General features: G+C 45.6%; 6 protein-coding genes and 1 long non-coding RNA gene across 23 annotated transcripts; 2 read left to right on the forward strand and 5 right to left on the reverse strand.

The window, feature by feature from the left end:
* Positions 1–265: 265 nt before the first annotated feature.
* LOC144141024 (TNF receptor-associated factor 4-like) lies at positions 266–33,135 on the reverse strand. Of its 3 annotated transcripts, none has more exons than XM_077672503.1 (11): positions 32,418–32,746; positions 25,310–25,456; positions 16,824–16,901; positions 15,951–16,074; positions 13,754–13,915; positions 13,183–13,257; positions 12,483–12,560; positions 10,132–10,224; positions 8,542–8,580; positions 3,320–3,601; positions 266–980 (listed from the first exon to the last, which is right to left on the reverse strand). In XM_077672503.1, exons 2-11 carry the CDS (start codon positions 25,333–25,335, stop codon positions 750–752), a joined length of 1,188 nt encoding a protein of 395 aa, XP_077528629.1. In that variant the 5' UTR covers positions 25,336–25,456; positions 32,418–32,746; the 3' UTR covers positions 266–749. The 3 variants fall into 3 exon arrangements, with proteins under 3 accessions (XP_077528629.1, XP_077528631.1, XP_077528632.1); XM_077672505.1 differs by lacking the exon at positions 32,418–32,746 and adding an exon at positions 29,297–29,480; XM_077672506.1 differs by lacking the exon at positions 3,320–3,601 and having other exon boundaries at positions 32,418–33,135.
* Positions 19,831–21,192, forward strand: LOC144141672 (uncharacterized). Its single transcript, XM_077673202.1, has one exon. The coding sequence runs from the start codon at positions 19,831–19,833 to the stop codon at positions 21,190–21,192; it is 1,362 nt and encodes a 453-aa protein (XP_077529328.1).
* A 6,851-nt stretch (positions 33,136–39,986) lies between the features above and the next one.
* LOC144141025 (TNF receptor-associated factor 5-like) lies at positions 39,987–188,613 on the reverse strand. Of its 6 annotated transcripts, none has more exons than XM_077672510.1 (13): positions 188,458–188,613; positions 153,013–153,306; positions 139,640–139,741; positions 124,742–124,903; positions 122,369–122,443; positions 115,565–115,642; positions 107,469–107,561; positions 43,114–43,185; positions 42,938–43,024; positions 42,205–42,258; positions 42,063–42,113; positions 40,760–41,011; positions 39,987–40,527 (listed from the first exon to the last, which is right to left on the reverse strand). In XM_077672510.1, exons 2-13 carry the CDS (start codon positions 153,250–153,252, stop codon positions 40,294–40,296), a joined length of 1,500 nt encoding a protein of 499 aa, XP_077528636.1. In that variant the 5' UTR covers positions 153,253–153,306; positions 188,458–188,613; the 3' UTR covers positions 39,987–40,293. The 6 variants fall into 6 exon arrangements, with proteins under 6 accessions (XP_077528636.1, XP_077528637.1, XP_077528633.1 ...); XM_077672511.1 differs by lacking the exon at positions 188,458–188,613 and adding an exon at positions 187,923–188,122; XM_077672507.1 differs by lacking the exons at positions 107,469–107,561; positions 115,565–115,642; positions 122,369–122,443; ... (2 more) ...; positions 153,013–153,306; positions 188,458–188,613 and adding exons at positions 47,768–47,860; positions 51,024–51,101; positions 57,628–57,702; ... (2 more) ...; positions 69,275–69,571; positions 78,285–78,532.
* On the reverse strand, positions 85,192–92,795 carry LOC144141026 (uncharacterized). Its single transcript, XR_013316416.1, has 2 exons — positions 91,713–92,795; positions 85,192–85,852 (listed from the first exon to the last, which is right to left on the reverse strand). It is a non-coding gene; the product is annotated as an uncharacterized LOC144141026 (long non-coding RNA).
* On the reverse strand, positions 95,760–96,887 carry LOC144141673 (uncharacterized). Its single transcript, XM_077673203.1, has one exon. It carries the CDS (start codon positions 96,885–96,887, stop codon positions 95,760–95,762), a length of 1,128 nt encoding a protein of 375 aa, XP_077529329.1.
* Positions 188,614–199,569: 10,956 nt separating the features above from the next.
* LOC144141027 (TNF receptor-associated factor 3-like) lies at positions 199,570–246,335 on the reverse strand. Of its 10 annotated transcripts, none has more exons than XM_077672516.1 (11): positions 246,196–246,330; positions 239,820–239,870; positions 229,775–230,074; positions 227,142–227,243; positions 224,591–224,752; positions 220,742–220,816; positions 213,939–214,016; positions 211,228–211,320; positions 205,915–206,037; positions 202,494–202,559; positions 199,570–199,804 (listed from the first exon to the last, which is right to left on the reverse strand). In XM_077672516.1, exons 3-11 carry the CDS (start codon positions 230,012–230,014, stop codon positions 199,670–199,672), a joined length of 1,074 nt encoding a protein of 357 aa, XP_077528642.1. In that variant the 5' UTR covers positions 230,015–230,074; positions 239,820–239,870; positions 246,196–246,330; the 3' UTR covers positions 199,570–199,669. The 10 variants fall into 10 exon arrangements, with proteins under 10 accessions (XP_077528642.1, XP_077528646.1, XP_077528645.1 ...); XM_077672520.1 differs by lacking the exon at positions 239,820–239,870 and adding an exon at positions 231,419–231,460 and having other exon boundaries at positions 246,196–246,326; XM_077672519.1 differs by having other exon boundaries at positions 239,820–239,864; positions 246,196–246,320.
* Positions 246,336–246,397: 62 nt separating this feature from the next.
* LOC144141028 (TNF receptor-associated factor 6-like) lies at positions 246,398–280,871 on the forward strand. Its single transcript, XM_077672525.1, has 11 exons — positions 246,398–246,537; positions 254,579–254,723; positions 257,834–258,098; positions 260,074–260,172; positions 263,639–263,806; positions 265,181–265,255; positions 267,175–267,252; positions 267,843–267,935; positions 274,466–274,525; positions 276,599–276,664; positions 280,449–280,871. The coding sequence occupies exons 3-11, from the start codon at positions 257,859–257,861 to the stop codon at positions 280,581–280,583; spliced, it is 1,014 nt and encodes a 337-aa protein (XP_077528651.1). The 5' UTR covers positions 246,398–246,537; positions 254,579–254,723; positions 257,834–257,858; the 3' UTR covers positions 280,584–280,871.
* The last annotated feature ends 7,487 nt before the right edge of the window (positions 280,872–288,358 follow it).

A 288,358-nucleotide genomic window follows, 5' to 3' on the forward strand; every position in this document is an offset into this window, starting at 1 on the left:
CTATGTGGGAATAGGCAAATAAAGGCATATATATCGCACACAATCTGAGCGCGCGCAGTTGAAGTACAAGATCACAATCAAATTAAAATTGCGGGAAAAAATAGGAATTGTGCATGGGCACCATTTCACAAAGTGATGGGCATCTTGGCGTTCGATTGGATTGCACTTACATCACATACAGATTTATGGGAATTTACAAAGAGAAGGGTTGCTAAAGCAACAATTCTGATTCCAGAAGTCGCTTTAAAATATAGTGGGCTTGGCATCCGTTTACATCACATGATTTATTACAACAAACCTAAATTCATCTCATAAAAATACATTTATATAAAAGTTGCCTCTTGAAACATTGATTGATTGTCGCGTGTAACTCTCCGAAGCTGCGTCTGGGCTACAAGGAACGGCCTGGTTGATGGCTGCGGAATTATTTTTAACACCCGGAGAATTTTTGAGGGCGGCGAAATCTCGGCAGACAAGGGTTTTTCCGGGTATCAGAAAAGCATACTGTGGCCGGGATCGAAACCGCGTCCTTGGGCTCAGCAGCACAACGCCACAGCCATTGAGCTACAATGATTGTCTGCTCGAGAAACAACTCTTTCACCGAATAAAGCTAACGCCAGTGAGAACAGGGCGTGATTGACAGTGTCTCGTTCGACCATAGGCGCAAGTACCACACAACCATGAGAGTCAAGATTTCAGTGGACTCTGTTCTACCTATTGTGGACTTGTTCTACGTACTCCGAGAGCATTTATACGGGCAGAACAACAAACTGAAACACGACTGAGTTGTGTGAGACAAATTCGCTGCTTTCGGCTTCAAGTACGCTTATGGGAATTAGGTGGGAGAAGCCAAACATTGCGTTGGGTCGTCCAACCGACGGCTTTCTTAAGCACTCTTCAGCTGCGTCCCCTGTGGCCGGGTCAAACTCGAACTCCTGCTTGCGGTCTTCATTCACGTGATTCACAAGCACGATGCGGATCTGTAGGGAGAGTAAACAGACGATACAGAGGGCTTTCAGTGTGTCTAAAACCTTTGAGAACTTTCTAGAACCTATACATGTTCACTCCCCGCGCTGGTGTAGAAAGGCCCTTTCGGCTTTCTTAAATACCCTAACTTCCAATAGCCTTAAGTGCTTCAATTTTTAATGCAACGTTTCAGAGATTCAGAGAGCAGAAAACCGTTAGGAAAGTGCAGGTTTTCGTCAGTGTTGAAAATTGGTTGGACTCCAACTTGTGCCGCACCCGCGTACAGCTGGAAACGAATAACAAGGCTAGAGTGCAGAAATACTAGAGAGTGCGGCTACCAGTCCGTTATTGGATTCCAAAGGGAATACACACAAAATTTCTTCTCGAGTGTTTGTTGTTTCCTCTCGTGCTCAACGCTATGATGTATCTTAATTCCACAGCCACCACGATACTGAAAAATAATTTATGGCAAACATCAGGAACACAATGTACAACAGCTACCACAAAGCTATTGAAACAACACAAGGGTAAAGAGTAAATAGAAAAAAAAACACTTTTCAGAGGGACAGGGTATCCATGGCTGCTGTAAGAGGAATGCCTAAGACTTCCAGTGCCTAGCGGCGGCTTTTGATCCATTGCAGGTAAAAGGAAAGGGCAAGTTTCAGTCGAATATGTGTGCTTATCAATAACATACAGGTATACAAACACGAAGAAATAAAAAAATTGTAGATTTGCAACGACGGAAATCCCAAGTTGTAGTATATAACAAAACAATGTTTTTTTCTGAAGCACGCAAGTCTAGCAGGATCTTGATACAGAACATGGAACCTTTGTTTTCTGATTGTCGTTTGCGGCTGGAAAAACACTTCTACACGCAATACAGATTATATTTTCTTTATGAGCTACACCAAACGCTTGTAATATCTTGTTTATTTTCGTAAACATCACCTTGGTTTGGGTTTTAAACACCCTTGTACAAGTGTGAAATTTTAAAATATCTTCTTGGTTGTTCAATGCATGTGGTTCTTGGTAAGTTGCTGATTGTTTACTGGAATTATTCCTTGGTTTTTATGTACGTCTGGTTGGTCGCCATGCAGTGTTCTAATGGTTTCATGCGTCGCCACCTCCATACAACTTATTTTTGTGTATCACCTGGACAAGACTATAGCGAAACCGCTGGTCAGCTCTAAATGCTGGTTGTTCTTAAAACAAAAGTGAAGTTTGAAGATCTCCGATTTTCTCTTGGAAATCCTCAATACAGCGTAATGTCCTTTTGCGGGTCAAGGCTATATGAATTATTTTGCGAGGTTGTTCGCTACCCCGAGATTCGATACGCTAGTTTTGAAAAAAAAAAATACAAAATTGTACATGTTTCTTTTAAAACGTAGCTGACCTAAGTGATGAATTTTACAAAAGCATCCAACTGTTCATTCCATAACCGTAACTTAATGATTTACGTGTACTGGCCACTTTATTACTTCCTTGAAAGAAACACCAATAAACTTTTTTTCATTTCCCCAAGCAATATTAGGCCCATAAAGTATGAAATTTACAGCTTCTGTTGAGGGCTGATCACGAAGCGGAATATTATATAGGTTGTTTCTGTGGCCTTTAATCTCAACTTGTTTTGTTTAAAGCTATTTGAAACATGCACCAGCTGTTCCTTTACGTCAGTTGTCAGAAATGTTAACGTGCTTGATAGGAAAAAAGTATTTGGGTTCTCTGCATACATAACAATATAAGAAAAATCTTGTTTATTAACGGTATTAGTCAAGTACAGAAGGAAGAGTAATAAACAAAGTAGGGATCATCGTGGCCCACCACCTTTCAATTTAACTGGGCAGGCGTTGTGTCATCGATTTCAACCATTTGGTATCGATCATGCCAGTAAATTTTAAGAATTTTTAACGAAATCGCATGAATAGCGCTGCTATATTATATTTTGACCGCAAATCAAAGTGTATAGAGAGAAATTTTTTTCGGATATCTGAGAAAACGTGGTTGTGTATTTTTGGTTTTGCATATTTACAGTTGTCTTTTCCACTATATATGCCAGATCTTTCTCAGTTCACTTGTGCGTTTGGAAGCCGTATCGGTTAGTTATTATATTCAGTTTCTCGGAAATAAAACTGAGTCTCGCACGAATTACGCCATCGCATATTTTAGATAAAGTTCAATGCGCCGATATAGGGCGAGTGTTCCACGGGTTACTATTTTTACCCCCTTTTAATATCGCAGTTACTTTGGCCAGTAATAACTGTTTGGTGAAAAGGCATACATTCAGATATTTCTACTTTCCTACCATGTCGCAAGGCACAGTATGAGTCCAAGTTGTGTTGTTTACAGCACGTACTTTGTTAGCGAATGGCCAAGGTAGAATATCGTCATGCTCTCCGGGGTGGAGCCTGAAGTTCAGTGACAAGAACGCAGGTGAGTCCCGGCTGGGCTTGGAAGAAGAGGAACCCAGCATGCGCCATTGCTCGCTATTTCCGTTCAAGTCTATGAGAAGTTCGATCCGGTAGCCTGGTGTGTTTACGGTCAACACCCCAGAAGATATGGTACGCCGGGTGCCCGCAGATGTTGCGGGTTTGAGGTACGTGAATGGGTGAAGTGTCCACGTATGCTGGTAGGTCGACTGTAACAAACATTAAAAATAAATTTAGGAAATCAAAAAGCGGCGCTAAATAAAAGTTGTTTGCTCAAGAGTGCGCCAACCAGCCCAGATGGAGTACGATATATTTAAAAAATAAGAAAACTTTTAAACTCTGAGAACAATAATTAGCGCGGCAGCCAGGAGTGCAAATTCAAATCAAAGTACATATGGCGCGTTCAGATTTTAAATCTTGACGAGCACCGATTTCCAATTGCAACAATATTACGCTTGCAGTCGGTCCAGTAACATTATCCATAACGCTGTGTGAAAGTATTCATCTTTCGCTACAACCTACTTTTTCAATCGGCAAGACGAAACGCAAACCTGAATTTATTGTTGTCGAATATTAACCCGCACAGTTTGGCGGATTAGGAAGGGTACTGTTCAATTTTCTAACATTTGTGTAGTTCAGTCAGCTGCCCCTACCAGGAATTCAATTCAACGCCCGTTTTTTATCACTATTTTTTTGTATTTTTGAAAGTTGCATGAGTGATCGAAATCAACAACATTCAACAATCAACAAATCAACAATCAAGGTTACTGAAACTAAATATTGAGTAACTACGCATTTACGAGACCCACATAAGCAAATGGTTTGAAATTCACAAACCATGCTCCCTTTGCAACTGCAACTTACAATTTAGAGTATTGAAACCTCTCGATCATTTCACAGTATGTGCGGTGGCTAGACTCTTGGTTTATTCTCTGCTAACATGCAAAAAAGCTCTCTTCATGGTGCAGAAATCATTCAGATTTCTTCACAAGAAGAATGAACAATAGAATTTTTATGTATTTAAATGTGCGTGAAACAAATTTTAATTTTTATTCAGAAGTAACAACTTCTGTAGAAAATACGAATATTCGAAACAATCCCAAATTAAATGCAATAATTTACGCCTACCTTGTTACATGCGCTGAACATTGGCAAGGAAAACTGAGTTTCTAAAAATAAAACAGTAATAAGACATCCGCATCGCAAACGCTACCGCAACGACATAAAAATTACTGCACAAACACAACACTTTCCTAAACACTAACTTGCCGTACTCAATCAAGAAATCACGCTTTCGCTATTTAGCGGCATGTTGTTAATGATCTAGAGAAAAAAAACTGCAAATTTTCAATTCCTAAATTCATTCATAATGCTCCTGCGTTGGAGGTAGAAAAGTAGCAATGTCTGCTTTGAAAATCCAGATATAGGCATCCTGCGCTGCCCAGGTGGCGCTACGCAAGCGGCTTCCGGGGGGTCCCATAGGATCCTGAGTTGACAGAAGCAAAATGAGCTCGATGCTCACGATTTTTTTTTTGCGACATGGTCACCAGCCCATCCTCGGCGCATCGGCTCTATTCCGACGAATAAATTGGCATTAGGAAGAAAAGCTTTGCAGCGCTAAATACGTTTACAGCGCCGACGAAAGTGCCTTGACGGTGACCGCCGCTCTGCCACGCGCAGGTTCAGCGATCGATGGTCGTATGAAGTGAAGTTTGAAGTGAAACTTCTAGTTTGAACTAATGCGATAGGGACGAGGACTTTTCAAAAACAGCAGATCAAAAAAGAAGAGTGACGCAATCCGCGACGATCGCGCTTTAAAAAGCCAGTCAGTGCGGCTGACCGCAGTCTCGTCTGCCTTCGGTGCGCCGGTCTTTTCCGTACCTGCGCACAATGTGTGCCGTTTCATTAAACAGTGCTCCTTTGTGTCGCCGTTACAAGTACATGGTGCAGCGTTAGCTTGCCGTTTTTTTTGCGTGTCTGTGACAAAATGCAGCGAGTGTCAGAAGCGCAATTTCTGTTTTGCGATTCCGAAATTACTGGCCGTAAAACAAAGTGGTCGGGCGAACTGAGAGACCGCTCGCTTTCCTTGTTTGCTGTCACTTTGCTTAATATAAGCTCTTGCATCATATATTGCCAGTTCGCACTTAACATGCTTGAATGAGGGTCAGCAACGGGCCGAGTAAGACCGAGTCATGCAGCCAACACAGGGGAGGGCTGGACAACAAACCGGGTGGTTGGTGGAAGGGGCTTTAAATGCAAAAAAAAAAAACATTTAGTGAATTGTCAATAATATTCGATGATAATCTGGCGAAGTGTGAAGATCGGGGAGAATTCAACTGGAAGCGACCAATTCTCGGTTCTTGTATCGCTGTCTAAGTGCATTTGAGGACAAAACTGGCGTGTCGGCGTTCAGATTGTTAGCGATGACCCCTGCACTAGAAGATAACCAACTGAGTCAGTGATGATCGTACATAAATATTCGGTGCCGCGCGCAGTGTATGCGGCTGAGTTATGTTATGCAAATATAGAAGTACGCTTCTCTGCAGACAGCAGGCGCGTGATTTGGTGCTTGTTTTGCGTCCTTTAATAGCGCTTGATTTGTTTATTTGACGCTAATGCCCCACCTACACGTTACTATACATATACCCTTGCCGTTCGTAAATAGAGCGCGTAAAACGTTACGCAAGAATTATTTAGTTTGGGAAAATACAAAACAAAATTCCTACGCGTTTTCAAGGCGGTGCCAGGCAAGCAGTGTCAGCTGAGTCGGCTGCGCAATTCTTGTGTTCGCTTGTATGCTCCCGCTGAAGCAACGTTTTGCAGTTACCTGAGGCTATAGGATGAGCAGTGTTCCGTGTTTATGCTACTCTTGAACTTTCTTTTGTCGACCGCACGCAAGAAGAAAGAACGGTAATGGTCAGGAAGATAGACCTCCCGACCTGGCGATACTATCCCACGCCGCGACGACCACGACAGCTCGCTCAAAAGAAAGCGGATAAATCGGCTTGTTTTAGCGGATATTATATTGTTTAGCCTCTGCAACTACTGTAAGGGCTATTTCATACAGTATACAGTCATTTTAACACGCCACAAAGCGATTAAACTAAGTACAACCAACTTTCACTCTGGCTTGTAATTGAAAACACATTGGGGCGGCTAGGGTCGTCTGCTTTTGTACTACCCAGACGTGTCGGGCACAAGGGGGGCTGCATGCCGCCAAACTCTAGCGCAGGAGCTCTATAATGACGAAATCACCCACGAAATGAAAACTTCAAAGAGGAACGAAATTACGCTTTTAGCTTTTGTATAAGAAATTCGGTTTACTTTGGAGAATTGCTCCCTCAATCACAAGTTGTCACCTAAACTTCGTTGGCATTATTTCAAACTCCACGGAGAAGCATGTACCTTTAACGATTCTTCAAAAAAGTTGCGATGATTTTGCGCGACCATTTGAGGGCATAACTTATGATTGATGAGAATATCTGGGGAAATCTTTAACGCGAGCAGTGGACTGTGTATGCGTTCTTACGTGCGTACATCTGTGTCTCTGCGTGGGCGTGGCGTATGCGTGTGTGTGTGTGTACGTGCGTGCGTGCTTGTGTGTGTGGGCGTGTGCGCGCGTCTGTGTTCTTGCGTTCTATTCGGTATGACCTTTAAAATAAGTGGCCATTTCTTCATTAATGCTTACGCTATATGCTGCTCTCAATTCCAACAATTAGTTTATTTCATACATGAAAGCCCTATTTAAGGCTTCATCTGAGTTTTACCCAAACGCAGGTAACACGGCGGTATTCAATGAACAGTGCGCGATGATGTAAGAACCTGGCGGACAAAATCTTTGAAGTGAACGTCTTTTTTATTTTTAATGTAAATTGTCTAATGTATATGACAGGGGAAATTTCCTCGACAGAAATTTAAAATTGGTTTTAGATTGAGGACAATATAACAATACTATTTGTCAAGGCTAGACGCCACCAGGCAGAAATCTCCTAAAAATGCTGTTGAACCACTTCTTTTTTCATCAATTTAAACTAATAAAATTTGAAATGTAAGCCACTTATAGCCTTTTAGTATACTGCTGTGGAAAACGTCCATAGTTTTATAATTGTTTCATTCTGGCAATATTATCAAACCCCAGGCATCAAAAGCAATTTTTGTTGAATTGAGAAATATATATTTAACTCTTTAACTACAGCAACAACATACAGTATTGCTTTGTCGGGCCCTGCGCGGGTTTTTCTTCCGTAAACGTTTTATTTTTCAAAACGCGGAAAGTTCTAGAAGCATAACCACAATTATACGTTTCGACAAAACTACAGAAAATTATTCTGTGGTTCCGCTGAATTTCTTAGAACGTGAAGGGTGGACCATAAAACATGCAGACAGAGTTCACAATTCCATAGCATTCTTTTCCATGCGAATACCTACGATGCTTACATGTGCTCACAACAGCGACTTCGCTGGTCATTGTGAAACTGCCGAAACCTGCTACGTGTATTTCATTGCGGCTTCGCCTTGTATTGGAGTGTTCTATTCTAATAATACAGAGCTCATGTTAACTCGTCTGCGGTCACTGAGCCGCGAAAACAGCACTTATACGTTTGTAATACCTCTTGGGGTATTACGGCGGGCTACATGAGACTCGCAAGTATTACTCCAGTATAGTCCACGTACTGGGTGGACAGTGTGGGTAACCACCACGTCCGAAACAGAGAAAAGCGACCTTCTCTTCTCCAAAAGTCATTCGTCTATGGTGAGGCTTTAAAACCTTCCGTTTTATAATTCTCCAAATCGTTCAGTGATTGCTATTCTACTTCGAACATGAAGCTTTTTTTATAAGAATGATAATTTGCAGTTTACATTATTTACTTTGATAGTGTTCGATGAAGCTGAAACGAGAGTGTGAGGCGACTGAAGTACCGATTAATAACCTATATATTTAGCCGCATATTTGTAGTATCAAATATTGCCGCATTTAAAAGTGGTATGTATATATCTTCTGGAAAACTTCTTGCATTAGACGGGGCGAAAAACTGCTGTTTTGCGCTTTCGTTTCTTTTGAGCCTATTGAATATTCCTTGTAAAAAGTTGTTGTCAATGAAATTGCAAGGTAAATACCGTTATAGTGAACGAAATGCGAAGCGCTTACCATGAACCTTGGAGTGCCTTTATTACCCTTCTTAAGTGCCTGAAAAAGCAGAAACGTCATATATATAGGGTACGATAAAAAACACACAAAGAAGATTTACAGCTTTTCTTGTGCGACGATCGACAACTGCCCTGACTGACTGTTGGAAATCGAGGAAGGAAATAATTGTTGGAAATGAACAAGCGGAAGTTGATGTAATGATTATCTATTTATGTTTTTGTTGAAGGTTGTTACCCTTATAAAGTTATTTACGGCTTTCGTGTAGTTTATTCATTGAACTGGGTAGAAGACAATTAAAACGATGAGTTCAACCTAGTAACGATGCCATTATTCCAACTTTTGCGACAGAATGGTGCGACTTACTGTAACAAAAGTTAACACGTTAAGTTCCGACTTATGCTACGGGAATGACTTCTTCAAAAAAGCAGCGGTGTTTTATTCTAGAGGTTGTAAGGGTGGCCGGTTCTAAAGCATGCCAGGATTTCAAAACGCCGAGCGGACTCAACCTGAAGAAATGTTTTCCATTTAAGTATCTTCTGGAGTCCTCGTTTTGGTCATTTATTTTTGGTTTAAATACAAGAAAAGGATTCCAGCTTTGTCAAAACAGACAAAAAGTATTTCAAACGCACATGAAAATGGATACAACAGTGTCGACTGTGAAATTGTAGTAAGTCGGCAGTTCTGTTTCTGCATAAGACTCTATTGCTAACGTGCATTTAAAAACAATACCTGCGGTTTTACTGCTCTCCTCCCAGTTCGAGTAGTCTCGCGTGAAACTTAAGTTTTCATTACGTCCTGCGTTTTTATGCTAAAAGCGTTTTTGGCTGTTATAAAGCCGAGTGGCGCACCAAAGGCTAGGTTTTTTCTTCAAAATTACAAAGGAAGTAAGGTGATTTTTTGTGACCTTTAAGACATTGAACAGTCAGTAAATAATAAAGAGGTGGCAAAAACCTTATATCATGTTTTCTAGGGCACGCACAATCAAAACTGTTTAATCGCAAATTTTTCTCCATCTGCCTGTCACAAAATTTGGCCGAATAACGATCTTTTTTGTTTCCATTGAATATCGAACAAAGCGTTAGGCCATATGAAACCTACATCTGTCATCCAAGTTTAAAAGTACCAAGACGGCATTTCGTTAACTTAGTTCTAGCTCGCAGTATGCAGCAAGACGTTGCTAGGGCCCTTACTGCAAAATCGTTGATGAGAATTGGTATGAAGTGGAACTCATTTGAAAGCAAAAACACTGGATATGTGTTCACTTCAGTGTCAGGGGTCGCTTTAATTCGCTGCTACTGTAGGAATGTGGAGAAAATGGAGTCGCCGTCGTCGCAATCACGAAAGATTGTAGCTCAAAGGTTCTCTTAGTTTGAGAGATTCCTTTAATTCTGACCTTGCGAAGAAGGGCAATGCAAACTACTGAAAGCTGATCCGGGAGTTTTCATAAAAACAAACGCTTAATTGAGCACCCAAAAATCACAGCCCATAGGTTATTCTATTTATACACAGCAGTAAACAAGATGTGGAGGCGAATGCTGTAAAAGTGTTCGATATTCGCGGATTTTGCAAGAACAGCCAGTTGAAACTTGCCTTGATCTCGCGTTTCAGACAGGCGATTTCCTTAACAAGAATGTCAGCGTGATTGCCATTCTTTTCATGCTCAACCATTTCCAGACGACTTGACTGCAAAAGATGCATTTTACATGTTAAGCTTTCGATGGTTGCAGCACAAACCCCGTGAATCACTGATTAACAAAACGCCAAATTATTCTTTTAATAGTGCCGCATTGGTCATCGGCATCAACATCATAGCGCCGCAGCTTCGACCGGGTCGGTCGCCCTCGACCGGGGGGGTAATATCACGGGACATATAGGTGGGATAAACCCCACAGCGCCATCACAAAAGAACAGCGACGATGACGACGAAGAAAGTGCTGGCGGACCCGGTGCTGGCTGTCAGATCGCCGCCATGTAATACTGTAAATGGATTGTTCAGCTTCCTAATGCTTCGTCTCATCTGCTCTGCCACCACGTTACAATACTGAATCTCAATAAAACAAGCTTTGTATGAGAAGCAGTACTCTTATGTATTTTTTTCGTAGGCAAGATAAGCAGTCTGGTATAAAAGCATACAGCCCCTGCGCCTTCAGAAAAAAAAACTTCGCATGCGGCAGCATTGTAACGCATCAAGTGTAACGAAAAGCATGCAGTTCTTCTCGTTGAATGCAAAAATAAAATTCCTAAACATATGTAAACACACAAGCGCCTTGTAAACGGAAGAAATGCTGCCTTTTGATTGGAGTTTTTGCCAACAAAAGTAACACACCTTGCGGGGCGCCATAAACAAACCATTAAGTTGTGTGACATTGACCTAGCAGCACTCGCCTTGCAAGACAAGACAAATTATTGTATATTAATAATCATACAACTGTACTTCTTGATTTCAGTGCACTTAAGGTTATGTTTGCTCTGACAAGCTACCTGCGCCTTTAGACTGCCGGTCGTGCTTTGTCAGCTGGCTCGGCAATTTTGCCGGTGCGGAATACTGAAAACCACTAGTATCCTATATACACAAAGGCACAGCTAATACAGGCGACTTGCCTTTACCGTGGGGGCTAGTTAACGGATTTGGCAGGAACCAAGCTAGATAAAAAGATAGCAGCTTTGATAAGCGACTTTATAACACATCTCTCTGTATACAGCCACCGGCAATATCCTTCAACCGATTGACCGTTTATAACAAGCAGTGCCTTGAAGTACTTACCAGCGAGTAATTAATTTTAGTTACATAATCCAAAGTTTTCATATTTCTGTGTATGTAATATTCGGCATTAGCTAAACCTGACCAGGAGCCTTTTTGGCGTTTGTGTTGCGTACTCATGAACTTGAGCCTTATCAATTTGGAAAGCCAACACTAGATACCGACGTAGCGCTCAGCCATATATTATGTTGCAGTTATATTCACTAGAGGGCTTATGACGGGGCATGACCCGGTGGCAGAGGAGATGGTGCATGCTCTGCAGGATGATTCATGATGGTAATCATGTCGCCTGGTAAGAAAGAAGCCCGAGTCACGCTCGGTGGCGGTGAAACAATAGCGAATTTCCGTACACCAGATAGCGTACGCTACGCTAGCACGGCTGGTACTGAGACGCGACAGGGCATGAGCCGATTCGTTCCGGTGTGTGGCGGCCCGCTACACCTTTACCGCGCAGTTATTCGGGTTTCTGGCTGTCGGCCTCGCCGTGCTCGCGTCTTCGCTCTGGTGACTGGTAGCCACCCTCGCCGTGGCCTGCGTTCGTAATCAGGGGTCGGGTCTCGGGTCGGGTCTCGGTACCCGCCACCGCTAGCGAGGCATACGCTACCATTATGCTAAACCTGTAATATCCCGGCATCATGGAGAATGAAGAGTGCGTCGGCCAGTGCGAAACACCCATTAAGTGAGTCGCTCGTTTAAAAGGGGCTCACAATGGGGACATTTTTTTTTTAATGCACTGTACAAAAACGCTAGACTCTCAAGACTACGTACGCTGAAAGGAAGACCTATACCATTATATACAATATGCAGGAAATGTTGGAACGCTTAAGCTAGGTGCAGTGAGGGTTGTAGAATGTTTCGTGCCTCTAGAAGCACAGTAGCAGGGTGGCGAATTGGGCGAGTTGGTGTACTTGCATCTTGGTGTACTTGCATCTAGAAGCACAGACAAAGACTATAAAATGTGTGTTAATAGCATATGCTGCTAAGACACCTAGTATGCTCCTATGAAAGAATATTGCGAGAAAGCAAATTATAAGCATGGCGTGGTACAGGATCCAGTGCACAACAATGAATCTCCTAGCTGCATACATAAAGCGTACATTTATATTGTAACATTACTTTACCACTTTTTTGCAATAACAAATAAACTAAAACTAAAGTAGAATTCTCTGGCACAACTTACCGTAAATTCGCATCCCATTTCCCGAAATGTACAAGTCACTGGCATCTGCAGACATTCTGGGTAATGTTTTTCCTCGAGCTAAAACAAAAAGGAAAAGAAATTTTGTCGCCAAAAAGTTGTCTTTCACAATTTTCTAGGTAAGCGACAACATAACACACTTCTAAGTTCCTGAAGCAACGGTCACATGGACTTTTTGGTCAAAAGGAATGAACTGCTCGACTCGGATAATCTTTTTCAGTATACCGACTTGGTTCATTTGCTACAAAGCCTCACCACTTGTCACTGTACTGCAGTGCACGTCCGTCCGTAAAATTAACGGACGCGCCCCAAACTTTCCACTGCTTCAAGGCGTCAAAACACGTCCTACCGGCGTTGATTACCTCATGTTTTAAAAATCTAAAATATTTGAATGCACATATAGAACTTACGTGCGACGTTAAATTTAACCAATATTCTAAAAATCGTACACAAAATAATGCGGCTAAGTGTTCCGAGTACTCTTGTTTCCCGAGATGCAAAGTTTACCTTAGATATATTAACTTCGGTGGGAGCAGCAGTTAAACAATGCTCCGTCCCATGTGTCAAAAACAATAGTTCGCATGTTTGACATAATGAACAGACGTACGTAGTACTCCCTTAAACGTGCTTCCACAGAAGGCAAACGATTTTAGCAAAAAAAAGCTGCGAAAATATATTTCACCTCTAACATAGTTCTAAAGCCGGCCTTGCAGTGCGGGCACGTTCCTGGACGTTTGTTGCAGTTGGCCTCATGCATCTGCAAAAAATCACAAACGCAGGTACAACTTTGATAACGAATTTATGTGTTCGAAATACACGCACAATATGTTCTTGAGCACCCCTTCCCGGAGTAGCGTGATAAGTAAAGTGAGTAGGTATTTCGTCCAACTTTTACAAGGCGGGCTCAGTAAATTTGGTGGTTTTAGATGTGTCTTTAATTTATTTACACGTCAAGACCTTCGACGCACGGCGTACTAAAGCAGGAAGGGGGTAGTAAAGCAGAAATGATCACCCTAAGTTTTTTGTTACCCAAACGTGAGCTTGAACCAAACAAGTATACATTCGTATTCAATTTTATCTAATCTGAAATTAAACCTAAGGTTACAAGAATACTCTACATATAAAAAACATACAGGTTCAGACATCGAGTAAATCAGGTTTAATTGTGTACGCGTAGCTTTGGGGTCTACAAGCACGAACTGTCATAAAATGGGACAGCAGTTAGCAAAAAAATGTTCAACATCGATGCTTACTGGCTTTCTGTAAGCCGCGATGTACCCTTTACAGAAGACGCACGAAATGGGTCTCTTTGGACATAGACTTTCCATGTGCTTCATCACGTTGTCGAACCTCTGCCGCTCCTGGCAATAGGAGCACTCAACTTCGACTTGAAGGCTGGAAGTTTCATGAAGCTCCTGCATTGAAGAAAAGTAAAGGACATTTACGCTTCATTGGGAAGCCTGGAACACGATTGCGCTACCGTACAAGGCAATGAGGGAGACTCTCTACTGTGCCCGGCACAGATATACGCGCACCCGGAAGGCGCGTGTAAAGAGCTAGTCCGCACAACCCCGCATGGCACCGTACAACTGATATATCTTAATAAAGCCGTGTGCCTCCCGCAGCAGTCGCAGTAATACCTCGCTAGCTTGGAGTAGTAAGAACTGGGAAATACTTCGAGATAAACGGATTTTCGAGATAAGTAAAGTTGCGCAACTTGCCATGAAATATCGAGTTCTTTGCAGAAAAATGCTTCAGAAGTTTTGTTTGTGAAATAAATCGCAATTTGTTACCTCAAATAGTATCATTTCTTTATTTTATGGCATCAGGATTTCTAAAACCCTTCAATTAGATGCTGAGTTTGGTTTAAAATCTTAGAGGTGGCGCAGGCTGCAACAAGAGTTCTTCGGGGAACGCCTGCGCTCCACAAATTTTTTTAATCGTAAAGGAACCCGCGCTCTATACTGAGTTTTTCTCCTCACGACACACCTCTATCACGGCCGCTTGACTGCACGCACGAGGCGCACACGAGGAGCGCACGAGGGGGGCGCAGTCCAGTGGCCGTGCTTCTGCGCATGAATCTACCATTGCGGCGAAATTTTCGTTCCACTCTCAGTCAATATTTCGAGATTTCCGCTGTTTAGCCAAATAATACTTCAAAATACAAGGCAGCAAATACGTGGGACGTACAGGAAATGGTTCGGTGCCTTGGAAAATTTTGACTTAGCCGATTTTTTGAGACATGCGAGTTCGAGTTAAGCAGGTATTACTGTACACTCATATCCCGTTATTGCGAACCTCAGATTTACAACTTTTTCAGATTAACGAACAATTTGAAAATCTCCTACCCTATCCCCTATAATTTCTATGTAAAAATATTTCACTACACCGAATTTCAGAACAGCGATTATTTCTAAATAACGTACCGAAGTTCATCATCCTCTTATAAAACAACGCTTCAAAATAACGAATTCCGAGTGTACTAAATGACTCGTGTTGGTGCGAACGACGGCTAATGGTGGACATGCACCAGAATCATCATCAGCATGCTAAGTGCGTGTTAGCTATATCGCAATCGCCGACCCTTGGGGGTCTCGCCGCTATGCTGCTAGCCTCTGTCATCGGCTTTTTCACCGTGGATGAAGCTCTCCTTGGACGCTGCAGTAACCTCTGAAGATTACGTGCTGTGCGACGATGAAGCATGCCGGTCTGCTGAACTGACGACTGAAGACATCGTCAACACCGTTCGTCGCGATGACGGAACCAGTAACGAGGACGCCGAGAGCGACGACAACGACGCTGATACGAGGCCCGCAAGCCCAGGCAAAGAAGCCGTGTTTAACGCCGATGTTTTGCAGTGCGTAGCAAAAATGCGCACTTTTCTTAGCAGGTGCACCAATGCCACCGAGGCAGTGCACAAGAACGTGGACAGCTTCGAATCATTCGTCTTTCAGTAGTTGAGTGGAATACGTCAGGAAAAGGTAACCGATTTCGTCTAATAAACGTGCATCGAGACCCGCGTTACAGGCTAAAGCGATTTTGCGGGTGTTCCCAGTAAAGACGGATGGATGCTTTCGTTACGGCCGGAATTTTTACCGCGCATTTTTTATTTTTCTGCTAAAACAATTATTCAAAATAACGAACTATTTTTAGCGGTTCCTTGAAATTCGATGTATCGATATTTGACTGTATATCTCCCCAAGCACGCGCGATCAGTTGGGGGAGCGGATTACGATTTTGGTCTTGTCGGTGGACCTCTTCCCACGGGTTCAAAAACCCATAAATCATTCAGTAAAACGGGGCAGTTTCCAACAAAATCAGTACGAATGTGCCTAAATTAGGTTCTCACAAATACATTGTTCACAACAATATAAGAATGCACTCGCAGTAATAGAAGAAGGACACATGTCAGCGTTGTATAACTTTTTGTACAAAAAACTGTATCCTTACCGCCACTTCATCGAAATACGGCGTTTTCAACTGGAACATATGAACTCCATGCACTCTGTGGTGAGTGTGGCCGAAGCCTCCAATTGTCAGCTTTCCTTGAAGCAGGTAGTTCTTCCCATGCTGTCTAAAATTAGAAAATTTTGGCATTATGGTATGTTCAACTAAACTAACAGCTATTTGGGAAAGCTGGTATTGTTTGGCATATCTAAGCGTTTTGACATCCTTCTTACGGACGGCGGTTACGAAAGGTTAAGAACCTCCGGAATTCCTAACTGTGATGGTTTTTTTTTCTCTTTTAAATAGAAAATACAGCGAGAGAAAAAAAATGTATGACGAAATGTTCGTAGCCCATTTTAAAAATTCCAAGCATAATGAGCATATAATCGAAACTCTGACGAACAGGTTCCCGCAAAAGTAGTTCGTTTCAGTAACTTTAAAAGAAAATCATGTACGAAATACTGTCCTTGAAGATGCCCTTCGTACAATACATTTCTGTTTCAAAAATAGAAAAATTACCGTGCACCGTTTAGAATAAAAACGTACGATACGGGAGGGTATTTTTTCTGATAACATACGGAAATATAGATTTACGTACTTGGTCTCCGTCAGAAGCTAATGCTACAGTAGTTCAGAGTAGTGAAACCCTTAAGACGTTGAGCACTGAGACGTTAAGCAGTTGGTTAAGAAATGGAAACTAATGCTTACACTGCAATATAATATCCTAATATTATAACTACCCTTCCCTTCCTTTCCCTCTATTGGCCCAAACCTTCCGAGTACTTGTATCCAAGAATAGTGACTATCAGTTCTTGCTCTTATGTGAGCCATATTAGATGACTATGCGCCGTGAAGAACAGGAGCACAGGTTTTTACAGGCGTTGTTGATTTCGGGTACATGCCCCATTCTTGGTTGCCGGCAGCATCGCCATCACCGCCAGCAGATGTGCAGGCCTGCAAAGAATAGAATATATAAAAAGATGCTTCGGCACGCAATACCTGTCGGCACAAGAGAAAGAAATAAAAAAAATTCCATGACACAATGACGTAACACCTGAATATAAACGGTCATTAAATCGGTTCATGGAATAGCATCTTTGCAATCAGAATGGTGTAATATCAAGACACGGAAGTTGGTTCTAAACATCGTCTAAATAATGCAAATAAAACAGAGGATACATCAGCGTTTCCTTTTTTCATCTCATGCACGTCTCTTTTATCCCAACCGTGCCATAGAAAGCGCCACTGCTCTGGAAAATATATGACCTTAGTCCGCCTCAGAGCTCAAAGTACCTTTTTTCTGGTACTTTAACCAGCAAAACATCGTCCTTAAAAACTAAAAAGTTATTCCATGACACAATGACGTAACACCTGAATATAAACGGTCATTAAATCGGTTCATGGAATAGCATCTTTGCAATCAGAATGGTGTAATATCAAGACACGGAAGTTGGTTCTAAACATCGTCTAAATAATGCAAATAAAACAGAGGATACATCAGCGTTTCCTTTTTTCATCTCATGCACGTCTCTTTTATCCCAACCGTGCCATAGAAAGCGCCACTGCTCTGGAAAATATATGACCTTAGTCCGCCTCAGAGCTCAAAGTACCTTTTTTCTGGTACTTTAACCAGCAAAACATCGTCCTTAAAAACTAAAAAGTTATTAAAAGCATTACTTTGGCTAAACCAAAATTTGAACTTGATGTGGCTTTCAAAATTACTGAAAATAGGTGCTACGTCCCTGCAGTATTTGAGGGGACATCCAAACCAGGTGCGTCGGGTTTTCGGTTCAACCGTTCTATAGAGACAAACTGAGGCTCGCGTTTCGACTAAATTTTCGGGTAGATTGTTTTCACAATAAGTAGAGCTGCGAATAAATTGTTTACATCGCAAGATTAAGCCGCACATTAGGCTACCCTGAATTCGCTGCCGTGTCTCTTTCTGCATGGGTAATTCTTAAATTTTTCAAGCACGGTTACAGACGTTGAAAGTGTAACTTAAAATTTCGGAGAAAAAGGGTGGAAAAAAATATTATCCCAAAATACTAAAGCGAGCATGTATGGTTTTGGGTAAAGTTAAAAGTAAACAGGTAAGGAAATACGGAGAGAGGTATGGCAGGAGTGGAGCTGGACACTGGTAAATTAAGTTGGCCATAGACAGTTCAATCGAGAGAGGGAAAATGGCACAAGGGAGGGGGAAAGGCGGACAGACGAAAATGAAGCATTTATAGGGAGTAGGAGAGAAAATAAGCAAACCTCAGGGGAAGAGGGGCAAATAGGAGTGTGATCGAGAGGAACGGAGGACCATACTATGGCAACAGAAGGAGGTATACAGAGTAGGAAAGTCCTTAGGTAGAAGGAGGTGTACTAATGATATCGATTTTTTCAGTCGTTAAGAGGGAATGAGACATGTTGACATCTTTTACTTGTGGTTAAGGTAGCAGTGGTGAAACACCCCATCGGCACTAGAACAAAATGAGTGACGTCGACGAGCTCAAGATAAAGGCATCGACTCTTCATTGGGTTTCAAACAAACGAAAGTTTATTCCAGGTTGGTGTCATAGTTTAGAACATTCTAAAAAATGAATACCGGGCTGAATGAATATCGTAGAATTGACCAAATATATTCCTAGTGTTCTTTACCCCTGTCACTGAAGCCTAAGAAGTTCTAATCAACAATTCTTACATCAGTGCAGAAGATGCAAGCTCGTTCAACTTAGGTTGTCGGTTTCTTAAATTTTGTACCCTTAAATAAAGTAATCTGCTTGCGATTGACCCTCAGAGCAATTTTCATTTTTCGCGAGGCCTGCAAAAGCAAACTCAGGGTGTCCTTCTCTGACTACGTCCAAACCTTGCCTTCACTCGTAGTTTCTTTTTCAAGATAGGATGGGCGGCCTCGCCATTGTGCGCTGTGTGCTCTGTGAGAGAAGACATACGGCCCCTATCGCATTACTTTCCGCAGCACTGTTGTGCGACTGCTACGCGTAAACTCTTTAAAAATGCATGATTTTTTTGGTCCCTGGCACAATCACGCTGATGTGACGCTAAGAACAAATGCTCTACTAAATATTCAGTCTGACTTAAGATTAATCGAGCTTCGTTAACCTTTTCATCCTCAGATTGCTTCTCCTAGTGCTCTGATTTCTTTCCACGTTGCAAACTGGTTTCAGTTCCTTGTCCCGCTTATTCATTGTTGCTGCGCACTTCTTCCCCCTATTCTTTTTTTCACCTCTCTATGTTCATTCCCTCCAAAATAGCAAGCCCCGCCATTTGTGGTACTTGTTCAGCATTCACTAAAGAGTTCTCTCTCTCTCTCTCTCTCTCTCTCTCTCTCTCTCTCTCTCTCTCTCTCTCTCTCTCTCTCTCTCTCGCTCTCTCTCTCTCTCTCTTGTTTGGTACACGATACCGGCACAAAAAAATTCCCCCGCATTTCCCCGAAGGGGAGTATGAGGAAGTGCGAAGCACGGGGTGATGCTATGAGGGGGAGTTTGTTGAAGTTTGGTGGCATTTTGCCCGTTAGTTACATTACAGCCCCTCGTGATCACGTTCGGCTTAACACGCCTCGTTTGTCCCTCTGCCGAAATCTTGGTGAATTAACGTGTATGTTCGAGAGGAGGAGCGCACCGCACCGCAGCACACCGCAGCTGCGAAGCGCCGACCGGAGTGAAGGGAGATGAGGCGCAGTCACGTGAGAGAATGCAGAACTAGCGGGTTTGTAGTATCACGTGTACACCACGCAGTTATCAAGCCGCTATAACGCCGCTGAGTCGCCAACGCACGCCGCTGACGACGTAGTCTGAATGCGTTAAAGATATCAGGCGCGTTACTAACACTGATATCAACGTCGCGTCCGTGACGCCGTTCGGAACGGCTGTGTCTTTTCATGCTCTCAGCTGGAAACAGCGCATCGGTCACTGACCGAGGTACTACTTCGTCTGAAAATAATATGGATAACTACAAGATCATTCTTCCTCGTCTCCCAACCGGTAACGTTGTCTTGAATACCGTTTTCCTGCATGCGGACTTGAAAGGCCGTCCTTACCGGGCTCCTGACTTTAGGGATGCGTTGGCTCGCGTTATCAACCTCCGTGATGTGTTGTGCATCGGACAATATCAAATGAGTCACGTTTGGATGCTTACCTGCGTCTCCAACAGTGTCAAGCAAAAGCTAGTCCAGCTCGAGCACATCACCGTCAAGGGACTAAAGTGTATGGTGTTTGACCCGGAAACGAGAAACATCAAAATGAAGCTACTTTGGGTGCCGCGCCATTTGGACAACCGGAGGATTTCTGAAGCGCTGGAACCATTCGGAACTACCCAGTCTGTTGCTAGAGAGATGTGGAGGTGTCCAGGAATGAACCACATGGAGACCGGAGCTCGGGAGGTGTCCCTCACATTGAAGGATGGCGTCTCGGTCGCTGACATACCGCACATGATGGACATTTATGGGAGCCAGTGCCTTGTACTGGTCCCTGGCAGACCACCTCTTTGTCTGCGTTGCAACAGGATTGGGCACGTACGGCGGCAGTGTCGTACCCCACGGTGCACCGAGTGTCGTCGGTATGGCCACACCGCAGAAAGGTGTGTCATGACATATGCGGACAAGCTCCGACAAGGTCACGAATTACCAACTGATGAAGATGTGTCCGCTCATGTCATGGATGTCACGGAGGTAGTGGACGCATCGGGGGAAGTTAACCAGCCAGTGTTGGCTGGACCTCCCGAGGCTGTGCCAACAAATCCTGCAGCGGGGAAGAGTGAGCAAGTGGAGCCCCATACGGTGCCACCTGGTCAAGTGATAAGCGGATCGACAAGTGATGAGCAGGGGGAGCCGATTGGCATGGATTCCGCGACTCCCATTGACGCCTTGGAGGAAGACCATGCTTCAGTACCACTGCCTGCCAGCGATGATGAGAGGAGCGACTTGTCTCCCGGTGACGTTGGGGGCGATGCTTCCGTTACTTGCCCCATGGAGATTGCTTCATCATCTTGGGCGGATGCTGTGGCTTTGCCTGACGACGTTCCGGGTGGTAGCAGCGGGCCGATGAAAAGGCCTGCTCCTGTGGATGGCGAGAAGGCATCCATCGCGGGCAAAAAGCAGGCGTCCACCGTACTGGACTCCTCCGACGCTGCTGTTCTGGCTAGTGGTCTTGTGCCGCTGGCTGGTTCCAAGAAGCCAGGAAAGGTACTGTCATCCAAGGCCATCCGCAAGGGTGGTTTATCTGGAGGTGACAAGGACACGTGAGATGCTCCCACAGTATGGCAAGTGTCACAGCACTGCACGCTGCCACACTTAATGTGAGAGGCTTGAGGAACAGGAGACGACAGTACCAGCTTTTGCGCCTCCTTAAACGGATGGACGTGAGCATTGCGGCCATTCAGGAAACAAAGCTCTGTGGAGATGAGGACATATCGGCAGCATAAGAGCCCTTCTTAGAGCAGTACAGTGTTTGTGTTAGCCACTCCGCAGGCTTGTCTGGGGGATGCTTTGTCTTCATCAGCAAGGGCATAGGGTTTTCTTGTCTCTCGTGTAGCACCGATACTTCGGGGCGGTTTATTTGCTGTGACCTTGTCATTGCAGGTGTTGAGTGGCGTGTCATTTGCCTCTACGCCCCCGTGAACTGTCGTGAGCGTACGTCGTTTTTTCTGTCGGTTCGGGATTTTCTACGTACGCAAAGAAAAGTCCTCCTCATGGGGGACTTCAATTGTGTATGTAATGTGCAGGATCGTTCTAGGCTTAGCGTGCAATATGACCGCAGCGCAGCCATCCTGGCTGATCTAGTGCACGAGCATGGTCTTCTTGATGTTGGAGAGAGGAAAGGGAGTTCCGTGCACTTCACTCACTTTCAGTGTACCTCGAATGCACGCCTGGATCGAATTTACATTTCTGCAGAAGAAGTTTCTGGGATTTCCGACTATACTGTGCGCCCTATTTTTTTCACCGATCACTGTATGGTATCTGTTTACTTCGGTAGCTCAAAGCCGCGTGGTGTGCTGCCTCAGTGGGATCTATGGAAGCTCAACGTCTCCTTATTGGCAGATGAAATCTTTTGCAGAAGTATTTCGGAGTGTTTACACAACACTTTTGCAATAGCTGAGCTTTCATTATATACACATTGGGATCTTTTTAAGCAAGAGGTGCGAAACTTGGCTATAGAAGAGTCAGCTCGTCTTGCGTTTCTAAAACGCTTTCATGTTCGTGAACTTTCCCGTACACTGGTGGACCTTCACGAACTGGAGGCAGCAATGCCTGGATCAAGTATAGATGAAATTGGCGTAACTAAAGGACAATTGCAGCAATATGTTACTGAAAAATACCACGGTGCATTAATTCGGTCCAGAACACGAAGGTTTTATGACAGTTATCCCACTCGCCGTTCGCTGTGTGATGAGCGCCAATCGGCTCTTGCAAAAGAGATAATTGAGATTAATTATAATGGTACTAGGTATACTGACTCAGCTGATATTGCCGGTGCATTCCATGCTCATTACAGCAGGTTATTTGGTGGCTCCAATGTCGTGGGTCAAGAGCGTGGCTTTCATTCTCTCATTGGGGCACTTCCAAGCCTTGCGGATGATGAGTGTGCCGGGGTTTCCGGCCCTATTACACTGGAAGAGGTTAAGATTGCCATCTCTTCGCTTAAGACAAACAAGACCCCTGGACCGGATGGACTGAGCGGGGAATTTTATCAGAAGTTTTCTGATATCCTCGCTCCAGTCCTCTTGGACATATTCATAGCCGCATACGATCACGGTGTTTTGCCCCCTACCTTTTACTTAGGGCACACAGTGTTAATACCAAAAACTGCGGATGAACACAAGCTGAGATCTGTAGAGGGCTATCGGCCAATCTCTCTCTGCAATGTTGACTATAAAATATTCGCCAAAGTTTTATCTAACCGTCTTCAACACGTAATTTCTAGTTTAGTTGGTTCTCACCAAACGTGCGGTATTCGGAACAGAAGTATTCAAACGAATATACATATTGCTCGTTCTATATTGGAATGCGTGTCTGATTCGGTTGAACAGGTGGCCCTTATCCAAATTGACCTTGCGAAAGCATTTGATCGGGTGTCTCACGACTTTTTATTTGCACTTTTGGAAGCGGCTAATGTAGGTGATGTGCTATATAGAGGCATTCAGCTTTGCTACAAGAATTGCACTACACAACTTGTCGTCAATCGCATCCTCTCGAAGCCAGTTCAGATCAGATCGTCTGTTAGACAGGGCTGTCCTCTATCGCCGCTACTGTTTTCACTGTACATAGAGCCTCTTTGTGTTAGCATACAAAAGAGTCAAAGAGTACGTGGTTTTTCGTTAGCGTCATGTGAAGTTAAAGTTCTTGCGTATGCTGATGACATTGCCTATTTTTGTGTTGACAAGCGTAGTGTTCACGAAGCCCTTGCATTGACTAAGGAGTTTTGTGACGTGTCTGGAGCGGTCATGAATATGGAGAAAACTAAGGTGTTTTGGCTTGGCCTGTGGGGAACCAAACCTTCCAAATTTGCAGGTATTAATTGGGACAGCACACCGCTTGAGTACCTTGGCGTGCCTTTGCACCAAATAAGGAACTCAGGACCACACTGGTCTTCAGCACTCACGCATGTCAAGCGTGCCTCGCAGGCATGGATGGGGCGAGAACTTTCTGTATTTGCCCGTGCGCAAGTCTGCAATGTCTTCTTGGTAGCAAAGCTTGTTTATGTGCTTCAGGTACTGCACTGTGCGCGGGCGAAAGTCCAGGCTCTACACAGAGTGTTTGCTACCTTCGTGTGGGGATCTGAATGGGAGCCAATGCGCAGAGATAATTTGTTTCTTCCTTTACGGTCTGGTGGTGTTGGGTTAATGCATTTGTTTGTGCACCAACTTGTGTCTCGGTTTTTCTTCTACAAGTCGGCGGAGCATCCATTTTTACGTACTGTAATTCAAGAGCGTATAAGTTACCATTTGCCGTTTCTCCTTGTTTCTACGGGTGAGGTCAACCAAAAGCCGCCATGGGGTTTTCTAAAAGAAGTTGTAGATACTTTTCATTTCCTTACTGCGCGGTTTTCTCTGGAGTACCTGTTTAGTCTTTCAAGGACAGCTATGACGAACACTTTATTCATAATCTATTCCCCGTGCCTCTTTATCGCCAGCCATACTTGCGGGACCATACGAATAATGTTTTAGACCGTGTCAAGCGTATGTGCGTGCCGCCAAATGCTAAAACGTTTTTCTTTAAGCTTCATTCGCAAACGCTTCCAGTTAAAACATGGCTGTGAGACTAAGGAATGTCGATCCCTTGGTCAAACAATTGCCGCTTGTGCAACCAACCAGAAACTATTGACCACTGTTTTGTGCTGTGCCGTGACGCGGTGTTTTTCTGGGACGTTTTGCAACGGACACTAAAAAAGGACTGTGACATCACCCCATACACCATTCGCTTCTTGCCATTTGAGGACGTTAATCGGGTGCCGTATGACGTTTTTGTGCTCCTAGGTTTGTTTAGCTTGTGGAAGTGCCGCATGACTGATCGGCATGCTGAACCCCCTAGGCCGACCAAGGTCATTTTTCGGGAACAGGCGGCGTTGGTACGGAGCGTTTACGTCACGCAGAGTGATCCACCAGAGTGGCTGCATCTTTTGGATGCGTGCGTTTGCTTGCCTGAGTTTTGAATTGGTGCCGACCTTTGTTAGACTGACGGGCTTACCCTTTTCTGTCTGTTAGTGTTTATATTGTGTGTCAATTGTCTTGGCTGACTTCTCTCTAAAATTTCCATGTATTAAAGAAAAAAAAAAAGTCGCGTCCGTGGCTTAGTCGGTAGAGCGTCGCGCTGCTGCCGCAAAGTCCGCAGATCGAAACCTGGCGCCGGATGCTGTTTTTTTTTTTATATAGTGTAGTGGCCTGGCTGGCGCGCCGAGAGAGGGTGTTGCGAGCTGGAGAGTAGTAAAGGGGCTTTAGGAGAGCAGGCGAGGGGGGAGAGGAGGCGCTATGCGAGCGCGACGATTCAGGCTCGCTTAAGAAGTGCATTCGCACTTATTCCTGGCCAATCTCCCACGTGGGTATGTGCCATGTCAGCGGCCAGGCTGCGCGCGCCCATCTCCACCCGTTGCTAAGGAAGACGAAAAGCGCGCGCACCCGCAGCTGTTGCTATGCGGACGGCGGAAGGTTCGCGGTCGCTTATAAAGTGATTCGCACTTAATAATATTAGAAAGTCGCCTTCAGTGGCGGCGAAGTTCGCCATTCAGGTCACCTTAGAATCTGCACAGATTGCTTTCTGTGGGCGCTTTGTTCGTTTATAACACAGCTATGCGTGCCCCAATCAATCGTTCAGAAGCACTTTACTGGCTTCTTCGATATGCAGGTACAAAAAATGTGCCACTTACGCTTGAGGAGAGATCGGGCCAGTCATCTTCAGTTGTGAGTGACCTGATGGTAGCAAGACAGTTTGATAAGTGCTCTTTCATGAGCTTTCGCAGCACAGGTTTCTTGCAAACTGAACAGGGAATCATTCCGGAGAGCGCCAGTGGCAGCTGCAATGAGACCACGTCATCAAATAAAAGCAATGAAAGTCGCATCCTTTACAGTCGGCACAGAAGAAGCGGTAATAAAACTCCATTTACGTACTTTCAATAGAACCCTTCAATAGCCATGTGGCCTTCCGCTTAAGGAACACATGGGGATATATTTTCTACCCTTGTCGCTGCGATCTTTCATATTCAAATTTATTTTATATAATCTGACGAGATATCACAATTACAGCGTCGGTTTCGTGCCGATACTTGCTGTTTTCAATTGTGGCACGACAAACACTTACGGGCCCATCTTTTCTGCCTTTTTCCACACGAATGTGAATCAAGATTTTATTTATTTATTTATTTATTTATTTATTTATTTATTTATAACATATACCTACAGCGCCGATATGGCATTATTGTAGGGGGGGTTACAATTTTGATGCATAAAGCAATCACAGAAAAAGGGCAATACAAAAAAGGGCAACATCACTTAGAAACACATTGGGGGAGCATAATACACTACTGTTACATGTTACATCACAAAAGCAACGATGGCAACCTGAACATCAGATGCGGCAACTATTTCACTGGGTAGAGCATTCCAATCTTCTATCGTTTTAGGAAAAAATGAGTATTTAAAGACATCAATGCGGCACTGATACGGTCTACTTTTTCTTGGGTTATCTCGTATAGTAGTGATGTAATGAGGTTCTTGTATATAAATGCTTTTGTGGATTCCTGCCTTATCGCTTAGAATGTTAAATAAAAATTTCAACCTCAATACTTTCCGACGTTTTGCCAAAGTTTTCCATCCAAGTTCGTCAACAATACTCGAGCTTCTGACAGTGCAATCATAATTGGCTGTGACGAAGCCTGCTGCTCGGTTTTGGACACGCTCTAACTTATCAATATTTTTATTAGTAAATGCATCTCATGGTTGGCAAGCGTATTCTAGCACAGGCCTAATGTTAGTGGTGTACAAGGTTTCCTTCAAACCTGTAGGGGCGTGTTTAAAGTTCCTCTGAAAAAAAAAATCCGGGACGCTTTCGCCGTAACTGTGTCCACGTATTGATTATCAAGGCGGCACTGATTGATTATCATTGATTGATTATCAAGAGATGTATTGATTGTCAAGCCCGCGCCCCATAAAACGTGAAGTTCGTATCATTTTGTCCATACGTTCTCAGGAAATCGCATGCAGGCAATAAAAAAATAGTGCAACGTTTATTGCACCCAGCAGTAGGCGCTTTAGTGGTTAATGCAAAGGGGAAAAAACTTATCCTTGGCGCTAGCATTTTCCGGGCGTTTAAGAAACCACAAAAAAAAAAGTTTAGAGAAGCCTTCACTCACGCGCGAGACTTAAATCGCGAAAATTTCCGCACACATAGTTAGGTTTCAGTATGATTGTTTATTTTCATAAATGTGGTGCTAGTAATCGCTTTCATTCGCATCGAAGATGTCGTCGTATGGTTTGCTGCGAGAGGTGGATGCAAATTCATTCTCAGCGTTGTAGACTTCCACGAGCTCTTCGTCAACGACTCGAGAAAGCGGTGGCGCGATCGGGAAGTCCTCTCGGGAAGTAGTAGCAAACGCGTAGATTTGTCTGCAATTATCCATAATGGCTTCGAGAGAATGCCGCTGCCGCGGTGACCTCTCCTATGAAGGTTGTCGTTTTATCGTTAGCATCAGCGCTGGAGTTATTTTTCACGCGAGGAAGCGCTTGACCACAGCGCTGTAGTTTCATTTTTCTTTTTGCTAAAAACATTCCGCGAGCCGGGGACTCGGCGGTCACCGCGAGGCACGCGTTCACAATCGCTGGGCATTTTCTCGCTAGTGGAGGTTTTTGAACGATTTTGTTTTAAACCCATTGCGCGTACCGTGGACGCTGGCCGCTCGCCGCGACGCAAGTGCACGATATTTTCTTCGTATTTCATTCGTGCAACACCTGACCATACGCCTGTACAGCGGCTCCGCTGTAAAAAAATACACCCGTTCCACTTTGCGAGGAATATGACCTGCGAGCTGGACGCACGCAGCAAACCAAGTGCACGAAAGAAAACACGTTTGTTGACAATCTGGGATTGAGCATGCTTTCTAGCCAATTAGATGAAAGAAAATTGAAGCAAGCGAGCTTTGTTTTAGCGGAAAAATATGGAGCTCTCTGGCTCGCTGTTGTGTCGTAGGCTTCTTACTGTTTCTGTAACACACCAATCCGCTCGACCATGGAAGACGCCAGGCATGTCTCATAGGGCCATTTGACATCCAGGTTTAAACCTCTCACCAGCAGAACGAATTTCGACGGGAATGGCATGAAACCTCTAAAGGGCGTGCAAGATTTCCCCCGCCACTCTTCTCCCATCCGATGCACGCATAAACCGGCCGCAGTTTATGTGCTCATGCTTAGACGTGAAATACACCGTCGAGAATGTCGCTCTGAAAACGCTCTAGGCTTAATGAGTATACAGGCTCACGTCGTCGTTATATAGCAATCAAGGATCAGTTAATCCGTTAGGAAATCACAGCTACTCGACGAGCTGGAATTAGATTTGGCAACGGTGGTGGCAACGGCTTTCCGTTGTTTTGGCGCTCCTTCGGCCTTTTGTTCATGCCGACGCTTCTTAAATTCTCAATTTTCTTCTACTAATCGCACGAAATGGGCATCTCCCACCGCGAGTTATAACCTTGAATGCTTCGAGCTTTATGCTAGAGGACAAACATGTGGCTGTCCGTTTCCCTCCCCGTCGCATGCATCTTAATGTTTCCGTACCACGCAAACCCAGAGCCAAGCCGCTCGGTTTAAGTGGGATTCCCGCGACCGGCGAGGAGGCGCGCGGATGCGGACGGAGATATGACGCCAACACCTATTCACCGGACCGTCCGGCGTGGCGGTGCGAACAGCAGGTAACAGCGCGGAGGAAGCGAGACGGCTTTCTGGAGGCACACCCGAGATATCCTAGGTTTCGAGCGCCCACTGTGGTCGCAAACGCCCAGCTTCGCGTATCTGGCGCCCGCACTTGTCCCTTCCACACGTGTTGACCACGCCCAGTCTAAAATCAAAACAGGAATACCGCAAAAACCTAACAACAATACCGGTTATACGACAAAAGACTGTTGTGACAATGAGAAGTGTTGTTGTTACGACAAAGGCATCTGTTGGTGCGGCACACATTTCTGTCATAAAAACAAATTCAATTTTCTGAACGGCAAACATTCTTCTAGTAACAACAGAACTACCATTCCCGCTACTCTTCACAAAGGGCAATAAAATTCAAACCATGTGCAACTACTGATGAAACATCCGGATTACGACAAAGCAGGTATTCGGCACGACGTAAGATCAAAATCAGGACAGGAATACGACACACGACCGAACATCAGTTTCACGACGCGACAAGAATACGAAAAGACGACAGTACGACACGCGAAAATACCACAAACTACAGAAATTTTTCTTGCAATTTTTCACTGGGCGCCCTCTCGAAAAAGCCGCCCTCGTACATAGTGCGACCTAAACCCGCGTTACCGGAGTGTCAAAAACGGGTTCCATTCCTCGCGGAGCTTCAATGCTGTCTAGAGAAATCATGCAGCGGCTTTTTTTCTCGTAGCATCCGCGGGTGTTTCCAGCCAGGGGGTGCAACCTAAAACTGGTCAGGTGAGCGGGCTCTGCGAGCCTCAGAGACGGGATTTTAACATCATGTGAATCCCGCTTCACGGAGGAAAGCTGGCAGAGCACATTGAGCAATGGGATCTCAATATTTAAATCTGCCACCAGCCGAACGGACTCGTCAATGGTAATGGCATGAAGCCCAGCTGCACGTGCACGACCTCCTCCATCAACCCCCGACCCGTACTCACTTAAATCGTAAACGGGTGGTTGGCGCAATCACACCCGTAAAATACACCGGTGAAAATGTGTCCCGGATAAGCGAAAGGCAAGCGAAAGAAGAATTGTGGGCTCACGCCAGCATTCCAACTGGACAAATTGCTCTTCAACCGGGAAGGATTCGCGCCAAGTGGAATTTGAGGCGATAACGGCAGCAACTACATGTTCGACAGCGGCGGCTTTCGCGTCGTGTTCCCGCCCAATCGCGCTTCTGTTCATTCTCCGCCACAACCTGATAACGGCGTTACCACCGTTGTCGGTTGACTGCGCAACTCGTGAAAGAGCCCTTGGTGGTAGCGAGGCGAAAACAGTTTTGAACGAGGCGTTGGCGGTTGGGGCTGTGCCTAGTAAACTGGTTTCACCGGGATAAAAACTAGAGAGGGTGGAGGGGGGGAGGGGCGGGGGGGGGGGGGCTCTTGACATGTACCGCTTCGCAGTAACAATACAACCAGTTTCGTCGAGTGATTTCCATGTTGTAATAAAGATCATGTCACTTTACAGGTCAGCTGAAACACTCGCCGAGGATAGCATACACATCAGAAGAAATAAGTACCGTCTCAAACTACCGACGAGTTGCTCGCACTGTCCTGAGATTTCGTACACAGACACAACATTGCCGGTGCTACCAGTTTTTTCAATAATGGCGTGACTTCCATAGCAGTCCTTTTCTGGACCTCAAACATTAACGGCAGCTTCCATCAGGTTTTCTGCGCAATGACAATTTATTTTTTTTAAGCGGTAGTTAGGAAGCCGGCTCACTTTTCATTTGGAAGGCTATGTTAAGCGTACGCGATATACTTCATAAACCAACGACGCAACTATTCTGTGCGTTTGGGATTTCAATACAGGGGACAAAATTAGGCGGAACACCTGGGCTACCTGCCTACACTCGAGATGACATGCTCAGTGGGCCTACTCTTACTTATATCGTAATATAATAGAATTGAAAACGGTTCTCCAACAAGAGCAATAAGAAGTTTGGCATGGGAGAAATTAAAAATGTAAATCATGTAAACTCTTCAGCAGGTGATTGTTTTGGTTTTCCTTGACCTCGCTAAATTCACCAATTTGAAGAAGAAGTGGGTGTGGGAAGGAGTGCACAGATTGCATGGATAAGTTGCCAACCATGAAGTCTTACTATACAATTTTCCCACGTTGGAAGGAACAAGGCGTTTGTGAGTTTGCCGCCGCAGTAATTCATTTTACCCTTGTCGGCATAGGAGCTACTGAGAACAGGAACACTGATAAGCACTCGAACGGCTTGGAAAATCAGGGAGATGCTTAGAACATTGCAAATTCTCTTCATCTGCGGGTCAACTTTCTCTAAAAGTCTTCGGCACCACCCGTCACCCCTTGCCCAGACCGCTATACACAAGCACCCTCCGAATACAGTTTTGCTCACTCACTATTGTTATAAGCAACCTGTTCCCCCCACCGTTATCGTGAAGTTCTAGGCGGCTCGTGATTCAGGTGCGGCAGTGGCCTTCTCTCCGCCGGCGAGGTGGTTTCTAGTTCGCCAGCGCGCGCAGATTCGCTGATTCTCTGAGACTTATCCAACCTCCCCAGCACTGCTGTTTCCCTTTCCTGGCACGTGACACCCGGCTTGCGCTTTACGATTCGATTTTCTGTGCACTTTTGTAGACCTGGGAAGAATTTTTCGTACCTCATGCATTTTATGAAACTTGGATCAACAGCTTTCGATTTAAAAATGGCATCCGTGAAGTGCTGTTGCAAGCATTTTTTTTAGTGGAGCTGCCGTAATCAGTGTTGCGAAGATAGCTGAAATACGTGCAAACATCTATTTACACCGTAAGTGTTTACCAGTGCAATGGTTTTTCGCACGTTGTCTTATAGTTTTTCTTTTGGTTAAGACTCTGCCCTCTGCTTATCGAGCTGCCCTCTCGTCCCATCTTGCGTGACTTCTGTCAATACGACGCGTTTATCATCACATAGATGGTGTTGCATCCTGCCGTGAAACCTAGATGATGAAGAGGGTGGCTTTTAAATGTAAAACTGGCAGAAAAGTGAAAAAGTGGTATCGGAAATTGACAGACCTCCAAAGAAACCATTCTAATAGACTGGCCAGAATTCAAGGAATACAATTGACCCCGACTGGTTTAGTTTCGAGGAAGATAAACGTGGTTTTAGGCCTGAATGAGACCAGTTTAAAATACCTCAGTCATGAACGAAAATAACAATTCTACAACGTCGGCTAGTTTCTGGGACAGCGATAGCTGCACCTGCACTAATACTAAATAATGGCAAAACGGTATTTCGGGCAGTCAAGTACTACTGGAAGACTGCAAAGCACACCTCAAATCTCAATAAAGAGCGCACTCTTTGATGAAATCAATAACTTTATGGCAACCCATGGCTAGGTGTTTTATTATTCTTTAGAAACACTCTCAGCAACTGTCATGAACTTCGAGAACCAACAATCACCTCGGAAATTCACCATCCTAACTTTTCACCGTAAGGATATTCCGAGAACTTGGTTCTCAACATAAATCAGCATGAAGGCTGCACCTCTCAAAATATTATTACATGTTGCTGACACGACTTCAAAAAAGGTAAAAATGGAGCTTAAAACTGCCTCTGTTGTCACAGCCCTTACCATGGGTATTGTTCTGTGGCTAACTTACGCAGGCATCGCCTGGCGATAACCTTGCAAGTTTTTTTTTTTGTTATCAAATGTACTTTATCAACAGTTGATCGCCCGTTTTATTCATTCAAAGAGACATCAACCTTAAGTTATGCATTAAACCAGCGTTGATAAAATACTATTTTATCGTTAAAAAGAGATTTCACAAACTTTCGCCAGTACAGTTGTGTATCATATAAGCGTGCGGCCATTTAACTTTATTTTTAAAGTAACGTTGTAACCGGCCTTTATGTCAAGCGTAATAAATTTGGGCTTGAGTAGTCCCCCTTCACTGCTATAACGAACTATGGTTATACAGAAATAAAAATATACGCATTGTCTCTGTGTTTAGGAAAACCAAGCTACGGTTAGTTTCCCTAAAACTGCCTTATAAAGCGGCAGATAAAACGAAGGTATTACAAGGGCGATGGAATAGGCACAGTGTTGCTCACCTTTCTTTTTCTTCCAATGCGTTTTCCAGTGCATCACCAAAGTGTTGGCGACCGCCGCACCAACGCCCTCGTAAAGAGTCGGGAATAATAAGAGATAAGAGTTCCTCTCATGCACAAACAAACGTTCGCTAAAAAAGGAAGTGCCAGAGACAGACGCGTTATCGGGTTCTCACAGCCCGCGTCGGAGAGATACGAACACGCTATGGAGAGGTTTGCTTTTGCTGGCCATGCCAGATAATTTGCGATTACAACTGCGGCGTGGAAGACGGGCTGTACTTAATGTAGAACGTGGAGGAAAAAAAAGCAAAGGAGTGGCCCTGACATTACTCGCGCATATCGGTCAGCCACAATTTCTTGCTGTTTTTTTGCGCGAACGCGCTACCTCCTCCGCCGTCGCTCGCTCCACTGTCGTCTGCTTCGTCTTTCCCGGCCAACCATTGGCTACCGGCTGGATCGCGCAGTGAAGTCTGCCTCGGCGGGTTGGCATTCAGCACCCTTGCTAGGACGCGGTTGCCGTCGGCCTACGATGGCCGTGAAAAAATTGCGTCACTTCTTCCACACTCCTCCCAATGAGCCGGTTGCTTTCGGAGCCTCTCCTGAGCACTCTTTCCTCCATGATGTAGAACGAGCTTCAAGCCAATTTATTTCTACTCTTTCTCGCATACTCAACCTTCTAGTCGCAAAAGGAACAAATCCCTATGGTTGTTTAGGTCCCACTCAGGCTGCAAAATTCAAACTATTGAAGCTTTTCTGGTCATAATAGACAACGTAGCCTGAAGCGGGTGTTCTAAAACATCGTTCACTGAGAAAATTGAGTACAAATTTTTACACAAATTTGTTTTATGAGCATACCCTCCATGGTGGTTCAACGGCTAAGGCATTGTTCTGCCCAGTCCGTGGACTGCGGGTCTGACCCCGGCGCTGGAGACTGCTTTTTTCTTGGAGGCGAAAAGCGTACACGCCCTTATGTCGAAACACGGGCTCACGTCAAAGATACTCAGGTAGCACAAATAAATCCGGAGCCCACCACTACGGCGCGCAGCAACGCCTAAATGTAGCTTTGCAGCCTTAAATCCCCCAATCAATCAATGTTTTTCATAGAAAGCTACCGTTGTTGTTATTGACACAAACGTGTTTTATTTACCCCCTTGGTGCCCCTGGAAACCTGCGGCAGTGTGATGCACGGCTGTCGGAACTCAGACCAGGGACGCATGTTTTTGGTTGACATACGTGCGTGCAGACACAGCGAAAGAGAAACACGAATGAATAGGCTCAAGATTACTGCTCCAAGCTATTGCCAGTCTCTCTGCTATCGCGTAAACCTCTGACGAAGCAGTCCTATCTGTCACCGGAAAACACGAGGTGGAGCTCGACAGTGCTCGCCAGACAGATAAGATAATAATTTACTTTGGCCATTGAAGTGAAACAGGTACAGTGGTAAGCAAAACTCAATGCTGCGAGACGTGCTAAGAGAAGAAAGGCTACAGTTTTAGACTATCGTTGCCACTATTGTAACGCCAGAACGCTACAACGGTCCTGTCGTAATTGCTACGGCAACAGGACGTCCAGCTCGAGATGAAAGTTGTTGCCGTTGCTATTAAAAATTGTAGAATAAATTCTACTACGGGAAACGTTTAATCTCGTCATTTCATGTTACGTGTGCTTTCTAAGGTGGCTCCCACTGAAATGATTCCGTCAGTCTACCCATCTGTACATAAATCACGACAGTGGCAATTCCCGGGTTAAGGTGGGCCCTTAATGCTAAGTAAAAAAAACTATTACTTCATTGAATAGTATTGTTTAGGAAGTCATATATAAACTCCGATTGAAATAGCAGAAACAACTTGTACGTGTATGAATGATATTCTGCGCATACCTGTACTTTGTGTAACGTGTACGATGCAGCAGTCGCTCTGCATCTCGCTATTGCGTTTCGCTACGCTTAGATGATGCCGACCAAGAGAGCGACGGTAAGTTCTTCAAACTCTCATTACTATACTCTAGATGTAAGTTTCATTAGAGCGCCTCATCTATGGCAGTTAATTCTACAGCCACAAATAAACCTTCAGGAACAATAATGATACCATCAACGCAGAATTTTCAATGATTAACTTTCTATCACAAAAAGGGCATTTGAAATCCCGGCGCACACTTTTATTTCATAGGTTTAAGAAATGCGGCATCTTTGCGTGTCTCTGGATTTTATGAAAAGTTGCTCTGCAGTCGGCAACAAGCTACAATTACGGACCAACATGTTGCAGCGTAAAACTCGGCACCAAGTTAAAATTACGATCAACCTGTTTCCAGCTAACACTGTGCAGAAAGACATGTTAGTTTCACAAGAATCGGTGTTGCAGCCTTTAGTTCGTCGTAATATATCTATAATCAGTTGAACGTCTACATCTTGGTCTAAGAGTGAACTGATCATTCGGCGACATTAGTATCACCATCATTTGTGTGCGGTGCGGATGCAATCAGAGCCTTTCAATACCAAACTACACAGTAGTCATAACCAGGTTTATTTTACGGAACTCGACCGAATGACTCGAACACTAAAACTGTTTTTCTTAGGTTGTAATTTAACGTACAAGACACAATACAATTTGAGTGCGCATACGAGATGTCTCAATCGCAATTGGGGGACATTCTTGTTCCTGGATATGGCAAAATATGAAGTATCTTTTTGGATGCCGCGCATTTACAACCGTTCATAAAACGGTACAATGGTTCTTTTGTTTTTATGCCAGCCAAAGATGTCGCCACTTCTATTTTCACACAATACGAACTACCTATTTTTCGCGATTTTACCCGCAGCTGTGATACTGCATCTAAGGCTGAGGATTTACTTAGAACATACGTATTCAACCAATTTTGCTCTTCGAAAGATTGCGCCAAAGATGCCTATTTTCAGATCTCTGGGTTCGCTCCGAAAATTCCTGTTTTTATACTGTCAGAGAATTAAGGTGTTGATACTAAGGCCTCACTTTGTGTTGGAATGGCTACAAAGAATATTTAAAATAATTACTTGCCTTCCCCGCCCTGCTTTCTAGAAACACTACTCCGAATACTCGTTCAGTGAACTGTCGTTGAAACCCCCCACTGAAATAGAACGCTCTCTACTTACGTGCACGGCAGCAGGCTATTTCAGTATACTGGGGCGAAGACATTTGAAAATCTGTTTTTTACCTATATTTTTGTGTTTAAACGAGGGTGCTTCCGCATTCCGTACATTTTTTACGGCAGTGTTCTTGGACTAAGAACATGTCGTCTCTGTACCAAGAGTTTCATTTCCAACATGGTTGTCTGTTTCCGAGGCGCAAGGGAGAGGACGTCGCGACGCCGTTTCTGTCGGGAATCCCATTGGGCGTAAGAGAAACGAATTCAATGTTAGATTTACCAGCTAGTCGCATCTTGCTGCCTCTATAGTTCAGTTTTCTCGCTGCTTCATTTACTTATCGCAATACCTTCTTGATAAGGATATGTGCTATGTACAGTCGGAATAAAATTGTAGGTGATCCCGAGTGCATCGATCAGCGGGCCTTCCCACCTATACGAAGCCGTTTTCAGAACTTTGGAAATGCAGGTAGCAGTGCCTTGCTCCCCTAATTGTATAATGAATGATACAACCCTGATACAAACCCTAACATGGCGCTAATGCTTGTTTCTTTGGCACCTGAGCTACAACCTCAAATTGATCCCGACTGTACTTGAAAATTAATCAAGCGATCCATGCAGCTCCCATCGGGCACCAAACATCAGCTTGAAGCGGCGACCAGCAAATGCACAAATTGAAGGAGGATACAATTTGCAAAACGCCAGTGCGCAGAACGTACTTAGAACGTGATAGGAGCGCCCTAGGAGGCTCACGTGGTCCGGTTTGATGGTGTATCTATTTTAAATGCAGAGCATTTCAGTAACTCACGATGACACCCGCGTTCACGTCCGTAGTCGTAGTCCGCACCCCTCCCCCTACACTATATAAAAGAATACTATCCAGCGCCTGGTTTCGATCCCTCGACCCTGCGAGCGAACGCAAGGTACATGGTGCTCTACCTACTGCGCGACAAAGCCGACACAGAACGGGAGGCTACGAACGCACCTTATATCCTTGACTCATTCAAACTACGTCAAGAAGCTGCTGATACAACGCATTCACTACCACCAACTCCACTCCCCAAACACTAAACGTTAACGCAATACACCCACCCCCTATGCGACGCATTTATTCGAGTCCTCCTCGCGGGGAGATGGGCCCAATTTTTTACTTGATATGCTTCACAACTCATAGCGTCTATCAGTCTTTCGTATTTTTCAAAAAATTGCTTCGTGTTTTTATCCGTGATAAGCAATTCGGCCGCAGGAGTAGATACCAGTAACTAGAGAAATTTAGAATCGAAGATTGCACGAGCTCCACCGCAAAACAGCGAGTAAAAGAGATTATTGTGAAAAGCACCCGCTAAAGCACGAGCGTAATTTTTTAGTGGGGTTTCTATCACAAAATAGCTATCATGAAAGGATAGGACACCATTCCGTCGACAGTTCGATCAACTGGAGCATGTTTTTAATACCATCGTAAATACGCTATTAAGGAAAGTGGTTTGCAATGAAAAACTCCAATTGCTTTCGGCATTCATTGTTTCAGACCGTTAATGCTGGGTTCCACAGTTTCCAACAAGACACATACTATGAGGGCACCAGCGTTTATTTCGGGATGCCCACTTTATGGAAACAGAGTGGCATCTTGATATGGTAGTGTTTAGTTTCAGGGCTTTATGTGTCCGTTTTCATGCTGGTCGGGCTGACCTAGGGGACGACAGGCGAGGGGAAGTTCCGTGCACGTATAACGAACTCGTCTTGGGGCACTTCCTTGTCGCGGAGAACCAGTTGAGAGGCGCCCGTCAAAACAACTGTGGGCAGAGCCAAATCCTACGTTTCACGAATGTTTCCATCTTCCTTTGATTAATCCTGCAGAGCGTGTTTCTCTTCGTTTTAAAGGCGGTGATAACCGCTATTGGGAATGCCCGCACACTCTCAGAAAAAATGGTACGAAAAGGAAGCAACTTTCACTGTTCGTCCCTTGAGCCGCGCAGTTGCAAGCCTCTGCAACTCCGCGCAGTTGCAAGCCTCTGTGAATTACATATACGTCCGAAAAGGCTCTTCGCGCCGACTTGTGCTTTTTTTTCAGACTCTTTTAGGGCAAAACTATTGAAATTTCTATTAGGCTCTGGTGTTGAACAATAAATTGCGAGCACAATCTACGAACGATCGATTTTTTTAAATAAACAAACGCTTACAGCGGGCTCATACGCGCCCGCAGTGATCGTCGTAGTGCTCGAAAATGCCCCTCAAGGTATTCAAACATGGTCAAAGCAGCATACTCGAACCCTTTAGGTGGTGTTTACTATATGCGTAGCCTGCTGGCGATGAGATATACATAATGAGAAGCAACAACGAGTGGCGCAGTGAGCGGGCTTGTTTACCGGCGACAATTTTGTTTCAAGGGAGCAACGTTGCTCCCTCCGCTAAAGGCGCAACGTTGATCCTTTTGGGGACGAACATATGACACATCGCAGTTAGTCCTTTTAGGAAGCAACTTCCACACCCTTTTTTCTTAGAGTGCAACAGGTGGAGATGGATAGGTAGCCGATGGAATGATTGATTGTAGGGTTTAACGCGCAGACCCAACGCAGGCGATGAGGCGCGCCGTAGTGGAGGGCTCCGGGTTAATTTTAACCACCTGGGGATCTTTAACGTGCGCCGAAATCTCGCACACACGGGCGTTTTTGCCTTTCGCCTCCATCGAAAAGCGGCCTGTGCGGCCGGGAATCGAACCCGCGTCCTCGTGCTCAGCAGGTAGCCGATGGATAGTTCGTGGCTCTCGGTAAGGTTAACGTGGCTACGAGGTGGTTCTAAGAGTCAGGCGTATAAATGAAGAAACGCTCCGCGGTTTGTGAAAATTTTGCACTGTCCAAAGTTACTGGGTTGCGTTAACTCGTCGTCACTCGTCTGTGCCGGTCGCCACGGCAGCGGAAATTTGTGGTCGAGGCTTGTTTCTGATGTGGGCTCGGACCGACCTCCACGAATTCGGGAGGGTGTGCGACTTGTTAACAAAGAAAGTGAATATTTTGTCGGAGGGAAGAGCAATGTTAGCCGACATTCCTAGGGTCCCGTTCAGAGCGAGCCGCATCAGCATTGATGGTTTAGCGCTCTGAATTCGACTTTCTCGTTGTTGTTTGGAGTGTTTTTTTTTTTTTTTACAGAAATTGAACTCACAAATAAGGATGAGATCGGGGTAACGTGACGATTTTTGTCCACACCTGCGATTGTTTGTTATTGTGTAAATCAGCAGCCTCGTGTGGCTTAAGTGGTAGACCAAAAATCTTTGTTGCCGGGTTTCTTTAAGAGGCGGGTCTTCGTGAATAAAACTGAGGTTTTCGGGTTTGGGGAACAGAGAGGGGAGCCCTACTGCTTGAGGACCCTGCTCGACTCTTCGTGTAAAAAATTGAACAAATTGTAAATTTGTACATTTTTCTGGAGAAAATGTCTGCCACGTGCCATCGGCTACCGCGAGTGAGCCATCGTCTCCCATCTTATGTTAGACTTTCATCGCCCAGTCTCATTCTCTACCACGAGCCAAACAGCCACTGTACCACATTTGCCACGAGCTACCAAGATTCCTAATGTCATTTTTGATTTTTAATTTCTAGTTGCATACAGGGTAATAAATTTTCCAAACAATGACCGAAGCATACAAGAGATCAACATATCTGTGTCATAACAACAATAAAGCTACGCGTTATGAAACAAAACACCTAATTGGGTCTGTATGAATAACGCTGAAAAGATGACGTAACTGGCTGAGTACTTGTGAAAATCTAAAAGCCACATAACGCGTTCAGAAAAGCCATGTCACCAAGTATGTCGTGAAGGGTGCTACGCATGTTGAAATTACCGGATACTACACATACACCTGCTTAGTCTGACCACACGTGTTTGTTGCGGAAGCCTTGTGCGTTGTCGGATATAGCTCCGATATATCCGACCACATTGTCGGATATATCCGACCACATTCTGCGTTGTCGGGTATAGTTCGTATTGTTCCACAGATATTACCCACCGTGAATTACAACCATGCGCCAGCATCAGCTACGCCGCTAAACGACGGAAGAGGAGAAGGAGGTTGCGCTCCGGCTAGACATCCGCCGTCTTCGAATCGCTTGGAGGTCTGAGTAGGTGGCCATACGCCTGGTAACCTTATTTTCAATAAATCCTACCAGTAACAATAAAATAAAGTTTTTGTAAGTTGATTCCTATGTCAGTAAGTAGCCACAAAAGCCACATTCCCCAACAAAACATTCCCATAAAAAAAGCAGCTTTGTCCGGGACAGTCACCGTTCAACCTGAGAACTGGTGCGTGATTTTGTCGCTGCTAGTCTGTCAATTAGAAATCCAGGCTAATAATGATGTTTTATGACTTTCGCGAAGAGTCAAAGTACTCGCACCGCTCAAGAAACACCAGTTACCAGAGCCCATCAAAGCACTGGCCAATAAAACAAAAACAGGAACATATTCAGTAGGGTAGAACTTAAAAACTATTTATTTAGTGTCATGGCCTCTAGCCTGATTTATTCTCATAATCTCTTAATTGCGGCAAGAGCTCAAACATTTTACAAATTATAACAAGATTTTTTTCTTTGTACAATGACCACGCCTTACAGATTAGTTGAAAACGTTCACTAGAGAACACTGCGGAAGAAATAACTGTTCAAACGAGAGAGCTCCGGTTATCAATGCACCTTCTCATCTGCTCTCAAAGGTGTACGAGTCCCCTTATTGTGAACGCTTCTTTATCCGGTGGTGTCAAGGCAGGGAGGTTTCAGTCGAGTGCCAGCACACTGATCTTGAGGACGACGCAGTTTCGGTACAAGAAACCTTTTCTTTCATTTTCCAGCAGTGGAATGGGGATGAGTTGCGAGTAGCCGAACATCGGATTCAGCTTATCTTGCGCCGGTTTCTGCAGGCAGGCTGCAGCGTGGGCAGCATCGGACGGGTCAAGCTCAAATCTGCGACTTTCAGCTTCTTCGTGTTGGTTTACGAGAACCACACGAATCTGAAAAAAAAAACGTATATATAAAATTCTTTTATCCTATAAAAAATATTGAAGGCACCACCGGCGCGTTGAACTACGCCTTACAGAGGACTTTTATTAAGTGAACGTTCTTACTAAATGCCGCTCAGGAAACGTGTGGCTTTAACAAACATTTTTATCGCTCAAATTATAGTAGCATTCGAGAGAATACAGTCTATACGCTCGTCCCTTCTTGCAAAAACTTGTAGCTTACCTTGTTTGCAAAAGGCCAAGGAAGGAGATCATCGTAATCGCCTTTGTGTATTCTGATCTTCAGTGCGAGGTGAGGGGAACTTGGAAGGGCGCCCCCGGCCCGGCTCATGGCCGCCACCAGCTCAATGCTGTATCCCGGCTTGTTAACAGACAGTACGCCTGATGATAGCAAGCCGTTGTTGGGCATGATGGCTGATCTCTTGAGGTCCGAGTAAGGATAAAGTTTCCAAACGTGCTCAAACACCGACTGTTGCTGGGGTGAAAATGAGAGATAAAACACACAGGTGACGTAGTTTCTAGCGCAATGAGAATATTACCGACCAGAAAGAAACCGTCGAGAGAAAATTTCAGTGTTAAATTTTATTTTATGGTAACGAAGTGGCCATCCTGGCCATATTAATTCTGGCTACTAAACGTCAACTCGGTGAAATTTTGCAATTGAACTTTTACGTTCGTCTTTGCGATGTGTCGGTGGCGCACTTGCTGCCGCCGTAACTAATAATGTCGTTTCGCATGCCGCAATGGGCAGTTCCAAATGAAACAAATAGGACCACAAATCAGATTTGTAAAGTTTTTTTTTCGTGTAAATGAGTCTTCTTGCGCCTGGATTTAGTTCAATGTCCTGGATTTTGGTCTCGCTTGAGGCGACCGGATATACGCAGACAAATATTTGAAATCGCAATGAGAATATTTGGTGCCTGGGGCGGTGCCTACCACCCATGAAAGTACAATACCTATAAGTAATCCGAGTTTTCTCTCATTGTATCTTGCCTTCATCGCAATGCTGTCCGGGAAATCTCAAGAAAAATTGCTACAGCGTCGGGACACTGAAGATATAAAACGATATTTCAAGGCTGAAAACAACGGAGATGCACAGTTTGACCACAAATGAGAAGCTTAGGAAGTGCATTGGTTGGCTCCCATTCAGAATGCATACAAGAAAGACATCCCAAATGAGAAACTTAAGAACAAAGGTTGGATACGCATTTTCGTGCATTTAAAAAAAGCTGTTGCACAAATTCCAGGAACATTGTTGACGTAATCATTAGGAAGATTTGTAAAAGGTTTATTGCTTCTTGCGAGTACAGCACATCAGTGCATTCAATCTGCGTTTTAAGAAGATACGGCAAAAACCATAAAAGAAAACAGGAAAAGTGCGCTTCGCAATAACTCTGTTCAGTTGTATAAAAGGTGGGGCATCCTAAAAGAGATAAGTAAAAGTCTTATGAGTTCCCGCAGAGAACAAAATATTCTGTACTCTTTTTGGAGGTGTGTGTAGTTCAGAGTTTGTTACTACCACATACCGGGCCCAGGTACAGCTCACGTTTTAAGAAGCCAACGGCTTCCTGTGTGCTCTGCGGAAAAAAAGCAGTACAGATATAATCAAGCATTGATCACTATGCACACTTTTTTGCATAGAATAGGACTAGTTAATGCGTTGCTTACCGCCATGAATTTTCTGACCGCATTGTTGTCTTCGGCATGCTTGTTACCCTGGGCCTACAAAACACAGATAAAAAACTTCCGGGATTGCACTCGAGTATCTTAGGGGAACTATAGTTCCCCTAAGATACCATAGACATTGCCTAGAAAACTTTTTTGCAGTGAGGACATCAGACAGTCCTACGAGAATTCAATGGGAAAACATAACTAAAACAATGGTTGAAGTGTGAGAACGTGTTAGGACGTCAGCTGCCGCATGATAGGCCTTCAAATCCCGCTTAAGAACATTCCCGTTCAGTGGACCTTAAAAAAGTAATACTGATAATGAAAAAGCCCAAGCCCATAGATGTCGCCAGGGTTGCTCAAAGCCTGTTCTGCCCTCCCGCCCCCACACCTCCCCCCCCCCTTCGAGAACTGATTGAGATACTTCGCTCGCTAAAAGTCATGTTAATGGGCCAGAATGATTTGCGTTCCGTAATGTCATAACTGTCTTCTGGCCTAAATTACGCCCTTCTGGAACTACGGATTTTTCTGTCGTCTCGTGCCGGAATACAATATTAGTATTTGAGTCTCATTCCACCGAACCGTTTGTCGTATAAAACTACGAGGTCAACCTAAATACGATTTAGACTCATGCTTTGCTTAGTGTTGGCACGTGGTATTCGCGTGGCATGAACAGAAATTTCCAACAGACGCTAAAAGGGTAATGCCACAACAGGACATGGAGAATACCCACCTTCAGCTGCTGCTCCTGCGCCTTAAGTTTTTCGTTCATCTGAATATTCTGCTGCTTCAAACGTTCCATCTGTCCTTCAATTCTAGCCTAAAAAGTACAAGCATGCAACATGACGCATGGTAACAATTTATACCAGCAGTGCTTGCCCCCGCCACACAGAGAAGATAGGCAGTTACCACATTGTCCATCACCGCTTTTAAACGGTCTTCGTACTGTTTTTCTTTTTTCTGCAAGCTCTCTTGAAGCCTCTGAAACAAAAAAAACTGAAAATTACGTTGTGTTACAAAAATGCTTAGAATGTGCTTTAGCGAGCAGTTTTCAAATGCGCTACATCCTACGCATCCATTTTGCAGCAATGCGTGCTATATTTTCTGATAATTTCCTTACTTCCATTTTTTATAGCGATAGATAACACATTCAAAGCAACTTCAGCCTTATGTGTTTGACATTCTCAGCGCAAAGCACGCAACTCATCCCGACTATTAAATCACTGCAAGATAGCAAAAAGGTAATTCTATCCATTTTTGCAACCGATACTACTTTTTAATGAACAGACATCCCTCTTCAAAGGGACTTTGTGGTAACCTTTTTTGTCACTAAATATTACATAATATTATATTGTCGTTACTAACATGAGCCTAAATAACTACCTATTCTAATTTTACAATTTACGGTTTCCCGTGTTATTGCAACCGTACAGAGTTAATACCTGTTATAAAATAGCTTCGTTTATGTGATAAGCTCTGTTTTTTATTCGCCTTTATTTATATTCGACGGGTAAAGCGGGCGCAAAGAGCGGATTGCAAATCCGCAAGTTCTAAAGACCGGGCTCCTGCTACCTGGCAGGAGCCAGGTAGCAGGAGCCCAGAAAAACACCAGCCTAGAAAAACACCAGCAACTGGAAACAACCAGCAACCAGCAAAACATCCGGGAAAGAGAACTGTAAGGTCAGATAGCGGTCTTCATACGAATGGCTACGCAATCACCGGTAGTTTTGGAGCAGTAAATGTAAAAATGATAACGTATGCCTGCAAACATTACTCCTTTAAGAAAAAATATACTTGAGACCAGCATGCGGCTGAATTTTTTTTAGCACAGGGTAATTCTAATAAACTCGGTAAGAAAAACCTTTAGACACTGCTTAAAAAACCGATGTCTACATTAATGCAAGCAAGAAATGTCTCTGAAGATGCCTAAGGGGGCTGGATACTGGTAATATAAAGTGCAACTATTTACACTGAACGCACTCAGAATTTACAATGAGGCAACCGCCACGGTGGTTCAGTCTCTGAAACGTTGTGCTCCTGAACCCAATGACGCCGCTTCGATTCCCACCCACGGCGGCCCATTTTAACACGGAGGGAAAAAGCAAGAACAACAGTGTCGAGACCTCGACACACGTGAAGATCGCCAGGTGGCCCTAATCAACCCAGAAGCTTCCCCTACGGCGCGTTTAATGGCGGGGTGTAACTTCGGCAGGTAAAGAACCAAATATTTAATGATGTTGATTATGGATGACGGTTACTGGTGCAAAGCAAACAAGGGAAAAGAGCGTACAAGAACGAGTTATTTAGTGAGTGACGTAATAGTAAATACTAAAACCAGTGAGTACAAGTAAAATACACGAAACAAAATACAATGAAGAGGACTGGTGTATTGGAGGGAAAAGGTTTGGGCATGTTGGTTCACAGTCACACAGAAAACAAGCGCTGTAAAAAAAACACAAGACAAGGCGTGGACGGGACAAGCGCTTGCCCCGTCCACGCCTCATCTTGTTTTTTAACAGCGCATGTTTTCTCTGTGGTGTATAGGGCCCAGATGATTATGCGTGATCAGACAAGAGCTGTATACATTTTATCTTTCCTAAGAACTAAAACACGTTGGACAAAAAACATTGCTTCGTGGGCTAAAAAGTGCGATGGGTGCAGTGGAATGTGTGTCAAGTTGTTTCAAGTGCTTTGCATGTGACTAGGATGTGAACAACAGACAGGCCCTACCCACGCCTGCTACAAATGGGCCTCGAAGATCCAGTCAGCAGGTGGAAGTGTGTTACACGTGTGTTGCCTATCCGTAGCCTAACAGGGCGACTTCAGTGCGTTTGTTGTGTGAGTCAGATGCATACAGTCCTTGTGGTTATATTACGTTTAGTTTATTGTCTGTCTGCTCACTCCATTGTGATTGCCATGTGTTATGAAGCTGTTTTTTGATGTGCGTCATGAGGTCAGTGTAAGGTACTTTTGTTATGTCGACTGCATTCGTGACGGCAGCGGCAGCAGTCATTTGATCGGCGGCCTCATTTCCAGCGATTCCTCATTGTTCGGAACCCAGAAATTATTTATTTCAAGCTTTCTCGCGTATGCCATCGTTATAACCATTAAAATATTTATCAGATAGTTTTAGAATGCTTTCTTGATGACAGCGCCTGCACAACGCTCAACGAATACGTGTACACGATGGACTTGGGAATTTCATTTCCAAACGATACAGGTAACAACTATACACGCCAAGTTTCCTTTACACGATTCCACCAGGTTATATGGTTCTCAGCACTAGAGAATTACCTTGAGTGACTTGTTCATGTACTTATGTAACGTTATCCTCAAAGCAAAAGTGGTGTTTACGGGGCCCCGACTTTCTTTCATAGCCGAAGGTTGTAGGTCAAAATTGCAGGCTTATCTGCGCCTCAATTTTTTTTTCGGGGAAAGCGTGTCTTTATCTACTGCTGAATCCATCGACCGTACCTAAGCAAACTTCCGTCATCATTAAATGTCCTGACTTTACTTGTAATTTCTTTGATATAAATCCTAATTGACGTTGAGTTGCTTGGAATCAACATCGCCAGACTTGTGCACGGAGAGAGAGCAGGGCGCAACTAAAATGATGTTCGTGGTTGTAGGAATAGGGAGCAAGTGTCGCCTTTTCTCTAGAGTAGTGTACCTGAATGGTGATATCGTTACGCAGCACAGAATCATTATATTGCTGCTAAATATTGGGCATCGTATGATAGCGTCTGATTTATGTTTGAAAAGAGCTCCATTTTTTTTGCATTCAGGGCAGGAATAAGCATCGACTAGAAGGTAAACTTTAAATTTATTCAGCTGAATCCAAGTGAACTGTTGCCTAAACTGCGTACCCAGCCTAAGTCTGGCCGCTTGTTGCCTTCATCCCTCCCATACTAAACAATGTATGTCTTAAGATGTTGGAATAAATAAACAAATAAATAAATAAATAAATAATTTTAGTAGTGAGGAACACCCAAACAAGGCTTATCATAAGTGCAACAATTAAACCATAATGTGTGCGATAATACCGCTGCTGTATACCGTAACCCTATGTGTCTACGTTAGATGAGTGGCCACAATCCCACCTCCTCTATGCTGGCAGCAGTTCTGACTACCTTGAGAATTAGTAATTGATTTTCCACCTCTCAGTTTTCATAACCGTTGACAACACCGACGCGACCGCAAAGATTTGGTTCCAAAGAGGTTTGCAAACGATACTGAATAAAAAATGCCGAGAACAGTGTGGCTATGCCAGAATTTTTATATCCTCAGTTGCATACCACTAAATTAGGGCTCACCAGGGACAAGATAGAACCGAATGCGCATTCTTGGAAAACGTGCATCTTGTTAGGAAAGAGAAATTAGCAGACGACATCGACAAACTCGCGGATAGAGGAGGAAGGGAAAGTACGCAGCATCAACAGGACGCGATGCGTGGCGGTCAAGAGTGAGAGATGGCGAGGCTCAGCTAGCGCCGAAGCATCGGTGAGAGAGCCGAAAGACAACCTGTAGGAGGTGGTTCCCGCCCCGCCTCCCAAGGACGTGCTTAAAACTGGGCAGGTGCAGTTTGCGGAGTTGTCTAGGAGGACCCGCCTCTGCCGTTCACAGAGCCTTTTATGGGGGCCGCTGTTCCTGGATGAGGCCTAGGCTGAAGCCGTGGGCGCGCTACTTGGCCGTTTTAATCTGCTGCCTCCGAAGCTCCAGCCTATCAACGGCTCGAGTCTCGCCGTATGCACGATACGCCGTCAGGGCCAGAAAGCGCGGCTACCACCGCGCAAAAATCTGGGAACGCCGAAGTTGACGCCACGTAGCGAAAGCCGTAAGAGGAAAAAAGTTAATGTGCCTAGTTTGAACTCAATTTTGGGTGAGCTTTCGCGTTGCGCGTTTACTTTAGTTTATTTCAGTTGCCTTTTGAGCGTGTGCTTCTTCCCGTAAGGCAATAAAACATTTTCCTTTTTTTATTTTTGAGAAGTATCAATTGTGTGACTTCTACGCGATTGTCCTGTACGGGTAACACGCCCTCCAAGTTAAACACACCTGTCCTCACACTGCTAAATTACTTTCTTTTTCTGGATCTGTAATATTTGGCGTATTCTGTGTTGCTGTTCTTTGAGTATGTATGTACTGACCACAACAACCAGGGCAAATTTTCTGATTGTTCCATGCCCTTTATACACTGATACCTTGCCTCGCACAAGGCCCTCGCAGGCAGGTAGCTTTTCTCACCTTTTCTTGTATACTTCAAAGATTTGAATAGCAATAACAATTTATTAAAATTATGCACAAACGCAAAGTTGTATTGAGCATCGTAATACGTGTTTGAAATTGGTGTAACCGACGTTTACTCGCCAAGCATGTGGAATGTGCAGCTTTATCGGCAAGTGTTTGTGTCGTTCGTACCTGCCCACAAAATTTGACACGCTTACTAACGAAAAAGCGCTGTGCGTGTCGTAGATGCTACCGCGTAAACCATTTTCATGGTACGCTAACCTCGCATTTAACTTTCATGATCTATAGCAAAAGTTTGGGCAAACATTTAGATTCTCACCTTGTTTTCGTCCTTTACGAGACATACTTCTCGAACCAGTAAATGAGTGTGCTCTCCACTCGCCTCATGAGCTGTCACCGCTCGACGGGCTCCCTGTACAAGGTAGAATTAGGGATAAATTATTACTTGCTGAGAAGGCATACATTTTTATGGTGCGAAAACAACCCCGAATTCAAAATACACCTTTCAGGTCGCATCAAAACAGAACTTGAGAAGAAATCCAGGGCTCGTTTTTAAGAGAAAGTTGGTAAAACCGAAGCTGTTTCCTGACAATCTGAGTCAAGGAAATTCCAAAATAGAGGCTCGTTAAGTTTTAACTCCAAATTGCCAAAGTCCAACAGAACCAATCAAAAAGAAACTCTGACCGATCCGAATGCGACTGTTGAACGTTCTTTAACATTATCAACGTTTTAGAATGCGAATGTGCCTTCCGGAGCTATGCCGTAAAGACCTCACATTGTCTGCGCGTTTGGCAAGAAGAATTTCCTTTTTCTGTCAACTCATTGTGTAAACATAGCTTACCTGTAGTGCACTTTTGCGCTGCTATGTTGCCATCAGTGACGCGTAAAATGTTACCCTTAGTACCGCAGTCGAATAGCGCGATTAGATAGGCATATGCGACTTGAAAACGCGAAATTGTCAGGTTCGATTCCAAAGAAAGAGAAAATTTTCTTTGTTGATTGGTTTTTTTGCACCACCATCATCAACTTCATGCGCCTTTTTGGGAACCTACTGTGTAAAGGTCATTTCCCTGCAGTGCATTTTGGCGTAACTATATCCGCGTAACTGAAGCATAGAAAGTTTTAATTTTAAACTACAGACTATAAGTCGAACGTAATCTGACATTCGGCATCACATTAAGCCGCTACAAAGGAACGAGCACGGCGTGGTGCAGCAGAATATTTCGGAAGGTCTCTCATTTTCATTACCAGATGACACGAACATTTGTTGCTTGGTAAGCCCAAGTTTCTCACACACCCCACAGAAACCAACACAGAGATGGAGCCTAGATTTTAATTGAAAAGTGCATCGACGTGAGTGTTGTGGTTTTTTTTTGTTGTTTAATGCCACGATAATTTGCTATAAAACTGGCGGCCACGCTCTAACAGATTCTGAAAAGGCAGCTTGAATTCTTAAATTCTCCCTTTTAAGAAAGAATGACGCTTGCGCCATTCACGATTTTTATATTCTGATAGAAACACGGTTCTGATATTCTCAATAAACTCTACATATGAACCAAATGCTGTTGTTACAACCCCAATAGGATCTAGTACCTTCACAGAATGTTTCATACGCATTTTAGAAATGGTCTAAAAATGAAAGAACTGAAATAGCCAGAATGTTTCATCTCAGGGCCAACTGCTAAAAAAAACCAAAATACCTCACGCCGTTACTAACGTAAATGCGTAGCTGGGCGAAACCACGGCCGTGGAAAAGCTGTGCACTAGTCGTTGCTTAGTTCGCATGCACGCGTACTAATATAACGAGGTGACTGGTATTTGCACTTCGAACCCGTGACAGAAAGAGAACAGCTTATAGAAAGAGATGAGCGCGCGCGCTTTTGCTATGGTGACCCTCTTATGTGGCTAGCCAGTTTGCCGCAAGAACGGAGAGGCTGTGTGTGGGAACTTCTCTTCGCGCTGAGTGCGACCAAGGTAGGCGCTGCGGAGCGCGTGTTCGTGAAGTCGGCTTAAGGATTCTTGCAATTGTCGTTGGCTTCAGTAGGGCTCGCTTCTCACTACTGTTTCTTAACGCACGGTGGAAGTTTGATGCTTGTCCGAACCAGATATTTCATGTGGGTCACTTTTTATTATAGACACATTTGTAAAATCGCATGCACTAGCTCAAGGCGTCATTTAAGTTAAAGTTTCGGACACCTCTCCAGAACAAAGAATGCTGGCACCGCCCCATTCCTTGCATAGAATTTCTTGAATTTCACTCCTTGTATTGAACAATCTTTCTAACAAAGGGAACAGCCAGCGGCTAATAACGGACAACAGCGAAAATGCATGACAAAAGATGGAAGATTACATCGTATGTTGAATTGGGATGCCATAACAAAGTTCTTTTACGCAAAGCGATGAAGTCAAGCAGGGAGGCGCTTATTCCGTGCCCCTAAGCAGTTTTCAGTCGCGGGGATTTCTTGTTAACAAAAATCCAACAAGCGATGTTACAAGCCGGAATAATGGGCTCTGACGTCGTGTGTTAAGTTCTTACGAGAATACGTACGGAGAGGCGTTAACGCAGGTCCGAACAATGTGATTTTATGACAGCTGATTATTGAGACCAAGATTATTCTCAGAGGAAAAACATGAGAAGAGACTTTAAAATCATGACGTCAGCATTATTTCTTTGATTTATTTGAACGCGCCGACGCAACGCAGGCGATGAGGCGCGCCGTAGTGGAGGGCTCCGGATTAATTTCGACCACCCTGGGATCTTTAACGTGCGCTTGAAATCTCGTACAAACGGGCGTTTTTGCTTTTCGCCTCCATCAAAACAGCGGCCGCCGCGGCCGGGAATCGAACCCACGTCCTCGTGCTCAGCAGCGCAAGGCCTTAGCCACTGAGCCACCGCGGCGCGGTTCAGCATTATTTCTTGCTCTGATTGATCCGGGCGGATGAACGGACGGGGGGAAACTACCACGGGGGGGGGGGGGGGGGGGGGGAGATGTACAGTCATTACTGTTACACGTTGTGAGTAGCGGGATGTGAACGCCATGCCAAATTTTTTAACGCGCCATGAGGGTATACTGCAGCAGCCAATGCTAGAGTTTTCTAGCTAGTCCTGTTTTATACTTCCCATTGTTGGTTATATTAAGGTTCGAACTGTAAAAAAAGCCGGCAAAAATGGCTAAATGGTGACGCTTTTATGCAGTCTTCCGTTTTTTGTTGTATTGGTAGCTTAAAAAAGTACGCATCGAAACAAAATGAATATTGCAATTGCAATGCTTCAAAAAGTTGATTGCACGTGTAAATCCTAACATAAGTATTGACCCTCCGTGGCGTACGATCCGTTCGCAATAAGTAATGAGTACTTGTTTTCTTTCACATATCAGAGTGTACATGGATAGTTGATATATATTTTCTTTCGCCAGTCACCTTGTTTGCTTGTAAGTTACCCAATTTCCGATTGCTTTAAAATGGCTAGGAAGTATATGTTCAAGTTTCATTCATTTTTTTTTATTCCCAGACAAAAATATTTTTATCTTCTACGGTTTACAAGGGAAATAGTAGGCCATATTGTGATGACTCACGTAGAAGGTACAGCCAAGTGTCTTGAAGGAGCAGTGCACAGGGGCCCTTGGACATATTGGTATGTGCTGATCCTCGAGCTGAAACAAAAACGAGAAGAATGACCACTGAACGACATCGCTCCTAGTGAACTCGTCTGTTCTGCAAAACACAATGTCGCTGGCGCTCAGGCTCGAAAACGTCCCGGGGTCATTCCATGCCAAAGGAGACCCGGCAATTTTTCAATCTTCCGGATAGGCTTCAAAAATTTATTTTAGCAATTTTGAGTCGAGAAGTGATACTCGGTAAAATATTTCTGGCGAAACAATTTTTTTCGTCGTTACAGTGGCCTCCAAATACCTGGAAAAAATGTAAAAAGTGATAATTTTGAATTTTTTTGCCAAGGAGCCAATACAGCTTACGATAGCATGTTTGAGCAGTTAAACAGATCTAATCAGAGGCTACGCTGCTGTAAAAAATAAACGCCGAGCTAAGCGATTTTCCACCCGAATCAACAGCGGGAATCTCAGAAAAATTGTCAAAGTTTAGCAATTTTTTTAGTCAACTTTTAATCAAATGACCACAGCGAAAATTTTTGTAATGGTTCTCTAGGACATCTACATTTATTTGAAACTTTTCCAATTACAAAGCCTCACGGAATTCGTTTGGTAATAAACGAATAATTTTGGATTTTTACAAAAACTGCCTCTAAAGGGGACCAAAAACGGCCGTGTGGGCAGCGGTGTACGGTGTTTACAAAATACTCAAAAGATGGCCCAATGTTATTTCTAAAGCATATAAAAAATTTGGAAAAGTACTTTTTCTTATTGCGGAGAAAACAATTTTTCAAAATGAGCCCTCACAGGTGGCTCTGCGGCACGCTCCTGCGTAGCGACATTTGCAATCCTTTGCTAATACGTACAGAACGATGACCGGCATTATTCATAAAGGAAGTGTTCTCGGGTCATAAGGGGAAAAAACACTTTTATGCAGCTTTTTGTTCTTTTATCAACCTATGCCGACACGTCGTACTGAACGATTTTAACGAAAGAGGCAATTTCAACCGTGTTCAGTGCCCATGTTTTAATGCAGGAGTGCTTGTCACTTCACACCATTGTTGAAGCGCAGTTGGGCGGTTTCAGTGTTGCACTGAGTACACTTGTTCGGCGGTAGAACTCGACGTGATTTTCGCTGAGACGCATCCTTGTCCTTTCGGTGCTAAATGATGGTACTGGCGCGTCTTTGGAATAGATCTAGCTGTTTCGTAGCGGCTGCTAAGGCTTTGTCTTTCCTCTGTGACAGCACTGTCGGGGACCCAAAGTACGTTGACCATTTTAATTGATTGGCTTGCCCAATCATACAGGTCTTTTGGCGTCAATATTTGGTTGTCGAGCGGTCTCTGAAGGCTGGCTCTGCTAGCCAGCCTTTTCAGCGTGCCCCCTAAGCCATCACAAGGACTCTTGCCGTGAGAAGTCGCAAAGAAATTCCACGTTGCTTCCAGTCCGAAGTCTTGTTTGTGAAAGGAGAGATTAACAAAGTTCTTCCGATTTTTATACTGCGATGCCGCCCCATCCGTGAAATAATGTATTCTTATTAAGTTTTCTTTTTTTAGCCTGAGTTCGTGCAGGAAATGCCGTTGAAATGCATGAACCGCTGCGTTGTCGTGCTTCAGGGCGTCAGATATGACAACGTAGGAAACACAAGAGCAAGAGGTTGAACCAGGTTCGTGATCGTCACTTCTAACGTAGACGACAATGGGGTGAATCGTAGCTTGGGAGGTGTTCCAATGGTAAGACTGTGAGGCGTCCTGCACAATGAAGTTATAATTTTCCGCGAAATCCATTAAGACGATTGCCTCAGTTGGGGCAAGGGTGGCTTTCAAACTTCGAAGATAATTGGACTGCGATTTGCTAACGTAATGGTGCCTTTTAAGTTTTTCCAGCCTTTCAACGAGCTCATCCATTAACTCCGATGGAGTTGAAACTACTGTCATTAAGAGACACTTGTCAGCGCGCACCCACTGCTTGTACCTAATTTCATCACATTCGGGGGCGTGGTTTCGAAGGAAATTCTTGAGCGGCTCAAGGCCGGGACATCGGGAGCAGGCGTTGAGCATGCAGTCTTGATTTTCCAGACTGCAGACCGTCATAGCCATGAGTGCAGAAGCTGTCTCCTGTATGCTCAATGCATGTAGCATCAGCTTTATGTTCTGGTGGTACTCACACACGCAAACAGAATGTGTACCAGCCGATCCAGCAAGTACGCACCAAGGAGGTCGAAGAGATGCAAAGGTGGAAAACGACGCTTGCAGAATCGGGTTTTCTTGCTTCCACTGAACGAAAGCTTCTTTTAGGTTCAACAAAAGCAGGCGCTTTTGGTTTCCTCTCACGACGTCTTTTTTTCCGGGAAGGCAGTACGATATGCGATCATCTTGGTAAAAATTCGTTATCGAAGTTTTCACAATGGCCTTCAGGGGACGATTTCTTCTTGGACTGGGATTTTCTAGAGGGCCTTTCGATTCACGGAGGCGCCTCGCGGATCGCACCAGCTTTTTCCCGCAATTAAAGTACTGGCAGACTTGAGGGATCGTCCAAGACTGTGGGCACAAAGCAAGGATTCCGAGCTTTTGCTGCCTGGAACATGCATTGCGGTATTTACTTCGAAGGCTGGACAGCAGGATCTTGTAATCTTCTGCCAGTCTTCCGTCATCACCTAGTGCTTTTATTAGAGGCACACTAATTTCAGTGTTGACGCTTGCATCGACCGTAGAGTTTAGCAGTTTTCTTGATTCAGGCGCAACAATGGGAGGTTGGCTCGCAGGACGCTTCCTTCTTGAAGTATCCGACGCTGGACTGGGGAACGTGTCAGAAACTTCAGCGCATACGATTTGTGTTGTTTCTTCAGACTGAAGTGCAGCCATGTTTTTCATTTTGGTACACTGGATGTAACACTTGGGACAGAGCCTATCCCCAGACACCAAGTTCAAGGACTTCAAGCTTTGCGCCAGCGTGTTGGTAATAACCGTTGTTCCGCGACAAGGGCGTCCGTGGTTTCCAAGTGGATCCGTGCACAATTTCGAGGCTGTGTGCGTAGTGTACTTAGAAAAGTACACATAATAATGGTGCGCACATATGTTGGTGATGGCCATCTTCGGCCTTCTGGCCCTATCAGAAATTACATCTTGCTGGTCAGGCGGCAGGTCAGTGAACTGCTTGATCCAGGCACTTCGTGCGTAGTATCTACGATGGCAGCTCCCAGGACCGAATGAACAATCGGGTGGACGATTGACGACACTGCAACAATGAGTCAAGCGGTTGTTTCATAAACCTTGGAGCTGTGAGAGTAAAACTATTTTGTACGATATAATATAGCAAAGTATTTGCTCATTGCTCATAGAACTCATGTTCAAAATGTATTTGGCTACAGCTACATAGTGGCGCTTCACGTTTTTAGCGACGCTGTATATGTCTCGGTTTCCCCATTTAGTGTGAGCGAATGGAAGTCACGTTGACAGAAAATCGCACGCACTCGATCCACAGCCATGTAAATCGCTACGTAGCTCTTAATGAAATGTAGATATCACAAAAAAATATTTCGAAACTAGCTTCTAACACGACGCTGCCATTACGCCGAGTTTATTGACTTGTTATAAATTGTTCACATAGAAGTAGTACACGCGAGTAATGCCCGTCTGCTGCCCTGCCCTGCTTCTTCTTCCCTGACCCCCCCCCCGACACCTGGCTGTCTGCCCTCGCGCGCTCGGACGCCCGTCCCAGTGCGCCCTGGTCGACAGGGCTCGGGCCCACAGAGCTTTGCTTCCGGGGCTGAACCGTTCACAAGCCTGGTCAGAAATAAAACGTGTTTCTCTCTCTCTCTGCTGCCAATGCATCACCGTCTACGGAGGGGGTATTCTTAGAAAAACGCGTGTAACTCCTACTTAATCAAAGGTACCTCAAAACAAATTATGAGGCAATGAGTCGCTAAGCGGATTCTATCAATAGACAGAGTTTTATTTACTTTTCTTAATTACGTAGTTCGCAGTGAAGTTGTAAATTTCCAGGATTATCGCCTGCTCTCGATACATGGTCTTCTGCAGGAGCGAAACAAAGAGCCTCATGTTTGTCGGCTGGAATAGAAATGCTACTTCCAAGTTGAATGTAGCTAGCTGAATGACAAGTACGCTCAAGCGCAAATTTCAAGCTACGTGTTTTGTTACGTCCGCTCCTTGGACTGCACCCAGCGTCGCTAATCATCCTCCTTGACAGAGAGGGATTGCACTGAATTTGTCAGGCTGTACGTAAACATCGATTTCTCTGAGTTACCATGCTTAATTCAAACACGTAACACGAAGAACATTCTGGTATTTTCGCATTGACAAATATTGAAGCGCTCAAAAGAACACGCCAATTCCACGCAATAAAACCGTGCAGTTTGAACGCCCCGGGAAGTGCAACATTCTCGTGCAGCCTAACACTATGTTCACAAAACCTAAGACTGATATCGCGCATCCTCTAATTCGGCTAAGTATTTTGAATGTTCGTACCTTTCCGTCGCAGCGGAAATGTCCGTGCTGTTACCACCTGACATGGTACCTGAGAAGTGTCACTTTACTGTTTACATCGCAGCGCAAAAGAGACCCCATCAATTGCTACTGTACAGACGACGCAGACGCCTGTACGACGTCTGGATGTTAAGCAGACGACGTTAAGCAGACGACAGTAGTTTAAACCGGTCTGAACCAGCCACGGCCAGCCAAGAGCAGACGACAGTGGAAGGTGTCGCGGAGGGCGGCGCTCGCACTTCCGGCGGGTGCCGCGGAGCCACCTGTGAGGACTCATTTTAAAAAAATGTTTTCTCCGCAATAAAAAAAATACTTTTCCAATTTTTTTATATGCTTTAGAAATAACATTGGGCTATCTTTTGAGTATTTTGTAAACACCGTACACCGCTGCCCACACGGCCGTTTTTGGTCCCCTTTAGAGGCAGTTTTTGTAAAAATTCAAAATTATTCGTTTATTACCAAACGAATTTCGTGAGGCTTTGTAATTGGAAAAGTTTCAAATAAATGTAGATGTCCTAGAGAACCAGTACAAAAATTTTCGCTGTGGTCATTTGATTAAAAGTTGACTAAAAAAATTGCCAAACTTTGACAATTTTTCTGAGATTCCCGCTGTTGATTCGGGTGGAAAATCGCTTAGCTCGGCGTTTATTTTTTACGGCAGCGTAGCCTCTGATTAGATCTGTTTAACTGCTCAAACATGCTATCGTAAGCTGTATTGGCTCCTTGGCAAAAAAATTCAAAATTATCACTTTTTACATTTTTTCCAGGTCTTTGGAGGCCACTGTAAGGACGAAAAAAATGGTTTCGCCAGAAATATTTTACCGAGTATCACTTCTCGACTCACAATTGCTAGAATAAATTTTTGATGCCTATCCGGAAGATTGAAAAATTGCCGGGTCTCCTTTGGCATGGAATGACCCCCCGTGCTTCGTTTTCCGTCTGCAATCTCACACAGCAGTTGTAGGAAATATTAGTGAGGGCACCACAGGTCACCATTTAGTTGTCCTCGCTAATCGTATCTGGAAATAAGAACTAGCCACTAAAATAAAGCCATAAAAATAGGTTTTCTGACACTACCACCAATAGAATAGGGCTAATGTCAACTGAAAACGACAGATAGGTTTGTTGCTTGTGGCAAACAGTTCGAAATGAGTGCTTCAGCAATACGGAAGATGACGGATAAAATCCCTCCACCGAGAAAACCACCATCGCGTGGCAAGTGCCACAAACCCTAAATAAGTATACAAGCGAGACCGTTCCCACATGCGCTGACAGGTGCCGGGTCCCTCCTTCCCGTGTTGTATCCTTGAATGCCGAAACCTTCAAAAAGCGCAAACCCTTATCTGAAGTTTAATGCCAAAAAAAAAACGAACATGATTACGCTCCCAGTGACAAGACCATGCATGAGTCAATTATAGACGGCAGCAACCCGAAAAATAAGATAAAAATGAAACAAAAGGGTAAAGCTGAAAAACGAAACAAAATGCAAATATCACATTGTGTGCAACTAACTAGATACTGATATAGGAAATCTCTTTCCCGTGTAAGGAAATAGAAGCCTGACTGAAACAACTGTCACCTTTTGGGCTTGTCTGGAAAGTTTCGGCTTTCCCCTGGTCATTTGGTGCACATGCTTAAACATCATCTTTGTTACAGACCATCTTCCTGCAACAACCGTGGTACCGGCACGAGCCGCAATGCAACGAAAAGGTTACAATTTAAACCCTGTCACGGACAATTCATGCTGTCTGAAGTCACTGGGAGGTTATATGTACTTCGTTCTTTCTCATTAAAGGGTAGTTGAGAGCAAGCGGTCAGCCTGTTGTTTTGTTTTGGGCCTGTTTTTAGTGTTGTGCTTCTTTAAGGTTTCAACACGCAAAATTTACCAACTACCCCAACTCGCCATCCTGCTGTGACATCATTACTTATATAAACGCCCGCTAATACTAACATTTTTAACACATCATTCAGTGTTTGTTTGTATGGATACATTAACGAAGACAAAGCACAGATACATTACTTGTTGAGCCACTCATGATAACACTGTTGTTCAGCACAGAGCTTACCTCAGCGAAAGTTTTGAAATCAGTCTTGCAATGCTCGCACGTGCCTGGGCGCTGGCGACAGCATCTTTCATGTTTCTGCGATAAACAAAATGAATCTGTCATTCACGGTATGGTTTTCTTGTTGCCTCAATTTAATTATAGCGTTCACATTACAATCATTTATACCTGGTGTTGAAGTACATTTTCGAAAGGGTGAAATGGTATGCAACGCAAAACATTTCTAGCATCAGTCTGCCTAACTTCCAACCTAAAATAAATGTTCCACAAATACACTAACGTCTCGGAGAAGTCCAAACGCAATGTCAAAGAACTGCACGGGTTGTGTATGCACAAAAATGGTGACCAATTACACGTAACTGATCGTGTGTGACCCGAAAAAACACAGCAAAGACGAGTTTCATTCACCGCTGGCAACGTGGGGAAATAGCCCAGCAGGTATAGCCCTACGTTGCGAGTAAGCAGACCCGCGTTCAAATATAATGGTGTAAAACAACAGCGCGCTTTTTTTGAAAGAGAAAATTGAGCATTTCGTATTTAAATGCCCATGTTGGTGGTTGCTTGGCTGCAAATGTCGGCAAAAGAGTAGTCTTCCACAACCAGCAAATCCTTGAATGGTCTCATCATTCCCCTTCCAACCCATCAGGCTCTTTCCCTCCGCTCTCGTTCTTGTCTTGATGAATGAAACGTCCATTTACTGAATACTTTTGCGTGTCTTCACTGCTCCCGCAACATATCGTGAAGAAGCGCGCAACCAGCCTTTCTTCCTCTTAAAGGTTTTTTGTATTTGCTCTAGTCAAAACCATTCCAACGTGCTCATACTTACAGAACTTTTGGCTTCTCCCGGTTATGTAATGGCACCTTGGTGCAAGCCCGCCTGATTTTTTTATTTTTCGTTTTTGGGCGCTGCATAAGATTACCATCTGCAACCCATGCCACAGGTTTCAGTAGCTTGGAACGGTGGTGCTGATACTTGTTACTTTCAGAGTGGTGGCTGAATCGAGTGGCAAACCGACGTATGCGTAAGAAAACGGACAGAACAAATTTTTTTCCATTTACGTTGATTAAGAAAGATTACTGCCTTTGAGAGTGCACTAACTGCAAGTGCCTTCTCCCCAACCATTTCATATATCAAATTATTTTCATTCGCTGCTGAAAACGTTCTGCTCCACTTGGCGGTGGCGCCAGTCACGATTTGACCAGACCGCCCTCACCACGCTCACCACCAGCACGCTCACCACCGCCAGGAATCTCCTCTTTACCCGCGTCAGTTCGTCCACGTCTCAATGTGGCTCGTACTACACAAACGACATCGACGTACTTCATTCTTTGGTGCGATTTTCATCCACCGGCGTGCGCTGTTTCGCCTTTTATGATTATGCTCCCACCCTCCTCCCTCATTTGTTTCCCTTTCGAAGCGTATACTTTTAGGCTGGCTATCGTTTTTACCGCAACACCAATTTTGTACTATTTATTTTCTTCACCCCACAACGCGAGTGCCCGAAATATAGTGGTTTATGGCCACCACATCAAAGCTGCTACATCGGCAATTTTATTTAGATTTCTCGCCGCGATGGCTCAGTGGTTCAGGCGTCGTTCTGCTAATCCCAACGACGCGGGTTTGACTACAGGCTGCGGCGGCTGCTTTTGTGGGGGTGGCGAAAAGCAAAAACTCCCGTGTGCTAAATTTTTCAGCACACGTTAAAGATGTTCGAGCGGTCGAACCTAATTACCCTGGAGCGCTCAACTACGGCGTGCATCACCACCTGTGTAGCGCCGGCACGTTGAAGCTAATATTCAGTTCAATCAACTTTATGACGAACTGTCGATATCTGTCACACGCCCAAAGAACGTTGGCTAGTGATCCTCCCGTTAGGTTGTTCAGCATATACGAGTAGTACACGTTTAGTTATGTTGTTTGGCCATTCATCTCTTTACAGTACACGCCTGTATGATAAACCACCGGGAATTGCATTCCATGCTGCGTTCTTTAAAGAAATCCCAACAGGCAGCACAGCAAGACTCTTTCGGGTACCATTCAACTATGCTTGTTAGGACGAGTCAGGCGAGCACTGTTGCAACATTTACTAATTTCATCAGAAATAATTTCGTCTATCCTATAGTCGTTCCCCGAGGTGCCAAGTAGATATAGATTGCTCCTTTAATTTTTTTGTAAGCATAACGCAAACAAGCCCAAAAGCATGCTTTCGGGCTGCCTCCCAATAAAGAGCTGACTGCACGAGATGGAAATTTCAATGCTTACCAGTTTATTACACGCATCGACGTCTAAGTTACAGAAGACGCAGCTCATGAGCCTTCGGGGGCACTTTTCCCTGATGTGATCAGCTAATATCCTGCTGTCTTCCAGGCTGTCGCACAATGGACATTTCACCTTTCCTTGGCACCTGCATGTCTTGTAATGTCGCTGGAATTGTACAACGCAAAAAATGTGTAAGACCCCACCAACAAGGCCGTAACGTAAATGCACACTTCTCCAAAGAGCAGTAACCTTCGCACCTCGACTGAATCCTCAAAGTATTGAAAGAAATAGTTATTAATTTCACACACACACTACAGTGATTATCGACAAACTTGTGCACATTTCCTTTCCCGTGGAGTTGATCTAGCTTCTATGGTACTTTATCGCCAGGATGCACGCAGTCATGTAGCCGTTATGAGAGACTTAAGTACTAATCACAGGAGGGAACATTTGGACGTGAATGTACTACGTAGCAGTTCCGAGATAAAATAAATATGCGAGTTTCGCAACATGCAGTGAGTATTATGAAGTTAATTATCTAAAAGTAGCTCAAATGTTCAAAATTCTTCACACAAGCAAAGACCTTGTGCGTATTCTTCGATTTGCTCTACTCCTGGTGTTTTATGGGGCCGCAAACACGCAAAAAAGGTACCGTTTGATGTAATTTTTTTCTGATCGCAATACTGATTATGATTTTGTAGGCTCAAAGTCATTTGCATCCGTGCTGCGCAGAACCTTTCTATGCCTACCTAAGTGGTTATGATGCCTCAAACTGGACGAATCGAATTATACGCCGGTTTGTCGCCTAAACCTAGAGGCGAGAGAAGGAAATGTAATAGAAAATAAACGTTAAATGAAATGCAGGGTTTGAAGGAAATCGAAATATAGCCGTCCGTGATATCGCAATGTCCGAGCAAGTGGAGAAACCTGTCAATCCCGGCATTTTTTTCATCAAAGAAACCACCGGTTGTAAAGTCAATACACAAAACACTACCTAGACATGCCGGGAAGCAACCTAATCGCAGCTAAACGTTCTCACATCTTTATGTGAAGGAGAACTATAAGGAGAGGTGAAGGCATTACATTCATTATTACAGGAAATACCGTGACGGCAGGTAATTAAATAATTGGCAACTAAGCAGTCGATGGGAGTATTTCTGAGCAGCCGGTGCAGGTCAGACTTGCTAACAATACGATCGTCGCTAATGTCGGTCTTGTTTTTTTTGCGAGATTTTGAATAGGGATGCAAAGATATTAAATGTATCCTCCATAGTGGGTCATCCATTCGCTGGAAACTATTGTTCACTGCTTAAACCACACTGGTGAATAACCTGTTTGATTGTCAGCGGTCTACCAGTGGTAGCGTGACACGCAGATTTCAGTGGGCCACGTCAGCACGTCCCACCTTCAGTGTGTGGACCATCAACAGGCGGTTACACCTCGTGACCAACAGCTAGTCACAAGAGCATGTGGTGAACCAGGGGTAGTTGACACTTACGCATGACTCCCATTTCGCCACCCTCTAGTCCGCTGGCACGGGCTGCCACTTTTATACGTTACCCACGCATAAGCACACAGTAACAGGGCTCAAACACAAGGAATCACATGCCCCTTGGCCCACCAATAAGTAGCCAGGAGGATAGCGTGAGAAATGGGTAGGTCGCACTCTAGTAAATCATGACTTAGAAATTATGGGGGCCGCGGCGGGTTTAACCAGCCCTAAAGCGTGAAAAGAACGTGTCTTACCAACCAGTAACCTACGCAACACACATTGATAGTTTTCCACAGGAAATGCATAATCGGCTATTTTTGGGTCAATGACAAGCCAAGCGACCCCAGGGAGTGTCAGTCATCACCGACTGGTTAAACAGGCCTAGTTACCCATCGGTGATTCACATTTGTGTGACCAACCAGAGATTTTTGTAGAAAGAGACTCTGTTTATCTTAGCTAGGATATGTGCGTTTTATGGCGAAGCAGTATATGTATCACCTCCCTCCCCCCGTCCCTTTTCATTGGGATGAAGCCAATTAACTCCGCGCCGTTGCGGGCCCTCCTCCCAAACACCGAAGCCTCTTTTAGAACGGTTATTCACCTCGCCACCTGCGATGCCTTTTTCACAGGCTGCCCAGTCGGCTGACGACGGCCGTAGTGCCGTGATCATATAATTGCACATAATCAACAGCAGGACGAATGGGTGTAAATACACGCGAAAACCACCGCCACTCCCGATAATGTAGCCGTGGTCGTTGCCACCTCAAATTCCACCTCAACCAATAGTTGCGGTTCCCTACCGATTAAACGGGAACGCCGGCGTGCGCACATAATTAGGTTGAAAGCCACGCCGAGCGACATTGTCGCGTCGGCGGCCCTCGTTGACCAGCTGTCATAGCTTTTCTGGCGGAAGAATAAGAATGCATCTTAGTCTGGCCGCATTTGAAGTCTTTTTCTCTCTCCCTTTGGCCGTCTATGTCGCGCCTAACTAAAGCCCGTCGCTGGCTGCCGGTTTACGTGTGCACACGTCGGGGGTGGCTGGAGGGGGCATGCACGCACAGCAGGGCTTAATGCTACAGCAGATTCCATGCACGTTATGCTGGTGGGAGACCTAAATACGTGAGTGTCATGGCTCAATGCACCCTGCCAGCTTTACTCCGGTTACGAGCGGATTGGGCTTGGGTTAGTGTGTCGCGCAAACGATAAGATGACTACCACTGGTAATCGAAAGGGACACGCACCTGTGTGTTCACTAGAATTAAGGTCGAGGCCTTCGAGGTGTTAATCATTAAGAGACGAACGCATATCGTTCGCTTGGAGGATGAAGAGGGGATATTGAAGAAGTGTCTACCCTAACAGAAGCGTGGATGTGGGTGAAAAGAAGAGAAAGCCACTGCCGCCGTCGTTGCAGGCTCAGGTTCCAGGTTGTCGAGTAGCTAAAAATACCTCCCGTATGAACAGCAACTGGCTCTCTCGCAACACCGACGTGGGCCTATCTATTTTGCTGAGTTTGTGGGGCTTTCAGAGCGACATGCTCGACACGGCCTTTCACTTTTAAGCATACGCTCATGACCGATTGCCGGTTAAATTCGTGCACTGGTTAGGAGGGGGGGAGGAGGACGTGCATCTAAAGGTTTTATGTCCTCACTGATGACATGACGGTTGTGTTGGCGCGGGGTTTACACATGGCTATCAAGCGGCCCAATGCGACCGGTCAGGTGTCGTCAGTGGTAGAGTGGATTGGCTTGGCGTGTGAAACAAACAAAAAGATGCCCGCGACGCGGAAGGGAAAGAGACAGCTATACGTTTTTCCGATATTTGTATTTTCTATATATATTTATTTTCATTTTTTTGTTTTCATTTTTTTTGTTATCACTTTTTCTGTCCCTTGTATTCTTCGGTGTTCACTGTGTGCTGTTTTCAACCTGTTATTATTGCCACCGCCCTATGTAATAGCTTAGGGCTTTTAAGGTGACAATAAGTGAAAAAATGAAATTAAATGAATGCTCAGGACTTTGCAAGTGTCATTCAGTTAATTGGCTTGAAAGTATGCTCAGTAGGAAATTACAAACGAACATTTCTTCTTTAATGCACAGCGTGGAGGGCGTACACCTTCGCAGGTCATTCGTTTGCGCAGAGTGGAAGAGCACGAATTATTTCTTGGTGAAGTTGCGTAAACAGCCTGCCAACTTATCTTGAAGTTCCAGAACGCCAGAAAGCCGTTGCACGATTACCCCTCCGCAGAATGTGAGCGGTGGTGCCAATAATTGCTTATAGCAGGAGTGCAAGCCTGCCAATAGCTCTTCGTTTGGCAGAGACAGTGGCTGACCACTGGACCGGACACTCCTCACGAGCATTAGCAACTACGCATGAGACCCTGCCACGCTTAGGCTTTCTCCAAGAACCTCCCCACCCCCTCGGTCTCACGAGGTCGTTTGTGGCACTGGAAAACCGCCTCACAACCCGAGCCGTGGGAGCTGTTCACGTTACTCCTCTTCACGCATGGTTTCTGGCCAGAGGCCCGGCAAATACAGATTGTGGCAGCCAGCGCGGGCCATAAACGCGTCGTCGTCGAAAATCGGGAAGTACTACACCGTATTATAAGATCATGGCTGGCGCTGGTATTCAACCGTCAGGCCTCAATTGGTGTGAGCTGCAAAACATCCGCTGCTTCATCGTACCCTCCTTGCTGGTAGTTCAGTGCCAACCAACGTGGTTTCGCAACCGGCTTCTGTGTTAGGTTTTAGCAGTGGGTGCCAGAGTTCTCTGTTGCGTTTTGTAACCGCTAGTGTTCGTTGTTTTCAATGCTGTTTTTTTTGCTCGCTGTGATGAGGAATGCAGATCTCGTATTTGGTATAGTGGCCAGCCTTTGTGACGTTGTCACTAACCACCTAACATGGAAAATTTAGCTCCAACAGCGCAAGCAAGGATTCCGCACTACGGCAGTTGCGATCATCCGCAGAGCGTTGCGCACCTTGTGGACCAACACGGTGTGCAAAGCAGCTGTCGGGGCATCGGACAATCTTTTGATCAACCGAGCCCTGCCGCCCATATTCCATTTATCTGCGTCCTGTTGGTGGTGCGTGCAGGCTTTGTTACAAACCTCCGACGAGTTCTGCCGGCATTTCCGCAACGAATTCTTACCTGCAGGGTATGAATGCCATACAATCTGTGAACTTAGGTTTCAAACACAGCATCCTAACGAAACTATTCCGGAGTATGTTCGAGCTTTGCAAGACTTGTAACACCGATCAAGCCTCCTAATGCCAGAGTCGAGCTCGTAGAGACAGTTCTACGACCTTCCTATCCTCGGTTTATGTGACACTTTTGTGTTCGCAGATTTCTGTGTATTCAGGTAGTTGCAAAACATGCTCCTTCTGTTGAGGTGGGCTTGCTCGCTGCCGTCGAATACATGCCTCCACCTCCATACGAGGCGTCCTTGGAACTGACCCCCCCTCCCTGGAAAGGACATTCTGACCACAGATCATGTACCAAGGGACCGACAGAATGGAGCGAAGCGGTACCGTTCCAGCGCTTCCAACAACGCGGGCTACGGGTTCCTAAGCTTCAGGTCCCTGACAATTCGGGCTATGGATCCGTGGGCCACACATTCCCTGCCAACGCCGGCTAGGGTGTCTTGGGCCTCTCGGTACCAGACATTGTGGGCTACGAGGCCATAAGTTACCCGGTGCCTGCCAATGCGATCTACGGAGTCATGGGCCACCTGGATCTTGCGAAGGCAGGTTACGGGGATGAGAGCCACACAGTTGCAGATAAACCCCCATCTTGACTGCATTTACCGATGCGTGAGAAATTGAACATGAATGGTGAGCCCCCTGCCTCTTATTAGCGGTGAGCCCATTCTCATACTTTGTTCACCACGTACCTGTTTTGTCGGGAGCGTTAGAACAAATAATAGTATTCAAAGTGTGAAGTAGGACTCTGACAGCACTGCTAGGTACACTTTCTAGTGCTTCCCTTATTGGTGACGGCCTCTATGTGCGCTTCAATGCAATAAACGTTAGGTTTAGTGAATAAAACGTTTAATTACGCATGTCATGCAATGCTGCAGTTGTAGGATTGCCCTACGTTTGTATCTTGCGCTGGAGGGAACTGCGAATCGACCGAAGCTTGTGTACCGGCTACATATGTCTGTCAAAACGATTACGCGGCAAGGTGTTTTTGCAGGAAGCAAAATGTTGCTTGACAGGGCTGGTCGTTGCAAGTGTGCGGCCAACGGCGACTTCATCCAATTTGAGACGGCGCCAGACAGCTCCCGTCTTATCACCGAAATTTCGGCCACCACGGATACGGCATTTGCAGATGAGTCACACGTTAGTTTTCCAGCATTTCATAACACGGGAGTAACAAGCGGTCACCCATGACTTTCTAATATATTTTATTAGTGAAGTACTGGTGATTCACCCCCAGAGTTCTCTAAACACCTTAAAAAGTGCAAGAATCAGCCATTAGGCCTTTCACCTATATGTTACCCGGTTCACGAGGGTGTTTATATTGACTATTAAACAATTTGCAACTAAATCTTAATTTAAAGTTTAGCAAATGAGCACAACATCGAGCACGGTACTAAAAATATTTGTGCCACCAAGGCAGGCCACTAAACGTCGACATCTTTTGATATTTTTTCCACAGATGCACGCGTGAGTGGGCCAGTGATTATTGTGGTGACAAAAAATTCATCAATAAGAAAACAAAAGGTATACCAGGACATCTTGAAGGGTTCCTGTGAATGTACACGCCTTGTCATTCGGGCAAGCGGCTTTCATCTGCTTCAGCATTTCCCATTCTTTTTCATTCCCAGTCATCTACGGGTTTGAGAAGAATAAAGGAAAGGATTGGTATGGTAATGCCCCTTAAGAGATGTGAAACGGAAAAATTGTAGAAGGCATGCTTTTTTACTTAAAGGCTGAGAAACAAGCAGGGCATTGTAATGCAGATTATCTGACTATACCTAGAATGAAACTAGAAGACAAGGCGATGAAAATACAAATGAATTTACATAACTACACTCCCAAAGCACAAACTTCAAGACACATCGGTATTTAGAGATTCAGTTCAGTATGTATTAGCCGGACAAATTCCTTATATGTAAAGACTGCGTGTGAAACATCAAATCGGCGAACAGTGAAAGATCTTGTTTGTTGCCATACATGGCAGACGTTTACCACGGAGAAACGGATACACCTTGTTATAATAGCAATATTCTGCTCTCAAGAAGTTGCTCAGACAAGACAGGACTAAAACGTGTGAGTAAAAAATAGATACTTCAGGGAATCTGGACAACCCAGGACGTGCAGTTTAGCTTTGAACAAAATTTTGAAATGGAATTTTATACGAGTACCCACAGCTATCATTCCACTTTACACAAAGTGCCCTTCCTGTGGGTCACTAAAATACGAAACAATAGCATACATATAGACCTCAACTGCTTCAGCAATGGAAAAAAAATTGTATGAAGTACCAAGGTTCAACAAGACACTTTCGCTGCCATTACATCACATACGTCACCGTGTTTTCCCTTTAAAACCAGCTGTTACGACTCAATCTCTGAATATGCTAAAAGCCCCGGTATTCTAAATGCAGATCCAGCGCAAACGCCCAAATTGTTAATGTAGAACATTTCGCACCTTTTCCTCCACAGGAGGTGCTAAGTATTTCAGTGGGTCCGTCCTGTTAGCACCAAGACGTTTATCTATCTTTTTTCTGTTATTTGCTTCCTGTAACGGCTACCTCGCTTGCTAATATTGCTTTTATTTATTCCCTTGCCACGCTTCCTGTTATGATATTCGTATTTCTCTTTGCACTGACTTGTTGCTGTATTATTTGTCTAGTTATTGTATAACTTTTGTTTTTATTTTGTGATTGTCAGCTCTTCTTGCCCCCCTTACCCAACGCACTGCTGCGCCTGTGGTACTGAATAAATAAACAAATATTAAGGCACCAAATTTTAATAGCAGTTTCTTTATGTAAGTGGGTTCGATGGAAGGCGAACTATCTAACTTTTCTTATTTCTCTTACTCAGACAGCTTTAAAACCTGAATTTAGTAATTCGGCCGCAAGAACCTCGCGTATGTTTGTTAATACCGGGTCGTCTCCTTACAAGAACGTATATTTGAGAATTGGGTTCTAAGGTTCCAGTGACGAGCACACATATTAAAAAACATTAGGACAAAATTACAATGCTTATATAACTATGTAAATAGCTTCCTTTGTATATTGGGATATCCCCTCGGAAGTTTAGAACATATTTAAAATCAATTTTAATCCTTCTGCACTCGAAAAAGCTCATCCGCGCCATCGAGCCAGCTCACGACGTTATCTGCGCTTCGACTCAAACAGCCTCCGTCAGGGTTTCCGTAACGTGTCAAAGCGGCGGTGGTGCAGTTGGGGCGCGCTTTTCCGCATGGTCGATCACATCAAAGGTTTTTGAATTGCCGTCACGAGCGACTGTGGCCGGTCGGGCCGTACTGGCGGGCGCGCGAGCTCCCAGACCGGCATGTCCTGTGGTGGGGCGAGACCAGTGGAGTGAAGTGCGCCTTCCCTTCATGGCAGCTGTCTCGGTGTTCCCTTCAACGAAACCAAAACTGCATGAATAAACAGATCTGTAAGTAATTATATATGCTCCGTTCGATAATCTAACGTGCCGTTCTATTTATGATTCGGGTGCTCGTACGCATCTATAGGGGCGAAAAAAAACGTAACACAAATGGTTTGTGTCAGCAGTCTTTTGAGGCTGGGCTGGGACTGTCTCAATCTATAAAAATTCACAGCACGGAGGAACTAAACGACGTTAGGCCTACTAGTATGCTAGACAGAGTGATAAACGAAGTTCGAAAATACAAAGCTCAATTATAAATAACAAACCAATAATGATAACACTAGCAATTAGGAATAGAAACGACTTTACCAGATGAGAGAACAAACTCCAGAGGGTGATATCATGGTTTAAATAAAGAAATAGAATTGGGCCTGGGCTGGCGACATAGTGAGGCGAAATGACATGTAGACCATCAGGATACCATAGCGGAACCCTAGATAAGGGTCTATAAGAAGGGCACAAAAGCCAATAACACGATGAAGGGATCCAATAAAGACGATCGGGGGAAAAGAATGGGCTCGAATAGCGAAGGAGGGATTGGTTAGAAGTCAGTTGGAGAGGCCTTCGACCTGCAGTGAACCTAAGTAGTCTGTTGAGGATGACGATTACGAAGAAAATAAAGAATTGGCGTATTAAGGGGTGAAAATTCTGCATCACCACTAAAGCAACCTTCCTCAGACTACCTTTTTCAGTCCCCATGTGTTATTAATTGCCGGTGTGACATGTTAACGCTGTCTGAGCACTTCGTATGGTGGGAGCTGAGATTTCTACAGACAGCTTCGGCCGACATATTTTGAAAGCAAGAGGAGGCCTGGATACTTACATGGAGAAAACTTGCGGCACGTGACATCATGCTCTGACGGCGTGCACTGTAGTACTGGCCAGGCGCGGCTAAATGCGCCTAATTGGATCTTATAAGCAGACAGATGCGTCTTATACCACACAATGTGTTCCGAAACGTTCCTCTTAGTTACAAACAAAGAAAATTGAATATGCACACCACAATCCCCCACAACCCCACAACCCCACATCCCGCAACAGTTGTAACCCAGCCGTGTACTTCCACTCCGTGACTATGGTTACAATGCGAATTCAGAGCCTAAACATGTCATGCCACTGAGAGCTTCGAAAACGCCAACATATGCATCTTCCAACACGATTGTTCTTGGTGTTAAATAAAAATGGCAGACCAGCCATAAAGACTTTGTGGCCGCGCAGAAACAAACTGTGCTACAGGGACAACATACAGGCAACAAACATAATAAATACCGCCACTTACGTCTTTAATGTCGGCTTGACACCCACGAAAGGAGCATGTGAACCGGTTCATTTTGTCCGTATGAACAGCGACGCATTCTTGGCAGAAGATGTGTCCGTTGCCATCTTTGAGACCCTTCGGTGTCACGGCGTTGCAGCTGCAACAGATGAGCTCCGGCTTTAGGTTCTTTTCAAACGACAAGAGCACGCCGTTAGGAAGTCCGTGTACATCTTTGACGGCATATTTAGTTGGGACGGCCATCCTTGAGTACTGGTTGTAAAGCCGTTTAATATCGATTTCCTCCTAGATTTCCGTACCCTGGAAAACAAAGAATGAGAGACAAGTCTTCACGGCAGGCCACCCAGCTTACATGGGTACAACTTTCGACACGCGGTAAAGATATGGTTGGTTGGAAACAGCGTGTTAAAACAGGATCACGAAGAAAATAACCGGACAGGACGAGTGCTATCAACATTCGTTCGGCTAGCATCTTCCAAAAGGATGCATGGCGAACTATCTAGCATTCGTTCAGCGTTGTCTAAATCATGTATACACTCTATTAATGACAGTTTCAAAGAACAGGTCCAAAAACTAAAAGGAGCAGGTTTTCCAACCAGTGCTTTGGCATGAACGTGCAATAAGCTCCTAAAAATGCTGAGGTCGAGATAAGACTGGCGCACATAAGAAAGTAGCACAACAGACAAAGTACGCCGTGGTCCCATATGTTCACCGGACCATTCATAGGCTAAAAAAAGTTTCTTCTAGATTTGGGGTGCAGGTAGCCATATCGGCACCCAACAAAGAGGGTAAAATATGTGCGTTTGTGGACAGAAAGAAACAAGGTAAGGACGCCGGTGGAGATGACAAGTGCTCGGTGAATCACAAGAACAAATATGTGCCATGCTGCGTTGGTGTTGTTTACAAAATCCATTGCTCACGTGGTCAGTTTTATGTTGGCCAAACGGGCTGGTGTATAAATGTGCGTTTAATAGAGCACTTTAATTCATTTGAAGGCACACCCACATCTTATTTGTCGGATGATTGCCATTCATGTTCCACGGGCGCCTGTCAGCCCCATTCCGATAAAACAGTTGTATTATTCCGTCATCACATTCAGCTGAAGCGCGATCATATAGAGGCATTTCACATAACCAGTCTTGGTGGTTAGTGTGTTAGTCAGCCCTCTGTATATCTGCACGAGAAAGAAGTGGCTTTCTTTGTTTTCAAACGTCGAAGCAAGGGTAAATTGTTCCTGTTATCTCTTTTAGTGTTTGAGTATGATTCTCACCACTGCGCATGCGCAGATTTGAATTTTTATGTATAAATGTTTCTTATTTTTTAATAAATCTCAGTTGATAGTTAGCGCTCATCCTGTTCGGTTTTCTTGGTGCTCCTGTTTTAACGCGCTGTTTACAACCAACCATGTCGCTTTACCAACTCGCCCAACTCTCCATCCTGCTACGGTAAAGATACACGGAATGATTTTGTTGAAGACCTCTACGTAGGACACCTTCTCTTTAACGTAAGTTTACGAGGACAAGCATGGGAATCACACCGAACACGAACTTACGAAATTTGCGCCTATTAATTTCAATCGCAATTGGGGTGTGCTGTGATTGAGTTTGGGATTAGTACAAGAAACTTGGAAGCACTAGAAGTATATTACAGGGCACAACTATGGGGCTGTCGATTTGTTTTCGTGGAAACCCGCAGGAATCAACACTCAACGGTGTTTAAAACTACGTTTTGATATGCTAAATTACAAGAGGTAGATGAAATGCGCATAATGATAGCCTTCCTGGTGCGTAATTGCCGCATATTTTGTTGGGAGATGGTTTGACAAAACAAGTTTTACTGGCGGTGTTTCTATCACGATATCTCTCATTTAGACGGCCTTGTATTGTTAGCAAACGGGAATTCTGTGACCCACAACCTTCGCGCATACTCAGAAATTATGACAAGTAAATGAAACTCGGCGAAATGAGTTTACTTTTTTTTGCGGCGAATTCCGGTGAAAGTGCATTAAGAAAGTTTTGAAGAAAATAAGAGAAACCGTCGTCCTCTGCTGAGAATTTAAAATAAATAAAATTTGCACCTAAGAGTTTTTGGCTTCGGAGATCAAACAAGCACAAAATCACTGCTAGAAACAGCTCCGCTGAAAAGCTTTGCAAAATCACACTGTCTCCGGAAAAAGGCAGCATGTAAATTGAAAACAGAAACAAACTCGTGAGACAGTTCCAGGAGGGATCCGCACTTGCCGTTTCCGTGGTGCCCCTTTAACTGTGTAATGTTAGATTGTGCGGACATGGTTCGGATTGGGGAGTTGGCAATCGTTAACTAAGGAAGAAATATTTTATGTAATTTTTGGCGTTCGATGGATTGATTGTAGGGTTTAACGCGCCGACATAACGCAGGCGATGGAGAGCGCTGTAGTGGATGGCTCCGGATTAATTTTGACCACATGGGGATCTTTAACTTGCACCGAAATCTCGTACACACGGCAGTTTTTGCGTTTCGCCTCCATCAGAAAAGCGGCCCCCGCGGCTGGTGATCAAACCCGCGTTCTTGGGCCGAGCAGCACAGCGCCATAGCCACTGAGCCACCGCTGCGGGTAATTTTTTTTTGCACTTCCGCTATAATGAAGCAGCTATGTATTTTTACAAGTAATCTGATCAGAAATGGAAGAAAATGATCTGTCGAGAAATTCCTCGGCCCTCCTACACATACAAAAGAGCAGCAGCTGAGAAGTGGTGTTTCCTTAATCGACGGTTATACGCACAGAAGAAACGTTTTTTACAAAACTATTCATTGCACACGCTTGCTTGTTAACTAACTCAATGAAACTTTGTACAATTACACTTATAATGTACGAAATAAGTTTGGGGCTGTCGTTCCGCTTTCGTAGTAACCTATGTATTCAGAAAACACGGGAATAAGGTAACCTTTACAACTGCATGCGACATAATTGCAAAACGTAAGCGTGCATCGGAGTAATATCAGAGTCGTCTAATTGGAAATTAAAATCGGCTTAGTAATATCGCAGCAACCAATAACAGTATATTTTGTTCTTAATACACCAAAATTAGATTCAGAGCTAGACAGCATTTGCGAAAATCTGGAGGCTGAATTTGTGTACACGCGTCGCATAGACTGGAAGACACCGACCAGCGCTGGTGTCTAGCTGTATGCAACACGGCTGTAAACTTAGTCTTGCATGATATTGAAGCTGGGAGTAGTAAATACGAACCGGTAACCAAGTATTCCCCGCCATGACAGTTGACGTTTGATGGTTAGCTGAACAGGCTGAATATTGTTGGGCAAATATGGGGCATTCACTTTAAAAACTTCCCAACGTGGAGAAATTCACCACTGCCTCCAAACAGATGTCCAGGGTAAATTGCGAATTCCAGCGTCTCAAACGATATACGAACCTAGCGACTTAAAAATTGCCACCACTGGTTTTTAAAAATGAACTTTATTCATGAGCGCAATTAAAACATGATGATAGCTTTGTATCCTAGACTCAGTTCGGTTTTACTGCGATGGAACCACGTGCTCTACACTATCTGCGTCCAAGCGTGATAGCTCGTTACCTTAGCGTCGAATGCATAAAGTAGACATTTTCGAAACTTACGGATTTAAACCCGGCATTCCTGAAGGCGAACAAGCGGTAATATATTATGCAGGGAATGAGCACCTTAATTCGGTGCAAGGCAATGCTTGAAGAATACGGAAATGAACGTTTCTCGGGCGATCTTTGCGATTTAGGGCAATATGTGAAAGAAAGTTTTCAAGTTATTATTGCCCCTAATGCCACACTGAATAAATTATCCATTAAAAATTAAAACGTCACAATTATAGGAGATGTAAATGTTAACTTGCTAGACGTTAATTCTACTTATTACGACACCTACACGAACTGGTTTACGTGCTCTTGAAACGAATCAAATTACCTCACCCATTCTCCACGCGAGCCACAGAACCGAAATCCTTATAGATCATGTCTTATCGAACTTGCCATCTATTCCCGTAACTGGTGTAGTACAAATTGATATTAAGGAGCACTTTCCAATCATTGTTACTTTTGACACTGAACCCCGTTTTTCCGAGGGATACTACTACATTTCAATGTTCAACGCAGAAAAATTTATAGAAACCGTCAGTGGTATCAATTGGTCTGTTATCAGTCGCATGCGTTATCCAGTCGAAGATCTTAATTTTTTTCTCCTTATCTTTTTTGAACGCTGTTAGCATTTTCACTCCAACTATAAGATGTAAAAAGAAATCCGTTTCCGTGTAATCCTTGGATGACTAAGGGCTATTATATTCGTCACTTAAAATCGGTTCAACATTTTCAGAACCAAGCGATACGTGTCATTACCACCAGCCATTTTAGTGCGAATGTTTCGTTACCACCGACCCAGTTAGGTATCGTATCCATTGATCACTTTTTCAAATACAATCTTGCAATCATGTTATATAACCTCCTCAACAACCATCTTCCTTCTCAGTAGATAGATGTTCATTCTGTATTCAATACAAACACCACAAGATTTGCCGCCCCTAATAATTTTAGTCCCAATTGTTCATTCAAATTTCGGAGAAAAAGTAACCACTTCACCGCTAATAAACTCTGGAATAGCATACCTCTTACTCTGAAATCATCAATGTCGTTGCTGCTATTTAAACCAGACCTGAAGTATTTTTCGTAGGGTGCAATTAGATGTTTTTGATAATTTTACCGGTGTATTTGCACAAATGTTGTTCCTTGGTATAAAAACACACACCGTACAGTGGTACTTACCTCAAATTAAATTTCCCCTAAAAGCAGACCAAACTTTCAAATCTATTACAACTCAGTATGCGCACAGTATACCGATTTAACAGCCAGACGGTGCAGCATGCATAGGAGGCTGTGCGTTCCGTTGTTCCTACTTCTTGTAACCCCCATGTACAGTGCGGTTCACTGTTAAAGGGAAACGGCGAGCGCGTGGATGCTGCGATCCATGAAGCGCCACCGCCGAGAAGTGGCTAGAATCGCAGACAGCCGGCACATGCGCACTGACCGCATGAGGCGGCAGAAGCCGCTGTGTCGTCTGCTGAGCATCTGGGGAGCTATAAGCTACGTAGGACTTGGGCTACTGCATAGAATCAGAGGAACGATGACGGCTACTTCCTACGTGGATATCATACAGACGGTCCTCATCCCCCACGTCCTGCATAGGCCGTTCCCGGATGGACTCTTCTATTTTCAGCAGGATGGCGCTTCTGTCCACTCTGCACATATTCTTAAAGATTGTTTTGACAGCCTCAGCATTAATTCTTTAGATTGGCCTTAAAGGAGTACAGATTTAAATATTGGAGGATAATATGGGGATAATGAAAAGCAATCTTTCGCGACAATGCGGCCTCACTACCGCGAACTCGGAGGAGCTGTTCGAGGCTATTCAAGGCGAGTGGGAACGTCCACGGAGAGATCTCGCGATTGCAGGAGCACTTTACGACTCACTGACGAAAATGATCCGGAGTCTGAAGCTCTCCGGAGGAGCCACGATTAGCTGCTAGCAACAACAGACTTCCAGTTCGGCCATCACAGCGCTTAACCGTCACATTTTAAGGAATGTTCCTGGCGTCATGCTTTATTTGCATTTTTTCCCGAGCATTTTAAAAGATTGTGTATGATTTAAATAAGGCGACGTGAATTACCACATGTTCGGCGAAGTGATGTCTGTGAACGCGAATGTAGATCGACTACTCCCACTAGGCAATATTTTGAATTCGTTAGGCTTATAAATCATTATGCTTCACGAGACAGCGTGTGACAACATGCGTATTATTCACCCACCGGCGACAAATCGCGAACAGCTGTGCTAGCAGTGAATGCGTCAGTTATGAAGGGCAACGATAAAATGGCAGCATCTCCACTCCATGGATGCTAACGACTGTGCGGAGTACGGGGACTCGAAATGACATCCAAGTTTCGCCCTGAGTGATATCCGATTTGCGCCCTGACCTTCATTCAATTTGATCCGTGATTTGCACCTTGACAATTCCCTAAATAAAACTGGAACTCACGGCTGAAATCAAATTTCGCTTGATTTTGTCGTGGTGTACGCACGGATAGACGCGGACGGACATTGGGAGGTACTCCGCACCGTTGCAGGCGAAGGAGTAAGCCGTTTGACTCTCGGGTGCTAACTCACGGTCGTAGCCCAATGGGTAACGACTGAAACTAACTCTGTCGGGTCTACCAGACAGCCTCGAATCCGGCAGGTGCCTGGGAGATTTTTGGCGTTCGAAAATGATATGCGCATGGACATTGCCTGGTCCTAAGGTACTCAAGACCTAAAAAAATGCTAGCACATCACAGAAAAAAAGTTTGAGTCAAAGTTCCTGCGCACCATCGTTTCACGGCAGCACGCGCCCAGACGTCTTAGCACTGCCTGCAGCGCCTCCACCGGCGATCGTTCGCGATCGCAGCTTCGTACCGGCACCGGCGTGGCGATAAAACCGAGGGCACTGTCGTCAGTGCGGCGGCGGATATACAGACTATCTCGAACCAGGCGTTATCGGCAGGCGTCATTCGTGCAGCCAAAAGCTGGCTGTTCGAGTGCTCTAGAGAGCCGTGATGACTGTACCAACGCTAAAAAGAACTGCCAATAACCATCCGAAGTTGAAAGCGACTTCATGCACCGTGAACAAATTGACCCGGTGGAGTTTCGGTACTATCCTGTCAACACCGTCAATACCACATTGAATTTCAGCGTGAACGAAATGACGGGATTCGTTACATCGTAAAGAAAATATCGCGCTTTTTCATTTCTTGGTTGACAATTTCTGCACCCCTGTCGTTCATGCCACGACATATTTTATCGAGCCCATTGAATAAATGACTTTTGCATTAGGATGGCTAAAATCGCTGCTTAAAATAAAGTATCAGGAACAATTTTACACCAGTACACCAAATTTGAGCCACTATACTGCTCTGGTAGAAGGCAGTTCCAAGACCAATCGAATTTGTTATAAACATTATGAGCACACATAAATAGCTTGTGATACACCTAAACGAACAGCCTGGTCACAAAGAGCTAACTGTGGCGTTCCTGGAGTGATGCCGCCATATTTGAACATTAGATGAGCGATGGGCAAGTTGGGAAAGCTGTCGCCATTCGCCAGCTTGCAAAGATCTACATATTGCTCTAACGTTTTCCCAGAAAAGAAACTTCTCCATCGGTTTACATGTGATCAACGCCCATTGTTGAAGCCTATACCTGTTTGTTTAAACGAACTATTATTATTTAAAAATCAGACGTTACACCCTGCCCGTCTTGGTTTGTGTTGCGCATTTAAAATGGCTAACCAAACACTCACGAAACCCGCCACGACGAAAATACTGTGACGCCCCGGAGCACGAATCGAATTGTGACCCTTTATAGAGCGCGACTTAGCATGCTTCTTGCATTGCACGAACTGCGCCGGGGTAACGGCAGTGGGGAAGTCGGTCATAGCGGGTAGAAAGCGGCAATGTGATGAGCCCTACTGCAGATAATATGCCTATATTTCGGGAGATAATGAATCCGCAATTGAGCGACTAGGCGCGCAGTACAGGAGGGCTACAGAATAATATGAACAGAGCAGGTTAGAATCATTACATGCACCAAAACGTCCATGGTCCTTCGGAACGCTGCCTTTTGAAACGCGAGCCCGAAAGAGCTCAGCCGTTAAGATTAAACACATCGGGCGCAGTGACCAGTTTATCTGCAACGCGCTATTTGTCTTTGGCGATCGCAGAAGGCACAGATAGCATTTCGCTGTGTCGGCCCCATGCCTACTTTTAACGTGACCAGTACACAATTCCTTAGTTGAAAGCGTCATATTGAGCCGCGTGAAGTAATGAACAATTTTAGATTTTATGGGGAGAATATTTAACTTCTTCGATCGTTGTCCCTTTCATAACAGATTTTTCTAGGGGTCGCTTGTTCTGATCACCACTCCACATCGCGGCCGCGATTTTTCACATCGCAATTGATAGCTTAGTAAAGGAGACCATGTAGGAAAACAGAGCGTTTGCGTTCGGTAGTTGCGGCCGCTTTTTTCTTCATAAGGTTTGACAAATGCAAATGCGAGGTTCCGTTCAGCCATATACGCGTTTTGAAATACGCAGTGAAACCTAGGCGTTCATTTACGTTCCAGATATGGACGTCTGCTGCGTGCACCCAACACACGGGAAAGATTTTGGAATGAAGTGTTAAAACTCACGATGTGGAAACTAAATGGTTATCTGTACTAACAAGGACCATAAAAAGCATGTAACAAGGAATCTTTGCGCAATAAAACAACACGGCAGGTCAGCCGCGTTCTTTGTTTCGCGAAATTGCTAGACTAATGACAGCACATCCCACAAAGGTAACCAAACGCCAGTTTACTTACGAATACACCCGCACGACCATAAAGATTTGCAGCAACCCGACGCTATCAAAATTGGAGCTGTTCAAAACGAGGCCTAACCACATGGGCGGTGTATTTGCGCAGCTCTGCGTGAAGTTTCAGATAAGCGGGAAAAAGAAACTTCATCATCCCGCCTGCGGCGGCAGCTAGATGACACTGTCGCCATCTACGCTCGTCTGTGACAACCATAAAGCAATGTCTGTTGCAAGCACGTCGGTACGTAGATCTGCAGAATGACAGCGATGGCAACACCGGTAAAATGAAAATGCCAAAAGAAAAGACCCCATAAAAATACGATTCGTTCAGACGAAACTCCACTAGGAACAATGCTAAGAGTTCACGTACACACAGCCAAGAAGCTTTTCTTTTGCGTTTGTTTCCGTCGTTCCGATCTAAATAGTAACGCGGAATGTTTTGATGGAGGCGAAAAGCAAAAACGCCCGTGTGTACAAGATTTCGGCGCACGTTAAAGATCCCCAGGTGGTCAAAATTAATCCGGAGCCCTCCACTACGCCGCACCTCATCGCCTGCGTTGCGTCGGCGCGTTAAACCCCACAATCAATCAGTAATGCGGAATGCTCACCTCGCTTCGTGGTCAGTGGAAAGCCGAACGGTAGTCAAAACTTGTACGATGATATGATACTAAAGGAATTCACGCCCCATGTAGCTTCCGCCGCACGAATGCACTGACGACTATGCGCCGTCGGGAGCGCGAACAGGAACTACTCTCATATGCTAGGCCAGGAGCACCTTATCGGTTTTCGTTTCCAGGGCGACAGATAAGACGCCGTCACTCTGTGAGCCCTGGCTTCCCGTTTGCGTCGGCGAGCGCAAAGGGCGGATCTCTTGCTGCCACTTTTAAAGACGATTGTCTATCTTGGGCTGCTTCGGCTGAAATATTCTGGCTGGCCTTTACGTCACGCTCTCTCTCCCCCAATTCAGCTGTCGTGCGAAAAGATAATAATTCTGCAGAGAGAGAGTTTTAAATCGGTGAACAGTTCCCCAAACATACTTCTTACTTGTCTGCACTCTTGAGAAAAAACAAACATTGTTCGAACAGCTTCACGTGCACCTAAATAGGTTGAGAAATGTTCGCAATTTTTTGTTGCATTCAGTTTTTTTGTTACATGCAGGTTTCGAGATAAGGCTTGCGTAAATGAAGCTGAAACGAAGGCCACATGCTAGAAAGCGGTGAATGTGAACTAAACCTTTGTGGATTTATTGCACAGTGAAAAACTGCGTGAGTTGCACCTCCTGCTTTCGCACGAGGCTAGGCACTACACAGCACGCCACAGAAGCAATGTCACCACCAACCGTGTTGGCAAACGTTACTTAAATATTCCTTTTGCCTTTTGACGCTTTTCGGCGGCTTAACGCGTTACAAGAACCAAACTTACACTAAAAGGGTGCTTTTTTGCAAACTCGGTGCTCTTTAACGAGCTGAATGTTGTTGAGGTGAGATACAGTGCAGGTGGAAACATTATTCCTTCTAGCCAGTTTATCGAGTGCGAGCCTTCTTTCTCCAGTGCGAGCCTTGACCTCTTGGCGGCATGGCAAGCGTTGAAAACAGTGAAAATCAGTCTTTCGCCATATTTATAACGGGAGGAGCAAGAGAGGAGGAGCAGGGCATAAGTAATATTTAGAGAGGAGAAGAGAAGCTTTGACGTGGCCGGGCGGAAAAAAGACTACCCTCTTCCGAGGAAATTCGCATTGATGTGAGCAGATACACGGGCAATGTTTTTGTGGCCCGAATTGTGCATGTACATAATTTGCCCGTAAACATTTCGTTAACGTTTCTCAAACACGAGAAAAGCAACAATAAAGTTTATTCTTTAAGTACAACATTGACACACGTTTTATAAGTACTTTGCAATTGATGTGCCTGCCCACTTTGACTTACCCTATCATTTTAAATGCTTTACAAATACACAGGTGCTCTTAATAAGACAAACGCACTGCTTGGCGCAGTGTACAATTTTTCTCACTCGGGTAATGTAGCCTCCGAATTTCGTGTTATTGCAAAGGCATTAGCGTTGATGATCATGTTATATATTTTCCTAAATTTTATTTTAAAGCTTCTCATGGAAGCACCTTACGGAAAGATATGTAGCAGTAGCAGCGGTTTGAAGTTGGAAAAAGGAAACATGGTTTGCAAAGGTGTACGCTCTGTCAGATTCTTAAGTTTGTTGAAAGTTAAGCGCGGTAGTAAGGTCACCACGTTTTGTTCACAATGTAATCATACGTGGGGTCAATACATACATTTTGTATAATCGAAGAATGGACAATGGCCGCACACGGCTTAAGTGGTACCGTTAAAGAAGTCGGGCATAGATGTTATCTAAATTAGAACGGGGGGCTTGCGTTGAATATTCTAGTTTTTCTTACTTGTGTAACAACCCGTAGTTGTACAGTGCTGTGGCTTGTTATCGGGCAAAATTGTTTGGAATGGGCACCCATCATTTGGCACAGGAGCACCTGTGAAAGCAGCGCATCACCTGTAAACGAGGCTCCAATGTACCCCAGGACTTCGCTCAAGGTGCGAAGGTTTGTAGACAAGATCTGAGCAAGGGCCTTGCGAGCAGAGCCTAGTGTTTGCGGCTCTGACTCTCTCGCTTTTGCACACATCTTGCTGAGTTAGCAACCACTCCTTATGCGTACAATACTTATTTATCCGAACATAAAATATTACTTGACATGCATGTGATAATTCCGAAAAATGCCTAAGTAAATTTACTGACAGCACTAACTTGTTCATTCCTTGACAGCCTCGACTCATCCTTATTATTTAAACCCTATATACTACATAGCCATGTTCCATCCGATGGCGCCAAATGGTGCTTGCTATTGTATCACTAGTTTACTTCTTCAAGCGTAACTATGCATGCTTACTTCAAGGTATATTTATGGGTAAGCGTGTCAGAACATTGCTTTGGTCCAAAAACACACTACGTTCCAGTTTTTTTATCTTTGACGTAATTACGCCCTTTGAACTCAAGGTTTCCTGTTGGCTAAGTTTGCCAAAACATTACTCTAGCACACAAATACGTATCGTATTGTATTTTTTTGATCAGTTTTTTGCCAGAAGTTTCTACAAGTGAATATGCACAACTGCTGATTTAAAGGGTATTAGTGCACGGGCCCTGTCAATCCGTAGATGGCTTTTTCTTCGATGTCTTCCCCATAGCCATTACGTCGAAAAAAAAAAATTACTACTACTTTTGACGTAAAGAGGCCTAAATGGCCTCTCTGTTTCTCTTGTTTTTGTTACACTTCCCGAGCTGACAAGACCAGCCGAGGAAGTGTAGGGAGATTCGCATGGTTAAACGAGTGTTTTTACAGGAAGGTTTGATATGTAATGGGAGTACCAGGCAAGAATATTTTCGTTCATGGTAACTGTGGGCGATAATATCTCACGCAGGCTTGCGCAATTGGACTTTCACCGGTATAGGCACTCCTGATAACAAAACTCTTCTATTTTGTTATTCTGTTAGCAAACACCGAAAACGTAAGTCTATAATACAGTTGCAAAAACGCTTGTCGTAAATTTTAACTCAAACCCAATGCCTTAAACCCTGCGATTAATGCGAGATATCTAAGAACTGGTGCTGTTTTCAAGAAAAACAGTTGTTGCAACGTGCGCCCTACGATACGGAGCTCTTGATGCACTGTTAGCTTTTATTTCATCACTTCATTTTGAAATTACGATTAGAATCAGATGTCGTGAATTCCTTCTAATTAGAAAAGGGATTGGAAAAGAACGATGACAATCAATGATCATGCCACACAAAAAACCCAAAAATTATTTCTTACTAGCGTTAGTACCCTGCAATACGTGGTTGGCCAATATACCTAAAGTACAACACCTATGATGTCATTTGTTACTTATCACGTAAGAAATTCATCCTAAAATTTCTCAGAGTTATGAGTGTCTGCGCTCTGACAGCAGAGCTCTCACTGGAGCCATCGAGTGATAAAAACGACTGGAACTCGTGATTTTTTTCAACTATCTCGAAACAAAAATCGCGTCGTTAATGTGCTTTAACAACCGCAAACACATCGTACGGGCTATATAGTAATACCCCTTAGTCGGTTTTGTACTGGCGGTCGTACCAGGCGATTTGCCGGAGGGCCAATACACCAATTCCTATAACACATATTGAGTTATTCGTTATTTGTGACCTCAGTAGTTCACCGTGGAGTTGCAAACGATTATTAATACCCACCTGATGTCATTAGATGGGGTTTTACCATTGTGAATGCTGAAAACAGCTGCAATTCTAGATTTATTGGGACTTTCAACAGACAAATGTACGATCTTGGTGCGACGAAACAAATTCCTACGCATCATGAGAGTTATCCCAGTATGTGTGATGCGTAACTATCAGTCACGGTTTTATAACACGTAACATGGACCCCTACGGGAGGTGTGTGTTGCTGAAAACGTCGCGCACTGCTGCAACAGACGGTCCACGATCTACGCGACAGCGGTACTAATAAAATAAAGACACTTCACCTGTATTTCGGCAGTACCTCTTGAATAGCTTTCTATGCCGTTTACTAAGAAGCTTCGCCGTCCAACACTCTTATAATCGTGCCCTGGCGGTAATCAACAAAGACGACCTCGTTCGTGTGGTTGCTTGAGTAGAAAAAGTAAGAGAATGTTTGCTACCAAAATACACATGGACCGGTTTTCTGAAAGCATACAAGAAATGCCAACAACTGATGTCCTTACAGATGCCGCGCGATACGTGCGAGTTAATAAAAATTTATTGGAATTGATCCCAACTCTGCTGTAGTCATAATAACTTAGAGCAGAAGAAAAAGAGTACCACGCATGAGAAGAAATAGAAGCGGTGCATTGATTTTACAGTGACAACTGGAACCTTCTTTCATTATTAATTTCGGCGGAGGAAGCAGATACGCGGGTTTTGCTTTAACGTATTCGGCCGGTATTAAAAAAAATTAAATGCCTTTTGTCCAACGAAAAAAATGGTTGAAACACGAACCTTTTTTCCACAGCAAACTGAGTCGAATCAAAGTCTACTTTCATGAAGGAGTCGTGCTTGGTCAATGCCTAACAGGGCAGCCCATGATGGATTGGGTAATGGTCGCAATGCAAGGGCTATGTGCACCAGCGTCTAACGGCGAAAGGCCACGCGTGAAAGTCAACTTTTGAACTCGCTCTTATTAGGACAACGACAATCACCTTGAAATGTTTTCGTAACGTATTCACTCGGGAAACTTACCAGGTTTGAAGGGTTCACTGTGCACCTGAGTTTATTTGTCTGTAGACAGAAGTTGGGGAAGTTGACGTCCTTTGGTAGCTATTCTGGCGTAACATTTTCTATTTCAATCTCTGAATTTGCACTTTCAACACTTTGGTTGTCCACCAGAGGAAGGTTCTCGTTTCAACCATGTTTCACTTCACCCGTCATCATCTTCATCGTCAGAGAACGTTGGCTTTTTTGCGGTGTGTTTCGCTGTGGGCGGTCGCCATCAGTGGGGCAAAGAAGAGTTCGCTTTAAAATGCAAGCGTCTTCTACTGGGTCAAAATGGCCAATCGGATAGACGTTGTCCTCATACCGCGAGAGACCCAGGTGAGATTGTTGCCACCGAAAGCGTCTTTTAGGGCCTCATAAAAAAGTTGGCTCTCCTGTATCGGGCCAGACGCCATCAGCGCGGAACAGAACCCTTTGTTTAATAGAGCGGAATTGGTATAATGTCCCATAATAGGAATGTACTCTGAAAATCTCAAAGTGTTCGTTCTAGCTTGTGCCGAGTATTAGTATTATGTATTAGCCATTTTCATTTTGTAACTGGTGCGATTTCCCTAATCCCACAATCTTTTTACGCTTTGTTTGGTAAAAATGTTGAGTACAGTTTCGGGGATATTTGGTAGGGTAATACTGGTAAGCAAAATTATAGATATATAACAGGGATTGACACTTCTATAGAAATCTGCAAACAAGTAATTCACCCCCGTTTAAAATAGTCCTATTATGCCAGTAAACCAGTCATTCTATATTCTGCGAGGTACCTATAGCAGTTACCTATAAAAAACCAGTTTTTTGTAAGAACACAAGAATGTAGCGGTAAATGTATAAAATATTTGCGTGTGTTTGTTCTCTCAGACCCTATAAAATAGCCTGCCATACGCACCTCCTACAGAAAGACAGAAAGGTGCTCTCGAAGTTTCAAACCTGCCCGACCAACAGCGTGACTAGGCATGGACATCACCTGTGTGTTAGTCGTGTCTGTTAGACGCGGAATATCAAAATAATGGCCTAGTCTGTTTAGCTGCAGCATCGGTTGAGATCGTTAATGCGGTTTTTGTTTATTGGTGTGAACAGAATTTATTTTGCAAAAGAAATATGATATATCAACTCTTCAAATATATCTTGTGGAGTTTGTAAGAAGACCATATTTGCACTGAAATGCACGTTCGCATCATGGCAGTTGGTTTTCGGAGAAACGGGAGACTACTTTTAAAAGGTTTCAGGCGCGGCCTATTGTCACGCGTAAAATGTAATATGTGGATTTTATGCCGCATCCGTGGAGTGAGAAGAACACAGTAGGCCGCAATGCAGAAGCACTCAAAAACAGATATGGAACGCTCGTCACTCCTCGATCTTGCCTTCTTTCATGTGGCACTCGTAGGCACCGTAGCGCATACTCAAACGCTGGATGTAACCGAGAAACTGCCATGTACCATGTGCTGATAAGTTTACTCAGTAACAGCACTGGAGCCTTACGGCAACCCCCTCCCCTAAAATGCATCGTCTCTATACATTACAGTGGGTTCTCAAAATGGAAAACAGAAAAAACGACGCATGTACCGAACATCGCTGCGTTTCAGACGTAAAGTTTAATGAGTGTAATAATACTTCATCTGTGCCACATGGACGGACTCAGCTCGCGTAATTGCCCGTGGGGGATAATCTGTTACTGTAGGAGAAATCTCATAGTTCACGTCCGTCGTTCAGGGCAAGAATTTTTATGGGCGGAAGCAGCGCCGCCGTAACTTCCCTGGTTGACCTCGGCGACGAACCGTGTTCCATACCGACACTTGTTCTCCAGGGTGGTCGGTTACTTCTCTGTACGGGACGTTGTGCCCCCGCGCTTTGTGGGCTGCTTGCTGCTGAATGTGTGTATGGGCTTACTGGCATGTGGCTCTGCCCCGGTGCTTGAGGGAAACAATACGCCTCTACGCAGGAGCACGATACAGGAGGGTAGGAGGCGTCTCGCGCCTTGGCCTTGTTGTCTTTCTTGTAACACTCGTATTTTTAATAATCGTGGCTATTATCCGGAGGAGGAATGCAACCGAGAAACTTCCACTACATGGCTTGCACTTTTACACCGCTGCGCAATAGCAGCAACTTCCTCTTTTGTATCTTACTAGAAGACCTAGTTTAGTCCCGAAACTGCGAAAACACAATTTTCCCTTTCACGAGGGGAAAACGTCCAAATATACAAGCTATTCGTGCCCTTGATTGATTGATAATGACGTTTATTGCACCGACGCTACACAGGCGATGAGGCTGGGCGTAGTGGAGGACTCGAGATTTATTTTGACCACCTGGGGAACTGGGGAACTGGGGAACGTGCGGCCAAAATCTTCAACATACGAGCGTTTTCGTTTTTCGCTTCTATCAGAAAAGCACCCACCACAGCCCGGAATCAAACGCCCATTCTAGGGCTTAGCAGCACAACGCCTTAGCCAATGAGCCACCGCAGCGTGTTCATATAAATGGACTCCCTAAAGCCTCTATGGCCCGCGGTTTCGGATGGGAATTAACGATTTAGTCTGTCACACCATCCAGCTCTTCTTTTTATACATATATATTTCTTTTCACAATGAAAACAATCCTTCTAGGGCAGGCACCGGAGGAAAATTACATCAGTTATACGTAAACGTTTGTCTTTGTGCAATACACCCAACAAAGATTTTAAACAGCCACAACGTAAACCTCACAACCGCCTGGCTTTTGAGCGCATTAAGTTGTCAAAAAACAAGTCCCACCAAGCCTGCGATGTTTTTCAAATGCTGCTCAAGATGGCTTTTCACACACCCGCCCCTTCTTCTTCTGTATTTTTAGTCCTTTGTTCCAGCTCTGGGTCTTGCGTCGGTGCCGCAACATCTTCGTCCTGATCCTGCGTGGCAGACAAAACATGAGTGGTGAGTCATCTCTATGAAGAATAGAGCTACATGCCTTAGTGGTGAGGCCATGATTATCAACCTAAACAATGAACTTCCGTTTAAACCCAGGCGTTTGAAACCATCACCGCCACGCCCTTCCAGTTTGAGCACGCCCCGTGTGAGGTCGTTGCCGAAACGACCTTCCCGTTTGCGGTCCTTTGTTGAACACTTTCCCGAAAAGCCCTTCCCCTTTCAACCCGCTCCACAAGGCCCGCCCCAATTGGAGCCGTAAAATTTCAACTCGCTCTAGTTAGGGAAAATATGCATTACCATTATTGAAGAGTTTCCCAAAATTGTTCAACCTGGTAACGGGCACGCACAGCTGTAAAACTTTTTGCCTTCAAAGCAGCGATTTTTTTCGGAAAATGAGCTTACTGTACAAATTGACCGCTGTTAAAATCTGCATATGCCTGAGGTTGATTTTGTGCTCTCGAAGCAGAATTGGCAGCTCCCGAAGCGGAGTTCCAGACATACCCAAGACCTTGAGAAATGACACGCATGCGGTTTTCCTGTAGTTTGTTTCTATTGGGGTGGCTTATGTGAACACCCGCTTGTACGCAGATATTTTGTAGGGCGACTCCCTATTAGAGTTTGAGAATATATAGTAGCAAAAAAAAGGAAGGAAGCATGAAGAAAGTCGAAAAAATGTCCACTTATGGCTTTCCTGCATGTCTAAGGTGCAGCCATCCCACGCCTCTTCTATTCAACATGATTCTTTAACGCCAGATTTGGGTATGAGTAGGTGCATATGGCAGACATTCTCAGATAATGAATAGCAGCCTACCATTGTCGCTGAAGAAGAAAGTGTATGAACGCTGCATCTTACCGGTACTCACCTACGGGGCAGAAACTTGGAGGCTCACTAAGAAGGTTCAACTTAAATTGAGAACGACTCAACCGGCAATGGAGCGGAAAATGATAGGTGTAACATTAAGAGACAAGAAGAGAGCGGAGTGGGTCAGGGAGCAAACTGGTGTTAAAGACATATTAGTAGAACTTAAGAAGAAGAAATGGACGTGGGCAGGGCATGTAATGCGAAGGCAAGATAACCGCTGGTCATTAAGGGTAACAGAGTGGATCCCTAGAGAAGGCAAGCGTTGCAGGAGGCGGCAGAAAGTTAGATGGGAAGATGAGATCAAGAAGTTTGCGGGGATAAATTGGTCACAGTTGGCTCAGGACCGAGGTAATTGGAGAATAATGGGAGAGGCCTTTGCCCTGCAGTGGGCGTAGATAGGCTGGTGATGATGATGATGATGATGAGCCAAAAACTTTGGGTTATTTTATTTTACATGCTTTTTTATGCTTCCTAGAACTCGCTTGTATCTTTTCGCCAACGATGTTCAGATGCGCTATTTTAGTGATTTTATGTGTTACTTCCACAAAATTTCCTTCATAAAATTTTTGTTCATGTTTCCGTAGGTCTTTTCTGGGCTTTTCTTTTTTCATCACCTTTGGGAGAGCTGTGTAAGATGCACGTTTTTGAATTTAATAGTGCAGTTCTGGTGCACTTGTAGTTTTATTGAAGAGCCATTGTGCCATTGGACTGATTATCTCCATGCACCATTAAAACGATTAGGTGTGCGAACTCCGTCCTGTACGCATTTTTGTGCAAATGTGAGGCGTTACAGGGTAGTACGTAGGGGAGGTAGTCGGCAAAGAATGCTAAGCGTTAAAACCAAAGGAGCACTTCACTGTACTAGGAACTTTATGTAGAGTGATAGGGATTGTGTAAGCGCTGAGAGAGACAACTGAAAACGTCTTCAGGAAGAGCGGGGTGTCATTAGGTGCAGCCCCCCGGTGTTGAAAAGCTGGGCGGTCCATGATCTCGAAATATTTCCGAGTGTCCATGCTTCACCCTGTGTTCTCTTCTACGTAAAATATTTTCCTGTTTCATCTAGACTCATATGTGGCTATAACACCTGCCAGCCTAAAGCAATTGCTTCTTGCGACCCAAGATGGTCGCCTTTCAGTTCCTACCGACCTACTCCAGAGATTGCTTTTGGGCCTGAAAAGACAGAATCTCGGTGGCGGCTTTCTCTGCGTCGATGCATGTAACGGTTTTTTAATGGAAATACTCTCGCAGTTCATGTTCGTCTGACTTATTTTGGGATTTAGTAAAGTTTGTTCGTTCTTTTATTCCTCTCCTCAGATTGAAAAGAATCGTATTGAAACAAAAGAGTGCCCAGGAAAAACAGAACAAAAACAATATCAAATTATCATCAGCATCAAAATAAAGAAGAAAACCAGAAGAGAACGCACCTGAACGTCAGCTTGAGAAAAGCCACTCTACCCCACAAACCGAAAAATACATGAGTTCTCAATCTTTTTAGACTTGGCTCGAACATCATTTTAATGCTGAGTTATCTTTGCCGAGTGCCGGCCACAGCCAAGGCAATGTACGACCCTGCCTTCCTTTCTGTCAAAAATGAAAATTTGGCAGAGTTCAAACATTCAATTGTTACAGTAGCGTAAATTGACGTCACACACTGGAAACTTCAGCGTGCGTAAAAGTGACGTAATGTTTCACAAAAGCTTGAAAATGGCGGCTGCTTTTGCCGGGAAAGGGAGAAAAATTTCATCGACCTCTGGTGCCGAGAACTGTCCTTGAATTTGCAGCAGGCACAGTTTCGCATGTTATGCGGTTTAAAGCATGTTTTCTACCTAAAGAAACAATAGTTCGGACTGTTTCCAAGTCAGCAACCACGGAGCATACAAATAACGAGCAGCATTTTGGTTTTATGTTTGGCAGTAAAATAAAAATTATTTGTTGAGCGTAACTGCACGTTGGAGGGAATTGCAAGCCTCTCCATGAAAAAGAGAACCCAATGCATGGCATTTGTCCAAACTCGTCCTAGTAAGCGGCTGGGTCACATGATTGAACTTTAGAGAGAAATAACAAATAAAAGTGACTCGTTTGTCAATTTCAGCGCTGATTGAAGTGAGCTTGACGAATGAGTGAATCGGCGACATCGGTGCGCTCCGCGGTTATCAGGTGTAGCGCTTTGCTGCTCTTATGTGTAAATTAAGCGATGCTCGCGGCAGTCTTTTTATGTGATCACGCCGTAAACTTGTAACCTAGCAGCAGACGATAACGCGTCGGCGGCGGCGGCGGGGAAGGTGATAATGCAACAAAGCATGTTTAGATGCAGAGAGCTCAACTATGTTACTAAAAACGTTTGAAAGAAATAAATAGAAACGGTAAAAAAATTGTGTGATGTACTTTTGCTCGACATCCGCCTTTCACTTGCTTTTGGAATAACGTTACTCGATCGCCTTGTGGGGTTGACGCCAAATTTGACCTGCAGAAATGTGTTGCCCTTGCCAACGTCAGCTAACTTCTTAAATTTTTATAGTAAATTCCAAGTGTTTTTATATCGTTTGTGCGCAAGATTTGATATCTTGGTTGTGACCTTCATGAGTGAGGCGTCAAATTACACTGCATGACGACAAAGCTTAGGGAGCATCAAGTTACTGATTGCTTACGTCGCGCCTACGCAGAAAATATGGCGAAATCATTGTGAATTTGTGCAGTCAAGAATAGGCCCCCCGATGTGCTAGCTTGGGGTACACCACTGCACGACGCATGCGCAGACACCGAAACAATCCGGCATGTGAGCTTAGTGATTTTCATTTACACAGATTTAAACTAAACAGTTTCGTTAGTTTGACCACTGCGAGAAGGGTTGAGGAACTTTTATAATCGCTATTTATCAGAACCTGTTGCTACTTTCGCCTTTTGTAATACCTCTTAACCACAACCGAATTGGTAATCACCAATTTAGAAAACAGTCTAGCAATCGTGGAAAGCTGTGCCCAAAACGTAGCGTTTCTCTAGCCGCCCGATTTGGTTTGTACATTTTGCTTTTCCGCACTGCAAACCAATCCATACCGTATGTTTCCCGCATGACCACTTAATTCCGTCTGGTCTAGGTTACACTGCAGGTGCTGTTAAACACGTTAATCAAGTCGTGCGAAGAAAGCGCGCAAGGGACCCAAAGCAGCGCCAAAACAGGCCCAAAATAAGTGTTGCTAAAGCAGGCGGCAAACCCGCCGACAAAGCAGGCGACAAAGCCGTCACGCGACAAAGCCGTCACGCGACAAAGCCGTCACGCGACAAAGCCGTCGCTTCATTGTGCTCTGTAGGCGAAAAGCACCCTCCGCCTCCTCATCCACGTTGGGAGTTTTTTTTTCCCGCATGCCACGAAAGAAACGTTGGCTGGTAGAGGTAAAAAGCTTTGCTTTAAAATAGCCCGGTCAGGAACGTCGAACACAAGAATGAAAACAAGTGCAAATGCACGAATTGTCCACTAATGCCTTGCATATGCACAAAAACGTATAGTTGCCAAAGTCGCTATATTATGGAACTGTACATCATCTGCGAAAAGAAACTAGGTAGAAAAAACTGTGAAAATCAAATAAACCCAAAGTATCTTGATATTAATGCAAATACGGCAATGAAGAAACACACATTGGGACAAGTGACGTAAGATTGCTTGCTCATTACTAGTCAGCCCTCTGATATTCTGAAAACATGTGTTGTTCGCAGGATTGGTGATAGGGGCTAGGCAGCGCTAAAGTAATTGCCACTCATCTCTACAAGGCTGTGAGGTAGGCATGTTGGTATGGCGACGTCTTGGAAACAGCGTTTCCACAATGTTAGTGATCCGCTTTCGTAAAAGTTGAACAGACGTGAGCTGCACGTGTTTCGGAGTTCAAGAATTTGGGCAAATGGAGCAATTTTGAATGCTTTGGTTCCCGTCACTCGAGTCTAACTCGGTAGGTTATTTCAGGAAGGGTAGATTTAAAAACAAGAAACGCAAAAGTTGTTTTTTACCTGATTGAAATAGGACGAAACAAATGATGAGGTTGGAAAAGACATGGAATAGGCACAGGCGAAATGCAAAATGGCTAACAGAGAAGGTCGTTTCAATTGCGGAGGCTGAAATAGCCCTGGTGCTTTGGAACCAGTATCACTTTCTAGCATGCAATTAGTACGACTTGATTATCCCACAACGTTTACATAGTTTCGACAAGACTCAGAGTCTATGTACACGATAAAACATGATTACCTTGGAGAGCGGAACACTTTTGTGCACAAGTCCTAACAGTTTCGTGTAAATAAAAATAAATAGCTACTGGGTGTTTACCAAAGAGCAGCATCACCGGGCAGTGCTATTTCTCCCTATACTTTCCAAGGTAAGGAAAAAGATCAACGCGATCTTGTTCGTGTATTCTAAAGTTTAGCGCGGTAAGATGGGATAAGAAATTGCCGCCCCAGCTCTTACACACGTCCGCCACTAGCTCGATAGTGTATCCGTTGACGGAAAATACGCCAGAAGACAGGTAACGGTTGGTAAGGGCAGTTGTGGCGTTCTTGAAGGTTTACTAGCGATAGAGCGTCTAGACGTGTTTAAACACCGATTGTTATGCGGTCAACATTGAATAAAAATAGTCCAAGTATATTTGGTGCTTTGAAACGCACGCCGTTCGGTCATTTCTCTTGACGGCGTGACGGCGCTCCGGACAAGCAGCTGGCAAGGGCCAGCTCCGTGCGCCGATACGTTCGACAGTTTCGGTCAGGTACCGCCATTTTGGAACAGGTGTTGACAATAGGGGTCCGCATTTAGGGCAGGCTCTGCTGTTATACCGTACGCACTGTTAAGGCGTTTATATGCAAAGCAAAGCATTTCAAAAATGTATAAACAGACCAACTCCCCATGCCTACGCGTAGTGATTATTCATTGAAGTTTGTCTGGCTGATTTGTATTTGGTTTGTAAAGCACATAATTAGCAAGAGTTTTCTGATAGACTTACTTATATTTGGATTTCCTTCCTCGATGTTCGTTTAAGGAACTTTACCATTCCTTCCTAACAAAAGTGGAAAGAAGCGCCAAAGCTTTCCAACACCAATACTGCGTCAATAGTGCATCTAACCTTCGGTGAAACTGCGTCGAATAGACCGCCAAACCCTCAATGATCCAAATCGTAAACAGAGAACGAACCTCTGCGACGATTTTTTTGTGCACTTAGTAAACGTATCTACGAACTATGTGAATGTATCCCCATACGTCGTTTATAAGATGACGCTATACTTTTGTTCCCCTTCTTCGTAATCGATGCGTGTATTGTAATATGTATATATAGAACCTTTCCAATTTCGCGAAACTCTTAGTGACCGTGTTGACACAAGGGAAGCCTTGTTTCAGACACGTGGCGTGTTAACCGAGATCTTATCAGTGCTTTTCGATCAACCCACAGGTCTATAAGCAAATTCACTAGCTTTTTCAGAAGATGCCATTGGTTCCACTAATAAAGCTGTCGCTTTAAAAACGGTCAGACATTCTACAAATCACCTAAATCCTACTTAATATCCTGAATTCACAAGTCGTAATGGGGAAACTGAATAGAGGCCTAATACCTGCGTTGACAGTGCTTGTAAAAATCTAAAGATCCCTTGATTTTCCATTTCAAATTTTAATTAGCAATCTATTAAGCGATTACGCTTAAGCAAGCGATTAGGGGCTGGGAGAAGCCTTTTTTATTTTGCCATTTTCAGAGGTAATACGAAACTGCTGCTTCGGTGTCTGTTCACGACATTCAAGTCGACCGTAGAGGCTAATTTCTTTTAACACTTAGGGGTCCCTGTGGTATCTCATACCTCCGAATGCCCCCGAGTTGGAATGCCCTGATGGCGCTGGAAATGCGTTCCTGCAAAAACAAAACTCCGTGATCATGGTATATATCATGAAGTCGTAAACAATTAACGGCGCCGTAAAAAATGTATTCTCGGCCTATAAAGCATCGAAGCCAAGGGGGTACGTACAGTCGCCAGCAAAAGTTTGCGGGATGTGCAGCGCGTGGCCCAGCGGCGCAAAACTGCATTGGTTCGCCATCTGCAGCCAGCGGGCGTCGGGTCGAGGCTCAAGGAACTGGCGTGCTGAGCACGCTTTGCGCATGCCTGTACTTTATTAGGTACGGGTCATCTCTGATCGCTACCGTGCCCCCGACATGCTTGCGATGTTGGCGGTAGCCGCTGTGGCGCCGCGTGACCATCGCCGTCCTTCCGCTGTCACTGGTGCAACAAAACACGTCGCCTGCGGCCGTCGTTTGCGCGGTGGGCAACGTTGAATAAATCTTATCTTCCAAGCGATGCATTTGTCGAGGAGTTGTTTAGGCTACTTGTCGGAAACTGCGTCTAGTGACGGGGTGCATAGAAAAAAGTCGCGCCGTCGAATTTAATATTGCGGCAAAGTAAACTTTCTGGTGAATATTGCGGCAAAGCAAACTTTCTTGTCGAATGTAGGTATCATGTAAAAGCATCATACCGAAATTGACCGCGAGCGTGGCGTTATCATTGCGCCGAAGCACATTTACTTGCCACAGTTAGTTTATAGGGAAGCTGTAAACGATATGGAATTTCCGTCTGCTGTCAATACATGACATGCAAAGGAGGAGGTATGGTCACAGAAAACGGCTGTAACCCTCGTTTTGTCGGAACTACTCCTGACCAAATTGTATGATAATTAGTCGCGCAGACGACTACAACGTTTTGCGAAACAGTTTCAGCCCCGTGTTTGTCCTATAGAATAGAACATTAGTCCGTATTGCTTCCATTCACCTGAATAACTAGGAAGTAAGCGAAACTCTTGCCCACAAACAGTTTCTTTCGTGACCTTCTTGAATTAGGCCCAGCTGGCTTGTCATCCTTTATCACACAGTGGAAGAACTCTAAATTGTTTCCCATTTCTCTTCACTTAAACCTAGGTGTGTGTTCCGCCTGTTACAACTGGTGCACCCCCTAGTCCTCATAGGGAAAACGTATACGAACTGGAGTATTTGCTCTGCACTCAACAGTTCTGAGTTTGTTTTCTGTTACAGCGGAGGCCCGTAAAAGTGCTTCGCACTCATCTGAGTCTGTAATTTATTGCCACTTGTCCTCACCTTTTGCCATTTGCCACTTGCACTAGCAACTTTCCACTTCCACTTGCGTCACTGCCTACTTAGAGCTGCCCGTAAGGAGGGTGATATGCCTTCTTTAGTCCTCCGGAGCGCGGGGCGGCATGGTCAGAGCACGCACTAACATCAATTGCGGTAGCTACAGGCATGAGCGGCGAATGGCAATTCTGGGCCAGCTTACAGTTTATCGGCGCTTAGGTTAAAAATTAGAACATAATTCGTGCTCAACCAGCAGTGCCTCCGGGAAGATAACATTTATTCAACTTTGCGCGCCGCGCAAACGGCGGCCGCGGGCGACGTGTTTTGTTGCACCAGTGATAGCAGAAGGACGGCGAGGGTCACGCGGCGCCACAGCGGCTGCCGCGAACATCGAAAGCACGTCGGGGGCACGGCAGGGATCAGATATGCCCCGTAACTAATAAACGACAGGCATGCGTAAAGCGCGCTTAGCACGCCAGTTCCTTGAGCCTCGACCCGGCGCCCGCTGGCTGCAGATGGCACAGCAATGCAGTTTTGCGCCGCTCGGCCACGCGCTGCACATCGAGCAAGCGTATGCTGGCGACTGTACATTCGCGGTGCTCATCGCGCTCCATCCTCACTGATCAGGAAGAGTAGAATTTCTGTGTTATATCGCGGGACTACAACGTGTCGCTTTCACTTCAATCCAAAGTGAAGATAGCATTTTCACATGCATTATACAGCGAGAGTAAAGACCCACTGTGTTGCACATTGTGGCCCTGCAAATATTGCGACCGAATGAAATGGACCATGGTTGATGGACATTGACCACGAACTTCAACTCAAGCGTGCAAACTGAAAAACAACTATCGATAAACTGAAATACCTGAACAAAAAAATTTCCCCGCATTTCCCCGAGGGGGAGAATGTGAAAGTGCGAATGCACGGTTGTCGGCCCGCTTGCGGCGCTTGCGCTCGGCCCCCGCAGCCCACCGCCTCGCCGCCTTCTCTTCCATCTCTTCCATCGGGTTTGTGGTATCACGTGTACACCACGCAGTTATCACGCCGCTATAACGCCGCTGAGTCGCCAATGTACGCCGCTGACGACGTAGTTTGAATGCGTTAAAGATATAAGGCGCGTTACTAACATTGATATCAGCGTCGCGTCCGTGGCTTTCCACAGATCCCATTGAGTCGGCTTGTTACGTGGTCTTGACCTACCGAAGTAGATTGAGACCATACAGTGGTCAGTAAAAAATATTGGACGTACATTAAAGTCCGAAACACCAGAAACTTTCTCTGCTGATATATATATCCTGTCAAGGCGAGCATTTGAACTGCACTGAAAATGAGTAAAGTGCACTGCACTTCCTTTCATCTGACCGACATCAACAAGACCATGCTCGTGCACTAAATCGGCCAGTGTGGCTGCACTGCGGTCATAGCGCGCAGCTGGCCTTGAACGATCATGCTCACTGCAGACGCAGTTGAAATCGCCCATAAAGAGAAGCTTTCGTTGTGTTCGGAGGAACTGCCCCAGCGACAAGAAAAAGGTATCACGGTCTCGACAATGAACTGGTGCATAGAGGCAAATGATACGCCATTCAACACCCCCAAGAACAAGGTCACAGCAAATCAAACGCCCTGAAGTATCTACAGTGCAGGAGAGACAAGAAAACCCTACTTGCTTGCTGATGAAGAGGAAACATCCGCCAGACAAGCCTGAGGAATGAGTGACGCACGCATTATAATGTTCTAAAAAGGGCTCTAATGCGGCCGCTGTGTCCTCATCACAGCAAAGCTTTGTCTCCTGAATAGCGGCGATGCTTAGGTCCATCCGTTTTAGGAGACGTAAGAGCTGATACTGTCTTCTCCTGTTCCTGAGTCCTCGCACATTAAGTGTGGCAGCGTGCAATGCCGTGACACTTGCCATCCCGTTGGAGCAGCTTACGTAATTCTTCCTCCAGCTGAACCACCCTTGCGGCTGGCCTTGGACAATTGAGGCTGAACTTGCTTCTTGGAGCCGGCCAGCGGCACGCCTCCACTAACCCCGGTGGCCGTGTCGGCATGGTCCAAAACAGTGGACGCCTGCTTTTTGCCGGCACTGGATGCTTTGTTTTCGCTGTCAGCTGGAGCTGGTCTTTTTATCGGTCCACTGCTGGCACCCGAAACGTCCTCAGGCAGTACCGAGGCATCCGCCCACGATGGGTATGAAACATCGCCATCGTCGATATCCCCAGAAGACATGTCGCTGCGATCGCTATCGCTTGCCGGAAGGGGCACTACAGTGTGGTCGTCACCCACCGCGTCATTTGGAGGCAGTAGATGCGTGTCCATTTGCTCTTCCTGCTGCTGGTCGCATGACGTTGCCTTAGACTGGCTGTGATGGGAGCCCCCATCCTGCTCACGATCTGGGGACACTGGAGGTGGACACATATCCTTGTTTTCTCCTGCTGAAGGAGCCGTGGGCACAGCCGTCATGTTTTCCGACAGCATCGACTGGCTAATCTCCCCTGTCGCATCAACGACCTCCGTGACGTCCATTACATGGGCGGAGAGGTCCTCATCGGTCGATGGTTCCTGACCTTGGCGGAGCTTGTCAGCGTACGTCATGACGCATCTCTCAGCGGTGTGACCATATCGCCTACACTCGCTGCACCGGGGTGTTCGGCATTGTCTCCGCACATGTCCAATCCTGCTGCAACGCAGACAAAGAGGTGGCCGACCAGGAATCAGAACAACGCACTGGCTTCCATAAATGTCCATCATATGCGGCACCTCTGCGACCGAGACGCGTATAAGGGACACTTCCCGAGCTCCAGTTTCCATGTGGTCCATACCTGGACACCGCCACATTTCGCGGACGACGGATTGGGTACTCCCAAATGGCTCAAGAGCTTCTGTAATCCGACGGTTCTCCATGTGACGTGGCACCCAAAGTAACTTCATTTTGATGTTCCTTGTGTCCGGGTCAAACACCATACACTTGAGTCCCTTGACGGTGATGTGCTCAAGCTGAACTAACTTGTGTTTCACGGCGCTCGAGGCGCAAGTAAGCATCCACACGTGACTCATTTGGTATTGACCAATGCACACTACGTCACGAAGGTTTATCACGCGAGCCAGGGCATCCCTAAAGTCAGGAGCACGGTATGGACGGCCTTTCAAGTCCGCATGCAGGAAAACGGTGTTCAGGACAACATTACCGGTTGGGAGGCGGGGAAGAATGATCTTGTAGTTATCCATGTCACTTCCGGACGAAGTAGAACCTCGGCACAAGGCCGATGCGCTGTTCCCAGCAGAGAGCATAGAAAAACACAGCCGTTCGGAACGGCGTCTTCTTCTTCTTAATACCTCTCTACTGGCTGACGAAATTTTTTGCAAAAGGGTATCTGATTGCTTACACCATATTCTAAACACTCCCGAACTATCTCTTTATCAAAAATGGGATCTCTTTAAACAGGAAATTAGGAATGACGCAATAGAGGAGTCCGCTCGGCTTTCGTTCTTAAAACGCTTTTATGTACGTGAACTTTCCCATACATTGGTGGCGCTTCACGAACTGGAAGCAGTCAATGCGGGATCAACTTTGGAAGAAATTGGGATTGTTAAAGGACAATTGCAAAAATATGTAACTGAAAAGTATCATGGCGCCTTAATTCGGTCCAGAACTGAAAGATTCTTTGATAGTTATCCTTCTCGCCGGTGTCTTAGTGATGAGCGCCAATCCGCACTTGCAAAGGAGATAATTGAAATTTACTATAACGGTGTTAGGTATACTGAAGCTAAAGAAATAGTTAGTGCTTTCCACACACATTACAGCACGTTATTTGGGGGGTCCAGAATTAATACTCAACAATTAAAGTTCCATTCCCTCATTGACTTACTTCCCAGGCTTACAGAGGACGAGTGCATGATGGTGTCAGGGCCTATTACACTGGAGGAAGTTAAGGATGCTATCTCCGCGCTTAAGACTAACAAGACCCCAGGGCCAGATGGCCTTGGTGGGGAGTTCTATCGAAAGTTTTCTGGTATCCTTGCTCCAGTTCTCTTGGACGTATTTACGGCTGCCTATGATCATAATATCTTGCCGCCAACCTTTTATTCAGGACACACGGTGCTAATCCCCAAAACTGCGGATGCAGAAAAACTAAGGTATGTAGAGGGTTACCGAGCAATCTCCCTCTGCAACGTTGACTACAAAATTTTTGCAAAAATTTTATCTAGGCGCCTTCAATTTGTAATCACTAATTTAGGGGGATCCCACCAAACTTGCGGTATTCGGGGTAGGAGTATTCACACAAATATTCATATCGCTCGTTCTGTCTTGGAGTGCGTGTCCGATTCGGTAGATCAGATGGCCCTAATACAAATTGACCTTGCAAAAGCTTTTGATCGGGTTTCTCATGATTTCTTATTCGCACTTCTGGCAGCAGTCAACTTAGGTGATGTGTTATATAAGGGCATCAAGCTGTGCTATGATCGGTGCAGTACACAGCTTATCGTCAATGGTATTCTGTCCGAGCCGATTGCGATCAAGTCGTCTGTCAGACAAGGTTGCCCCCTGTCACCATTGCTGTTTGCATTGTACCTCGAGCCTCTTTGTCTCAGCATTCAGCAGAGTCAAAGAGTAAAAGGTTTTTGCTTACAATCGTGCGAAGTTAAGGTGCTTGCTTATGCAGATGATGTAGCGTATTTTTGTGCTGACAAAAGGAGTGTCCAGGAAGCCCTTACAGTGACTAAGCAGTTCTGCGATGTGTCTGGAGCGGATGTTAATATGGAAAAAACTAAGGGATTTTGGATCGGACAATGGGGAACAAAACCATCTACATTCGCTGGTATTATTTGGGATAGCGCCCCACTTCAGTACCTCGGCGTGCCGTTACATCAAATACGGAACACAGGGCCTCATTGGTCATCAGCGCTCACGCAAGTTAAGCGCGCATCGCAGGCATGGAATGGGCGAGACCTCTCTGTGTTTGCACGTGCAAGAGTGTGTAACGTCTTCCTTGCCACAAAGCTCCTTTATGTGCTTCAAGTGCTTCACTGTGCGCGAGCAAAAGTTCAGGCCCTACATAGAGTTTTTGCAACATTTGTGTGGGGCTCTCAATGGGAACCTATGCGCAGGGACAACTTGTTTCTTCGTTTAAAGGCAGGGGGTGTTGGGCTCATGCATTTGTTTGGGCACCAACTTGTGTCTCGTTTTTTCTTCTACAAATTGGTTGATCACCCACTTTTACTGACTGTACTTCAGCAGCGCATAAGTTTCCATTTGCCTTTTTTGCTTGTATGTACGGGCGAGGTCAATACGAAGCCTCCATGGGGATTTCTCAAAGAGGTCGTGGAGTCATTTAACTTTCTTACCGCGCGGTTTTCCTTGGAATATCTGTTCAGCATGTCAAGGAAAACTATGACGAACACTCTTATTGAAAGTCTATTCCCGGTGCCTGTTTATCGCCAGCCTTACTTAGGCCACCAGAAAAGCAATGTTTTAAAACGCGTAATGAGCATGTGTATCCCGCCAAATGCAAAACATTTTTCTTCAAGCTTCATTCTTCCACACTCCCAGTTAAGACATGGCTGCGCGAAAAAGGAATGTCTATTCCTTGGTCGGACAATTGTCGCCTCTGTAATCAACCAGAGACAATTGATCATTGTTTTGTGTTGTGCCGGGACGCTGTGTTCTTCTGGGACGTTTTGCAGCGGACACTAAAAAAGGACATCGACATCACCCCGTACACCATTCGCTTCCTGCCATTTGAAGATGTTAATCGGGTGCCATATGACGTTTTCGTTCTCCTAGGATTGTTTAGCTTGTGGAAGTGCCGTATGACTGATCGGCATGCGGAACCCCCTAGGCCGACCAAGTGCATTTTTCGGGAACAGGCGGCGTTGGTGCGGAGCGTTTATGCTGCGCAGAGTGATCCACCAGAGTGGCTGCCCCTTTTGGATGCGTGCGTTTGCTTGCCTGAGTTTTGAACTTTGTTCGACTGTCTGTTAGTGCTTAAATTGTGTGTTAAGTGTCTCGTCTTTTGAAGTTTTCTAACACTTCCATGCATTAAAGAAAAAAAAAAAAAGTCGCGTCCGTGGCTTTGTCGGTAGAGCGTCGCGCTGCGGCCGCAAAGTCCTCGGATCGAAACCTGGCGCCGGATGCTGTTTTTTTTTTTATATAGAGAGGAGGACTGCGGACGCCGCCGCCGCCGCCGCCGGCGGTGGAAGGTTTGGGGTCGCTTATAAAGTGCATTCGCACTTAAAAGTGCATTCGCACTTAAAAGGCGATATGGGCCTGGAGCGCTACACGAGGGAGCAGCCAATCTGATACGAGTTCATACGTGAAAAAATAAAACTCATGACAAAGAAATGTATTGCAACAGTTCGCAAGCTCAGCCAAAATGCCACTAATTTATCTTGATGATGAACGCGCAAAAAAATAGCCGGAAGGTTACAGACAACATAGTGAAGTGTTTCCTGTCTCTAGCTCGTCCCCGTTGTTTAAGCATTTTTGTCATGAAGATGAAAGGAAGACAAAGACAAGTTACAACTTTATTTCGTTAAAATAATTATTTTTGGTTTAAGACAATGCAACCAAATATACAGGAAGTGTAAAAACTTTTATATATAGAAAAAAAAACAAATAAAGCTGTGCTGATTAAGTAGTTATATTATTGCCGAGTATTTATGACGCCCAACGATGTGTGTCGGAGATTTCTGGCTACCCACAAAACCCACCGCAAAGAAACTGACCGTGTGTTTGTGGTAGGTTAGTTCACTCTAGTGGTAGGGTATATAATTCCATTTAACCCTCTGGACATATGCGCCAATGACAAGTTCACAGAGGGAAAACAATGCACTAATGTTCCTTCTTTTTCATTAATGCTGTCATCGTGTAGCAAGAAATTGGAGCCTTTTTCAACGTGTTTTGACTTTGTTTTAAGAAAGGCTTTTCGGTTAGAATAGAGTGATCTGGTTACCAAAGGCTTGTTGTGAAAAATAAACGAGATTCTCAGTTTTATTCAGGGTTTTCAGGTGAGTGCATGCATGTGCCTCCATTAGCAGTAATAAGTTATTTTTACTTTACAGCCTCTACTGTCCTTCATGGTATTATGATAAAGTGGGAAAATTATTTACTTTTTTTTAAACGCATGGTTTTCTTTCAGCATCTAAGACTCTAACATACCGGTTCTAGATGGAGTGCCCGCCTAAGGGTCATCATGGCTTCTTTCAGCCTCTGCAAGAAGGAAGCGAAAACATCGTTACGGCTGCATAAAATACTACTTTAAGATATTGCAACAGCTGCAATGCGTTACTTACTGCCAGAAATTCTTGATCAGTAAACTGCCCGTGGAGATGCTTGCTTTTCTCGACCTAAGCGGCAAACGCAGGAATAAATGAAGCATCATATATTTAACACCAGCTCCTAGAACTGGCATTTTAGACGAAACAAACAGCCATAATTATACACGCGCTGTAGCTATCCGGGCGCAAACCATATCCCGTAGGGGCCCAGGCGGACCACACCTTTTAGGGAGGGGCGCACCCAATCAGGTTAAAAAATTGCATTTTTTAACCTCCTTGAACGCAGCACACTGCCGTCACTACCGATATGTGCGCGACTTCATGCGAGGTGGATTTTGTTCTTCTTTCCCCTCCCCTCATTTCGGCTGCTTTCCGGGCGGCCGATGGTTTCGCTCCGTGGGCGGGGCTGGTCTGCGGCGCTGGGGAAGCTCACGCACATGTGGTAGAAGTTAACCTTTTGTACCTGAGCCCCTGATCTCTCCGCGCTCTTCTTGAGCGCCTGCAAGTTGACGCTGACCTCCGGTCGTGTTCCTAGATAAGCGCTCGGCTCGGTGCTCGAAGTGCGCGCGCGCGGATGGACGCTTTCACATACATGTGGCAATTATACAAGTTCCAGAAAGCAAACACTCGCATAAAAATGAAGACAAAAATTAGTTTTGATCTTTTGTGATCGCCTTGCTTCGCGGCGGCAGATGGTTTCGCTCCTAGCGAAAGCCTGGCGTACGCGCTGCGAAGATGAAGCTGGCTCTCCACGCTCTCTTGTTCGCCGTCAGTTGCTCGTCTCCCATTCTGTTCCTAGTTAAGCTAGCGCACGGCGCGTTGCTCAAAGTGCGCGCGCAGATGGATGCTTTTGTAGTTATTGTTTACCTTCCGGAAAACAAGCACTCCCAATAAAATGCAGGCAAAATGCTTTTTTTTTGTCTTGGGTGGTCCTTTGGACTCCCTACCGAAGCGCAGAACGTTTCTCTCATTCGGTCGAAAGCACACGCGTACGTCGGTCGCTCGTCTGCTGCGAACATCAGCGAGCGTGTTATTCGCCATACCCGTCTGTGCCTCGCATTGGCGCAGAATTGCCCATCACAAGGTCCGTTCTCATAATTGTGTGCGCCACGCGCGTCCCCCGCGCATTCACGCGATGTTCGCGAAGCTTATAACTTCTGCTTCGTGGATAACCACCAGCAGCCGCTCGAGGTTGTCAGAGATGACCTCGCGTCAACAAATCATGAGTCTGTGTTCCGCGCGAACCTGCCTGACGAAGTAGCAGTCAACGCCTTCATGGGCACGTAGAGCGGGTGCACCAACACAACCTGCATTGTCCAAAAGGTCCAGAAACGGGGCGAAAGGTATGTTTTTCGATACGAAGTGTTGTAGTACGCGAGGCGGCGTTTTGCAACTTGTATTGTTCTATTTATATTTTTTTAGGTTGTTATTTCTTGTTTATACATTCGTATGCTTTCTTGCGTGTGTGTGGCTTACAGTTGAGGCGCGAGCTGTGACACAATGCGCACGAATTAAAAGGCCAGATACTACAGAAATCTATATATGTGGTAGCTAAAAATGCGTCGCAGGAAACAGACACAAACTGCTCATCTATACCCATCAGTGGAACTCGAAAAGTGACAATTTTGTGCCGCTATTTGGACTCTTAGATCACTATCGTAAAAATATTGCGCCAAGGACATAACTTTTTGCTTAGTTTTATCTCTGCTGCGACTACAGTGACTTCAAGCTCACGGGCAACTACTCATTAGTCCCAGCGAAAAGAATATACGTATCTGAGTGAGTGTAACACTGCATTAAATGAGAGGCCATGGGGCCCTGGGGGAGCAAGGATGAGGAGAAAAGGGGAAGGTCACAGCTCGCACAATGAACACAGTTGCAGTCTTGGGGCCCTAATCACAAAATGAACACATTAAAGCCAGTCAGTGGCAGCAAAACGCACAGCTCACACTTAAATGTACAGTTCACACTGTGGACAATGCGGTTCGCACTGAAAACAGTGCACGCTGCAGACAGTTCACATTGTATACCGAACGGGGAAGTCGGCCAGGCTGCTACACCAATTTGTAGAGTCTGTTTCCAAGGGCGTCCTCGGTAATTGCTTCTAGTGCGGTGGGATCGTCACGGACCCGACTAACATGTTACTGTGCAGTCGAAGGGGCGGGACCTAGAGTTAAAAGCTAGTGGCGATTACGGTCGAATAATGAACAGAGCCAAATTAAGTGGTAACGATTTGGTGTGCCTTCCCGATTACAGGGGGGGGGGGGGGCATCAGCGCCATTTGGATCCTGCTGGAGCTGTCTATTTATAAATAACGTATCTTATGCAGCAAAATCTCTGTGTGCATGAAGCACAAATTGTTAAAAATAACTAATCGACATTGGCACCAGCGTGAGTAGTTGCACGCATGATTACTGATATCAAACTGCGCCCTGATGGCTTCAGTGAGGAGACTGTGGTCAATAGCCCTGTACAGAAGACATTATTAAACTCCTCGAGTACTTCAGTTGCTGTACAATCCAACTTTTACTTAGCCCTTGGTTGGTATATATTTTCGATATTGTTTCCCTAAATTGTTATGACGAGCAGTGCAAATTATGCAGAATTCATGACCGAGTGTAAGACGTGTACGTTTGAGCTGGTGTCTTTCTTATCAATGTATCACCCTTGCAAGAACGATTCACACCTTCCATTGGTGTTAACAAAATGTCAATGTTCGCCTTAGTGGCACTGTTCCTGATAAAGAAAAATGGAATGAAGTTAATGTTAACGAAATTTAATTTAATAGTGCTTATGAAAGTGCCAAAATGTAGCAGCTCATGCAGCTGTAATATTTCGCAAGAGTAGGACAGTTTGTAAATATAGTCATGGGTAATTGGCTGCTTTTCTTGTAATCCTTACCTGCAGCACCGAATCGTGTTTTGAGGTGTGTATATAGTGAAAGAGCACCCAACGCAATTGTATACCCTTCTGTGTGCTGTAGAATGAGCTTTCAATGAGGGTGTTTGCTTTCCGTACCGTGTATAATTGCCACGTGCGCGTGAAAGCGTCCATCCGCACGCGCGCACTTCGTGCACCGAGTCGAGCACTTATCTAGGAACACGATCGGAGGTCAGCGTCAAATTGCAGGTGCGCAAGAAGAGCGCGGAGAGATCAGGGGCTCAGGTACAAAAGGTTAGCTTCTACCACATGTGCGTCAGCTTCCTCAGCGCCGCAGGCCAGCCCCGCTTACGGAGCGAAACCATCGGCCGCCTGCCAAGCAGTCGAAACGAGGGGAGGGGAAAAAAAGAAAAAATTCACCTTGCATGAAGTCACGCACATATAGGTAGAGACGTCACGGTGCTGCGTCCGAGGAGGTTAAAAAATTGCAATTTTTTTAACCTCTTTGGATGCGCCCCTGCTTAAGGGGTGTGGTAGGCCTGGGCCCCTACGGGATATGGTGTGGGAATACCAAGGAGGTTAAAAAAAAGCAATTTTTTTAACCTTCTTGGGGAATACGCATCCGGGCAAGGGGCCCTATGCAACTAAAATACGCTCCGAGATGGAAGGTTGAGGGCAGTGCACAAAACAATACTTGGGAGCAAATGGCAGATTCAAATCACAGAGTAACGATGCGATTAAAAGAGTATGGTACATGCTTCCTTTCGTCACTAGATTTGAATTCGATTATCACGATGATGATGATATGTTGCCAATGCTGAGCTTATAATTTTTTTAAAAAGCACGTTTTGTCCCGGGAACATTCTTGCGAAACCTTGCTCGGTGATAACGTCGTGTGCGGACATGAACGAGAGGAAGTATTTGCCTCCCACTTTTATGCGATATATTTTTATACGTGATGGGCTGAGAGGGCTAAACGCACAAACGGTCTCGCGATGGTCCTAAATTCTAAGTGCTCTTACAGAATTGTGGAGCCGACAAAATTAAGGTTTTAAAGTATACCAAATATGAGTAGAAAATTATGTGTACACTCGAGCAGAGAAAACGTTTGCGCAAGAGAGGAAACAAAAAAAAACCGGCTCGAAAAAGAAGCGAAATGAAAAAAAAAAATTGTCGCAGGTTACACCTGTGGAGCAACGCTGGAGAAACAGCAGAGCTGGGGCCGGCCAAGCTTCTTCCCACACTGGCAACGCATCCGAGAAGACAGGCAGCAGCCGGCCCTCAGCAGTGCACAGCCGTTTTTAACCGCACTTTAAAGCAAAGACTATTGAAGTAGACACAGCGTTTTAGTCAGTAACCATCTTCGTCATCCGTTTTGTAGTCGTCTCCCGGCGACAAAACCGCGCAGGGAAAATTCTTTGTAGCGCGTCCTCGACCTCCACTTCTCATTAGCTAGTCCGGTGGCCGTCTTCACATGTGGGTTGGGAAGGGATGGGTTGACAGATTCGTGGTCATCGTCTAGGGGGTCGCGGACCTGTTGCCCGCGGCTCGCTACAGGACAACCACCGAGGCGGGAGCTCCTTATGGGAAGCAAACCCACACGCAAGCCTGGACGACGCCGGGCGGTCCCCGCCAGGCACACGCTTACGTGCACTCGGGGTATTCTGCCTACGCCGTTCATATTTGTGTCTTTTCTTCTATAAAAGAAAACGGAAATAGCTAAAACCTTCATTTTAGAATTTTATCAAATACGACGATGAAAAGGTAGCAACATAGCACTAAGAAACTACTAAGTGCCCCCATCACGAGGTTCAAAGAACGTGGGAATACTCTGATGATAAAAGGCCTCTATAACGCAACAGTATTATAATCACAACACATTTTTCTATGGTGACAGATTACATTTTAATCTTTCTTCAGCTTTTTAGTACGGTATTGCCAGTATTACAACATATTCATCGGAGTGCTAATAAATAAAAGGACTATGACCTGAAAAAAATTATTCTCGTTACGAAGTTTAACGCACCGGCGTAACACAGGTGATGAGGGGCGCCGTTAGTGGACTTCTCCGGAGTTGTCTTTTTTTGGCCCTACCTTTCACCATGCCGAAATTTAGAACATGCGGAATTTTCGAATTTTGCCTGCATCATCAAAGCAGCCGTTGCAGCTGAGAATCGAAACCGCGTGCTTGTGAAACCAGAAATAAAACAGACCCGAGTACATTTCCAGTATATTACACACCTGAAACTGCCGCTCTTGCTCGTGCAATTGGTCATCCAATTTACGGCAGTACTGCTTCACATGGCCAAGCTCTTCTTGAAGTTTCATCTAAAAAAGGAAAACCACGTAGCACGACGCATGATTACAATTTTTCGCCATGAACCACAAGTTGCCCAATAGGAGAAGAGGTATTTACCACTCGCATTTCGTATTTTTTTTCTTGAGCCTGAAGTATCTGAAACAGAGAAACGTACAACCTCATAGTGATATAAAACAATAAACGAGTCTTTAACAAAACCTTTATTTAGCGCTGTGTTTTATGCATCCAGGCTAGTAATTTGTGTTGTGCTTAGTGGTTTGTTGTAATTCCATGTCCGGGTAGCAGAAATTAGCTTCTTGCTGCTTTTAAGTATTACAACCTTCGTCAGAAGTTTCCTGTGTTTGGCCCAACAAACAAGACTTCCGAAGAACATTTCGACCAGAAGTTAAAAGAAGGGGTACCACTTAAAATGTAGTGTTCTTACGTTAGCGGCTCGTCTGGGACGAATTTTCCTTGAACTGCGAAGTTTCTGAGAAAGCTGTAAAGATTTCCTTTGTAGCCGTACGGCTGGTTGGAGGTGGATGTCAAACCTTCCTTCGCAGTGTCTTCCCGTAAGGAAATATAATATTTTCTCTGTTTATTTTTGAAACGTATGAATGGCGTCTCTTCAACGGGGTTCTCCTCTACCAGTCACATGGCTGCCAAGATAAAGCACCTGTCCTCACTATGCAAAAACATTCATTTCCTATGATGCTCTGCGTATTGTGGGTTGCTGCTTTTCGAGTACGTATGTACTGACCAAAATATTCCAGGAAAACTTTTCTTTTCGTTTTATGCCCATTGATCACTTATACCTTGTCTCGCACAAGGCCTTCATATGCAGGTATCTTTTGTACACTTTTTTTGTTTCCTTCAGAGACTTCACTCGCAATGTATAATTATTGAAACTATGCGCAAACTAAAAGTTGTATTGATCATCGTATCACAGGTGTCTGTAGTCGGTGTGAGTGGCATTCATTCGCCAAGCATAGGGCATGGGCAGTCGCATCAGCAAGTAGTTTTCTTATTCCTACCTGCCGAAAAAATCTCAAACTTTTACTAACAAAAAAGAGCAGTATTTGTCTTTGATGCTACTGCATCAAGAATTTTCATGGTACTGTAATAAATCATTTGACTAGCATGCCTTATTGCAAAAGATTTAGAAACCTTTATATTCTTACCTTGTTTTCCTCCTTTACGAGAAGTACTTCACGAACGAGTAACCCAGTGTGCTCGCCACTTGACTCATGAGCGGTCACCTCTCGACGGGCTCCCTGCAGAAGACAGAGTCACAGATCAATTGTTAAATAAGGCATAGAGTTTGTATTCAGCAAAAATGACAAGCAAATAAAATACACCTTTAGGTCCTACCAACATATAACTTCAGAAGAAATTAAGGGCTCTTTTTAAAGAGAAAGACAGTTATAACAGAAGGTTCTTCAACACAAACTCGGCCAAATAAAATTCCAACGCTACGCTCCCAATGACCAAATTTCAAACTGCCAAAGTCAATTGGAAAAGTTATAATCAATTCAGCCACCTTCCAAAGCATACACTGGCGGAACGAACCTGTAAGCCCGCTGCCGAATTCTCGTTTTGTTTACCGGCGGGACGCGAAGTTGGAAGCCGCGAGTGCATGCCTCGCGTTCCTTCCTTTTGTGCGGCGGGAGGAGGGGGTGCTTTTCCCGAGAACCTTCGTTGCGCTGGTGTGCGGTCAGCTCTTCCCGCGGGTCGGGCAGCGGCCGTCCTTGGCCTCGGGAGGGGATTAGCCCCGACTCCCTCATTGTGCCGGCGAGCGCCCGTGGACAAAGGCGAGGCGGCGAGACGTTAAGACGTTACTGTAAGGTGTTAGTCTAGACCGCTCTAAGCCGTCCGGCTTTGGCGTTTGAGGAGATACCGCCCGTTCAACCTAGTGGGGTGACTACTCCTCACGGTATGCGACTTTGTGTAGCCGAGGCCTTGCCTTGGCTTAGCGATGGCAATAACGTTCGCGGGAAGCTGACTAGGAGTTGCATGAGATAGATTATCGGGTCATGTGACCGCGGGGGTGACATGTTTACGATTGGTTAGTTCTTTTTTTTGTTTGTGTGTTTTATTTGTTTGTAGTGGACCAATCGGGGCTTTGAGAGCTGATGTCACCCTGATGTCAGCCCGGATGTCCGCCTGACATCATGTGCACTCTCGCACCAGCAGGGGCGCCGCCCAAATCCTATAAATGCTAGGAACCCCATTACCGGGGGTCGGATTTTACTTCTTGCAGGCGCTCCGCGCCATCGGCTATGCCGAAGTCCTTCTAAGATCCACCACTTGGGTCCATTCTCATTTGTAGGTACCCTGTACCTTCGGCTATGCCGAGAGTTGTAACGAGTTACCCCATTTTATGTAAATATTGTAAATTTCTCTTGTAAATAGTACTGCCCATAAACTCCAAGTTATATCGTACCCAAGTCCTCGTCTCATGGCTGCCGGACACCAGCAACCACCGAACCCATCGACTCCTCGACTGCCGCCTCCGGCGGCTTAACAGATCGTCGGCCGCACCAGCGAACATCTCGTCTGGTCCTCATCGGCTGACGGCGGTACCAGCGGATCCACCTTTGGGGGAGGAGTGCGAAGGAAAACTTTACTGAACCCAAACAAAATTTTCAGCGATCCGAATGCTACTATAAAACTTCCTTCAGCATCATCATTGTTTGCATTCGAATGCGAATGTCTTCCAGAGCTATAGCGTACATACCTCCCATTATCTACATGTTTGGCATGATGTATGTGCCCTTCTGGAAAATCAGTGTGTAAACATGGCCTACCTGTAGTGCATTTTGCCGCAACTACATCGCCATCAGTGAGGCATAAATATTTTCCTTTTAACACCGCATCAAAACAGCGCAATTGGATACACATATGTAGCTTTTTAATGCGAAGGACTCCGGTTCGATTCCGAGCACGGCAAGAGTTTCTTTTTTTTTTTTGAGGGGCTCCGTTTTTGAAACCCCATTGCCAAGCATTTTGCGCCTTTTTGGGAATGTATTGTGTAAAGGACGTTTTCTTGCAGTGCGTTTTGGCGTAGCTATACCCCGACCACTGTAGCTTACAAAGTTTCCCTTTAAATCTGCAGATAATACTGCGAACGTCGTTTGACGTTCAGCGTAAGCTTAAGCCTCTACAAAAGAATGCTCACAGCGCTGTGCAGAAGAATAGTTTGGGAGATCTCTGTCACTTTCAGTAGCAGATGACACGTCCCACAAGTAAGCCCAAGTTTCTCATACACTCCTGACAGAAACCTACAGGGATCGAGCCCAGATTTCAGCTGAAAAGAGGCATCGACATGAGTGTTGTAGTCTTTTTGTTGTTAAATATCGATATGATTTCGTGTATTACTGATGGGGGCGCTCTACCACATTCTGAAAAAGCCGCTTTAATTCCTTAATTGTGCCTCTGAAAAAGAATGACGCTGGCGCCATATCAGAAACACGATTCTGATATTTTCAATTCATACACTCAACATAAGAAGCAACTGTTCTAGGTGCTACAACAAAAGAAAGGACGCCCTATTACATTCACAGAATGTTTCATATAACTTTAAGAAATGGTCTCAAAACGTACGCACTGCAGTAGTCAGAATGCGTCACGCCGGGGCCAACGGCAAAAAATGAGAATGCGACGTCACGCTGTCACTAACGTAGCCGCGTAGCACGGCGAAACCATGACCGCGCAAAACTGATTTGTTTTTTTTTTATTGTAGGGTTTAACGCTCTGATGAAACGCAGGCGATGAGGCGAGCCATAGAGGAGGGCTCCGGATTAATTTTTACCACGTGGGGATCCTTAACGTGCGCCGAAATGTCGTACACACGGGCGTTTTTTTGCTTTTCGCCTCTATCAGAAAAGCGGCCGCCGCGGCCGGGAATGGATCCCGCGACCTCGTGCTCAGCAGCACCATGCAAAGCTGTGCATTAGTCGCTGTTGAGTTTGTATGCACACGTACTAATATCACGATGTGACTGGTAGCTGCACTTCGAAGACGGGACAGAAAGAGAACACCTAGAAGTATAGTATACTAGAAGTATAGAGCGAATACTAGAAGTATAGAGCGATTCAAACGGGCCCCAAAATGTGAGGCAAAAAAAAGGGGTCGAACCGTTTAGGGTCGCTGCGAACGTTAACCCTCCGTCGTTGCGCCGCGGATACAGTACTGGGCTCCTACGGAAAGATCCTGGGTTCAAATCCCGGCTGGGCTGTCTTATGTTTTTTTTTGTAATACCTCATAATGCATTCAAAAACGCATTAACTGTACCGTGTAATGTTGCTGTGCCCTAACTCATTGGCTTATTTATAGGCCCGGATACATAGACCCGACGAGGGAGGTTCGAGTCGACTGGCGGGATCAGCTACCTCGACACCTCCCGCGAATGTATGAGCTCCATTCAAGGAGTCGAGGCGAGGGGGCCAGGGGATTGCCGGAGAAGAAGTTGCCGTATTTTTACGTTTCTAGCACGCACCTTCTTTTGCTAAAAGCTAGCCTTAAAATTTGTGTGCGCGTTACAATCGGGCTCCAAACCGGAGCAGGTTTTAAATCAGCCAGCAACATTGCCTTAGGCATGAAGTCGTCACAAACTCCAACTCAATCCAATAAAAAAAACCGTCAATATCACGTGAGTGAATTTCGGCGCACTCATTCCTGAATGACATAGTTTGGTCAGCTGTTACACATTTTTCTACTATTGCAATTACCCCGTCACACGTAGAATTATGAAGGTCAAGACACTTGAAATCGCAAACAGCCTCAATGTTTCCCACTATAGTTTTATAAACTGCAGGAGCTGGATAAGCAGGTTTACGGAGCACAATTTATTTTTGGCTACCACAGTTGTACGCGCAAAATAAAATCTCCTTCTTCTAGGTAAGTAGTGTCATGTATTTTACACCTTCGCGGTAAAGCCGACGTCCAGTTATTTTTTCGGTTTTTCCTGCATGAACCTACCCGCGCTGTACAATCGATGGCGCGTTATAATCGTGAAAATACGGTATTCAGCTCCCCACGGCCCGACTCGCCCCGACGAGTGCGTCAACCCACCCCCTGCCTGCGAGTCGAACGGACTCGCCCCGGCGGCTTTTCGACTCACCTCGTCCGTTTATACATGAGTGCGCCGAGTCCAAAAAACATGTTTATGTCAACTCAACGCGCCCTCATCGAGTCAATATAAACGGGGCTTATATTGGGTAAGTGTTAGTTGAGGGGGCGGCCATTTAAAACAACCAAGAGATACTAAAACATTAAAAATAGCTACAGCGCGAACAAAAACAAGAACACGTACTAACGCATTGGCTATGAACTGGCTGAACTTACTTCTGTAGCTATCCTGCCTACTGCAAACGCGTACATAACCAGTCTTTTATAGTTCAGGAAACCATCGACGCAGCCGCATAGGCTACGCGTTGCTTCTCACTTGTTGCTATAAAGCGAAAAAAGCTGTAAGGAAGACATGCAGCATAAACGGAAGGTTCGGTCACAGACGAGGGCGTGCAAATAAAGTTTTATCGCCACGAATAAAAGGCTAAAGACCTAAGCAATATCGCATACTTCTGCTGCTACATCTAACGCGAAGAAAGCTGCACCTAATAAATAAAAAAAATTCCGGTGATTGTTCATTACTGCTTTAAAGAACTCTCTGTGTGAAATATTTGTCAAGTAAGTGATGTGATTAAATTAACCGCAACAGGTCTTGTTAGGCTGGAACGTTTGATATTGTGCTTTAGCCATGAACTCGTCGTCTGCCTTTGTATGTGCTTCTTCGCTAACGATTGATGATTGATTGATTGATTGTAGGGTTTAACGCACCGACGCAACGCAGGCCATGAGGCGCGCCGTAGTGGAGGGCTCCGGATTAATTTTGACCACCTGGGGATCTTTAACGTGCGCCGAAATCTCGCACACACGGGCGTTTTTGCTTTTCGCCTCCATCAGAAGAGCGGCCGCCGCGGCCGGGAATCGAACCCGCGACCTACCTCGCTAACGCAGAACATGTTCTCGGCAATAAGAAAGAAAACAGAAATGCACATTTTGTGTTTGTGTGGCCAAATTATGTAATCCTAATAGCTAATTGCACTATAATTCTCTGAATGAATAACAAATTAAAGATTAGCTCATCTTTACTCGCTGATAATCGTCTGCTTTGTCTGCACGGCTGCACAAGCCGTGCCCATGGCAGTCTGTTCATTTCACATATCGCCTTTGCAACTGACTGACAAGATTGCAAGGCGCAATATTGTCATTGTAACTCTAGATAAAAGAGAATGCCCTTGTTGAGGGTTCTGATCACCGTGTGAGCTGTATAAGTAACTCGGAGCCGTCACATTAAGTAACTTGTCATTAAGCTAGCTTGCACAAATTGGGAATTTTTCTATGTCAATGCCAGTGGTCCCGTTAAGAAACTAAATATACGTTCTGTCTCTGTTCGAATTTGTGTAATTTCGAAAGTTTACACATGCTTTTTTGGCGCGTATAGAGACGCAGCTTAATCAGGCACATACAGAAAACAGTGAGAGAAGCCGTTTCAAAGAAACGGCTTCATCATTAAACTCTTCTATTTAAATATGTACCGTGAAATTTGTAAGTGACATGAATGAATTCAACTTTGTTAGACCTTTCAAAAGCGCATTAAGTGTAACTGTTTTGCGGCACAACACCGGTTGCATGAGCACCGCAATCACGGCACACGCTAAAGACTATGTTTTTGAAGACAGAATGCGAAAGGCCAGATTTTGATTTGCATATGGGGTGAGCTTAGGTTATCTTTTGTCCATAGTAAAATAAAAGGCACTGGCTATGTTACAGCTTTAAAAGTTTAGCCAACTAAAAAAGAAAAAAGCGACTGTCCTTGAGGGGGATTTTAACCGAGATATTTCGCGTGGGAGACGTGTACCGTATCCGTTGCGCCACGATGGAGGGGTAACGCTCGCAGCGCCCCTAAATGGGTCGACCCCTTTTTTGCCTTACTGTTATTACATGCGCCCTATGGGCGTTTCAAGCACTCTATCTTCTAGTTCACTCTAACCTTATTGAAAAGATGAGGGCGCGCATTTACCATCGTAACGGTTCTCTACGGCTAGCGAGTTTGCAGCGAACACGGAGCGGTGTTGAATGGGAACTCCTACACCGGCAAATGCTGTAAAATCAGCAGAAAGAAATTAAACTGCAAGTTACCATAAGGGCAATTCGTGTGCCGCACCTTCGGGAGTTCTTAAAAAAGAAAACTGAAAAATCGCGATTTCCGGACCGTAGGACGGAAATCAAAAAATGTCCAGAAATGGCAAAAAGGTGAAAGTAGAGAGCCCAGGAAGAGCCGAACGCGGCAAACTTGAACTGAGCGACTTTCGCACCGTGTTGACCATAGGAGGAGCATGGCGGGAGAAAAAGAGGTTGAGGGAGGGCGGAAGAGGGAACGGTGGCATGTACATCACAGAAACGACAAAATGCTGTCGTTTACGATGACATTTGCAGCGAAGTGAGGAGGTGCGTGGTCAATTTTTTACACCACCTTTTCACAGGATTCGTATGTATTGGTTTTAAATGGCGCAAAGTATCGACTCTGCAAAAACTCCTTACCATAATTTTGGTGTTCTTGTACTCGAAGTCAAATAGGCCTTATTACTATAGCGGTCTGTTCGCTAAAGTCTTTGCATATTGGAGGCGAGTTGTTGGCTGCGTCCACTAGCACGAGATAGAATTACTGCATGCTAAGTACAAATCGGTTACGTTGAGCGTCTCCTATGTGTCATGGAGACCTACTGCTGCAGCATGCACCAACGTTACTCATGTAGATTATGGCGATAAGTGGTGCGAATGGGGAGTTCGTATCTCTACTGACAACCGCACTACTAGCTTGTCTCGCATACTATGGTGCTTCGTTCACATATACGACGGTTGACAGCAACTGATATTTACCTTACTTTTGTGACTCGTTACGGCATGATCGGCACAGTAATCCTCCTCAGCCGCAATACCTCCTGTTCTACATGGGGCGAATTTCGTTTCACACTCGCCGCCGTGGCGCTGTTCCTGCTGCAAAACTATTAAGTTCATTTCACCATAAGGTACAAAAATAGGTCGCTCTGCCGCACCAGCCTTGCCGCACCTGCAAATTAGCAGGGACCTTCCCACCATGTAGAGCGGACTTTAAACTTTACAAATTATCCCGCCTGAGGTAGAAAGCACCTGCGCTACTAGCGGCTCCTGCACCACTGTACCAAGCATGCAGAAAAAGAAGCTGACAAGCCTTTGTATAATGAAATAAACGATTACTTGGAGAGCTGGAACGGGATTAAATACGAAAGTTGTTTTGCGCAAAGCGATGAAGCACAAGTGCGCAGGCGCTTATTCCGTGTCCCTAAGCGGTTCTCAGTAGAGAGGCCTTTGTCGTTCACAGAAATCCAACAAGCGATGTTACAAGCAGGAATATCGCGTTCTTACGTCGTCTGTTAAGTTCTTCAGAGAGTCCGTATGGAGAGGCGTTAACGCAGGTCCGAACGATGCGATTTTATGACAGCTCATTATTGAGACCAAGACTATTCCCAGAGTGGAAAACAATGACAACAGACTTTTATAAAATCATGTCGTCAGCATGTCATCTTGCTCTCACCGATCCCGACGGATGAACGAACGGGTGGAATGTACCGAGGGGAGGACAGATGTAGAGTCATTACTGCAACACGTTCACAGTGGCGAGACATGAAGGCCATGCGACATATGTTTTACGCGGAATAAGCGATCTGCAGGAGTCAATGCTGGGAGGTGTCCAGAGAGACCCGGTTTCTATTTCGCCTTGTTTTGTATTTTAAGGTATAAACTGTAAAAAGAGACGACACAAATGGCTGAATGGTTGCGCTTTTTGTGTAGTCTTTCATTTTGTGTGGTATTTTTAGCTTAGAAAAGTACGCATCAAAACAACAAATTACTTCGCCAATTGGAATGCTCCAAAAATTTTATTGCGTGTTTTATTTCCTAACATAAATATTAACACTCCGTCACGTCGGATACGTTCACAATGAGTAACAAATACTTGATTTATTTCAAATATCAGAGTGTACAGGGATAATTGAGATACATTTAGTTTCGCCAGTCACCTTGTTTGCCTGTAAATTACCGAATTTTCAATTGCTTTGAACCGGCTTGGGAGTATATGTTCAAGTTTCGCCTATTTTTGTTATTCACAGACGACAATACTTTTAACTGCTACTGTTCACAAGATGCAATAGTACGTCATATTGTGCTGACTCACGTAGAAGGTACAGCCAAATGGCTTGAAGGAGCAGTGTACAGGGACCATTGGGCATTTTGGTATGTGCTTTTCCTCGAGCTGAAACAAAACGAGAAAAATACCCACTGAATAACACCGCTCCTGCTGAACTCCTTCGTGCTGCAAAACACAATGTCACTGGTACTCAGGCTAGCAAACGGCCTGTGCTTTCTATTCCGTCTGCAATCTCACACACGAGTTGTAGGAAACAATAGAGACGACACCACAGGTCACCGATTAGGTCTTCTCGCAAATCGTATCTGAAATAAAGATTAGCTACTGAAAAGAAGCCACAAAAAGGTTCGCTGCCATTGCCACCAATGGAGCAGGGCTCATGTCAACTTAGATAAACACAAAAAAGGTTTGGAGCTTGCCGCAAACATTTCTCATATAATTCTTGCGCCAGATGAATCAGGACGGATAACGGATGAGATCCCTCCACTAAGAACACCACCATCCCTTGGTAAGTGCACGAAACCTAAATAAGCGCGTCTGTTCCCACATGCGCCGAGAGGTGCAGGGTCACTACTTGCCGCGTTATATCATTGCATGCTGAAACCGTCAAAAAGCGCAACCATGAAAACAGAACACAAACAGAACACAGGACGACCGCTGACTCTTAACTGAGAGAGAGATAAGAACTTTTATTGACACCACCGGCCTAAGAGGCCGTCATGGCTTCCCGAAGGGCCGCTACCACGGCTGGCGCTCGGGTGACCAGTGGGCGCTGGGAATCTTCGTCCGAGCGGCCCAGGGCCTCCGTCCAGTGGTCAGGTAAAGTTACGGTGGGGTGGGGGTCCGAGGGGCAGGCCCACATGAGGTGTTGCACTGTGGATTTAGCGGCACAGTGTGGGCAGAGCGGAGACGGTTAGGCGGATGGGCAAATGGGATGAAGGAGGGCTCGGTCTGGGAGCGATCCCGTTTGGAGGAGGCGCCACAGCCGTTCTTGCCGGGGGGTTAGGGATGGGTGAGCCGGGGGCAGCGTGTTGTGTGAGAGGCGATAGTAATCTGTAAACTCCCTGTAAGTGGTGAGGGAGCCCCTGGCGGAGTAAACTCCTTGACGGGTAGTTGTCTCGTCAGGCCTACGGGTGACGAGTGCTCGTGCCGTCTTATGAACCCACTCCGCGGCGTCTAGTCCCGTGTGTGCCGGCAACCAGAGGAGCTCCGTAGGATGCTGGGGGGGCTGAATTTTGAAGCAGAATTTTGCAGGCTAGCGTGGAGATACTGCAGCTAGCAAACGTTTTGATGGCCGTTTTTTAATCAGATAATATTAGATCAGGGGGAGGCCGGTGTGCGAGAGCCAGGGCTATGGCCACCTCTTCCGCAACATGTGGGGTTGTGGTGGGAATAGTGAGAGACGTGAGATGTGTAGTAGTCGGCGAAGAGACGACAGCCACAATGAAGGCCGGCTTGTGCTTATGTGCTGCAGCATCTACGTAGAAGGTGTTTGGCGAGGGGGGGGTGGGCGCAGTGGAAACGAGGGCACGCGCTCAAGCAGCTCATCGGGCAGTATGATGAGTAGGGTTCATATTACGGGGGAGTGGCCGGATTGTTATGTTATCTCTATAATCGGGTGGAATGCGAGCTGTGGGGGTTGATGTAAGAGGAGTATGTATTTGTGCCTCCTTAAGTAAGAGTTGGCCAGGTGTGTGTTTAGCCAGGCCATATATCTGGCCCGTACGGTGCGCTTCAAATAATTTGTCCAGGGAGTTGTAGGTGCCGGTGGCCCATAGTTTGGCAGTGGATGCGTGAGGAGGCAAGCCGAGAGCAGCCCTGTAGGCCTTACAGATGAGTCCATCTACTTTGGTAGAAGGAGACAGATATGGGAGGGGGTAGGTAATGCGGCTCAGTAGAAATGCCTGGATTATTTGACAGCGGTCTTTCTCTGTCGGGCCGTGGCCCCTAGCAGTTACACGCCTCAGGAGGCCTGTGATTTTGGTTACGTGTGAGGAAAGAGTGTGTAGAACCGATGTGTTTAGGTGATTGGATTGGATGACTAGGCCGAGTATTTTGATGCAATTCACAGTTGGTATAGGAGCATTATTCAGATATACATGCATGCTGGGTGCTGTTTTAGGGGTGGTGGCGTGTGGTGATAGCATGAGGAATTCGGATTTTGATGGCGAGCATGTTAAACCTGCTTCCTGGGCTGCCTGTTTTACCGCTGAGACTCCTGCTTTAAGTGTTACTTCTATGTCCTGGTCGCTGCCCCCAGTTACCCAAGTGGTGTTGTCATCAGCGTACATACTATAGCATAACCGAGTGATATTGTCCTGGATGGGGGGAAGATTGGAGACAGCGAGAATAAAGAGGAGGGGGAGATGACTGAACCTTGTGGAGTGCCAATGGACGGGAGTTGGTAAGTATGGCTTGAGGAGTTATCTTATCAACTGCTTTTGGTAAGTCTAGGGCTAAGATGGCCGAATAGTTGGGCGGTTGCTGGAGGAGATCCGTCTACAGGCGCAGGTGTACGTCATTAGCCGCAAGGCCTGCACGGAATCCGTGCATCTGGGGGAAAGTAACTATTTGTTCTCAATGTAGTTATTGAGCCGGGCAAGTACTGTTCACTCCATCAGTTTTCCTAAGCAGGAATTTAGCGATATAGGCCGAAGGTTACTGTGGAAGAGGAATTTTCCTGGTTTAGGGATCAGAGTGACGTCTTCGTGAGTAAACTCGGTGGGGGGGGGGATGGTGCTTGCTTCCCTGTAAGCGTTAAACCGTTAAACAGATCGGTGAGATATTGAAAGATCATTATATTACGGAGCATTTTATTGGTAATGCGGTCACCACCGGGAACTGACTGCCTTCGTAGGTCATGTAGGACTGCTCTCAATTCCGCTTCAAGGAATGGTAGATCCAGGGGTTCGTTAGGGGGGGCCGGTGTATTGAGGCAGTGGCTCAGACGAGCCTTCTGGGACGTACTGCTGGGTTAGTGCATGGGGCCAGGTGTGATTGGAGTCTGTTAACTGGCGGGAGTTGCGTTACACGATTAGATTGCAGAGATCGAGAGAAAGTGGGATACATCACATGTCTTAGGAAAGCCCATGTACGCTTCATGCTGAGGCCGTTTCGAATGCTGTCGCATACAGTTTCCCAGGCTGCCTGGGCTAGTGTTTGGGAGTGGGTTTCTATGGCCTTTATGAGGTGGACAATGCGGGTTTTGTGTCGCCTGTTATAACGTTGCTTACGCCAACGAGGTTTAAGGCTGCCAAGAGATTCCCACATGTGGTGTAGTCTGGCGTCTACAAGGGGAGATCGTATGGCTGGGTCTAGGGGATGTTGGTGCGTGTGAACATCGTGGAGAAGTTGTTGTGTCCACTGTGCTAGGGGTTTAAGTGTTGGGTCATTGGAGTTACAGAAGCAAGAAATTCCCGGAGGGCAGCCCGATCGGTTATATGAGTTAGGAGTTTGCTCGGAGGCATAGGGTGTTGGTTAGAGGCTTGCAACTGTATAATGCGGTGATCGCTGCCCAGTGTATGGCCTAGACGCTGCCAGGTGGTTGGCCTTGTGTGATAGGTGATCTTGAGGTCCGGTGTAGTGTCTCTTTTGAACCTATTTCCTTCTCGCCTTGGCTGATCAGGAGGTGTCTCTAGAGTGAAATGCTGAGTTTGGGAGAGCTCCTAGAGGTGCCTTCCTTCCTTAGTATCGCGTGAATAGCCCCAGGCCATGTGGGGCGCATTGAAGTCCCCAGTAATAATGAGGGGGTGCTGCGCAGCATGGTCTTTGGCGGCTACAAAGAGGGGTTTGAAGTTGTGGTGATGTTCGGAGGGTCTGCTGTAGATGTTGAGTATGGAAATTGATGGATGAGTGGTGTTGGCGGGGAAGATAGTTAAGAAGTCGTGAGGGATAGGGCTGTCAGCAAGGCTGCCCCGTTGTGCTCAGATGTTGCGCTGTAGGAGAATGGCTGTGTCGTTGGTAGGTTGATAAGTCGTATACCCATGACGCTTTACTGGACCGGCGGGGTCTTGTATAGTAATTATGTGGGGCTGTTCGTTTTGGGACTCGAGGAGGCATTCCAGGGGGGCTCTTTTTCTGCCGAAACCACCACATTTGCGCTGCCAAACCAAAATCCGTATAAGGCGAGCCATTATCAGTTATGCTGAAAGTAATAGCAGTGTGTGGAGAAGGGGCATTCGTCTGTGCAGGTGTTGCACGGAAGTGCATGAACACCTTGTTTTATAGATTCTATGTGAGATTGCATCGTAGCTTGGCTCTGCGATAAATTTTGGATAAGTTGAGCTTGCTCTATATGAAGCTGCTCGAGACGCGTGAGCCTCTCTTCCTAGGGGGTCGTATTTGCAGCGTGCTCAGGTTGGTATTGAGCCTTTTGCTTTGGAGGGGGTTCTTCATTGGGCTGGGAGGTGCGAAGTTGTGCCAGGGTTTGTCGTAGGGAGACATTTTCAGCTCCCATTGCATTAATCTCGGCGCGCATGGCCTGCATTTCTTGCAGTACAGCAGGGGGAAGTTGGGAGGCGGGTGCTGATGGAATGGGGTGTTGTTGAGTGACCACTGGATTGGATACCCTTGGGCCGCTCACCTGTGAGAGGTCGGCTGGTGGGCGAGAGGGTCCTGGCTGATGCATCCTAGGTCCGTTTGAAGTAGACAGTTGGGAGCGTGGCTCTACGATGGGTGGTTCTGGCTGCTCCTGAGGGTTGGTTTGGGTGCGGTGTTGATTCGGTGGAGAGCGCTGTCGGTGGGTGTTCCCCGGGATCCTGGAATGTTGAGGGTGACTGTAGGAGGGCTGATCTCTCTGGTGTTGGTTCATCGGGATTTGCCGTTGCAACATCTGTGCATACGTTGTTTGGGTCTCGGACGAAAACGTTGAGGACAGTCCGGAGAGCGCGTGACGTGCGCTCCATCGCAGACAATGCATTTGGGAGCACATGCCTGTGTCTCAGTGGCGTCAGGAGTACTGCATGTTGAGCACCGGTTGGGGGGATTTCGCTGCGGGCAGACATCCTGTCTGTGTCCAGTGCTCCAGAACAGGGCACAAGTTTCCACTTTCCGGCGACGTGGCTTGCATCGGTGGGTCGTCATTCTGTACCTGACCCAGTACGGCACCCTGGGCCCATCGAACAAGATCTGAACAAGAGAGGTGGTTCCCATGCGGCATGCATCTGGCACCTTGAGGTGGGGGTTGTAATGGATAAGTTGTTCGGTCATCTCGTCGGACGTCTCTTGGGTGTGGAGGTCAAAGACGATGCCTGAAGATATGTTTGATGGGGCCGGAATGTGTGTGGCCAAGAAAAGGTGCAGTCAGCCAGCTGAAGACTTTGGAGGGCTGCGTATCGTGTTGCTCTATCCTCAGACGGGGTGCTGACGACCATGAAGTTGGCTTTTTTGTGAAGTCACAGCTGGTCCGTGTCATTCATGTCCAAGCCAGCTTGTTGTTGCGGTGGCGGTGGTTAGGGCGGAAGCCTCGGAGATATTAAGACCTCCACGAGGTTGAAGAATCACTTTATTATGAGTTGTCGGGAGTGGAGTTAGGGGCGCAAGTTTGCGGGCGTGTCTTGTTTTCCCACGGGTGTTGCTTTGATGTCCCGAGCTAGAAGAAGGCGAGGTGCCGGTCGCCGGCGTCGCTTGGGGGGCTTGCTATCGTCTTCGTATAAGGGTCCATTTGCTGGGGTTTTACAATTCCGGGGGTATTTCGGTGCCTTCAACTTCAACGGTCATCGCCATGAATGCCATGGTTTGGAGGGCAATGCTGTTGTGAAGGCGTGGCAACAGGCTTGTGAACACAGCACCAGTCGCTGCGGCAGCGTCGATGTGGGCGAGCTGGAGCGGTGTAGCAACCTTACCGAGGAAGGCACCCCGTCACCACGGCTAACCCTACATTTAGGGCTAGCGTGGCTGTCGCCGCTTCGAATTTTCTCAGAGTCGTACAATAAAACGTAGGGGCTTGCCTGCTGGAAATGTGGTGTCCCGGTAATCGCGTTGGCGAGGTCTATCGTCTGGTGTGCGTTTTGTGGCTCTGGAGGCCGTTGGCGAGTCTTTCGAGCGGTGCTTAGCAGAGGTGATGCGAAGCACGCCCACATCGGTCGGCCACTTGGTGGCGGTCCCTCTTAACTGACGTTTAATCAGAAAAAACGAAGACCATATAACCTCCCAGTGTCCAGACATGGCACGAGTCAAATATAGACGGGAACAACCCCAAAAAACGAAGGTAAAAAAGAAGATACGAAAGAAAAAACTGCAAAACGAAACAAAATACAACCACCACAAGGTGTTCAGCTCAGGAGCTACTGAAATAGGCATTCTCTTTCGCCTGTAAGGTACCGGAAGCCTGACTGACAACTGTCGCCTCTCTGGCTTATGTGGAACCCTCCGGCTATTTCTAGCCATTTAGAACGCAGGCTCAACAAAAATTTTTGTCACAGAAAATCGGCCTGAATCAACAACGCTACCGACCCGAGCTGCAATGCGCCGCCATACGAGACAATATAGCCCCTTTCAAAGACAATTTATGATCTCTGAGAGCACTGGGAGGTTATATGCACTTTGTTCTTCCTGAGTAAACTGTTTGTGCCATGTTCTGTTCTGTTCTGTTCTGTTTGTGCCATGTTTTCAGTGTTGAGTTTTTTGAACGTACCGACAGGCAAAATTTACCAACTAGCCCTACTCGCCATTCTGCTGTGACATCCTTACTTAGTTAAACGCCCGTTAATACTACCATTTTTATCACATAATTCAGTGTATGTTTGTATGAATACAATAACAAAGAGAAAGCACCGATACATTACTTGTTGAGCCACTCATGATAACACTGTTGTTGAGCACAGAGCTTACCTCAGCGAAAGTTCGGAAATCACTCCAGCAATGCTCGCACGTGCTTGGGCGCTGACGACAGTATCCTTCGTGCTTCTGCGATAAACAAAACGAATTTTTTATTCGAGGTATGGTTTTCGGGTTGACTCAATATAATTATATCGTCCACCAAACCGTCATTTATAGCTGGTCTTGAAGTACGTTTTTGAAAGATGCAAATGTTATGGAACCCCAAACTTTTCTAGCATCAGTCTGCCTATTTTCTGTCCCCAAGTAAAATCGTACACTCATCACTACCGTGTCTGAGAAACAGAAAATCAATGTCAAAGAACTGCAACAATCATGCATAACTGATCATATCTGGCACAAAAGAAGAACAGAAACGACAGGTTTAATTCACCGCTGGCAACGTGCGGAAATAGCCCCGCTGGTAAAGCACTAGGTTTACTAGCAACGTGACCCGCGTTCAAATCCAATCGTCTAAAACAACGCGGCGTTTTATAGCAGCAAGGGAAACTAAGGCTTTCGTTTTGAAATCTTTATGCATGTGGCTGCTTGGATGGAAATGTCGGCAAAAGAGTAGTCTTCCATAATCCCCGAACCCTAGCATGGTATTATTATTCCCCTTCCCACCCATCAGGCTATTTCCCTCCACTCAAATTTCTGTCATGTTGAATAGCGCGCCTATTTACTAAAATAAGATTTTTCCGTGACTGCACGGCTAACGCGATATCTGGCGAAGACGCACTCAACCGGCCTTCCTTTCTCCTAAAGAGTATTTGTATTTGCATTCAGTGAAAATCATTCTAACGCGTTCATACTTACAGAAACGTTGCTTTACCGGTTATGTGCTCAAATGTTGCTGCCAGATCGGCTTATTTTTTTTTTTACTTTTTTAAGCACTGCATAAGATGAAGAACTGCAACTTATGCCAGCGGTTTCATTAGTTTTAACGGTGGTGCTTATACGTATTCGAAACATTTTTTCAACTTTCAAAACGGTGGCTTGATCAAGTAACAAACAGACATATGCACAAAATTAACGGCAGAACAAACTTTTTTTCACTTTGGTTGATCAAGAAAAAATGCTGCTTTGAAATCGCACTAACTGCACGCGCGTCCCCGCAACCATTGAAGATATAGTTACGTAATTACTAATGCGGAAGTAATATGGGCGCTGGTTAAAACTTTTTCAGAATGAGAAGGTGGGAACTTATTTAGAAAATATTTTTATTTTCTGCTGAAAACATTCTGCTCCACTTAGCAGCGGCGCCAGTCACCATTTGACCGCACCACAAAAGCCAAACGCCCGAAGCTCGCTCCCCCCCTTCCGGAACCTCCTCTTTACTCCCGCCGGCTCGTTCACCTATCAAAGTGGTTCGTATTGCACGTATGACATCGACGTACCTCTTTTTGTGGTGCTATTTTCTTCTACCGGCGTGCGCGGCATCGCATTTCAAGGAATCCTCCTCGAACCCTTCTTCCCCCCCCCCCCTTATTTCAATTTCCCAGAGCGTGATTCCGGGCCCGCGATCGCTTTTGACCACAACACCCATTTTTCTACTATTTATGTTCTGCACCTCACAACACTAGTGCCTGCTACATGTGGTTTATGAGGTCCGCATCAAAGCTGCTACACCGGCAACTTCATTCCGAAGTCCCGCCGTGTCGGCTCAGTGCCTATGGTGTTGTGCTGCAAAACCCTAGGACGTGGGTTTGACTCACGGCCGTGGCGGCTGCTTTGTGATGGTGGTGAAGACCAAAAACTCCCGTGTGCTCGAGGTATCTGGGCACGCAAAAGCGGCCAACATTTATGTGGAGCGCTTCACTACGGCGTGCCTCATCTCCTGTGTAAGGTCGGCAATTTAAACCTCATGATCAATCAATCAACTTTATGTCGAAGTGTTGAAATCTGTCAAACATAGAAAGTGTGATGGTGGGCGACCCTCTGGCTAGGGATGTCTGCATATACCAAATTGTACACGCTCCATCCTGCTTTTTGATGATGCATCTCTTTGCATTTCTTTGATGTGTGCTGAACCACGGGGGAATACGTTCCATGCTGCATTCGGGAGAGCTCTGAGGGATGCTACCAATCAGATTGGAGATTGTGAAGTATCCTCTGAGAACACCCAACCGGCAGCGAAGCAGGACTCTTTCGGCAACCATTCATAGATGCTTGTTATGATGAGCCAGGGGAGCAGTGTTGGAACATTTACTAAGTGCCCCAGGAATAATTTCGGCACCCCAATAGCAGTTCCCCGAGGTGCCCAGTCAGCGTAGTTAGCTCACTCAACTTTTTTTGTAAGCATAACGGAAACAGGCCCAAAATCATGCTTCCGTGATGCCTCCCAATAAAATGCCGACTGCGCTTGCTGCGAAATTTATTGCTTACCTGCTTGTTACACGCCTCGACGTCTGCGTTACAGAAGGTGCAGTTCATGAACCTTTGGGGGCACTTGTCTCTGATGTGATCAGCTAATGTCTTGTTGTCTAGCAGGCTGTCGCACAATGGACATTTCACCTTTCCTTGACAGCTGCACGTCTTATAATGGCGCTGCAATTGCACAACACGCAAAATTAGCAAGACTACAACACCAACGTGGCCGTAAGGTACAAGTGCGCTTTACTAAAGAGCAGTTACCTTCGACTCCGACTAGAAGATAACTGAATCCTCAAAGTATTAAAACGAATCGCTGATAATTTTACAGCACTACATGGGTTATACAAAAGGTTGTGCGGATTTCCTCATCCGTGGAGTTAATCTCGCTTGTATGTAACTTTGTCGCCAGGGTGCATGCATTCATGAAGTCTTTGTAAGGTACTTAAGTACTAATCACAGAAGAGCAAAATTTGGCAATGGATGTACCAAATGGCATTCCGAGACGAAATAAAAATTCAAAGTTTGCAACATACAGTGAGTAAGCTGAACCTAATTATCTAGAGTACGCCTAAATGTTCAAAATTCTTCACACAAGCTAACACCTTTGTCCGTATGCTCCGATTTGCTCTTCTTCTGGTTTTTATGAGACCGCAAACACACATAAAGAAGCCCCTCTTGTTATTATTCTTGCCAGAGTGGTACACTGATGGTGAATTTGTAGGCTCAGTAATTTACATCCGTGCAAGACAGAACAGCTGTACGCCTGAGTCATTATGATGCCTCAGATTAGACGTATAGTATTATACACCTGTTTGGCGTTCAAAGCTTTACACAAGAAACAGAAATATAATAGAAAATAAACCATGAACCAAATTTAGGGTTATAAGAAAATCGAAATATAGCCATCCGTGATTCCACAATGTCCGAGCGAGTGGAGCAAGGTGTCAATCCCGGGCTTTCTTATTCGGATAAACCTTCGGCTGTAAAATCTATACACAAAACAGTACCTACCAATGCCGAGAAGCAACCTAATCGCATCTAATGACTCGTAACATCTTTATGCAAAGAACCATAATGCTTCCACCACACACGCTCCCCCTTGCAGCAGTTATCGTACCGCTGTTAACCCAACCCCACCCCCCGCCGCTCATTTCGGGCTCACATTAAACCGACCACCAGGTTTGATGTCACCGCTATCCCTGGTAAATCAGTTCAACACGTGATAGACCGGTGCTTAGTCACCCAGAGATATTACAGGTTCGTGATCCATAAGGTATCTAACACAATAACCGTCCACCTTGCCAGCTTGGATGACGCTAACAATATCTGTGGTATTACCAGCATCCCGATCTCCAGCGATGGTACCATGACAGTGCACTCTTACTTTGCCTCTGAGCCCAATGTGCGGCGCTGCGTCCTGTACTACTTTTACCAAAATGACTCACCTGCGACCATTCTAGGTGAGTTGAGGTCCCCCACTCATGAGGTTCTGGCTATCCGGTGTATGGGTAAAAGCAGAACCTACCTTGCAATCGTACAAGGTTCTTCTACTATACCGGAAGGATACTACAGCAATGACTGTGTACTGCACCCCAAGCCTTATCGGCCACGAGTCATGTATTGCTACACGTGCTTTAAACTAGGTCACCAGCAAATTTACTGTCCGATGGCAACTGTAGACCCACACAGAATAAATGCCGACGGCAAGCCACGCTGTTGTTGCGGGCTTTGCAAGGCTGATGACCCAGAAATAACGTCGACAAATTACCCGACCAAACGAAGCGCCACCGCCCACGCTCACCGTCGGGAAAACAGTTCAGTGGGGGTTACATTAAACAATAGCTTCAAGGCCGTGAAACCATTGACTGCTCTTCTGTAGAAGATCCTGAGGAGCCCGTTTCCAGACGTAATTCATATTCGGAGATTCTGAAGCCCGATTCTAAAAAACACACACCTCCTAAACATACGCCGAATGATACCTGGAACTTGACTGAATCTGCTTTGGTAGATGAAGACCTGGATGCTCAAATAGCCTATCTAAGTAGCTTGAGATACTCGGCCAAAGGAAGGCACGAGTAGCTGGTCTCAGTAAAGAACAGACTGCAACTCATGCACCTCAAGATTCGCAAAGCGTGCCTTTACGGACGCGAGTCAATGCTCAAAAGACAACCCCCAGTGATACAGCCATCTGGGCAGTTATACTTGAGACCCTATGCAAGCTGACCCAACTTATACCAGCTAGCTTATACCGTGGGTAAATGTCCTTCAAACCATCAACCTGTCATCCTGCACTGGAACTACAGAGGCCTTTCGAACAAATTAGGAGAACTAAAAGCCAAAATTCACTCCGGTAAACTTCGTGTGTGGGTGCTCCTTTTCCAGGAGTCAAACAAGTAGTGCGCTCTCCCTCACTTCGTTGGCTACCATAGTCCTTCCATTCCGGATAATCGCACTGGCAGTGCACCTGGAAAAGCGGCAATATACATTGTCAGTAGCGTTCCTAAAACACCAATTGATCTTCAGAAATGGTGCAACCAACAGCAAGAGGTGGTCGCAGTTTTAACCCGTCCAGCCAAAACACCACTTCTTTTAGTGTCATTTTATGGGAGGCCATGCAGAGCACGTGTTAACCTGGGTTGGCTCCACCACCTCAGGGCTATGTAGCCAGGCACTTCCATACTAGTAGGGGGAGACTTCAACGCCCCACACTCCTTATCGGGCTACGAGCAAGACTCCAAGAGGGGAGTCCAGATTCATGACACCTTCACGAACATGAACTTTTCCTTACTGAGCATTCCCACCGTACCTCATCACCAGCCTGTCTACGCCCACTGCAGGGCAAAGGCCTCTCCCATTATTCTCCAATTACCTCGGTCCTGTGCCAACTGTGACCAATTTATCCCCGCAAACTTCTTGATCTCATCTGCCCATCTAACTTTCTGCCGCCCCCTGCAGCGCTTGCCTTCTCTAGGGATCCACTCTGTTACCCTTAATGACCAGCGGTTATCTTGCCTTCGCATTACATGCCCTGCCCAAGTCCATTTCTTCTTCTTAATTTCTACTAATATGTCTTTAACACCAGTTTGCTCCCTGACCCACTCCGCTCTCTTCTTGTCCCTTAATGTTACACCTATCATTTTCCGCTCCATTGCCCGCTGAGTCGTTCTCAATTTAAGTTGAACCCTCGTAGTGAGCCTCCAAGTTTCTGCCCCGTAGGTGAGTACCGGTAAGATGCAGCTGTCATACACTTTCTTCTTCAACGACAATGGTAGGCTGCTATTCATTATCTGAGAATATCTGCCATATGCACCCCACCCCATTCTGATCCTTCTAATTATCTCTGCCTCATGGTTGGGATCTGGGGTCACAACTTGGCCTAAGTATATATATTCGCTTACCACTTCCACTGCCTCGCCATCTATCTCAAACCGCTGTGCTGTCCCGAGGTTATTGATCATTACTTTAGTTTTCTGCATATTAATTTTCAGGCCCACGGTTCTACTCTGTTCGCCCAGTGCGGAAAGCATGCTTTGCAATTCGTCCCCCGAGTTACTTAGCAAGGCAACGTCATCAGCAAATCTGAGGTTACTGAGGTATTCTCCATTAACCCTTACTCCCACCTGTTCCCAATCCAACGTTCTGAATACTTCTTGTAAGCATGCTGTGAATAACATTGGAGAGATTGTGTCTCCTTGTCTGACACCCTTCCTTATAGGTATTTTACTGCTCTCCTTATGGAGGATGATGGTAGCTGTAGACCCATTATAGATATCCTCTAGTATTTTTACATAATGCTCATCTACCCCCTGGTTCCGTAATGCCTGAATGACTGCTAGGGTTTCGACCGAGTCAAATGCTTTCTCATAATCTATGAAGGCTATATATAGGGGTTGAGTATACTCAGCGCACTTCTCTATCACCTGATTGATCGTGTGAATATGGTCCATTGTTGAATAACATTTACGGAACCCTGCTTGTTCTTTAGGTTGACTGAAATCTAAGGTTGCAGAAATTCGGTTAGCGATTACCTTGGTAAATACCTTGTAGACGACTGACAGTAAGCTGATCGGCCTGTAGTTTTTCAAGTCCTTCATGTCGCCTTTCTTATGGATTAGGATGATGTTCGCGTTCTTCCAAGATTCCGGTACCATTGCGGTCATTAGGCATTGCGTATACAGGTTTGCCAGTTTTTTAAGTACAATTTCTCCGCCATCCTTCAAGAGGTCTGCTGTTATCTGATCCTCACCAGGTGCTTTGCCCCCTTTCATTTCTTTCAAAGCCTTCCTTATTTCTTCGGTCGTTACTGGTGGGATGTCTATCTCCTCTGAACTACTGTCTCGTTCGGCATTATCCTGTATGTCCCGGCTACTGTACAGATCCCTATAGAACTCCTCGGCCACTGTGACTATTTTATCCCTATTTGTGATGACATTGCCTTGCTTATCCTTAAGTGCATACATCTGATTTTTCCCCACGCCAAGACGTCTCTTTACTGCTTTCAGGCTACCTCCGTTCTTTACAGCGTATTCGATCCTCTCCATATTATACTTCCGTATGTCAGCTGTCTTGCGCTTATTGATTAACTTCGAGAGCTCTGCTAGTTCTATTCTGTCAGCTGCGGTAGAGATTCTCATGGTTTGCCGTTTCCTGATTAGATATTTCGTCTCCTGTGAAAGTTTACCAGTATCCTGTCTAGCCATAGTGCCCCCGACTTCTACTGCACACTCCGTGAGAATGCGTGTAAGGTTGTCGCTGGCTTCCTGTGTCGTAAGCTCGGCTTCCTCGTTAAGGGCGGAATATCGGTTCTGCAGCGCGATCCTGAATTCTTCTACTTTACGTTTTACTGTTTGCTCATTTATCGGCTTCTTTCGTACTACCTTGTTGCGGTCCCTCCTCAACTCTAGCCTAATTCGAGATCTTACCATACGGTGGTCACTACACCTTACCCTTCCGAGCACTTCCACATCCTGCACGACGCCAGGGTTATCGCATAATATGAAGTCTATTTCATTTTTGTGCTCCCCATTCGGGCTCCTCCAGGTCCACTTCCGACTCTCCCGTTTACAGAAGAAGGTATTCATTATGCGTAGGTTATTCCGTTCTGCAAACTCAACTAGTAGGTCCCCCCTGCTATTTCTACAGCCCAGACCATAGTTCCCAACTGCCTTGTCTCCAGCCTGATTCTTGCCTACTTTAGCATTGAAGTCCCCCATAACTACAGTATACTGCGTTTTTACTTTAGCCATTGCCGATTCCACATCTTCATAGAAGCGTTCCACTACTTGGTCGTCGTGGCTGGATGTGGGCGCGTAGCCCTGCACCACCTTGAGCTTGTACCTCTTATTGAGCCTAATTACAAGAGCTGCTACCCTTTCGTTAATGCTGTAGTATTCGTCTATGTTGCCAGCTATGCTTTTATTGACTAGAAATCCCACTCCCAGTTCTCTTCTGTCCTCTAGACCACGGTAACATAAGACGTGTCCATTTTTCAGCACCGTAAAGGCTTCGCCTGCCCTCCTAACCTCGCTAAGCCCTATTACATCCCATTTAATGCCCTCTAATTCCTCGAACAACACCTCGAGACTTGCTTCGCTAGATAAGGTTCGCACGTTAAACGTTGCCAGGTTCAGATTCCATTGGCGGCCTGTCCGGATCCAGTGATTCTTAGCACCCTCTGCTGCGTCACAGGTCTGACCGCCGCCGTGGTCAGTCGCTTCGCAGCCGCTGGGGACTGAGGGCCGAGGGTTTGTTGGCGTATTCATGGGAGGTTGTGGCCGGTACTACACCAGGGTGGCCAATCCTGCTCTGGTGAGGGAGTGCATTACCGGCAATGGTCGCCGGGGTCAGGCCGCACCCCAAGCCCCTTTGTGCAATTCCATCAATACGCGGATTTTTTTTTTTTTCTAATTCGGTGGGAATTGTCCGGCACCGGGATTCGAACCACGGTCCTTCTGCACGCGAGGCGGGTGTTCTACCTCTACGCCATCGCTGCATCACCACGCTGCATCACCACGCTGCATCACCATCGCTGCATCACCACCGTACCTACCATCCTGTAAAGTCGGTTTCATGCTTCGAACCTTACGTGGTGACTTGGCCCCGTGAATGCCTCCTGGGATCCGATCCAGACCATTGGGCGAGGAACCATTCTCCAATTTTGATTGGCGGGCACACGAAGAAGTTACAAATCTTCATCGCCAAGTCAGAATGGTTCCCTGGGACAAAGTCCACTCTGACGAACGGGATCCTTCACTAACTTCCGAGAACCTAATTTCTACGCTGCAGTCCGTACACCGACTGCACTATACATACCACCGTAAACGATGATCGACCGAAGCACGATATGCACCTACTTAAACTTTGGGCAGAGCGTCGCCGAGAAGAGTTTTTTGCTAATCGCCATCCAACACAGTTCAACGCTCGTGTCACGGCAACCCGTATCGCCCGCACAAACGCGACGCTACAAGAAGCAGTTATCACGTCGCCGTTGGCATGACTGGTGCTTCGGCCTTGGGTCTGGCACTGGAAACAAGGCCTTATGGCGGACCTTCCAAGCCATGGAGAGGACTGGCAGCCTGGCTGACCCATCAGCTAGCATTCGCCTGGTTCTCAACATCAGCCCTGAGGACTTTGCCGACAGAGCGGCAGTGAGTTTCTTTCCCAACCACAACAACCTCTGGCCGCCACTCCGTCGGCTGTGGTTTTGGACGAATCAGGTATAACCGAACCGTTTACGCTGGGCGAGGTCATAATGGCCATTGAAGAATCAAAAGCGCACTCTTCACCAGGGTATGATTAAATCCCGCATAAGCTGTTCAAGAACTTGAAGGGGGAGGCCTTGAACGCACTAATCCGTTCGTTGAATGATGTGTGGGTGAAAGGTGTCATTCCACCTGAATGGAAGCATTCCGTGGCAGTGCCTATCGCTAAACCGGGAAATACCACCACGGGTATTAATGCACTACTACGCATTTGTTTGACACCCACAATATGCAATATATTTGAGCGAATAGTGGTCACTCGATTACCCAGGTGGGTTGAGCACAACAGGAAATACCATCCTGCTCACAGTGGCATCAGACCGCCCCTAGGTACAGAGGATGGACTCCATTTTCTGGCTGATGATACCTTGCGTTTTTCACCCCACAGACATCTTGTGTGGACTGTGGTGGCCACAGACATTTCCAAGGCCTATGACAACGTGGACCACAGGCCAATACTATGAAATTTTTGGGGGGATTCCACTTAATGTATCCAAAGTGGTACAGTCCTTCCTGTGCTGAAGGACGTTTTCTGTGCGAGTGGATGGGAACCCGGTCGGCCTGTTTACATCAAATCGGGGGGTACCGCAAGGTTTCGTGCTAGCACCGCTGCTCTTCAACATCGCATTTGCACCCTTGGCATGGAAGTTACAAGACATCCTTTTGTGAGATTTCTCATCTACGCGGATGATATCACACTGAGGTCAAGAAACCGCGATCTCGGTTTACAGTACCGTCATCTCAACCAAGCCGTAGTTGTTTTTCAGGCCTTTACTGAATCAGCCGGTTTAGAAATTTCAGCTGAGAAGTCGTGCTACGTGCAAGTGGCTAATAAGTCAGGAAGGAAGTTAGCCTCTATGGCTAACTTTCAACTTAAAATCTGTTCAGTTGCCATACCAACCAAAGAAGAGCTGCGGGTGCTCGGACGTCTGACCCACTAGTCGGCTTCTGGTATTCACTGGCTCCAAAGGCACGGAAGGACTCCTCTACAACCTTTCACTTGATCCGCCGGATTGCCACGGGTAGTGGAGGAGCCCGCACGGAGGTGGCTAGACGACTGCTACGTGCTGTTCTTCAGCCGCGCCTACTCTACCAGGCACAATTTCACAGACTTACCATGCAAAAATGGGCGCAACTTGAGACAATAAAGACAGAAGTCATGCTAATCATTACGGCCCTTCCTCGTCTTACCCTAATACCGATCTTACAGGAACACGCCCAGCTTAATACTATAACGGAGCTTATAAACCAGCGCGAAGAAGGAAGGAACTCAAGCGTTTGTATATTCGAATGGTCGCAGCGCTTCATTCATATTTTTGTCATGAGTCCCCCGTCACTTCAACCTTAGACGATCTTCCACCGTGGTGGTACAGGAGAATGACAACCAATAAGACGACCAAGCTTCGTCGCCGTGATTAGCCAGCGCCAACCTCCGATACCACAGTCCCGGAAGGCCACTGCGTAATGTACACAGACGCAGCTCTTCTGCCGAACGAAGGACGGACTGCTTTCGTCAGTGCCACGCACCCGCAAATATAGAGGCTCGCGCTGTTATACTACCCACCCTGCGGACCCGCTGCTACTGGAGCTCCAGGCTGTACATGACGGAGTCAATGCTGCAAGTGCACTGCATAACATCACGGGGGTGCATATATACACAGACTCGCTCAGTGCAGTGAAGCATCTGAAGCAAGTAAAGAAGGGAACTCTGATCTGCCAACAGATTCACCACCGCCACAGTACATCAGAGCTAACAATTCGTGTACATTGGGTACAGCCGCACGGTCAGAATACACTGAACCAATAAGCAGGCCATATTTCCCACTCTTATTCCCCATGAATCTTCCCCTAGCCACCTTCATTGTGATCCGCGCTCCCGCCTTTTAGCCCGGAAATCACTGCTGAGAAGGGACACACGTGCCCTAATTCCCTCGTGTGTCTGCTCCCTGCCCCCTAATCTATCCCGGGTGGAGGAAGTTTCCCTGAGGAGGATTCGGGCTGGGGTGGTCCTCACACCTTCAGTCGCTTGGACTTGGGGGCACTCACAAGACGACCCAGGAACTTGTCCCAAGTGTCGGTCTCCTGCGGGTGAAGCATCTTTTGTAAACGTGCGCGGCAACAAGGACCGCTCGAGACGATGTGCTCAGAAAGGTTCGTCTCCGGTGGGATAAACCAGATACCTACAACCGCTGGGTGCAGGAAGATAAATACTGCAGCGCACTGATGCACTTTCTGCACACCACTGGACTGCATGCATACCTGTAAACTCGAAAACCTATCGGTTTCGTGACCATCGTGACGGTATGTAGGTAGCCACTCTCTGCCTACTTTGTTGTCTTTCTTTTGCCTTCCTACTTTCTTCTCTCGTCCCATATCTTTAAACCGCCTCTCATATCCCACATAGAAAAAAAAAACACGAAGAAAAAAAAGAACCATAGGCAGCGGTGCAGGCAATACATTCATGATTACAATAAATATCGTTACGGCAGGTATTAAAATAATTTACAAGCCAACATTCGATGCGAGAATTTTTGACGAGGCGGTGCAAATAAGACGTGCAAACAACGCAATCGTAGCTAACGTCGCAGAGTTATTCCTTTTCGCAATGGGGATTAGGGTTGCAAAGAAAGCTGAAGTCTCCTCCCTAGTGGGTCACCGATTAGCTGTAAACCGGTGCGCACTACTTACACCACACCGATGAATAACCTGTTTGATTGCCAATTGTGTATCAGTGGTAGCGTGACACGCAAATTTTAGTGGGTGCCGTTAGCGCTGCCCATTGGCAGCGTGTGGGCCATCAATAAGTGGTTACACCTCGTAGCCAACAGCTGGTCACAAGGGCATGTGGTGTACGACGGGTAGATGAGTTGACACTTACGCATTACTACTATTATGCCACCCATGAGTTACCCTTGCACAGAACGCTATATTGTTCACGGCCAAGCATAGGCGTACAGTAACGGGACAAAAATACAAGAAATTATCTACCCCTTAGCCACTCTTAATTAGCCAGGAAGATAGCGTGTGAAATGGGTAGTTCGCATTCTAGTATCACATGACCCGGCAGTTACGGGACCCGCGGCATGTTTAACAAGCTCTAAATCATGAAAAGAACGCGCGTTACCAAAAATTAACTTGCGCAACACGAATTATTAGCTATCCGCAGAGGATCTATAATCGACAACTTTTGGGTAAATGACAGGTCAAGCGACCCCAAGGAGTGTCAGCAACCACCCACTGGTTAAACAGACCTCCATCGATGATTCACCTATCGGTTACTCACATTTGGGTGACCAACAAGTGACTTATGTAGGAACAGACGCTGTTCCTCTAAGCTTCAACACGTGCTTTTCTGCGAAGCAGTATATATCTCAGCCGCGCCCCCCCCCCCTAGTTTTTATTCCGCTGAAGACAAGTTATTCGGCGCCGCTTCGGGCCCCTCTTAACAACAACGGACGCCTCTTTCACAACGGTTATCACAATGGTTATTCCATCACCACCAGCGACGCCTCTTTCACAGACTGCACAGCCAATTGACCGCGGCCGTAGCGCCGTTATGAGTTTACTTCTTAGAATACACAGCAGCGCGAATGGGTGTGAAAACACCCAAATCCTCCGCCGCCGCCACCGCTGCCGACAATGTAGCCGCGGGCGTTGCCGCCCCAAATTCCCCCTCCTCCACTAGCTGTGGTTACCTGCCGGTTGACAGCAACTTGCCCCGCTGGAACGACGGCGTGAGCACATAATTTTTCTTTACCGTCAAACCCATTGCAAGCGACATTGTCGCGTCAGCTTCCTTCGTTGTCCTGCAGGTCATGGTTCTTCTGGCGGAAGAATAATAATATATCTTAGTCTGGCCACACTTAAAGTATTTCTCTTTCGCTTTGCCCGTGTATTTTGCCCCTAATTATGCCCCGTCGCTGGCTGCCGGCTTAGGTATGGACATATTGGGAGTGGCTGGAGGGGGAATGCACGCGCAGCAGGGCTTATTCTGCTACCAATTCCATACACGCTGTGCAAGTAGAAGCCCTAAACATGCGAGTCTCATGGTTCAATGCACCCTGTCAGCTGTCCTCCGCAGACTAGCAATTTCGGTCTGGGTTGTTGTGCCGCACAGACTACAAGATGCCTACTACTGGGCATCGACACGGACATCCATTTGTGAGACGGTAGAATGAAGATCGAGGCCCTCGAAGGGTTACTCGTTATGTGAAGGACGGGCCCTTGCCTTGGTGGAAAAAGAGGGAGAACTGTAGAAGCGTCAGCACTAACAAAAGTGTGAATGGGTGCGAAAAGCAGAGTTTGCTGCCGCCGTCGTTGCAGCCTTATATTCAGGCTGGTCGAGTAGCTGCGAATTGTTCCCGGATGAATAGCAACTGGCCCGCTTGGAACACTGAGGAGGGCCTGTATCTTTTGTTAAGCTAAATGGGGCGGTGAAGACAAAAGAAGTGTTTGTTCTATTTGACATATTTCGTGTAAGTTCCCCCAGTTGTTGTCTGGAAGCAAACGATGCTACATTTACTGCGATAATATCCAACTTCACCTACAATTTCGATTCTCAATCCACAACACGTGTTTGAACGACGTTTGCAAAGGCATCATAAGAACAGGCCTTTCAGCTAAATTTGGTGTGGAGCGGAGACTTGCTTACTGTTATTTAACATAGATGGCGCCACCACACCAAGGTAAGCCGTTTTCTGCCTTTGGTTTGTTTTTGACCGTATATAAACCAGCCTCATTTTTGCTCACGGAGAAAATAATCGTTTCGTGAAACATGGTGCTCACTCGACAAATATGGATATGTAGGATACCGTCGCTTGCGTCAATCGGCCAGTGTCGCCTCAGGCAACAACAAAGCCCCGCTGTGCTCTGCATCTAAACGAAGCATTAAGCGCGCAGTACCAACAGCCGTACGTATCGCTACTTTTATGTTTACGTGTTGTTTTGTAATTTCGTGTTTTGTACCACCATTCTAAATGAAATAAAAAGAATCGGCCCCAAATGTAAGCGCAAATAGCTCGTTCGCCAAGCCTATAGGTTCTGCCTAATTTGCGTTTGTTTTTTCCGGCGTCCGCCAATCGCACAGCTGGCTGGTATATTATCATAGGTTCTGTTACGAGAAATGAGTCAGTGGGTCGCATGGTCAATCCATTTTTTCCTAATTATACAGTTTATTCAAGCGAAGTTTACGTTAAAGTGATGTCAGCATGATTTTACCGATCCAATCTTTTGAATGCACTAAACTTGCATTTTGTCTTAATGGCCCCCTTGAGGGGCTTTAAGAGCGGTATGTCCTAGAGTGTCTTTCACTTCTAAGCACCCGCTCATGACCGGTTGCCGGTTTATGCGTGCACGGGTTAAGAGTGAAGATCGGGGGAAACGCGCAGCTAAAGGTTTCATGTCCTCACTGATGGCATGTTCATTGTGCTGCCGTAAGGTTTAAACGTGGCTATCAAACAGCCCAACGCGACCGGTTGATTTATTGATTAATTGTAGGGTTTAACACACCGAAGCAACGCAGGCCATGCGGTGTGCTGTAGTGGTGGGCTCCTGATTAATTTTGACCACCTGCGGATCTTTAACGTGCGCCAAAATCTCGTACACAGGGGCGTTTTTGCTCTTCGCCTCCATCAGAAAGGCTGCCGCCAGAAAGGCAGAATATACCAGAAGGGCAGAATATACGCGGTGGCCCGGAACATTGCTCATAGCAGGCGTGAGAACATACCAATAGCTCTTCGTTTAGCAGGTACAGTGGCTCACCACTTCACCGAACACCACTCAAGCGGATCAGCAACTATACGGACGGGACTCTGTCAAGGTTAGACCTTCTCCATGGATCTCCCGGTATCATGACATCGTTTGTAGCACCGAACTACCACCCCGCAATTCGAGCCAGGGGAGCCGTTCTCCACGGTATTTGTCTTCACGCATGGTTCCTGATCAGAGCATCCTCCATAGCAGATTCCGGCAGTCTGGGAGGGCTATAAACACGTCACCATCGACCATCGGAAAGGACAACTCAGTCTTCGACTACCGTGGCTGGCGCCTCTCTTCAACCGTCCGGCCTCAATTTGTCTGAGCTGCGTGAAATCCGCTGCCTAGTTGAACCACTTATTCAGTGTGCGCTGCTTGCGGGTTGTTCAGTGCCACCCAACGGTGTTCCGCAACCGGCTTCTGTGTTATGTTTTAGCGGTGGTTCCGAGAGATCTTTGTTGTGCTTTCGAAATAGCTCGTATTCCTTGTTTTTGATGCTGTATTTTTTTGTTTTTAATGACAGTGATGGGAAATGCAGATGATGAACTTGGTAAGGTTGCCAGACTTTGTGACGTTGTCACAAACCACCAGTGTTGTAAAATTACGCTCCAACACCACAAGCAAGGATTCCACACAACGGCAGCAACGATGACCAGCCGAGCGTGCGGACCTTCTCGAACCCCACGGCGTGCAACGCAGCTGTCGGGGCATCGGAGAATCACATGCTCAAACGTGTTCTGCCGGCGACATTTCATGGATCCGCGTTATGTTGCTGGCGCCTGCGGTCTCCGTTTCAGAACTCGTCCGACTTCTGCAGGCATTTCCGCAACAAACTCGTACTTTCAGGTATGAATACCGTACAATCTGTGAACTTGGCCTCGGAACACAGCATCGTAACGAAAGACCTCTGGAGTAAGTTCGAGCTTTGCAGGACTTGTACCACCGATCAAGCCTGCTAACGCCAAAGCCAGAGCTCGTAGAGAAACTTCTACGACCCTCCAATCTTCGCTTTATGCGAAACATTTATGTTTGCAGATTTCTCTGCAATAAAGGAATTGCATTCAGGAGGGCTTGCTCGCAGCCGTCGAATCCGTGCCTCCACCGCCATACGAGGCGTTCTTGGAATCCGCCACCCCCCCTTGCCTGTAAAGCACACGCTGACTACAGATTATGTAGTTCAAGACCGACGGCATTGAGCTAAGCGGTGCCTTTCCATCGCTTCCAGCAACACTGGCTACGGTTTTCTAAGCTTCCGGTCCCTGACAATGCGGGATATGGGTCCGTGGACCACCCTTTGCCTGCCAACACTGGCTACGGTGTCTTGGGCCACCTGGTACCAGAGAATGTGGGCTACGAGGCCATAGGTAACCCGGTCCCTGCAAATGCGACCTACGGGGTCATGGACCACCTTCATCTTGCGAAAGCAGGCTACGGAGTTGCAGATGAACCCCCATTTTGAATACATTCACTGATGCGTGAAGAACTGAACCTGAATGGTGAGCCCCCTGCCTCTGTTATTATTCGTGAGCCCATTCTCATACTTTGTTTCCGTGCCCCAAAATTTGTCGGGGGCGCTCGAACATATAATAGCAATCGAAGTCGGCAGTACGACGGTGACAGCACCGCTAGATACACTTTCTAGTGCTTCCCTTTTTGGTGGCGGCCTTCATGACCACTTCAATGCAATAAAGGTAGGGTTTAGTGAAGAAAACGTTCAATTATGCATGTAATGCAATGCTGCAGTTGTAGGATTGCCATACGTTTGTATCTTGCACTCGAGGGTACTATGAAACGACCGACGCTTTTGTACAGGCGGCATATGTCTACCAAAACGATTCTGTGGTGAGGTGTTATTGCAGGAAGCAAAATGTTGCTTGACAGCGCTACCGGTCGTTGCAAGTGTGCCGCCGAAGCGACTTCATGCAATTTGCGACACTGCCTCAGGGCGCCCCTCTTCTCAAGACTTCGTCCTCTGGTTACTGCTTCTGCACATGATTCACACGTTAGTTTTTCGGCCTGTTTCATAACACGGAAGAAACGAGCCGTCACCCATTAGTTGTTCTAGGATAACCTGTTAGTGAAGTACTGGTAATTCCCACCCCGAAATCTCAAAGCACTGTAAAAGTGCAGGAATTAGTCATTAAGGCTTTCCACCTATATGTTATCCGGTCCACGAGTGTGTTTATATTGACTATTAAACAATTTGGAACTCAATCGTAATTCAAAAATAGCAAATGAACAAAACATCGAACAGTGTACTGAAAATACGGGCGCCAGATAGGCGGGCCACTAAACGCCGACATCTTTTGCCATTTTGCATGCACAATCACGGCTGAGTGGGCGAGGGCTTTTTGTTGGGACAAAACGTTTATCAATAAGAAAACAAAAGTTATACCAGGACATCTTCAAGGGTCCCTGTGAATGGACACGCCTTGTCATTCGGGCAAGCGGCTTTCATCTTCTTCAGGATTTCCCATTCTTTTTCATTCGCAGTCATCTGTTGTTATGAGAAAAATAAAGAAAATGATTTGTTAGGTAATGTTTCGTAAGCGCTGTGGTACGAAAAAGTGTAGAAGGAACGCTTTTTATTGAAAGGTTGAGAACGGAGCAGAGCATTGCAATGCGGATTGACTGACTACACCTAGAATGAAACCAGGAGACAAAGAGATGAAAATGAAAATGGGATCGCTGTAACTAGATTAACGAAGCACAAACTTGAAGACACATTGGTATGCAGAGATTCAGCTAAGTCTGTGTTAGCTGGACAAATTCCTTATAGGTAAAGACAGTGTGTCAAACATGAAATCGGCAAAACGTGCATGAACGTGTTTGTTGCCATATTCGGAGAACGTTTAGCACCGAGAAACGGATACACCTTGCTATAATAGCAATAACCTGCGCTTAGCCTGTTTCTCAGCCAATACAGGACCAGAGGTCGGCGAACTCCCTCATGAGTCCACTCAATGAGACTCATTTGGACTCAAACTCACGCGTGAGTTTGAGTTTGAGTGAGCGCGAGGCTAGTGTGGCGTGGTGAGTTTGAGCTTGAGTTTGAGTCCGATTGAGATTGAGTACGCCTGAGACCCAGTGAATTCTGAGTCCATTTTGAGTTCTGAGTTCATTTTGAGTTCTGAGTACATTATGAGTTCGAGTCCATTTTGAGTTCTGAGTGTCCATTTTGATTTCTGAGTACATTTTGAGTTTGAGACCATTTTGAGTTCTGAGTCCATTTTGAGTTTGAGTTCATTTTGAGTTTGAGTCCATTTTGAGTTTTGAGTACAATTTGAGTTTGAGTCCATTTTGAGTTCTGAGTACATTTTGAGTTTAGTCCATTTTGAGTTCTCGGTACAATTTGAGTTTGAGTCCATTTTGAGTTTGAGTACATATGAGTAGCCTATCAGGCAGCTAGGGTTGGCTGTTAAGTTTTATGCGTCACTGCGGGCTCGGAATTCAGGTTACCTGCGGCTACGGCACCATTCCCGATCTCCATGATCGGTTGGGAGGGAGGGGGTGTCCAATTTTTTTTAGTTTATTGTTGAATTTTTATGGCCATAAGCACTCGCTGGCCATAAGCACTCTCAAACACACACACAAACACACACGGGCGTGCATGCTGGAAGTTAGCGGCTGGGTACGGTGGCGGGTCATTACTTACGACAGCGTGGTGTTTTTCCGAGCTACGAGAGCTCATCCCACATAGCAAATGCTAGTGAAAACAAATACAGGTACCTCAGCAAACAACGAGGCACTTTTTTGTTTGTCCCACATGATTTCCCTCCTCGATACGCTCAATTTGATACCCCATATTCTTTAGCGCGACACCTCTCTGCAGTTTCACCCAATCTGAGATGATCTATGACTCCCGTGTTACACGGTTCGCCATTTTCGATATTTTTCTTATTTTTTTTAGATTTTAACATTTAGTTTTATCAATTCTCTATATTTACGCTTTTATAATGATTACAGGTTATACTTCCGTGATATCTGCATTTTTGTGTATATGCAGGGCGTTACAAAATCATGGCGGGGATTGGGGGAGGGGTGTACTCGGCAAAGAATGCTACGCAATAAAACAGCAAAGGTATATCCATGAACGACTCGCGCTTCAGAGATTCGCGGGGACAGTTCGCTTTGACACTAGGCGTTTTTTCAGGATGCAGAGCAAGAACGCACGGAACCGTAACCCTAAACAGCTTCGACATAAATGAACGGAGCAGTGAGCGCACGTCCCCTCACCCAATCTTGCTTGTTTCGACCTGGAGACCCAGCACACCATCGAGCCTGGACCGCATCTGTCATGAACACGAACACGGAGCCTACATCAAGAGTTTGGTATCCAATATATGCGTACAATTGCTTCCAACCAGCGCTACTCTTCATGGGCAGCAGGTATAGCTGTATTAAATCTGCAACAAAAATTGTTTCCGACCTCACCGGAGCTACGGTGTCATGTCGTGGCGAATGCAAGAGCTTGAGCTCACGAATTTGCACCCGTAATATTTTTACCACGCGTGAATTTGAAAACACTGACTGCTAATGAAATCAGAGTCCATCTGACCCCGAGTAAATTTCTAGCATGAGAGAGTTGTGAGGCCATTTGAGTTCTAAATTCATTTTTAGTTCTCAGCCCATTTTGAGTTCTGAGTTCATTTTGAGTTTTGAGTACATTTTAAGTTTTGAGTCCATTTTGAGTACATTTTGAGCTTTGAGTACTTTTTGAGTTTTGAGCACATTTTGAGTCAGTACATTTTGAGTTTTGAGTACTTTTGAGTTTTGTGTTCACTTTGAGTTTGAGTACATTTTGAATTTTGAGTCCATATTGAGTTTGAGTACATTTTGAGTTTTGAGTCCATATTGAGTTTGAGTACATTTTCAGTTTGAGTACATTTTGAGTTTTGATTACATTTTGATTTTGAGTACATTTTGAGTTTTGAGTCCGAGTGAGTTCTGAGTTTCGCACTCAATGCGAGTTTGAGTTTGAGTGAGGGGAGATGTGCTGCTCAGCATTGAGTCTGAGTTTGAGTGAGTAGTGATTCGAAAAAAAACATTGAGTGAGTTTGAGTGAGCCGCGCCAACTTTGCCGAGGTATGTACAGGACTAAAGAGTTTAACTAACAAATAAATACTTCAGGTGGTCTGGCAAATCCAGGACAAGCTATTGAGTTTTAAACAAAATTTGAAACTAATTTTTATACAAGTGGTCACAGCTATCATTCCACTTTACAAAAAGTTCTCTTCCTGTGAGTGACTTGAAATACAAAACAGGGGCAGACATCTGCACCTAAACTGCTTCAGGAATAGAAAAAAATTGTGTGAAGGACCTGCGCGGAAGAACACGCTTTCGATGCCATTACATCACCACGTTTTCCCTTTGAAGCTTGTCGTTACGACTGAATCTCTGTATATGCGAAAAGCCTCAGTATTTTAAATGAAGCTCCGACGCAAACGCCCGAATTATTACTGTAGAAATATTCGCACATTTTCTTTCGACAGGAGCTGCTAAATAGTTCAGTGGGTTCTTTCTGTGAGCACCAAGACGGTTTTTTTGTTTACTTTTTCTATTTTTTGCTGTCAAGGCTACCTCACATGCTATTACTACTTGTATTTTTTCCCTTGACATGGCTGCTGTTCTGGTATTATTTTTTTCTCTTTGCACTGACTTGTTGCTGTAATATATCTCTAGTTATTGTAAAACTTTTTTTTATTTTGTGATTATCTGCTCTACTTGCCCCCCTTACCCAATGCCCTGCTGCCTGTAAGTTACTTTGAATAAATAAATATATAAATAAATAAATAAAGAAATAGGCACTAAATTTCAATTCGCGTTTCTGTATGCAAGCGAGTTCGATGGAAGGCGAAATATCTAACTTGCCTTATTGCTCTTAGCCAGCCTTAACACCTGCATTTAGTAATTGTGCCGCAACTACCTCGTATATGTTGGTAAATACAGAGTCGTTTCTTTACAAGAACGTACACCTGGCGGCAAAATAAGCCGGGCATGTGACCGCATGGCAAATGCATCGCGGCGACATCTGACGTTGTAGTTCTGGTGTCGAGACGTCCATGTACGCGTGCGCGTCCCACTATACTCGCTACCCTGTCTTTTCTTTCTCTCCAAGCAGCAAAGCTCATCGCATTCAGCGTTGGCCGTAGGGGTTACTGTCTTTGCCAACATGCCTCCCTCGCACACGCTTCGGCAGCGGATGGCGAGGGCGGAGTGTGCGTTGCTCGCTCTGCACCGATCCAACAGATAACATGTCTTGCCCGTATCTATTTTACCACGTATACATCGCTTGCACGTGACTTCCCCATCGCCTTTTCCTGTGCACTGTTCGCAGCTTTCCTAGTGCTGCTCGAGATTTAGTGCACCAGAAAAGTTCACTGCCTTTTGCCGTTTACGTGGTTCACCAACATGGCAGCTATTGTGACATCAGTGGAAGCTGTGCTTATCCTATCGGGTGTTTGTATTTTTGCCTAAAACATGAAGTTGATTGGTAACTAAAAATGAGAACACCCAAACGAAAGGAATTGAAGCCAGAAACAAAATATTTGAACAAACTGTCTTGAGAAGTCACCTTGCATAAGTACTAAAGCAGGTATTGACGGAAAGAAACTCGAGCAGAGATTGGCGTGGTCGTGGGTTTAACAAAAGAGGACAAAAATAGCGATAGGCTGCAATGCACGTTCAAATGCTTCACATGGACACAGACCAAACGCTTCGCGTTAGGCAGCCGAACAAAGGCTATCGCCTTTAAAGCTAAGCTATTGCGACCTCGTTGAAATGAGTCCTTTATCAGAGCCAGGAAAATAGAGCAAAGCACGCTTGGCCCTCGTCGTTCACCACAGAAACGGGTGCCAGTGAGACCACAGAAAAAGAAATACTAGTAAGATTGGACACTCCCATTGAGCCCTGCGGCCGAATGACTGTGGTGTAATGTAGCGCGCCGAACGGGTGGCCAAAGTACTTGTTCACTTTCGTACGTTCATGTTCGGTTTCGGTTTCGCGGACACCAACTTTGGTGGGTAGTTGGAATGGCTGGAAAGCGCTGCTCACGGCGGCGGGCAGTGGTACGGTATTCGTACGCTTTCATGCATTAATTAGTGTTTACTTGAATATATTATTCCCAGGCTTAGTGTCCACGTGCTTTTAAAAGAACAAACACATTTTGTTTTTTGATATGTGAAATTGCAATTTACAGTACCATTCACAGTTGGTCAACAATTCTGTCGTGTGTTCACATCTTGTCAAGCCACATAAAAGAGACACGTCATAAATGAAGAATATTTATTGCATTGCACTAAACGAAAGAACAAGTTCAAATTGTCATCTTTCCTTGCAACACACATATCATACTAAACAGTGGGTAATACACCACAACAGAGAGAATGCACAGTAGTGAGAGGAAAATACGTTTCGAGGAATTACAAAAAAATTACAAGTAAAGGTAGCACAACCACACAAAGAGTTTATTCTCCACGGTAATTAAAAATGCAGAAAACCCAGAATATTCAGCCATCCACAGTTGTACTTGTATCCACGACACCGTCAGACTCTGTGCGCCGTTGCAGTCATACGAAAATATCTACCATAACAAAATCTAGACAATGGGAGACTTGCAACTGTTTACGACCACAACCACCACAGATAGTTTTTTTAGCCTGGCAATTTCTTCAATTAGTACGGGAAGAAGGGAAACAGTTGCGCCCCGTTTACAAAAAGGCTTTGAAGGCCTTGCTTATCTGACGAACTCTAATGAGGTGTATTGCCTCGGGGCCACTTCAATTCAGTAGCAGTAATTGAAGAGAAATCACATTTGTGTGGACATGCACAAGCAAAAACGTGAAGAGGAAAAAAATTAACTTCCTATTGGTTCCTTGCAAGGGTGCATTTTCCTAAGAAGCCGGGTTACCTTCCGAAAGCGTCGCCTTCCCATTAAAGGCAAAGAGCCAGGCGGGGATATTTTAGGTACGTGTACGTAGTCAAAAGACACGTTCCAGGGTCGATTAGGGCACACAAATTCATGTATTTCGCTGTCAATACGAACTATATAATCTAAGAAACAGGGAAGCAGTATATCCTTCTTGTGTATGAGATAGTGGTGGCAAATTACATAGTCCCATAATGTAACGCGACAACATTTCTGGGACCACGCGCCACATTTTTGCCATTTCGAACACAGCCAAGCAAAATTTCAAAAGTGCCGCGGACAAAGGCACAACTGCACTTGACATTACCATGCTTTGCACCACACACCCAGGAACCAGGCAGTGAGGAATGCTAATACACTCCATTTTACATTAGGCATGTTTCGATTGATTGATTGTAGGGTTTAACGCGCCGACGCAACGCAGGCGATGAGGCGCGCCGTAGTGGAGGGCTCCGGATTAATTTTGACCACCTGGGGATCTTTAACGTGCGCCGAAATCTCGTACACACGGGCATTTTTGCTTTTCGCCTCCATCAGAAGAGCGGCCGCCGCGGCCGGGAATCGAACCCGCGACCTCGTGCTCAGCAGCGCAACGCCTTAGCCACTGAGCCACCGCGGCGGGTCATTAGGCATGTTTCGCAATCCACCATGTGCTATCACAGAGGTTAGAAATGTCTGTGCCGCCATATGCTGGCGTATAACCCTACATATGTGTATTCAACATGGCATTGTACACTTTATCTGCCCGATTATAACAAAAATGATTACAGTGCAATTTGATCTACCACGCACGTCATCGCAGCACAGCGTGTACTTGCAGGCTGTGCTTGCCGAAAGGTTGCCGAAAGAGCCAAATGGCGGCTTGCGCTCGCGGCTTGACCAGGCTTCGCTCAAAGAAGCCACGAAAATTTACATTCACAGCCATTCAACTTGTTACATAAATAAAAGCGTGTAGTCTAATGCGTAACAAAATTTTAAAGGTACAATATCACGTGTTAGCTTAATTTTAAATCTATAGTTTTTACCAGTTGCGCCAACTCCCGGATGGAGCAGGAGTTAGGCCATTCGGCCGCGATAAGGCCGTGTGTCCTCTCTTCTAATTTTTTTTATTTCTCTATGTTGAGACTTGTTCAGCATAAAATTATTACCCTAGCGCCAAGTGCTCAATGCTATCAGCTTTGCCACTTGAAGGGAAGGAAAAAGCAGGATAGTATACAGGGGTTGGACGCGCAGGCACACGTCGGTGTCTTGACAGCAGACGTGCGACGTCAGATGGCGCGGCGATGCATATCGCCACGCGCTCGCGTGCACGGGCTTATTTTGCCGCCGGGTGTACATTTAAGAATTTGGTGAGAAGGTTGCAGTGACGTGCACACATATTAAAGGAGTATTGAGAAAAAATTCCAAAGATTATATAACCATTTAAATAGCTTCCTTTGTAGATGGATATTCCCCCTGGGAAGTTTAGTAGAACATATTTTAAATCAATTTTAATCTTTTTGCGCACGAGAAAGCTCATTCGAGTCATCAAGAAAGCTCATGACGTAATATGGGCTTCCGCTTAAACGGCTAACATCAGTCCTCCCGTGACATAATGAGGCGGCAACGGGGCTCTTGGCGCACACTTTCCGCATTGTCCATCACATCACAGTTTTTTGACTGACGTCATGAGCCATCGCGGCCGGTCAGTCCGTTCAGGAGCGTGCTTGAGAGACCACAAAAGCATTGGCGGTGGTGCGGCGAAAACAGTGCCGACAAATGCGCCTTCCCGTCATGGTGGCTGTATCGGTGTTCGCTTCAACGAAACCAAAACTCATACTAATACACAGATCTGTAATTAACTATATATGCTTCGTTCGACAATCCAACGTGTCATTCTATGATTCTTGGCTCTTAGGCCCCTATACCTGTAAAAAACGTAACACAGACATTTCATGTCAGTACTCTGTTAAGGCTTGGCTCGGACCGCCTCAATGTATCAAAATTCAAGGCATAGGAACCAAATAACGTTAGGCCTACCGGTATAGGTGAGAAAGAGTGATAAACAAAGCACGGAAATACAACGCTCATTAATAAAGAAGAAACCAATCACGATAACACTGACATTTAGGAATAGAAAACAAGCTTCCCAGATCAGGGAAGAAGCTCAAGGAGATAATGTTGTTACGCCAATAATACACGCCAGGGGTTGCAACCATGCCAGCATCATCACCGGAGTTGGAGAAAGAAGAGTACGAGGTTGCACTCCGGCTTGGCCCCATCATTCACGGACCGCTCTACTCTACCATCTACGCTCGTCCTACACCGTCCAACCTCACTGTAAATAAATCCAGCTCGTAACAGTTTGGTGGAGGTGCGGGGTACACCACGCCGGACCTCCAGGATATCCGCCGTAACCGACGTGTCGCGGGTCTGCCACCACTGTCTCCTACGATGCCTCAAGGTGGGAACACTGTGCCGGCCCCCACGCCTGGCTGGCATCCCCCGCGAGAGCCCCGAATGTTCACTGGGAACGCCGATGAAGACGTTGAGGAATGGCTGAAGCATTATCGACGGGTGAGCCGATACAACCGCTGGGATGCTGGCATGGTTGCAACCCCTGGCGTGTAATATTGGCGTAACAATATTATCTCCTCGAGCTTCTTCCCTGATCTGGGAAGCTTGTTTTCTATTCCTAAATGTCAGTGTTCCCGTCTCAGCGTCTCATTGTCAGCGTCTCAGCGTTCCCAACGTACAACGTATGACCAGCGTCCTCGGCGTCCAACGTTTGAACCTCGTTCTGACGACGTGTACGAGGAATACTTCCCTGACCGCCGTGAGCGTGGCCCTACCTGCTACAGTTGTGGTATGGAGCGACACATTTTCCGCTTCTGCCGCCGTCGCCGTCGAGCACCACGGTATGAGCAACCGCCCATGTGGAACCGCCCCAACACTCGGAATAATGGCCGCTACGACACTTCCCTGCCACAGTATCTACGCCCTATGGAACAGCCACCGCCTCGTTGTGATTCGCCTGCATCTGACCGGAGTTTAACACCTCCCAGCACACGACAGCGGCGTTCACCCTCACCTTTCCGGCGTCGGTCGCCACCGCCGGAAAACTAGCCGGCGCGGCCAATGGAGGTGAGGCCGCAGCCCAATCATCCCGTAGTATGCCTCTTACCGGACAGCCTCAATTGGAAATACCTTCGCCTGTATCTATGCTAAATAACACAGTTGAAGTATTGGTAGACACCAGAACAATGGCTTTGATTGATACCGGGCAAAAGTGTCTGTCATGAGTTTAGCTTTCAAAGCCCGCCTTGGCCGTAAAGTTATGTTTACATGGGACCGAATGGTCACTTTTTGGGGTGTTGGTGGTGAGTGCCTGTGCCCTCTTGGGGTTTGCTCTGTGAATGTTTCGTTTGGTGGCCACACGTTCATAGCGGAATTTGCAGTGCTTCCGCGATCTACGGACGATGTTATTTTGGGTCTGGATTTCTTAAAGCAGTGCGGGGCCACCGTTGACTGTCGCAATGGAGAAATTTACGTGTATGGGACCGTGCTGCCTGCTCTTGTGGAAGGCTCTTTTTCCGATAACCGTGCCTTCTGCGTATTGGCTGACACCATCATACCAGCGAGGTCAGCGGCATTTGTTTCTGTTCTTTGCCCCGGAGTTGACGTAGACGGCTTTGAAGCATCGGTCGAACCAGTTCCTCTGAATTGTGCCAAAAAAGGCATTCTGGTGCCACGGTCAGTTGTTTCAGTTGTCCAAGGATACACCGCATTGTGGACAGTTAACTACTCTTCTGAGCCCGGCGTGCTTCCCCGTGGCCTGAAGCTTGCCAAATTCTCCGAATTTGCGTCTTCTTCGGTGGCGGTTTTGACAGAAACTTTGGATTCCCCTTCTCACAATTGCCCGGTGGACACTGCCAGGTTGGAGGGCATGGTAAATGGATGCCTTGGCCCAGAAAAACGTCGCGCATTGGTACAAGTGCTTACGCGGAACTCAGGTGTGTTTTATTTCGCCCGCCAACATCAACGCTCTTCTATACCGAACACACGGACCCACCATTTAATTAACACTGGAAGAGCACGGCCCATACGGCAAAAGCCTTATCGCGTCTCTCCTTCTGAGCGACGAGTCATTAACGAACAAGTTGACGAGTTGTTGCAGAAGGGCGTGATTAGGAAATCCTCAAGTCTTTGAGCGGCGCCGGTGATTTTGGTCAAAAAGAAAGATGGGTCATGGCGCTTCTGCGTCGACTACCGGCGCCTTAACGAATTACCAAGAAGGACGTATATCCACTTCCCCGGATAGACGACGCAATAGACTGTCTCCATTGGGCTTCATACTTCTCCACAATTGACTTACGATCAGGCTACTGGCAAATTCCTGTGATGATAAAGAAAAGACCGCCTTTGTCACGACCGATGGACTTTTCGAATTTATTGTAATGCCTTTTGGACTCTGCAACGCCCCTGCCACGTTTGAGCGCTTTATGGACACTGTCCTTCGTGGACTTAAGTGGGAGGTGTGCATGTGCTACCTTGATGATATCTTGATTTTCGGTCGCACTTTTCAAGAGCACAACGCTCGCTTGGCCACTGTTTTGGAATGTTTGGACAAGGCTGGTCTCATCCTAGACTCGAAACAATGCCGATTCGACGAAAGGCGCACACTTGTACTCGGTCTCGTTGTCGATAAAGAGGGTGTCCGACCAGATCCGCAAAAGATTCTAGCCGTCAGCCGCTTTAAAGAACCGTGCTCTGTTAAGGACCTCCGCAGCTTTTTAAGACTATGCTCCAACTTTCGCCGTTTTATTCCGGATTTGCCGACATAGCCTACCCTCTCACATGCCGTCTCCAGAAGAACCTCCCATTCAAATGGAGCTCTGACTGTGACATCGCTTTCCGCCACCTGAAGCATCTCTTGACGTCGGAGCCGGTGCTTCGTCACTTTGATCCCGCAGCCCCAACGGAAGTGCACACCGATGCCAGTGGTATTGGACTGGGGGCAGTCCTTGTTCAACGACACGGTGATGGGGAGCATGTTATTGCTTATGCGAGCCGCACTCTCAGTAAGCCAGAGCGGAACTACACAGTCACAGAACAAGAGTGACTCGCGGTCGTTTTCGCCACACAACGATTTCGCCCGCACCTCTATGGACATACCTTCACAGTCGTCACAGACCACCATTCAGTCTGCTGGCTCATCAATCTTCGAGATTCGTGTGGGCGACTGGCACGCTGGGCGCTCCGACTACAGGAATATGACTTCACGGTGTCGTAAAAGAGTGGCCGCAAGCATGCCGATGCCGACTGCCTTTCCCGGCTGCCATTACAATCAACGGACGCAGATGCTGACAACCTTGATGAGTGCCTCGCCTCGGTGTAGACGGCGTTTCTCGATATAGCTGTGTTCAACGAGAACAGCGCAAGGACAAGAGTTTGTACCACCTTTTCGCCTCAGCCGAGTCGAACCCTACTAGCCGTTTCTGCCTCCACAACGGCTTGATTTTCAAGAAGAACTATTCCGCCGTCGGTTCGCGCATTCTTCTTGTGGTACCACAATTCCTTCGGAACGTTGTTTTGAACATTATGCACGATGACGTAATTTCCGGCCACATGGGGCTTGCCCGCACTCTTCACCGCACCCAACAACGCTTTTACTGACCCAACATGCGCAAAACTATTGAGCGCTATGTGGCTTCTTGCAACCAATGTCAACGTTACAAACATCCCACCACTGTCCCAGCAGGCCGACTTCAGCCTGTGGACCCGGCATACCGTCCTGTTGAAAAAGTTGGCATAGACTTGTTGGGACCTTTCCCGCGCTCATCACACGGAAACCGCTGGATTATTGTATGCGTGGATTACTTATCACGCTTCGCTGAGACGGCATCCCTACCCTCTGCACCTGCGACAGAAATCTCGCTCTTCTTGCTCCGGAACGTTTTGCTACGCCATGGATCCCCAAAAGTCATAATCAGTGACCGCGGGCGCCAATGCACTGCGACGGTGGTTGAAGAGCTTCTTCGCCTTTGTGCCGTACAATTTCACCACTCCTCGCCATACCACCCTCACACTAATGGTCTGACGGAACGAACCAACCGAACATTGACGTCTATGCTAGCGATGTACGTCGCTTCGGACCACAGAAACTGGGACGAGCTGTTGCCATTTATAACATACGCATATAACACGGCGAAGCACGAAACCACCGGTTACAGCCCGTTTTTCATCCTTTACGCCCGTCAACCTAGCAGCGGCCTGGACACCATGCTTCCTTTCTCTCTGCATGACGAACCCTCGTTGGCGAGGATGCTCTGCCTAGCTGAAGATGCCCGTCGACTTGCTCGTCTACGTACTCTCGCGTCCCAACAGCGATCCAAGAAGCGATTTGACAGTCGCCGACGTGATGTTACGTACGCGCCGGGTGACTTTGTGTGGCTATGGACGCCATTGCGAAAGCGTGGGCTATCCGAGAAGCTTCTGTCCCATTACGTCGGCCCGTTTGTAGCGATGTTTCGTATGTTATTTCACGCTTAACTTCAAGTGGGCGACAATCCAAAAAGACACAAGTGGTGCATGTTGCCCACATAAAACGTTGCCAAGAACGCAGTTTAAGTTAACTTGCCCAGAGGGCTTCGTCTGGGACAGGGGAAATGTTACGCCAATATTACACGCCAGGGGTTGCAACCATGCCAGCATCATCACCGGAGTTGGAGAAAGAAGAGAACAAGGTTGCACTCCGGCTTGGCCCCATCATTTACGGACCGCTCTACCATCTACGCTCGTCCTACACCGTCCAACCTCACTGTAAATAAATCCATCTCGTAACAATATCATAGTACAAATATCTATAAGGAATTGGACCTAGGATGGCGATATAGTGAGGCGAAATGACATCCGGCGGACCATCAGGATAACACAGTGGAAGCCTAGCAACGGGTCTATAAGAAGGGTACCAAAGCGAATAACATGATGAAGGGAAGAAATAACGACGTTTGGAGGCAAAGAACGGGCTCGAGTAGCACAGGACATGAGTGGTTGGAGGTCAATGGGAGAGGCCTTCGTCCTGCAGTGAACCTAATTAGCCCGTGGAGGATCACGATTGCTAAGCAAAGAAGAATCGGCGTATCCAGGGGTGACAACACTGCATCACCAGTAAAGTAGCCTTCCTGAGACTACCTTCTTCAGTCCCCAAACGTCATTACCCGCTGGAGTCGCATGTTGGCGTGGTCTGAGCACTTGTTGGTATGGTAGAAGCTGAGGTTTCTACACCCAACTTCGGTCGACATATTTTCGAAGAAAGACAAGGCCCGCGTACGTGCACGCTTGATGCATTCTTGTACATGTTCGGTAATGCACCTATCGTGTGCAAGCACTCCTTACCTTGAATAATTTTGCGCGTCGAAGCCATTGCGGCACGTGACATCGTGGCCTGACCGCGTGCAGTGCAGCCGTACTGCCCAGGCGCGGCAAAATGCGTCTTATAGGGTCTTATAACAAGACAGACACGTCTTATAGCACACAATGTTTTCTGAAACGTCCCTCTTACTTACAAGCAAAGAAAAGTGATTATGTACTCCACAAACCCTCTACGACTCCACCCCGCAACAGTTGTAACGCAGCCGTTTCCGTCAACTACATTACTATTGTTAAAATGCGAATCTAGGGCCTAAACATCTCAAGCCAGAGAGCTTCGAAAACGTCCACTTATGGATCTCCCAAAAGGTTGGTTCTTGCTCAAATAAATAAAATTGGCAGAACAGCTGTGCAAACTTTGTGGTCACTCAGAAAACACCCTGCTACAGGAGAAACATACAGGAAAAAACATAATAAATACCACCACTTACGTCCATAGCGTAGGTTTGACCCCTGCTGAAGGACCATATGCAGTTGGTGATGTCCATAGGAACAAGGACGCATGCTTGGCAGAAGATGTGTCCGTGGCCATCTTTGAGACCCTTTGGTGTCACAGCATTGCAGGTGCAACAGAGGAGCTCCGGCTTTAGCTTCTTTTCAAACGACAAGAGCAAACCGTTGGGAAGCTCGTCTACATCTTTGACGGCATACTTATTTGGGACGGCCATCATGGAGTGTTGGTCGTATAGCCGTTAAATATCGGCATCCCCCTGGATTTCCATACCCTGGAAAACATAGAATGAGAAAGGAGTCTTCAAGGCATGCAACCCAGCTTACATGTGTAAAACTTTAGAAATACGGTAAAGATGAACGGAATGCTATTTTTAAAAAGAGACCTGTACGTAGGAGACTTTCACTTTAAGGAAAATTTGCGCGGAAAAGGAAGGGAACCACACCGAATACGAAGTTACAAAACTGGCACGTATTATTTACATCGCATTTGGGGCGTGTTGTGATTGAGTTTCGGATTAGTAGAAGGAACTTGGAAGTACTAGAACTATATAACAGGGAACAAACATGGGTATGTCGATTTACGTTTCGTAGAAACCCGTAGTAATCAACACTCAATGTTATTTAAAACTACACTTTGATATGCAAAATTAAGAAAGGTAGATGGAATTGTCATATTTTAGCCTTCCTAGCGCGTTATTGCCTCATATTTTGTTCACAGATAGTTCGACAAAACAAGTGTTACAGGCGTTTCCTGTAACCAGATCTCTTAAATATGTGGCCTTGTATTGTTAGCAAACGGGAATTCCGTGACTTTCACAGCCTTCATGCACACTAACAAATTTTGACATGTTAATAAAACTCGGCGAAACGAAAGAGGTGGTTTTGCCCCAATGGTTATAATTTTATAGAGAACGTTTTATATAGATAAGCGCCGTCTTCTGCTGAGAATTAAAAATCAGTAAAATTTGAGGGTACGAGGTTTCGGCTTCGTAGATCAAATATAGTACACTGAAGCTTTGCTATAATAACGTCCGCTGTAAAGAGCTTTGCATAATTACACCACCTCCGGAAAAGCGCGGCGTGTAAATCGAAAACGGAAACACTGACTTGAAACTGTTGGCCGAGAGGTTCGCACTCCCCCTTTTCGTGGTTCCCCTTAATCTCGATAACTTTCGATGGTGCTTGGACGGTTCGGATTGGGGAGTTGGCACACGTTCACTAAGGAAGATATCATTTAATGAATTCTTTGCACTTTAGCAGTAGTCAAGCAGTTTTGTATTTTTTAGAAGTAATCTGATAAGAAACTGAAGCAAATGACTTGTCGGAAAATTCATCGGCCCTTCTAAGCGGTTACAAAAGACCAGCAGGTGAGAAGTGGTGTTTTTTTCCTTAATCGACGGTTATACGCACGAATGAAACGCTTGTTATAAAATTAGCCATTGCGCACGCTTGCTTGTTAACTAACTAAATGAAACTTCGAAGGAGTACACTTATATTGTAAGGGACAGGCATGGGGCTGTCCGTTTCACTTCAGTAGAAGCCCATGTATTTCAGTGCAGATGGGAATTAGGTAACGTTTACAACTGCCAGCCACATAATTGTACACAGTAAACGAACCCCGGAGTAATTTCAGAGTCATCTTATTGGAAATTAAATTCGGCTTCGTGGTATCGTACCAACCAAAAACAGTATATTTTGTTCTCAATACACCAAAATTAGGTCTAGAGGTACACAGCATTCGCGAAAATCTGGAGCCAGAATTTGTTTTGACGCGACGCATACACTGGAGGACATCGACCAGCGCTGGAGGATAGCTGTAAGTAACACTGCTGTAAACTTATTCTTGAATGATATTGAAGTTGGGATGATGATTGATGGTTACTATTGGTTTCCATTTTGTATCGGGGTGATGACGTGTCATATAACCAAAAAGGACTAATATGCATAAATTTTACACTCTTCCTTTTTACAAGCTCCGCTCCTAGGTTAAGCACAAACACTTATTAGGCACAAAATACTTTTTTTTCCTGTTACAGGTGGTAACTGTCCTAGGCAATATTCTCCTCTCTGCTTTTCGTCCACAAGCACTGTAATCGTTTTTTTCGTGGCCTCGACAGCCTTGAAGTTAACTTCCTCTGCACTACTCTTAAATTCTAGGGCTTCCGGAAGTCGAATATATACCTCGTGTAGATTCGGATGGATTCCCTGGCATTCTAACACTATGTGCTGCAAAGTTTCTGTTTCTTTTCCGCAGACCACGCATACGCTATCTTTTTGTGAATACTTCCCCACAAAGCTCTTAGTTCGCAAGCAACCTGCTCTAGCCTCAAAAAGCAAAGCACTGCCCTGGGAATTACCGTAGAAATCTTCCTTTGTTATATCTTTTTCTTTGTCCAATTTCTCCGCCCGGTACATCTCTAACGACATTATTTCTTCCCTTTTTTTTCCATTTATCCGTTTGTAATCACCCTTGCCTCTTTTTCGGTTGCATGGGCTGTTTTGCATTCTCCACTGTTCTTTACGTAATTTACCCTTAGCTTGTAGTCTTCCTTAACCACTGCGTGTCCACGCTTTTCCAGTGTCGGTACCTAAACACCTTAGCTGCCCACCTACATTGATCCAGTGCTCTCAACCTCCCCTGAAAACACATTTTACTCTGCGCCTCTCGAACGTCAAACGAAGCCCCCCCCCCCCCCCCCCCCCCCCCCCCCTTCTCCCCAAAGCTCTCTGCACTGCTTTGTTGTTTTTCCGTGCGCTCCAAAGGCCAAACGGCATACCAATATGTGGTTCACTTGTAGGCCTAATTGAACGTCTGATTTTAGGCAGAGTACATCATTCGCGAATGCGAGACACGGAACCATTACTGCTTTCCCCATTCCTCTCAATACTTCATATTTGTTATAACCCCAGAGAGTTTTATGCTTTATAATAGCTGCGTTTCGCGTTCCCTTACCCTTACGTTGCTCCTCGTTAGTTCTAAGTAGTTATCCCCTTGGTTTATTCAAACTCCAAATCTTTATATTCCCTCACTCTGGGTAATTCGCCATGCTGAATAGACACTGCGTCAGTGGTAGTGTGATTGAAATCCATTGTTCCCGGTTTTTCAGCGCTAAAATTTCAACCGAGGTTGATGGCTTCCTGGCCGCTAATATTTAGCAGACGTTGCATATCAGTCTGGTTAACAGCTAAAAGAACAATGTCATCTGCGGATAACATTCTCGAAATACACTGTTGTAGCACTTCGCCTTGCAGCCTATAAAAATAGGTTGAACCCTACTTGGCTTTCTTCCAGTTTCTTTTCAACGCTGCCATGTAAAGCGTAAACCGTATTAGGCTCAAAGGGCATCCCTGTTTCAGTCCCCTATTGGTGTTGACCTGCTGGTCGCATTTCTATGCTTCCCATGTAAGGTGCAGTCTATTATCTTTATAGATTGCTTTAAGGAACTGTAATAAATCGACATATAATCCGTAAAGTTTCAGCGTTCTCTACAGCCGTTCTCTGTTAACGTTGTGACATGCCGCTTTAATGTCCAAGAACGTCATCCATATTGATCCATTCTGCGCTTTCGCAATTTCAATGCAATGCATTATCACGAACAAATTTTCATCCAATCGCCTGTCTTCTCTAAATTCATTCTGCGGTTCCCCAAGTATTTCATTTTCTTCCCTGTCCGTCGAAGAATCACGAATCTGGCGCAGACTACAAACTGGCACATACTATAACTCCACCATCCTCTCCCACATCTCCCCCTCACGCTTCGAGTACAACTGCCCGGACTGTCAAGTTCCAGCCACCACTGCCCACCTCGTCTTCCTGTGCCCTCAACACCTTGTTCCCCTCCCTTCCCGTACCCCTGAGCAGTGGGAATGCGCGTTGACCAGCTCGGACCTGCAGGAGCAGCTCAGCCTGATCCAGCGGGCCACGCTAGCAGCGGCGGCGCGCGGCCTCCTGAACTGAGGACGCCACCCACCGTTTTTTTTTTTCTCAATAAACGTTTTCCCTCCTCCTCCATCCATGCTTGTATTTCTGATTTTATCGCCTGCAGTACGAATCTATACGCCTGTCACAAACTGCAGGCCAGGCCCTCCATTTTTTATATTCGGACGGCCGACATGACGGCCTCCCGGACGGGTTTCGGCCATTTTGCGCCTCGCTGAGGAATTCGGTGTCCCCCCTTCGGCTTTGTGCTCACGCCCTTTGTTTCGCCCTGCCAGCTACGAGGACAATGCGAGGTGCCGCATTCCAGCGTGCAGGTGCGGAGGGTGCCGTAACGATCGCTAGCTCGGACGCCCGCGTACGATCGTGGCGAGTTGCCGAGGGCCCCGAGAGGGGGGAACGGAGGAACAATGGGTAAGACTTCGGGGTGGGTCTACGGGACGGCCGGCGGAGGTTATTTAAGCGGACGCAAGCGGTCGTCTGGTGCAGTCGGCTGGAGATTCGTGAACGTGCTACGCGGGGAAGTGTCCGGGGGTGACGCGCTTTAGCGGAAGTACATCGGTAGGCTCGCGACGGATCGGTCCACGCCTTGGCTCAGCACTCGAGTTCGCCCGTCGCCGCGAGTCCCCTGGCCAACCAGCTTCTGCACTCCGGAGCCCCGAAACACGTAAGCGGCTGCCCGGCGAGGTCCGCTCCACCTCGTCATGACTTTCCGCCGGTGAACCGGCGTGTCCTCCTTGCTTCGTAGAGAGTTTCTTTTACAACGCCCCTCCCGCCGTATTTTGGTGATGGTTGCATTTTAATTGGCGCAAGGCCAACTGGGGCAAAGAGCGCCAAAAAAAAGATGGTTAGCTACCACATAATAAAGTCAATACTAGAAGTGAATAGCACCAAAAAGAAAACAAATAAAGACAATGAGGATGGCTGGTGTAGAGGGCCAGGTTGTGATTATGCATGATACGATATGAGATTCAGAAATGTAACTTCTGATAGATAATTAAAAACACGTTTGATAGTGAACATTGGTTCATCGCTTAAGAAGTGCGATGGGTAGAGTGGGATTTGTTGTCTGTAGATTTCTGGAAAGTGTTTGCGTCATGTGGTGTGAAGTGCCTTGCATGTGATTAGTATGTGCACTACGGATAGGGCCTCTCCGCACCTGCTGCACTGGGGTCTAGAAGATCCCGTCACCAGATACGAGTGCTTTGCATGGGTGTGCCCTATCCGCAGCCTAGCCAAGGCGACTTCTGTGTGTCTGTTGCGTGTGTGAGTGGTGTATGGTCCCAAGCGTGGTTTTATAACGTGTAACTTGTTATCTGTCTGTTCACTCCAGTGTGTTTGCCATGTTCTACGCAAGTGTTGTCTTATGTGTGGCTTGAGGTCTGTATATGGTACGGTTGTTATGTCTACAGTGTTCCTGAGTGCAGCAGCAGCTGCCCTCTCGTCTGCCAACTCGTTTCCAGCGATCCCAGCGTGTCCTGAGACCCAGCAGAGGAGCAGCTGATGCGTCTGCGCATACACAGACATGATCATGTTAAATACAAGATTAACTATGTGGTTTTTGGGGGGGGGGGGTGTATGCGATGACAGTGCGCGAACAACACTCAAGGAATCTGTGTAGATGATAGACTTCGGAATTTGATTTTCAAGTATGTGTCGTACAATCAATAAAATTCCATATGCTTCTGCTGAGAAAAATTGTTGTGTGGACGCTCATGGTTCTGGCTGCACTGAAATTCGGACCATGAGCAGCGCAGGAGACCATAGTGGAGGTTTTAGACGCGTCACTGTAAAATTCTGCAAGTGGGTATATAAACTGCAGAGACAGAAAGTGCTGCAGTATTGCAGCTCGCGGTACCCGATTTTTGTCAAGTTTCATAAAAGAAAGGTCGGAGGACACAGGACGAACTTTCCAAGGAGATAAAATGTCTGAAAATGATGATCTGTACACGTCTAAAAACGAAGCGCTCAGATCCGAGGCTCGCTCTCTCACTCGAAGTGAAAAGGGCAGAGGAACGGATGGGCGATTTACAAAAAGCACAGATGTGGCTGTGTCGTTAAAGACAGGATAAAAAGGATGGTTATTCAGCGACGAAATTTTAAAAGCATAAAGTAAGTCCATGTACGACCGTTGGTTCTCAAGGCTTCACTTATTACACTCGGCATACAGACTATCAAAAGGGCTAGTGCGAAAAGCACCCGACGCAAGCCGTAGCCCCAAGTGTAGCACTGGGTCAAGCATTCGCAACGCTGTTTTAGTCGCCGACCCATATACCACACTGCCATAGTCTTCGTATCGTATCTGTTTGTTTTATGGCGCAAGGGCAACGATGGCCAAAGAGCGCCAACGCAATGGTTGGTCATTTTGAATGATGTTTTAATAAAATGGTGCTGTAAATGTGACGATTTTAAAGCGGTTAGTGCGGGGGTGTATACAGCCCCTCATTTAAAACAACAATAAAATTTGGGGAGTGGGAATGGTAGGGTAAGAATGTAAGAAAAATAAATAGACATTTATAGCGTCCTCCCACTCTGAGGGGCCCCGAGGTTACACTTGATATGATATGCGGTTTAAAAAGCCAATGTCTCCCAGGTAAGCAAAAAGGCGTTTACTTGGAATTAAGGGTTGATAAGCTAAAAACATCGAGGGATGAAGAGGAATCATGTGAGTGTAGAATTCCCGGAAGTGTTTTTTCCTTGCCTTGTGGAAGTACCCACACTCAACTAAGACATGGCTGACAGATTGGCGATGTCCGCACTTGTCGCATTGTGGCGGTGGTTTGCCCTGCAGAAGGCGCGAGTGAGTAGCGTATGTATGGCCTATTCGTAATCTGCACAAGTATACTTCCGTTGTTCTGTTGTGTTTTTTTGTGTAGTAGCTGCCTAATTGGGGTTTTATAGTGTGGAGTTTGTTATCTGTCTGAGTGTCCCAGTGTTGCTGCCAATGTTGTCGGATTGCCTTTCGAATAAGTCGTTTCCAGTCAAGATAGGGAAGTTGCTGAACGTCGACGCTGCAGCGAAGTGCTGCCGCAGCGGCGCTCTTGTCTGCGAGTTCATTACCAGGAATGCCACTGTGTCCAGGCACCCAACCCACGACTATGACCTGTTTTAAAGCGTAGGCTGCCATTATCTCTTTAACTAACCTGTTCACCACAATGTTCCTACTTGGTTTTCCATAATGCAGTGCTGTCACAACACTCAACGAGTCTGTGTATATAATGGATTGTTGTGCTTTTGTTTGTATTATGTGTTCTAGTGTAATTAATATAGCATGTGCCTCAGCCGTAAATATACTTGTGTTTCTGTTTAGTGTCCTAGTGCTGGCAAAGTTGGGACCGTGTGCAGCACATGCCACAGCAGTGGCAGTTTTGGAGGCATCTGTGTAAAAGGCAGTGTATGGGAATTTGTTTTGCAAGTGCAGGAAGTGTTGTCGGATGAGTTCTGCGGGTGAATGTTTTTTGTAAATTTCCTTGAACGACATGTCACAGGTGACAGGGCGCAGTTGCCAAGGCGGCATGAACTGAACGAAGTCAGCTTTGTAAGATTCTGATAAAATAACCCCAAGTTCCTCCGCATCCACCTTCACTCGGATAGAGAAAGGCAGAGGAAGCGACGGACGCCTCACAAACAGCCTTTCGGACGCTTCGTTTTCAAGAATAGCATTTAGCGGATGACTATTTAAGGATGTTGCCCTTACGCAGTACAAAAGTGCCATGTATGTACGCTGGTGCTCTAAGCACCACTGATCCGTTTCTGCATAGAGGCTTTCAATAGGACTCGTCCGGAAAGCCCCGGAGGCCAGGCGGAGCCCCAAGTGCAGCACTGCGTCCAGCATTTTTAGAGCTGTTTTTGAGGCAGACCCATACACTACACTTACGTAGTCTATACGGGACCTGACAAGACTGTTAAAAACACGTAAAAGGCATGTTGTATCTGCACCGTATGACTGGCGGGAAAGGACTTTTAGGATGTTCATAGTCTTCATGCATTTCATTTTAAGTTGTTTAATGTGTGGGACCAATGTAAGTTTATCATCTAAAACTACTCCAAGAAACTTGTGTTCTCTTTTTACGGGTATGTCGACTCCCTTAAGTTGTATGGTTGGTTGCACATGAATCCCACGCTTCCTGGAAAAGAGAACACAAGTGCTTTTCTGCGGATTTAGGATAAAACCACTTTTGTCTGCCCACTTGGCTAGTCTGTTCACAGCAACTTGGATCTGCCGTTCACAGATAGAGGAGTTGCATGACTTGAAGCTAATGTGAACGTCGTCTACATAGATTGAATAAAAAATGGTGGGTGGCAGTGCTCTCCCTAACGTATTCATTTTTCAATGAAAAGTGTGCAGCTAAGCACTCCACCCTGGGGAACGCCATTTTCTTGTGTATATGTCCTGGATAACGCTGCACCAACTCGTACCCGGAATGTTCTATCTGATAAGTAGCTTTCCAGTGTGTTTAACATGTTTCCACAAATGCCGAAAGATTTAAGGTCCTGCAGGATGCCATACCGCCAAGTGGTGTCGTAGGCCTTTTCGATGTCAAAAAATACAGATATACAGTGTTGTTTATGGGCAAAAGCTTCTTTAACATAAGATTCAACAGCTATAAGATTGTCAGTTGTTGACCTGCCCAAGCGAAAGTCTGCCTGGCAGCTATCAAGGACACCATGATATTCCGTCTATTGATCATCTTTTCAAAGAGCTTGCTCAAGCATCTTGTCAAAGCAATAGGGCGATAGCTTGTCACAGAAGAGGCATCTTTCCCCTCTTTCAATATAGCCAACACAATTGCCTCTTTCCAAGCATGAGGGAAGTACCCAGCACACCATAGCTTGTTGTACAAGAAGAGTAGAGTATTGAGGGTATTTATGTGCAGGTGCTGAATCTTTGTGTATGTTATTTTATCAGCTCCTGGCGCCGAAGCACGGCATGTGTTGAGGGCTACCATAAGTTCCTGCAGCAAAGAAGGAGAGTTATACCCATCATTAGATTTCTTGTGGTCACGAATAGGCTTTCTTTCAATAGATTCTTTGTATCGCAGGAATATCTCAGTGTAGTGGGAGGAGCTGGAAATATGTTCAAAGTGCTGCCCCAGGGTGTTTGCTTGGTCTTAAGTGTATCGCCAGTGGAGCTGACAAGAGGTGTGACATATGTTTTCTGCCCCTGCAGTTTCCGTATTCTGTTCCAAACTTTGCGCGCATCTGTGTAGGAATTTATTGATGATAGAAAATACCTCCAACTATCTGTTTTTGCCTGCCGTCGGATTCGCCGTCCCATGGCTATTGCGCGCTTGAAGGAAATTAGGTTTTCTGTAGTAGGATACCTGCGGAGGACCCCCCAGGCCTTATTCTGAGCATTTCTAGCCTTCTTGCAATCGTCATTCCACAAGGGCCTCTGAAGATTACGTGTGGTACCGGAGGTCTGGGGAATAGAAACGCTAGCAGCATCAAGTATATGTGCTGTGATGAAGGAGCACGCTTCATCAATACCTAAGTGTGTTATTGATGTGTAAGTAAGTTTCGACATCTCTTTAAACGTAGCCCAGTCGGCACCAGCTTCTTTAAACTTTTCATGTGAAGTGTAACTGTAGGGACATTTTCCTAAATATCTGAGGGTGACTGGGAAGTGGTCGCTCCGATAGGGATTCGTACCCACTTCCCATTCGATGGACGGAAAAAGAACGGGGGAGCCTATAGCAAGATCAATGTGTGAATATGTGTGGTGTGCTATATTGTAGTATGTCGGCTGCTTTTTGTTAAAGAGACAAGCTCCGGATGACAAGAGAAAGTTTTCTATCAACCGGCCCCGGGAATCTGTGCGTTCCGATCCCCATAGTGGGCTGTGCGCATTAAGGTTACCAACTAGTAAAAACGGTTCTGGCACTTGATCTATAAGGAACTCAAATTCGTAACTGGACAGACGATATTCAGGAGGAATGTACAGTGAGCAAATTGTTGTTAACTTGTTGAAGATAATTGCCCGGACAGCAACCGCTTCTAGGCCGGTGCGCAAATGAATAGACTGACAAGGGACAGCTTTTTGTATAACTATTGCCACACCACCAGAGCAGTCCGAGCAGCTGTCTGTCTTTCCTAAATACTGAGTATTTGTTTAGGAAGTTGGTATGCTTAGAGTTCAAGTGAGTCTCTTGTAAACACAGGACAGTTGTTTGAGTTTTGTGAAAGATTTCATATATATCATCTAGGTTATTAATTAATCCTCTACAGTTCCACTGCGTAACTATTTGTGCTACCATAAATGTTTAAAGAAGATTTTGGCTGGTGAAGACCAGGGATGGATGTATCACCTACCACACTCAGGTATGATCTGGGCCAGTGACACGGGGGGGGCTGCTGGGTTTTTTCCCCGCCCCGCCATGGAGCGCTGTTCTTTTACCGCCTTAGGCGCTGGCCGAGACGGTGTCATGTCTATGTCCTCGTCTGAGTGCTGGAACAGCGACGAGATGGAGTCCTTGCGGCCTCCGACACGGAATATGTTCGAAGTGGAGGAAGGATTCCCTCCCACCATCGTTTGTTGCGTGTTGGACGCAGAGGCGGTCGAAGGACCGGCCACATCTACATCCATGGCTACCTGAGGTCCGGTAGCCGGAAGAGGGGGACCAACAGCAGAGCCGTCACTCCTGGCGTTCGTGGCCGACGCAACACTTGCGGGTGCCACAGGTGTTGTGTCAGCTGGTTGGGCTGCCTTAGGCAGCACCTTGGGAGGCTGGGGCGGCACCAAGTCTGCTTCGCAGTACTGGGTGGCCGCAGTGACAAGACGCCGCTCCGCCCCCCGGCGAGCTGCGTCGGCATACTTCGCAGAAGCAAAGGCGCTGAGCCTTTTACGCGCTTCTAAGTAAGAGATGTTCTCGCTGACTTTAAGATTGAGTATTTTCTTCTCAAGTTTGAATGTTTCACACGTCCTTGAGTATGCTGTGTGCGGGCCACTGCAGTTCGGACACTTAATCAAAGTGCTGTTGCAATTCTCTTTGGGGTGGTCGTGCTCTGAGCCCTTTGCACACGTTAAACGCCCACGGCAGTTGTTAGTACTGTGCCCATAACGTTGGCACTTAAAGCACCGACGCGGGTTGGGGATATATGGTCGGACGGTACATCGAAGAAAGCCTGCATTCACAAATTCGGGTAAGGTACTGTGGTCAAAGGTGAGGACATGTTTGATTTTGATTTCGTGATTTTCTCGACGCATAATGATCCTCCTTACTGCAATGACGCCCTGGTCGCGCAGGCCCTCGAGGATGTCAGAGTCAGTTTCATTGCAGAGATCAGATTCGGATATCACACCTTGGGATGTATTTAGCGTTCGGTGGGGAGTGACTTTGACTTTCAGGTCGCCAATAAGGGTTTGTTCAAGAAGCTTTTTTGATTGTGCCGGGTTGGTTACTTCTACAAGGATCTCTCCAGAGGTCAGTTTCTTGGCTTTGTAGTGTTTTCCCACAACACGTTCAATGCACTTAGCTATTAAGAAAACGGACGTAGATGTCACTGGTTTTGTATTATCTTCGGATGCAATGATCAAGAACCGGGGGAGGTTGTCAGGTATTTGAAACGATAGGGCAGGCAATGGGGGAAAGTTCGCTTCGGTGCGGCCCCTTTTGGGGGGCCAATCAGTGGGTTTAAAAAATTTTGAAAGAACCATGCAGCATGGAAAAAAGCAGGTAACGGGGGTACTTCCTTCGCTCGGTTTACCCTGATGCCGAGAGAGGTCCCGGAGCTCCCTGCCTGGTAAACAGACAGGGAGCCCATCCGCCGGAGCTTGACCACGGCTCCGACAGCCACCGTTTGTGGTTTCTACCTTTCACCTTAAAACTCCTAGCCACGGTAGGATACAGCGTGAGTATGGGGGTTCGGAGTCCGCGGTATCGCCAGTACCGTCACCAAGATTGCTCAAGGCGCCCCGTGCCGGGACACTGCCATAGTCTAAACGAGACCCAACCAAAGCAGTATAGAGCCGTAGTAGTAGTTCTTTGTTGGATCCATACGATTGATGGGAGAGAACCTTAAGTATATTCATTGTTTTCAGACATTTATGTCTAAGTTCCTTGATGTGTGGAATGAATGTAAGTTTCTGGTCAAACACAACACCTAAGAACTTGTGCTCCTTGTTAACAGGACGCGACACGCCATTGAGAGTAATGTCTGGGGCCGGATGGACCCCGCGCTTCCTGGAGAGCACAACGCAGGAGCTTTTTGCAGGATTCAATTTAAACCCATTCCTGTCTGCCCAGCCGGCAAGCTTCTTGACACCGAGCTGGACTTGACGTTCGCATATTGACATATTACATGATTTAAATGATATTTGCACGTCGTCTATATACATGGAATAAGAGATTGTTGGTGGCAGTGCCTTTCCAAGAGAGTTCATCTTTACTATGAAGAGAGCGCAACTTAACACGCCACCTTGCGGCACGCCGTTTTCTTGGACGTGAACCTTTGAGAGTGCACAACCAACTCTTACTCTGAACGTTCTCTCCGACAAATAACTGAAAAGGGTGTTCAACATATTACCCGAAAGACCGAATGACCTGAGGTCACTAAGGATCCCATAACGCCAAGCGGTGTCGTAGGCCTTCTCGAGATCGAAAAAGACAGTTACGCAATACTGCTTATGCACGAAGGCATCCTTGATGTATGAATCAAGTGCAACCAGTTGATCGTTTGTCGATCGCGCCATCCTAAAGCCTGCCTGGCAGTTCTCGAGAAGACCACTGCCCTCGATGAAGTACACGAGCCTGCGATTGATCATCTTCTCGAAGAGCTTGCACAGGCAGCTCGTCAGGGGTATTGGACGGTAACTTGAGGGGGACGACGGGTCCTTTCCCTCCTTCAAGAAAGCCACTACAATGGCCTCCCTCCAAGAGTGTGAAATGTGCCCCGAAAGCCATATTTTATTATATAGATGTAGAAGTGCTTCAAGTGTGTCTGCGTGTAGGTGTTGTATTATTGTGTATGTAAAGTTGTCTGCGCATGGAGCTGCGGGTTTACACGTGCTCAGAGCAGCCCTCATTTCGTGTAGTGAATACAGGGAGTTGTAAGAAGTCTGTGATTTGTTATTGTCGTGTAGGGACTTCTTTTCACAAGAGGCTTTATGTTTCAGGAAAGTGTTCGTGTAGCGTGCTGAACTGGACACATGTTGGAAGTGTTGTGCGAGTGTGTCAGCCTTGTCTTCCAGAGTGTCCCCTGTTGTACTGACCAGGGGCCGGCTGTGTGTCGGTTGTCCTTTGAGTTTGCGTATACGTGTCCATACTTTCCGTGTGTCTGTGTAGGAGTTTATTGATGTTATGAATGTACGCCCACTCTCTCGTTTTGCCTCACGGCGCACACGTTTTCCTAATGCCTTGGCCCGTTTGAACAAGAGGAGGTTTCCCGACGTGGGGTACCGACGAAGGATACCCCACGCCTTGTTCTGGGCCTCTCGCGCCCGCCTACAGTCCTCATTCCACCATGGCCTCCGCTGGTTGCGCGGGGACCAGAGGCGTGGGGAATAGACTTCTCGGCGGCGTCGAGGATGTGCGCCGTGAGGAACTGGGTAGCTTCTTCAACGTGTAGGTGTCCTATGGATGTGTGGTGTAGTTTGGATGTCTCTGTAAATGTATTCCAGTTAGCTCGTGCTTCATTGAACCTATTATTGGAAGATGAACTGCTTGGGCCTTTACCTATATATGTAAGTGAGGTGGGGAAGTGGTCACTGCCATATGGGTCAGTTCCCACACCCCACTCGAGAAGAGGAAAGATAACTGCGGAGCCAATAGCCAAGTGAAGACATGAGTATGTGTTGTGTCCTATGTTATGATATGTAGGCTGTTTATTGTTGAAAAGGCATGCTCCAGAGGATGTAAGAAACCTCTCTATCAGGCGAGCCCGGGCATCCGTACGAGACGAACCCCAAAGAGAATTGTGAGCATTATGGTCGCCTGTTAGAATGTACGGTTCGGGCAGCTGGTCAACCAGCGCCTCGAAGTCAGAGCTCAAAAGTGTGACATCAGGAGGGATGTATATGGAGCATACCGTTATCAACCTATTAATTATTATTAAGCGTATTGCTACAGCCTCAAGGATAGTGTTTAAAAGTGACAGGGTGGCATGCTAAAAATTTCCGGACGATTATGGCCACACCGCCAGAAGAGTGTATGCAGCCATTCCTGTCTTTCCTGTATACCAGGTAACTGTGTTTGTGTTCAAGAAGTTTGTGTTTTTAGAATTCAAATGTGTTTCCTGAACACACATTACACTTGGCTGATTGGTATGCAGAATCTCATACACGTCGTCAAGATTATTCAGAAGGCCTCTGCAGTTCCATTGAACTATGTTTTCTCTTCCCATTATTTAGTGTGAAAGCTACTGGAGTGTGTATGTTCATGTGTCGTCTTTCGGGGCTGTGACTCTTGGATTGGGCTTTTTGGGCGGCCTATCTGTAGGGCTGGACGTCGGAGGCCGCTCCTTGCGCTGCGTTGCAGGCAAGAACGGCACGACGTCCATCTCGTCGTCCGATGTCCTGGGTGCGCCCGTCGAACCGGGCCCCCCGGACTTGGCCCCCCTTCGCGTGCCCTTCATTTGAGCCGCCACCGCCGCTGGTGTCGGGGGCACGAGAAATGGCACGGGCGGTGCGGTGGCGGTGGGAGCCGGTGCGGGGCCCGTGCTGTCCATGGCACCCTCCAACGCACTGGAGGACGGGGAGGCAGGGACGGGAACGGCACCGGTCCCGACGGAAGAAGTTGCCACCACAACCGCTGCTGGCTCAGCAAGCGGTGCGGAGGCGCGTTGGGCTGCCAGAGGCAACCCAGGGAGGGGCGGAGGTGGGACCAAGTCCGACTCGCGGTACTGGGTCCCCGCCGAAACCAGACGCCGCTCCGTCCCCCGGCGAGCCGCGTCGGCATACCTCCCCAGGGGGAATGAGGCGAACCTCTTTCGCGCCTCTGGGGAGGTGATGTTCTCATTTACTATCAAGACTATTATCTGTTTTTCTTGTTTGAATTTTTCGCAGCTCCTGGAATAGGCAGCGTGCGGTCCCTGGCAGTTCGCACAGGTGAAGCTCTCGGATTCGCATTTATCGGTGAGGTGATCGTGTGCTGCACATTTTGCGCACGTCGGTTTACCACGGCAAGAGGTTGTGCTGTGCCCAAACCGCTGACACTTGAAGCAGCGGCGTGGGTTTGGCACGTAGGGTCGGACCGGACATCTCATGAAGCCTGCGTTGACCGACTCAGGAAGTGTTGAGTGGTCAAATATCAAGATTATGTGTTTAGTAGGTATTATTTGGTCGTTTCGGGGTATCGTGATTCGCCGCACTTCGGTCACGCCCTGATCGCGAAGGCCGTCAAGCAGATCGGCTTCAGTCTCATTTATTAGATCTCTATCAGAGATGACGCCCTGCCAGCTATTCAGACGGCGATGGGGCGTGATCTTGATGTCAACATTGACCATGCGCGTTTGCTTCAAGAGGTTACAGGACTGTTGTTTGTTTTGGACTTCAATTAGGACTTCTGCGGTTGTGAGCTTTTAAGCCTTGTACGATTTGCCTACAAGGCTTTCAAGAAACTTGGAAATGAGAAAGACAGACTGGGAAGTGACGGGTTTTGATTTATCTAGGGATTCCATTACCAGGAAGCGCGAGAAATTATCGCGCTTTGGAATGGAGATCGAAGACAAAGGAGGATAAGATACTTCGGTGCGGCTCCTTTTCAGGGACCGATCACGTTTGGAGGGGGGGTTTGAAAATGCCATATGATACATTGGAAAGCAGGGAGACTGGGGTACTTTCTTCTTTGACCTTACCCTGGTAGTCAAAGAGGTCCCGGAGCTCCCTGCCTGGTAGACAGGCAGGGAGCCCATCGGCCGGAGCTTGACCAAGGCTCCGACGGCCACCGTTTACGGCTTCTACCCTTCACCTTTAAACACCTCGCCACGGTTGGACACGGCTTATGTTGGGAGCTCGGGGTCCGCGGTGTCGCTGCTCACCGTCACCATGAATACTCAAGGTTCCCCATTGCGGGGACCCGCCGTATTCTGTTTGTTGCCTAGGATTAAGATATTCGCATCCTTCCAGGGTTTTTTTAGCGTCACTTGTAGCTAACGTGCTGAGAGTTGGTTTTTTGGTGTCTTGTTTGTAGTAGTGTTGTTTGGAGTCGTAATTGTCGTTATCAAGGGTAACGATATTTGAGGACGTTTCGAGTGTCGTGTACAGCTTGCAGAGCTGTTAGATGTTTCTTATAGTGAGTGCTGTTGTCGGGCGTTAACGATGTTTGTCCCATAGAGTGTTTCGCGTGTTGCTAGTATTTTTTTTTGTAGTTGCGTTACTGAGGTGTAACAAGTGTTTGCCTCTAGAGTGTTTCGCGTGTCGCGTACAGCTGTCTGAGTTATGTTTTCGAGGTCGAAGGTTAAGGCGTAGGCCACGGTGGATCGAGTGCCTCCGTAGTGGACACCTTGTGTATTTGGTTGTCCTTTGTTGTGTTACCATTTAGTTAGAGCGCTCGTGCGCTTAGTGTACGGTCAATTAGTGCCTGCGCGCACAAGGCCGATGGCAGGGTGAAGGCTTCTTTTTCTTGTGTCGGGCGTTGACCTGTAATCTCTTCTTCATGTAGTAAACCTATATAGTAAAAACGTAGTCGAGCATCTCCGTTGGGAATTTATTCACCCCAGCAATCTCGGCACACATGAAAACTCACGGGCCGGCCACCCTGCTAAAATATAAATAACTGTTGTCTCGCGCCCTTTTTTGGTATTTGCAAGCGGACGCAATTATCCGGGAGAGGAGTTTTTGACAACGCCAATGACGTTACTCTAAGTTGTCTGTATAAATCAATACTGGCTTTGTTGCCTCTGCTTTTATAGATTAAATTCTTCCTACTTTTTAACCAGTACTCTGATATTTGTTTGGTTTGTATCACCTTATCTATTGCTTTCATAAATGATGCCTTACTTTTAGGCCCAAGCAGCTTTATCAGTTGCATTGGTATTCAGTCCGGGCCCACTAGTGTCTGGGGAGATACCTTTTGTTCTGCTTTTTTGCAATCAAGCTTGCTCAAACTTCTTTCCCTTTCCGTGGTCTTCTATGGCGCTGATGTTGTCGGTACCGGCTTCGCTACATCTATTGCCCTAAACTTCTCACTAATCACTCGATAAATATGCGCCAACGCGTGCTCTCCTTATAAATGTTTCTCCTCATCATCGATCAGGAATGGGGTTAGCCAGTGCGTAGCAATAACCAAGTTTTCCCCGCAGTGACGTTTATGTTTTATGGCAAGGTGAACATGCTGATTATTGTTGGGCAAATTTAGGGCATTCACTTTCTAAACTTGCAAACACGAGAAAGTCACCGCTGCCTGGAAACAGATGTCCAGTGTAAATTGCGAATTCCAGCATTCCAAACGGTACACGAACCTAGCGACTTGATAATCGCCACCTATGGCGTTTAAAAATAAACTTTACACATGAGTGCAATTAAAACACGATGATAGCTTTGTACCTTAGACTCGGTTCAGTTTTGCAGTGGTGGCACCAGGTGCTCTACACTAGCTGCGTCTAAACATGATCACTCGTTACCTTAGCATCGATTGCATGAAGTATGCATTTTCGAAACTTTCGGATTTATACCCCGCATTTCCGAAGGCGAAAAAGAGATAATAGATTATACAGGGAGCATGCCCATTATTCTGGTGTAAGAGACCACTTATAGAAGCAGGAAATCAACGTTTCTCGAGCTATTTTTGCAATTTATAACGATACATGACAGAAAGTTTCCAGTTTCATTTTTTTATTTTTTGCCACACTGAAGATATTGTCTATGGAAAGCAAAAATGTGGGAATCATGGGATATGTAATAATTAACTTGCTATACGTTGATTCTACTGCTTACGCCACCTATACGGTCTCTCTTACAGGATCTGGATACGAATAATTAGTTACCTCACCAGCTCGTCAGGCGACCCATGGAACGGAAACCATTTAATGCCATGTGTTATCGAACTTGTCATCTATTCCAATACCTTGGGTAGCAGAAACTGATATTGCCAACGACCTTACAATTTTTCTTTTAATTTCAACACTAAACCACGTTTTTCCGAGGAGTGTTACTACACCTCAGTGTTCAAAGAAGAAAAATGTTTTAGAAACCATCAGGGGTAATCATTGGTCTGTTATCAGTCAGGTGTGTGATCCAGTCAAAGCCCTTATTCTTTCTGCTTATCTTTCTTGAACGCTGTGAACATTTGCACTACAATCATACGATGTAAAAAGAAATACGCTTCTGTGTACTCCTTAGATGACTAAGGGATATTAAAAAGTATAAGCAAGTAAGATAATCTGTACAAAAAAACTGGAAGTAAACCCTTTAAACACCAAACTTGCCATGCGCTATAAGAACTATCGTAATGTTCTTAACACCGTATTAAGACAGTCTAAGAAACGGTTCTATGAAAACAGTGAAAGCTTTTCAATGATTTTTTGAACAGATCTATACAACGCCCTCCCATATCTAATATCAAGTTCAATGACACCGTGTATCACCAGTCCATTGACATTGCCAACGCCTTCTGGGACCATTTTTTCTCACCCACCAACATCGAACAAGTCACTGGCGTCGAGGAAAATTTGTGCCGCACCAACAATCATTATATCTTTATTCTGCCACCGCGGAAGAAGTGTATCTTACAATTTCGCATTTTAAAAATGCCAGTCTAGGTTTAGATCGCATTTCTATGCGCTATTTCAACGAAGCGGCTTGATTCATTTCGGTTTCCATACGTCATATAATTAACATATGATATATTATATATGTCATCAATCCGAAAACAGTTGAAGCAGTCCAAAATTATTCCCGTATTCAAAAAAGATGACAAATAAATCAAAGCTAATTATAGGCCGTTTTCTATTCTTTATTCACTTAGCAGAATAACCGAAAAATTATTTGCCAATTGAATAAACAGCTGTTTAAACTAGTTTGGCATATCGAAAACTTGTCAATATGGCTTTCGCTCAGGAGGCCTACTAACTTACCACTGCTTTCCTCAATTGGCTCTATCAAATGATCAAAATATAATTCTCAGATTGTCGGCTTCGTTTTCTTAGATTTTAGGAAAGCCTTCTATACAACTAATCACAACATCTTATTCAGTAAGCTCGAAGCGTATGGCATTACTAGCCCGTAACTAACATTTTAGAAAACTACTTGCTATATAGGGAACACGTCCTATATACTGGAAATAGGGGTTCACAGCGCGGGAGACAAGGACGACGAAAAAACACAAGACGAGCGCTGAACTTCAACAAGCTTTATTGACGATAGCGCCCAGAATATATACAGAAGCGGAGACACAAGCGGAGACCATCATGCTTCTGATGGTCAGAAGCATGAGAAGTTGGCGTGTGCTGTTGCCGATGTGCTCTGCATTTTTGAAGACTGCCTAGCACCTCTTGTCCTCACCCACGAACTTCCGGTCGATGGGGAGTTGAGATTTTTGGATCTGAAGCTTAGCATTTCTACTGCTCACCTTTGCTGGGTCTATGAGCCCCGGGCAAACAAACCCCTCCTGCCTTTTCTGTCGGCACATTCTAAACTTGTCAAACGCGGTATCGCAAATTTATGTTTCACCAATGCCCTGCACAAGTCTTGTAGCCACTCTATGGAGCCTAGCCTTCTCACACAGGCGTCTCGCCTGAGGAGCGCTGGGTTTCCGGAGTCTCTATTGGTTTCCGTGGCCGAAAAATTGTTAAAGAAAATTAAGCAGGGAGAGAATGCCACGACAGACTGCGCTGACGAGAAAAAGCCTCTTGCGGTGCTGCCATATTTGCACAAAATTTCGCACGGTTTGAAGAAAATAGGCAACAAAGCGAATGTCAGAGTGGTGTTCTCTGCCCCTGATAAATTATCAGGGCTTTGCAAGCGCGTAAATTCCCGTGCCGGACGAAAAAACACTTGCACCACCAAGCACAAAAAGCCCTTTGTTCCTTGCACTGCTGGAGTTGTTTATGTCATTTCGCTCACTTGCGGAAAGAAGTATGTCGGCCAAACGGGCAGATGCCTAAACGAAAGATTAAAGGAGCACTATTACAATGTCAATACCGCAGTACAGGGCCATCTGGGTATTCATTGTCGAGATTGTGGTTGCGTTCCGGTCTTTAACAAATGTGAAATCATCTACAGACACCGTGAGCAGCTAACACGCGAGATCGTAGAAGCTGAACAGATACAGCGACTGGGTGAGCTGTGCATCAGTGTGCCGTCGGTTGCACTTTCCAATAACGAACTCCGTTATCTGAATGCGTCGCGATTGTGTTAAACACATGCATAAGTGTGACTTCATGCCCTCCGCCTTGTTTATCTTGTTTTTTGTCTTCTTTTTTGTGTCTCCGCTTCTGTATATATTCTGGGCGCTATCGTCAATAAAGCTTGTTGAAGTTCAGCGCTCGTCTTGTGTTTTTTCGTCGTCCTTGTCTCCCGCGCTGTGAACCCCTATTTCCAGTATGAATTACCAACACGCCCAAGCATCCACTCTACTACGTCCTATATGCAACAGATACATTTTCTGAAACAACCGTTAGAAGCAAATGTGTGCCTCAAGGGCCACTTTTGGGCCCCCTGCTCTTTTTTTTTTAACAAATGATATTCCCGACAGCCTCCAGTCATCCCCTTCTGTCTAAATGCTGATGACACCACTATCTATACATCGGCAAAGTGTACATTCTCTTTAAAATCTAAACTTAACCTTGCTCTCTGTAATGTCTTAGGTTGGTATAAAAAGAACAAATTAGTAATTAATCCTATCAAATCGAAATTCATGATTTTCAATTCAAGTCAGAATGTCATAACCCAGCTTCCGTCCTTAACAGTGGGTAAAAATTCTATTCCTGCTTGCGTTTCTGCAATATTTCTGGGTATACGCCTTTATCGTCACCTCACGTCTCATCTTCATATCAAGCCTCTAACTAAACCACTTTCGATTTCGTGCGCCTAATAAGGACCGGCATTTTTTCGCGTCTTCCGCACTGTTATCACTCTATTTCTGTTTTATACACAGCCGCATTAACTATGGCATCATGTCGTGGAGAAGCACTTATCAACGTCACTTAAAATCGGTTCAACATATGAGAACCAAGCGATACGTATCATTACCCCGAGCCATGTTACTGCGGACGTTTCGTTTCTCCGGACACACTTAGGTATCTTATTCATCGATTACTTATTTAAGTACAATCTAGTATTCAGGTGATTTAAGCTTCTTAACCATAAACTTCCTTTAAAATTCATAGTGGTTCATTCTGTACGCAATACAAACCCCAGGGGCACTGCCCCCCGTAATAATTTTTTTACTCCCGATTGCTCATACAAATTACGGGAAATAAAGTACCCACTTCACCACTATTCAACTCCGGAATAACGTGCTTCTTACTCTGAAATCATGAATATCGTTACTCGTACTTTAACCACTACTAAAGGTATTTTTCCTAGGGTGCAATAAATGTTCTTCGCAAATTTTTTTTCCTTGGTGTAAAATAAATGCAAACACGGTACAATGCCCTTTGCTGAAACAAGAGAGTGTTTTGTAGAAGTGACATGGTAGTATGTATTGGAAATACACTTGGTAGACTTGTCAAATTGAATCGTTGAAATTGCTAATGTTTGAGGTGTTGAATATAGTTCCGTAATTATTTAAGAATAATAATTTTGTTTGCTGCGACTACATGCTACGTTAGTAATGAACTACCGAGGGTCGACTTTCAGCCTTAAGGATTTGGGACTCTCGTCTGTATGCATCCATGTATTTACAATTTCTGTTTATATTTATTGAACCTTTGAACCTTTAAAGCGGTGTTTGCGCTTTCAAATGTTAAGGTACTATAATTTTTATTTTTCATTCATTGTTTTCATTCATTAACTGATACCATCTGCGAAGATGAGACATTTTGGAGGATACTGCATAGTTCTAAAATACACAGACAGAGATTCCGTTGTTTACATATGAATAATCCGGTAATACGGCTTCTTTTTCTACAACCTTAGCGTTCTTAAATAAAAGGGGCTTTGGTGGTAACATGGCTACTAGTGTTTTCACTGAAAGTGCAACCATGTTAACCATGTTCTTTCTGCTCATTTTGCCTTCACTTCAAGTACTTCTCTTACAAAATAATTTTATCTGTAATGGCCCACTGCTTTATAATTTTTGCTGTCTTGAATTAGGTATTTTGCCCCGCATAAAAAGAAAACCATATTTTCTGGGACCGCGCTTACATGCCGTGACGGCGAGCGTTTGTAAACATCATGTCTCACATGTAATTGTCGCGACAAGGCATCTGAACAACAGTGGGAAATGAAATTAATCTCGGTGGGCTCGTGCCCGGGCGAATGGGCATGCGTAAAGGAAAGGCGAACAACGCAGCGCACGAACTCCAACGCATGCTGCTTCATCAGGCTGCAAAGTCAGCGAACTGCGCGCATGCGCAATTCTTCCACAGCGTTTGAGTTTGTGTTCTCGAATGTTCAACGGCTCGCGAGAAAGGCTTTGTCAAGAAGCGAGGCCGGATCTTTATACTGACTTGTTTTTGCATGCTGCGTCGCCTCTGACTGGGATGACGGTTGAATGGCGACAACTAGCTGCAATCAGCCTGCCACGCGCTTGGCTACTGAATATAGTAGATCGATAGCACACTGCAAGGGGGGTCGCTTGCTGACAACGGGCATTTAACCTAAATAGAATAGCTTCCCAGTGAAGGAAGGAATGAAAACATTTCTACGGGAAGGCGTGTCACTATTACAGTGGAGTGTTTAGCAATTCTCTTATTCCGGCTATTCAGAAAACGAAGTTAAACAGTATAACGAAAAGAAATCATCGGCGCCGGCAAGATTCATACCTGATAGGGTACACGTTGAACCTGCGACAGTCTATTAAGTGTGCACGTTCTGTTCTTTAGTTGTTGTTGTTGAGCGTTTACGTATGGCACATACCCAATCAGGGGATCGGCCAATCAACAGAGGATGGTTAAAATGAATGGAATTCTTATCTTATCACGAGACGCTTAGGGGAGATTATTTAAACTGGTTGGAAAAAGTTTTGAGAAAAAGAATCCTGAAAAATCAAAGCGAGGGTGACCAATCGCAATCACAAAGAGAATCGTTTTGAATTTTCAATGTAGCGCAGGAGGGCAGAGCATACATCCCGGCGGCAGAACCCCGTTTCGGAGGCCCCGAACGATAGTATAGCCGGCACTGTTTGGGATATCGCCAAACGATAAAGCGGCACCTCCAGGGACTGACGTCTCAGTCGGGAAAAACGTCGGCATGTCAAAAGGTAGTGTTCGACAGACTCGTCTTCGTTGCAATAGCTGCACAGAGCTATTGGCGCCAGACGAGACCTTGGTAAATGCCTGTTTAACTTGGGTACTCGCCAACGTAAGGCTGTAATAACCACCTCTTAGTTGCGTGAAGGGCACCATTCAGGTTTCCATGAGAATTTAAGATGATTAAAATCTCTTAATGATAATAAAATCGATTCTTGCTGTACTTGGAGTTTCAGCATCCTACGGTACCTAGCTGCTGTTATTAAAGGTGTCGGCTCTACGACGTCTACTACAGGCCCAGAAAGTGCTATGCTTGCTAGAGAGTCGGCAGTCTCGTGTAATGGGATCCCTGCATCACCAGGAACCCAAAGAAGGTTAATTTCAGTGAAGTGAGGTGGCAGTAGTGACCGAAACGTCCCCAGAAGGGGAGTGTATTTAAGGGAAGAAAAGGCTAAGCATCCAGAAAAAGAATCGTAAATTATTATTGGAGATGTAATTGAAACATCCAGCTTCTGCATGCTTCTTCTTCGTCGTCATACCAAAAAAGATGGAGTAAATGTCATTCCGGCAGCGAAGCAGAAGCCAAGGGGGTGCGGCCGAGGACCTAAACCGTCTTCATGGACGGGAAGGTCGCATACTGCTTTGCTACCTGCTGTTTTACGCGTTATTGTGAGCTTCCTTTATTTTTGTAGTAGCTTTATTTACAAATCTTCTCGTTCATTATCAGCCGAGTGTAGAGCAACACGCGCGCCGGATGTACAATTAGGCATAACCTTCACTAAGCACGCGTTTAAGTTGTACAATTCGACCTCAATATTGTGTACGGGGGGATTAAAAAGGAATGCGAACAATGGAGCACAACAAAAAAAAAAACTTACTCGTCACGGTGGCTCAGTGGCAACCGAGTTACGCTGCTGAGCCCGAGGCCGGGGGTTAGGTTACCGGCCACGGCTACAGCTTTTCTGATAAAGGCAAAAAGAAAAAACACCCGTGTTTACGAGATTTTGGCGCACGTAAAGATGCCCAAGAGGTCAAAATTATTCCAGAGCCTTCCACTACTGCGCGCCTCATCGCCTACGTTGCATCGGCGCGTTAAACCCTACGTTCTCTTATCAGCCTGCGATGCATGCCGCATAGTCTGGCTGCACTGTCAGTAAACTGCGCGCATGCGTATATAGTTCTTTCAGAGCGTTTGAGAGTGTGGCCTACAGTTACTTGGAAATGCCTGATGAAGAAGCGACGCCGGACATTTATATTTGAGGTATCTTTTTATGCTCTGTCATCACTGACGCTCAGGTTATATACTAGAATCGGGAGCCAAGCCCGCAGCAGGGTGCTCACAGCGAACATGATGCCGATGATGCCCTTCAACGAACATCCCGCTCAGTGGCGACGCAGCGTTAAAATGCGCCTTTAAATAAACGACCGACGTCGATTCTTGATTACTAATTTCCTGTAAATGTAAGCCACACTTTCAAACGCCCTCGAAGAAGTGCGCAGTTTAGTGGCAGTATAGCTAGATGGTGCGGCATGCGTCGGAGGCTGTGTGATACGTTGTTTGCATTTCTTTTAACCACCCTGTACCCTCTATGGGTTTTTTGTTGCCCGTACCCGACCAGATGCGTGTCCAGACTGTGAAACCCGCGGTGACCGGGATACATTGGACAAGGGGTGAATTGGGCAGGGTTAAACAACGGCTGGGTTTTGTAGTGTTATTTCTCAAGCGCGATAAGGGGACCTTGAACCCACAATGAGCCGATAATTATGAGGAATATATTGGTGTTAAGGGAGATGACGTGCGAAGGACTGCCGACACTCAAGTTTTACCAATTTTAAAATCTTTTCACCCAAATCAAGCTGCAACAAGCCGTATTTGACAAGACATAATTATCTTATAATACAGTGCCTCCCATTGATTGTTTGAACAACATTTTGCTGGTTCAGGGCAGTGGCAGGGTTGATACGTGCTATGATGTGTTTTTAACCTGCGCTATGCAATGAGTAAATGTTAAATGATTGAAAAGCAAAACCTTGCGTGTGTAGGAGATTCCGGCGCACGTTAAACATTCCCAGGTGGTCAAACGTAATCCGGAGCCCTCTACTATAGTCCGCCTGGTCGCCTGCGTAGCGTGGGCGCGTTAAACCCTAGAGTCCATCAAATGCAACATGATCACCCTATTCTATTTTGACTCCCAAAAGCACTTACGTCGGCAAGCCAGCTCCTTGGTTACGCAAGTGCTTTCAGAAGTGCTTGTCTAATATATCGGGGAGTCAAGCGCGCAATACGCTCATTGCAGCTTACACGAACCACTTGAATCACCTGCCTGTTCAGTGTAATCAGAGCGCAAAAAGGCGCCTAGAAATAAATGACTGCCGTCGCTTGTTTATCAAGCATTTCCCCTAACAATCAACCACACTCTCAAACCTTTTATAAGAAGTCAGTGTGCGCACAGTATAAAGATTAAGCAGCCATACGGTGCAGCATTCATACGAGGCTGTGCGTTCCGTTGTTCCTACTTCTTGCAACCCCCATGTACAGGTCCGCGCAAAAGTAAAGGGAGCACGGGAGCGGTGGCCGAACTGCATCGCTGCGCCGCGTATGGGCGCCGACGGGAACCATGGAGCGCCGGTCAAAGAGTGTGTTCGCACTGCCCCCGCCGCCCTATCTGATATGTTTAATCGCCGCTCTGCTGGCGTGTCATACTTGACGAGACGGCCTTCAAAAGGCAGCGCTGGGCTATAGAGGGGCGCCGGTTGCATTGCCGATCGCAGGCATCAGCGGCGACTGAATCCGCTGCTCATGAGCTGGACGAAGCTGCGGGCGCCGGGAAACAAACGTGCCTTGTTGCGCGCTGTAAAGGGCGGCATAAAATTGTAGGCCGCTGTGGTTTGGCATAGCATGTCATTCCGATATATTTAATTGTAAGCCGGCAACAAAATTGCCATATACAATATAGAAAGCACATTCATAGACATTTTCGTTGTTCTGAAAAAAATCTCGCTTACGAGATCTCTTTAATTTTGGGATTGTCCCAAGCTATTCCTGCCGGTCAGTCCAGGTCTGCTCTGAAGAAAGGGAAATAAAAAATGTCCAGGCGGTGGAAATTCTGTATTAGAGAACACCATAAAAAATAGGTACAATCGTTTCCTGCTAATACAGCGGGCCTCATAGGGCGCATATTTTGTTGTCGCATTAAAGCCGACGTTGTTATTTTTAACGAGCACCTTATATTAGTTAAGAAAGTCTTGCAGATTTAAATTAAACTCCGTATTGAATTGAAAGATGGCTTCACCTCATGACTTCAAAGTCTCGCAGAAAAGCGCCGTCAAGGCCCCAAAATGACCGATGACGAGTCGTCATAACCGATGGAGACCCTCTTAATCGGTTAATTTTGTACAAAATCTAATGGCGGCTATCCTCGTCAACGGGAGAGAAAGGGGTAATGAAACAACAAAATATACGCCCTATGAGGCGCGCTGTAATAGCAGGCAACGATTGTACCTATTCTTTACGGTGTTCTCTAATACAGAATTTCCACCGCATGGACATTTTTTATTTCCCTTTCTTCAGAGCAGACCTGGACTGACCGGCAGGAATAGCTTGGACAAACCCAAAATTAAAGAAATCTCGTAAGTGAGATTTTTTCCCGAACAACGAAAATGTTTGTGCATGTGCTTGTTATATTGTACATGTCAATTTTGTTGCCATCTTACAATTAATTATATCGCAATGACATGCTATGCCAAACCACAGCGGCCTACAATTTTATGCCGCCCTTTACAGCGCGCAATAAGGCACGTTTCCGGGCGCCCGCAGCTTCGTCCAGCTCATGAGCAGCGGATTCGGTCGCCGTTGATGCCTGCGAGCGGCAATGCAACCAGCACCCCTCTATAGCCCAGTGCGGCCTTTTGAAGACCGTCTCCCCGAGCATGCCACGCCAGCAGAGCGGCGATTAAACTTATCAGATAGGGTGGCGGGGGCAGTGCGAACACACTCTTTGAACGGCGCTCCATGGTTCCCGTCGGCGCCCACACGCGGCGCAGCGATGCAGTTCGGCCACCGCTCCTCTGCTCCGTTTATTTCTGCGCGGACCTGTACAGTTGTCAGCACGTGTATCTAGAGCGCCCCAAACAGCCAGCTTTTGGATGCACGCACGACGCCTACTGATAGCTCCTGGTTCGAGATAGGCTGCAACAGAGCCTGCGGCGCCACATTGTTTGCACTTCAGTCGTTTTTATCGCTACGAAAACGATTGCCAGTGTAGGCGCTGCAGGCCGTGGAACCAAGCCGTGGTTACCATTCTCGGCGCGCTGTAGGAAAATGATTATATTCAGTAGATTTGACGCGCAGTTTCCTTGCTTTTTGGAGATGGCGCACGGCGACGATAATACCAGACCAGAACCCCGTGATCGATCACTACTGGAAAAAATGCAGTTCTCCGCACGTGCGAGAACTAGCAGTGCCTTTATATGCCATGTCCGGTTTCGTAAATGCCGCACGTGGACTTCAACGATGGCTCCGCGATTGACGCGTCAAAAAAGAATGCGGTCACCCTAATGGGAAAAAGGATGTCTCAAGGAGCTAATTGTGCAGCCACGGGATATCCGATGGCGACAGTTAACAAAGTCTTCCAGGCTTATTACACGGAAGGTCGTCTGGCTGACGCCGTCGGAAATGATTCTCCGAGAAGTACCACAGCTGAAGAAGATCAATGGATTGGTGCAGCTGCAGTGTCGGACCCGTTTCTTAGTGTCTGAGAAATTCGGGATGAACTTCAGCTGCGGCATGTTTCCACGGACACCATTCGACGCAGGCTTCATGAGGCGGCTTTTCAAAGCAGAGTCGCTGCGCAGAAGATTTCGTTTCCCATAAAAAACATCGAGTTTGTTTGAGTTGTCTTGGAATGGAAGCCTGAAAACTGCAGGGCTGTAGTTTTTAGTGACGAGGCAACTTTCTACACCCGTTGCGACCAGCAGAAACGGGTGTGGCCTCGAAAGATATGCCGGTAAGATAAATCGTTGTAACACATTTGGTATTGAAATTGGTCTTGATGCATTGTTAAATGCGTCAAGAATGTAAGAATGCATCATATAGTAAGAATGATAAAACAAAAATATAGATAAGTGGAATTTGCGTAAGTTTTAAACCGGCGCACTTAATGCTCTAACCCTCCTTAGCGTAAAGGACTTTGAACTAACCGGTTTTGTCCACTACCTTGCAGGTACAAGGAGAACTACGTGTGGAATGTGCGGTCCAGTGGCCGAACGTCAGTGGGCGTCTGGGGAGCAATAAGCTATGATGGACTTGGGCCACTGCATAGAATCTAGGGAAGGATGACTGCTACTTTCTTCGTGGATATCATACAGACGGTCCTCATCCCCCCATCCTGGATGGGCCGTTCCCGCATGGACTGTTCCATTTTCAGCAGAATGGCGCTTCTGTCCACACTGCACATATTGTTAAAGACTGCTTCGAAAGCCTCAGCATTATTACTTTACATTGGCCGGCAAGGTGCCCAGATTTAAATATTTGGGGATAATATGTGGATAAATTACGTGGGGGATAAGGAAAACTAATCTTTCGCGACAATGCGGCCTCACCACTGCGAACTCGGAGGAAAGGTGGGAGGCTATTCAAGGCGAGTGGGAACGTCTACGGGAGATCCCGCGATTGCAGGAGCACTTTACGACTCACTCCCGAAAATGATCTGGAATCTGAAGCCATCCGTAGGAGCCGCGATTAGCTGCTACCAACCACAGACTTTCGTTTTCGCCTTCACAGGCTTTAACCTTTACTCTGTAAGGAAAGTTCCTTGCGTCATGCTTTATTCGCATTTGGTTCTTGCCGTGCTTCCCGAACACCGGTGTATGATTTGAATAAAGCTATTTAAATAACTACATGTTCTGCGAAGTTGTGTCTGTGAACGCGAATGTTGATTGACTACTCCCCCTAGCCAATTTTTTAAATTGTTGGGCTTATTAAACCATTTTTCTCCACGAGACAACGGGCGATAAGAATCAATATCCAGCCACCGGCGACAAATCGCCAACAGTTGTGGTAAAAGTGAACACACCGGTCATGACCAACAACGATAAAAATGCTGGCATATCAGAAGAAAAGTGCGCGTCAAAGTTCCTTAGCGCCATCGTTTTGCGGCGGCGCGCGCCGAGACCTGGACTTGCGGCCACGGCCTGCAGCGCTTTCAACGGCGATCGTTTGCGATCGCAGCTGCAGACCGGCGTGGGTATAATACGGCTAGGTCAGCTGGTATACCCCCAAGTAATTGATAATTGCGCCACTAGCCCCAATTTGTCTCCTGGTGCTTGGTAGGCCAAACTGTCAAACCAAAAAAACAACAAAAAAATCACTGATGATGCTTTCGCAACCCTTTTTATCGTCTGCTATGGGCTGAATGAGCGCGGCTGTGTTCGTGTGCCGCAAGCGTGAAGAAACACCACTTGCATTTGCTTTTCAGATTGTGTTGCTGCTGCACATCTTGTTTTCGACAGCTTTCAGTTGCTAAGTTGCTTGTACTCGGAGCACGTGCACAAAAGATTTGTTTGGACATCTTAGTTGAATACACGCGAGCCAGCACGAACTGAAGCCGTGACAATTTTGTTTTGGGGCAGAAAAAGTAGTAGGCGGGAAATGGGATGTATTTACTGATTTTATGAGCAACGTATCGCAAGCGAAGTTCAATAAATGCCACAATAGTACCGAGGTGTGTATCTCGTATAGTAAGTACAAATTTCCGAATTCTGTGTCGGTTACACACACATAAGAGACATCTTCGTACAATTCATCACATACAGAATATTGCTGCAGAGGTCACCACGTTCATTTGCTGTACACAACACAATTCTAAAGAAACGATGTTTCATGAAAGCACGCCTTTGTCAATAGTAAAATGATTATGAATTGGGATGAGTACCTCCTTTTGCCACCACTAACTACCGCTCCATATTCTCATTCTTGTAAAATTGCCAGCCTAAAAAACATTTTATAGCTAGTGAATTTTCCGCCTAATTTTGCCATACGTTACACCTAGTAAATGGAAGAAATACCACCATGGATACCAATAAACAACACGTTAAAGCGAAACGATTTTGAGAGTGCAAACAAGGTACTAAACATGCGTCCTAGCACGGGCTGAAAAGCGAAGCGCAGCTTGGCCGTCGTGCAGTTAACTCGCACTTCTCGTAACGTGAAATGCAAGCGCTCAGCTGCCACGTAAATAATTTTGGGGCCTTCTTTCGTGTTATTAACATTCAAAGGTTTTAATGTCACTATAAGAAACTAATCGTCGGAACGCTCTAAAGCCAAACTAGTACGTTAAAGGAGCATTTAGGCATATTCGGCGAACATATTTTCCAACCTTTTCTCTGTTGGAATGTAAAATCAAGAGCAACCGCTCACAAAACCGATACCGAAGCGGAATTTTCATCTGCGTGTCCGCTGGCATCAATCGGCTCATAAGAAACTGTCGACAAGTAGCTTCACATGCTTACAACATTATTGACAAGTGCCTTGTACCAAACAAAAATAAATTCGCTATAAAGCAACAGCAGAAGATTTTGTAGTTCGCCCTGCAGCTTTTTGGATAAGGATAGCGCTTGCTTCTCCTTAACTTTGAATAAAATTGTGCTGATCTGCGGACCACAGCGAAGCGGGAAAATTTTGCTGTGGTATTACTTCCTGAGTTGTCGCACAGCAGAGCATCGAAGCACACGTTGTGTTCTTTTCTCACTTTCGCTGACATTTTGAGCCCATTCGTACTCGCAGAAACCAAATTTTTTTCCTTCAAGGCATACTACAAAGCTTCTACACGTGCACACGGTGAAAGCGGCTGGAGCAGACGGACAGGATGGCAGCAGAACAGATTGATTGTGGGGTTTAACGCGCCAACGCAACACAGGCGACGAGTCGCGGCGTAGTGGAGGGCTCCGGAATAATTTTCATCACCTGGGGATCTTTAACGTGCGCCGAAATCTCGTACACACGGGCGTTTTCGCTTTTCGCCTCCATCAGAAAAGCAGCTGCCACGGTCGGGAATACAACCCGCGATCTCGTGCTCAGCACCGCAATGCCTTAGCCACAGAGCCACCGCGGAGGGTGGCAGCAGAAGAGATAAAAGCTAAAGCGCCGCCCGTCGGCGCAACGATGAAGCGACTGAATATATAAATCGGGGGCCCTGTTCTCGACTGCACAAATTGCCGGCAATGCAGGCAATTTGCCGGAAGTATTTTCTGATTGGCTTTCAATTTTGGTCACCTGCTTCCGGTTGACAAAGCGGTTGTGTGTGCTGTCGTCATTTTGACGTTTTATGTCGTTTACGGACACCAGTTCGAAAGTTTGCCTTATTTCTCACTACTAAAGGCGCACAATTCTTGGCTGGCAATGAAAAACCAGACTAAATGCAGCGGACATGACAGCGTAAGCCTGTCTTTGCTATTCAACAACAATACTGCTTGTAATACACACCCCCTCTGTGATTGGCTGAGAAGGCGTGACGTAATTTAAACAGTTGACGGGAACGATTACGTCATGCATTGGCAACTTCAGCCTGCGTAAAAGTGACGTAATGCTACGTAACAGCTTGGAAATGGCGGCTGTTTTTGTCCCAAAATACAAGCAAAATAGGGTAAAAAATCGCCCTGGCTTACGGCGCCGCGAAATGTGCGGAAATTTGCAGCAGGCGCAGTTTCCAATGCGCGCTGTTTAAAGCATGTTTTCTACCGAAACAAATTATAGTTTGAACTGCTTCCAAGTCAGCAATCATGGAGCATCCAAATAACGTGCAGTATTTTGCTTTTATGTTTGGCAATAAAATAAAAATTATTTGTTTGGCGTAACCGCAACATAAGAGGGCAGTACAAGCCTCTCCATGACGAAGAGAACCCAATGCATGGCATTTGTCCAAACTCGTCCTAGTAAGCTTTTGGGTCGCATGATCGAACTCAAAAGAAAAATAACAAAAAAAGTGACTATTTGGTTCGTTACAGCGCTGATTGAAATCGAGCTTCACGAATGAGTGAATCGGGGACATAGGTGCGCTCCGCGGTTATGAGGCGTAGCGCTTCGCTCCTCTTATGTGTCATACAAGCGATGGTACCGGCCGTCTTTTTCTCTGATCACACCATAAACTTGTAACATAGCAGTAGACGATGGCGTGGCGGCGGTGGCGGCAGGGAAGGTGATAACGCTACAAAGCTTGTATTGAAGCAGAGAGCCGAGCTATGTTACTAAAAGCGATTGAAAGAAATAAATAGATACGGTAAAAAAATTGTGCAATGTCCTTGAGCTCGACATCCGCCTTTCGCCCGCTTTTGGATCAATGTTACTCGATCGCCTCGAGGTGTTGACGCCAATTTTGACCTCCAGAAATGTGTTTTTCTTGTCAACCTCAGCTACCGTCTTAATTTTTATAATACATGCCAAGTGTTTTTATATCTTTCTTACACAATATTTGATACCTTGGTAGCGATCTTTATGAGTGACTCGTCAAATTACACTGCATGTCGTCATAACTATAGGTGCAGCACGTCACTGATTGCTTACGCCGTGCTTACGCAAAAAAACATGGGCGAGTTGCCGGGAATTTGTGCAGTCGAGATTAGGGCCCAGGGTGTCAAAAAGGAACCAGCCAAAAACCCATTTTATTTCTGCACATGACGGAATTACTTTACTTTATTGCTGCGTATCATAAAAACATAAAGGCACATATGCAAAAGCTGCTGAATTTTCACTTAGCTACCAGCGTCATGGCAGCACTTTATTTTGCGATACCCAAACTAGCCGAAGTATCTGTCCCCTGATAAAACGAAGGACAGTGTCACCAGTGTGGCGGCGCATGCAGGCTATCTCGAACCAGGCATTATCGGTAGGCGTCGTGCGTGCAGCCAACAACTGGCTGTTCGAGCGTTCTAGACAGCCCTGCCGACAACGTACCGGCGCGAAAAGGAACAATATGTAACCTTCGGATATTGAAAGGGACATCCTGCAAAGTGAGCAACTTGAGCTGGTGGTGTTTCGGTACTATCGCGTCAACAGCACGTAAATTTTCAGCGTGAAAGAAATGACGGGATTCGTTACATCGTGAACAAAATTGCCCGATTTTTTTCTTCTTGGGTGAAAACTTCTACACCCCTAACGTTCATGCCACGACATTTTTTATGGGGCCACTTGGCTATATGACTTTCAGATTACATGGCAAAAAACGCTGCGTAAAAAATACTATCATGAACACTTTTGTAACAATACACCAAATTTGGGTTACTATTGTACTCTGGTGGAAGTTAGTTTCAAGATCAATCTTTTTGTTATAAATATTTGGAACACAAATAACAAGCTTGTCATATATCTAAACGGAAAGCCTAATCGAACAGAGCGAACTGTGGCGTTCCTGGAGTGATGCCGGCATAATTTGAGCATTACATGAACGATGGGCAAGTTCGGAAAGCTGTCAGCGTTCGCTAACTTGCAACGATCTACAAATTGCTCCGACGTTTTTTCCCCAGAGAACTTATCCTTCGGTATACATGTGATCAACTCCTATGGTTGCAGCATATACCTGTCTATTTCCACAAAATAGTAATATTTATAAATCAACCGTTATATGCTGCCCCTCTTCGTTTCTGCTGCGCGTTGTCAAACATACAGGAAACCAGCAATCACGATGATAACGTGACCCCCCGGAGCACGAATAGAAATATGGCCCTTTATATGGCATTTGTTAGCATGCTTATTTCATTGCACAAACTGCGGTGGGGTAGTCGGTCGCTGCTGTATAAACCGGCATTGTAACGAGCCGCACTGCAGATAATATCCCTATATTTGAGGAGGTAATGAAAAGGGGGTGATGTCCTGAATCTCCAATTGAGAGATCAGGGCCGCGGTAGCTGAGGGCTGCAGAATAATATGAACAGACCAGGTTGGAAGCTTTACATGCACCAAAACCTTGATAGTGCTTCGGAACGCTGTCTTTTGGAACGCGAGCACGAAACAGCTCAACAGTTTAAATTAGTCACATCGGACGTAGTGAACTGTTCATCCCCGACGCATTGTTTGCATCGGCGATCTCAGATGGCACAGATAGCATTTCTGTCGCTGTGTCTGCCCTATGCCTAGTTCTAACGTGAGGAGTACGAAATTGTTAGTTTATACCGTCATATTGAGCCACACAAAAAAATAACTTTTAAATTTTCTGGGGGAGAAAATGTTGTTACTGCAATCGTTGTTATTTTCATTACCGACTTTTACGGAATTCGCTACTTCTGATCACAACTCCGGATCACGGCCACAATTTTTTACATCGCAAATCATAATGTAAGAAATGAGACCATGCAGAAAAACAAAGGTTTTGCTCTAAATACCCACTTCGAAGAAACGCGTGCGATTGCTCGGGCGGATTTTTTCTTTGTTATGTTTGACAAATGCACTTGCGATGGGCCTTTCAGCCATATACCCATTTTGCAATACCCAGCGAAACCAGGACCAGCTTCAGGTTTGAGATACAGACGCCTGCTGCGGACCCCCAATACTCTGGAAAGGTTTTGGAATGAAGAGTTTAAAAACTCCAAACATGGCAACTAAATGGTTACCGGTACTAAGAAGGACCATCAAAACGACGTAACAAGGAAGGTTTGCGTAATAAGACTTACTGTCAAGGCAGGTCAGCCCTGTTGTTTGTTTCGCGAAACTGCTCGACTACCTCGACAACACCACAAGCCACAAAGGTAACCAAACTCGAGCTGACTTTCGAATACACCCGCTCGACGATAAGGATTTGATGCAACGCGACACAGTGAAAATTGGTGTAGTTCAAAATGAGGGCTAACGACAAGGGTGGTGAATCAGCGCAGCCCAGCGTGAAGTTTCAGATAAGCGGGAAACAGAAACTTCGTCCCTTCGCCTGCGGCGGCAGCTATATGACACTGTCACCATCTACGGTCGTCCTCGACAACCATAAAGCAATTTCTGTTGCAAGCACGTCGGCACGTATATCTGCAGAATCACAGCGATGGCATCACCGCCAAAAAGGAAATGGCACAAGAAAGCACCCAGTAAAAATACGATTCCTTCAGACGAAACCCTACTAGGAACAATGTTAAGAGTTGATGTACACAGAGATAAGAAAATTTTTTTAGCGTTTTTTTCCCGTCGTTCCGATCTGAATAGTAAATGCGGAATGCTCACCTCGCTTCGTGGTCTGTGGAAAGCTCAATGGTGCTGAAACCTTCAACGACGATAAGATATTATTGACATTCACGCCCGATGTAGCTTTCGCCGCACGAATGCACTGTCTACTATGGGCTGTCAATAGCGCGAAAAGGAACTATTCTGATATTCTAGGCCAGGAGCACCCTATCGGCTTTCGTTTCCAGGGCGACAGATAAGACGCCGTCACTCCGCGAGCCCCGGCTTGCCGTTTGCGTCGGAGAGCGCAAAGGGCGGATCTCTTGCTGCCACCTTAAAAGACGGCTGCTTCAGCTGAAATATTCTGGCCGGCCTTTACGTCACGCTCTCTCTCCTTCAATTAAGGCGTTCGGCGAAAAAAAGATAATTCGACAGAGAGAGTCTTAAATTGTTAAACAGTTCCCTCACATCCTTCTTACTTTTAAATGCAGAGCATTTCAGTAACTCACGATGTCCCCCGCATTGACATCCGTAGTCCGCACTGCACCCCACCCCACTATATAAAAAAAATACTATCCGGCGCCCGGTTTCGATCCCTCGACCCTGCGGGCGGAACGCAATGTACATGGTGCTCTACCCACCGCGCCACAGAGCAGACACAGAATGGGACGCTATGAACGCGCCTTATATCGTTGACTCATTCAAATTTCTGCTGACCAGCGCTCTCTTGCAGCAGTTGCCACAAGTGCAACAACATTAACGTAACGCAAACTACTTAACGTCGTGCGCCCCCGGAAATGCTGTGCATTTGATCGTGCCCCTTGCGAGGGGGATGTTTCACTGCGTCTTCTCTCGGTCGCAGGACCCGTGGCGCCATCTGGCGGAGGCACGGCACAACTCGTAGCACTTTCTTTTGAAAAAGCGCCTCGAAAGCGCGGCAAATATGAAATAGGGATGACGCGCTTTCGAGGCGATCCGCCGACGCGGCTGCTTTGTGTACACACTCGGCGGCGAGCGTCCCTGGATTCTGGTTTCACCGTCCTACGTGTCATCTCGCATCGATCATGCGCACAAAGTTGGTATACCGGTATGCCAAACAAGAATTTCACAGTGCATCCCGATTCCTGTCCACAATGTTGTTTTTATTGTCACGAAGCCAAAGATGACGCAGTTGTCTTGAAGGAGAAACAAATTTATTCCGCACTGATGGGAAAAATAAAACATTGTTCGCACAGCTAAACCTGGATGACAAAAGTTCGCAATTTTGCGTACATCCAGTTTTTTTTTACACACAGGTTTCGAGATAAGGCTTGCGGGAATGAAGCAGAAATGGAGCCCAAATGCTAGAAACCAGTGAATGTGAAGACACCCTTCGTGGATTTATTCTACAACAACAAACTTGTTGCGCCTCCCGCTTTCGAACGAGATTAGGCCATACACGATGCTCCGAAGAAGCTACGTGACTTACCACCCTATCAGCAAACAGATCTTAAATATCACTTTTGCCTTTTGACACTTTTCGGTGCTATAACGGATTGCAAGAATCAAACTTACGCTGAAAGGGTGCTTTTTCGCGAACTTGATGCTCTTTACCGCACACAAGATTATTGAGCTGGGATACTATACAAGGAGTCAACATTCTTCTTTCTAGCCAGCGGAGTCGGCAGTTAAAATTGTGCGAATTTATCGTAAAGACACCGCTTGCCGTTTCATGGCAGCAGCACTCATCCCCGACGAATGGATACCACATATACAAGTGGGGACGCGCGACTACACGCCGACAACACGGCCTAGCACCTCTTTAAAGGGGCCATGAAGACAAAACACAAGTTTGGTTTATTCCAAAGATTGCCTCGTTACAATAATACTGACACCACTTTTAACACGCACTTCGATCAAATAAGGTACACTGAAACTGCTGATACGTCCCTCGGACCAACGACGATTCGCTTCTTACGACAGGTCACCGCTGTCCCGGCAGACTCCCCGTACAAACAATGCATTAAATACCCCAATGATACGACGCTCTGGTGAACGCGGTCTGCTTGATACGATGGACCCTGGCGCGAATAAACCGGCCTTTTTCTCAAATTGTACCCCGCTACACCGCCTCCTGCCGACCTTCTGTATTCTTAACTCCGTTGAATGCTGCTTGATAAGCAAATGTCCGCAGGCGGGCCAGACAGCTTGCTGAACAGACCCAGCAAGCATGTGCGTGCTCGTGAGCGGCAGTTGACCTGCGACGGTCCCACGCGGCAGCAGTACGCCAACGCGCCAACTGCGAGAAGCCGAAGGTCAGGTGGCCGGCGCACTGTGAATTTGAAGCTCCCGTTAAGCCGCCGACGAACCCGAGAACACATACGACGCAACCGCACGGCGATAACCGATCAGCCGCTTTCCCCGCCTGCTCGATCCAAGTTCCATTATTTCACGACTCCCTCTCTCTCTCCCATTATCACTGCTCACCGCTTATCGGTGTCTTTCAAAGCCCCCTTGTCACTCTGCTGCTTTCTTTCATAAAATACCTCAATTTACGCGCGTAAAACAGGGGAGACACGTATAAGTTGCACCACCATTTTGCATCACTCTCTGGACGCTGCAGCAACTCCCTGTAGCAAGACAGCGCTATAATTTTCCCGGAAACATGGTTTGCTCGTGAGGTTTAAATCATATTATCTATTTCGCGTTGCAGGGTCTTGTGGAAAACAAAAACAGCGATGTTTTGAATACTTTGACCCAATAGCGACGGCCCGGGACCGTTCAAAGGGTGCCGCCACCAAGAGGCAATGTCGTGTTTTTTTTTTCATATCCGCCTTGCACTATCGTTCGTTTCGCTTGGCTTTGGCAGTTTCACACTCGTCTGTTTTCCTCTCAATTTTCTCGACTAGGTCGGCCTTACCTAGCGCGCGCAAGGCGCAGGGCTGGCGTGGTATAAATAGCGTCGGACGGCACGAGTGTTGCATAGCGCGTGGTGCTTGGCTGGCGGGCTCACCGGACGTCATGAAGGGGAAGGGGCCACAACATATGAGTATCTTTTTTTAAACTTGGGATTTTAGCTAGAGGTTTACAAATAACGTGAGAACGCGCTATTTATAGTACTTTAAATAAGTTTTCGGTTGCGTGAGACTGTCTACTAGGCCAGCATTTACCCTCGCCCCGGTCGTACGACACCTCGCTCATACGACGCTTTCTCAGAGTCCCTTGAAAGTCGTATGATCCGGGTTCCACTGTATATAATTAGGAAAAAAGGGGAAGGGCCATGCGACCCACTGGCTCATTTCCCGCAGCAGATCCAATTATTTACCAGCCAGCCTACGATTAGTCGAGGCCGGCGAAAGCAAACGCAAATTAGTCAGAGCTGATAAGCTTTGCAAACGAGCTATTTGCGCTTAAATTTAGGGCACATTCTTTTCATAGCAGTAAGAATAGGGGAATAAACAAAAGCGCACGCAAACGGAAATACCGATGCGTACTGTTTCTGGTGCTGGCGCACTATGCTTGTTTTAGCTGCACAGCAGTCCGCCGCTTTCGAGTTGTCTTGCACGCACTGGCCGATTGACGCAAGCGACGTTGCCTTACGTGACCCTGTTTGTCGAGGACATTTCATTTTCACGAAACGACTACTTTCCACCGCAACAAAAAACAAGCCAGGTGGAAATACTGTCCAAAAACAAAGCAACTGCAGACACAGTCTGTGCATGAGTACGGTAGCGCCCTATGGGAAGACTGACGGCAAGCAGCGCTGCAGCCGTCTCACGCAGTGCTAGTTTCTTAACGCGGCGCTTTTGATTGCATTGCTGAAGTCCCGAATACGCACGATTTGGCGGAAGAATGAAACTTTTAACCCAAATTGAATTATTTCACCGTAAATATGGCATCATTTGCGGCCGCACAAGCGCTAGGAGCTCTATAAAATACTAAATCTTTCGAATAAAACAAACTTGTATTTTTCCTCATGGCCCCTTCAAGTTTGGCGCCGGAATAGCATTCACACGTGAAAACGCAAGGTAGTTTGCGGAGCGTACGCAAACAAAAAAGGATAAGGGTAGTTACTCTTGCTAGATGGGGCCCTAGTCTCGACTGCACGAATTTCCAGGCAATTCGCCATGTCTTTTTTTCGTAAGCACGATGTAAGCACTCAGTGACATGATGCACCTATAGCAATTACGACATGCAGTGTAATTTGACGCTCAACTCATAAAGATCGCAACCAAGGTAATAAATATTGCGCATAAAAGATATAAAAAACTTGGCACGTACTATAAAAATTAAGTCAGTAGCTGAGTCTGGCAACAGACACATTTCTGCAGGTCAAAATTAGCGTAAACACAACAAAGCAATCAAGTAACGCTGGGCTTTTTAGATCAGCGTTACTCGATCAGCGACCGAAAGGCGGATATTGAGCTAAAAAACATCAAACAATTTTTTTACCGTATCTATTTATTTCTTTCAATCGCTTGTAGCCACATAGTAAAGCGAACCATGCATTGGTTTTGTTTGCGTTTTGGTTTTACCGCCCGGCTGCGCCGGTCTGTGTTATCTCTGTGCCAAGGGAAGCGCGTGTTCCATTCTTTCTTTCTGTGCCGCATGTGTTATCTGTTCTGATAGGGAGAGCATTCCAATCTAACGTGAACAGCCCGGAATAATCTTCTTGGATTTACAATGTTCTCGATGCGAATCGACGGTTCGAGAACCACGCGTGCCGAAAGATAAAAAGCCGGCAGAGCAGACTCCGGGGTATTCGATTCTGCGACGTTCGCCGACGCACGTCACTTTGTTGACCGCTGTTTCGCCGCCTCTGTATTCCTTTGAGTTGTTAGGGGAGCGCATGTTCGCTCCAATAAACTTGTTTCTTTTCCAAAACAACTACGTCTTCCCTGGCTTCGTGACAATAGTTGGGCTCCCTGCTTCAATGAAAGCTTTGTTGCGTTACACTTTACGGCACGTTATCGTCTGCTGCTATAAGTTTATGGCGTGGTCACAGAAAAAATACCGCCACGACCTTCGCTTCTATGACATATAAGAGCAGCGAAGCGCTACGCCTGATAACCGCGGAGCGTACCGATGTCGCTGATTCACTCATTCGTCAAGCTTGACATCAATCAGCGCTGTAATAAACAAATAAGTCACTTTTCATTTTTATTTTTCTCTTGAGTTTGGTCATGTGACCCAGCAGCTTACTAGGAGGAGTGTGGACAAGTGCCGTGCATTGGGTTCTCTTTGTCATTGCAACGCCGCCTGTATAAACAGTGCCTAACGCGTGAGCGAAAAATGGCCAAACAGCCACTCTCCTGTTGCTCTCTCCTACCCTTCCCCGCTCTGTAGCCTTCCAGCGTGCTTTCGTGTCCGCCAGCCAGCGCCGCTACTCGGAAACTATGAAAAATAGTGGAAAGTTTGTTTAGCGTTTCCGAGGCGGCGCTCCTACGCCTTCTTGTTTTTCACCATGCCTGTCTGTCTTGGTCTGCCACTGATAAAACTTCCTTTGTCACGAAGCAAAATCCCTTGCGCTGCCGCAGGCTGATGCGGGCTTATCTACTCGGATCACAGGCCCTGAAATTTTCTGAGTGGGGCATCCCACCTCTACCCCCTCCGCATTTAGGTATTATTTTGACCCTGCTGTTCGCACTCCGCATCGGTACGCACTTCTAAAATTGAGGACTGTACTGTAGAAGCACCTGGACAGTGTGGCGGGATCCCAGCTGCTTATTTTTTTGTTTCCTATACTTTTCTGAAGTTTACAAGCACGTGATATTATTGGAAAGTAATCGTAGAAGTGAGCGCCTGAACAAAAAAAGTGCACGCAATTTTTTCTTCTCTAAATACTCCAGAAAGAAAAATATCAGTAAAATAATGGCTGCCCCATCCGAAAATATCGTTTTTCTGTTAGCTATATGTCTACCCGACAATCAGTATGTTCTTACACTATTTCAGTCCGCCTCCGTCTTTATCTTTGGAAAAATGCAGCAAGTATGAAGCGAGCGACACGCTGAACGAGATCCCCATTGCTCCACAGAACTAGCGCCCCGTCGCGGCTAAGATGTAAGCGAAACGGTCCTTGAAGCCCAACAGGCAAGCTGACAGACACACGTCGTAGAAGTGGGTGCAGCGTTCGCGACTCGCGAGCAGTGACGTAAGGCGAGATGTCCGCTGGCACGCGCAACATAGCGGATCACTGCCTGAACTAAGCGTTCCTGCCCTTCCCATTGAAAAGCGCGCGACGCGTCAGGCAATGTTAATACAGGCGGCGTTGGTCATGGAGAGGCTTGTACAGCCCTGCAGTACAATTTTTTTATTTTCAAACCTAAAAGCAAAATACCGCATTTCATTTGTATGCTGCGTGATTGTTCACTTGGAAACAGTCGGAACTATTATTTCTTCCGGTATAAAACCGCGCGTCCTGCGAAACTTCGCCTTCTGCAAATTCCCGGATATTTCGCGGCTCCGAAGGTTGGCGAAAATTTTTGTCCTATTTTGCGGCAAAAGCACCTGCCATTTTCAAGCGGTTAAGTAACAATACGTCACTTTTACACCGGCTGAAGTTGACAATGTGTGACGTGATCGTTCCCGCCAACTGTTTAAATTACGTCACGCCTTCTAAGCCAATCACATAGAGGGCGTTTATTACAAGCAGTATTGTTGTTGAATAGCAAAGACAGGCATACGTTGTCAAGTCCGGTGCATTTAGTCTATGTAGTTTTTCATTGCTGGCTAAGAATTATGCGCTATTAGTAAAGCGAAAAAAGGCACACTTTAGAACTGTTGACAGTAAACGTCATGAAATGCCAAACTGACGAAACCCCACACAACCACTTTGTCAACCGGAAGCACGTGACCAAAATTAAAAGCCAATGACAAAAGGCTTCCGCAAAATTCCCCAGTGTTCTGGACATTGGTGCAGTCGAGAATAGGGCCCCTGGTGTAATGTCACGCTACACCTGCACGACCAGAAGTGACTGCTGCGTTGGCCACGGGATAAAGCTTGCCCTCCACCCACCACCACCACCATCATCATCATTATGTATTTCGTGTTTTTTTTTTGTTTTTTTACGCATGTACGCCCTTTGGCATAAACTAGATGTAGTCCAGCAGTCCCGTCTCCACAATGAAATCGAGGAGGGGCCGGTATTGGGGACCGTGCGTCCAGCGGCGAAGGTCAGGTGATCGTCCTGGGTGGTACCCAAGGGCCCTCATGTGACGAACTCGTGCTGCCTGGAGGCCCGAGCATGCACCAAGGAGGTGGTCCAGGGTCGCTTCAGTGGCAGGGGTTTTACACAAGGGGCATGTTTCTGGGGGAAGTTGAGTCCTCTATGAGGCCTTTATCGCCGGCGTCAAAGCTGCGCCCACGCTGATTCTCCGAAGCGCCACCTCCTCGCGGCGGGTTAAACCGCCTGGAAGGTCCGACCCACGCGAGGGAAGAAGGGCACGCGTGGAGCGCCGGAGAGACTCCTTGTGAATGATGAGGGTGTCACTCTGCGACAACTGGAGCAGGGGTAGCGGTGCTTAAGCGATTCCATACGTTCTGATTGCCGCTGGCTTCTCACGGTAGGGCTAGTATTCGCTAAATTAGCTGATTTCTCCGGCCGACTATTGAGTAAAACTGTAAGAAGCAATGACTCAGATCGCTGACATTGTTACATCAAGGGTAAACGCCGCCACGTTTCGTTACATAGAGGTCGCAAACACATGGGCTTCAAAGGGGTGACATTGCAGAATTGAAAAGCTTTGTTAAATCTAGAATTCGTTCATTATAGGTTTACTCGATCCAGGTTTATGCGTATTTCAGCCACACATCCAGTACATAACTGTCGGTAAGATGTGTCACAATAATTAATAATAGATATGCACTTGATACGTTCCATAGAAGAGGAAAAATCCCTTAGAAAAAAATCTTTTGACCAAACAAAAAATCAAAAAGCTCGGGTTTGAGCCTTGACTTCTTTGCGGCACCGCAAAGAAGTCAAGTTGAACAGTAAGAAATTGTTGTAATAGATGCTGCGCAAGCATTGGAATGCGTACAAGTTGTCTTGAGAATCGTTCACCGCATTTTTCGCGGGAGGAGTGAGAGACGAGGGGCATAAGAGGTTTGTAGAGAAGAGAAGAAGGGTATATATGCGGCTGCGGAGGCAGAAGACTAACGCCTTCAGAGGAAATTTGCAGGGATGTAGTCAGATAGACGGGAATTTTTTTTTCTGGCGCGATTTCTGAGTTTAAATAATTTGCTCTCTCAAAGACGAAAAACCCAATTTTGTGAGTTCAATTGTGAAACACGTTTTGTAAATACATTGCACTTGATCTCTCTTCATACTTTGACTTACAGTAGCATTTAAAATGTCTTACAAACACACTGGAGCGTTTCCAAAGACGAACGCACAGCTTGGCGCCGCGTAAAATGTGTCTCACTGGGGTAATATCGTCTTTGAATTTTGTCTTAGTGTACAGTCATTACCATTTATGCTCATGGTATACACTTTCCCTAATTTCAATTTAGAACTTCTTATGCAAGCGCCTTACGGAACGATATCTAGCAGAAGCAGTGGCTTTAAGTGGGAGAAAGGAAAATTGTTTGCAGATGTCTACGCTCTGTCAGACGCATACGTTTGTTCAAAGCGAAGTGCAGTAGCAAGGTTTTTCTATGTTGTGCACAATGCGACTCTTTGTGCTGCCAATACATAGCTTTGTTGAATATGTGAAAAGCAGACCATGGCCGCACATACTTAGGTGGGGCCGTTAAAAAACCCGGGTATAACTGTTATCTAAATTAGAACAGCAGGCTTGCATTGAATGTAGGGCAACAAAGCGTAGGTGCAACTGTGTTCGGGCTTGCTACCAAAGAATGAACACGCGTTTATTACCACTGTATTCATTCGCCATAAAACCGTCGAACGAACAGTCGCTCTCACGGTCAAACAAAATGTCGACCACCTTCTCACGCACGGAGTTCGACGTGGTTGGCAGAGCAGGAGAAGGAGGGATCTCCGAAGGGAGCCGCTAATGAAGCTCTCCGTCTTCTGATCCATCGAGGGCTGTTGATATACCGCACCGTTTGAAAGAGCGGGCGAAACATCCTCGCTCACGGCCGCCCAAGCATTGGAAACAAAGTTCACAGCATCTTGTCGAGGTGGCTTTTTGAGGTTGCCCTTGGGCGTCACTCCCCCAGCTCGCATGAAGCTTTCCCAGGTCTCCCGAAGGCTGTCTTTGAATGGTTTCATCCAGCTGACGTCAGCTGGCTGCACTATCGATGTGCAGCCACCCGGTGCAAACACTACGCCGGTGTCCTTTGACGCGAGGGTCTCGCGGTTGGCGGTGGTCTTGTGGTTTGGGGCTTGGTCCAGGACGAGCAGGCGCTGGTCGTCTGCTCGGTTCGGAACCCAAATCCATCGCACCCACCCCAGGAGCATTTAGAGAATGACGGTCGCACGTTGACTGAAATATAACAAATTGGAGAGCAGATAACATACAAGCGCGAGAACACATGTGACACGGCGGGACGAAGAGCCAAGCGGGCAAGTATGCGGCTAGGCCTAACCGCCTACCGATACGCCGAAAAGCTTGGAACGAAAACGAAAACAAAGTGGAAATACCGCGCAAAACAAACACAGTAAAAGTAATAGTGAGCGAGCTAAACATTTTATCAGTAAGAAAAATAATAAGTATTTTTTGTATGAATGGTTTTGCAATTAAAAAAATAAATCATAACTGGAACACTGAGGGCGAATACCAACTTCCGAGGGATCCGGCCGGTCGGCTCTTTTAGAATTATAAATGGCGGGAGCTTAGTCCCTGCCGCGGTCGCACACAACGCCACCGTAAACCCACGACGGAAGCATAGAGTGTTCGCAATGCGGATGCTTGCTTCCCCGGCGACATTGATTGTTCGCGATGCGGGTTGGTCCATTTGCACCATCGTCTGGTCCGTATTGGCAATGGAAAAGTCACTGTAGTCATGCTGGAGGTGCAGCGTGCCTACAGTCCTTCGGAAGGCCGATACCACCACCGAATGGTCAATCGGGAGCTTCTAGCTGTCGTTGGTCGCGGCGCGAAGTGACATATTGAATCTTTTTCCATCGGGACATGTATTAGCTCGATGCGATGAAGTTGCCCAGCTTGGCTTCCGATGCAAGCTTTCTGGCTTGCTCCTGGAGTAGGCGGTTACTAACCGCCCTGCCCGACGCCCTCACTCTTTGTAGAAATTCAAAAACTCCGTCGTCTATCTCCTCGGAAAATACAGGTCGACCGCTGTTCAAAGACCGCTTAAGCTTTCCTTTGCCCTGGCACTCCTGCAGGAGAGTTTCGTACGTAGAGTTCCACTGTCTTACTTGCTTACGATCCAGCCCAAATTGGCGTGCGGTCTTACTCACGTTGTTGCCGGCCTTTCGGTGCCATCCGACAACCTCCACTTTCTTCGCCACGGTGAAGCTTTGCCGAATCCTTCCGTTCTTGCTTCGCGACGAAAGACGAATGACCGGAATGTTCAAGGATGCCTGGTGGTCGCGTTTCGGGTTCGGGATTTCGCTACGGTTCTACATGTGTGCGGGCTGCATTGCCAACCTAAACGTGCGCATGTTATTTTTAGATCCTCTGACCTGTTATCGCAGCCGGGTTTCAGGTTCCTGTAACCCGTTGTCGTACCCTACACACGCTAGCTAACTTCGTTTCCGCGGGCGTCATCCCCGGATGGGATGATGCTACTGTCAGGGGTGGGTTATCTTTCGGTGTCTTTGAAAAAAATAAAAAAATCGTTCCAAAACCAGGGGTGGGTTATCTTTCGGGAGTGAGGCATCTCTTGGGAGTTTACGGTATATCACAGCTGAGAGAATATCTTCGTTGTTCATTATAAGCCTTTTTACAAACGGTTACCGGAAGCCGAGCAATAGCCAAGAAATGAGAATGGTGACTTTCTATTCAAATGTAAAAGCAGTATAACGTATGCGCTACAACAAATAGTGACCAAAGAAGAACACCCAACTTATGCGATTTAGCATTTAATCATAAAAGCGCCATGCTCGACGAACGCATAACGCCTTTGGTACCCCCTAGGTCGAAAATACGTTCCCTAAAGTGGACATTTCATGATTATTCCACACAACTTTATTTATCGTTACCTTCCTCGTTGAAAACAAGTTCTTGCAACAGTAGACGTTTAAGGCACTCAGCATGCATACCACTAGAACACTCGTTACTTCCAATTTTATTGCATTAAAGATTTTAAACAGCCAGAAAATTCAACTCATAGTCGCTTGACACTCGCGCTTTTCTGTACCGGACGACAATGTCATTTCAAGCCTGCGATGCTCTGAAACAGTTGCTCAAGTGGCTTTTGAAAGACCCCGTTCGTTTCTTCTAATTTTGCCAGCCTTCTTTCCAGCTCAGGTTCCTTCTTTGGAGCCGCAGCCTTGTCCCGCAGATCCTGTGCACACACCAAAAAAGCGTTTGTTTAGAATCATACGTGCAAAGACAAGCATTCCTATAGCTATAGGCTGCAGTGTTCAGATATTATGACCCATTCGCCCCGGCTATTGTATAAAACGCTACGCAACTTTTACAACAGCGCAGAACAGCAACTGAACACGAAAACCCCAGCGCTGCTTAGACTGCCACCTTCCGATTTCCCACAGCGTGCTTTATAAATAAGTAATACTTTGTCACTCCACAGGAAAGGGTCTTGACACGATTTCCAGCGTGGAGGACAAGTGTGGTCGGTCACTTCTTGGCTGTTTTGAATTTTTAATATTTACTTCTAAAAAAAACTATTTTGCTCTAAATTTATCGCATGAAGCACTGTAAAAGGTTGAGGCTATGTAATTCATCATAAGCAGCTGTAAGAGGAAACGCACTACTCGGCTTTTTTAACATGCATTACACAATGCACGAGGAACCAGCCATATTTGAGGAGATGTAACGGGCAATCTGAACATATATCTTTACCATTTTGTTTGAATAAATGCCGAATTCTTTTCTCAAGTTAAATTTCGTACGTCAGATCTGTACGCAAGCGTTGATGCACTCAAACCACCCTGGGGAAACTTCTACTTCAAAGGCGAACGTCTTGCTTGCACGACATTGATTACAAGTTAAGCATCGCGTTCGTAAAAATGAGCAGGAAAATGCATTGAAAACGAAATATCATGGCCAGTAAGAGGCTACCGCATTGTCAATAGCATAGTAATGAGAATAGTTTGCGTTTTTGCCATTGATAAGCTGTTAAATGCTAAAACTGCATTATTTGGTACACAATGCGTACATCAGCGCCTAAGTGGTCGTCGTTACAGAAATAAACTAAGACAGTATTAATGAAAATTAGTTGATCATTACCGCTACAGTCCTCAATTCCAAAATTTTTTTAGAAAACCTAAATGTAAATTTACTGTGAATGCAAGCTTGAGTTACCGAAAACCATACAAAGATTCTTTTCGGCATCACTACAACTAAGTACAGTTTGAGGATACTGTCAGGAAGATTAATTCCGAATATGCAATGGAAATATGCAATGGAAATATATCGTTCCCTAATACATGTACTACCACCACAAGCAGGTCAGGTTAGTTTAGCAAAGCACTTCATATCTCCACGTGGACAGCTGCCTATGCTCCCATTTATATAGTGGTTTGACTTGAATTAGCCCCATGTGATTTATTATGCGCCTTCCATCGCATACTGATGCAAGTCATAGATACCCCCGACAACTCTAACAGTGGAGCCGTTCTAGATCTGGCCCTAACGCGAGCATCTCCTGGCATCCCGTCAATCTCTCTGGCAAGTAAATATCCTAGGGCCTCCATACGTTGATGCAATTCCGCCTATACTGCCACGAAAAAATATCTTCTCAGCAATGCACTTGTGCTTAGATGAGAAACGTGCTTTAACGAGATCGGTGTAAGCGGGGCCTTTTTAGGATTGCTTTCTCACCTTTTATGTTGTACAATAATGCATAGGCCTCGACAGAGGTAGTGTAATTACAGAAAACGGCTCTTATTATAGATTTACTGAGAGTATCAAAACAGAAATTATAAGAAAATTACCTCCTAAGACGACTCTACCATCACGCGGAGTTTCAGTTAGAGTCATACTTGGTTATTTTAGAGTAAAGTGGTAGACGTCAGAGACTTACTGTCTGCTGTAAATATATAGCCATCGACGGACAGAGTATGGTTACAGAAAACGTCTGAAAGTTTTGCTTTACATGAACTATCCCAAAACACATTGTACGACAACTAGCCCCTAAGAAGGCTAACGTTAAGCACAACAGCTTCTCTGGTCATTTTCCTTGAAATAGTGGAAGAGAATTGAATTGTTTTGCATTATTGAGATAACAATATAACAAAAACATATGCACCTGCTAACCCGATTCTATATAAAACAAAACTAGTTGTTTAGTATTTTGAGCCTAATTTTTTTCGTCATTACTGATTGATTGTGAGGTTTAATGCGCCGACACTGCACAGTCGATGAGGCGGGCCGTTGTAGAGGTCTTCGAATTAATTTTGTCCCTCTGGGGATCTTTAACGTCCTCCGAAACCATGAACACAATGGCATTTTCACTTTTCCCCTCCGTCATTTTCATCATTCTTACACTTTTTTCCCTGGGATATTGGAGAGCGATAAGCCTGAACTGATGGCGGTACTGCTTTATTGGTTAGTTTTAACAAGACAGAATCGTAATGTAGACGGAAACGAAAAATGCTTCCGTTGTTAAGAAACACGATCGTGTGGAGTGATTCTTACAACCCAACCATGAAGATAAAGCAAGTGGTCACCGGTATTCGCCATACAGCGCCAAACCAGGCGGTATTATGTCCCAGTTGTAATGACGTTACGCTGATTAGTGACTGTGGATTTGAGTCTACAAGGTAGACCATCATAACGGAGGGAAGAATCCGTGGTTTGACGTGTATTGAGTGAAACCCCGTTGGCACGCTTGAGCGAGGCGTTGGCCTTTCTTGTAAACGTGATGACGTGCAAAGGAACTCGCTGTTTATATAGCCAAACGTTTGTCGGCATACCATCTGATCGGAAAGGATGCTTTAAGTAGATTACTGGTCACGAAGGATAATAAAAATATACAAATGCCGTTAGTGGCGCCTGTCAAATATACGTACTTTTATCTCTTCGCCGAGGTCTCTGGTTCTGCCTTCCACGTTGAGCAGCACCAAATCATGCTCATTCTGCAATGTAAACCAGACACTCGATATACAAGGATGCAACATTGAAGAACAGAAATATTCTACACAAGGAGGTTAACACCTTGGTGTACGGGAAGGAACATAAAACAGCCACCTCCTGTGTGTGTTCGGAAGCCATGGGCCTATGTTTACAGCCTATATCTGCGGTGCAAAATGTATTTCTGACATTTTATTTACCTTCAACATGACTGTAACGCCAACTGTTGCAAAATACGGCCATTGTGCGTCTAAAGTGGCGTAGCAAGATCTTTTTTCTGAGCTAAGTGTGGGTTACCAGGCGCAATTTTTGTCATACCGGCGGAGGATAATTGCGAGTTTCAAGCCGTGCGCGCGGTGGAGACGTGTACGTGGTCGACCTCTTTCTTTACCTCCTAGCAGCCACGTCCGTAAAGGCAGCTCGGAACTATTGATTACAATCCACAGCTACTGGGGATGTCGTATTGTTTGGGACCGAACGAAAAATAAAGACTTTCCACTCAACATGAAAGCTGACGGAAGTGCAGAGAAAGTAATTCGCCATATTAGGCTGTCGCGCCATTACAGCTCACTGCTACCACCCAATTCAATTCAAATTTCCCGCCTTCGCAGTGCTCGCGCGCCCAGTGACAGAACCTTCCCCAGCGGGAGTTCTACTTGTGCTTGGTTTCCCTCCCGCACATTGCACTGCCGCTTTCTTCCGCTTACTATCGTAAAAACCAACCCAACGAGTGTTACTAACTAAATTAACGCTGGCGCTTCAGGTTAATTACGTATATTTTGCCTCAAATGTAGCTGCAGTTTAGTTTGCGCTAAACAACGGGCAGATGTATGACAAGCGCCAGTGGTTCACGAGTTTCGAATGCTTATGGCTATGTGAACCGCTTGGCTTTCGAAGGCTCTGGGGTATGCCGCGACGACAGCCGCTACGACGAATCGCCGTGTGGCTCTACAAAGATACAGCGAGCGAGCTACTACGACATGGCGAATACCTGAAGTTCTATGCACTTAAAACGCCCTTACTACGGCTCCTGGGGCCGCATACCTTGGGCGCCTTCACGCGTCTCGTTGATGTTGTGTATTATGCTCGGAAGGAGCAACGCCCTTATGGCCACACAGCTCTCTCCGGGCGTTGAATAGGCCACCCCAGCGTGTTTCGTTTCTTTTTTGACCACTGAATTTGGGAGACGAGGTAATCGTGCAAAGTGCGGTGAGGCTGCGTTTCCGTTACATTGGTTAGAAAATCTAAACGGACGAATAAATCGGCGGCGCTACACACAGTGGACGATGGGTGTTAAATTATCGCGCATGAAGTTTAGTGTGCTGTAGTTACACAATAGAACAGCGAGTCTTCGCGTAACCCAAACGTATTATCTATGTTGTTTATGGCGTAATTACGTACGAGTCGATCACCGAGGTTGCTCACTTAGGCAGTAACTGAGTCTATCGCTGCGACAGTATAATTCATCATTTGTAAATACTGTTCTGTATGTTATTATCCCGTCATCGTCGTCTTCTCGTCGGGTCTTCTTCATCGACATCACTACCACGTTCCGTAGCTAAGGATTGCCTCGCTGATAAAACGAACCCCCAACAATCAACAACGTTTGAATTCTGTTTCACTTGCGAATCATGTATGTTTTGCCTTTTTTTTCGCCGCAGATCGTTCACCACACACGCCGCAATTTTTTTTCCCACAATGAGGTGATTCTTTGTTAGATTTGCAAGGTGACTGCAAGCTTACAAATATTTGGCGTTTCCACCAATAGCTTCGCCGATACACACGTCTGTACACAGAAATTCAATTTGAAGTTTCTCCTGCACAAAAAAATACTACGTCTAAGAGAACCCAACTTCTACTTAAAACCGAATTTTTTCCAGCTGGCTGGAAGATATGCCATTAGGCAGCTGAGATGACGTTTCAGATATATGTGAATAGCCATATGTGAATCACCTAGCATAAATGAAGAACCAGGGTACCCCATTATCTAACGATGTTCCGGACTGCGTAAGATTCTCACTCTGCGTTTATATATGAACCGTTTTGTTCATTACTTCTCCAAAGCCAGGCGGTGCATGTCACTTGCCGAGGTAAATAATTTGCTATTCCAGTGCAAGACTTTTCGTTTAAAAGGGCTGGCATATTCTTTATCTTTTTTTCAACAGTAAGTTAACCAATGTTGTCGGGCTTTGGTTCAAGTGTTGTTCGCTGCGTTTATGGTATAGTGCAGGTGAAACGAAATTCGACATGCTTGCGATACCTAGAAGGCGAATAATTTCAATTGCCAGGTTTGGTAATTAAATGAAACCGATGTCTCTCGATAACAATAACACCAACTGTTACTATAATAAACAGCGGTGCAGCGGCAATAGCATTGAAAGCAGTGGCGGATCACGGACCTCTTCCTGCCAAGCCGTGATAAGCCTCGCAACTTATTTCTGGGATCGGCGGACGCTAACTGAATATGTCGTCAAGAAATGAGCCAGCGAAATTGAAGCGATTCCTCTACATTCTCGTTTGATTGCGCCACCGATCTGCTAACGAGCCTTTCAAACACTGATCACATTTTCAGCATTCTACCCGTTACTTCACTCCCGACATCTTGTTGCACGAAATCAGATAGTTGTGTCATTTTCGGCTGAAAACACCTTTGGGAGCTGCAAGAACTTTTATTGAGTTAAGCAAAGCTAGCGTTTTCTAAAAAGGCATTATTTTAGTTTGCGTTATGGCTCCTGTAACCGCGTCTTCAGGCCCATACAGAAACCCCAGCTACCACTCTTTCAACCAATTTTACTTGTGTGTCCGCACATCTCATACTACCCAACGTGAAACTAATTGTTCACTCACAACAAGATACAACTTGACCCCAAAATATTATTAGCATTTTGATTGATGGAATAACTGATTTATTTATTTATTTTTTATTTATTTATTTATGTATTATTCATTCTCATTTTTTATTTATTTAATTTCATTTAATTATTTATTGTTATTTTATTTATTTACCTATTTACTTACTTATTTAGTTACTGACTTACTTATTTACTTACTTACTTACTTGCTTACTTACTTACTTACTTACTCATTTACTCACCTACTTATTTATTTATTTGTTTATTTATTTATTTATTTATTTATTGTGAGGCCTTACGCGCCGACGCTACGCAGGGGATAAGGCGCACTGTAGTGTAGAGCTCCGGATTATTTTGACAACCTGTGGATCTTTAACATGCGCCGAAATCTCGAACACACGGGCGTTTTTGCTTTTCGCCTCCATCAGAAGAGCGGCCGCCGAGGCCGGGAACCCAACCCAGTAAAGGGTTTTTACTAGACTCGTATGTTTCCCCAGTCGTTGCCCACCTGCTTGTCCTCTATGCTCTGCAACCTCCTCTGCAGCCTCGTGTCTTCAGTCAGTCCATTAGCCACCTTCTGCTCCACGCACTGAAGCCTGTCCTCCAGCCTCCTCTTCTCCTCATTGAGCCGCTTGAAATACAAAAAAAGAGGGGATAAAAGAAGTGCTCTTGTGTTAAGACCACCAGCTTTACTTCTGTAATCACGAACAAAGTGTTTGGATGCCAGTAACGGTCAAGCGACATTTTTGTACGTGCGCCATCTGGCTAAGCTAATACATGAACCCTAGACCGTACGAGAAGAGTTCCTGTACGTGCTTCGCAGAGTTGGCCACCTGATTTTTAGCCGGTTCCACCATGAGTGGGCAGCCCACTTTCATTGCTGAACAATGGATTCCTTTTCCAGTTGTGCGCAGGTCAGTGGATGCGGCTCCCCCGCGCAGACGCCGGCGCAGTTTGCAATACAAGCACGCGTCGGCTGCGCTCTTACTTGCATGACGGGTGGCTTTCGCGCATGATTTGGCACTCAATGTGGCGAATGAACGAGGAACTCTATGAACCTAGTGGAAGTATATACAAAAAACCCTAGACTGTACTTTTGTCGGCAGCATGCGGATAGGCTAGAGAGCGGTTAAGGGCCGGAATGAACAACAGGGAAGTGTCTGTATCGTCATTATCAGCCGATGTGATTGGTACTGTTACACAGGTGGCGTTCTCTCGTATACCTTCGCCACCTTCAACGCCGCTCCTTTATAGCGAGCAACTTGCGGATCGTGACCCGCGGCCACAAAGAGCGGAAGCTAGCTATACTCACCTGCGAGTTAATAACGACGAAAGTTCAAGTAGTGCATGACTCCACCGAAGATACGGACCGGCATGTCAATGCGGCCGCACGTTTTGAAATAAATTAGGCTTAAGACATCGTAAGCTTTTTATACCCAGCCTGTCTTCGCTGGAGTAGTTTATGACAACATTAAGCGCGAAAAATTACTCAAACGACACGTGTCACGTCCAAAGCAATCGCAGTAACGCTCTCTCTGTGCGTCGCAGAGGAACCGCCTCTGCATGCGGTCGCAAGGCGCAGAGACAACTTCCGTGGTAGTTCTTAAAGGATCCATGAAGGCGAAATACATGTTTGTTGGAAAAATCAGAAAGGAAGAAGAGGTGGCCATTAGCAGCTGCCTCCAAATAGTGCTATCACCATCATTGTGAAGTCCCATCCGCCATTAAAAAGAATCACCCACGTCCCTCGGTCCCTCGCCTCGGTTCGTCAACAAAATGGTGCCGTGACCAGGATCAAGGGATAATACAGTTGAAGACCTGAGTGCGCACCGCCCCACAACGATGACGTGAGTGACCACAACGATGGGACTAGATTGTGGCCGCTGACTATGGACCGCAGGCCGACGTGACTACCCAAGGATCAATTGAGGCCTCGCCAAACGACCAACGATCAGACTGCCTCAACAACGCTACGGACTCTTAACGGACGCCTGCCGGGACTAACGAAAGAAACGGGTTAGGTTTCTCGCCTACCATGACTCATCTCGGCGACCAACAGATATTAACGACGCCGAGCATCGACATGGATGCCCTTCGCGAACGAAGAAACCTAATCCGCAACGACGCCACTACCCTGATCAAGGACATAAAATCACGGATGAATGCCGAGACACCATCAATCGGTGAGCTTCTTTCGCTCAAGAAAAGCCTAATGACCAAACATAGGATATTAAAAAAGCTGGACAGCAAGATTGAAGTACTTCTCAACTTGCATGATTTAGACAAAGAATATAAAGCCGCCTATGAATTCGAACATCTTATCCTATTGACGAAATTTAGAATGGAGCGATTGTTCCCGGAATTGGAAAAGTATTCTACCGATGAAATTGTTACAATAGCCCTGAAAAAGCAGGATAGTACCCTAAACGTCAACAAATCGGCTTTGGAAAAAAATCACCTTATGAACGAAAACAGCAATTTGACGACGCCTCTGAAAGAACATCATCAGACAGAAGTCAGGGAACAAGCTGTTTGCTTCAAACAAGGGACTAGTTCAAGGAATAACCAAGTGGAGGCACCTGTTCTTGTTGCTCGCTTAGATGACTGCAACCCCAACGACGGAAGTTTTCGATTACCGGCAACAAGAATGACGGATACTCATACTAATGATAACGCTGTGCAAGAACCTGCAGAGCCAACTTGTTTGCAAGGTTTTACTGGGAAGAAAACACGATCAATGCGCAAGAAACGACGTAATGAAGGCCCACAAAAACCACAGATTAATGAAGCTCAGCACAGTTATCGGAACCACTCACCCATGGATACGCCGGAGAGAGGGCGCCTTTGCTGCAGCAAAGGTTTGAAAAGAATTTTACTGGCCCAGGTGAAACGTACAAATGTAAAGACGCCGACGTTCAAACGAAGGCCACAAAAACGGCGAAACGCAGGGGCCGCACTATGCGCACACGCAACTACCAGAAATAATAAGGTTGCCCCAAAGCACCTGACCAACTGGCGTCTGAGTGAAAAAACGAAAAAGGAAAGGGGTGCGATGAACATCCGGACAAAAGTACCCAACCGGCACACTAATTCTTCAACACGACAGGCTATCCGATGCGCATTCAGCAATATGCTTCCACGGGAATCGCTACGTGGTTATCGAGGACGACCGACGCTCCAGACGCACCGCTTACGACGGTCTGATTCTACAGAGCGGATGTGCCACCGACGCTGGAAACATAGGTGGAAACAGAAGTATGGACTGCTCCGGTGCAGCTACCGCGGACATTACATCGATATAAATCATGAACTTTAATGAACTTTGCTGTTCGGTGCAACGAAGGGAGCGACGCTAAATGACTGCTGAAAACTGCAATCGCTTACGTCATTCCAATTATCCTCCGCCATTTATCGCGTGGCCGGGAGGATGTTGGACAAATCAGAAAGGAAAAAGAGGTGGCCATTAGCAGCTGCCTCTAAATAGTGCTATCACCATCATTGTAAAGTCCCATCCGCCATTAAAAAGAATCACCCATGTCTCTCGGTCCCTCGCCTCGGTTCTTCAACAATGTTTGTTTTATTCGAATGACTTCGTGTTTTATAGTGCCCACAGCGCTTGTCCGGATACAAACGATGCTTTATTCAATTGGAAATTATTAAATTTCAGTTAAGATTTTGGTTTCCCGCTAAATAACGTGTTTTCGTGGTCTGCAATGACATCACAGGAACCGACCACTCTGCTGCCTAGCGTGCCCAGATCCATGGCTCCGCCGTACAGGGTGGAGACACGTATACGCTGGCGCCGCCTGTTTGTGTAACTCGCTCGCCGCAGAAGCAAGTCATTTTATCAACACTGCGGGAAAATAATCGACGCAACGTGGTTTACTGGCGAAGTTTGAATTAACCTATATGTTTCGCGTTGCTGGGTCTCGTGGGAAACGATAAGAACAACACGTTAAGCACGTTGACCCAAGTGCAGCGGCACGGGACCGCTGAAAGGGTGTCTCCACACTGAACGGCGGCGCTGGCTTTGAGGTGCCCTGCGGCGGCCTCCGCGCGTTTGTTTAGGTTACTGAACCTAGATGATGCCACCATACCGCGGCAAGCCAATGTCTGCCTTGCTTTTGTTTTTGGAGAAAATAATCGTTTCTTGAAACAGAGTGCTCGCTCGACAAGTATGTTCACGTAAGACACCGTCGTCTGCGGCCACCGGCCAGGGTCGTCTGAGACAACCCCACAGCCACGCAGTGCTATGCAGCTAAACCAAACATAGTGCGCACAATACCAACAGCAGTACGCAACAGTACTTCTATGTTTACATGTGCTTTCGTAACTTACACTGTTTGTCACACCATTCTTATTGCTTTAAAAAGAATGTGCCCTAACGTTAGGCACGATAGCTCGTTCGGCAAGCTTATAAGCTCAGCGTATTTGCGTTTGCTTTTTCCGGCCTCCGCCAATCGCAGAGCAGGCTGGTATGACATCATAGGTTCTTTTGCTGGAAATGAGCGAGTGGGTCGCGTGGTTATTCCCTTTTTTTCCTGAATATATAGCTTATTTGAGCGTAGTTTACGCCAAATCTGGTATAAATATGATTCTAACGAGGCCATCTTTCGAATGAACCAAACTTGTGTTTTGTCTTCATGGCTCCTTTAAGTTGTACCTTAGCATAGCGTTGTCAGGTGCGAGAGAAAGAACGAGGCGTACAACGCCATACGACAGCAGCCGTAGCAGCCCCTTCAAGACCTGGCTGACGAGCCAAAGAATGACTCGGTTTAAAATTGAAACAACTGCGTACAAGGATGAGGGGTATTTCTAAGCATACTACGTTCACGGGCAGTGGCATACGCATGCTCCTACAGCGCTTTCGACACAAGCTTAAGCGAGCGTCAACAGGCTGAAGCATTTCTCGAAGCCGAGGTTTCTCCACAGTGTCGTTGAAAACTCTCGCCTGCCATCAACGCACGAGTCGTTGGGGTAGCAGGAGCGGCTAAGCTTCGTTTGCAATATTGCGGGGCCCTTGCAAACGTTTCCACGTCCGGCAACCGTACGTGCTCGTGCGACAATTTAGTCATTCAAGCCACGCTAATCTTTACACATAGATCGAGGACAAGAAATGTTTGTTCTAGGAGCCGACACAGAGGCGACGGCTCACGTCAAGGGTAGTGTTCCCCACCACAGAAGATGAAAACTAAGTTGAAAATCGAGCCTGCTGTCACGAAGCTCACGTTTACCTTGGAGTAGCTCACAGCTCGTCGGTGCTTTTTTAAAAAAACAGTAAGAGGTGCGGCGAATATCAGTACAACCTCGCTGTCCTTAATGTGTGCCTCGCAGTGCTCGCGAGCTATCGTGCAGTATTTAGCTCGTACCAAATACACGCGTTAAAACCATTTCACAACCCTGTTTTTTGCAACCTAATGGCGTTCTTCCGTCCACCATTAATTAAATACTTGTAAGGGAGACTCTAGCACCTCGTCGACGCAATGACTAGTACCTGCACGAAAGACGTTCACCATTCACGCTACCCTAAATCACCCAGTTCACTTTTCGGCTAGTCCATAAAGCCTTCCAAAAGTAGTACCGAAAAAAACAATGGACAGACAGCGTAAAAGGTAATAGCGGGTTTTGCGAATGCGTGGTTTCAGGGTTGTGTGCTGTGTTGCCGTTTTGGTGTCCCCATTTTTGTGCGCTCTCACCGCTTTTTAAATTCCTGTCGGTGACTGAAGGGGGCTCGGTCGCAACTGGAGTTTTTTTAACACGGTAAGGCATTTAGCTCGTACGCAATAAAGCGCAGTATTTGTTAGTTGGAGTGCATATTTACCTTGTTTTCCTCTTTCAGGCGACACAATTCTTGAACAAGTAGCTCGGTGTGCTTGGCATTGGCTTCATGAATGGTGACCTCATTACGTGTTGCCTACGAATAAGGTTTTTCGAAAAATGCATCATTTGAAGCACGCCAACATGAATTCATCAAAAACCAAATCACGAAAACCAAAACGACCCTTTCGTGTTGTATCAAGGAAGGTACTCCAGCGAAATGCGGATAATTACGCGAATGTAACGTTACGCTCAGTGTCTGCTGAAACCAATGCAACCTAAAATGCTATTCTGCATTCTTGGTGTGACATGATAAATGATATTGCCAACGTGTGCTTATTTTTCAGAACTGGATGGTAAACGCTAACCCTCCTTGGTAAACAAATTTCTCCATTCATACTCCAGAAGAGTCGTAGCCCAGTTGTATGAAGAAAGAAATGTGAATAAGGGTGGTGTGGGTCCGTTCGCCATCTTAGAAAGTGCGCTAATTTATTTATTTGGCTTCAAAGCAGTACAGAAAAGGAGTACGGAATTCTTATTGATTGTAGGAACGCGTTGTACTGGAGTAGTCCGAGTGCTGTTTCTTGCTCCTTACAGAGCTATGTATTTCTAAACTGCGGCGTTATACGTTTCAGTCAGCCCTGTTAGGTGGTCCCTCGATACGTTGTCAAGTCTGAAAGCTCTGTCATTTACTACGTGGCTTAACCTACGACGCTTAGGTGACGAAATTCTCCACTCAATAGGAAGGAAGGGACCGGTCACCACACAAGTTTAACGAACCCATTAGGTTTTGCAGAGAAGCTGCCTATTGCAGGGTGAAATCCCCCAGTGTGCAACGAAGCAGAAAACGCTGCGAATCATTAAGTGCGCAAGAAAGAAAGAAGCCGAATGTAAGTGGTGTCAATCTACAACGGAGAAGGAAACGTCAGGGTCTTTCACGGCGAACCGCACCATGGCCACGTATTAGTAACTTAGTTAGCGAGCCACAAGGAAACAGAGCGGTCTCCTAAAGGACCGTGCGTCGTACGAGGAAGAATGTCGCGAGAAGTGTCTGAAATGTGACCGTGCCGCCGCGTCTTTGATGCGAAGGTCAGAGAACGATGATGATGATGATGGTGTGATGTTTAAGGCGCACAGCCAACTGCGACAAAGAGCGCCAGAACAATGGTTATATACGAGAGGTGAAAACATAAACATTAAGATCAGTCAGCAAGAACAAAAGTAAAGTCAGAAAACGGCAATCAGGATGGCTGGTGTATAAGGCCAGGGAGAGATCATGCATGAAATGAAAGTGGGTTTAAAAAGTTAATTTCTGCTAAATATTTGAAAACGTGCTTGACAGGAAATATGGGATAATCAGACAGGAAAAACGCTAGGTGGAGTGGGATGTGTAGTTTGTTTAGTTGTGGGAAGTGTTTGTGTCGCGCTGTGTTAAGTGCCTTGCCCAAGTTGCATTGAATGAGTATGTGAACTACGGATAGGGCCTCTCCACACCTGCAACATAGAGGTCAGAGAACGAGAGGGAAGCTGCGCCGAGCCACCATCACCGTCGGGTCGAACCACAAGTCTGGAAAGCCAAACGCGGCCCCAGGGCAAATCGCAAGCACCAAGATCGCGCCGGTCCAGCAGCGCGACATTGCCAAATGCGTGGGTTCTCCCCTTGATAGCCCACAAGTACACACTCTCTTAAAGCAAGACGCAACCATGAACCGCTCTAGTAACAATGAACGCGCACGTCACAGAGGGTGCCACTCTGCCACAATCCACAGATGAAGAGTCATATCTGGCTGTGGCAATATTCTCACAAATATGCGAATTTATCCGTATAATGGATTTCTAGGAAGGGTGCAAAAACTTCATGTAGGCCTGGGTACCTCGAATGACTACCCGCATGGTGAAGGAAAATTCCGGCCATTCCAGTCTGTGAAGGTGGTTGAGCAGCGAAGCCGGTGTGGCAATTTGACGGTAAAATAGTACATTTAAATCAAATTTCAGATACATGTTTTGGCACAGAAATGACAGTGTCTTGCGCTCGACGTCTCTGCAGTCAGGAAAATGTTCTAAAGTTAGATGCAAAAATGTGCTGTAGCACCGTAAAATTGGCAATACACCTTCGCTTCTCAGCCACCTTTTTAGCATATTGGCCGCAAAACATTTTACTTGTTACTATGCGGGTAACCACCCGAGCTGCCCAGGTCTACTTGAGGTTCTTTTACCCTTTCGAGAAATCTCTTACAATAATTAAGGCATATTTTTGTGGAAATACTGGCACAGCCACTTGCGACTCTTGAGTTTTGGCTTGTGACTCAGTGGCATCAACTGCGAGGTGTACGTTCCCTGTTACCACGATTATTCGTTGTCTTTACATGCTGTAGAAGTTTGTGTCCGCTTACGCTACTACAACTAGAATTCTTGCACCTTGCATAGTGCTTGGGTTTGTTGCTATACTATCTCAGTGAATATTGATTTGGGCAGATTTGCCTCTATAAATCATCAAAATACGTTTTGTGGGTTGGATGTAGAGCGTAGGTAGGGAATTCAAAAGCAACATTTAGTGCCTGTTATCGTTAGTACCTACTTATCTAAAGTGGTAAGATGATTGGGATGCACCTGGAGAGGTTCATATATTACTCTTGTTTTCTTAAGCCCGTTAAAAAGTTTCTAATTGGATATTCCCTTCCATACGACAAACACAGCAAGTCACATGGTACTTACGTAAAATTCGCAGCCAAGTGCCTGGAAGGTACAGTGTATTGGAACTTGCGGGCACAGTTCGTAGTGCTCATCCTCAAACTGGAAAAATAAGTGAGATGGATTAAACAGCGCGAATCCTTGTTTCGAATGCATTCTGTTTAAAGCATTTCATGCCGCCGAGAGCTTTATGCAGGGGGTAGATCGAGGCTGCTATTACACCTGAGATGGCCAAAACTACTACTATGTATATTTTATTGGCGCAAGGGCGCCTGAGGCCAAAGCGCGCCAAGACAATGTTTGTTTTGTCACATTTGTTAAAATTCTGTGGCGATGATTGTGATGTACTTGATAAAAATAGTGTATATATGGGTGTAAAGGGCCCTTACTCTAAGAGGCGAAGATGAATAAGATGAGAGGTAACAGTGACGATGTTTATGTGTGTGCTGGGAGCGCCATAACATAACAGGGATGGCGGTGACGTCTCTGGCACGTTATGAAAATGCTCAGAACCGCCCTCACTATTTGCATTGGGTGGCCCTGATGTCACACAGGGTATGAGATGAGTGCTAAAAATCCAATGTCAGCAAGATAGGCTAAAAGGCGTTCACTTCTAATCGGGGGTAGATCAGATAAAAACAAGGATGGGTGTAAGGGTATCGTGCAGGTGTATAGTTCTGGGAAGTGTCGTTTCCTTGCGTCATGGTATGCCACGCATTCAATAAATACATGGAGGACTGTAAGTCTTCGTCCGCATTTCTCACAAGATGGTTGTGGGGTTCCGTTTAAAAGGTATGAGTGTGTAGCGTGTGTGTGACCTATTCTTAATCTGCATATTGATATTTCTGTGAACCTGTTCCGTTTCTCCGTGTTTTATTTCCCTATGTGTGGTTTTATAATGTGCAGTTTGATTTCGATTTGTGTGTTTCACTATACCTGCCAGCGCCTCCGAAGCATACTCCGAACTAATGGTTTCATGTCTAGGTAGGGCACATGTGGGATATCTACAACACTGCGGAGAGCCGCCACAGCAGCATGCTTGTCAGCGATTTCATTGCCCGAAATTCCACTGTGCCCAGGTGCCCAGCACACTGCTACAGTAAATTTTAGAGCGTAAGAAGACAATATGAATTTGATAAGACGGTTTAAAATAATATTTCTCGTTGGTTTTGCTGAATGGAGAGCTAATACTACACTCAGGAAGTCTGTAAAAATAATGGAACTGTGTATTCTGGTTTCTGTAATGTGTTCCACAGTGGTTAAAATGCCGTGTGCCTCAGCTGTAAAAGTACTGGTATTTTTGTTCATTGTCTTTGTGATAGCAAAGTTTGGGTCATGTGCAGCGCATGACACAGAATGGGCGGACTTGGAGACCTCGGTGTAAAACGTTGTGTAGGGATATTTGTGTCGTAGATGTAGGAACTGCTGCAAGATGAGTTCTCTTGGTGCAGTTATTTTGTTAATGGCTCTGAAAGATAAATCACAAGAAATCGGGGACATTTCCCAGGGGGCAACAAGGTCTGTGATCGAAGTTTTGTAAGTCTCGCTCAAAGAAACCCCAAGCTCTTCAGCGTGCACTTTCACTCTCAACAAAAAAGGCATAGATATAGAGGGCCGACTGAGAAACGAGTGCATGGCAGAGGTGTCATTGACAATAAATGAAGAGTGATTTTTTATGGATGTTGCCTTCATGGCATACAATAGATCTGTGTATAAGCGCTGGTCTTCCAGGCACCACTGGTCACATTCCACATATAGGCTTTGTGCAGGACTCTTTCGGAAGGCTCCTGATGACAGGCGGAGCCCAAGACAAGAACAGGGTCAAGCATTTGTAAAGCGGTTTTCGAAGCTGACCCCTATACTACGCTCCCTTAGTCCAGTCGCGACTTCACTAAACTGTTGTAGAGACGCAGCAGGCACATCTTATCTGCACCGTAGGAGTGGTGGGATAGGACTTTTAGGATATTCATCGCCTTTATACATTTTATTTTGAGTAGTTTTATATGTGGAATAAATGACAGCTTTTCATCTAGCACAATCCCTAAAAACTTGTGTTCCTTCTTCACAGGCACAGCCACTCCACTTAGCTGGACGGTGGGCCCAGGGTGAATACCACGCCTCTTGGAAAATAAGACACATGTGCTCTTTTGAGGACTTAGCTTAAAGCCATTTTTGTCGGGCCATTTTACAAGCCTGTTTGTGGCAAGTTGTAACTGCCGTTCACAGATAGACAGGTTACAGGACCGGAAACTGATATGAACATCATCCACGTAAATGGAGCAAAAAATGGTACGGGGCAAAGCCTTTCCAAGTGTGTTCATCTTAGCTATAAAAAGTGTGCAACTAAGTACTCCACCCTGAGGAACGCCATTTTCTAGCATATACAGCGCGGATACTGCAGCCCCGACCCTCACTCTGAATGTTCGTTCAGACAAATAGCTTTCAAGGGCATTAAGCATATTCCCACAAATTCCAAAAGATTTCAGGTCTCGCAGGATGCCGTTGCGCCAGGCAGTGTCATATGCGTTTTCTAGATAAAAAAATATGGATATACAAGACTGTTTGTTAACAAAGGCATTTTTCACATAGGATTCAAAAGCGACAAGTTGGTCTGCTGTTGATCTGCCCGACCGAAAACCTGCTGGCAGCTGTCCAGAATACCATTGTATTCCAAGAAGTATAGTAACCTTCTGTTGATCATTTTTTTCGAACAGCTTGCACAAGCAGCTGGTCAGGGCAATTGGACGATAACTTGAAACACAGGATGCATCCTTTCCCTTTTTCAGCAGTGGCACAACAATAGCCTGTTTCCATGCCTTAGGAAAGTGCCCAGCACGCCATATTCTGTTAAATAAAAACAGGAGAGTATTGATTGTGTCTGAATGAAGGTGTTTGATCATGCCGTACGTAATGTTATCTGCACCTGGTGCCGAAGGCTTGCAACCAGCCAACGCAGTCATGAGCTCGTGAACGGAGAATGGAGAGTTATAGAGTCGTTTGATTGCTTGTGGTCTGGTATGGACTTCCGCTCAGCTGACTTTTTGTAGTGTATAAATGTGCTTGTGTAATGTGAAGAGCTTGAGACGTGTTCGAAGTGTTGTGCCAACGCGTGTGCCTGGTCCTCCAGGGTACCACCAGTGGTGTCAACAAGGGGTAAGCCATGTGTGCTTTGTCCATGTAGTTTTCTTATCCTGTTAAAAACGTTTCTTGTATCGGTGAAAGAATTTATTGAAGTTAAGAAGGACCTCCAGCTATTGTTTTTGGCCTGACGGCGAATGCGCCTTCCCATGGCTTTGGTGCGCTTGAACGCTACAAGTATATCCGCAGTGGGGTACCTGCGAAGAATGCCCCACGCCTTGTTCTGTGCCTGGCGTGCTTGTCGACACTCTTCATTCCACCAGGGCCGCCTTAGGTTACTTGTGTTACCAGAAGTCTGGGGAATGAAGTTCTCTGCAGCGTCAAGGATATGTGCCGTGACAAGGCTACAAGCTTCATCAATACCCAAGTGTTCTATTGAACTGTATGTGAGTTGAGATTTCTGCTTAAATTTCTCCGAGTCTGCAGCGGTTTCTTGAAACCTTTTAGTTGAGGTGGGAGTGTAAGGGTCTCTGTCTAGGCATCTCAGGAATACTAGGAAATGGTCACTTCCAAGCGGGTTTTTCTCCACGTGCCACTCAACGAGTGGAAAAAGAACAGCAGAACCGATTGCCAAGTCTATGTGTGAGTACGTGTTGTGTGTAATGGTATAGAATGCGGGCTGTTTTTTGTTGAACAAACACGCACCAGATGATACAAGGAAATGTTCAATCAAGCGGCCGCGAGCGTCAGTTCGCCCAGAACCCCAGAGTTTGTTGTGTGCATTATGTCTCCAACTAAGATAAATGGTTCAGGAAGCTCATTTACCAACGACTCAAATTCTGAGGTAGACAATTGATGATCCGGGGGAATGTATAAAGAACATATTGTAATCAGCCGACCAAAAATGATCACGTGGACAGCAACTGCCTCAAGGCTGGTGAGTAGTCTAATGGACTGGGATGGAATGGATTTTCGCGTCCCAATAGAAACCCCACCAGAGGAATGAGCAAAGGCATCTCTATCTTTCCTGAAGAAAGTGTATTGTTTAAGAAAGTTACTTTGCTTGGGATTCAGGTGTGTCTCTTGGAGGCAAACAATACTGGATTGATATTTATAAAGGAGTTCATATACATCATCCAAGTTTTTTATGAGACCCCTACAGTTCCATTCAACTATGTTTTCAACAGCTATTATGGATTAAAGATAATAAAGATGTAGTTGAGAAGTTGCCTATTTTGGTTCATGTCAGCGAGTCTTGTTTAGGGCCTGTTGTACGATGAGGTGGTTTTTTCCCACGGCCAAAAGTGCTGCGGCGCTCATTTTGCGCCTGCTGGGCAGGTTGAGATGCCGAGGTGTCCATGTCCTCGTCTGACAAATCAGGCGGCACCGACATGGTGTCCATCCGACATCCACCTCGCGGATTGGTTCCTGAGGTGGCCGCAGGCTTCTTGGTTGGAACCTGCGGTGCGGCAAGGAAGGAGTACGTGTGGGGCCACCTGAGTTTATGCTCTCAATGCCCTCGGGTGTCGTGCGGGCCAATGGAGCTTGACTGGAAGAGGCCGGACCAGTCCCAACAGCGCCCGTCACCACATTTTTCACGGGCTCCGCAGACGTAGTGGCGGGGTGCTCGGCTGTGGACGGCAGCCCAGCAGGAGGAGGAACCACCAGGGCCTCTGCTGTAGAGGCAGGAGCTGGTGGTTGCTCGGAGGGGGTTAACGACAGCGACACATCAGCTAAGCTGCATTGTGTCGCAGTACTAACCAAACGTCGCCCCAACCCCCGGCGGGCGGCGTCTGCATAGGACGCAGCCGAAAACATCTTGTGCTTTTGGCGTGCTTCGGAGAAACTGATATTTTCGGTTACTTTGATCTGAATGATCTCTTTTTCTTTCTTGAAAGATGGGCAAGATCGTGAGTATGCAGCGTGTGAACCACTGCAGTTCGGACATTTCATGATTGTGTTTTTGGAGTCATCAAAAGAGTGATTATTCTCGCCAAATTTCGCACAGATGAGCTTGCCACGGCAAGCTAGAGTTCCATGACCGTAGTGTTGACATTTAAAGCATCGCCTCGGGTTTGGAATGTAGGCGCGTACACGACAGTTAAGGAAAGCTGCCTTCACTGTCTCTAGCAGGGTAGAGCTAGCAAATGTTAGGATGATGTGTTGGGTCTTGATCTCTGATCCATCTCTTCTCATAATAATTCTACGGACGCCAACAACACCTTGGTCATGCTGTGCCTCAAGGATATCATCATCTGTCTCATGGAGGAGTTCTTCGTCAGAGATAACACCTTGGACAGTGTTTAGCGTGCGGTGTGGCGTAACTGTGACCGTCAAGTTGGCAATTTTTTCTTGCTTCAGGAGGTTCTCACTTTGGTTTTTTCGCATAACTTCAACAAGAAGGTCTCCAGAGGGCATCTTTTTGGCATTGTAGTCTGTTCCAACAATGTTTTCAATGCATTTGGCTATCAAGAAAACTGACAGGTCGCTGATAGGTTTTTCGTCGGTCGAGTGTACAACAAGGTATTTGCTGAAAGCTGCCTGAGGTGGTTGGGTGCGGAGTGCTTCGGTGCGACCCCTTTTAGGAGGTCGATCAGGGTGTTTAGCGGGGGCTGAGAAGATAGCCATAGAAAATGGAATTAATTCGGTGGCAAGGCCAGTCGCCCACCACCGAGCCCAACAAGGGAACGTGGCTTTGAAGTGCACGTTAATTGTACCTCGCCACTATAACCCTATGCTCGGGATCTAGGGTGAAGAATTCGCACAGTGTTAACCCTCGCCGCCTGGAGAAAAAACGGAGAAATAAGGAAGAGAGAAGATGACAGGACAGGGTTAGGAAAGACGATAGGAAAGCAAAAGAATGAAGAAGAGGACAGGAAAAGGCGACTGGCTGATTCCCCCCAGGTCGGGTTAGACTGGGGGCACCGTCTACGGGAAGCGGGGGCCGAAGTGGTGTGTTGCCTCTGCCAGGGGGCCATCAAGGTCCAAAACAACCCTGGCTTTGGCTCAACCGCCAGGATGCCCTTTTTCCCGGACACGGCAAAGCCACGCACAGCTGGGACGTGGGTGGGTCCAACCCACATGTGCTCGGGTCCGTGGTGTTGCAAGACACCAAGTGCCTACGACAGTAGGCACCCCTGCGGAGCTCGGGACCGTTGTGGCGCTACTCACCAAAACACCTTGAGTACACAAGGTGCCCCCTGCGGGGAGACGGCCAAAAGAAACCGCTAGCCGCAAAATTACTCGTAACAAAACACGCCGCTCTTTTCTCCACGCTAATCGTTTCTGTCTCTAAAGGCTACGGAACTGTAACAGCTGAGAATACGCTTTTCAGCAACAATGACCAGAGCTTATAAAAAAAATTCAACAATTGCTCCGACAGGAAAAACAGCGCTACAAACGAGGACTAACGGTCAAGATGGCACACAGACAAGCGCTGAAAAACACAGTGGTAGTGCAGAAGTAGATCAGTGGTACGAATAGCCAATAAGAAAATTGAATACACCCGCGTTGAGGCAACCGAAACACCTCATTAGGCTTAGCAGGCTAACTAGCACTAAAATTTCATAGATATTTTTCATGCCCGCCTAGTCGTCTTCGCCTTTCCGTGTTATAATATTCTTTATTTACCCCCCAGGACGTGTAACGCCATTATAATTAACAATAATTGTTTTTTTATAAGTTAAATTGGCGCACTGTAATCCGAGGGCACAATAATTGCGGCAACAACGCTGCTGACCAACAGTCACCTCAGCCACAGTTTGAAACTCCATTTCGCAGTGCTGGCACGTGGCGGGACGCTGGCGACAGCTGGATTCATGTTTCTGCAAGTAAAAAATAGCATTTTATTTACACCCTCTCCGTCAGACTTCTGGTGCATGAACAATATACCATCTGATTTTAGCGTGCACACGCCTCTGCCCGACATTGCCGTTCTTTGCGGTTGCGTAAGGGGGAACATTGTGGTGCGCTCAAATGGCAGATATCATCTGGGCACCCAGCTTCAATACGGAGGAAATGTATTTCCAAAGTTCGATGATCACTAGATTGGGCCAGAACAGCAAATTTCAGACAGTTTAAGATCCCTCCAATTCATAACCTCTATAAATTTCGACTCTCTCAAATTGTGTTCTCACAAATGCAAAGCGACCGAAGTTCATTCTTCTCAATGTATGTCGATTCTGAATGTCATTATAATTTAAGACAATAGTTTTAAAATACCGAGAATAAGAACTAAATAGGGTGAACAAATTTTAGCTTGGCTGATTCAAAATCTTCTCAACCAGCACCCGAATGTAATCGACGTTATAGATATATCCCCATCCATGCATGTACTTAGAAAACAATTAGATGGTATGTTTCTGCAGTGTATATGAAACATCCTCGTTACGTCACCACCAGTATCAATGTCTGCCATGTTATTTCACACTGTATGTGTGTACGAGTATATGAATCCTTCATTTGGGCAGTTTTCGCTTTCTGCTATTTTTAGGGCCTTCTTCCGCAGTCTTATTTTCTTTTTTTTGGTTCCTTTTCTTGTTTCCTTCAAAACATGTTTTAGAAATACCACAGTGCATTCCTTGATGCTGTTTTTACCATGACTCTCTTGTGCAGTGGATGGTAACCCTTTGTGGCTATCTGAATTCCTTTATTACTTATGTTTTTTGCATGAATTGGCCTGCAATTATCTTGCTGCGTGTCCGTTGAAGCGGCCCTACGGGCGTGGTCAGGCGATCACTTGTGTCGAATTTCCCCATGAGCTGCTCTATTGTGCTGTACTGTTGTTGTTGTTGAATAAACAATGCAATGTTTAGCACATAACTAAAGCCCAGTACAGAAAGCTGGAAGTGCATATTTAATGATGAATGAATTAGAGGGGCCCAAACAGGAGGCTGTATAGGAAAAACTTTTAGTTTGCTCCTACATCTTCCACCTACTCCCCAGGCAAGCAAAAGTCTGATCAACACAACATTAGCAGAGGAAGTGCGGCTATATTAGTGTTGGATGAGTGGGAATGATGGCGGCAGAGAAACACTTTTTTTTCAGATTGTCTCTCTAAATGTCGCGAACCAACATAATCTTCCGATGTAGAAATGTTTACTGCCAGCTTGCAGCTTAGAGGTGCTTTAAAAGTGTACCCCTTGTTTTAAAGCGCAGCTGCTGTGCAAGCAGTTGGTTAGCCGTTGCAGGAAAAACATACCACGAAAATGCCGTGGGCTGGTGTGCGCGTGTCTCGCTAGGACCGCCGAATCTCCGGCTCGTGCAGTGGATTTACCGAAAAATAAATCTCTAGGAATCGATAAAACACGAACGTAAACTGTGCAACGAAATTTGAAGCGAAAGGAGCATCACTTCTGGGCAAGCGTCTGTTTTGTGGGTGTGCTTGGCCAGTGGCGTCCTGGTGGGGGGTCGCTTCAGCAAAGGTGTGAACATGTTCTGCTCCGTGGCGTGTACGGTAGACGGTTGCGTTGCGACGAGCTCAGCTTGCAGAACGCGAGAGGAACGATTCGTTGTTTGGACCGTAATCGCGTAAGCAGGTTTCGCTTCCCGCTGGCGTGTGTCTCATCGCACAAAAGTAGTCACGAACGTGACATTAACCCGTCAGAGTCATTGCCTTTCAGCGGCGCCTAATGCAAGGTTTCCTTACAAGGGGGCCATCACACCCAAAGAAGCAAGCAGTGGAGGGCGCCTCAATTCACGCGTGTCCCCCGTGCTCGAAGGCGCTGGTAGCGAGGCGCCAACTGTCGGCGCTCATTAGCGTCATTATGCGCTACTTCGCTCCGCCTCTTCTAGACGGCAGCACCATCTGAATGAGTCATAGGGAAGGATAAAGGGCGCGTTCCTACAGCTGTTTACGCCTGAGTTCATAGCCAGTTGGCAGAGCGCCTCGTACCTCCCGTTACGGTGAGAGAGTTCGTGGGCTCGAATCCGGAAGCCGCCGCGTCAATGGTACATTTTCTAGCGACGTCATCTCTGTGACGAATATGACGTCAGTGAGATATTGGTGTAACCCGGCATAAAACACTTTCGTGTTAAAAAAGAAAAAAAATCTAGCGCTGCCGTCAAGTGAGACCGCGCAAGTAAAAAACAAAACTCCAGCGCTGATATTAAAGATTAAAAGACCTCCTGCTTGGGAAGCTTACCAGAGGGACACACTACACTTAAACATTGATTTACCGAAATCACCGGGACCAGCAGATTCTTTCGTTAAATCGAGAACTTTGTATATTCAAGAGAACGACCAATTTCGTTCTAGAGAACGACAAATGTATCGCGTCGAGATAAAGCTTGTGATTTTCGCCTGCGCGCTCTTTTGAGCAGCGTTAGCACGCAATTCTCTTAGCTGGACAGTGAAGTCAAAGCGCCCTCGACATCCTTGTGTGGCCAGGCAAACCACATCAGAAGGTTGACGGCGTCCATCACCTGGCTTAGTTGTGGGCTCGGGAGCTTCGAGAGTATCCGGATCATTCGCACCTCCAAACTCCTCTTGTACGCCGGAAAGAAGCTGCACGATCTCCTAGTCATCGAGAAGTTCTGTTGTGTCAGTTTGCGCGTCTGCGTCGGCGTTCACAAAGTCGTCAAAGTTCTGATCTGTGCTCACCTCGTCACACCGACAAAGCTCTTCCCAACAACTGCGCGATGCCTCTTCCTGCTCGTGTTGCGGGCTCCACAAGCCCGCAACACGAGCAAACAGCCCACTGCTAGGTCGTGTGCTCGCACTCCGCTGTCCGCACACTGCCAGGCGTTCTAGACGCCATAAATTTGGAAAACATGTTTTATATGCATAATTTTTGCGGAATTTGTCGTTAAAGCGGGTTTAATGGAGAAATTTGTGTTGTTATTTTGAGTTCATGAAAGCATTAGGGCTATGGGCAACTACGGGGGAAATCCGTATTTCTTTGTTAAATCGGGCAATTCGTAAAACTGGGTTGGCAATAGCGAGTTTCAACTGTATCTAGAAGGCATTTTTGATAATTAGAGACATGGCTACGAGTGGGCAAACCCTTTCCGGGAAGACTCGCAGATCCCGCTACGGCTGCCTCGAGTCGACAATGAAGAGCTGCTGTAAGTCTACAACGCTGGGGAGGGCTCATCCACCACACGCCCCGAAGAAGACGGCGACCTCTTCGACGCACAGCACAGCGATTACTGGCCCTGTCTCTATGCAAATAAACCATGATACTGAAAGTTAACTACCTGTGCGGCAATGATCCCCTGCAACAGCTTCACCATTCAAGTCTTGGGCGTGAGTGGAAACTTTGCTTTTTCAATACATCCCTTTCTAACACATGTGTACTAAACCTTAAAAGAAACTAAAGTTGAAGAAACCACCTCCATTATTCCAATAGCCGGAAACGTTAACTACAAGCAGTTTTTGAGATGTTTCTGCAGTTAAAAGATGCCTGGTAACCATTGCCGGGAATAATTTGGTGGTGCCTAATGGGAATATGTACGTACAAATCTACAAATGGGGTGCAATGTGCGCCTATGAGCCAGTTTGAAATGAACGACGCGTACTGAAATTACGGGCACTCAGACGTGAAAGGAAGTTTTTCCCCATACCGCTCTAGAAAAAAAAACTGTATTCAGATGCTCACCAGCTTATTGCACGCTTGAACGTCTTCCTGGCAGAAGCAGCATTTCAGAAATCTCCGCGGACACACATCGTTCATGTGATCAGCCAGCGTCCTGCGGTCTTGTGGTGAGTCACACAAAGGGCACAATACCTTTCCTTGCTGGCCACATGTCTTGTAATGGCGCTGCAAGGTATTTTACGTACACACATAAGTAAAAATTTACTTACACGGCATCTAGATGCACGTATTTCGTACTGAAGGCAAGGAACGTTTCTTAATATTTTTTAAGTCAGAATACCTGACAAAATATTGTCCGTAATACTTTCAGTACCTCGCTCCCATGGTCGATGATGACCAGGCTAGGCGCACTCATTTCGTCTTTACGAGTAATGGAAGAAATCAGCGCAGGACTAGTAACTAGCTGCGGGTACTCACGAAATAATTGACTGATTTTGGTGTTTAACGCGCCGACAGAATGCCGGCGATGAGGCACGCCGTAGTGGAGGGTTTCGGATTAATTTTGACCAGCTGGGGATCTTTAACGTGCGCCAAAATCTCGCTCACACGGCCGTACATACGAAATAGTATCTGTAAATGGTAATAAATTAAATAACAAGCACCTTGCCGTCAAATGTTCAGTAGCCGCAAGTCAAAATCACACGCAAGAAGAGGCGCTATTGCACCAGGTTTATGCTTTTTGCAATATAGGTTGGTGAATGCGTTGCTGTCCATTAAAAGCCAACTCAGCAGTTTACATTGCAGACATTAGAATTAGTTGAAGCGGCTCACAACTCTCATAAAAAACACTTCTACATATCGGATAGTGCTACCTGTGTCGCCTGAAATGAAATAAAACGAAATGAAGGAAATGTTACCAAAAGAAAACACGTCAAGAAAGCGTGAAGCCACTGACCACAGCTGGGAAATGGTAAGTTAAGAAATATGTGTCCAGTAGAATCGACAGTGGCAATCGTTGGCCCTTGTACTTCGTCAAACAGCGATTGTACACAAGGGCGCAAGAAAAGCACACACGACCACGCTACCAAGAGGTAGCGGCAGGATTTAGGTTCGGACACGAACACGATATGGAAGCATGCTGCAGCAAAATGGCGAGATGGGCAAGTTAATGAGTTTGCATGGCGGAACCTTAAAAAAGCCCTAAACTGAAAACGGGACACACCAGAAAGAACCACTAGACGAGCGCTCGTCCTGTGGTTCTTTCGTTTTTGTAGTTTTCAGTGTTAAGCTTCTTGAAGGTTTTGATGCACGAAATGGAAGGTTTCCTTGCTTTTTTGGATGTTTAGAAAAGCATGAAGCACGTACTTTAACACTCCAAGGAGGTGTATTCTGTAACATGAACCTTTTTTTTAGAACAGAAATCCCCACCCCTCAGACGACAAATTAACAGAGTAGAAGTTATCATCTTAGAGAAAGGCTGTGTGTTCTTACAGATGTCTAAAGCAAACGGCTACCAGTGCCTTCACTCACAACTATTTCTGTTATAACATAACTGCTACAGAACCATAGTAATGACCTACGATTCAGCACAAAAGACGAATTCTACCATCTACCCTAAACTTAGTGGTGAAATACAGTGACAATAATACCTGAACTGTGTGTCATCCGCAGGTACTCTGAGGCGAGATTGGTTACACGACTTTAGCCCGTGAGTCAAAAACGATAGTGTCTCAGCGTTACCACTGAGTGACACAGTTGTTGATGATATCTAATATCGGTTGCCAAAGTTACTTACCTTGTAGTGACCCACGGCCCATACGCAGGTAGGTCACATGATACAATGGTGAGTCAGCAACTGCTATTGACCCCAAGATTGGTACTAATATACTAGCTATGCACCCATCGGTCGTAAACCAGTAACCCATTACCAACAATCCGCACAAACCACTAAATTAGTTACCGAAGGGTCCAGTTGCCCTTTCGTAACCGATGCCAGTAACAATTTGTCTCCATGTTCGTAGTTACCAACCATGGGATAATCTAATTACGCTACAATGCGACCACAGACCCAAAAGTTCCAAGTACACAAGAGTGAGGGCACGTCGTTTACCATGGGATAACCTATGGGTGACTGCCACCTGACAATTGGTCGTCACCTGAAAATTAGTAGTTACTCGCAGGTCTTTTGTTTGCAATCTTTGCTAAGCTTCAATGACTTATCTTTATGCGGTCGCCAGTGACGGCCACCGGCGACCCAGTGATGACTCTCGCGTAAATTAAAAGTTGGGTTCTATTGCTGCCCGCAACAAGCCCCTTACAGAATTACAGGAGTCGCCACCCGATTTGAGGGCACATACCCCTTGCCCCAGCAACGACGAGGGCGGGAGTTCACCCGCACTGGTTAGTGGGGTAGAATGAATTCAGATTAAAAATGTTTATTATTTATTTTGTGGAATAAGAAGATTACAAGTAAACTTATGAATGCTAGGGTTGCATGCGATTTGTGTCCGAAAAGATATCAAATTGCGACATTGCTCTCAACAAAGCAATCACAGATTCTTCGCTGATTTCTATTTTACATGAAATGTACGAGAATGAGAAGCCAAAAAATTACCAGAACATCTCCCAGGGTTCCTTTAAATGGGCACTTGTCCTCATTTGGGCAAGCAGCCGTCATTTTCTCCAGAATATGCCATTCCTTTTCATTACTGGTCATCTGACAACATAAGAAAACACATTTTATCAAGACGGAACTGAACAGCGGGAACGAAGATTTGACAAATGAGTGATATTTACAAATGGCTACTGCAGAAGCTTAACTTGGACCTTCAATGCCATATCAGCAATACTTTGTTAAAACTTTCAACGTAATAAAATACAAACGGTAGCAGGTTAAATAGCACCTAAATGGAAGGTTCGCCTTAACATTCTTAGAAAGTTTTAAGGATCCCTTATACGTTTGGGGGGTTCGCGGCAATGGCAATGTGTTCTCATGACACTCTACGGCACTCGCATAATTTAGAAGCAGGTTTACGTACAAGACTAAGGCAGATAAAAGTAGGGTGTCTTGATCACTATAGGGTGCGTGCTACATGACACATTCAGTTATAAGCTCAGCGATTGTGCTAGAACTGTCCACAGCATATTTCTAAGCATAATGTTTCATCCATAGTTTTTTTTTTGACGATGAGGTGATGAATACCACTGACAGCCACTCATCTTAATGGTTGTCATGGGATATCTCAATTTTGAAGAAAATGACATGCAAGGATGGGAAGTAGTTAGGCGTAGCGGTATTGTAAGAAACTTGTGATAAACAGATCTAATAGTACAAAAACTTACCATTTAAGGCGATGCAAAAAATTAAAGAAACGCCATATGCTGCAGTGTCTATAGAAAGTAAGAAATAAAGTAATGATCCCCGTTTTCATGATATCTTTTATGCGCAATTGCGATGTTACCTGCACGCGTTCCGTGTCAGCGTGCTAGATCAACTGGTGCATGTGGCTCGGTCTAAGCTTCACCAGGAAACATCCATCGGTCGCAGTTTTGAAACGCAGATGGTTTGTGTGTCTGAATTCTCGACATATTTGTTGTTTGGAATATACTTTACATGTAGCCAGGAGAGTCGCTAGGATTATGTCATGAGGGGGCCCACTCAGGCACGATAATGTGACCATAGTCGTTAACTCCCACCCTATATTCTCAAGCAATCAATGCTTGTTTCTCGGTGTTCAACTGCACTGCTCCCTTAAATTCACTGCTAACATTCAGTATTTAAAAAAGAAGACGGCATGTGGTATTAGAGTTTTCCTAAAAGCGCGTCAATATTTTAGCTTATCAACGCTCATTTTCCTGTACTATGCATATGTTCATAGTCACATCAACTACTGTATACTGTCTTGGGGCCTTACTTATCATTCGCACCTCACCCTCCTTCAGCACATTCAAAACCAAGCGGTTCAACTGATACCATCCAGCCAGTACAACGCCAGCCAGTACAACGCGCATGTGCCCCCACTTTTTCGGAAAGTAAACCTTTTTACCCTTGAAAAACTCGTTCTGTATAACCTGGAAATATTTGCTTACCATTTAACCAAAAAGTCGGAATACTTATACATAATCAATAGAAAGCAACTTATCAATTTTAACCACACAGGGTTCTCACTTCAACACAACTATCTGCTTCCAAAAGTGCGCACAAACTATGGAAAACAAACGGTAGAATTCGCTGCTATAAAGAACTTGAACAGCCTCCCTCTTGAACTTAAAGATCTGTCGCCTATTTCTTCATTCAAACACTCACTCAGAACATTTTTATCTCTCGAATTCTTGTGGTCTGTTTTTTACTGTGATTACTTAGAAAATTCATTATTACGGCTATGTTCTTTATGACCAAGCTTTAAATCTGTTGCACTGTATAATTATGTATTGTGTCTTCGAAAACATTTCTGTCACACAAACGTATATTATTTTATTAACCTTGTTTGTCGTACTTTTCACCTTGTATACTGTACGAGCGACTGCATTTTATGTACCTTTTTATATCACTTCTCGCGTTTACTAACAGGAGCTCCCACCACAGTGTTTACTTTGGGACCTCTTTCTGTATATTGTGTTGTATGACATTTACGAGGATCTAATAAACCTTGCTTCAATTCAATTCAATTCCCTCGTTTCATTGCGGGGGAGTGGGCGGTGGGAAAGGCAATCGTGCTGGTTTATCTTGGGGGGGACGGGGGTAGGCAGTTGCGCCTTTCATCCCCGTGCTGACGCCCTTGCTAGTGGCGTAACCCCCAAGCTTTTTCAAATCATTTCTCAGTTCACAGTAATTGTTTCAGGAAATAAAGCAGACGGACAAATTTAGTGTGCTCATGCTGGCTTTGGCAGGCAAACAGCGCCGGCCGAGTTGTACACATCCCACAATGTACACATGTACACAATGTACACAGTTGTACACATCCCAAGACGCAACATTAAAGCACTGAGACATGGCATTAAAGCCTCCTAAAATTAATATTTAAGGCTCCTGTATTTGGTTCATTAGTGTTATCATTTTTTTGAAAGGAGATAATAATCAACTGAAAAGATCAGTTATCGGTGTCGCTTACCATTGTCGTATTCCATGAGGTTGGTATCATAAAACAAACATTGCGACATAGTCGAGTGAGCTTGACTGCATGAAAAATGTTTCGCTATTTCACATAGGGGACAGCGAATCTATTAAAGAAAAAAACTACTACTTACATCATCAATATTGCCTTGAAACCCGCACAAGCAGCATGTGAACTGGTTACAGCTGTCCGTTAGGACGCCGGCACAATCTCGGCAGAAGAGGTGTCCTTTGCCATCTTTCAGCCCATTCGGTGTCACAGCGTCACATGTACAACAGATTAGCTCTGGCTTGAGCCTCTTCTCAAACGACAACAAAACGCCTTGAGGAAGTCCCCCCACATCTTTGATGGGGTGTTTATCGGGAACTGCCATACGGCCGGTGTGGTCTTATGGCTGGTTTCTCCTCGTTTGTTTATGTCACTGTTGAGTGCACTGGAAAAGACCATTTAAAAATGGTAAATTTTGCTTACAACCCCTAGCCTTGCCACATTTGAATAACTTGAGAGCTGTAATACAATATCTCGTGCACCATAATTTTAGCCCGGGGGCTCGTAGGTTTGGCTCCAAAATGAACACTTCTTTTCCGGAAGACGACGAGGTCGACCTCATATTCATCACTAACCAGCAAGGGGGATAGTGTTGATAGGGGATAGGGGATAATGATGAAGCCCGCTACAGGCAGATCGCGAAATACAAGACTGGTACCCCTGTTACACAGACGTTTCAACAGCCGTTAACAAAAGCGATAATTACAATTCACACCCATGAGGCGGAGTTCCAGGGCCGCGCGAGCCACCGCCGCTCCGCGGCCGCTGTTGCACCGCTGTCTACGTGCGTTCCGTCGTTAGATAGGCAGGAGGGCAGCCCCACCTTTCCTCTGCCGAAACAACCTATGCCATCTGCCGCAAAAACGCTTCGTGTGAGCACCATCGCTGGTGCGCTCGCTTATTAACTTCGGGCAGGACAGCGGTGCTGGAGTCAGCACAAGCGTCGCCTGCTCCTGCATTTTTCAATGCCAAACTCATCAGCCCCGGGCAGTCAACTAAGCCCTTTCGTACTATTCCTGCTACTCTCCCCCAATTTATAGCCTTACCTGTGCTCTAGTCACGTGACCGGTTACTCTTGCGGTAACGCGTGGTGGAAAGCAGTAAACATAGGCAAAACTTGCTAAGCCGTGGTGCTTAATTTTTCTATCGCTAGCCAGAGCGCCGCTACTTCGGTGGTCTCCAGAATCGGTTGCCTTGGAAACCAGGCCCAAGCCGCTCTCGCATTGAGATACAATCGGGTATCCCGATTAAGCTTGCGGCCTTACCTTACTACGAGCGGTCGAAATCAGCATCCGAGTCACCCCCATTGTAAAGCGGGCGATGCATTTCGCATTGAAGAAATACAGAAAGCCATGGTGCAAGCGATGGATCGTGAAGTGAGACGCTTCATTACGTCGAAGAAAGAAACCACCATAAGCAGCCATTTGCAACACCATTGATGAGCTTAGATCAGCAAAATTAGGTTCCGGAGTGCCGTTACAGAAACATGTTGCGAATTAAGAATAAAACAAATACACTGTGCAGCATGCTGTGCTAAAATAAATTCAAGCAATTTCAAGATAAAATCTTAAGATTCACGGGATAAATCATTCAAACGGAACTGAACATCGCACGCTCCGTGTGAGCACGGCTACGACCGTTGATTTGCAGGGCCGTTACGGCCATTAGCAGCCGTTTCTGTTAACGCCCGTTAAGAGGGCCAGCAAAAAAGGGATTTGAGACACCTAACCTCGGATCGAGAGCTGGCTTGGATTACTTGTAACCTTCTTCCCTAAAAACAGAGGTCAGTATCATTCTGACTTTTAAATGACAGAACAACATGTACAAGAGAGAAAAAAAACGCATTTAAAAATGTAATGAACGTCACTCATTCGGCAGCGTGGGTGTGTGGGAAATAAGCAAAGCGAATAACAAACAAGTTAGAAGCATGCACTTCCCACGTAAACTATTAAAAAATGTTCTAACTAGACTACCCAAATAACTATAGTGTGGCAGTGATACAGTCGTTTTTAGCTGGACGAAAGGCTAGGAGAACTGGATGAACAAGATAAATATACTGTGTGCAAATAAAGCAGAACCCAGGTAAGCCGAAGTGGGAGGCTAATAAACCCTGATATGAGTCGATGGCACATAATAGTAATAAGATATAGAGCATTGCTACGGAACAGCTCGCCTTAGTGACGCCGCAGCATTGAAGCGGAATACGCGTGTAAGGTATGTTGCGAAACTTGGGACGGCAGTGGGTGCACCGCCCGGCGTAAACTGAAGAAGTTAGCTGCTGTGCCTGTGTGCCTTCTCGGCCAGTTTACGTACTGTAATTACAGCCTTCTAACAGTGCGTAGCTCATCTCAGTGTCATGAGTGAAAGTGAAGGCGCTAGCTTTCAATGTTAAGATTCTACACAACACCAGCACTGACAGGAAATAAATGAGACCTCTGAAGAGCAACTTCTGCCGATTTTAAGTTGATGAAGGCTTGTTTGCCGTTCTGTAACCAACCTTCTGGCAGTCTAAACAATGCGAAAAAATTTATATTAGCAAACAGGAGGGTTATGAATCTTTTAGGACGAATCAAACACTAAAAGTCCAACACTAATCCCCGTCAAACACCGTCAGCAAAGAATAAATACCGTCACTGTCAATAAACAGCGTCACAAAACACCATGAAACACCGTCGAACTCCGTCAAACACTAAAAGTTGGAGTCGTCGTTGTTACTACGAATGGTACCAATGTGGCCGCTGCTGCAAAGAGACTAAAAAAAATTAAACCAGCGGAGCAGCTGTGGTTCACTTGTGTTGGCTCGAACGTCAACGGGCACTCGCCCGAAAACGGCGACACCATCACCGCGCTAATTCTACAGTACACGCTAAAGCCCGTTCTACATGAAGCGAATTTCGCCTGCGAATCCGCTGGAACGAACATTCGCACTTGCGAAGTTCGCAATGCCTGGAATTGTCGTCTACATGGGGCCTGCGAACGCCGCGATTTTCGCGTTTCAGATGCGCCTTGTTTGCATACTGCATTAAGTTTGCCACCAGCAAAGGTTGTTGTGATTTTAACAAGGGTGGTTTTATTTTACTTTCTTGGCAAGTTGTTTCTGCTTGTTTGCGGTAAATATAAGTTTATTTGCAGTTTTATATAAGAATCGCCAATTCTTTATCAATATACGCACACACAGCAGAAAAGACAAACGTTTTGGTGTGCCCGCGCTTTTGTCTCGCTCATACAAGCAACGCCATCTGGTTTGCAAGCGTGCAAATGGTGCCGAGCTGTGCTCCTATTGGCCGCAGGTCCGGCCCCTCTACGCCGCACACGCCGAACGAGCGGCGTTTGCTCGACCGCTTCAAATGTTTGGCACTTTTCCGCAGCTAAGAAAAAAAGGTGGTTTTGCCGCACGAGCGGTGCCGCATCAGCGAATTCGCAGGCGAAATCGCTCCATGTAGTACGGGCTTAAGAACTCAAAAACGTCAGCGGCCGGAGGCTACCTCTAATCTCCCTCTCTTAGTGAGAGGGAGATGAACTACCTCGGCGAGAACACTGATTTCTTTGTTGGTGCGTGCGGGAACCGGCGGCACCTCCTGGGAACCGCCGGAAACGCCAACGAGGCGTTTCCGATGCCCACCAATAGGAGCAGCCGACTGGCTTGGGTACATAAAGTCACTTAAACTAGAAAAGTGTCGACATCAGAGGTCAACGCGTGGGCACCGTTGGGATTGTTGTTGCCAGAAGCGCTCCAGTGCTGGGGCTCTTCGCATAGTCGTCTGCTTCGCATAGAAATCACCGCACCGACGTGTGAACTTTTGTACAGCTGGTGTATTACCTTTTTTTGTGAGATTATGTGAGAAGTACGTGTAATGTTAGAACCAAATAAACAGTCAATAAAACGGTATTCGTTTTTATTTACGGTAACAATTTCACGCCAAGGACAAGTAACACGTTTTCCCGTACGCCGTAAAGTTGTCGCTACTTCCTGCGGCTCACAGCTCTGTCCTAATTGGTCCTCGAGGGCTTAAAATTTCAGGCACAGTTTAGGTGAACATCCTGCTTATAACAAGATTCTTGTTTTTAGCGAATGGTGGCAGATCCCACCACTTTTCTTGCGACAGTTTTAAAACATGCACTGGTGTATAGAAGGCATGCCAGCGAACATCTACTACACTGGATTTCATTCATATTTTTCGGGCGTATATCAGCAGACATTTTCGTTATATGTATGCGCCAGTGGCGCACAATGAATTTCTTTCGGGTTTTGGGGCGAAGAGGGAGGTCACCAAAATGGGAAAACAGAAGAAGAGCAAGTGTAATAATTTATATTTAAATCAATATAAACGTTCAGAACCTAAAACAAGTTATGCACATGGTAAGAAGCCTCAGTTTGGCTTAATTCAAAGCAAATAAAAGCCCATAATAAAATAATTATGGAGAGGCAGAGAAGAGGAAGGGGGCGGCGACTGCCGTTTCCATCCGCGTACGGAGGGTATGCACATCGTCCTACGAATTCACAGCCCCTTTCATCATGCTGTCCCTGAGGTCTGCCGTAGTGTTGTTTAAAAACAGCCAAATAAAGAAGTATGCACACCGCAACATCGTGCTTCTGCGTTATTTTTTGGCATATCCTGGAAGGTCCACAACAAAAAGGACAGTGGCCGAATAAAGTATATAAACACAACTAAAATAGGCGCAAAGTTATTTACAGCGTCTTGAACGAAACTGGTGCAAGCTGCGGAATTGATTCTGTAAACGTAATATTTTCTCGTTTGAACAATTCAACAGGTCCCGTTTCTTCACCAACTTTTATCTGGGTCCAACGCGATTTAAATACAAAATAAACAATTGTAACGCCCTCTGTAAAGCCCTCGCGAAGTCTTGTATCTCTTGTGGGGATAAATTTGTCCCGCCTGGCCCTGCGTATCCATATCGCTCGTCGTTTACCTTCCCCCGTGGATGTGAAAAAATGCCTTTCCAGCCTAGCTTTTGCTTCTGCAGATAAAAGCACAGCGTCCTGACATTCTGTTGTCAATTGTTGCGTTGTAGCACGTATGTATTAAATCAACATGCACGAAAGCGACGATGCAAGCCGATTTCTGCATGATCCCCGCCGCCGCTCACAGGGCAAACCGAGCAGCTGGAGCGAATGTGGCCCCCGCCTACCCAGTCACCAAAGCGCACCAATGAATAGCGAGAATTCCCGGTGGGCCGGCGGAGAGAAAAGAACGGCGGTACTTTCTAAGTTACAGTGACTTGATGGGAACCTCCTCGTAACTACTCTAGAAGTCCGACGTGCAGCAGACCGATGAAAAGCCTCGACCTACAAGAGCTCCACCGATAAAACAGGTCGGTTGGTGTGGCTATTGAACCCGGTTCTCAAAAAATGTAGCACACACGGGCGTCCCCCCTGTGCCAGCTCGAGGGGAATAAAAGTGACATGGCGCAGGCCTGATAAGTATGTGAAGGAACAGAATGAATAATCATGTGCAGCGTTCCCGCTCATGGCAGTCCGTTCAACAGCGATTAATCTGTACTTATTTGGCGTAATGTAAACTTCTTTCGCGCTGCTAATATTGGGGGTGAAAACTTGCTTGACGCATAGTTTAAAGTCTTGCACGTTTTGCGGCTAGGTTCCTGAGCCATGCAAACTATCCCATAGAAATGCATGGGGAGTAAAAGTTGATCGCGAATTGCACATAAACTATTCAGAATCCTGATAACTTCTTCTAGTGTTTCTATCTTCCCGTTGAAGTTTTGCTTTGTGCCAAATATCACTTTCCTGAAGTAATGTTCCTAGGTTCCTGCGAGGTTAGAATTTTGAGCGGGGAAGCTGGGTATGGTTGATTTGATGGATTTTAGGGTTTAACGCGCCGACGCAACGCAGGCGATGAGGCGCGCCGTAGTGGAAGGCTCCGGAATAATTTTGACCACCTGGGGATCTTAAACGTGCGCCGAAATCTCGAACACACGGGCGTTTTTGCTTTTCGCCTCCATCAGAACAGAATGAATAAGGACAGATGATTACAGATAATAAAAAGGTGACGCTAGAAATTGTCACCGATTTCTTAATTCGGTGCGCTGATAGAGGACGTGGGAGTCTACAGGACACAGGTCACAATGGGGTGGCCGTCTGATGTGCGGCTTTCGCCGATTAGAGCGGCAAGTATGACTCATAGCCTTGAACGAATCAACAACAGAAAGTCTTATAGTTGGACAGGCAAAACACGGTACAAGCACGAGGACATGTAACGTAAGCGAGAGGTAACTTAATGAATACAAATGCAATAAACAGTTCAAAATCAGACAAAATGATACAATCAGGAACGTTAACAAATAGATATTACGAAATACAGCAGTTAACTAAAAGAAAACGAATGGTACGATGCATATGAGAGGCAGAGTCTCACAATATACACCGACCGGGCCGGGCGATGCACCGCTGTCGGAGGCGATTCAGCTACCTGTGAAGCGTAGCTTCGTCGTAGGCCAGGCCGTCCGAGACGATGACGGTGATTCGAGGCCCGAGAGTACGTTGGAGTCCTCCAGGGTGCGGGTTCCCGATGGTGTGGTGTACAAACCGGCAGAAGCCGTTGTCACATCACGACGTCCAAACGTAGCTAATTTGCTTCGGCATGGATTCTTTCTTTATAACTGCGCCGGCGCGGAGAGAGAAAGTATAACACACAACGCGCCAGCCGCCGTCGAGCGCACAACTTCCCTCTTTCTCCCTTCTGGAATCATTGGCGCGCCTTAGCACTAGCAAAGCTACGCTCGCCCCCTCGAAAGAACTCGCAGCATCGGGGAAAGCTGAACGGCGGAACTTTTATTTTGGTATTTTCTTGCCGGCGAGACAGAGAGTGGTCGGGGTTACCGCCGCTTCGTCCGAGAGAGTTCCAGTGTTTTCTCTCGGCGAATAGAACCGAAACTGAATGAATCGGACGAGTGTAACAAGAATTAGGCGCTGTACACTAATATGAAAAAGCAATACGGTACTTTTGGACGTCGTATGCTCGAGTTTCTGACAATAATAGTAACAATTACAAAAGGTTGGACTAGGGTCGTATAGCGAGAATAGGATTGGAGTACTGAACATTATTGATTCACAGTAACGGTTGACATCGTCTAGTTAAGCTTGAGTAGGGTGGATTAGGGCAGATAAGGTTACGAATTAGGCTGGGTTTCAAGGAATTAAACTTGGCGAATATTGCGATTACGGTGGACGTAAGTGAATTTGGGAGAAGAATGAGCGGTAAAATAGCGTGCTGCGACAACAGGTGAACCTACGGGTATATAAATACACCCGTCACAGTTGTACTCTAGGCTTTCCCTTTTCAACACGTAGGCAGACTTCAGTATCCCAAGAAACCTTTTCCCGCTGGGAAACGAGAGCGTGACAGCAACCCGTGCTCTTCGCACGTGCTTTCCTACCACTGACAGCTTCTACTGGTACGTGGAAAGCAAAAGTATAACGCTTCCTTGCATTTTCTCAACTATTCCCTTAATATCCCTCAGTGATCAGCAGAAGCGACATTCCTTAGAACGCGCTTAAAGGACGGAAGACTACTTCACCCATCGTGCTTCTTCGGTACAATTGTGCTTATCGCACTCTACATTCTAAAACAGGTACCCGCATCTTGCCATCATTTTTTACGGTGTAATAAAGAGCCATTTCAATGTTGTGAAGGAAGAACGCTCCTCACCCGCACATGCCAGCGTTTTTTCTGACCATTTCTGCTGACACAAATACATGTGCGCTAAATAACGGACACCTATTTTGATTGTAATGAGAGAATTGCGAAATAGGTAGCACTTGACATAGTATATAATGACGCATCCCTAGTTACAATCAAGGTGTTCATTGTGTAATCTTAGTTTTTATTTTCTGCTTTTAATAAATAAACGTTTAGGGAATCTTTGGGCATTTTTCTACCTAGAGCTCCAGAAGTCCGCCCCGTCAAATAGGACCTAGAATTCTATGATGTGCCCCGAAGTGTCACGCCGTCTTAAATGTAGCTCATGCGACAATGTATTTAAACAATACAGAGAGCCAATACCTCTATGGTGTATCTTGCAGGTTGGCGGCACACTTACAAGGTCAAATAATGATTAGTTTCAACGTAATGTTAGACGCCCGTCATGATTATCTGATACGATGGTAAAATTACAAAAAAAATTGGCCGCGTATCTGCTCCTTTCGTTGCAAATGCCGACAAAAGACGATAGACTTTATCGACCTTTGCCATGTAAGTGCCTCCCTTCGCTTTCCTGCTCACCTCTCATTTTGTTCCTCTTACGTCGCGTTCCTCCCAAGGTAAAGACGCCAAAGTTTCGCTTAAATCAATTTAAAATTACCGCGTTCCACTGCTCTAGGCCGGGTGTCTCGATGCCAACGCTGCCGTACGGCGGAGACGCGCTTGAATCGAGGCGCCCTGTGCGTTCCAAGCAGAACGTTGAACCTATCTAGTGGAACCTTTCGTAACTGTTGGCGGTTGATTTCTAAAATGGCGCCAGAAGCTATAGTGGTGAGGGCGAGAGCATGCGACGGCGGAGTGATTTTTTTCTTGAGTTGATGAGCCATTTAATTTTCCAAAAATGAAGCATGTAAATTTTTTTATAAAGGAACACTGCAAATATCACTTCTGCATTATTTGCTGTCTTATACTTGCGCAATGTCTTGTTCTTCTTGAACAATGTTGACATGTTAGAACAGTACACCGGCCTTACACGGGTAGATTTACCTGTGGCTATATAATACTGTTGTGCAGGTCTTGTTTTATTTTGGCAGGGTAGCTGAATCCTGTCGCTGACAAAGCCTAGCCGGAGGCACGGCTGGTATGTTTATATCGGAGTGTATTGTCCCACGTGCAACATGTGGTTATTTTGTGTTGTACGTGTGTGTTGAAGACTGGTAATAAAGAAGAAAAAAAAGTCACAGACAGACAGACACACAGACCAAAATTTCTGGGTTTAAGTAGCACAAGAAAGACTACCATCTTTCAAAAATTCTGGCCCTTTCCTATGCTTTCGCGGTACCACTGTTGAAAAAAAAAATTGAAATGATCGTCGTCGGAAAACATCTGTCTTTGTTAGCGAAACCTTTTACAAAATACACCTTCAGTCATTAGGTATGTTCGGCTACTTATCTCACAAGCGTACGAAGTTTCGTGTGAAATATGGTAATTCTTGGTCAAAGATTGTCCGTAGTACATCAAGCGGCCATGAGTTCGAAGATTAAATTCATGTAACCACTTATCCTTTGTTTATTCATTGAAAAACGTTATTGGAGAAGTTAGGCAAACAAGCAGTGAAGAGCACCAAAGAAAGAATATTTTAAGGTATTTCACTTTTTACACAACTCTTCCTGTAGCGGGCAGTTGGCTGACACGTTAATTCAAAACACACCCATCGTCGCTCTGATAACAGCAGATGTCAGACCACACGCGTTGTGTCAAATCCAATAGATTTACCACAGCCATCTGTACTGAATAGTTCAATTTAAACTCCGTCTAAAACAACGAGCTCGCGGAGGCATTTTCCGTATCCCTAGACTGGCTAGACGCCACACCGTTGCTGCCATAATTTCATGATCCGCCACAGGTACACGTAAGAGCAATCAAACGGTGTGACCCACAAAGACAGGCGCTATTTTCGGAAGTCCTGCCCTCCTCTGTCACGTCCTTTGGTTGAAAATGTTAGCGCTCGGCAGTTGTGGATCATGAGATACCAACTAGCTCGGTCCCATACTTTTTAGCCCATTACGTCGTAATCAAAATAATACTTCTGCCTTATAGGGACGCAAAAAGAACAAAGTTTTTGTGTGAGCTGTAAAAACAATTGAGGTATTGCATTCTAGTGTACGTTTACAATTTGTATACCATTGCTTGAACCGCCAAAAAGGTGCGACGAACATCTCTGTTTAGGCCGTAAGGAATGAGAGAAGACAGTGCTATTTTGTCGAAGCGGCTGGTGTATGCACCATGAATGCCCTCAACACGCTGCTAGATATAAAAATGAGACAAGCCGCAGGAGTTTTCTTCGCACCCTCAACTGCAAAGGGACTGCTGTGAGAGTACCGCTTTTCGTTTCCAATCTCATCGCTAGAGCACGCCAGGGTTATATTAAACGAGTCAAGATTTCCTTACCAGCTGCGACGAAATTCCACCGCACCGTGCAAACGTCGTGAGATGCTGGTCCTAATGTGTCCATTTAGAAGATAAGCAAAGCAAACAAATATTATTATAGAGGCCATCAGCGCTTCCCTTTCCTTTGCATTTAACACATGATTGTCTTACTACAAAATGTACTGACATTTTGGGATCTTCATCGCTTACAGAAACGTTTATTTCTTTTTTGCCTTTGCTCTCACGCAGTTATTTTAACGCCGATTCTATTGTTGGGATCACTCGCTTGTTGCGTGAAAATACTGGTTGTTGATTACTCGAGCAAAACAGTAAGGGGACGTAAATTAAAATTATTGACAAGACACAGCTATAGGCATGCAGCTTTCCCGACAATTACCCGCCGTTCGGGTCCTTAAGAAGCAGTTGCATAGCAATTACACCTACCTATGTGGGATGAAATTTGTTACTTTACCTAGTGCAAGATACATGGACATGTGGTCCTTTTAGTTGACCGTGATAGGTTCCGTAACAATTTCGGCTACATTCTCGACCAACACCAAACCCATCCAACCGTAAAACAAATCTAGCATGACTAGAACGCCAAGAGGAGTATCTTGCATGCGACGAGCTGTAAAGAGACATGCATAGCCTGCCTCCGTTGGCGAGACGCTTTATATTCATGAAGAGAACCTCCAGTGCAACCAGGCGCTCCGCGACGGCAGTAAAATACTGTAGGTATTCGTTGATGATAAGGCATTATTATCCCTGTGTCGGTGACAGTAGGGACATTTTTTCTGTTATCATTATCTTGGCATATAAGTACGTCCTTTCCAGTTTACAACGTGGGCCAACACACTTGATCAGCTTTTTGTATTACCTGTGTAATTGCTTTTACCAGAATCAATCACTCACACCGCCTAGGTATGCACGCTATTGACGAAAAAATGGGCCCGTAAATTGAGCACTTGCTTCGTCACCGTTTTCAAGATTCCACTAGGGGAACTTGCGCCATTTACATGCGTTTTTGACTTCGCAAAGGTACTATTTAGCTCTCTCGGTTCTTGCACTGAGCGTTGTGCCGCGAACCGCAGTGACCATTCCAAGCCTGAGAAGACCAGTTTGGTACACTCGCTTTACAATTTTCTTCGCTTCTCATCAATATCCAGACCGCTTTTCAGCAGCCAGAACTATCCGTGCCCTACCTATAGCCCTGTTGCGGCAAGAATAAAACCGTTTGCTACGGGGGCAAGAGCTGTGTATTTGAATCTACGTTGCCGAAGCAGCGGCAGCTTATACGACCGCCGTGGTCACTTGGTGCTAAGGCATTTTGCTTCAGAGCACGTGGTCGCTGCTTCAATTCTTGACAACGGCGGCCGCTTTTCTGATGTAGGCGAAAAGCAAGAAGGCCCGTGTGTTCGAAATTTCGGCCCGCGTTAAAGATCCATAGACGGTCCAAACTTATCCGGAGCCCTCCACTACCGCGCGCCTCATCGCCTGAGTAGTGTCGGTGCGTTAGACCCCACAGTAAATCAAAAAGCACCTTATACGAGTGACAATTGTCGCATAACTTATGCAACAAAGGTATCTGTGCTTCGCATTGTTAGTGATGGTAGTCACGCCACTTCCCACTTCTACCGCTCCTGTCGTCGCGGTAGCTAGGGAAACAGTAATCTCTTCTTGGAAACGATTGTGCAGTACGCTTCGTGATTCGCAAGGTTATCAAGGGCGCTCAGGGCTTATCACAAATTATTTGGTTTGCAGGCCTGTTCTTTAATAAAGCAAATCGTGACCTGTGCGCTGTATGAAAGATTCCACAGAACGTGCACGCGCGTTCTTTGCGGCTCTCTTTTCTTGCTGGCACTCTGCAAAATATTTCGAAACAATTTAGGTACTTCCAGTATCGCTGCAATATTATACCTCAAACCAACATAACTTATAAAACCATCTGCTGCTCCGCCGGCAAACATTAGTACAATGTGCGTATACGGCACTACATACGAAAGCAATGAGTGATCGACATGAACAATGAGGAGGAGAGAGGGACACACGCTTCACTTCACAGCGCGCTTGCTTGCTGCAATCACGCTTTCTCCAACAGCACGAATCCCTACTGCCACACTCCAGTGGCCGCTGCGGCTCATTTCAACTTAAAGGGACCTTGTAACACTTGTTTCAATTTTTTTTTAATTTTGAATGTTGGCATAACGTAGTCAGCCAACAGATCTAGTATTTAGTCGCGAGTATTTCGCAAACCATTTCAGCCACAAAATTACTGCTCTATTCCCATCAGATGACTTAAAATATTCTCAAATATGTTTTCTGTTGTTCCGAGTATTGGCGTTCTTCGACCTCTAGGATTTTGGCATTACCGTGGTGTAAGTACATGTTATTGGCCGGCGTTCCTTCAATCGCAGCAATGAAGAATATCGATAGCTAGTTTAAAAAATTAAAGCCGTTCCACTCAAAGTGGACGAGGTCGAATGTGCAGTGCAGCAATGCATCATAATGAACTGTACTGCCGTTATTTGCTCATTGCTACCACCCCATGCATTTCAAATTTCCAGCTTTCGTAGTGTTCGCGCGCCCCCTGCCTGAAACTGCGCCAGCGGGAGTTCTGTTCTTTTTGAACGTGCTTTAATTTCGTATGCGGGAGCTGTTTTGCGTAATTTTTGTCTTGGGAGGCTTGAGCCTTTCTGCGTCACTTCCAATACGCCAGTGTTTTCTCCCGCGTCTGGAGCCTTTCTGGGTCATTTCGAACGCGACATTGTTTTCTTGCGTAGCCGCTTTTTTCGCTTACGATCATAAAAAACAACACAACGATCGTTCCTAACTAAATGAAGGCGGGTGCTGCCGGTAAATTAAGTATACTTTGCCTCGAATGTACCCATGGTTTCATTTGCGCTAAAAAACGGGTAGATGTAAGACAAGCAGCAGCGGTTCACGAGATTCGAACCCTTATGACACATAAACCGCTTGGCTTTCGAAGCCTCTGGGTTTCGCCGCGACGACAGCCGCTACGACGGAACGCCGTGTGGCTCTGCATGGATACAGCGAGTGAGCTAGGACGACAAGGTGAGCCCGCAAAGTGCTCTGCACTCAAAAGAAACCCACAAAAGCAAAGCAGAAACGGTAGGCCGATCTACTGCGACGAGCAAATCACGCAGTGCCGCTCCGTGCTGGCGAAAACTATGGTTTTCTCAGTACTTACAGACGCGAAGGAACGAGCGAAAGCGTTTATTGGAAGCGTTGAAGAGTCTGTGTAAAGAGGATACTTGTTTCTTACCGCTACAGCCATATGTTTTCTGTTTGCAGTTATGACGCCCTTTCGCGGATGCTTGTTTACCGCGGTTGCGAAGCAGGGCTCCAAATCACGGCCCATGCGGGCTCGTAGTTTCCCGATATTACGTGACAGGCCCATAACTGAAGTAGATGTGACAGCGTCTTTGTGTCCCACCATCCCGCTTTTCCACGCGCCCTTACGCACGCCTCCTAGCACTGCGCTCTGCTAATTACGCCGCGTCCACGGTACGACGCCTTTTTCTGGCCCTTCAGGCTGTCATAAAAGGAATAGGAATCAGGTGTCCAGATCTGAGGGTGTTGCAACTTCAAGCAACTGAAAGGTTTTTTTTAATTGTTTGAGCCGTTATTTCGACTTCAAGCAACTGAAAGGTTTTTTTTTTTGTTGTTGTTGTTTCAGCCGCGATTTCCACTCACCGGGCGCTTCCGAATGTACCAGTGTATACATTCTGGGTTCTTTGCACCTGCATATTGGGCGACAGTATAACGTCTGTTTTTTTTTTTAACTCCCAGATAGGTTCTGTATTGTCATTGCAGTAACTATGGAGAGTGGCTCTTACTGTGGCCATGAAGACAAAGTAAAACTTTTTTTTTAATTTTAAAGACCTAGCCTCTGTTGACTCGAACACAAACATTCCCGTAAGAACTAGCCTTTTTTAAACGAAGCGAAATTTAAGAAACAATATAAAAATTTCAAATTTTGCGATGCAGGGACGTAAAACCCGCAAGAGTGACACAGTTTGGCCCAGCACTCAACTAGAGTTTTCAGCGGGGTAACAACACGTTCGGCTTCAATAAATACGATCAAACAGAAGTAGAGGTCCCACTACAATAGCCAAGTTATGTACAGGCGGGGACGTAATATTCCGGACCACGCGAGCGTGTTGCAAAAGCCACCGATGTGCACTCTGGAGGCCTGGCGCCTGTTGTAGAGACCAGCGCGGCGCGCATGCGCGCCCTTTGCTCGCTGGCAAGCCGATGTACTCGCTTCCTGCAGCGTGTTGCGATGGTCACTGAAGCACCGCTGAGCGACGCCTTCGTAGCATTCCTTCCATCCCGATGATGCAATTGCCGCCTAATGTGAGTACTGCGCCGGCTTGGCCGCAAGTGCTCCTCGCGCCCTGATAAATACCCGTGCAGAATGTTTTGTGTAGTATTTTTCTGCTTTATCGTTTTTACACGCGGAGGCTAACGGCTTTCGAGTGGCGTCGCCTTATGAAGCGTGTCAGAAGCACACTCACAGGGTGTCCCGCTATCGACAACGAAATTCAAGCGAGATGAATAGCGATACTACTTGACCACTGAACTTATCTTTCAGCTCGCTTTGCGCTGCCGATAAAGGACGCGAGGAGCACTTGCGCCAATGCCGGCGCCGTAGTCACAATAGGCCGCAAATGCACCATCGGGATGAAAGGAATGCTACGAAAGCGTCGCTCGGCGGTGCTTCAGTGACCATCGCAACACCGCCGCAGGAAGCGAGAACATCGGCGTGCATGCGAGTAAAGAAGGACGCGCATGCGCGCCCCGCTGGTCTCGACAACGGGTGCCAGGCCTCGAGAGTGCGCATCGGTGGCTTTTCCCACGCGCTCGCGTGGTCCGGAATATTAAGTGCCCGCCTGTTCGTTGGCCTTGGCTTAGATATCGGCTGCCGCGAATGGCACAAACAATTGAGTCTGTAAAGTCAGAAAAATTGCTTTAAAGTGGCCGAAAATCACCCCTACGTGACATACTCGCTTGATATCTCGACAATTTTCGGAAATTTGGGTGACACTATGATTGTTATGGAGAAAAAGCAGGATTTCCAATAGATAAAACCACGGAGCAAGATATATGTTATTTCTATCACAAATAGGAATGCCTACAGCAATTTTTCACACTGCAAGTTGTGCGTTTAAAAAGAAACCATATGCTGAAGACATAGCTATTGTTGTGCGCCAGTGGTAAACACTTCTACTGCCGATAATGGTGTCTTTGTATCGGAGCGGTTGGCACTTGAATTGAAGAGAAGCGTGTTGACGCTGTCACGCCTTTGTTGAAAGCGGCAATAAGTAAGCCTGATGTGGTTGCATGTAACTGAAGCCTGCAGGTGCGCGCATTGATTGTAAAGATTTTAAGTATTGGGTTTAAGATTGATGACATGGCGATAAAATGGGTATTAATATGAATACGCAACGAGCCTTTAAATGTCGTCTCAAGAAGGTTTAGTTTCTTACTTCCAACAGTCAAAGCTTTCAACCGGCCCGATGTCTAAGCTAGCTGCCACCTAGATGTATTAAAATATTAAAATAGCAACATGATTGATATCATTTTAGTGTTTCAAGCGCAGGCTCTGCAGAGGCGATGGGGCGCGCCGTAATGCAGGCTCCGGAATATTTTCACCTGCCGGGAATATTTAACGTGCGCCTAAATCACGAACACATTAGAATTGCTACAGCGCGGAAAAAAACAAACACAGCAGAAAGCGACGGGTCGAGCCTAATCAACTTCTAACTCGCCCAACAGTACAGCCTTTTCAGCTGCACGTATTCTTTTTTCTTCTGGGTTATTGCATCCTAAGGCAACCACACTAGCACGACTAACATGAACGAAAAGAAACGTGACTCACGGGTGCGCGATCAGAACGCTAAGGCAATCGGCGAAAGCAGTCCTAGCGTAAATTGACGCCCTTGAAACGACGGCTATAGCGAGACGGTTGGCGCGTCGGCTCACCCGTTGGCGTTGTTCTAGATAGGCGTTAAGGAAAAACCTAGACTTTGCTCGACATACGGCAGCTATGAGCAAGTGTAGCCATCTATGTTCACCCTCGACAACCATACATCAATGGCGGTAAAATTGGATTTGTACTAACAATTCGCTGCAACAAATAGAACAAAGAAAAAAAAGCGATTCTTTCCGGTGTGGGTAAGCAGTAAGTGGGGCTAAAGGTATTTTTTTGGAAATTAATAATGCTAGAATACAACACCAGGTGTGAAATTCTATTAGAGGAGAAGAAACCAAAGAAACCATGAATGAATTGAGAAGTTGACGGATGCACTTAAAAGGAGCAAAACCTTCCCTCCTTTCCTTTTGGGAGCCTGCAGACGTGATCGAAAATGCCCACCTTGTTTCGTCGCCGGGTGGTCAGCTCACAGGGAAAGGCGTACTGAACCGTTCCACAATTAAATAAAAGGAGCGAGCTCGGTGCAGCTTTCGAAACTCGAACGGAATGAAGATCCATTATCAGACCCGTGCAGAGCAAACAGGAACTTCTGCCTGTGCTGCTCTAGCGGCGCCGTATCGGCTTGTTTCCATGGCCACCGATAACACGACGGCGCGCTGCGCGTAGGCTGCGTGCTCTTTTGCTACCCTTTGGTCGTGCGGCGGCTGCGGAGGTTGGATGCCCGGTTATCGTCTCCTAAGTGGGTGTGTTTTGCGTGCAATCACTGGACGTTAACTATTTCAGGTAAGGTGTTCAAATTATAACTACCGGTGTAATGCATACGGTTGAGAAAAAAAAATTAGGTGTGTGGGCAAAGTACGCGGCAACGGCTTGGCTAGTTTGGTTCGATGGACGCGGTTTCAATATACAGAAACTTACGAAAGCATATTAAATCACGGCTATGCTGGTTCGCGCGGGGTAAAAAAGTTGTATTACTCGTATTTATTTACGGTGCCAACATTGTCCGTGCAAAGGTTCATTTGTTGCTGCTTACGTTTTAACTGAACCCAGAAGCACATCCAGTGTGAACTGCGCAGTCCGTACTTCCATCTACAGCGGCAGTGTACAACTTCATGAAGAAGTAGAAGATGCCTGAGACGGCGCTGTGAAAACGTGGTTGGTGTGTTGGGTTGTTAATTAGTTTATCGGTAGTTGATTGGTCGGGTCGGAGAAGACCTCTTCGCGTTTGCGATGCAGTGGCGTTGTGCGTATTTAATGTACCGCGTTCGACTTCCTGCGGCGCAACCCCTCACTCATGCGGAAGCTAAAAGTGTGACTTTTGTCGTTAATAAATGATACCTCGCCTATGAAAAACGTCGCCCGGTTAAGAGTTAAGCGCTGGACACATGTACGATTTGTACACGCGATTCGCATGCGACTGATCGTCACGACTGTCACCACGACTAGTCGTACGCGTGAATTTGAGACACATGACCCGATGCGTGCATGCGATGCGTCGTCGGCGTCGCTCCGCCCACCGTTTTTGCTCCATGGTCAACTACGACTATCGCTGAGCTGAATTTGTAGATTCCGCGCGTTTAATCGCAAAAAATGGATAAAGCAGGCAATCGTGAAGCGTTTCCTGCCTTCGGAAACAGTTCGCGCACACGCCGGCCGCGCCTGCCAGCTCGGACACTCAGCGGCTCGAACCGGCGCAGACCACGGTAGCAACCGCTTGTCGCTGCTCTTCTGAATCAATCTGGTCGTTAAAATGAAGTTCCACATGCGAGAAAGTAGGTGTTAGTGTGGTGAAAAATTGTGCTTGGGATTGTTATCAGGGCTTATTTTAAAAGCGGCGATCAGATATCTGCCGCGATGCAAGCGTATACGCTGACCGGCCCCCGCGGCGCGCGGCGGGCGGTGCGCCGACCGGTCGAGAGATGGCAATACCTGCGCGGAAACATCGAAACAGGCTACGCAGATGTTCAACTACGACGATCGCTGAGCTGAATTTGTAGATTCCGCGCGTTTGTTCGCAAGAAATTGATAAAGCAGGCAATCGCGAAGTGTTTTCTGCCTTCGGAAACAGTCCGCGCACACGCTGGTCGCGCCTGCCAGCTCGGCACACTCAGCGGCTCGAACCGGCGCAGACCACGGTAGCAACCGCGCTTGTCGCTGCTCTTCTGAATCAATCTGATCGCTAAAACGTTCCACATGCGAGAAAGTAGGTGTTAGTGTGGTGAAAAATTGTGCTTGGGATTGTTATCAGGGCTTATTTTAAAAGCGGCGATCAGATATCTGCCGCGATGCAAGCGCGGCGGACGGTGCGCCGACCGGTCGAGAGATGGCAATACCTGCGCGGAAACATCGAAACAGGCTACGCAGATGTTCAACTACGACGATCGCTGAGCTGAATTTGTAGATTCCGCGCGTTTGTTCGCAAGAAATTGATAAAGCAGGCAATCGCGAAGTGTTTTCTGCCTTCGGAAACAGTCCGCGCACACGCCGGTCGCGCCTGCCAGCTCGGCACACTCAGCGGCTCGAACCGGCGCAGACCACGGTAGCAACCGCGCTTGTCGCTGCTCTTCTGTATCAATCTGATCGCTAAAAAGAAGTAGCTTATGCGAGAAAAGGGATGATAGTGTGGTGAAAAGTTGTGTTACGGATTGTCATTCGCAGTTACACAGATAGCGGCAATCAAATATCCGCCAGGATGCTAAGCCTAGAGTTTCCAACACCCGAGCCGACCAGAGCAACGCACGCCGGTTGCGGGGTGTTGGGGCTCAGCGGGCTCTCATTGGCTGTGGCCTCACGACGATTGCAACGATGGCACGACTGCATCTGGCTTGCCAGACGCACGTCGTGAGCCTCCTCCGACCAGCGATCGACGCCAAAACGGGTCCTAACGATCAATCGTAACGATCAGTCGCATGCGAATCGCGTGTACCAGTCGTACATGTGTCCAGCGCTTTAACGACACGTCCGGAGAGCGCGTTTTCAGGAAACGTTTCCACAGTGTATTAGTGTGAAAGGGCGGGGTTGCTTTTCTTGGACGGGAAGACGCCGGTCAAAGATGTGAAAGTTCAGTCGGCAAAATGCTTGTCTATAACGCGCCAGCGGCATTCTCCGGACTGCGCAGGAGACATCTAGTGATAACGCCTGGTTTAAGACCGACAGAATGTGGGCATGCGCCACCCGCATCAGGGCGATGGCTGTTTCCCTAGTCGCGGTCCAATCGCCTTGGATTCCGTACCCTCTTTCACCAAGAGAAGCGCTGCCGGGCGGGGAAGCAACAGCGGAGATTAGCGATTGTTGCTACAGCGTTTGCTGCGTTTAAAAACGTGCATCACTTAATTTTCGTAGGGCCCTACCCAATTTATACTGTTTTTTTTTCTGTACGCGAGAAAACGAACAACAATCGCCAAAAAATTCAGAGTGACTAGATATCGTTCCCTGATCGCTTGCACAGTGCATTAAGTGTTTGGACGGTAGCCCGTCAGCACTGACGTGCAAAACCGATCGCAGAAACCGGATAGTGATTCACGCGATACTCATGCAGCGTATTGACAGAACGATGACGCAATGAGCAGCTGCGCGCCAAAGCCAATGCAGACGACAAACGTGCACAGCGCGCGCTAAGGCGGGTAGTCTCCGCTTATGCTTCTCGGCCCGGCAGCTCAGTCATGCAGCGCTTATTACGCTCAAAGGCGCGGGAGCCAAGGCGACGGGCACAGCAAGGAGGAACACAACCATCGCGCTGTTACGGGCCGCGCGTGCTCGCATTCTGCCAATCTCAAACCAGGTGTAATCGCTAGGTGTCTCCCGCGCAGTCCGGAACACGTCGCTGGAACGTCATAGACAAGCCTTTTGCCGACTGTACTTGTGAGCGCAGCCCTGTTTTGATTCAAGATGGCTTCACCTTACGCTAGGGCTTGTATAAACAAACGAGTACAAATTTCTCGAACAGTTTTCGCGTACGGTGCAATAACTGCTGTACGAATGCTATCGCAATTCACCATGAATCCGGGCGTGGAGAGTACAGCCCTCAAAGGCGCATCGGTTTCTCCTTTGTGGTTAACGAAGGAATTACCCCCTACATTATGCACCAGTGATGCATAGTGCTTTTCGCCAGGTAACCAAAGGTCATCTTAGTACGTCCTCGTTATGGTGACAGTATAGAAATGTATTATTGTTGTGTGGTGCCTGCGTCATGACTCTTAATTGTTGTGGCTGTTGACGTGGCAGGCATGTTGCTGGTGATTTTGTCAGATGTTTTGCGTGGTTGTTTTATAGGAACGGACGTCGCGGAAAGTTTGCGTAATGAGGAAGAGATTACCAGCTGGGGATCTTTCTTGTCACAGAGTTACATTGAAGCGATAGCTACGGTTTAGCGCACTGAAAATATTCTGATTTCATGCCGCAAACATTTTTTGCCTGCGCCGCTTTTAGTTTAGTTATCGACGTTCCGAAAGTATTGTTCCTGTTTAGCGTCATCTGGAAAAGGAACAAAAATCATAATTTTAACAGCCAACCAACCACCCGTATGAGCGCGAGCCAAGGCAGGCGGCGTATCCGTCACAGCGGTAGTGTTTGATACGACCTGCCACAGCAGTGCAGTCAGGTACAGGTGATCCATATGTTAAAACAAGAACGAAAGCAGTAGCCGGGCATGGCAGAACAGCAATGCAGTGCGATCTATGAATAGATGTGCCGCAGATAGTCAAAGTGCGTGGGCGCATCCTGCTTGCCCAGCTCATGTTCTTATTTCTTACGGTCACCTTATCCCCGGCTAAAGCGAAGCCAGGCTACTGCCGTCCCTGCTGTACAGGGGCGCTTCCAATGCTTTATGGACGCATCTATCTGTCCGCATGCGAAAAAAAAACTAATCTTTAGCGGTGTGGTTGTTCCGTTCCATCAGGAACGCGCAACCAGTTTCTCCTTGTCCCCGCCGTGGTTCGCGATTATCGCGACGGAAATTTTGTGCCGTGAGGTTTAAACGCTCGGGAATATAATTCCATCAGCCGCTGGGGCCATACAATGCGTTGTTAAAGAAAACGTATCAATAAATGCGTAAAAACAAACGGTTAATATGTGTATCGGCTGCATTGCTTCCATGGTGATACTCGGATCTGAAAAGAATGTAGGTCGAAAGCTGAGTGGAGGCCATTTCTTAACACGAATACGCGTTATTATGCAAACTGCAGTAAATTATCTAGACGAAAAAAAAATTGGAGAATTGCGAGAAAGCTTTTGGAACTTTTTATTCGCTATTTAGTAGGACCAGTTGCTCCTTCCGCCATTTGTAATACCTCTTAAAACACAACCGCATTGGTATTCATCAATTTACAAAACACATTCTATTCGTAACAAGTAGTGGGCAAAAGGTAGCGTCTCTCTAACGGCAAGATGTCTGTAGCTAGTCTCTGCATTTTGTTTCCCCGCCCTGCTAACCAATCCTTAGCGTATCTTTGCCATATCACCACTTAATTCTGTAGGGTCCAGGTTACCAAGGAGATGGTGTCGAACAAGTTAATGAAACAGTGCGAAGGAATCCCGCAATTGATGCGAGGCTGCGCCAAAACAAGCCCAAAGCAACCGTCGTTGAAGCAGACGACAAAGTCGTACCGCCGACCCGTTCGCTGGTGTCCTCCGCGTGGGGAGCGCTGGCGAAATTCGCCGCGACATCTACAGTGTGCTGCGGGAGTAAACCCCTCCCTCGCCTCTTCCGCCGCGTTGGGAGCTTATTCTTCCGCGCGTCCCAAAAGAACCATTTGCTGGTAGAGGTAGCAAAGTTTTATTTGGTAGGTTATCCCAGCTTGCAACGTAAAGTTTAAAGCCGTCCTGCTGAGCAAGGATAGCCGCAGCCCTCCTTCGCTTGGGCCGGCCATCAGTCACGCGTGAGAGTATTGAGAAAGGCCAGCTGCGTATGACCATTCATTATCGCTATCTGCGGCGCATATATTCATTGATCACGCTCCCCGGCAGTGTAGCACCGTCCGGCCACCGCTCTCGTACTGTTTGGAAAACGTATACAGCCAAGCACGGTCAGCAATGCGAAATCAGCGGTTAACGAGAGGCGCGTGCACACAGAACCGTTTTGGTCTGTGTCCAAGTATTGGGGTGGGTTAGGCTCTCTTGCCGTCTCGTCTAACTAGAGCAGTAGTGCAAGCCTATAGCGGCGCGCAATGCGTACCCCGTCAACTACACAAAAAAAACGTCAATCCACACCAAAAAACCTCGAAGTGTGAAGGAATGTTGCGAGGAGGAAAGGAGCCCACGAGCAAATTCTGGGCGTGCCCGCATGAAAAAAAGAAATGTGGATAGGGAGGTCCCGGCATTCATAACCGGGACCTTTACGCCATGGAACCAGACACCTAACCACTGGGCCACCCCAAAAGGCCCGACCGGTGCGGGTTGGCAGCGGCGGGTAACAATAACATATGCACCCCATTGAAGACAAGAAAAAAAAAAACGCTTCTTGTGGCCGGAATCGAACCTGAATCTCTCGCGTTATCGGCGCCGGTCCGACTGAGCTATCATCGCATTCGGGGCGCATAGCATTTTCACTCGGTTTCTAGCGCGGACGTTGGCTTCGACTTCACGGCTGGTTCTAGCGCGTGCTAGCGCTGTGAACTTTGGTTTGATGTCAAAGACTGCTGAAGAAACGGTCGGAGCCTGGCAGTCATGGATAAGTTTGAGCGCCAATGTCGGAAATGCATGTGAGTTGCAACATTCGTGTCTCCGACGAAGGCAGGAAGACTGCCAGCTCTGTTGTTTCTCCAGCCTTGCACCAGTAGGGGAAGCTGCAACATGTGCCAATTTTGTTCTGCTCCTTCGTATGGACAGGCATGATGGGGGTCGATATGAGTGTCTGATTTAGAGCTTAGCGCTTGTGCGGGTTTTCGGGGTGGTTTGAAATGCAGGGCTACTGTAAATCGAAGGCCTGTTCAGCGGAGCGAGGCTTCGTAGTTTAGTTATTACGCATTTAGCACCGCTGCGACACCAAATAAAAGTAGATGAGCGGCATGAGCCACGCCGAGGGTATTTGTATTATTTACCAAAGTGTGATTTCTATTTGAGGCATGGCTGCTTCCATTACGGCTCTTTTGATAGCGATGATCCAGTACAACCTATCGCCGCAAAGGAAACGTACCGCACATACGACAGGTTTTGCCCTTAAGTGACTACGTGCGCACGCAGTTGAAAACTCAGCCGGGGCACGCGAGCGCATGGCCAAATGCACCGGTACGCCATCTGGCGTGGCACTTGTGCATGGTGTCCAGACTTCGCTGTGCACGTGCTTGTCCACGCTTCAAACGCACCATCTCCGCTGTCCTTGTCCTCACTTCAAGAAGCAAAGCTCATCACATGCACGGTTTCACACTGGGGGCATATTCAATTACACGTTGCTTTATTAGTTGCGTTGAGGGCCGGTATAAAGTTGGGAAGCGCCTTTCGTTGTTGTCATTTTGTGCCAAACCCATGACCGTGCCGATTTCTGCTCCCGTATTTGTCCTCTTGCAAACTTGTTTTTGTACACGTACAGGTGCCGTCATAAGCATTGAAGCACGCGAGCTGTGACCGAACCACGTAGTGACGGCACCTGTGCAATGGGAACGGGCATCGCGCGTTCTTCAATATAACTATTTCTTGGTCAGTTAATTTTTCGTTTTTGCGAGCTCTTTGCAGTGCACAGTTAACGGCATGTTTTAGGTAAGCATTTCATGGCCGCTATAAAATGTATGTGGCATAAGGTCGTCACTGAGACAGGCAAAACGTGTTATCTGCCTAATGAGGAAAGAGCGGGGCATGCAAATTTCACCCTCGCTATCGGCCGCCCAGCGTGTATCAGCCTGACGTCTTGATAACAAAATTGACTCCCAGCAGCAAACGGAATGTCTGAGCTGTGCTTTTCGAAGGGAATAAACCGACAGGGTAGTGAGCAAGCTTGGACGCGCAGGCACACATTAGAGAGTTTTTACTGACCATTTTCTAAGCTCCGCTCTAGTATCGGCGTCCCGCTCAGCGCAACAGGAGCCAATGCCGTTCGCGGCCAAGCGCGCCACGCATGCGCAATGGCGCTTCCGCTTACTATCGGAGCGGACTTTGAAAGACGGTCAGCTAAAACTCCCTACTGTCTCAGCACCAGACATGCAACGTGACAGGCGCGGCGATGGCGTGCCCAGGAGTGTTTTTCCGCCGTCAAGTACTACATACAATTTCGCAACTTTGTTGGGGGTATAATTGGTTCATGATTCTTAAAAATATGTTTAGCGCAAGAAACCAAAGGCAGTACACAAGACAGGAGACGGGACAAGCGCTAACTTTCAAATGAACGTTATTCACCGCCGCACCGGTAAATTGGAATATGTGCAGCATGCGCCACTGTAAGAGTATCACAAATACGCATAGGCGTCAATCACCGAAACCCTCGAACAAAAATTTTCGGAAAGAAAAGAAACGAAAGGAGATGGGACAAGCGCTTAGTTCAGTTGAAAGTCAGCGCTGGTCCCGTCTCCTTTAGTGCGCACTGTCTTTGGTTTATTGCTCTAAACAAATTTTTAAGAAATACTACATAAAGTTTCGCTTCACCCTGCTGCCGTTAGGTCTGAAGTCACGCCGTATTCCCGATGCGGCGATGAACAGCACATGCGCGTAGCTTTTGCACTTGGCAGCCAGACGACGCCATGTTAAATCGAAAGGTTTGAATTTCGTTGTGCATATTTCTTTCTATTACGCTCCACTCGCAGCTTCCGCGCCGCGCATGTAATATCGGTTCTCTTAGCGGAAGTCGCATTTGGTTTTTTCTGTTAGTCTCGCAGCGCATTATCGGTTTCGTTTCCAGGACAACCGATAAGGCGCGCCGCCGGAGCACTGGTCCCTCTTTTGTGGCTTCCTTTCGGCATTGCGACGGTGCGAACGGCGGCTGCTCGGTTATCGTCTCGTGAGGACGTTCCATCGTGTTGACGCACTGGACTTTAGGACTTCAGGTAAATCTCTTTTTTAATCCAAAGGCTAGAGGGCAGCTAAGCGTAGTTTTTGGAGAGAGTATGTTGCCGGTAGGCAGAGCTTAATCATGCTTGATTTAAAAGAAGATTGTTAAGTAGTATGCCAGCTCGAAAGCCTTTCAAATCAGCGACGCCAGGCTTACAAGCGGGGTAAAATCTTCCCTGCTGTTTGCGTGAGGTGGGAATTTTAACCGGGAAAATTCTACCATCTACGCCAAGCTAGGATTGTCCTCAAACTCAATTATACATCGTCTACGTTTGTGTAAAGCCGACACATCTGTCGCTGTCTAACAGTACGAACTGCCCGACACCCTAGAGAGAAAACGAGGTGAGTCTTTGGTCATTTGGTTCTGCACCATTCTATTTAAAAGAGATATAGTTGATGGCGTTACCTAGGAATAGTAATTTCACCCCTGCCATGTGTGCTAGAGTTGATTTCTTTACAAGGGGACACGCGTGATCACGGTCTTGTGTGGTGCCGCTGTAGTTCCATGACGGTAATCGAAACGAATACTGGGAATGCGCGGCCGCGGCTTTCATTGTTTCTCAAGCCAAAAAGACAATGAGCAATCCAGGTACCATTTATTTTATTCGAAAAATACGCGGTCGGAAGTCATTGTTAAAAGTTTGTGTTTTTTTTTTCAAGGCGACTAGTTAATGGCTTATACTTAAGCGGCCATATTTCTAGACGCCTTGTCGCGTGGCTTCAGGGTAGCGGAAACATCTCCGATGAAAGCTTATACAGGGAATTGTTTAATGCTGCTGCGGGACATTTCTATAGGCGCAAGGGTATCTAGGCCTAGCGGGAGGTACTCCTTACGTGATGGCAACGTCGCCGTTACAGATAACACCGCTGCAAAACGAAACTTTAATCAACGGGCGTCAGAGGAAGCGTGCGTTATCGACGTGACCTTTTGTCGCTATTGGAAGGTGTAGGACCAAGAGCTCAAGAGTAATGCTTGCTGAGACTTATCATGGGTTTACGAGATTCCACGCGCTTTGCAGGCAGCTGCGTTCTGGTCCCTCGTGTGTGCACTCTCCGTTCGTGTTAGAATCACAGCCGGGCGAAGTTAGCTTACGTGCGACATCGCCTGCACTGTTTTTGGCAGCTACAGGTCCTTGAACGTAATATCATACACCTACTTAAAAACACCCACTTTCTGAAAAGGTGTTTGGATCTCATGAGTATTCTGAAAAGTGCCCTATCACAGTTGCCTCAGAATTTGTTGTACCGTTTGCCGTCATTAGAAGTGTACTATTTTTCAAATGCTTACGCCGGGACATAAAACTTTTCTTGCTGTCAGACAGTATAAAGGGGCCATTCAGAAAAACAGCTTTGTTCAGTTTGGAGAACTAGTCTTTTGTATACCACTAAGCACAATGCGACCTACGCAAGACGTTTTTTACCCAAAACTAAATTCCAAAAATCTTGAGTTTCAAGTTTCTTGCTCCAGCAATGTAAATAGTGGTGAGGATGACATATTATGTGTAAGCAATAAAAGCAGTTATTAGTGAGTTAACGGCGCGTTTCTATTCCACTGATATATTCGTTCAGAACTAGCGGCTTCCCTACAATCGTCAGTCTTGTCTATTGGCTGTCGCTTAGGGCGGCGGCCTCAATCACACAAAGATTCTGTGACGTGGTGGATTACTCCCCTTGCATGGGCTAACGAGTCGCACTGGTTTTTTTTTAATTTTCACCCATGTTTGTTGTGTAAAGCTTTCGATAAAATTGTTAAAACTCTTGTGAGGAAGTAAGATTGTCAACAACCATGGTGATATTTTGTCCTGATAGCCATTTAATGACATTACGAAAAACTACTCGCATATAACGTGACGAAGGCGGACTTTGGTTTCGCGTTACACGTTTTCGCTTCCGAAGCGCTTCGCCGACAATTTTTTGGCTGATTTAGGATTTATTTTCGGCAGCCTAATGGGCATTGCATTTGGAAGCAAAACAAAGGTGGCGTACGTGACAAGAAATAAAAATTATATGGGTGTCTGGGTATGGTAGTTCGTTCCATGCAGTTTTGAAGGATCTTATTCTACGTTTTGAATGTAGCCGTATATACATCTTCCTGGGTGGCGTTAGTTACACCTATTTTTCGTAGTAATAATTACACAGGGTATTTATTGTGTGCAGCAAGTACTTTTATGATAGCGGGACTTCACAAGAGCAGCGTGGCAGGATTCAGTAACTTTCTACACGACTACAAAAGTTTTGCTTTCAAATGGGGTGCAATGCCTCACCACTGTAAAACTGGTAGAACGCACACGTCTCAGGTATGGTTCGCTAGTTATATTGGGATGCAATGCGTGCAGGAATAATATGTGTGTATGCTGTACACCCATCGCGGAAGCATGTACGTTCCTGTCGTGGTGGGGGTGGGGGGGGGGGGAGGGCGCTAAATAACAGGTAATAATATTAGCAGAAAATCTGCACAGTTACCCTTACAGAGTTTAGTGTGTCTTCAAAAACTGTCTTCCCGACATAGAAACAGTGCATCTTTATTGAGGTTCGCGTGTCTCAATGGTGCTTCGGGTGTTACGAACGAACATCTTACTATATATCGTCGTTGAAAAAAAAAACCAAGACAGAAAGTGCCTCGACAAACAAGCCTCCCACCCAGAGTCATTGTACACAAATAGGAGGAATTACATTGAAACCTTGAAACAATAAAGGAGATCAGATGCTTCAGCTTCTTAACTAATGCCAAATACTGGGTGATGTGAGCATCGCTATTGCCAACCTGCTATTCGACATCGTTTGTATAGCAATGCCCAGAAAGTGAAGTATATAATTCTAGGCGTTAAAGTATTTTGCATTTTTTCGGAAACAGATCTCCCTGTGCGGCGAGGAATCAAGAACGCCATCAGGTTAAGCTGTGGACACTCTAAATGAAGTAGAAGTCTGGGCAGTAGATAATTTAGGTTTTGGGAATACTGCACCAATCTTGCGCTATTGCAAGTTTCAGATCCTTTTTTCTGTAAAATTCGCTACGTGTATTAGGAAGACAACAGAGAAATAAGCATAGAGGAGATTGTATTTCGCAGACGTCCTGCTCATCAGATGTTATGTCTTTCTGTTTTAGAAAATTTCAATGAAAAACTAGGAACATGACGGTGGAAAAGGTTCTTGTCAAGGATTCGGAAGGAACATTCGAGGAGAAGCTGGTGTGCTTTCCCGGAAAAGTTCCAGATGAACTGCTGTGTGTCGTATGCAAGAACATCTCGTCGAAGCAGTTTGAGGACAGTCGGGGACACATCTACTGTGAGCCATGTGTATGCATGCTCGACGACGATGGAACAATTCAATGGGAAATTGGAGACACCAGGTTCACGACATACCGAAATCAGGTAACGAGGTTTCTCATTTTCATGATGCCTTTCAAACTCAATTTTAGACAGGTTTCTTTGAAAAAGTTCGCACTTTGTCTTTTAAAGCTGAGAGCAACGCCCGGGTTGGCGACCCTCAATCATGAATTTGAGCTTTTGTTTTTTTTTTTCAATCTTTCAGTGAACACTTTGTAGACATTAGAAACGAGTAGGATATCTCAGTGATATGTAAGGTAAATAAAAATTTTGCAAGTGAGGCCTTTGCAGTTTTGTAAATTTGTGATTTTGGCAATATCAGCCATGCAGATCTCCCACGACTTCATAAAAATATACTCTTCCAATTTCACGTGCCTAGGTCCTGCAGCTTGCTGGGCGATTATACCACCTGCTGCGGGACCTTTCTTTCTGTTTGAGGTTGTGTTTGCGAAATTGCATGCGCGGTCTCGGAGATACTTGTCCGAGAAATTTTTCTTCATTTATGAGGATAATATTTCTCAGCGAGAACAAATTTGACTCATCCAGAAACCAACCTATATTTATGAATGCACAAACAACATTAAAATTTTTCAAAATCTTGATCTGCCGAAGAGGGGCTGGATAGGGTGAAAATTTTGCTCCTTTTTGGAGGCTTGTCTCTGGGTTTCCTTTTTTCACAAAAATGTTCGAAATTTTGTGGGCTTTCTAGATAACGAGGAGTTAGCCAAAAGGGTGTTTATTCCGGCACACATTATCGGAGGGCAATTTTTAAACCTCCGGCATTGTTGATTCCGTATTCAATCATAGTAACGTGTACATGAAATGCAATGCCTCTAAGTCCTGCTGTTTAGCCTGGCCGTAATCAGTCGCTTGGTAGGTATGCCGGTTTGTACGGCATTTCACCTTACAGGGAGAACATTTGTACCTTGGAAACCAATGGCCGTTGTTCCAGAAATAACGCTTTGTCCAAGTTGCCTAGTATGCAACTAAAAAGAACCATGCACATGGCATTGAAGTACAAAAATGTCCAACCACGCAGATGGGAAACGAAAACCAATGTAGCGAGGTGCGCGCTTGACCTGGCAGCCGCCAGACACTTTGCACTGGCTGTGAAAAGCCTGGCGTCACTAATGCTGGTTGTTGCTTACCGATGAATTGCGTGCCCAACAATCTTGCATATTAAAAAAAGCGTAATACCAAAACTCGCTTTCTTACTGAAGGAAGACTACCTAAGAAACATAATTAACTCGTAGGCGCTTACAAAGCTTGAAAAACTGAGTATATGTAATAAAAAACAAGATTTTGAATCCTGAAAAATGTCTTGTTTTGGGATTCACCTTTTTTTCTTAGCCTTGTACCTTTGATTTAGCGTTCTAGTGCAAGGTTGACGGTTCATTTTCATACTTTATTCTCAGCATACCCAAATTTATTTTTCAGTCGTTAAAAGTATAGAGTGAAACCCTTTCAGCCAAGAATTTTTTCTTTCGATTGAATTACATTTTTTCGTGTTTTCTCTAATACTTCGACCTTATATGTTTACAAGCAAAAAATGAGGTTGTGATGAAAGCAAGTAGCAATTTACAAGGATGAAATCTATTTAGGTCATCAGGCAATTCAAATTTAAATTTTCAGCAGAATGTTTTTTGCTTGTTTTCAGAAAGTTTGGAAAGCCGTTTTGCGCGTTATTAAACTAGGTATTCTGTCTTTTGGGTCACCCTGACGTCATTTTGTTCTTCAGTGGATTGCCTTCCTCTTTGCAGCACTCAGCTTTAGTAAAAAACGAAAAAAGGTGATTTCTATTGAAAGAGGCATTCTAGAGCTATTTCCCAGAAAGCTAGCATATTTGGGTTTGTTCTCAAATTGCTGGAAGTCTTTCGGCTTTTGTTTTAACTATAGGACGCCAGGGATAGAAGGCCTAAGTTTTCGCTGATAATAAGTGTCTCAAATAAATACTTTTTATAAGCTCATTCCTCGGTGTAATACTCGACGCATCTGAAAATTTGCCTTCTGTATCCGGCAGTTGAAGGAATGCAGCAACGCCTACAGCCGAGCGCTCCAACTGACGGCCAGGTGTCCGAAAGACGGGTGCACATTTGAGGCAGCTCTCCGAGATCTTTTTGTAAGTACTTGGTTTAATGCTACACGTACGTTCAGAATTTCGGAGGTCTCGATTTCTGTGCTCTGGAAATACGATTGAGAAACAAGGGCTTTGCAGAAATTTTAGGAACCGCATTCTGCAGGTGGCAAAATTCAACATGATTAAAAAAGTATGGTTTCTTGGCAACACCAAAAAATAAATGTAGCTGATAAGGGTTAACATTCAGTATTGCTTGTTTATGCGGGAAATACTGAAGGAGGCTGTTATGTGGCCACATGCCATAACAAATCTTGACACAAAAATAATAATTGAAAAAAGGATTTGCATTTCACAGTGGCAGCACTGGTAAAAAATAGTAAAAAATAAGAGAAGCTGCACAAAGAAAGTAAGAATAGTAGTTCTCACCTCCATGTACAAAAATCTAAGCTATTTGGCTTCATTTTCCCCATTTTTCTCTATCATCAAATGTGCTGAAGCAGTTTGCACTGTATTTAGATTTGTTTTGCAGTGAAGCTGTTTATAGCTACCCTGCGGCATTGGTGGTTGTTAGTAAACTGTGTGTTCCACAAACCAAATAGCTTTTCGTCTAGAATGATTTGCGAATTATCTGTAACTTCGAATCTAATGAAGGTTAGTGGCGAAAAAATCATTCTTCAATTGGCCACTCAGCCGATTCTATCAGTACGGGACTTTCATTTAAAGGTCGTTAATTAGTTAGTTTTCACCAAAGTTCCAAACTTCACAGGATTCTAGTTTGCTATCAGCACATGCCTGCCTACCGAGAGGAGTAAATTGAAAAGGCCAACACTTATTGGTTTATCGAAATCATCATTAAAAAGGTTAAAAGCCTATCCGCCGCTGAGTCGACTCTTACATTAGGCCGAATTTCATATACCTCTCATGTGTACAGTTCACGTATAAGGTTTATTTATCCAGAAATTCCCGTCTACTGCCTATACATAGACTTTTACAATTTACAGGCGGGGATCATACAGCAGCTTATTGTCCGCTAGATTAAAGTTGAAGTGGCCTATGTTTCAGCGCGTTCACTGGAACGTACCCTCAACAGAAACTTACTATTTTGTTTAGCGCATCGCTTGGTTCGCACCTTGGACACTGATTATCGTTCGTCGAGTTTCATTGCTTGCCCTTTTTACCCGAATAAGGACTGATCAGTTTTAGCAGCAGAGCTGTTTAAGATTCCAGTTCCCCTATAAAGCGTTATGGGAAAATTCAGCTCACCCAAGCGCACGTCAACGTACTTCTCGTGAGTAGTGCCCTACGTCGTCTAGGCTTGCACCTCGAAGGAGCTAAAAAAAAAAAAAAAAGACGGAGCGCACACAACCGTGCGCCTCGTCAGGAGCAGCCGGCATCGGCCAGCTTCAGCTTCACCTTCAAGAACACCCTGGGCAGCGTTCGCGGTGTAATCTTAAGCTTGCTGTTCTCCTCGCCAGTTCCCATGCGTGCGCGCCGGAAGTAGGGCGCACACACGCGAAGTCCGCGCTACGGGTACCGATTTTGTGATGCCGGTTGCCGTGGGTCCTAGTGCGTGAAAACGTGGTCTACTTTGGGTGAGACATGAAAGCCTGGGGTCAAAACCATCCAAGCCCGCCAGTCATGAAAAACTCACAGCGGCAAGTTAGTAAATCCATGTGACCCTCCATGGTGTCTCAGTGGCTAAGGCGCTGTACTGGTGAAGCGAAGGATGCAGGTTCGGTTCCCGGACGCGGTGCCCCATTTCTTATGAAGGCGGAAATCGTAAACACGTGTGCTTGAGGTAATTCCAGAGCCCTCCACTACGGCGCGCCTCATTGCCTGTTTAGCGTTGGCACATATAAGTATACAATCAATCAATAGAGGAGTAAATCCGTGCGAAGCGGGACAGCCAGGCCTCCTCCGAAAGTAGAGGGGCGCCCAGTTTGAACGTTTCTCTAGCCTTGCAGCACTATAGTTCATTTTAGGAGCTGCATGCAACACTGTTGAGGGTACATTGTTGCCAGAAATCCGCCCACTGAGAACGCCTAATTCGCCGTGAAGGGTGATTTAAAGGATATTTCCTTCTCCCCACTCGGCTGGCTGAACTGCAAGGCCTTGGCGCGTCTTCTCGGTCTGTTTCACGGTGAGTTAGGCGCCCTCTGTGGTCGGACTGGTGGCAACACTGTAGCGTCCGAAGTGCGGCATCGACCATCTAAAATACACTGTGGTGCAAGCTTGGCCATTTTTTATCGTAGCTTAGATCCAGCGGGTCCACTTTTCTTGACCTTTTTGTTTGAAAATGGTCGTGTGACAAAATGTCCGTGCGTCTTGAGTTTTTTTTTCCCGCTTTATATTTGCGGTAGACTGAGGTATATTATAATTTTCAGGTTAGAGGTAGTATATAAGCGTTAAGCAAATATTGCCGTTTTTGCGAAACGTGAAAAAGATGAAATCCGCTTGTTCCCCTGATTTATACTTGAATGGCTCGTGGCGAAAGCAGCATAAGCTGATTCGCATGGAGAATAATTTGGTTATTCTTGACGTCTTTTCTGGAATGGTTTGGTGTGTTGAAGAGATCTTTTCTCACATCTAGAAGCAACTTGTTTTTAATAAGAATGCTATTAACTCCCATTTGGATGAACAAAGTAGCGCCCTAAATTCAGATATGTGAAACATCATGGTAAAGTATGTTTCCACCTAATCAATGCGAAAATCGGCTGCTGGTTAGCTCAGCTAACCTTCGATATGCAAAGCACAAGCTTGGCGTAGTCTGGTTGAGTCTTCGTTTCGCTTGGTTAACCTTTGATGCCCTGTACAGTCGACCACGGCTCAAAACCGTTCGGTCCCGTGCAACGCTCAGAGAAAGGCCTGGCCTCATTTTCTTTCCCTGCCAACACGGTGTTGCTCTTCATCTGGGGCAATACGAGTCAAGTAGGCCGAGAGGAACCAGCCGTTGATGCATGGGAGGCGGTGGGATTGATCGGCTTCCGATCAGTCGAGCGGCCGCGACCGCTGCCGCTCAGCTGATCAGTTGAGCATTCAGCAGTAAATGAAAACGGGGCCGTGTGCGCAGCGCTGAAACCAGGCCTGTTGAGTAACGTGATGCGGTGCTAGGGGTGTGTGTCGGAGAGGGTGCCTGCAGTCAAATGAAGGTAAACTTGCGCATCCGCGGCAAAGCAGCTGGACGAGTATCATAATGCTTTGCTTTAAAAACATTCGCTTAAAACGAATCACCTCACCCGTATTTCTTTAAGACAAACTTTCACAGTACCACTAAATCTGACCCTTGGCGCGGCATTCACGTTACCGAAAGGAAAGCAAAAAGAGAAATATAGTAGTGCGGAAACAGTGGAATGCCAGACTAAAACTACCTCACCATTGAGACAGAAAAAAAATAAAAATTGGAGCAAAACTGGAGCCTTGAAAGCTTTTGCGGCTCATTACTCGGAAGTCAAGTACAACTTCGTTCTGCATTTACTTCGCGGAACTCCTGATGTAACACTTTTTTCAGGATCACTATCGCCGATGCAACCTGGGCGGGATCTCCAACAAGGCATGCCCACTGTGCCAAACAGAAATGCACCCAAGGCTGCTACCAGACCACATATCTAAGCAGTGTGAGAACAGGGTTCTGTATTGTCCGTACTGCACCGACGAGTACACAGCGAACACTTTGGAGGTAAGGAGAAACGGGGAGAGGATGTCTTGAGATTTTGATTGCGAAGGCTGAAATACTAGACATAGGACAGCAGAAGCTGACGTTAGATTTCATCAAGCATTAAAACTAGTAGCGTGTGCTTTTATGACTTTTATTCTTATAGAAAACTGCTCAAAGTTCTTGGGAATCATGCATTCAATCGGCAATTTGCATTTCGTATGTAATGAATGAAGTTATCGGAACACATGGGGTGAGACAGGCAAACAAATAAGCATGTTCTTTATAACTTCTCTAGTGTGCGACAAAATGAGGAAATAGTTTAAAAAGACAGCTCATTATTCTGCAGAGATGTTGTTACTGCTATGATGCTGTGAAATAGCAACGGAATTTACATTTAAGAAGTCTCGTCTCACTACTAGATCGGACAGCAAGATTTACAATACCAACCATAGCAATAATTGGAAGTAGCAAATTTAAATACTTCTACAGAAATATTTTCAATTTGTATTAGTTATGCTGACATTAAAAGAGGTGGATCAAGAGCTAAAACACATATAGCTAATGAATGGACTTTTATTTTGTCTGATTGTGTTTTTTCACAAACTTCTTTTAAATCAGGGAGATTGAACAACGCGTAAGAAATTGTCTTCACACAGCCCCAAAAAATCAGCGATCCTAGGTATATATTTATGTAAGCCCAAACTCTAATGCAGTCAGGTGCCTGCCGCGGCCCTTGACAAGACAGATCTTTCAAGGATAAACTGTAACTCAAGTTCAAGTTAAGTTCAACTCAACTCAAGTGAAGTTCAAGTCAGTTTGATAGCTGTTAAGTGCAGTGCAGTAATTTCCTGAAGGGGCCGTAGCACCCACTTGACTAGTTTCAGTATCAGCCTGGTGTTGATACCTTAAGTAGTGTAAAGTGAGCGCCCAGCTCCTGAAAGGCATTAAGAGGAACTATTGAGTTTATAATAATTTGAAGTGACTGTGCGTTAATAATTTTTTCTTTATTTAATTTCCTTGTGAACTTTTTTGTGGCCTAGCGAAGGCAACCTCCATAAAACGGCACAGCACAAATAGCGCCATCTACACTTTGCTTATGAGTAACGAGCACCTGTGTGGCCCAATGAGATTGATATCGGCTTAGTAATGGAAGGGACCAAGCTTTGATCTCGACCAAAGGACACGGTGTCGTTGGGAACCCCTCTGTTTTAGTTCTTGACGCGGCGTAACAATGCGCACTAGATATCGCGACTCCAGAAGAACTATGGCGACAAGACAAGCCCCTAAAGTGCCCCTCACTTCAAAACAAACGCTGAAGCTTAGTTTCGACGAAGCACATTCTGATTAAATAATATTGCAGTACCATTCCAAATTTTCGGGTGATTGATTTTTCAGGAGCACCTCGACAACTGCGAGCATAGACCAGCCACTTGTGAGCATTGCGATGAAGACTTCGACACATTTTTGGAAGTAAGCTTTCACTTTCCTCCATCATAGATAAATTCTTACAAGCCGAAATTTTAAAGGTTTCAGCAAATGTACCATTTCCTGAGGAAGACAGGGGCATAAAAGAATGCTTAAGGCTTATCTGCGAAATAAAAAACTGTTTCCGCAATTATCATTTTTTGGCTTTGTAAAATTTGTTCTCAGTGTAGATATTTACGGAAATATTTTTTTACGCTATATTTGTTGTCTAGAAACGCAAATGTAGGCAGCTATATTGAGGCCATATCCTTGCTAGTGATGTATTCTTGGCACTACAACACAACCGGGGTGCCAACCATTTGCCTTATCCAGGCAAGGACAACCAATGAAATGGAAAAAAATGCCAGTGTGTACGAGATTTCGGTGACCCGCCGCGGTGGCTCAGTGGCTAAGGCGTTGCGCTGCTGAGGTCGCGGGTTCGATTCCCGGCCGCGGCAGCCGCTTTTCTGATGGAGGCGAAAAGGAAAAACGCCCGTGTGTACGAGATTTCGGCGCACATTAAAGATCCCCAGGCTGTCAAAATTAATCCGGAGCCCTCCACTACGGCACGCCTCATCGCCTGCGTTGCGTCGGCGCGTTAAACCCTACAATCAATCAATCAACGAGATTTCGGTGCACGTCAAAAATCCCCAGGTGGTCACAATTATTTTGGAGCCCTTGACTACGGTACGCCTAATCGCGTGCGTGGCGTCGGCGCGTCCAACCACACCTTCAGAATCAATTATCACAACGAATCAGTGCTTCAGAGGGTACATTTAGTGCAATGTTGGCAGCAGAACTGTTTTCCCAAAGCTTTTTCGGCCACTAATAATAACAGGGCTCATGCCGGGGATCAGTAAAGAGGCATATTAGACAGCTGCTATTGCCTAATCAAATATATTGCAGTGCAGTTCGCACTACAACCTAGAAATAGCCATTTTCGTAGAAATTTTCGTAATAGTTTTTTTAAGCTTATTTTTAGGACCATATGGAAAGTATGTATTAATCGCTGGTACAGGAGTAGATGCACTTCCTAACACAGAAAAGAGAGAGAAATCAGACAAGTATAATTGCGCCTAAAAACTTTATAATCCCTTCCTAAAGAAAGTTCACTGAAGCGCCAAACTTTCTGACATCATAACTGCGTTAAAATTCTTTCAAAAGCTTGGCTAAAATTTTGTTCACCGTTCGGTGAAACCGCGTTTTATCGATCGTCAAACCTTCAAAGACAAACCGCAAATGAAGAAGAAACCCATGCGAGGGCTTCGGGCACACAAAGTAAACACGTCTACGACGATTAAATGCATACCGAGGCCGGGTATATGATGTAAAGTTTACTATTGTAGTCCTCGTTCGCGATCGACGCCTGTAATGTCTTATCGGCAAAACCAATCCTTTTTCGCGATTTTTAAGTCACCATTTAGAAGGATTGAAAGCAAGCTTTCAAACACGCCCGTGTGTCCAGAAAAAATATCAGAGCTTTTTGTACAACCAACCGGTCTGTAGGGAAATGCATGTGTTGACAGGATGCCATCACTCCCAGTAAGAAAGCTTTCGCGTAATTAGTTGTGGCTACGTAAGGTTTGTGTGTGCACAAGAGGCAAAACTCTTTGAAGTATACGGCATTATTTTTGCATAGATAGGTTGCGAATTTCAGGTTTTGGAATTCCCAGTTTTTTTTTTCAATTTAGTAGAAACTGGGAAGGGTAGGTAATGATGTCCAGAGGTGATTGTGGGCTTTTATTCTATGGTTATTAATTTGTCTGCACAAGCAAATCTACTTCTTTGGATGTAGCATGCTATTTTAGGTGGAAACAAAATCACGGGGTACTGGCTCTAGTGAGGCCATTCTCAGATTCGCAGGCGTTACTTAGAACAGAAATATTAAAACAAACAATTTTTATTCTTATTCTCACCCTTTTAAGCTCAGAGACCAGCACCTGGATGTCTGCAGTCGAAGGCCGGAGAAATGCCCCTATGAAAAACTCGGCTGCAAGTTCCAGGTATTGTGTTATTCAAAATGGCGCCAGGGTGATGAAGCAAAAGTTTCTTTTACTGAAAACCTGCTTTGTCATGATAACACTGATATTAGTTTTAGCACAAATTTCAAAAAATACAGAAGAAAATAAAGCGTACATATCGAGCACTGGTGACGCCGATCCATATATCGGCGGTTTCTCTTGCGTCAGAGTCTTGTTTGTGTAAACAATGGCCACCGACCAAAGTTACTGACAAGACAGATATTTTTGAGGTTGAGATGAAATGTTTAGTTCTGGTGAAAATGTCACCAAAACGCAAACGCTTAATACACTGCTAGCTATGCAGTTAGCGCTAGAACATTGCCCAAATTCTTCGTAGTTGCCGGATTGCCTCACTTTGATGTATCTGAAAAAAATTTCCTGCTTTTTTGTGTAAACTAGTCATTTTTGGCCAGAATAGAGCTGCGTATTACGCTGTTCACTTTTTTAAATTGAACAATCATGGTGTTGGCTTTGCGGTCATTTTAATATTGCCAGAATGGGAAGGAAACAATGAAGATACACGTGATGTGTGACAATCTTCCTTTTGTACTTTTGTATGATTTTCATTCAAGGGTGTAGCAGTGGAAGTGCAGAAGCATGTTAGTTGTAGCGCTGATGCAAGACTCCTCATAGAGACAATAGCCACACTGTTGGAAAAAGTGGAGGTAAGAACACATTTTATGCATTTTTAAACAACCTATGAGGTTCTTATCCGGGTACCAAAGCATATTATATTCGTAATTTTTCGCGATTTATACAGACATTGTCCCAGGAAATGTGACCACACTATGTAAACCTTTTAAACTGTGCTCTAATTTAACTGAGTAATTTTACTTGGCCTTACTTAATAAGAAGCAATAAATGAATAATAAGGAGTAATTCATTTTTTAAAAAAATTGTCATGCACATGCTAACCTGTATTTTGCCTTCACGCGATAAAGCCCTGTATATAAAATACCTGCCATTCGAATGAGTGCTGAGAAACACTGCTTACGAACGTTACCATCACCATACAACAGAAAACGAATGTAATAAGAATAAAGGTGGGACTGTTGGTGTATGTTTGATAATAAACATTTTAAAGCACGTTAAAAAGCCCTAGGCGGCCATAATTAATCTTGAGCTCTCCAGTATGGCACGCCGCATCGCCTGGGCTGCATCGGCGCGTTAAAATGCCCAATCAAGCAATCAATTCTTGATAAACAAACACTGAAAAACCGCTACATGAAGAAACAAAGGCCCAAGGCAGCCGAGCACACCGAGACAGACGAGTCCAGTAACTTTCCTTGTGCTTTTTTTTCTCCTCATGTAGCATTTTTCAGTGGTTTGCTTATTAAACGAAAGCAGCTGTGAACTATACTATGACAGATGTGCTTCAATTTCATTATGCCGTCAAAGCATTTTCGGGGTTTCACGTGATTTATCAATCACACTGTTAAGAAATATTCGTAGATGAGATTGTAGGCTCGCAGATGTCTCTGTTAGAAGACGAGATTGAGTAAAAAGTATCAGAAAATGTTCCCTGGACGATTTAGTTGGTACTTTACTATTACTTTACAACAATAGGTTGGTACTTTACAACAATAGGTACTTTACTATTGGATTGGATTGGATTTGGAGGAGGGGTTTCAAACTTCAACAGTAACTGAAAAAAGCTCGTAATTCGAGAGCACTGCTTTCTTGATTATGGAACGAATAGTATGCATGTGTGTTATGTTTTTTGAACGTTCTATTAGGTCATTTTTAACTAGGTATTCGTTTTCATTGTGGTGTATATTGAAACATAGTGGAAACCAAAGACTGTCAGGCTGTTTTTCTAAAACAAAGATGCATGCGGGGAGCATTCTATGCAAAAGGAGGATTTTAACGGGTTTTTTACGGGCCACCATCTTGCATCTTTTCGCGCCCTGGGGCCTAGTAGCTAAGTGTAGTAGATACAAAACCATACGCGTATGCAGCTGCCAACGGTAAAATACAGTCGAGGAAGTAGCGTGTAAATTCGCATAAGTAACCATGGCTCACAGGCACTACAATTTTTCTTTACCTGTGAGCAAAGATTTTGCGTTACCCTACCTCATCTCCTTCGACAGTATCGTTTTTTGAAAGCAAGACCTTTCTGCATTAGGAAGCTTAAACAGGTCTGCGAGCCAGCCAGACCTGGCGATTGGCAGTTGGGGAAAGGGCTTTTAAAGACTTGACTGCAAGCTACCTGGAGTGATCTGCGCGCGGACAGAGTGCACAGTGCATTTCAGCGTTTTTTGGTGGTTAAATGCGTTCTTTACGCAAACAAAATTGGGGATCTGTTTTGGGTAGCATAGAATGGGGAACACGTTCTAGCACATCCATAAGCACCATGTTTAATATTAGAAACAATTTTCTTTCGTTTAACAGTTTTGCCCTAGCGGTGTCTATTGACCCCAGCACATAAAAGCTCCTATAACACATAGAGAACAAAGCCAAAACTGCTAGTTTGCTTTGGAATTGTTTAAGGATGCCTATTGCGAAAGGCATCATCGTTCTTGCAGTTTAGTGCTGCCGGGATCTTCAAGACCCCAGTGCAGCAAGTGCAGAGGGGCTCTATCCGTAGTTCACATACTCATTCGATGCAAGGCACGTGACACCACACGACACAAACATTCCAGAGAACTCTACAGACAACATATTCCACTACACCCATCGTTTTTTCTGGGTGACGATGCCATGGTTTCTGTGAAACGCGTTTTTATGTATATGTCAGACGTTAAGTTTGTAAACCTCATTTTCTATCAAGCATAATGAAATCTCTCCCTATACACCAGCCATCACTATTATCTCTAATTAATTTTACTATGTTCGATTTGCACGTTTTCAAACCTATTTTTTGTGGTAATTACTTCTCTTCATGAAATAAATTCTTATCTAGCGCTATTTGCCCTCGTTTGCTTTGCGCCATTACAATTATCATCATAGCGCTAGCTGGAGTCTGCAAAATTAAAGTTCCCGTGGAGATAAAACTGTCATTTGTGGTAATAAATTGAGGTTCTAGTTTTAGTGCGAATTATGTAAATCTACATATATGTGCACTACGAAGCTCAGGTTTTGTTTCAAGGCTCACGCAGATAGAAACTTAAAAAAAAACTTGCAAAAAGCCGTTTTCATTTCACACAACTTTTATTTGCCAGACGTCCTAAGTTTTTGCCTCATCAATAAGTAACATAACGTGTACTACCACGTCTTTTTGTGCTGATGGGGACACAAACTTTAACAAAACACTCAGAAAACATTCTTCTCAATAAAATCTGGGCTTAAAGGGATAGAAACTTCGAGAAATGCTAAGTGAAGCGCAGTGGCGAGAAAATATAATTTCTTTTCCTGCGAGAGATATGAAGGTGCGTTGCCTCACAAATACTAGACTAACCTAAAAACCAAGTAGTAGATGTTGATTTAAAATAAAATAACCCCGATGAGTTCCTACCATGTGGTAGTACTTGGTGCACCTGTGTGTTTTGAGGTCATTAGTGAAAGGGATTATACATGGTGGGTGTGATGGTGTTTCGTATTCGAATGTAGATAGCACTGAGTGATTAAAAATTTAGCTACAGTGCGTGGAAAATGTGAGGCTCATTGGCTGTTTGCTCACGTTCAACAGCATGCCTCCAATGAAAATATATGGCCAACTAAGTTACCGCTGTGTTGATAAAGCTGGTTTGTTAGGCTTTGAGCAAGCATTGCTTTAGGACCTCCCCTAATTTTGTCCCATTGTCCATTTGCTTTTTTCCCTCATAGCGCTGCATTACCGCTTGGCACGTAAAGCTTCAGAACACAACAGAAAGCATCGTAGTCTTATTATTAAGTGTGGTTGACTCAATGCATTTATACAAACGTGGCCTTAATTGATGTGGTGCATGGGTAGTATGCATGTGCATTTACATGTCATTTGAAGCCACCCTATAAGTTGCACTCCGCCAGAGCACATTCGTTGATGTGACAGCGACATAGCTTAGTTAGGCTGTGTGGTGCTGTACAACCCTGTGCCTGCGTTTCTCAGTTGTGGGTGCTTATTTTGAAAAGAGTTTTTTATGTGGAGTGGCGCCTTGGTTATAGAAATCAATGCTGGTTTGAAGTGCATGCTCAGGGATGACGTTTGAAGCTATGCAAATGCACAATCCACTATCCCAGAGTTCCCCATTGGGAGGGTCTATGATTTTGTGGGACAAATCTTTGAACTGGTAATTTAGCAATCACTTCTATTGTATATATCAGCAGTTGTACATGCTTACGTATTTGTACAAGAAAAGCACCGAATTGGGACACTGTGAAGCCTGTATTGGTTTGTGGGGTGCTAGACAAGCGTTTTAATGCAAGTTGCGTGATTCCACGAGAGAACAAATATGCGTGTACACGCGCACGTTTTTCCGTGTTTATTGAGTTATGAGCAAGCCAGTGAATAGCCTAAAACTGCAATCCATTTTCCTCTAGTGTGCGTACTTCGCGAGATAAACATTTGGAGAGGTGGGGCGGGTAACGCGCAATTTTCGGCGACGGTAGTTGTTTTTCGAAATTTGGGGCTTTTCTCTCGGCAAAGTTTGATAGTTCTCACAAAGTTTTCAAAACAACCTATACCAACATGACAAACTGGCGAAAACAAATTTTGCATTGTTGTGCGAAGAAATAAATTTAAAAAAATGTGAACTCACGTCAGACGCTTGATTATCGCAAATTTCGGTGCCCCGTATCTCCATATCTGTACATGCGAGCACATTGTAGTGCGCAACGTGGACCAGATATATGAAAACACATACGTAAAAAAGTATTCGTCTATAAAAAATGTACACAAGAAGATTGACGGCCATGCTTTTTCTAAAGGTGCGTCAATTTAAAAATCATAATAAAATGGCCGTGCCGATTTTTTAAAAGTTGCTTAAAAAAGAATCCTCAAGAGGGTCAACACTACTGTTGAAAAACGGAAAACGTGTGGATTCATTTTTGTGTATGGAAGTTATAACCGGCTGAAATCATGCGTTCGACAAGCGACTCCATGCCGTGTGCTTTTCTACGGCCTCTGGTTTTCTAGGTGCTTTATGGGTACTTTTAAACTTTTGACGTCCTTATAAAGAGAAACTTACGCATTTACCCTCATTGATTTGCGGTGTTTTACTGAATAAGCGCTCACACAGCTATGGATGCGGCGAAGACGCCCCAAAAAGTGCGCATTTGTGGGCGTAACGTTTTTTCGGCAAAAACAAAGCGCAGGATAATAAGAAAAAAGTTGTCTTGGTGTGTTGACTGCCACAACTAACCACGTGCCGGCCACTTGTTAAAAAGGAGCACTTGCTTAAAAATGGAGCACTTGTTTATATTAGAAAGAAAAAGGTCCAATTGACTTCGATGTCGGATGCACACCGATATTTGCCAGGACACGCCTGAAGCGGGGAAAAGCCCACTGTGCAATGTAGTTATAACAGTGTTCCGGTCACAGCACGAGAAAACTGACAGAAAAAGTCCTAGGCGTGAGCCTTTTGCTACGTTTAAAGTGACAAACCGCGAAAACGTGGTAATTTGCTGGATGACGTGGCTGAGATTTCAAATATTTTTTTCTTTTTAAGCCTCTCTTAAGCCGTGATCCTAACCATACAATTAAAGTACAATGCTTAAAATTTCCTTACTACTTTGATGTTCGCACATTTAAACGCTGCGGACAAAAATTCTCGAAAGGGCCATATGAAACGCCCTCCTTGCTGCTGTGCTATGTAACCGAAAAATAAACGGGGCTGCATCATAAAACTACAATTTTTTTAGGAAGCTCAACAAGTTGGGCCTTTTATTCATACCAACTCTTTAGCTAGCCTCACGATAATTTCACACGCTAGAGGCGTGTTCCTGGATGGCCGCGTCACAGCCGCTGCTGGCCACGTGGTTGTCCATGCGCAGGCTCATTGCTTATTGCAATTCTCGACATACCTGTACTCTCGGGGAAGAGAGATGATATTTCTTTATGTGAGGGCACCCAACTTGCCTCGCCTGCCAGAATTCACCCGTTGGGGAGGAACCGTGAGTTTTTCGCTCTACTTATAAATATGGAGATCAATACACCCTCTTTGTTGCACCCACCCACAAGTAAGTCAGTTACGGCAGTCGTCACACCAACAAAACTCCTTCATTTGGTTGCCCCGCTCTTTGTTTTTCCTAACAGAAATGTTAAGCACACAAAGGCGCGTTTACTCGCTCGTCTTCGCCACCAACATAGTAGTGCTAGCGCTCATTTAGTGACACATCGCAAATATTAAAGGTTAAAAACGGAAAACGTGGATTTCTCTTAACAAGGAACCAAAATTTTAAATGTACTTTTTGCGGCCGCAGGATGCGAACAGATACTTTTTTACCAAAGCGCGAAGTCAGGAAAGCAGCAGCAGTAGCGGACACACGGCATGAAGATGTCTCTCGAACGCGTGATTTCAGCCACTGATAACTTCAGTGCAAACAAAATTACGCAAAATGTATTTCAGCATTACTGTTGACCCTCTTGAGGAGTCTCGTTTTCGAACTTTGATGAATAAAATCGAGACCGTTTTTTTTAATTTACGCATATTGGTAATAAGCACAGTAGTCAATGTCAGTTGGTGTACATTTATATTTTTCTCCACAAGCGACGTGTTAGAGATATCTTTACAAATTTGTGCTCGGCATTATCTGTCGCTGACAAGTTGAGATACGTAGATAAGAGGCATCGAAGTTAGCGACAGTCTAGCGTCTGACACGATTTCACAATTTTCGATTTTTTCTTTACTGCAGAAAGCAACATTTGTAACCACCTGTTTGTAATTTTGGGGTAGTTTTTGTTTTAAAAGAAAGTTTAGTCAGACCAATTAAACCTCGCCGAGCGCAAATCCCCAAATTCGAAAAAGAAAACCGCAGTTGCCGAAAACAGCGCGCCAGCCACCCCACCTTTGCAAATGTTTCTCCTGCGAAGTACGCACACTGCACAAAAACGAATTGCTGTTTTAAGCTAATCTGTGGCTTGCGCATAACTCATATAATAAAGAAAAAAATATTTCGCATTTACACGCATGTTCGTTCTCTCGTGGAATCACCCAGTGCACCTTTTAGGTTTTACGTCAAATTTTGAACATGCCAGCAGTTCAGCCGTCTTTGCGTCGGGCAGTAGTAAAACATTGGTCTATTGAAGTGGGAATAATTATTGTTGAATTTCTTCTAGCAATTGACTGAAGACAAAAAACGGCTGGAGCAGAGGCTTCAGAGCCTGGAAGACAAGCAGGTACGTTAGGATACGACATTCTTCACAATTTGCAGAAACCTTATATCGCCAAATACAAACTACACTGTGGTCAAATAGTATGTCATTATCCCAGAGCAGTAATATTTGCTGTGTTGCCAAAAAAACGATGTTTCGTCTGTATATCCCCGGGTTTCTGAAATGGAAGGGGGTATCGGGTACGGGTATCAAAAGTAAGTGTATCGAATATATCGTTAGTTCTAACCGTTATAAAGTTTTGAAACGCAAAAGCGAAAATTCACAAGTGCCAGTTAACCCTCTTACACCTGTTCTCCCTTTAATAAAAGGCCTGTCACAATTGCTGAGAACACGGCTTTTGCAATTATCTTTTTTCGGAGAAAGCTCGCACAAACTGGTGAAATCGATTAGGCCCTTAGTGAGCCTGTACCGGTTTCTATCACGCTTGGCAAATATAAAAGCTTTGTTGTTGCCTTTGTTTCTTAGTATGTGCAACTGTTAATAGATACTCGTTGTTTGTGGGGTAGTTCCTGTAATAGCATGCATTTTTTTGAAACGCTCGCCTCAACCGCTGTCTGCCTGTATAAGGGAGTTTGTGGTTTGTGGCTTGAAATCCTTTTTTGGTTAGTTGAGTAAGCGTACCACCATCTTATTAAAAAGTTGTGAAATTATAACATTTTTATCTTTAACGAAAATATTTACTCTTCTATCTGTCTTAAAAAAAATAGGCAGTTCTGTGCAGTGGTCTGTAATAGAGTGCTGTGTATTCTTGATTGAAGGCAACCACAGAGCGCGTTACTCACATAATTTCTGGGAGAAAAAAAATTGACGCTCTCCGGCCCTGCGAAAGTGGATGTCCCGCTCAGCTGTTGTAAAGCACTACTCATGCTGGCGGGCGAGATTATGAAATGTTTCTCAATGTCTTGGGGGCTGGTTGGTTGGATTCGGCTTCTCTGGGTGCCATTGCTTGTTTATGACGTATGCGATCAGCGTCTTCAGGGGGAAGTGCTGGGTCCTGTCTAGCCTGATGCATGCGCTAGCCCTCGAACGAGTTTTTTTATTTTATTTCAAAAAAATGTAAACTGCCCTCTGGGGAGGGTATTACATATGGTAAAGGGGTTACTCTAGTGTGCGAGAAAGTACAACAATAACAAAATAAACATAACTAAAAAAGGTAAAAATAATTTACATCGCGAGAGAGGAAACAAATAGGAAAAAATCAGTAGAAACAATAAAAACAGTTATTGGTGCCGTCTCTAAAAGAAACTACGCTGAGTATTACTACACGGAATATAACCACACGTCATTTGACAGCGCAAGAACTGAGTTAAAGGATGCAGTGAGATGATAGAAATTACACATTGATAATTCTGCTCAGAGCATTAGTAATTTTCTTGGTATTCGGTAGAGTAACAATGTTTGACGGTAGATTATTCCAGTCTATTGTGCTACGAGGAACAAATGTTTTGGTGAACAATTCAACCCCCCCCCTTTTTGTGAGAAGATGGAAACCTAACCCTTAGGAGAATGTTTGGAAGGGGGGTTTCTATTGTTTGCCAGCGCCTTATCTATCTTTTAGTTTCGATGCATGTTTTCCAGTTTTTTATTTACACGAATAGTGACCTCGGTGCTGCATGCCTCATTAGCCTGACGCATGCGATCGGCATCTTAGGATAGATTTGCTGGGGCTGGCTCAATTTTTTTTGTTTAGGTCAAAAACTTTTCCAACCAACGACTGCTTAACAGCTTCGGTGTATGAAATTAAATTCATATGATGGTTGCATTGAGCAGATTTAAAGACTGTTGTGAGGGTATCGGTATAAACACTCCATGGGCTAACACTGCCGTACTTGTATTACGTTTTGTGTTACAGCCGTGAGGTTAAGGCCAGACATAAAAAAATGATTCTGCATCCACTTTTCATAGTGGAGTATTATGCACCTTAAAGTGGCTCTGGTAACGGTTGCCGCAATTGTTCTCTAGAAAGCTCTTTCCTACATATGCCTCTATCAGCCAGCTAAATCGTGCTATTCTAAAAAATTATTTGTGCGAATAATTTTGATGGGATTGTTTCAAATAATGTAATGTTCTTTGCAGAAAGAGGAAGCATTTTTACGACTCAATGCAGAGTCTACCACTGACGACCTCAGCGAAGAGATAAAGGTGTGTATAATAGAGAATCACCACTAAATACCTATGTGGTCTTGAACTAGATTTTTAATTCAGAAAAAACATTTGGGCAAGATTTTATAAGAGACGTTTTATTTGAATTTGCTGCCATAAGTAACCTTTCCATTCACTGTACACACATTTTTAACAGCGTCAAAACGTAATAATCAACAGTTACTGCAGTTTAGTTTGTGTTCCTATACGCGTATTGTTGGAAATACAAGATACTACCGTTTGACCTTGTACTCAATTCTGTTGAGAAAGTTAGTCGTTTTGCAGTGAAAGCATAGTTAAAAACTTCAGGCGCAAAATTGGCAATAATGGCATGCAAATTGACGGACCGATGGTTCACAAAATGGCCTAACGATAATGTGCAAACTGGCCAAGTGCTCAAGGAATGTACAAGAATGCACCGAATAGAACAATCACACAACCTTCTTCTGTGAGGCTCGCATAAACCAAGTATTTCATAATATAAAAAATATACGAAATGTCGCACCGGATGGGATACAAACCAGGATCTTCTGAAATGCAAGACGAGTCCGGAATGTAAAGACCGCCTTAGGTGGTAATTCTTGCTGAGTAAGGGCAAACCTAGTCAATGAATTGTGTACTTTCACGTGTTCGACATGTAATCAGTACTACAGGAGAAATTCGGCATTGTAATTATACTAGTAACATACACATTAATAGCGAAGCACTTTAACGCTAATCATAGGCAGTTATGGCTAGCAGCGACAATTGGTAAAGATGCTTTGCCTTGGTACCCACAAAACACTTCCTTTGGAATGAGTAGTTGTAATGAGATGACGCAGGCGCGCCATTAACACCCCACAGGCAGCCTGCAATCACCACACAAAGCAGGAACGTGCTCCCTTCCACGCTATACTTATTCTACAAATTCTATCAGTACAAAGCATCTGGTGATGGGCTGCGGACAATCCACGTCAAAGCAGCTCTTAAACGTGCAGTGAAGACGATGTGGCATTCCGGTCTCAGTTTGGTACAAGCCTCGCACTAGTTATGCAATGCGAAGTAGTATAGAGCGCCTTCAAATTGCCTTGATGAGATACCAGTTCAGTTTTATTTTGCTGAAAGAAGTTGCGAAATTGTGCTAAGGAAATTGTTCGCGATAAAAATATCTGCTTTTGAAAATACTGCCGTTGGGGCAGCTACACCATAGTTATTTGTTTTGAAAAACACCGTTGTATCCGCTAGCGTACTGCTGCAGGGCGGCGGGGCTCTTTCAGCAGTCGTATAAAGGGTGAGCAGTTTTGCAAGCGAAGCAGTAGCTACCACGGGGTGCGTACAAGCAATAAAGCACTTGTACCCGCAAGGGAACGAAATCTCGTGCAGAGATTTCCAGCATATACGTTCTGCACTTCAACACTATTGGTTTTCTAATAAATACAGAATAAGGAGTCATTAACCGTCCTCAAATATTTAGGTGCAATGGAGACATAACTCTCGTTCTTCAGCATAAGCATTTGTTGTGTCTGGTTAATCATTTATACCTAGCTTTCATAGGTCTGAAGTAGCAAACCAAACAATTTTTTTTCTCGTGGGCTTTGTGGAGTTGTACCCGCACCTTCACAAAGGAAAAAAGCCAGGGAATCACGTAGTTCTGCCCGATAAGAAATCGCACTTGTTTACAAGTCGGTGACATCGCGCCTGGCGGCTCGATGGGCTCGTGACAGTTAAGCGAATTTTTGCAATTTCGTTATATAAATTGATATCAATACCAACTTTGCATTAATAGTATTCCCCTAAACCATAAATCATGCTGATTGACTTTTTTATGTACAGTACATCATTTTCGGAGAGAAAACATTTTTTTAATAGATGTCTATTGGCCAGAAATTGGTTTTCTCAAAAGAAAAAAAAACGTTGGCAGTTTTGGTTCAGAAAATATGAGGTGGTCACCTCACGTGACCACCATGCATGAAGGGGTCTACCATTCGCTTTCGGAGGAAGGCCAAAAAACAGTTCTTGTTTCCCCATAGGCACAAGGGGAGTTTGCACGTTTCACAAATCAATGTTAGTCTTCAATGTTGGGGTATTGTACTGCACATACTGCCCATTTTCACTGGACGGTGGGCAAGGTGTCCAATACAAGTGACATCGCACTCTGTCTTATTTATTGTGCCACTTCATTTCCAGGTTGCTTAGTACGAGCTACTTATACACAGTATTATCCCATGCTAAGAACTTATCAAAAAGTACACTTTATAGAGAAAAATAATCAAATGTTGGTTACCTGGAGAATTAGCATGCTCGAAAGAGTTAAAGTAGCATTTTCGTTCTACCGATATAACGAGCATGAAGTGCCCAGTGTTTCTCACATTTAACACCTCAATTTGTCGGTACGAATGAGAAAAATTTACGTATGGCATCGTATTTGGGATGTGCGGAGCCCTTGTACATCTAAAATATTTTCGCGACCTTAATCAAGCAAATTACTTTTGTGCATCAAAGGGTTATGTAAACGAAGGTTGCACTTGAAAATTTGCCGCAAGAAAGCAATACAAGGACGAGAAAAATTTAAGTTCATAGTCATGTATAGACATCGAAAATGATATGTATTTTGTTGACAAATAGGATACACAGAAAAACATAACTAAGTAAATTTGAACGTTTGGTGCTAATGTAGTGTTTGTACAAGCAGTGCTAAAACCGTGAAACCAGTCATTTCTCTAACGATACAAAATATATTATGGGCCGTAACATTTCAGAAATCGGCAAGAACAAAAACAGCAAAATAGAAAGTTGTTATTATTTCATTTCTAATTATCGCGACGACAGAAGTGTGCAATTTTCAAGAAAATTGGGAAAGACCGTTTTCATGTTTATTACTAGAACTGTTCAAACTGCCAAAACCTAAGCAGTGCATTTGCTTAGGGCGACACCTAAATTTATCAATAAATCTAACAGTTAGGGGAACCCAAGGCGGTTTTTGAAATTTAGGGAGGTATTTTTATGAGTGCCGGTATCGCTGTTAATAAGAGCTGAGACGTTTAAATACTAGATGTTTGCCCAAATAGCATGTTTTTGTAATCTGTCACACGGGAGCGGCCAGCAGCACGGCTACTGCAAGAGTTGTATGTTTTTCAGCATCTCTGCTGCTGAGCAGGGGGGGGGGGGGGGGGTTATAAAATTGCCCCAGAATCTTAAGCATATTGTTTTCGCGTGTGGTGCAGTCTGTGGCTTTCAATTTATCGGTTGCATTTACCAACCCCAGAAATGTACGTCTGGCTACACTGACTTTATATCACCATGCCTTATAATATCTGACACACAAAGTGTTTAGTGGGACGCAAGACTACTAGAATAAATGAAGCACATTTCCTCAAAAATTGCTTTACTTTTGTCTTACACGTGAACGACTCCTTAAGTTTTACTTCTTGTTGAACGCTATTTTATTGTTTCGAAATTAGAGACTGGTTATTGTGCTTGTGTGTTTTTCAAACTCGGGGATAGTAAATAGGACTTCGAAAATCGATAAGATGTTTTACAACCTGCTTTTATTCCCTCTTCCCAGACTTTTTTCTCGCCAAGGCATCTGTCACATTCTCATCAATGACTGTTAATGAATTCTTAGTGTGACTGGTAAATACGTTAAAAGAGCTTTGGTGTCAAAATTATCATAGACGTGACGTCAGTCACCGCTGTAAGTAGGCAATGCAAAGCTCAATACCATAAAATGTATCATTCGCTTCAAATGTGGCATGATTAGGCTTTACACAAAGCTTACATGTAGTATTTCCTTTCGTGTTCACAGGATCTTAAGAAAAGATTTTTGGCTCCAAGGAAAGAACCAGAGCTGGAAAGAAGACTGGCAAAATTGGAAGAAGCGAATGGAGTGTTTCATGGGCCATTTGGACAACTTATGCAGAACATCGCAGATTTGAAGTGACGTTTTCTTTGTTTAACGTAATGCGCTCAACAGTCAAGCAACTTTGGGTGTAATGTTCAGGGTATTTAAAATCTTTGCAACCAGGTCGGCAGGTACAGCTGCTTCCTATTTTTCAAGCAAAGTACCCTTTTGTCTCTTCTGTTGATGATACATTTGTACAACTTGTGAAAAGCATCGCGCGCTTTGGTAAACTTTTTATTTTCTAGTAAAAATCCCCAAATCAAGCATATGCAAGCATAATTGTGTTGTCATCTAATAGTTTGGGAATAAAATTTGTGATAAAATGTCTCCTGTCGTTCGTGCAACGTTTTGCTAAGCTTGAGTAAAAATTGTTAGTCTTCAAGGGTAAAGGTGATTGATTCGGTAAAGAGTAATCACTCAACGTCACTATTAAGAGCTTGTTTTGAACGTAACATCACAAAAGAAACACACTACCGTTAAAAAGTATCGGTCTATCGAAATATCATTTGCTATGCAGCTGAGGCATCTATCAATGAAGTGGTTGGGTGGGCATCACATTTTGTTTTTGAAACACAAATGTAGCCCTTTACTTGTGCTGCCAGCCAAACATCAGCTGTGCGGAGTAAAGGAATTCTGCTTTAAGAGATGAGTTATGAAATATTGAGGTTCCAAGTTTGGTGGTTTAGCAACCAAGACCTCTATTAGGCAGTTTGCTTTCGTGTCTGGCGAAACGAAGTGCACCGGTAATTAAAAAGCCGCGCCATTGAAATGGAAGAAATGTTAGGAATGGTAACAATTTGTTACCAGCATTGTAATTTTATAACACCTGTTCTAAAAACTAGTGGTCAAGTAACTCTTCAGTCGATGCAGAATATGCTGCTTTGCGTGTTGGTGCTTCACTGCCTTGACAAGCAACTTTGGTTTTTTTGTCTCCCCACTGCTCAGCACAGTGTTCTGTGATACACAAGGAGGCATTTATCGCTTCTAGAATCGTCCCATTTATTTTATAGCTGCTGCCTATAATTCAGTATTCACTGGGCAGTACCATTCTGCAATGTACAATTGGCGCCTGCCGAAATGCATGTCGATTTTCTGGTGCCGTCGTTAGTGGGCACTTTTCCTCTTTGTAGGGCCAATTTTCTAGGAGCTCTTATCTTCACCATTGCCTTGTAATCATCATGTGTGCCCTTTTGATCAGAGCCACGCTAAATCTTTGAAGCATTGTTCATTATGCTTTTTCTGATGAATTTATTGATAATTCCAGCTATTTTCTCGGGTGTATATTTATCATATAAGTTATATGCCGTCCCATCGTCTTGCAATTTTATGTCTTTTAGATGATTGTTGAGTAAGTCTATTGTTCGCAACGTGGTACTTGTTTGTTCGGCTACAGCCTAATATATTCTGTGCTAACACGCGTGGAAAGAGTAGTGGCAGAGGGCGCACGCCTTGCACGACGGGGATGTCTCAGTGTGTATCGGGTCTCTTTGTCAAAACTAGCTGCCAGCATGCAGCTTATACAGGGTGTCCCAGCTATCATGCACCAAGATTTAAAAAAAGAGTAATGGTGTAACTCGAAGAAAACCTAGTGGATAATGTTTTCAGTACTGTGGAGAAGCGGGCAGCATTTTTTTCGTTAATGAGACTTAACTAATTAATTGTAATTAATTATCTAACTCGAGATGTACTGCCCTAATCACTAAAGTGTCAATGAGGCACTTGTAGGTTCCCACGAGGGGCATTGAACTGCGGTATTTTCAGCCACGAACTAATTGCGTACTCATTTATTTTGACTGATAAAGAAAACCCGCGAAATATGAAAAATACCACGTGACGGCGCCTTCGCGCGCTTTTGCGCGCCTCGTAAAGCAATGCCCTCAAACAGGCTGCCTCTGAGTTAGCCAGGATGAAATAAACAAAAGAAAGAAAGAAGAAATCGCGACCGACTTTGTGCCTTATCTGCACAGGCACCCAGCGAATCTTGCCGTTGCTGCTCCTTCCATGTATGCCTTTATCAAGGTGATGCGCTGTCTCTTGGGGCGTGTGACAGGCGAAGCAGTTGCTTTCAATCAGCTTGTTTGGGGACGCTGCTTTACAATGCGCGCGGAGGCGCCGTCACGTGGTATTTTTCATATTTCGCGGGTTTTCTTTATCAGTCAGAATAAATAAGTACGCAATTAGTTCGACGCTGAAAATACCGCAGATAGATTCCCCTCGTGGGTACCTACAAGTGCCTCATTGACACTTCAGTGATTAGGACTGTAATTCTCGAGTTAGATAATTAATTACAATTAATTAGTTACATATCATTAACGAAAAAAATACTGTCCGCTTCTCCACAGTACTGCAAACATTGCGCACTTGGTTTTCTTCGAGTAACGCCATTGCTCTTTTTTTAAATCTTGGTGCATGATAGCTGGGACACCCTGTATGACAAAAAAATACATTGTAAGAGTAAAAATAAATGTTACTGGCAATAGAAAACCATGTCTGCAGTAAGAGGGCAAAACGAAAAAAAAATCCTTCATTGAAGATCGCGCTCTCTGCACCAGGCATACAGCAATACTTTAAATTTTATGTTAAATAATTTTTGTATAGATTGTGCAAAAAACACACTTCAGTGATGCGACTACGAAACTACAACGCAATGTACGTGGTTCAAATATTAAAGTGCGACTGAAGTATAAAAAAATAAACAGGCAATGTTTTCATACCAACATTGAATGCAATATTTGTATTTATTACGGCGAAATGTGATGTTTTGCCACTCAGTGTAGGCATTCAGCGAAACAGGTGATACACACCTATTATACAAAAATTTAGATCTCATTCAAGAAGGCTTGATATATATCGGAGTATTTGTAGAAGTGGCTCCCGAGACTCCAAGCCGGAATCTGAGTGAGTTACCACAGCGCCATCTCAGCATCTTGTATCCTGCTGTGGAAGGGTTCGCCCAAGGCCTACCCCACTCTGTTTTCTTGTAACACACTCAAATGTAGGACTAAATGAATTTAGCTATGTCATAATTTATTAGCAAGAAACAAAGGGAAAGGAAGTGAGTAAAGAGGAATGAAAGAACCCACCTCGGTGGCTCAAAGGTTAAGGTGTTGCGCTGCTGAGCGCGAGGTCGCGGGTTCGATTTCAGGTCGCGGCAGCCGCTTTTCTGATAGATACGAGAAGCAAAGACGCCCGTGTGTACGAGATTTTGGCCCAAGTTAAATATACCAGGCAGTAAAAATTATTCTAGAGCCCTCCACTACGGAGTGCCTCATCACCTGCGTTGCGTCGGCACGTTAAACGCTACAATTAGCAAGAGGAATGAAATAGAAATTTGGTGCTTATCCACTCTGTTATACACGATAGGCGAAGCTGGTTGGTGTTCAAAGGTAGACGAAGCAAAACATGTTTGTGATTACCACTTGAATATACTATCTAGTTATTTTGCAGAATTATTCGAAATGTGAAATTGTGTGAAATATTTGGGGTTTTGTTTCTGCACAGAAATGCGGTGTGATCCCTCCATCTCCCTTAAATCGTCCTTCTATCTCAAAAACGAAGGGCGGTTTAGATGCGACGCTCAGAGCACGGCCTGCGCCATCGGCTTCCGGCGGCGCGCCGTTGCTACGGCCGTCCCAATCGCCCGGAGAGAGCGTAATTCAGAAGAGGCCGTTTAGCTGTTTTCCGCCGCAACGCGGCGCGTGGAGTCGATAGTTGAAACGAAAGGTGTCTATGCTGCAGCGCTCATCGAAATGGCGTTTCGTCAGCTTTCGCGCTTTGTATCGGAATAAAAACAAAGCATACCTGTTGTCCTGGATGCAAAGTGACTCATAGAACCTGATAAAGCATTTATTTTAGCTAGGATTTCAGCTAAGCGACTTCTTTAACATGTGCCGCATGACGCTCTCGACACACGGACAATATTCGGTGCTGCCAATAGAAAATTTCTGCCGCTTAAATAACGTTCAGTTCGCTTTATAACGTACTTAACGCATTATAACGTATAACGTACTTTATATAATCTGCATGGTCAATGCGGTTCATTAGAGCGTCATACCCGTGACGAATGACTGTGCTTTTATCTAGCCTTTGAATTAATGGCTGTTGGGTAGAAGGACCCATCCCATTTTTAGGATTACCACGTTTAAGGAGTGTTACCCTGAGCGATAGCCTTAAGGATGTGGCAATCTGTTTTACACATGCGCGTTAAGCAAGTTACGGTTTCAATTTCAGTCACAACCAATAAAACACTGGAAGTAAGGTGTACCCCGATTTCATTCTATTCTTAAACGTAATTCGGTGGCCACAGGCAAGCCCAATTGTGCCTATTTTGGAATGAATAGCCAAGGCATTTAAATTTTCAATTACTGATTTCGAAGCAAATGTGAATGTGTTAAGCAATAATGACAGCTTTCATGTTTGCTTTGGACAATATCCACTTATATGTACACACTAAAAGTTGGGAACCAAATCTGTACTTAACGGTCGTCCAAGAGCTGCTGCATAGTTTATTGAACATTGACAAGCAGTTACCTCTTAATCACTATGGACAGAGTGGTGGTAGCATATGTTCATCATCCCTTGCTGTGCACTTGAACAGAGGACAACGTTTTACATGAGGCAAAATCATTGCTTTCTACGCACAAGCAGCACGCGCTTTATCAGCATTTAGGATAAAAAGAAGCTGCAGCTGTTTTCAAAGAGGCCCGTTCTTCCTCCATGACAATATCGTAGACTTGTACGTATGGGAAAAAAAATTCTGGTGACAACAGTGTTTGCAAAATAATTTTAGTTTGACAGCACAACCTACATAAAACTCATCATAAGATTTTCTGTGTTGTGGCGACCGAATGCCTGTAAGGCTGCTTTCTTTGGACGGTGACAGTGCGCCTTTTATTTAGCGAAAACTGAATAAAGAATTATGAATCATACCATCGTAAACGGCGGCTAATTGTCTTAGCTGAATTGTATGTCGCAAGAAAATGAATATAAATTAAAATCTTGTAGTAAATTTAAAAAAGCATGAGCGCAAAAACATAATCAGTAGGCTGCTTAGCAGGTGTACCCTGAACGAGGTATCAAACAAAAATATAGAAATGGTCAATTTCTAAAAATAACTGGCAAAAATCAAACACGGCGTCAATAAAAAATGCAATGACTGCTCTCGATTGTTGTCCATAACCCACCCTGTGCGGAAAAAAAATATAACGGCTGTTCTAACAAGCAAGCACAGGATAAATCTGTCGCCGAAAAGTTTCCGCACCCAAATGTCCGCGCACCGGAATGTCCGCAAGGAAACATCCTGCTCCGAAATGTCCAGCACCGATCAAATCAAGCCCAACAAGCAACACGCGATTAACTTTTCACCGTACAGTGACATATCTTGGTTTCCATGCTATTCCTCGAAGCTTCTGAGGCAAGCGGACTTATGACCTGATCGTTTGGTTGGTCAGCTCAGCAAAAATAAAGCTTCAACACAGCTACGCGAATTCTGGCAGCGAAGACACGCAGCAACTCAGGCCCCGCAAAGCCGTGGAGAGGAGTGGGTGCAAGCTGCCGAACCATCGGCTAACACCGCCACCTCACGGCGCGTTGTGGAGTTAGCCAAATTACAGGTTTTTGCGGGGGGATGCGCCAAATGGGACGGCCGGAGCAATGGCGCGCCGCCGGCAGCCGATCACGGAGGCCATGCTCAGAGCATCTCTTGTCGGCGGCCCTGTCCTTCCTGCGTGGGTCCGTTGTCCGCGTGCGTCCGTTATTGTCCGCAACCACTCTCCCCCTCTCCTCTCCGATAGCGAACACTCTCTCGCGAGGGGCATTGGATTGGATTCGATTGGATTGGCTTGACTTGGCTTGGCTTGGATTGAATTGGATTGGATTGGATTTGGATTGGATTGGAATAAAGTGGATTGTGTTGGATTCTGTTGTGTCATAGCCGCGGCACTCTCTCCACGGTCTCCGCTCCTTCGGGCGCGCTGCGCATATAACCGGTGTTCTGCTCTCCGGCGGCCTTTCGGTCGACGGTTGCTCTCCCCGTGCGCTTGAACCTCCCTCAGTGTCGCATCACACCAGGGTTCCCGCGAGGGGAGGTACAAGTGGGGTACAAGAACGACATGGTCAGGAAAGAAGGCAGACTGTATGAGCCAGGTGTGCCTTTGGATGATGTGCTACTCTGTGAGAAAACCGCATATATTAAAAAAAACAAATTCAGAGGCATAATAAAATAAATGAAGGAAGCTTACACTGGTGTTCAACACTTCAAGATAGCGGAGTCGTACGCAACCGTCGCAACCATTACAACGGTTGCTTTCCACAATAGCAGCATATTTGATCCTTCTCCGCTCCCGGAAAATTTATTCCCTAACTGTTGCTAGAAGTTTCAGCTTCCTTCATTTTTCTGGAACTCATAATAATTGCACGTCACCTTGGAGGAGCGAAGGCTACTGTCGGTCTTTCTTGTTCCGAGCAAGTGTTGCCACAATTAGGATAAACTGGAGTTTTTCTCTCTCCTAGCAAGCGTTTCCGGGATAACGCCAAACACTCGAGGTTTTTTACGCATATTTCATTCAATCTCTCTAGGTTGGTCTACTTGGCTTGACAAACGTGCACCTGAGACGTTGGGTGGACATTGCTATGCAGGGACACACGAGTGCTCGGCATTTCTGTTTTTTTAACTGCTGGGTGGTGGCCGTGAAGCACGCACTTACTTGCGCTAGCTTGGCATTTTCTTGGTATTTGTACAGTGGCTAGAATAGAAAAGTGTAATTAGCGGCATGCAGCGTTTATGAGGCGCTTTAACACCGCCGATAGGGATCCGCAAGTGGGGCCGCGCAATCGTTTACAAGTTGCCTGGTGATGCGCGCGCGGATCGTCTGCAATGCGATTGCTGCTTTGACCAGAAAGAAGCACCGCTTGTTTCCTGGGCCGTAGCAGGTTTAACTGCCGCCAATGCAGAGCGAAAATTTTGTGCCGGGCCGCTCTACGGTGTACAAGTCCTGCGAAAAGAAACTGTCGTTGTTTGGCGTTCCGAAGAATGCGCGCCCATATTGGCACAGTGGCGACGAGCAATACCATGTACTGAGAAGCAGCTCAAGGAAAACACCGCTGTGTGCGAGCTACACTTCGACGTAAGGTACATCTCCCGGCACATTGAACATGCCGTGAACGGAGAAGTTGTCTCAATCTACGGGGGCACGCCTCCGTAGCCCCCAGAAGCTGTCTCGACGTAATTTCCCAATCTTCCGAAGTACCAGCCGAAACAACTTCCACGAGCAGGACGTGTCAAGCGATAAGCGCACCCGCGGCCCCACCGAGCAATAAAAACGCTAAGAATGGTGACTCCTCCGTGAGTGCAGAGTTTGAAGAACCCATGCTCCTTTTCTGTAAAGAACTTTACCTTCGGCAACATGGGGGAAACCACACGCTGGTCGAGTGTTTCGCCCTTCACAGTGGCTGACATTTACGGAACAACTGACATACTGAAGAAGTCTGCCACTCTCTTACTTCATTGTTATTAAATTCATTTTGGTCCTGTAACTGCACTTTTACACGAAGGCATTGAAAAAGGTGAAGGCATGTCTGTTCGATCGTAAAAGGAAGAAGCCCTGATAGCTGAATTGCCTCACGTAACAGCAAAATAGAAGGTCGAAAACGGTTTTCCGAAGACAATTCGAGAAAAAATGATTGAATTTGTTCACACACACACAAAAGAACTTGCAGCGAAAGGCAAGGCCCATTGACCAAAGAAAGTTGATGGCTTGGAGACATTGTAATTTTAAACGAATCATGAGAAATTCTTCAAAAGTGAGCAGTTTTTG

This window comes from Haemaphysalis longicornis, unplaced genomic scaffold (assembly GCF_048455015.1).
Source record: "Haemaphysalis longicornis isolate Haplotype H1 unplaced genomic scaffold, Haemaphysalis longicornis Haplotype H1 scaffold_6, whole genome shotgun sequence".
NCBI lineage: Eukaryota > Metazoa > Arthropoda > Arachnida > Ixodida > Ixodidae > Haemaphysalis > Haemaphysalis longicornis.

Bases quoted from the DNA above. Each gene is read 5' to 3' on its own strand.
- LOC144141672 (XM_077673202.1), top strand. From the start codon at position 19,831: ATGCTCTCAGCTGGAAACAGCGCATCGGTCACTGACCGAGGTACTACT.
- LOC144141024 (XM_077672503.1), bottom strand. From the start codon at position 25,335: ATGACTGGCCCGATCTCTCCTCAAGC. The intron at 12,561-13,182 runs GTGAAATATATT...TTTTTGTTTTAG, and splicing joins GCTTTAGAACTATGTTAGAG to CTCGAGGAAAAACATTACCC. The intron at 981-3,319 runs GTACGTGCTGTA...CTCTCCCTACAG, and splicing joins CTTGGCCATTCGCTAACAAA to ATCCGCATCGTGCTTGTGAA.
- LOC144141028 (XM_077672525.1), top strand. From the start codon at position 257,859: ATGACGGTGGAAAAGGTTCTTGTCAAGGATTCGGAAGGAACATTCGAG. The intron at 258,099-260,073 runs GTAACGAGGTTT...TGTATCCGGCAG, and splicing joins TCACGACATACCGAAATCAG to TTGAAGGAATGCAGCAACGC. The intron at 267,936-274,465 runs GTAAGAACACAT...AATTTCTTCTAG, and splicing joins CACTGTTGGAAAAAGTGGAG to CAATTGACTGAAGACAAAAA.
- LOC144141025 (XM_077672510.1), bottom strand. From the start codon at position 153,252: ATGATGGCCGTCCCAAATAAGTATGCCGTCAAAGATGTAGACGAGCTT. The intron at 124,904-139,639 runs GTATAACTTTTG...GTGCAATTGCAG, and splicing joins GGACCCTTGAAGATGTCCTG to CGCCATTATAAGACGTGCAG. The intron at 115,643-122,368 runs GTAAGCTCTGTG...GTTTTGTTTCAG, and splicing joins ATTTCCGAACTTTCGCTGAG to CTCGAGGAAAAGCACATACC.
- LOC144141673 (XM_077673203.1), bottom strand. From the start codon at position 96,887: ATGAGTCACGTGTGGATGCTTACTTGCGCCTCGAGCGCCGTGAAACAC.
- LOC144141027 (XM_077672514.1), bottom strand. From the start codon at position 230,014: ATGGCAGTTCCCGATAAACACCCCATCAAAGATGTGGGGGGACTTCCT. The intron at 224,753-227,141 runs GTAATTTTTTGG...AATACCTTGCAG, and splicing joins GAACCCTGGGAGATGTTCTG to CGCCATTACAAGACATGTGG. The intron at 206,038-211,227 runs GTAAATATGCAC...TTGTATTTCAAG, and splicing joins GCCTGAAAGAGGAAAACAAG to CGGCTCAATGAGGAGAAGAG.